The 288358-nt window shown below is 45.3% G+C and overlaps 1 protein-coding gene across 1 annotated transcript; it reads left to right on the top strand.

The window, feature by feature from the left end:
• Positions 1 to 51434: 51434 nt before the first annotated feature.
• Positions 51435 to 224374, top strand: WDR38 (WD repeat domain 38). Its single transcript, XM_077478846.1, has 9 exons — positions 51435 to 51547; positions 78347 to 78467; positions 113980 to 114096; positions 114329 to 114426; positions 144873 to 144953; positions 164656 to 164778; positions 190065 to 190214; positions 218644 to 218691; positions 220123 to 224374. Exons 1-9 carry the CDS (start codon positions 51479 to 51481, stop codon positions 220210 to 220212), a joined length of 897 nt encoding a protein of 298 aa, XP_077334972.1. The 5' UTR covers positions 51435 to 51478; the 3' UTR covers positions 220213 to 224374.
• Positions 224375 to 288358: the final 63984 nt, after the last annotated feature.

Raw genomic sequence — 288358 nt, forward strand, 5'->3', positions numbered from 1 at the left:
AGAATGGGGCAAAAAATTGTTAATTGGATTGCTGAAGGTACATATCTATGGTGGGTATTAGGACATAACATAGTGAGAGACATGTATATTGATAGGATTTGATATTGTGAAATTTGGTACTATAAAATACAATAAAATGGTGTTAAAATGAGACGTGGATGTTAAAGTCAAAATAAAACTAAAATCAAAATAAAACATACATATACATATACACATACATATATATATATACATATACATATACACATACATATACATATATATATATATATATATATATATATATACACATACATATATATATATATATATATACACATACATATATATATATATACACACGCATACATACACATACATACACATATACATACACACACACACACACACACACACACGTGTGTGAACCCACATATAGTGGGATCAGAAAGGGCGCGTGAATACTGATTTGTGGTGGGGAAGGCGGGGGGGGGGAATTTTAAGTCTCATTAAAAAAATCTCATTAAAAAAGTGTGATGGATAAAGATTAGACAACTGAGTTGATTTCTATGTCCTCGTTGAGGCCTCCAGGCGTGAGGGTGTCTAACGTATATATCCAAAAAGTTTCCCTCTCGCAGAGACGTTTGAAACGCTCTGCGAGGGGGAAGGATCCAGGTATCTGTTCAAGGGCCCAAACTTGCATGCCCTCTGTGGACCCTTGATGGTGTTCTTTAAAGTGTCGTGGGATAGTGAGATTAGAGTCCCCTTCTACTGATCGGCGATGTTCGCCGAACCTTTTTCTTAGGGTACGAATGGTACGCCCTATATAAAGTAGGTTGCAAGGGCAGCGGATCGCATATATTACAAACTCAGAGGAGCAGTTGTAAAACTCTTTCAGTTGGTATGTGTTGCCCTTTGTGGTAAAGGATTTTTGGCGGTGTTGGACAAATTTACAGGTGAGGCATTTTTGTTTCTTGCATTGGCACATGCCCTTCAGGGTGAGGAATGTCCTGAGTGGCTTTGGTTTATTATCGGTTTTTAGTTTGCTCGGGGCAATAAAACTTTTTATGTTGCGTGCTCTACGATATGTTATCTTGGGGGTATCTGTTATGGAGGTTTTTAACAGAGGGTCTTCTAGAAGGATACTCCAATGGTTTTTGAAGATTTTTTCCATTTTTTTGTGTTGGGAGTGATATTGAGTAATGAATCTGGTAGTGTGAGTTTGGGGATGGACAATCAGTTTGTTCGGTATGGTTTCATGTGGTTGGGGTGTGACCGGGTGTGTTTCTGGCTGGGTGTCCAGGAATTTGGTGAAGGCTTCATCTACTAGGGTGGGGGGATAGCCTTTGTCTTCAAATTTTCTTTTAAACAGAGTGCCCTGCTCGATATAATCTGAGTTGTGAGTACAATTTCGTTTTAAACGATTAAATTGACTCTTTGGGATATTGGTGATCCACCTTGGGTGGTGGCAACTTTGGAAGTGTAAATATGAATTTCCTGCAGTGGGTTTAATGTGGTTTCTTGCGAAGATGGTTTTATTGCTATGACAGAGTTCAAGATCTAAAAAGGGTAAGGTATCTGGACTGGATTCAAAAGTGAAAGATAGGCCTAGATCATTAGCGTTACAGTGTGAAACGAAGTGGTCTATGGGTGGTCCGGTGTTGTCCCATATGATGATAATATCATCTATGTAGCGACCTATGTATATAATATGCTGTGTATATGGATTGTTGTTCCAAATGTAGAGAGTTTCTCAGAAGCCCATTGTCAGGTTTGCATAGCTAGGTGCAAAATTGGCACCCATAGCTGTCCCTTGGGTTTGCAAGTAGAATTTTTTATCGAAGGAGAAGTAGTTGTGGGTGAGGCAGAACTTTGTGGAATCTAAGATAAACTCTGCTTGTGCAGTTTTTAGGGATGGGTCTAGGGCTAAGAAGTGTTTTACTGCCTGAAGGCCAACAGCATGGGGAATTGAAGTATAGAGGGAATTGACATCCAAGGACACCCATTGGTAGGTGGGCTCCCAGGAGTAGGTTTTTAGGATCTCTAGTAGGTGTGTACCATCTCGTATGTAGGTTTGGAGATTTTGTGCCAGTGGTTGCAGGAAATGGTCAATGTAGATAGAAAAGGGGCTGGTTATGCTTTCCATTGCGGCAATAATTGGTCTCCCCGGGGGATTCTCTGAATTTTTGTGTATTTTGGGAAAGTGATAGAAATAGGGAGTGTTATAATATGTTTTGGATAGAAAGGAAGCTTCTGCTTTTGTAATAATATTATCTCCAAGGGCTCGTTTTATGAGTGCTTCAGCTTCTATAGAGAAGAGGGGGAGCGGGTCACTTTTTAGGGGCTTGTATGTATTATTATCGGAGAGTAATCTGTTGGCCTCATTTAAATAGTCTTCCGAATTCTGAATTACTATACCACCTCCTTTGTCCGCTGTTTTGATGACAATAGAGTTATTTTTTGCTAGACTCTGGAGGGCCCGGGTTTCTTGTGGGGTGAGGTTGTTCTTGTGGTGATGCAGGGGGGAGGGGGGGGGCCTTGATTTACAAAGTCGTTTGATATCTGCATAAACAACCTGGTAGAAACTTTGTATGTAAGGGCCTTTTGCCTGGCTGGGGTTGAAGATGGATTTTGGCCTAAAAGGAGTGTGTTTTATTGGGGGGGAATCTGGTTGATAATATATGCAAGAAGTGTCTGAGAGACTAGTGGTGGTGATGGCGGGGTCTTCATTCATATTGTATAATTCTTCCAAAATGGCTAGGCAGGGATCATCTTGGTATATATTTTTTGTACATAAAGGAGAGGTATTATTCATACTGAGTATTGTGGTATTGTTGGGATTTTCCTTATTGGATTTGATATTGAAAAAACGTTTCACTGTGAGATTACGTATAAATTTGTTTAGATCCACAAATAGAGTGAAAGGGTTGGGCTGGCTGGTGGGTGCGAAGTTGAGTCCTTTATTAAGTAGAGAGATTTCATCTGGGACTAGGGTATGTGAAGAAAGGTTGTAGATTTTTATAGTTTGGCAAACTTTTCTTTGGGTTTTGTTTCTTCTCCCCCCTCTTCTGCCTCTTCTAGTTTTCTTTTTTGTGCAGGTTGAGGGGTTAGGACTAAAAAAGACTGATCGTCTGTCTGTGTGGGAAACTCGAGAGGGTGATTTTGGACTATTTGTGAATAGGTTTTATATTGACCCATTGGAATATTAGTGTCATGTGTGCTTTGGAGAGACTGTTTTACAGGAACATCCGGAGTTGTTGTATTGGAGGTAACCTGATTACTCTTTTTTGTGTGTCCTGGAGGGGTATTATCACCTCTATTGGTATTATTTTTATTACTATTTTTGTGTTGGTTGGGGGTGTTTGTTGGTTTGTTATTAATTACACTGTCAGTAGGAGTAGTGGTATATTTTTTATTTTGTAGGGTTTCTATATTTCTTTTCGGTTTTTCCAGCTATCCATTACTTTTGCTGCATTTACTGACATATACAGCAAGGATTGCAAAACTCTGTGATAGGGATGAGCCGAACACCCCCCGGTTCGGTTCGCACCAGAACTTGCGAACGACCCCCGCGTTCGGTACGAACGTTAGAACCCCATTGAAGTCTATGGGACTCGAACGTTCGAATTGGAAAGTGCTCATTTTAACGGCTAATATGCAAGATAGTGTCCTAAAAAGGGTTTGGCGACCTGCCTCCTGCCTCAGGGGACATGGGTCACTGCAAAAAAAAGTTTTAAAAACTACCGTTTTGGCGGGAGCACTGATTTTAATGACGATTAAAGTGAAAAAAAAAAAGTGAAATATTCCTTTAAATATGGTGCCTGCGGGGTGTCTGTAGTATGCCTGTGAAGTGCCACGTGTTTCCCGTGTTTAGAACAGTCCCTGCACAAAATGACATTAAACGGAAATAACACCATTTAAAACTGCTTGCGGTTTTAATGTTATATCTGGTTCCTGCAATATGGTTGAAAATCATTGAGAAACATGGCATGGGTAGCCCTCCCTGCCCATTACCAGCCTATTTGGGTCTTGTACGCATATTAAGGGGAACCCCGTACCCATATTAAAAAAAGGAAATGCGTGTGGCCCCCAGGCCCTATATACTCAGAACAGCAGTATACAGGCGGTGCAAACAAGACAGGGACTGTGTAGGTTTGTTGTGTTAAGTTGAATCTGTTTGTCATTTTCAACCGGTACATTTTTAAAGTGTAGCTCCAGTCAAAAAAACTATCTTTAAGCTTTTTGGAAAACATAGGGAAGGGTTATCACCCCTGTATAATTTGTTTTGTCGTCCATCTTTTTTCATCTCACTTGCTGCTGTCTCCTTGCGTTTGCAAGTAGGAGATGTTTGTAAGTTGGATGTTTGAAAGTAGGGGCCTGCCCTATATTATAGCGGTATGTACTGGGTACAGAGCACGCAGACAGCACGCACTCCTAACACTACTGACTGCAAGCTCTATTATTAACCACTTGTTAGCCCAATGTTTGCATAAAGTGAAAGATGAAGTTATGCTGAGTAAATAGATATCAAACATGTCACTCTTCAAAATTGCACATGCCCGTGGAATGGCGCCAAACGTCGCTACTTAAAAAATCCCCATAGGCGACGCTTTAAATATTTTTTTACTGGTTACATGTTTTGAGTTGCAGAGGAGGTCTAGGACTAGAATTATTGCTCTCGCTCTAACATTCTCGGCGATACCTCACATGTGTGGCACATGCGAGCACATGGGGACATGGGCGCTTTAATTTTTTTTTTTTTTTTTTATTGTTCATTTTACTTTATTTATTTTAGTTTGACATTTTTTTTCCCAAAAATATATTTTTGATCACTTTTATTCCTATTACAAGAAATGTAAACATCCCTTGTAATAGGAATATGGGGTGACAGGTCCTCTTTACAGTGAAATCTGGGGGGGTCAATATGACCCCACATCTCACCTCTAGGCTGGGAAGCCTGAAATAAAAAATAAAAAAAAGATTCTGGCTTTGATCGTACTGGCGAGTTGGTAGAAGCACCGGAGGGCGGTGAGGGGTGGGGGGCGTCTATGGCTGGGTATTTCAGGGTATCACCGAGTATGGCTGGGTATCTCTGAGTATGGCTGGGTATGGCAATTTATGGCAGGGTATTACAGAGTATTGGCGGGGTATTGGCGGGGTACTACAGAGTAATAGCAGGGTACTGCACTGCAGAGTAATGGCGGGGTACTGCACTGCAGAGTAATGGCGGGGTACTGCACTGCAGAGTAATGGCGGGGTACTGCACTGCAGAGTAATGGCGGGGTACTGCACTGCAGAGTAATGGCGGGGTACTGCAGAGTAATGGCGGGGTACTGCACTGCAGAGTAATGGCAGGGTACTGCACTGCAGAGTAATGGCGGGGTACTACAGAGTAATGGCAGGGTACTGCACTGCAGAGTAATGGCAGGGTACTGCACTGCAGAGTAATGGCAGGGTACTGCACTGCAGAGTAATGGCGGGGTACTGCACTGCAGAGTAATGGCGGGGTACTGCACTGCAGAGTAATGGCGGGGTACTGCACTGCAGAGTAATGGCGGGGTACTGCACTGCAGAGTAATGGCGGGGTACTGCACTGCAGAGTAATGGCGGGGTACTGCACTGCAGAGTAATGGCGGGGTACTGCAGAGTAATGGCGGGGTACTGCACTGCAGAGTAATGGCAGGGTACTGCACTGCAGAGTAATGGCGGTGTACTGCACTGCAGAGTAATGGCGGGGTACTACAGAGTAATGGCAGGGTACTGCACTGCAGAGTAATGGCAGGGTACTGCACTGCAGAGTAATGGCAGGGTACTGCACTGCAGAGTAATGGCGGGGTACTGCACTGCAGAGTAATGGCGGGGTACTGCAGAGTAATGGCGGGGTACTGCACTGCAGAGTAATGGCAGGGTACTGCACTGCAGAGTAATGGCAGGGTACTGCACTGCAGAGTAATGGCGGGGTACTACAGAGTAATGGCAGGGTACTGCACTGCAGAGTAATGGCAGGGTACTGCACTGCAGAGTAATGGCGGGGTACTGCACTGCAGAGTAATGGCGGGGTACTGCAGAGTAATGGCGGGGTACTGCAGAGTAATGGCGGGGTACTGCAGAGTATGCACTGGTATTGCAGAGTATTGGCAGGGAATTGAGGGGTTAAATTCGGTGAGCAGCGATGTGGGCACTGCAGATGCAGCCCACATCGCTGCTGACACCGATCTCTTTCCCCTCCGCTGTACCGATCGGTACAGAAAGGGGAGGTAGGAACAGGCGTCATAACATGACGCCGGTTTGTTTCCAAGTGATCACTCCGTCATTTGACGGAGCAATCACGTGGTAAACGGCCGCTATGAGCGGCCGTTTACCGTGATGCGCCGGGTCCTATGGACCCGGCGGTCACGGATGCTCTCGAGTGCGCACACCTCGGGGCACGCGAGAGCAGAATTCTGGGAGGCCGTTAATTAACGGCCTCTCTGAGTTAAACAACCGCCCTGAAGCCGTTAATCGGCAATGGGCAGTTGTTAAGTGGTTAAAGCTAGATCACTAGCTTTATAGGTGAGGTGAATATAGTGGTGTATACTGCAGTCAGGGCACAGACAACAACCACTACACAGCAGCAAGATAGGAAATCAGCCAAAAACGATTGGTGTGTACTGTGTTGAAGGTACACAGAACACCCACTGCTTCAGATGCAAAGTAACACACTACAGGAGGCCGCCTTAAAGGCAGCCTTATATAGTGTGGGGCGTGCACTACACAGCCTGAGCTATGATTGGCCACAGGCAGGATGCCTGTGGCCAATCATGGCTCTCCTCGCTGCCGGCGCTGCGATTGGCCAAGCATGCGGGGTCACAGTGCATGCTTGGCCAATCATCGGGCAGCAATGCACTGCGCCAACGCAGTGCATTGTGGTCCGCGCGCGCGTCACTCGAATTTTGATGCGAACGGCCAAAACGTTCGGAATTCGCCGAACGGCCGAACGGCCAATGTTCGAGTCGAACGTACGTTCGACTCGAACACGAAGCTCATCCCTACTCTGTGATAAGCAGACTTGACATCCCTAAATCCGCCACGCCAACTTACCAACTCCAGCTGTTTTTTTTTCCCCAAACCCTTTCCCCCCCTCTCGTTTTTTTCCTTCCTCACTCCCCCCATCCAGGACATATATAATCCAGCAGCGCAACGCACAAAAAAACTATTTCTCTTACTCTGTACTTTCACTAGAAGTTTGTGCCTGCAGCTCTGCTTTATGGACAAATAACATGCACACATGCGCCCACGTGTGTATACACATACCACTCACATCAGAAGAGTTATACAAAGCGCATCAACCTGCCCAGATACTCCCATAACAATACCACATACACACATCCACATCCCCTTCCCCTAACAATTAATCAATTTTTTTATATATATAATTTTTTATATATATAATTTAAAAAAAAAAATTCTATATATCTTTTACTTAAATCTCTTTTATCTTTTATCTATTTTTTTTTTTTTTTTAAATGGACATGCTTCAATCAGTAGAGCATTCCAAATACGTTTTTTTAGATAAATTATTCTCGCAATTCCCAAAAGACTTTTTCAAGGTACATTTCGAAATAGGAGAGAATGTATATATGAAATTATGCACACTATTTAGAAAAATTGAGGATTCAATCATAACACTTAATCACCAAAAATGGGACAAGTTTTTTCTTGAAAACTACCTTTCCTCCAAAATCACCCCGAGGGGCCTCAGAATAAAAACTAGATGTGCTTTCCTCTCACCCGATCTCCAAACCGAATGGGAACATATCTCTGAATTTTGTTCCCAAAAATGAATAAATATCATTTTGAAACAGCGGGACCTCAAAAGCACGTCTCTTTCAGAAAAGCTAAAAAATCAGATACTAAACCTCACTAAGGAGACACCAAACCTTCCCAGCACATGGCTAGATCTACTAAAGAAAAAAACAAAATTAGATGAAGATAAACTAATAAAGGTAAAACTCCAAAAAATGAGACGAGATGTGGACGACTACAACAACAAAAGGGTCTTCCAATGGAAAACCAGTAACTCTGCTCCAGTGCCTCTAATGCAGATCCAATTTCCACCGTCTTTTCGGCCCTTCAAAACCCACCACCCCCCCATACTTCCCTCCCAATATCCCTCATAACATCCATACTCAAAACACACCAACCAACCAACCCAACACATATCGTCCTACAATCCAGAACCCATAAGGGAGAACAGCCCCCACACCTTATAACCAAAACGTAAACGGTATAAAAAACCGAAAAGAAATATAGAAACCCTACAAAATAAAAAATATACCACTACTCCTACTGACAGTGTAATTAATAACAAACCAACAAACACCCCCAACCAACACAAAAATAGTAATAAAAATAATACCAATAGAGGTGATAATACCCCTCCAGGACACACAAAAAAGAGTAATCAGGTTACCTCCAATACAACAACTCCGGATGTTCCTGTAAAACAGTCTCTCCAAAGCACACATGACACTAATATTCCAATGGGTCAATATAAAACCTATTCACAAATAGTCCAAAATCACCCTCTCGAGTTTCCCACACAGACAGACGATCAGTCTTTTTTAGTCCTAACCCCTCAACCTGCACAAAAAAGAAAACTAGAAGAGGCAGAAGAGGGGGGAGAAGAAACAAAACCCAAAGAAAAGTTTGCCAAACTATAAAAATCTACAACCTTTCTTCACATACCCTAGTCCCAGATGAAATCTCTCTACTTAATAAAGGACTCAACTTCGCACCCACCAGCCAGCCCAACCCTTTCACTCTATTTGTGGATCTAAACAAATTTATACGTAATCTCACAGTGAAACGTTTTTTCAATATCAAATCCAATAAGGAAAATCCCAACAATACCACAATACTCAGTATGAATAATACCTCTCCTTTATGTACAAAAAATATATACCAAGATGATCCCTGCCTAGCCATTTTGGAAGAATTATACAATATGAATGAAGACCCCGCCGTCACCACCACTAGTCTCTCAGACACTTCTTGCATATATTATCAACCAGATTCCCCCCCAATAAAACACACTCCTTTTAGGCCAAAATCCATCTTCAACCCCAGCCAGGCAAAAGGCCCTTACATACAAAGTTTCTACCAGGTTGTTTATGCAGATATCAAACGACTTTGTAAATCAAGGCCCCCCCCCCTCCCCCCTGCATCACCACAAGAACAACCTCACCCCACAAGAAACCCGGGCCCTCCAGAGTCTAGCAAAAAATAACTCTATTGTCATCAAAACAGCGGACAAAGGAGGTGGTATAATAATTCAGAATTCGGAAGACTATTTAAATGAGGCCAACAGATTACTCTCCGATAATAATACATACAAGCCCCTAAAAAGTGACCCGCTCCCCCTCTTCTCTATAGAAGCTGAAGCACTCATAAAACGAGCCCTTGGAGATAATATTATTACAAAAGCAAAAGCTTCCTTTCTATCCAAAACATATTATAACACTCCCTATTTCTATCACCTTCCCAAAATACACAAAAATTCAGAGAATCCCCCGGGGAGACCAATTGTTGCCGCAATGGAAAGCATAACCAGCCCCTTTTCTATCTACATTGACCATTTCCTGCAACCACTGGCACAAAATCTCCAAACCTACATATGAGATGGTACACACCTACTAGAGATCCTAAAAACCTACTCCTGGGAGCCCACCTACCAATGGGTGTCCTTGGATGTCAATTCCCTCTATACTTCAATTCCCCATGCGGTTGGCCTTCAGGCAGTAAAACACTTCTTAGCCCTAGACCCATCCCTAAAAACTGCACAAGCAGAGTTTATCTTAGATTCCACAAAGTTCTGCCTCACCCACAACTACTTCTCCTTCGATAAAAAATTCTACTTGCAAACCCAAGGGACAGCTATGGGTGCCAATTTTGCACCTAGCTATGCAAACCTGACAATGGGCTTCTGGGAAACTCTCTACATTTGGAACAACAATCCATATACAGAGCATATTATATACATAGGTCGCTACATAGATGATATTATCATCATATGGGACAACACCGGACCACCCATAGACCACTTCGTTTCACACTGTAACGCTAATGATCTAGGCCTATCTTTCACTTTTGAATCCAGTCCAGATACCTTACCCTTTTTAGATCTTGAACTCTGTCATAGCAATAAAACCATCTTCGCAAGAAACCACATTAAACCCACTGCAGGAAATTCATATTTACACTTCCAAAGTTGCCACCACCCAAGGTGGATCACCAATATCCCAAAGAGTCAATTTAATCGTTTAAAACGAAATTGTACTCACAACTCAGATTATATCGAGCAGGGCACTCTGTTTAAAAGAAAATTTGAAGACAAAGGCTATCCCCCCACCCTAGTAGATGAAGCCTTCACCAAATTCCTGGACACCCAGCCAGAAACACACACGGTCACACCCCAACCACATGAAACCATACCGAACAAACTGATTGTCCATCCCCAAACTCACACTACCAGATTCATTACTCAATATCACTCCCAACACAAAAAAATGGAAAAAATCTTCAAAAACCATTGGAGTATCCTTCTAGAAGACCCTCTGTTAAAAACCTCCATAACAGATACCCCCAAGATAACATATCGTAGAGCACGCAACATAAAAAGTTTTATTGCCCCGAGCAAACTAAAAACCGATAATAAACCAAAGCCACTCAGGACATTCCTCACCCTGAAGGGCATGTACCAATGCAAGAAACAAAAATGCCTCACCTGTAAATTTGTCCAACACCGCCAAAAATCCTTTACCACAAAGGGCAACACATACCAACTGAAAGAGTTTTACAACTGCTCCTCTGAGTTTGTAATATATGCGATCCGCTGCCCTTGCAACCTACTTTATATAGGGCGTACCATTCGTACCCTAAGAAAAAGGTTCGGCGAACATCGCCGATCAGTAGAAGGGGACTCTAATCTCACTATCCCACGACACTTTAAAGAACACCATCAAGGGTCCACAGAGGGCATGCAAGTTTGGGCCCTTGAACAGATACCTGGATCCTTCCCCCTCGCAGAGCGTTTCAAACGTCTCTGCGAGAGGGAAACTTTTTGGATATATACGTTAGACACCCTCACGCCTGGAGGCCTCAACGAGGACATAGAAATCAACTCAGTTGTCTAATCTTTATCCATCACACTTTTTTAATGAGATTTTTTTAATGAGACTTAAAATTCCCCCCCCCCCCCCGCCTTCCCCACCACAAATCAGTATTCACGCGCCCTTTCTGATCCCACTATATGTGGGTTCACACACGTGTGTGTGTGTGTGTATGTATATGTGTATGTATGTGTATGTATGTGTATATATATATGTATATATATATATATATATATATATGTATATGCGTATATGTATGTTTTATTTTGATTTTAGTTTTATTTTGACTTTAACATCCACGTCTCATTTTAACACCATTTTATTGTATTTTATAGTACCAAATTTCACAATATCAAATCCTATCAATATACATGTCTCTCACTATGTTATGTCCTAATACCCACCATAGATATGTACCTTCAGCAATCCAATTAACAATATTTCCCCCCCCTTTCTACTTTATATTCTTGCATTTTTTGCATTTTCATTTTCATTTTTATTTTTATTTTTATTTTTACTTCCATTTTTATTTGATTTGATTTTTATTTTTATTGTTATTTTTATTCCTATTTTAATTTTATTCTTATTTTCTACTTCTATTTTTATTGATTTTTTCATATATTTTTTTTATATATATTTTTTTATATATAGTTTATATGTTTTTTCAACCCTTAACAACCTTTTTTTAATTCTTGCAAAATCCATTTCCATTCTACACCCTCTACAAGTATTTTTTAAAACATTTTTTTAAAACATTTTTAAAACAATTAAATAAATAAAAAAGTTCCAACTCTTATCATGTTTTTCCACATTTTTTCCACATTATCCAACTTGTATTCACATACATTGATGGACACACACACAATAATAACATACAACCAGCCTGCAACACATGAGTAATCAACACCATGCCTTGGTTGGAACAACTCCGCCCCATAAGGTGGAACCTAACTCGAACGACCAATTAGAACTGCCCCCTTTTCCCTATTTAAACCACTTCAAACATGGTAATCCAGATGCCTGATGAAGGAGCACGCATGCTCCGAACGCGTGCAACGTTAACCACAAACGAAATGTCATCGCAGTGCGCCCCTCAACGTAACAACGAACGGACGAACGGACCTCCCGGACGCTGCTACACCGAGCCGTGCGACGCTGGGAACCACCGGGGCCACCGGACGAGAGATACAGCCGAACGAGTTACCGCTTCTCCTCGGGAGCCCTGCGATGTCCTCTAGATACATGATGTGCCTGAAACTTTCTGGTAGAGTGTGAGTGCATAACTTCACAAATTAAATGTCTTTGATTCAACAATACTGCACTTAGATTGGCGCTGTTTTTTCTTCTGTTTAAGAGGTAAAGTGTCACTGATGCATGCACTGTCACTGCTCACCATCCTTGTGGCCTCCTCAAGCGGTGACAGGACAGTGCATGCATCCCTGATCATGCCCCACTGGCGTGGTGAGAAAAAACCAACCTCTCCTGACCCTGTCCTGGTGCCGTAGTCGCACAAGTACTCATTGATGGCCCTCTGCTGCGTGTGCAGCCACTGCAGCATGGCCAACGTTGAGTTCCACCTGGTGGGCATTTCACATATAAGATGGTTCTTGGGCAGGTTCAACTCCTTTTGGAGCTCGGCCAGCCGAGCACAGGCATTAAATGATTGGCGGAAATGCACACAGACTTTCCTGGCCTGCTTCAGGACATCCTGTAAGCCCGGGTACCTGCCCAAGAACCGCTGCACCACCAGGTTAAGGACATGAGCCACACAGGGCACATGGGTCAGTTGTCCCTGTCGGAGGGCGGAGAGGAGGTTGGTGCCATTGTCGCAAACCATCATTCCTGGCTTAAGCTGGCGTGGCGTCAACCACCTCTCGGCCTACCCCTGCAGAGCTGACAAAACATCCGCCCCAGTGTGGCTCCTGTCCCCCAAACAAACCAGTGCAAGCATGGCATGGCATCGTTTTGCCTGCGTACTTGTGTAGCCCCTGGAACGCCTACGGAGGACCGCTGGTTCTGAGGACAGAGCACTGGAAGAGGCCATGGAGGAAGAAGAAGAGGAGGGGGTGGAGGAGAGAGGTGTGTCACAACCAATAGTAGCATTTTGGAGGCGTGGTGGTGGAACAACCTCCAACACTACTGCACCTTGTCCTGCATCCTTCCCAGCTGCCAGAAGAGTGACCCAATGGGCCGTGAAAGACAGGTAACGTCCCTGTCCATGCCTGCTGGACCATGAGTCAGCGGTAATATGCACCTTACTGCTGACCGCCCTGTCCAGCGAGGCAAGTACATTGCCTTCCACATGCCGGTAGAGAGCCGGAATCACCTTCCGTGAGAAAGTGTTTGGGGACCTGCCACTGAGGAACCGCACATTGTACAAACTCACAGAAGGGGGCCGAGTCTACCAACTGAAAAGGCAGCAGTTGAAGTGCTAGCAATTTAGCCAAGCTAGCATTCAACCGCTGGGCATGTGGATGGCTGGGAGTGAACTTCTTTCACCGGTCCAGCAGCTGGGGAAGGGACATTTGCCTGCTATAATCGGACATGGGTGTACTGCTAGCAGAGTGCCCGGAAGCACTTGGCTGTGACACACCTAATACTACACCTTCATTCCTCTCAGAGCAGGTTTCAGAGAGGACTGAAGGTCTAGTGGGGTTGGAGATCCCAGCTGATGAAGAGCAAGGAGAGGTCCAATTTGTTCTTTGGTGTGGGTCTTTGAGGTACGCTTGCCAACGAGCTGCATGGCAGGTCAACATATGTCTGGTCAAGCATGTGGTGCCCAAGCGGCTGATGTTTTGGCCACGCGAGATACGCTTGATACATATGTTGCAAATAGCAGTGGTGCGATCTGATGCACTTGTCTCAAAAAAGGCCCACACCAAAGAACTTTTGGAATAACGCGCAGAGGCAGCGCCCTGCACAGGCGGAGCTCTGCGGTGTGATTCAGTCGGTGTGCTGCCCCTAAGCTGGCCACCGGAGGGCATCCTGCCTCGTTGGACATGTGCCTCCTCCTCCTCCTCTCTCCTACTAGGCACCCACGTGGAGTCAGTGCCCTCATCATCCCCTCCCTCTTCATTGCTGGAGCAAACATGGCAGTATGCTGCAGCTTGTGGAACATGACTGCCAGATTGCTGTCCTTCTTGAGCATCCCCTCTCTCTGCATTCACGCTACTGCCTTCCTTTAGCTGAGTATCATCATCAGAGCCTACAAAACACTAGGCATCCTCCTGGAGCATGTACCCAACACTGTGCTCAAAGAGTTCAGGAGACTCCTCAGGAGGACTTGGTGGGTCTAGGGAAGGAGTCACTGATGATGACATTGAGAGGAGGGAAGACGATGTGTTGGCAGCTGCTTTGCTAGTACCCTGAGCCTGGGTGAGAGAGGATGGGGAGGATGAAGAGGGCTTGGTCATCCACTCTACCAAGTTGTTGGCATGTTGCGGCTCAACATGTCCAGCTGCCAAAAAGAAGGACAAGCATGTCCCCTGGCCATGATGATGATGATGCACCACGTCCACGACCAGCACTGTTGTTCTAGACACAGAGCCTGCTTGCCATTTTTTATCGGCTCGCGCCTGTCTGCCTCTCCCTGCTGGCCTTCCAGACATGGTAATGGCCTGAAGGGAGATGGGAAAACAAACTACACCCACTAACTCCTGCAGATGGCAGATGGCTCAATTAGAGAAGAGCTATGTAGGTGGATATAACGGTGTATACTGAGGTCAGGGCATGCACAATCTCCTACAACTGACTGCAAGCTCTATTAAAAAAAGAGAAATATAGCTAGCTATATAGGTGGATATAGCGGTGTATACTGCGGTCAGGGCACGCATTCAACAACCACTACAGAAGAGCAAGAAAGCAAAATCGGCCGATAACGATCGGTGTATACTGTGTTGAAGGTACACAGAACAACCACTAACTCCTACAGACGCCAACACACTACACAAGGCCGCCACGCTGGCGGCCTTATATAGTGTGAGGCATGTACTACACAGCCTGAGCTATGATTGGCCACAGGCATCCTGCCTGTGGCCAATCATGGCTCTCCTCGCTGCCGGCGCTGTGATTGGCCAAGCATGCGGGGTCACAGTGCATGCTTGGCCAATCATGAGCCAGCAATGCACTGCGATGGCGCAGTGCATTGTGGGCCGTGAGTGCCACACGAATTTGGCGCGAACGGCCCATAACGTTCGGAATTCGCCGAATGGGCGAACAGCCGATGTTCGAGTCGAACGTATGTTCGACTCGAACACGAAGCTCATCCCTAATCACCACGAAGGTCAGATCGAGGGCAGCAATTTTAGCAGTAGATCTCCTCTGTAAATATAAAGTGGTAACCTGTAAAGGCTTTTAAAGGCTTTTAAAAAATGTATTTTGTCACCACTGCACGTTTGTGCGCAATTTTAAAGCATGTCGTTTTTGGTATTCATGTACTTGACCTAAGATCATCTATTGCATCAAACATTTGGGCAATATAGTGTGTTTTAGTGCATTAAAAAGTAAAAAAAGTGTGTTTTTTTCCCCCAAAAAATGTGTTTGAAAAATCGCTGCACAAATACTGTGTGAAAAAAATGAAACCCACCATTTTAATCTGTAGGGCCTTTGCTTTAAAAAATATATATAATGTTTGGGTGTTTCAAAGTAATCTTCTTGTAAAAAAAAGAGAAAAATTATTTTCATGTAAACAAAAAGTGTCAGAAAGGGCTTCAAGTGGTTAGAAGAGTGGGTGATGTGTGACATAAGCTTCTAAATGTTGTGCATAAAATGCTAGGACAGTTCAAACCCCCCCCCCAAATGACCCCATTTTGGAAAGTGGACACCCCAAGCTATTTGCTGAGAGGCATGTAGAGTCCATGGAATATTTTATATTGTGACAAGTTGCAGGAAAAAGACAATATATTATTTTTTTCACTAAATGATATATTGCTCAACCATGCCATGGGCATATGTGAAATTACACCCCAAAATACATTCTGTTGCTTCTCCTGAGTACGGGGATACCAGATGTGTGAGACTTTTTGGGAGCCTAGCCACATACGGGACCCCGAAAACCAAGCACCTCCTTCAGGCTTTCTAATGCCCCGTACACATGATTGAACTATCCGGCGGACTTTCCGAACGAGCGGACTTGCACACACACGACCACACACGAATGGACTTTCCGGCAGACTGGGTCCGGCGGAAATCTGCCGGACTTTTGGCGGAGGTCCGTCGGACTTTCCAAATGCACGGGCGTGCCCACACACGGACTAAAGTCCGTTCATTTTGGGACTAGGACTAGAGAAGGAAGTCAATGTCACTGCCTCCATCGGCAAGATTGACACCTTGTGACCCCCGTCGCCTGGCATGGGTTTTAAGGGTAACCCCTATGCTGAAAAATGGTGTGGGGTCCCCCCAAAGTCCATACCAGACCCTTATCCGAGCACACAGCCTGGTTGGTCAGGAAAGGGGGTGGGGACGAGCGAGCCCCCCCTTCCCTCCTGAACCATACCAGGTTGCATGCCCTCAACATGGGGGGTGAGTGCTTTGGGGAAGGGGGTGCCCTGCAGCCCCCCACCCCAAAGCACCTTGTCCCTATGTTGATGAGGACAAGGGCCTCTTTCCAACAACCCTGGCCATTGGTTGTCGGGGTCTGCGGGCGGGGGGGCTTAATGAGGGGCCCCCAGATCCCGGCCCTCCACCCTATGTGAATGAGTATGGGGTACAGCCCTATCCATTCACCTGAGGGAAAAAGTGTCACTAAAAAAAAAATACACTACGCAGATTTTTAAAGTAGTTTATTAGGCAGCTCCGGGGTCTTCTTCAAACTTTGAGGGTCTTCTCACCCGGCTCCTCTGCTATCTTCTGATCTTTTGCCGCTCTTTTGCTAGCAGAGGAACACGGCTTTCTCCTTCGCCGTCGCCGTCCGGGGTCTTCTTCTGACTTCGGGGGTCTTCTTCCGACTTCTCTGCGCTTTCCGGTTCTTCTCGCCGGGCTCCTCCGCTATCTTCTGCTCTTTTGCCGCTCATTTACTAACGGAGGGCCACGTCTTTTGTGGTCATCATCGCCACCGCCTTCACCGTCATCTTCTTCTTCTTCTTCCTTCTTCTTTTCTTCCAGTGTTGACACGATGCTCTCTTCTGCTGTAATGCAGTGGACACGGTACGCAGCAACTTATATAGTCATAAGGGGCGGGGTCACTGGGTGATGTCACGTGGGGAGCCCGTCCCTTATGACTTCATAGTCCCAAAATCCCCTGGGGTAATTTGGGGGGTTGTTCTGCCCTGCCATTTTAGCACCTCAAGAAATGAGAGTCTACCTCAGCCTTCCTTCTATTACCCTCTCCCCACCCTCCAACTATAAATAAAATAAATATATATAAAATATAGTGAATATAAAAGGTAGTGTCTCTCAGTGTCTGCAGGGAGACACATGCTGACGCTTTGGACTGCGGGAAATGGTGACAGAGCAATTTTAATATATTTATTTCTGGATTGATTGTATCTTCGTGTACGTAGTTTACTATAGGGGAGTCTTTTTGACATTTGTTTAATAAAATAGGATTACGCTATGTGCAACTCTCTTTGTGTTTTATGAAGTTTTTGGAGCACTTATGTCAGTTGGATTTCTGTGGATGATGAGGATGCAGAGTTAACCTATTGAGGAACATTTACCCTAAAGGCTTGCTCATTAGCATTGTCTGGTGAGTTTAACTCCCTGAGGGGAGTGTGCCTCACATGGTGAAATCTAAGGCCGCGTACACACGCGGGGACTGTTCGCTGAAACTTTGTTCGTCAAACAGTTGCCGCAACAGTCCGCTCAAAATTTGCATGAGCGGACTTGCCCACACACGGCACTTTTTGAGCGGACTGTTTCAGCGAACTGTTTGCCAAACAGTTCGCTCAACTTTTGAAATGAACGGACTCGCCCACGTAAGGCGGAGGCAAGTCCGCCCATTTCGAGCGCGTGTACAGGTAGGCGGGGCCCGCGAAGGAGACGTCGCGGGCACCGCCGCCTGGAATGGACTTAAAGGGACACCCAACGCCGAAAAAAAATCGGCGTGGGGGTTCCCCCAAAGTCCACAACAGACCCTTGTCCGAGCACGCTACCCGGCCGGCCAGGAAAGGGGGGGCGAGCGAGCGCGCCCCCCCCCTGAGCCGTACCAGGCCGCGTGCCCTCAACATGGGGGGTGCCTTGGGGAAGGGGGGGCCGCGCGGCCCCCCCCACCCCAAAGCACCTTGTCCCCATGTTGATGAGGACAAGGGCCTCTTCCCGACAACCCTGGCCGTTGGTTGTCGGGGTCTGCGGGCGGGGGGCTTATCGCAATCCGGGAGCCCCCTTTAAGAAGGGGCCCCTGGATACCGGCCCCCCACCCTATGTGAATGAGTATGGGGTACAATGTACCCCTACCCATTCACCTGTAAAATAAAAGTACCCAAAAAAAAAACACAACACACGAGAAAAAATATTTTATTGCACAGCTCCGGGGGGTCTTCCGTCTTCGGGGGTCTTCTCGCCGGACTCCTCCGCTATCTTCGTGTAGCTCTTTTGCTAGCGGAGGAGTCTGGCTTTCTTCCTCCCCGCCGCCGGCCTCTTCTCCCGACTTCGGGGGTCTTGTCCCCCTCTTCGGTTCTTCTGCCGGGCCACCGCGCCTTCTTATAGCTCTTTTGCAGGCGGTGGCCCGGTCTTCTGTCGCCGCTGTCGCCGTCGCCGCCTTCCGTTCTTCTTCTTCTTCTCCAGGAGATGTTGACACGACGCTCTCTCCGGCCGGAATGCCAGAGCCGCCCTGCGCTGCCACTTATATAGTGACAATGGGGCGGTGTCACATGGTATATGTCACATGGGTTGATGTCACATGGTGACCCCGCCCCCTTACGATGTCATAGTCCCCATGTGACATCAACCCATGTGACCAACCCATGTGACATATACCATGTGACACCGCCCCATTGTCACTATATAAGTGGCAGCGCAGGGCGGCTCTGGCATTCCGGCCGGAGAGAGCGTCGTGTCAACATCTCCTGGAGAAGAAGAAGAAGAAGAAGAACAAGAAGAAGAAGAAGAACAAGAAGAAGAAGAAGACCGCCTACAAAAGAGCTACAAGAAGGCGCGGTGGCCCGGCAGAAGAACCGAAGAGGGGGACAAGACCCCCGAAGTCAGGAGAAGAGGCCGGCGGCGGGGAGGAAGAAAGCCGGACTCCTCCGCTAGCAAAAGAGCTACACGAAGATAGCGGAGGAGTCCGGCGAGAAGACCCCCGAAGACGGAAGACCCCCCGGAGCTGTGCAATAAAATATTTTTTCTCGTGTGTTGTGTTTTTTTTTTGGGTACTTTTATTTTACAGGTGAATGGGTAGGGGTACATTGTACCCCATACTCATTCACATAGGGTGGGGGGCCGGTATCCGGGGGCCCCCTTCTTAAAGGGGGCTCCCGGATTCCGATAAGCCCCCCCGCCCGCAGACCCCGACAACCAACGGCCAGGGTTGTCGGGAAGAGGCCCTTGTCCTCATCAACATGGGGACAAGGTGCTTTGGGGTGGGGGGGCCGCGCGGCCCCCCCTTCCCCAAGGCACCCCCCATGTTGAGGGCACGCAGCCTGGTACGGCTCAGGAGGGGGGGGCGCGCTCGCTCGCCCCCCTTTCCTGGCCGGCCGGGTAGCGTGCTCGGACAAGGGTCTGTTGTGGACTTTGGGGGGACCCCCACGCCGATTTTTTTCGGCGTTGGGGTTCCCCTTTAAGTCCATTCCAGGCGGCGGAGCCCGCGACGTCTCCGTCGCGGGCCCCGCCTACCTTCACACGCGCTCGAAATGAGCAGACTTTCCTCCGAGCGGGAACAGTTTGCTCATTTCGAAAGTAGCCTACACACGGGCGGACTGTTCGCTCAAACAAAGTTTCAGCGGACAGTTTTTCGGAATTTCCGAAAGACTTTGTCCGTCAAACTGTCCGCTGAAACTGTCCGCTGAAAGCCCACACACGGGCGGACTGTCCGCTGAAACACTGTTCAGCGGACAAAGTTGAGCGAACAGTCCCCGCGTGTGTACGCGGCCTAAGGAGTTCTGGTGGATGGTGCTATAACAACACTTTGAATAATCATCAATAATCACCTATAACGTTGTTTGAACTGCTACCTCTATCATCACTGCACAAAGGACTCTGTTTGTTATGGTTTTGGTCACAAGATCACCGCTTTAATTTTCAGCGCTGTTTTAGTATTGAAATTTACAGGAATTGGACTGTTTTATTTTTATGCTATTGTTTTTATTTTTCTAATTTATTTAACCACTTCAGCCCCGGACCATTTTGCTGGTCAAAGACCAGACCACTTTTAGCGATTGGGCACTGTGTCGCTTTAACTGATAATTGTGCGGTTGTGCGACGTGCTCCCAAACAAAATTGACGTCCTTTTTTCCCACAAATAGAGCTTTCTTTTGGTGGTATTTGATCAACCCTGCGGTTTTTATTTTTTTCGCTATAAACAAAAATAGAGTGACAATTTTGAAAAAAACGCATTATTTTTTACTTTTTGTTATAATAAATATCCCCCAAAAATATATTTAAAAAAACGTTTTTTCCCTCAGTTTAGGCCGATATGTATTCTTCTACATATTTTTATAAAAAAAAAATTGCAATAAGCGATTATTGATTGGTCTGTGCAAAAGTTATAGCGTTTACAAAATAGGGGATAGTTTTATGGCATTTTTATTAATATTTTTACTAGTAATGGCGGCGATCAGCGATTTTTATTGTGACTGCGACATTATGGCGGACACATCGGACATTTTTTACACATTTTTGGGACCATTGTCATTTATACAGCAATCACTGCTAAATAAATACAGTGATTCCTGTGTAAATGACACTAGCAGTGAAGGGGTTAACCAGTGGGTGGCAGTGTAGGGGTTAAGTGTTCCTAGGGGTGTGTTACTAACTGCTGGGGGCTGGGCTTTAATTTAGTGAACACTGATCTCTGCTCCAATCACATGGAGCAGAGATCAGCGTCACTAGTTGCTAGGCAGAATGGGGAAATGCTGTTTACAATGGCATTTCCTCGTTCAGCCACCCCGTGAGACGATCGCGGGTATGCCCGCGCCGATCGAGTCCACGGGACCCGCGACCGGACTCACGGGGGCCCCGACCAGCACGGGAGCGTGCCGGCGGCAGCGCGGTTGCGATGGCAGGATGGCATTAAAGATTGGACGTACCTGCATGCCAATATGCCTGCCCATGCCATTCTGCCGACGTACATCAGCGTGCGCTGGTCTGGAACCAGTTAAACAGCTGCTTAGTCTTTCCCTTCTTTGGCGTTTTTCTTGACAGTAAATTAGAAGGGATATTTTGATATACTGCTGATTAACTGGGGGACAGGTTTGGCACTAAGTGGTGTATTATAGGCTGTCAATATATAGCGATCTATATTTTCCTCGGCAGCCATGGATGCCCTCCAGTTTTTAAATAGCAGAAATATTGACATTAATAGTATATTTGCCATTAATGATCAGACTTCCGCACAGGCTAACTATAATGGAGCAAGGATGGCCTTAGGCAATGCCTTAGAGAAACAAGTGAGAACATGGTGGGACATTTGTACTCTAGAGCAATATATAAAAGAAAAAATTATTATTAGAAGTTTAAGATGGGAGGTAGTCCCACAGGATGGTCTGGATGACCCTGAGTCAATGAGTGAATGGTTGGAATTTTTTAATGGGGTGGGATTTAAATTGCAAGACCCGATCCTTAAAAGAAAACAAAAGAAAATGGCGAAATTAGAAGCCAGGATTAATGAGTTAAAAATGCAGTTGGATCCCATTAAGGATTCCCAACAGGTGACAGATTTTAATACACGTATTAAAAAGAAATTAGAAAAAGTAGACAAAGACACACAGAAAAAGAAAACTAAGAAGTTCCATAGAGACCTGGGGGACTTCCAATCAAATTCAGTGTACCCATGGCAACAGACAAAAGGACATTTATTGAATGATAGAAATGGGGAGAATATGCATAGTGAAGAATCCACGGTGAGACCACAGCATTTGGCCACTAATAACCCTCCCATAAGGGATTATCAGGAGGCGGATGGATCCATCTATCCCCCAGTTAATCAATCCACTCTGCTTAGGAATTAAACTAATTATGTGAGAGGGCACACAGCAAGAGGGAGACCAATTAATCCCCAATGCCATCCTGCACAGAATAACCATTATCAGGTCCCAGTACATAACAAGCATGATCCCCTGCGGCACTATGATAATAGGGAGCGATATCAATCCCCATGTCCTTTTTTAGGGAGGGGGAGAGGTTGGCAGAAACGAGGTTGGGGGTTCCCCCCTCGGAGAGGAAGACCACCAATGCACTCCCATTCAATGCAGGGACCACAATGGAGAGAACAACCCTATTGGGAGAGAAATCACACTTAATATCCGGGACAGAGGAGAGAAGAACAAGGGGATGTAGATCCGGACGAAGGATCCAGAAAAAGAAGGCGAGAGAAGGACTAGGAGGAATTTTTAACCTGGCAGATATTGCCATAACTCATAAAAAAACAAATATACTCACCCTTGGACTGAAGTGTGGCCTAAAAAGACCAATTAATAAGTTTGATGTTTTTATAGATGTACCGTATATACTCGAGTATAGGCTGACCCGAATATAAGCCGAGGCCCCCAATTTACCCCCAAAAAAACTGGCAAACTTATTGACTCGTGTATAAGCCGAGGGTGAGACATGCCTGTCCATCCCTGTGTGTGTGTCCGTCCATCCCTGTGTGTCCGTCCATCCCTGTGTGTCCGTCCATCCCTGTGTGTCCGTCCATCCATCCCCGTGTGTGTGTGTGTCCATCCATCCATCCATCCCTGTGTGTGTGTGTGTCTCCATCCATCCATCCATCCATCCCTGTGTGTGTGTGTCTCCATCCATCCATCCATCCATCCCTGTGTGTGTCTCCATCCATGTGTGTGTGTGTGTGTGTGTGTGTGTGTGTGTGTGTGTGTGTGTGTGTGTGTGTGTGTGTGTGTCCAGCCTACCTTTGTCCCGAGCCTCCGTCCCGTGCCTTGCCTCCTTGCCTCCGTCCCGTGCCGTGCCTTGCCTCCTTGCATCCGTCCCGTGTCGTGCCTTGCCTCCTTGCATCCGTCCCGTCCCGTCCCGTGCCGTGCCTTGCCTTGCCTCCGTCCCGTGCCCTCTTAGTCGGCGGCCATTGTAAAATTCAAAAGCTGCGCCGCCGCCTTCGCCTGTGATAGGCGGAACACTGAATTTCCCAGCAGCCTGTGTTCCGCCTATCACAGACGTCGTATCATCCTCGTCCGTAGTACAAGGATGATACGATGTCCGTGATAGGCGGAACACAGGCTGCTGGGAAATTCAGTGTTCCGCCTATCACAGGCGAAGGCGGAGCCGGAGGCGCGGCTTTTGAATAGAATGGCCGCTGTCTGTCTGCTCGACACGCTGATCGAGCGGGCAGACAGCGATGACTCGAGTATAAGCCGAGGGGGGCACTTTCAGCCTCAAAAAAGAGGCTGAAAATCTCGGCTTATACTCGAGTATATACGGTACATAAATATATGAGAAAAATGAATATGAAGAAATACTTTTTAAATAAGAATTCCCAGACAGTCACCAGCATCTCGTCAGTGCAAACGGATAGCGGACTACGCAACAAATCTCTTTTTAACCCCCTAAATGGTGCTAATCAACAGGTGGATGTTTTTAAAGGACTTGTTCTATGAGATTTGGAAGGTAGAATACCTAAAAAAGATGTGAATCTACGTCATATACAAGTGGAGATTAAGATGTTGGAAGAGAGGAAAGAACTAATTATAAGACCTGCTGATAAGAGATGTTAACCACTTTAGGACCGCCGCATGTAATTATACGTCAGCACAATGGCACGGACAGGCACAAGCATGTACCCAAACGTGCCTGCCTTCCAGCGGGTGGGGGGTCCGATCGCTTCAGGAGCGATCCGGGATGAGGGGATGGCCATTGGTTTCTGGCCATCTCGTCGCTCCTGGCGAATGAGAAGCTTCCCCTGCCTGTGTAGTGTAAACACAGGCAGGAGGAAGTGATGTCACTCTCCTCGAATCAGTCTTTTTAACCGGACGGCGAGGTAAAAAAACATCATAGTAAGTGCACCAACAATACACTGACATGTAGGTACACATAGGCACACTTTAACCCCCAGTCACCCCTCCGATCACCTCCACGATCACCCCCCCCCCCCCAGTGTCACTGATTGCAGTGATCATTTATTTACTGATCACTGCATTTAGTGTCAGTTGTGACTGTAAAAAGTGTCAGGGAAGTTAGTGTTGGGTCCAGGGTAGCCCCCTACCCCCCCAATAAAGGTTTAACCCCCTGATTGCCCCCAGGTAACCCTTTCACCCTCTTTTGCCAGTGTGACTAAGTGATTGTTTTTCTGATCGCTGCATTAGTGTCACTGGTGCCGCTAGGTAGCTAGTTATTTTTTATGTTCACCGCCAGGTTTTTATAGCGTTAGTACCCCCATATACTACCTAATAAAGGTTTTAACCCCCTGATTGCCCCTAGAGTTAACCCTTTCACCAGCGATTACTGTATAAATGTCACTGGTGACGCTGGTTAGCCAGTTAGTTATTTAGGTTACCCGTCAGGTTTTTATATAGCGTCAGGGACCCCCATATACTACCTAATAAAGGTTTTAACCCCCTGATTGCCCCTAGTTAACCCTTTCACCAGTGATCACCTTATAAGTGTTACGGGTGATGCTGGTTAGTTAGTTTGCTTTTTATAGCATCAGAGCACCCACCATTTATTACCCAATAAAGGTTTAACCCCCTGATCACCCGGCGGGTGATATCAATGAGGTTTTAGGGTCAGATAGGGTCTGCGTCGCCCCAGGCAGCGCTAGGTTAGTGCCAGTACCGCTAACACCCACGCGCAAAGCATACACCTCCCGTCAATATCTGATCAGATCTATACTAGCGTCCCCAGCAGTTTAGGGTTCCAAAAAAATGCATTGTTAGCGGGATCAGCCCAGATACCTGCTAGCACCTGCGTTTTGCCCCTCCGCCCAGCCCACCCAAGTGCAGTATCAATCGATCACTGTCACTTACAAAACACTAAACACTTAACTGCAGCGTTCGCAGAGTCAGGCCTGATCCCAGCGATTGCTAACAGGTTTTTTTGGTAGCATTTTATATTTAAATCCTGAAGGCGGTTCTTGGTTTTCAGGGTCCCGAAACAAATTATTATTATTAATTATCAAATTCTTATAACAAAAAGTAGAAAATATATTTTTTTTCAAAATTTTCAGTCTTTTTCCATTTATATCGTAAAAAATAAAAATCGTAGAGGCAATCAAATAGAAAGCTCTATTTGTGGGAAGAAAAGGACGCAAATTTTGTTTGGGTACAACATTGCATAACCGTGCAATTACCAGTTAAAGCAGTGCAGTGCGAAATTGTAAAAAGACCTCTGGTCCTTAGGCTGACAATTGGTCAGGGCTTAAGTGGTTAATGGATGAAGACACCTACAAAAAAAACTAGAGAGAGACCCAACCACACAATATGAAAGGGAACTAAAAGCATTGGTAGAATTGGGGAGCTCAGTGGGAGTCCTATCTAATAAAGACATGAAATATTTAACACCAAGCAGTTGCAGGATTCCCACCACCTATACTCTGCCAAAGATCCATAAGGATATACAATGCCCTCCGGGGAGACCCATTGTGAATGGAATTGAATCCATTGCATCATGAATGGGACAATTCCTAGACCTGTTTCTACAGAAGAGTGTGGTTCAAACAAATGCGTATTAACGGGATACAGAGAACCTTCTACAGCTTTTACAGGAGATTGATCTAACAGGAAAAGAAGAAGTTTACTTGGTAATGGCAGATGTGGCACCCCTCTATACCATCATGCAGCATGATGATGCTCTATTAGCCCTTAATTGGGCACTTTGTCAGAGGGATAATTTAATGCACAATCAGAAGGTCTTTATATGAAATGCCTTGGATTTCTGTTTAGGCCATAATTATTTTTGGTATGGTGGAAACGTCTATTCCCAGAGACGCGGCGTTACTATGGGCACAAAATTCGGTCCCAGCATAGCGAACCTTTTCATGGGTGAATGGCAAGACAAAAAAATCTTTTTGGTTAAGAGGGATCAACTGCTACTATACAGAAGATATATCGATGATCTGTGTTTTATTTAGTCGGGGTCATTATCATCTCTAAATGAATTCTTGGAAGAATTAAATTGTAACACCAGCCACATCAGATTGACAAGTGAAATAAGTACAAATAATATGAATTTTTTGGACGTCAACTTTTATAGGCAAGGTAACAAAATAGGTACTAAAGTCTATTTTAAGCCCACGGATTCAAACAGCTATCTACCCACACAAAGTGGACACCCTATGAGGTGGCTAAAAAATATCCCCAAAGGACAACTAACATGAGTGAGAAGAAGCTGCTCGAATGATGAGGATTTTGACTCTCAAGCAGTAATTATAAAGAAGAAATTCTTGGAAAAGGGTTACTCGGAAAAATATCTTGATAGGATTATTGAAGGTATAGCTTCAGCACCAAGAGAAGAATACTTGAGGAATGTTATCCCTGTGACAGACCCTATCCCCCACACTCCGCTTGAGTGTTTCCGTCAGTAATACTGCTTCCTAAGTCCTGGAACACGAGTACAATGGATCTGGCTATAGGAACCCCCAAGAACTAGACAACACCAGTCTTGGAGCACATCAGGAATAATCTTTTATTTGAGATCTCCCACAAATATATACAGCAAGATGACTAAAACCTAACCTAATTAGCATGAGCTAATTAACTAATCATTGACCCAGTCTAGTTGACTGAGAGATAAGACTTTTCAGGGTACGTTTCCTAGCTCACTGACTGACTATTCAATACACATTACCATATTACCATAAACATCATCACAGGGTTAATTAGCACAACAACATTGTGTGGCATATTCTTACAAGCCAGACTAGACTCATTTACACAGTCCAACAGCCTCTGTCCCGGCTAGATCTTTTACAATCCCCATCCAGAACACTATTAACTATGAATGGAGTTTTGTTTAAGACTTCCATGCCCAATATAAGCAGGTTGAAGTAATTTTTTCGGCATTGGCATGTCTCCTGATGGACAGAGTCCTTAAATTATCACTTCCACGTAAACCTGGTTTTATTTACAGAAGAACACCAAATTATGCAGACAAAATAGTGAAAAAAGTGTTAGATCCCCCATCCAAACCCCCATCCTTCTGGGATAGGGATGGGTTCTATGCTTGTAGAACATGTCAGGCCTGCAGGGAAGTTGCAGTAATGTGTCCTTGCATTTTAAATCCATCATAACCAGGACCCATCTGGGCTAAAGTTTGGGGCATTGACCACTTGAAACCTTTCTGGAGAGGCTCGAATCTAATACGAGAGCATCTAAACATGAGACCGAATGGATATATTTGGCAGATACATTGGTGCCGAAGGGGTTAAATGTTGATTTGGACATGTTTTATTAATGACTATTAAACCATTGTTTATCCAATTAATATATTTACAAGTTCATATTTTATATACCTTTTATATTCACTATATATATATATACAGTGCCTTGCGAAAGTATTCGGCCCCCTTGAACTTTTCAACCTTTTGCCACATTTCAGGATTCAAACATAACGATATAAAATTTTTATTTTTTGTGAAGAATCACCAACAAGTGGGACACAATTGTGAAGTGGAATGAAATCTATTGGATATTTTAAACTTTTTTAGCAAATAAAAAACTGAAAAGTGGTGCGTGCAAAATTATTCGGCCCCTTTACTTTCAGTGCAGCAAACTCACTCCAGAAGTTCAGCGAGGATCTCTGAATGATCCAATGTTGTCCTAAATGACTGATGGTGATAAATAGAATCCACCTGTGTGTAATCAAGTCTCTGTATAAATGCACCTGCTCTGTGATAGTCTCAGGGTTCTGTTGAAAGCGCAGAGAGCATCATGAAGACCAAGGAACACACCAGGCAGGTCCGTAATACTGTTGTGGAGAAGTTTAAAGCCGGATTTGGATACAAAAAGATTTCCCAAGCTTTAAACATCCCAAGGAGCACTGTGCAAGCGATGATTTTGAAATGGAAGGAGTATCAGACCACTGCAAATCTACCAAGACCTGGCCGTCCCTCTAAACTTTCAGCTCAGAAGAGGAGAAGACTGATCAGAGATGCAGCCAAGAGGCCCATGATCACTCTGGATGAACTGCAGAGAACTACAGCTGAGGTGGGAGAGTCTGTCCATAGGACAACAATCAGTCGTACACTGCACAAATCTGGCCTTTATGGAAGAGTGGCAAGAAGAAAGCCATTTCTCAAAGATATCCATAAAAAGTCTCGTCTAAAGTTTGCCACAAGCCACCTGGGAGACACACCAAACATGTGGAAGAAGGTGCTCTGGTCAGATGAAACCAAAATCGAATTTTTTGCCCACAATGCAAAACGATATGTTTGGCGTAAAAGCAACACAGCTCATCACCCTCAACACACCATCCCCACTGTCAAACATGGCGGTGGCAGCATCATGGTTTGGGCCTGCTTTTCTTCAGCAGGGACAGGGAAGATGGTTAAAATTGAGGGGAAGATGGATGCAGCCAAATACAGGACCATTCTGGATGAAAACCTGTTGGAGTCTGCAAAAGACCTGAAACTGGGACGGAGATTTATCTTCCAACAAGACAATGATCCCAAACATACAGCAAAATCTACAAAGGAATGGTTCACAAATAAAGTATCCAGGTGTTAGAATGGCCAAGTCAAAGTCCAGACCTGAATCCAATCGAGAATCTGTGGAAAGAGCTGAAATCTGCTGTTCACAAACGCTCTCCATCCAACCTCACTGAGCTCGAGCTGTTTTGCAAGGAAGAATGGGCAAGAATTTCAGTCTCTCGATGTGCAAAACTGATAGAGACATACCCCAAGCAACTTGCAGCTGTAATCGCAGCAAAAGGTGGCTCTACAAAGTATTAACGCAAGGGGGCCGAATAATTTTGCACGCTCCACTTTTCATTTTTTTATTAGTTAAAAAAGTTTCAAAAATCCAATAGATTTCGTTCCACTTCACAATTATGTCCCACTTGTTGGTGATTCTTCACAAAAAATAAAAATTTTATATCTTTATGTTTGAAGCCTGAAATGTGGCAAAAGGTTGAAAAGTTCAAGGGGGCCGAATACTTTCGCAAGGCCTCTGTATATATATTTTTTTTTTTTATTCATAGTGGATTTGAATATAATATGAATAATAATATGAATATGTATTCATATTTCCTCGCCGAACTCTTTCCTTTTTCTGGATTTGAATATGTTCCCTTTATTAAGTTGAAAAACAGATTTGCTCCTCTAGGGAAAGGACTTTATCACGGGCAGATGGCCATAAAGAAAGTACAAAAATAAAAAAAATTTAATAATAAAGATTAAAAATTGGTGATACCAAATTCAGTACACATTTCATATATTTACAAACAAAAAATTACATATATACATGATTTATCCTGTTACACTGTATTTTTCCTAAGTCCAACTGTATTACAATACCCTACAGTGGACAGAAGGCAGCAACCCAACGTGTTTCGAGATCTTAGATAAATTCTCTTCATCAGGGGTATATATATAATTCGCATCAAACAGAAAACAGGAAATCACTATGGTAACCAGAATGAATGCACTGGACGGTATGAGAGATGCAAGACAAGGGGGAGAGGAAACCTCTATCCAATCCCTGGGCGACGAGATGTGAACCAACGGGGTCAGCAAATGCAATTCAACATGGCCCGCAAAACAGGGATCTCATAAGGGACATCAATTAATATAAGCCCATAGGATCAAAAATCGAACATGTTATTGGGGTCCCTGCATCTGGCTCACGTCTTAGTCTTAACCTTCTTTGGCGTTTACTTCACAGTAAATTAGAAGGGATATTTTGATATACTGCTGATTAACTGGGGGACAGGTTTGGCGCTGAGTGGTGTATTATAGGCCGTCAATGTACACCGTTTACTTCAATACTTCAATAATAAGCATTATAGTTACAAAAGGACACTCAACCATTCATAAAAGTTCAATGAACATAATCGATTTTTCATGGTGAGCCAAAATTGTCTAAGCATCAGTTTGATGTAACTTGTAACACAATTCATGGCTCATGACTAAGGATGAGCCAACCCCCCCCCCCCCCGGTTTGGTTCGCACCAGAACCTGCAAACAGACCTAAACTTTGTGTGAACTTTAGAACCCTATTAAAGTCTATGGGACTCGAACGTTCAAAATTTAAAGTGCTAATTTTAAAGGATAATATGCAAGTTATTGTCCTAAAAAAGTGTTTGGGGACATGGGTCCTGCCCCAGGGGACATGGATCAATGCAAACAAAAGTTTTTGAACCGTGGCCTGGTACGGTTCAGGAGGGGGGGCTCTCTCTCGCCCCCCCTCTTTTCCTGCGGCCTGCCAGGTTGCGTGCTTGGATAAAGGGTCTGGTATGGATTTTTAGGGGGAACTCTACGCCATTTTTTTTTTTAAATAAATTTGGAGTGAAGTTCCCCTTAAAATCCATACCAGACCTGAAGGGCCTGGTAATTGAATTTGGGGGAACCCCACGCTTTTTTTTTTTTTTTTTTTATTAATGACTTTCAATGACTGTTCTCTGTATTACGGGGAGCCGACAATTCAATATAGCCGCAAGTGATTTTTTTTCCTGCAGAAATGACACTTTGTGCAGGGACAGTTCTAAGCACGGGAAACATGCGCCCCTTCACAGGCATACTATAGACAACCCCAAGTATGAAATTTAAAGGAATATTACACTTTTATTGTTTCACTTTAAGCATTATTAAAATCACTGCTCCCATAAAAACTGCAGTTTTTAAAACTTTTTTTTGCATTGATACATGTCCCCTGGGGCAGGACCCAGGTCCCCAAATACTTTTTAGGACAATAACTTTCATATTAGCCTTTAAAATTATTAGCACTTTAGATTTCTCCCATAGACTTGTACAGGGTGTTCCGCGGCTTTACGAATTTGCCGTGAACACCTCAAAAAGTTCACTGTTCGTCAAACTCAAAGCTCATCCCTACTCATGACAATCCTCAGGAGTAAAATGCTCTGAAATTAAATCAGTAATATCTATAAGTACAGGATATCCTTTAAATGGAGAACAATCTCTAAAAATAAAGGTGTGTAACATACACTACGGCCAAATGGTGACGCCCAACCTTAAATCCAAGGGAAGAAGAGGGACAAGGATGATCATCTCCCCTGGGGCTGAAGTGAGGAGTCCCATCCGGACCAGAGACAACAGCCAGGTGAAGACCTCTTAATCTTAAGATTAAGATTAAGCTCTCTTAATCTTATCATTTAAACCCCGGACATTCCAAGATATCAATTTTAGTTCCGTAGCCATCTTTGGACATATTGTAAAATTACCGGATGACATATAGATGAAGGGCTTCATCCCCTTTGAGGTCGGAGAGGGAAAGCAAAGTAGGGCAGATCTGAGGCAAATAAGTGCCATTCTAGCATAGGAAAGTAACCAATTGTGCAGTGGATACAGAGCGTACAAAACTAAGAACCAAAAAAAAAAAAAACCTAAACTCCCTACTGACCATGGAGTACCCAACTAAAAAACTAGGTCAGTTTACCCTAAAACTTATTCATAACCCCCTACTGACCAGAACCCCAACAAAAATATCCAGTTTTATACCCTGAATTCAACTTAACCGGTGTATGTCGGCAGAATGGCACGGGCAGGCATATTGGCGTACAGGTACGTCCAATCTTTAATGCCGCCCTGCCAACGCGAGCTCGTTGCCGACGGCGGGCTCGCGTGCCGGTCGGGACCCCCGTGAGTCCGGTCGCGGGTCCCGCGGACTCGATCGCCGTGGGCATATCCGCGATCGTCTCACGGGCAGCTGAACGGAGAAATGCCATTGTAAACAGCATTTCCCCGTTCTGCCTAGCAACTAGTGATGCTGATCTCTGCTCCATGTGATTGGAGCAGAGATCAGTGTTCACTAAATGAAAGCCCAGCCCCCCACCATTAGTAACACACTCCTAGAACACTTAACCCCTACACTGCCACACACAGGAATCACTGCATTTATATAGCAGTGATTGCTGTATAAATGACAATGGTCCCAAAAATGTGTCAAAAATGTCCGATGTCTACGCCATAATGTCACAGTCACAATAAAAATCGCTGATCACTGCCATTACTAGTAAAAAAAAATTATTAATAAAAATGCCATAAAACTATCCCCTATTTTGTAATTTTTGCGCAAACCAATCAATAATCGCTTATTGCGTTTTTTTTTACCAAAAATATGTAGAAGAATACGTATCGGCCTAAACTGAGGGACATTTTTTTTTTTTATATATATATTTTTGGGAGATATTTATTATAACAAAAAGTAAAAAATAATGCATTTTTTTCAAAATTGTCGCTCTATGTTTGTTTATAGCGCAAAAAATAAAAACCGCAGAGGTGATTAAATATCACCAAAAGAAAGCTCTATTTGTGGAAAAAAAAGGACGTAAAATTTTGTGTGGGAGCCACGTCGCATGACTGCGCAATTGTCAGTTAAAGCGACGCAGTGCCGAATCGCAAAAAGTGGTCTGGTCTTTGTCCAGCAAAATGGTCCGGGGCTGAAGTGGTTAAACTATGGCTATTTTAAAGTCCCTCCAGGTGAGTGGAGAATAGCGGGTCAATAACTTCTCAAAATTCCTGGGATGACCCCAGCTCGTGTTCAACTTATAACAGTAGGCAAGGGTGGGGAGATGCATATCTCATCACAGCAAGAAGGACCGAGCAGTCTGGAATGGTGGTGTAGTTCCTCCAGCTATTGGAGTACCTCCAAGAATATGGAGAGCACCAGGTCTATCTCTTCTCAGAAAACAAACAAACTGTGAGGAACTAGGATATGTAGGTAGGTAGGTAGGATTATAAGAAAAATCCTTTATATTGTAGGGTGATCAGCCTGTCGTCTGTATCCGCAGGGTTGTCAAAAAAAATGGATTGCCCCATCGTTTTGGACCTGCAGGCGGCTGGGATAAAGCATGCTGTATTTAATGTTCTTATCTCCGAGTCATCTGCGAACATCATTGCAGGTTTTCCTCTCTCTGCAAGTCAGCTGAAAAGTTGAGCAAAAAAGAAGGACAGAGGAGTTGCAATATCTGAGCATGGGATGTTTCTGGGCTTCAGAAAGGATCCTGTCCCTGTTCCTATTGTTGAGGAAGTGGACCAGAAACGGGCGGGAAAGATTCCCTGGGATGGCACAGCCGTGGGCACCCAATGAGCCCTTTCAACCATGTAAGTCGGGGGGACATCAGTAAGGCCCAGAAGAGTTTTAAAGAACCCCTCCATGAACACAGCAGGGTGATCCCCTTCTCTCTCAGGTAGACCCAGGGCTCTGATATTATTGTGCCTCAGTCTGTTTTCAGCATTGTCAAATTTTTCAAAAAGGGGCAGTACTGTGCACTGCAACTCAGTGATGGAGGCGGCATGGGTGGCTGTAAGATCTTCAGTGGCTGACACTATGGTTTCAGCTTTGGTCATACTCCCTCTTATTTTGTTAAGGTTGTTCCGTATTAAGTTGCACTCCTCAGCAAGATGGTCAATGCACGCTAGCAGCGAGGTCCTACTCTGCTCGATCGCAGCAAGGATCATGGCTGTACTGTCTTGAGATAATGGAGCTGACCCTTCCACCATCTGAGTTTCTCTAGGCTCCACTTCAAGATCAGCCAGCAGAGCCTGAAGCCGACCAATCAGAATGGGATCAGTTTGTGGGGAGGCGGGCAGTGGTGGCCAGACCCGGAGCATTGGTCTTAGCGGTTTTAGAGTACCTCTTCACTTTTTTTGAGAAGGAGGACATTAGGTATTTCACCCAGGGAGACCACTATAGAGGATGATCTTTCCTGCCCAGATGGATATCCAGTGGATAGCTAGATCCAACCCAAGCTGACCGTAGGCCTCAAGTCCCTGGCGTTCACAAGGTGGACAGACAGTCAATGTTCACCAGCAGCTTCCCCCCTTCACAGTAGACACACAGGCAGGGGCACGGTAGTAAGGAAGTGGGTCTGGGAGTGCTAGTGGGGAGAAGGCCCAGAGCAGTGTGTCAGAGGCAGCAGCAGATTGGAGACACTAGGCCTCTGGATATCCCAGTTCAGACAGGCAGTACTTGGCAGCACGCCAGGCTGTGGCAGGGACTTGGATGGGTGACAGGGCGGATGCAGAGAGGTGACCCATGCCTCCGAAGTCAGGCCGGGCCGGCCACAGTTCACTCGCATGGGACAATGGCCTCAGGAAATAGCGGCGATTCTCAGGCCTCACTAGGCCGCAGTTGGGAGGACCAGGCCGTGGACACGGATTACCAGATAGGAAGATGGGTTAGTTAGAGGGAGTGGAAGGGGGTCGCAGAAAAGGAAGGCCAGTCCTGTATTTGTGCATCAAAACAAATTTGCCAAGTTGGGTGAAGATGTAGAGGTGGCAAACAGAGGTGGCAGCCCTAGATGTCACTGCTACCCCTAACAGCTGGGAGAGCAGCCCGTCGAGTAGAGGTGGTGAGGGGAGTGCAAGTAGGCCTAGACTAGTTGGTGGTAATAGGGGATTCTATAATCAGAAGGACTGATAATAACTGAGGAAGGACTGAGAATAATTTGTCACCAGGATTGCCTCAACTGAATGGTTTGCTGTCTCCCTGGTGCTATGGTTCAGCATGTGGTGGACTGGGTTGATAAATTACCTGGAGGGGCTGGGTATGACCCAGCTGTCTTGGTCCATGTTGGAACCAATGACAGTTTACATGGAAGGTGGAGGCTCCTTAAGAATCAATTTAAAGAAGATGGCTGCAAGCTGAAGGGAAGGACCTCCAAGGTGATATTCTCTGAAATATTGCATGTGCCATGCGCAACACAGGAAAGGCAGGGGGTGATTAGAGAGCTGAATGCATGGCTAAAGACCTGGTGTAGGGAGGAGGGATTTGGGTTTCTAGAACACTGGGCTGACTTTTCATTGGGGTGCAACCTATATGCTAAAGATGGTTTGCACTTGAATGGAAGGGGGTCTGCTGTGCTGGGGGAGAAGTTTATGGGAAGGCTGGAGGAGTATTTAAACTAGCATTGAGGGGGGAGGGTGAACTATAATTACATCGGGCAGACAGGTCAGTAAGAGGTCATACATTAATGGAGGGTGGAATGGGGATAGATGGGGGGAGGTTTATGGCAGGTGACAAGAAAGTTCCTATGTTGCAAACAGCCATTGGAAACTATAGTGCCATTTGTACTACTAAAAATTATATGAAAAACACCAGAGAAAAATGTACTAATGCATTAAAGTGTTTGTTTACCAATGCCAGAAGTATGCCAAGCAAAAAATGTGGAGTTGGAAGCTCTGGTGCATGAGGAGAACTATGATGTAATAATCAGTATTGCTTAAACTTGGCTTCAATCCTCACATGACTGGGCTATTAATATTCCTGGCTGTGCACTCTTTCAGAAAGACAGGACAAAAAGGAAAGGTGGCGGGGTCTGTCTCTATGTGAGAAGTGATCTCAAAGTAAGTGTGAAAGAGGACCTGGTTGATGGAGAGTGTGATGAGTCTGAAACATCATGGGTGGAACTGCATATAGATGTGCGTAGTTCAAAGTTAATCATTGGAGTTTGTTATAGACCACCCAATGTTAATGAGGAGGTGGGACTCAGCTCCTTGCACAGATGGAAAGGGCTACAAGGGCTGGGACGGTGATAATAATGGGTGATTTTAACTACCCAGAAATTGACTGGAGTAATGGCACTGCTGGGTCAGTTAAAGGGCAAAAAATGTATAACCCTATTACAGGAAAATTTTATGGTCCAGTTTATTGAGGCCCCAACTAGGAATGAAGCTCTGTTGGACCTGGTAATCTCAAACCATGCAGAGCTTATTACTAATGTTCAGATAAAGGAACATCTGGGTAGCAGTGATCATAACATGATTTCATTTGATGTTAGCTGTAAATAAGAAATACATACGGGAAAGAAAAAAACACAACTTCAAAAGAGCAAATTTCCCAAGCATGAGGGCTGCTCTCCAGGATTTAGACTGGGAGGGAATATTGGCATCGATAAAAAAAAAAAAAAAAAAAAAATGGGAATTCTTCAAAAAGACTGTTTGGGACCTCACTGCAAAGTATATTCCCATGGGCAATAAGTTTAAAAGGCTAACAATAAAACCTATGTGGCTCACGGCCAAAGTTAAAAAAGCTATAAACAACAAGAAAAGAGCTTTTAAAAAAATATAAAAATGAAGGAACACTAATGTTGTTTAAATGTTACAAAGAATTTAACAGAATATGTAACCCCTTCCCACCGAGCGTACGCAGATGTGCGTACTCGACTTTCAGGGGTTATACCGGAATGATGCCCACAGCTGCAAGCATCATCCTGGTACTGTTGTTTAGAGTGGGCGATCGGCTATCCAGGGATAACAACTGATGTGGCTAAAAGCCACTCGGCTGTTTTTCCGGAGGAGTGGGAGGTGACGCCCCCCCCCCCCCCTTGCCGATCCAAACGGGCCTCCCGTCCAACTGGGAGGCCTGATCGGCGATCTGCCGCTTCTGGCGGCTAGGGACAGATTGGAACAAAGCCAGAAATGGCTTTGTTCCAGTCTCCTGATTGTAAACACGGAAGCAACGTCATGACGTCACTTCCTGCTTACTCAGCTGCCAATGGTGCCGGTTTGGTTTAAAAAAAATATACAGTATTCAGAAATGCCAAAAATGGCAATCTAAATACTTTGAAGCGCAAAGGAGGGATCGGGGGTCTTTTAGACCCCCGATCCCTCCATAAAGATTACCTGTCACAAGGGATGTTTACATTCCTTGTGACAGCAATAAAAATCAGAATTGTGCGAGGTATATATTAAGATCCGCTTAATAGTAGCCAACATCCCAACATGAAATACTATAGAAGTTTTCCCCTTAAAGAAGGCGGGACTTTTTAGGCATAGACTGTGACACCAATTGGTTTGGTAAAAATATATAAAAAAAATAATTTTAATTCAACATAGAAAGAAAAAACAAAGAATAATATATTAACATACATTTCCGAACAGGAGAAAGGGACACATTACTTCCTCCATGTGCATATATTTATAGAACCAGAAAACATTTGCTTCCTACATCTTATTCCAAAGGAACAGACTTCTATGACATTGTATATAGGCGTATTCAAAGCATTCTACAAACAAGGTCCGATTGCGTTAATATTGTGCATCCAATGTAACCTACGCGTTACGGAGTCATCTTACTCATTCTTCAGGGATGATCCATTTTAGCACACTTAAATTTACAAAATAGTAGAATCTATAAAAACATAAGAAATGATTATATATATATATATATATATATATATATATATATATATATATACATATACGTACAATTTCAAAAAGAAAAAAAAAAAAAGCACAACGCACCACTAAAACGCATCACCTATATATACGATCTTCACTCCAAAATGCAGGTCTAGGCTCATAATAAGGGGGGGGTGTTTGACCACCTTCTTGGATGGGAACCGGGACCGCAGTGATAGGCGGACTGTAAGGGAGGAGGTATACAAGTAAAGTAAATGCATGTCAAATTTTCACATGCCTAGATTTTAAATAAGTATTGCATGTGTTTTACTACAGCGCCAATAATGGCAGATAAAGGTTCTATATGTTAACCCTCTTGTATGACTTCCGTCATTACATTTGTACTAAGAGGGAAACACCCCTAAAGAAACGGGGGAACTTTATCTAAAAAAAGCTATCTCATAGTGATCATTCTAAAAGAAAATAATATTGCAAAATCTTAAAAAAAAAAAAAAAAAAACTTACCCAAAAGCGTTTCATAGAGTAGTTTGCTGTGTCCTGAAGGGAAAACACCTGAGATTCCTATGTTAGAGTTGTTAAAATGAGATGCCCAAATGTTGCAACTCTCTTAAATGTTTAAGGCAATCTATTTGGCTTAAAGTCGCCGCAATCTCTCTGTAGTCCAAGGATTTTGGTGCTATGGGAGAAAAAGATTCCCCCAAGAGATAGATGTGTCAGGTCCAGCCTAAAATGGGAAGGGGAAGGACAATTATATCCGTTAATTCCCCTTCATTTTTCAATAAGGCTGCATACAGACCGACATAAAAAAGTATACATATTTCCTTACCTTAAATTGTATCTCTCAGCAAGTCACCTCCTCCATGGCCATTGCAGACTGATAACAGACTGCTCCTGGCCCATTAAAGTATCTCACTGCCCCACCTCCTTCCCTCCCCTTCCAGGTGAAGTAAATATTACTCACCTGTGAGTCCTATCACCTAAGTGCGGTCCCCCGGGTGTGCAGCGCACGACGTCGCCCCATACCCACATCCAAAATGGCGCCATGGGAGGAGTGACATCATGCGTCACGCTCCCACCGACACGCATGCGCAGATCGTACCTTAGCCCTGGAGTTGACCAAACAGTGTTGTTCACTAAACTACATCCCCCAGAAAGGAGGTGGAGCGGTGAGATACTTTAATGGGCCAGGAGCAGTCTGTTATCAGTCTGCAATGGCCATGGAGGAGGTGACTTGCTGAGAGATACAATTTAAGGTAAGGAAATATATATACTTTTTTTATGTCGGTCTGTATGCAGCCTTATTGAAAAATGAAGGGGAATTAACGGATATAATTGTCCTTCCCCTTCCCATTTTAGGCTGGACCTGACACGTCTATCTCTTGGGGGAATCTTTTTCTCCCATAGCACCAAAATCCTTGGACTACAGAGAGATTGCAGCGACTTTAAGCCAAATAGATTGCCTTAAACATTTAAGAGAGTTGCAACATTTGGGCATCTCATTTTAACAACTCTAACATAGGAATCTCAGGTGTTTTCCCTTCAGGACACAGCAAACTACTCTATGAAAAGCTTTTGGGTAAGATTTTTTTAAAAAGATTTTGCAATATTATTATCTTTTAGAATGATCACTATGCGATAAAGTTCCCCCCTTTCTTTAGGGGTGTTTCCCTCTTAGTACAAATGTAATGACGGAAGTCATACAAGAGGGTTAACATATAGAACCTTTATCTGCCATTATTGGCGCTGTAGTAAAACACATGCAATACTTATTTAAAATCTAGGCATTTGAAAATTTGACATGCATTTACTTTACTTGAACACCTCCTCCCTTACAGTCCACCTATCACTGCGGCCCCCATCCAAGAAGGTGGTCAAACATCCCCCCCTTATTATGAGCCTAGACCTGCATTTTGGAGTGAAGATCGTATATATAGGTGATGCGTTCTAGTGGTGCGTTGTGTTTTTTTTCCCTTTTTGAAATTGTACGTATATATATATATATATATATATATATATATATATATATATAATTATTTCTTATGTTTTTATAGATTCTACTATTTTGTAAATTTAAGTGTGCTAAAATGGATCATCCCTGAAGAAGGAGTAAGATAACTCTGTAAAGCGTAGGTTACATTGGATGCACAATATTAACGCAATCGGACCTTGTTTGTAGAATGCTTTGAATACGCCTATATACAATGTCATAGAAGTCTGTTCCTTTGGAATAAGATGTAGGAAGCAAATGTTTTCTGGTTCTATAAATATATGCACATGGAGGAAGTAATGTGTCCCTTTCTCCTGTTCGGAAATGTATGTTAATATATTATTCTTTGTTTTTTCTTTCTATGTTGAAATAAAATTATTTTTTTTATATATTTTTACCAAACCAATTGGTGTCACAGTCTATGCCTAAAAAGTCCCGCCTTCTTTAAGGGGAAAACTTCTATTGTGACAGCAATAAAAGTGATCTTTTTTTTTTTTTTAAAGACAACTTAATATAAAAATAAGCCCACCTATGTAAACGGTGTTCAAATCACACATGTGAGGTATCGTCACGATCATCGTAACTCCTCTGTAACTCTAACCTGGTGGCTGTAAATAAAATTTAAATAAAAAAAAAAAGAGAGGAGCTGTGTCGGTCGGTGAATATAAGAGAAAATAGGATTTTTTGTACTCGCCGTAAAATCCTTTTCTCTGTAATTCACCGACCAACACAGCTCCTCTCTGTAACAAATGGGTTGTTAACCTTATCACTAGAATAATACTAGGCAAAGTTGTAACACAACACTCAGAACTCTTAGTTCCGCCCAGGGGGGCGGTCCCTCAGGCTACAACCCTCCACCTTGCAAAGCAACATCAGTATGTCAACAAGCAGTATAACGTAAAGATAAAAGGAGGGGTGGGTGCTGTGTCGGTCAGTGAATTACAGAGACAGGGATTTTACGGTGAGTACAAAAAAATCCTATTTTCTCTTATATTCACTGACCGACACAGCTCCTCTCTGTAAGAAATGGGACGTCCCCAAGCAGTGCCAAAACGAGGGGTGGGAGAAACCGCATAAAAACTTCATCCACCATGGCAATTTGGAACTAGTGAATCTATACCCACAAAAAAACAGCATTTCGTGGAAAACCACCACAAAAAAAAAAAAACAGGATATCCTCAACATGAGTGATCCCCAAGACCACACCAAACTGCATAAGTAATGCAACAGTGCATTAACATAACAGTACTGCGTTTTTATTGAAAAACCAGGAAAAAATATCTATTGCATATTCAATTGCAACTACATGGCCGCCTGCAAAACTTTGTTGCCAAAACAGGCATCAGCCGATGCACTGGCGTCTACCTTGTAGAACTTGGTAAACGTGTGGACAGACGACCAGGTTGCTGCCTTACACACCTGAGCATCCGACGCTTGGTGTCTGAAGGCCCAAGACGTTCCGATTGCCCTTGTGGAGTGTGCCGTTAGCAGAAAGCGGGGCACCTGCCCCTTCAAGGCGTAGGCTTGTACTACAATCTGTACGATCCACCTGGAAATCGTGGCCGACGAGATCGTCGTGCCTTTCTTTGGACCAGCCACCGAAACAAACAGTGAATCTGACTTCCGAAAGGGAGCCATGGCAGACAAATACACCTTCAGAGCCCTAACTACATCAAGAGCGTGAAGGGCTACCTCCTTAGGGTGCTTCGGCTTAGGACACAGAGATGGTGTCCTCATTGATATGAAAAGCCGAGACCACTTTCGGTAGAAAGGACGGTTGTGGATGCAACACCACCTTATCCCTGTGGATAACCAGATAGGGCGACTTGCAGGACAAGGCTGCCAGTTCCGAAACCCTCCTGGCCGATGTGATGGCCACTAGAAAGACCACTTTCTGGGAAAGAGTCAACAGGGGAATCTCCCTGATATTTTCAAACGGCGGTTTTTGAAGCGCCGACAACACCAGGTTCAAATCCCATGGGGGTAACGGTGGACGCACCAGAGGGACTGCATGGTGTACCCCCTGAACGAAGGTACTCACTAATGAGTGCGATGCCAGGGGTCCTTGAAAAAGAACAGCTAAGGCTGAGATTTGCCCTTTGATGGTGCTTAATGCCAATCTCTGGTCAACTCCTTGCTGGAGAAACAGCAGGATCATGGATATGGAAAAGGAGCGCGGATGCCATCCTTTCTTCTCACACATGGAGATGCAGGCTTTCCAGGTACGATGGTATATCTTCCGAGAAGAAGATTTCCGTGCTCTCAACATAGTTGAAATCACTGAGTCCGACAGACCCCGGTTCCTCAACACCTGCCTCTCAATAACCATGCCGTTAAAGCCAGCGATGGTAAAGCAGGATGGAGAATCGGACAGGAGGTCCTCTCACAACGGCAGTCGCCAGGGAGTGTCTGCCACCAGACGCACCAAGTCTGCGTACCAAGGAACGCTGAGGTCAATCTGGGGCAACCAGTATTACTGGGATCCCCTCGGCTTCCACTCTGAGAAGCAGACGTGGCAACAGTTTCAGTGGAGGAAAGGCATAGATCAGCTGGTACTGATCCCACGGAGCCAACAGCGCGTCTGACGCGACGGCCCACGGATCTCTTGTCCTGGACACAAATCTTGGTACCTTCCGATTGAGATGGGAGGCCAGTAGATCCACATCTGGTGTGCCCCACTTCAGGCACAGCAACCTGATTATCTCCGGATGCAATGCCCATTCTCCTGGGTCCAGCAACTGTCGACTAAGATAATCCGCCTGCCAGTTCTCCATGTAAATGTAAATGTAAATGGCCGACAGGGCTGGTATATGTCGCTCTGCCCACCGAAGTATGTGAGCGACCTCCTGTGCAGCGGCTGAGCTTCTTGTTCCCCCTTGGTGATTGACATATGCCACAGCCGTGGCGTTGTCTGACTGTATCCTGATTGGACGCCCTTGAAGTCTCATCAACCATGTGTAGAGGCACAGCCTGATCACTCTCAATTCGAGCAGATTGATTGGCAACTCAGATTCTCCCGTCGACCAGAGGCCCCGAGCCGACTGAACCCCTATCACTCCACCCCAGCCGGATAGAGTGGCGTCCGTTGTGATCACCGTCCATTTCAGAGGAAGGAACGATTTTCCGGACTGAATCACGGGGACCTCAACCACCAGATCAGTGAGTCTCTGACTGACTGGCTCACCTGGATCTGTCGATCCAGGGACAACTGAGATTTGTCCCATTTTGTCAAAATCTCCTTCTGCAGGACTCTGGTGTGGAACTGGGCATAAGGTACTGCCTCGAAGGAGGCTACCATGAGTCCCAGTACTCGCATGCAAAAGCGGAGCGATGACCACTTGCGGTTCATCAGCAGTTTGACTGTGGATCTGAGAGTCTGCAATTTGTCTGAAGGGAGAAAAACTCTCGCTTCCCTGGAGTCTAACAGCAAGCCTAGATACTCCAGATGCTGGATCAGCACAATCACTGACTTTTTGAGGTTCAACAGCCACCCAAATTCCTGCAGGGTCTGCATGGTGATCGCCACATCCTCCTCTAATTCTGAGGTGGAAGATGCTCTCAGGAGGAGATTGTCTAGGTATCCCACGATCGCGATCCCATGTTGTGGCAGCATTGCCAAAACTGCAGCTAGTACCTTGGTAAAGACTCAGGGGGCTGATGCCAGACCAAAAGGTAGAGCCACAAACTGGTAGTGGGCTATCCTGACTGCAATTGCAGAAACTTTTGATGCCCAAGGCATATGGGTATGTGCGGGTATGCATCCTGCATGTCTAAGGACGCCAGGGAGTCCCCTTGATGGAGTGCAGCAACTACTGAGTGAACTAATTCCATTCTGAACTTCTGCACTTTCACAAAGTGATTGAGGGCTTTTAGGTCAAAGATCGGACGTACCCCTTCCTTCTTGGGAACCACAAACAGATTTGAGTAGAATCCCTGGAAGTGTTCCGAGTCCGAAACCGGTACAATCACCCTGCGATTCAGAAAATCCCTTACCGCCCCCAACAGGGCATCCCGGCAAACCGGGTATACGGGTATGCTGGAGGGGAAGAATCTGTTTGGTGGCCAAGAGAGAAACTTTATCTTGTAGCCTGTAGAAATCAGATCGCAGACCCATTGGTCGGATAATCGGGAGGACCACCGGGCAGCAAACTCCCGAAGACGACCCCCCACCTGAGACATGGGTGGGGGCAAACCTTCATGCGATAGCACTTTTATTCGCAGGCTTGTTAGGCTTGCGGTTCCAGGGATGTTTTTGTCCATCCGTGGGCGTCCTGTCGGGCTGGGGACTCTTTGTCGAAGCTGCTGCAGATGAAAAAGCCGTTTGTGAGCGGAAAAAGAGGGCCCTTGCCTACGGCGTGGCTCCTTAGCCTTCCTGGTCTGTGGGAGTAGGGTACTCTTACCACCGGTGGCATTTTTAATAATGTCATATAATGAGGTTCCAAAGAGCCGGTTGCCAAGGAAGGGAAGATCTGTCAGGGCTTTTTTGGATGCCTGGTCAGCAGACCAGCATTTTAGCCAAATTAGGTGCCTCAGCACCACAGCTGACACTGAGGCCCTGGATAACAGAGGGAGAGTATCCAGGGCCGCGTCACAGACGTACTTAAGGCCTTGCACTAGTTGGTCTGCTAGTTCCACGCAGACAGGGGAAGCCTGTTGCTCTCCCAATTCGTGGTGCAAAAGTTTTGCCCACTCAGTCAGTGTCTGTGACACAAGTACGGATGCCAGTACAGGTCGCACAGCTGACCCCACAACCGTAAACAAGGAACGAACCACCGCCTCGGCCTTCCTGTCCATGGAATCCTTGAATGCAGGAGACCCTTCAACCGGGATTGTGGTTACTTTATTTAACCTGGATACTGGGGGGTCCACAACCGGAGGAGCTGACCATTTCTTGAGAAGGTTTTCATCAAAGGGGTAACACACTGCCATGTATTTGGGGACCGAAAAGGTCCATTGAGGACAACCCCATTCCTTGTAAATGAACTTGTCAAAATAAGTCAGATACGGGAACACCTTTAAGTGAACGTGCTGGCTTGCGGGACCCAAAAGGGACCGGTACATCAGAGGGATCCGCTGGCTCCTGAATATTCAGGGTATCACGCTCAGCTATGATAAGTGCTCCAACAAGCGCTTTGTCGCTCCCGGACCCGGACGGGGACTCATCCTCACTGTCCGAACGGTCCTGGTCAGCGTCACCTGACAAGACAGAGCAGGGATCACCGGCCTCAGCAGGACCCGAGTCTGCATCAGAGCTCTCCACAGAGGACGGGGGGCAGGGGCTGCTTTTTAGCACCTTTCTTCCCACTCACCGCCTCCATCTTGGCAACGAACGAATTGAGGACCGCCGTCAGGGTGTCCATGAGAACTGCGCAGTCAGCAGGTGACCCGGTTGAAATTGCCTGGATTTCGGGGGAACAAACACCAGTTTCTGAAACAGTTTCTATGACCCTTGGAATATATATTCTTTTGGGTCCGATACATCTGGTAAGCCCGCATCTACAGAGGTGGTGGGATTGTCACATGTTGTTCGCATGCTAACCTTTTAAGATAGGATGGTGTATTCGAAATTTAACTATACACATGGGACTTGAATATCTTCATTTAACAAAGAGACTTTACGTTTAAAATATTTTGTTTGACATTGATTGTTTTGTTTTAAGGACACACATAAGCACAATTTTATATGGCAAATGTTCTATTAATATGTTTTTGGTGTCTATTAGCATAAATTTTTCACTATAGATAACACAAAAATTCTACGTGGTTGTACACGGGGATGTTATATACAGTGCCTTGCGAAAGTATTCGGCCCCCTTGAACTTTTCAACCTTTTGCCACATTTCAGGCTTCAAACAAAGATATAAAAAAAAAATTTTTGGTGAAGAATCACCAACAAGTGGGACACAATTGTGAAGTGGAACAAAATCTATTGGATTTTTGAAACTTTTTTAACTAATAAAAAAATGAAAAGTGGGGCGTGCAAAATTATTCGGCCCCCTTGCATTAATACTTTGTAGAGCCACCTTTTGCTGCGATTACAGCTGCAAGTCGCTTGGGGTATGTCTCTATCAGTTTTGCACATCGAGAGACTGAAATTCTTGCCCATTCTTCCTTGCAAAACAGCTCGAGCTCAGTGAGGTTGGATGGAGAGCGTTTGTGAACTCCAGTTTTCCGCTCTTTCCACAGATTCTCAATTGGATTCAGGTCTGGACTTTGACTTGGCCATTTTAACACCTGGATATGTTTATTTGTGAACCATTCCTCCATGTAGATTTTGCTGTATGTTTTGGATCATTGTCTTGTTGGAAGATAAATCTCTGTCCCAGTTTCAGGTCTTTTGCAGACTCCAACAGGTTTTCATCCAGAATGGTCCTGTATTTGGCTGCATCCATCTTTCCCTCAATTTTAACCATCTTCCCTGTCCCTGCTGAAGAAAAGCAGGCCCAAACCATGATGCTGCCACCACCATGTTTGACAGTGGGGATGGTGTGTTGAGGGTGATGAGCTGTGTTGCTTTTACGCCAAACATATCGTTTTGCATTGTGGGCAAAAAGTTTGATTTTGGTTTCATCTGACCAGAGCACCTTCTTCCACATGTTTGGTGTGTCTCCCAGGTGGTTTGTGGCAAACTTTAGACAAGACTTTTTATGGATATCTTTGAGAAATGGCTTTCTTCTTGCCACTCTTCCATAAAGGCCAGATTTGTGCAGTGTACGACTGATTGTTGTCCTATGGACAGACTCTCCCACCTCAGTTGTAGTTCTCTGCAGTTCATCCAGAGTGATCATGGGCCTCTTGGCTGCATCTCTGATCAGTGTTCTCCTTTTCTGAGCTGAAAGTTTAGAGGGACAGTCAGGTCTTGGTAGATTTGCAGTGGTCTGATACTCCTTCCATTTCAAAATGATCGCTTGCACAGTGCTCCTTGGGATGTTTAAAGCTTGGGAAATCTTTTTGTATCCAAATCCGGCTTTAAACTTCTCCACAACAGTATTACGGACCTGCCTGGTGTGTTTCTTGGTCTTCATGATGCTCTCTGCGCTTTCAACAGAACCCTGAGACTATCACAGAGCAGGTGCATTTATACAGAGACTTGATTACACACAGGTGGATTCTATTTATCACCATCAGTCATTTAGGACAACATTGGATCATTCAGAGATCCTCGCTGAACTTCTGGAGTGAGTTTGCTGCGCTGAAAGTAAAGGGGCCGAATAATTTTGCACGCACCACTTTTCAGTTTTTTATTTGGTAAAAAAGTTTCAATTATCCAATAGATTTCGTACCACTTCACAATTGTGTCCCACTTGTTGGTGATTCTTCACAAAAAATAAAAATTTGATATCTTTATGTTTGAAGCCTGAAATGTGGCAAAAGGTTGAATAGTTCAAGAGGGCCGAATATTTTCGCAAGGCACTGTATGTTTTTGCATTAAGTCTGCATAGTATATATTTTTTTAGCGCTACACTTCTTTATAAACTGTACACCTCTTACCTAAAATATCCATTTTAGTATGTTCACAGCTTTTTTGACACTTATAGCGCTGTGTTTTTCTTTAAATAGTTTTTTTGTACCCAGTTTCTGAAGCCATGCTGACCCTGAGGAGTTCCGCGCTGTTCTCCGCAGTGCCTGTAGACCCCTTGTGCTCCCAGGTGCAGAGGAAACCAAAACTGTGCCGTGGCAGTCCGTCAGAACAATCGTTAAAATGATCTGAAAAACATACTTAGACTTCAGAGAACGGCCACCCAGCGTCCAGTAGCGACAAACAGGAAGCTGAGAGCACATGTACCTGCTGCTGGAGAACACTGAAACGTGCTCAGGCTTCTAGAAAATGGCAGCCAGTGTCCTGAATAGGAAAGCACTGGGAAAATGCCTGCTTGAAGCCCAGAAGGCAAGCTGCACTTGCCCACACCTAAAAGGGCCACCAGCCAGCTTCCATGAGTGACAGAGACAGAAATGTGGCAGAGACACAGCGCTGTACCGAAGACACAGCCAGACCCTCACAGGCACCTCCCGGGAGCTTATACACAGGATCCAGGCACCACCAGCCATCCCACTATCCCAGGTGAGAGCCCTCTGGGATCTTACACACACACCGCTCAGCACCACATGAAGCAGCTCCCCCCGTGAGGGGGGGGGGAGATAGGGGCAGGGGAGAGAAGAGAGGGAGGTGAGGGACCCCCGAATCAACCTCCCAGGGAATGCCCAGCTGCTCAACTCCACCGGGGCAGGAAGAGCTGTACTTACCAGTCCAGAAGAGCTGGGAGACATTCCATTGTAGATCTACACCTGATCGGTACAGGGTAGCTACTGGCCTCGGCATACTGTGAAGCAGACATCAGTAGCCCAGTCATATGTATGCCCCGGAGCATAAAAGCTCCCTGACCACCTCTGGAGCTGAGGCTTCGTCGTGGCCTGCCAAGCCGTAGCTGCGACCTGCACACGCTCGATGGCTAGACTGGGGAGACTACAAGGATAAGGGTATCCAGCCTGTCACCCAGCCGGCTGTTAATAGTAGATCACAGGATCAATCATCTTGCGCAAAAACCCAAGCTTCTGCGCAGAAAAGCACGGACCGATGGACTCGCAGGGTTCCTAGGTCCTTCTCCTTTGCTAGGCAAGAAAAAACTGAGGCTGCTTTGCAAGGTGCGGGGTTGTAGCCTGAGGGACCGCCCCCCTGGGCGGAATTAAGAGTTCTGAGTGTTGTGTTACAACTTTGCCTAGTATTCTCCTAGTGATAAGGCTAACAACCCATTTGTTACAGAGAGGAGCTGTGTCGGTCGGTGAATATAAGAGAAAGTTGAAACACTGCTGCACAAATACCGTGTGACATAAAAAAATTGCAACAGATTCTCTGCTAAAAAAAATATATATATAATGTTTGGGGCTCTAAGTAATTTTCTAGCAAAAAATACTGATTTTAACTTGTAAACACCAAATGTCAGAAATAGGCTTAGTCATGAAAGGGGTAAAAAGGAAATCAAGGATGCAAAAATTCTAAATAAACGACAGATTGCAAAAGATAGTAGGACAAACCCCAAAAAATTCTTCAAATATATTAATAGTAAAAAGGTCAGGTCTAAGCATGTAGGCCCTTTACAAAATAATCTTGAGTGGGTGACTGGGGACAAAGAGAAGGCTAATTTATTAAATACTTTCTTCAGCTCTGCGTATACAAAAGAGCATGGGGGAGCTCATGTCCATAATGGGGGTGGTATTGACACAATGGCTCAAAAGTGATATGATCCTGAAATATTTAGACAGAGTAAAGGTGGATAAAGCACCTGGACCAGATGGCATCCATCCATGGATCCTAAAAGAATTGAGCTCTGTAATTTCATTGTATCTAATTTTTAGAGACTCATTAATGACGGGAATAGTACCACTGAATTGGCGCAGGGGGAACATTGTGCCTATATTTAAAAAGGATCAAAGTTTTTACCAAGTAACTATAGACCTGTTAGTTTAACTTCGATAGTTGGGAAGATACTGGAGAGTTTAATAAAAGACCAGCTGTGCAGTAGATTTGAACAGATTTGTCATAACAAAGATGCAGACGTTGGGCTTCTTGCATTTTTTCAGACTTAGGACACGCTCACTCTAAGCCCTTGTACACACGGTCGGACATTCCGACAACAAAATCCGTTGGACATTCCGACAACAAAATCCGTCGGATTTTGTCCAAAACTGGTGTTGCATACACACGGTTGGACAAAGTTGTTGGAAAATCCAATTGTTTGGAACGTGATGATGTTATTTAGTTACGACGGGACTACGTTCAGGCTATTAGCCAATAGCTTTGGTCTAGGAATTTGATCTGAGCATGCATGGCACTTTGTCCGATCGTAACTCTCTACAAACGATTGGACAAAGTCCGATCGGATCATGTTGTCGGAAAATTTTTATATCCAACTCTCAAACTTTGTTGGTCGGACATTCTGATGGAAAAAGTCAGATGAAGCCCACACACGGTTGGATTATCCGACAACACGGTCCGATCGGACATTTTCCGTTGGAATGTCCGACCGTATGTACAAGGGCTAAGGCCTCATGCACACGAGACGCTGTTAAACACGCGTTCAGAGGCAGTTGGACACTTTTTTCAACTGCCCCTGAACTCATTCAATGTTATCCTATGTGTTCTTGTACGTCTTGTATGAGACGTAGGTCTCGTTTTTTGCCGTTTTTATGCAGCTGCGTTTAACCACATTTTTTCAGAAGCAAAAAAAGGGGTTCAGACGCAAAAGTTTTCCATGTTTCAGATGCAAAACGTGGTTTTCGTTTATAAGCATTTTTAAAGGTGACCTATTTTTTGACATAAAAAATCTCAAAAATTATGGCAAACGATGAAAAACCATAAAAAAAATATTTTAAACAATTGCAAGTGGACAATCCACAACTTGTGGCAAGTGACATGGCAGGTGGCAAGTGATGTGGCAAGTGGACAATCCACAACTTGTGGCAAGTGACATGGCAGGGGGCAAGTGGACAATCCACAACTTGTGGCAGGTGAAGTGGCAAGTGACGTGGCAAGTGGACAATCCACAACTTGTGGCAGGTGACGTGGCGTGGCAAGTGGACAATCCACAACTTGTGGCAGGTGACATGGCAAGTGACATGGCAGGTGATGTGGCAGGTGACGTGGCAAGTGACGTGACAATTGGCAATCCACAACTTGTGGCAGGTGCCGTGGCAGGTGAAGTGGCAAGTGACATGGCAAGTGGACAATCCACAACTTGTGGCAGGTGACGTGGCAGGTGACGTGGCAAGTGGACAATCCACAACTTGTGGCAGATGACGTGACAAGTGACGTGGCAAGTGACGTGGCAAGTGGACAATCCACAACTTGTTGCAGGTGACGTGGCAAGTGACGTGGCAAGTGGACAATCCACAACTTGTGGCAGGTGACGTGGCAGGTGACCTGGCAGGTGACGTGGCAAGTGACGTGGCAAGTGGACAATCCACAACTTGTGGCAGGTGACATGGCAAGTGGACAATCCACAACTTGTGGCAGGTGACGTGGCAGGTGACGTGGCAAGTGTACAATCCACAACTTGTGGTAAGTAACATGGCAGGTGACTTGGCAGGTGACGTGGCAGGTAATGTGGCAAGTGACATGGCAAGTGACGTGGCAAGTGACGTGGCAAGTGGAAAATACACAACTTGTGGCAGGTGATGTGGCAAGTGACGTGGCAAGTGGACAATCCACAACTTGTGGCAGGTGACGTGGCAAGTGACATGCTAAACACAAGTACACTGCTGCTACTCACTCTGGTCTCACAAAATGGCTGAAATAGTTAATAATACTGTTTTTTGGAGCTTGGGGAGGGTCTATGATGTTAGCTTAACTAAACGCTTCTAGCCGCAAACGCGGTAAAAATTCAGTTAAATCGTGGTAAAAATCGCACCAAAACTGGCGTTTCTAAACGCCGGTTTCAGCTTTCAAAAATGTGTCCAGCAGAGTTTGCACCGGCGTCTCTTGTGCATGAAGCCTAGCTTGTTCAGAAAAACCTTGCAGTCAGCCACAACATGCCAATACATTTAGCATGCTTTTTGTTTTATGCAGATGGATGGGATTGCTTTTAAAATGACAGATTTTACATTATGCAAATACAGTAAAAATGTACAGAAAACCTCACAACCTATGCATGCTACCAAAATGAAGCATGCAGGAATTTTTTTAAAGCACATTGCACCAAAGTTGTTTACTTAATCTCGATAAAAAAAAAAAATGTTGCATATCCAGGTGTTCTTGACTATCATTTTATCCTGACAAATTATAATGAACAAAACATTGTTTGAACATTATTACTGCTTGTTTCCTACAGCCAGAAGATAAAGCAGACTGAGTGACAAATGCCTAACTACCAATGCTCAGCACTGCAATGGAATGTAAATAACTGAGGCTCGGCCTAACAATTAGGCCAGTTGTTACTGTGGTAACCACAAAGCTGTATATACACAACAAGGTCTAGATAAATGCTATAGTATTTTCTAGACCATGCAGTGAAGATGTGGAAGAATCCATCAGAAAGTTTAGCCACAGCAACAGTGAAATATTTTCAGAGGCATAAAGGGGAGGTCAGTGCATTGAAGTCATTTATCAAAATATAAATATGGAAAGCTGATTAATGAAGAGCAATATGTTTAACATTTTGATATAGCATTTTAGCAGTTTTTAACACCGTTATTTAGATCTTTAAACATATTTGAAGGATTTTGTATAATTTGCCACTGGTTTTATCCCTAATGTGTTTGAAACATGGAATACACATATACATACATACTGTACATATACATACACACAAACACACAAACACACACACACACACAAACACTCACTCTCTCTCATTCTTATAGAGTATCTCTGGTCTGTCCACAAATCAGTTACAGCCATAGAGTGTCTGGAGTTACTGGCATTCTACAACTGGGCCAAATCTTGAAAACTGTCTGATTCTGTAAGGACTACAGACAGCAAGTTGACACAATGCATACTTCTGTATACGTAAGAAGCAATACAGCATATGTCACTGAGCACCAAAGCACCAGAGTGTTCTATATGAAATGACTAAATCCGGTTCACACAGGGGCGACTCGTCAGGCGATTTAGCCGCCTGACAAGTCGCGTCCCGCTCTGTGCAATGGAACCGTTCTAATCGGAGCGACTCAAGTCACTCCGACTTAGAAAAAGGTTCCTGTATGACTTTTGGGGCAACTTGAGGCGACTTGCATTGACTTCTATACAGAAGTCGTTTTGCAAGTCGCCGCAGTGGTCGCGTTCAGGTCGCCTGAGGCAGTAAGTCGTGCTGCCTCAGTGTGAACCGGACCTCATGGCCTGTGTGCCCTGGCTGATATTTCACAGCTGGTGGCATATTAGCATCTGTACTCACAACTTGGTTATTCATACAGGTCTTTCTTTTGCCACTGTCTGAGCAAAGGGTGCTAATTTGAGTGAGACATACAGTTGGGAAATAAATAAATACAGTGCCTTGAAAAAGTATTCAAACCCCTTGAAATTTTCCACATTTTGTCATGTTACAACCAAAAACGTAAATGTATTTCATTGGTATTTTATGTGATAGACCAACACAAAGTGGCACATAATTGTGAAGTGGAAGGAAAAGAATAAATGGTTTTCATTTTTTTTTTACAAACAAATGTCTGAAAAGTGTGGTGAGCATTTGTATTCAGCCCCCTTTACTCTGAAACCCACTAAAATCTAGTTGAACCAATTGCCTTCAGAAGTCATCTAATTATTAAATAGAGCCCACCTGTGTGTAATTTATTCTCAGTATACAGTGCCTTACAAAAGTATTCACCTCCCTTGGCATTTTTCATGTTTTGTTGCCTCACAACCTGGAATTAACATGGATTGTTTGAGAATTTGCATCCTTTAATTTACAGAACATGCCCACAACTTTGAAGGTTTTTTTTTTTTTATTGTGATGCAAACAACAAAAAGGACAAAACAGAAAAAGTCAATGTGCATAACTATTCACCCCCCTAAAGTCAATATTTTGTAGAGCCACCTTTTGTGGCTATCACAGCTCCAAGCCACTTTGGATAGGACTCTATGAGCATGACACAGCTTACCACTGGGATTTTTGCCCATTTCTCCTGGCAAAACTGCTCCAGCTCCTTCAAGTTGGATGGTTTGTGCTTGTGAACAGCAATCTTTATGTCTAACCACAGATTTTCTATTGGATTGAGGTCTGGGCTTTTTGACTAGGCCATTCCAACACATTTACATGTTTCTTCTTAAACCACTCAAGTGTTGTTTAAGCAGTGTGTTTGGGGTTCATTTTCCTGCTGGAAGGTAAACGTCCATCCTAGCCTCAAATCACACACAGAGTGGTACAGGTTTTGCTCAAGAATACCCCTGTATTTAGCACCATCCATCTTTCCCTCAACTTTGACCAGTTTTCCAGTCCTGACTGCTGAAAAACATTCCCACAGCATGAGGCTGCCACCACCATGTTTCACTGTGGGGATGGTGTTCTTTGGGTGACGTGATATGTTGGGTTAGACATAGCGTTTTCTTTGATGGCCAAAAAGTTACATTTTAGTCCATCAAAGAAAACGCTATGTATTTATGTATGCTATGCAAACCCAAGATATCACTTTAAAGCACCTTCCTTCATACATTTTGGGAGTCCCCCACATGCCTTTTCGCAAACTCAAAATGTGCCATTTTGTTTTTTGCTGAAAGTAATGGCTTTCTTCAGGCCAATCTGCCATAAAGCCCAACTCTATGGAGTACAGCTTATTGTCGTCCTACAGTAGGTGACCGCGATATTGTGTCAATCTTGCCACTTTTATTGGCGTGATTGACACCCTGCGAGCCCCGTTGCGGGAGCCAGTGCCGAGCCGGCTCGCATCGGGAAAGGAAAAATGTTTCTTTTCCTTTCCCAATAAGCGACAAGCATCATTGACATTGAGGCCGGGCTAACACTGGTGCAGGGATCCGAATTGGATTCCCGCCAATACCAGGCACTGTATTTGGTATTAATCCTAAGGGAGAACTCCACACCAAATTTAAAAAAAAACAGCATGGGTTCCCCCTCCGGAGGCATACCAGGCCCTTGGGTCCAGTAGGGATTTTAAGGGGAATCCCCTACGCTGAAAAAAACGGCGTGGGGGTCCCCCTCAAAATCCATACCAGACCCCTATCCGAGCACGCAGCCCGGCCAGTCATGAAAGGGTGTGGGGACGGGCGAGCACCCCCTTCCTGAGCTGTACCAGGCTGCGTGCCCTCAACATGGGGGGTGGGTGCTTTGGGGGAAGGGGGCACCCTGTGGCCCCCCCACCCCAAAGCACCTTGTCCCCATGTTGATGAGGACAAGGGCCTCTTCCCGACAACCCTGGCCCTTGGTTGTCAGGGTCTGTGGGCGGGGGCTTATCAGAATCAGGGAGCCCCCTTTAAGAAGGGGGCCCCCAGATACCAGCCCCCACCCTATGTGAATGAGTATTGGGGTACCATGTACCCCTACCCATTCACCTGGTAAAAAGAAAAGTAAATAAAACACAACACAAGATTTCAAAATAATTTATTGCACAGCTCCGGTGGTCTTCAGTCTTAGGGGGTCTTCTCGCTGCCACCCGGGGGTCTTCTTCCAACTTCAGGTGTCTTGTCCCCCTCTTCGGTTCTTCTTGCCGGGCCTCCGCTTTCTTCCTTTAGCTCTTTTACTAGTGGAGGCCTGGTCTACTATCGCCGCCGCCTCTTCTTTTTGAGTTGAACATGAGTTTGATTCGAACTCGAAGCTCATCCCTAGTATAGATAACAGGAGTGCTGGGTTAAGTTGGGTGTAGAAGGGTTCTGCCTAAATGTCCTGCTTTAATCAGCTCTTGGGTACAACAATGGAAAGAAACATTGACCTGCGGCCCTCGCTCAGTGGTCTGCTTTCATGTGGATGTGATGGGGCCCCTTCAATGTAGTGGTTGTAGCAAGTCCAGTGGTCTGTAACAGTGAGCCGGGGGTACACTTGGGTCTCTTGGTGGCGATGAGAGAAGAGCTGTTATGTGGGCAGGGCTGCTAGAAGTCTTGTACTTCCACTGGTGATTAGCTCTGAGCCCGACTGGCCTGGCCTCACTGAAAACATGGTACCATGGATGAGTCACAAGAACTCTCTTGGTGCCAAGACAGCAGCTTTTCCATGACAATTATACGTGTGGTTGCCATTTAAAAAAAAAAAATTAAAAGTCAGCAGCTACAAATACTGCAGCTGCTGACTTTTAATAATCGGACACTTACCTGTCTCAGGGTCCAGCGATGCAGGGGATTGAAGCTCCGCTCGTCTCCCCCTACGTTCGGTGGCGCCGACATTGTAACTGTGGGCGCCTGACTGTGGCTTCACAGCCAGGCACCCACTGCGCATGCGCAAGTGGCGCCACATGCCGTGATTGGCCACGCAATTATCTGGGACCTGTCACGTGTCCCAGATGATTGACAAGAGAGATGGGGGCAGAGCTGAGCCCTTCCTGCGCCGAGGGGAAGTGACGTCAAGAGCCCAGGCACTGAAGGAGGCAGACTATGAGGGACCTTCTAGCAACAGCCATTTAGAGGTGAGTAAAGAAAAAAAATTACAATTTTTTTTTTTTTTTTTTAGCTATAGTCATGATTTTTTTAATTTTTTTTAGGGTGGAACAGCACTTAAAGTCTCTTTTGCCTCATCCTTTGCTGGCTTCTCTGTCTGATACAGTGCCTTGAAAAAGTATTCACACCCCTTGAAATGTTCCTCATTTTGTCACGTAATTGTGAAGTGGATTTAAAAAAAAATCTCTAAAACGTGTGGCGTGCATTTGTATTCAGCCCCCCTGAGTCAATACTTTGTAGAACCACCTTTCACTGCAATTACAGATGCAAGTTTTTTTGGGTAGGTCTCTACCAGCTTTGTACATCTAGAGAGTGAAATTTTTGCCCATTTTTCTTTGCAAAATAGCTCAAGCTCTGTCAGATCGGATGGCGTGCCTCTGTGAACAGCAATTTTCAAGTCTTGCCACAGATTGTCAATTGGATTTAGGTCTGGACTTTGACTGGGCCATTCTAACGCATGAATATATGCTTTGATCTAAACCATTCCATTGTAGCTCTGGCTGTATGTCTAGGGTCGTTGTCATGCTGGAAAGTGAACCTCTGCCCCAGTCTCAAGTCTTTTGCACTCTTATGCCCTGTACACATGGTCGGACATTCCGACTACAAAATCCATCAGATTTTTTCAGACAAATTTTGGCCCAAACTTGTCTTACATACACACGGTCGAACAAAGTTGTCGGAAAATCCGATCGTTCAGAACGCGGTGATGTAGAACACGTACAACGGGACTATAAAGAGGGCAGTAGCCAATAGCTTTCGTCTCGTAATTTATTTGGAGCATCTGTGGCACTTTGTCCGTCAGAATTGTCTACACACGATCGGAATTTAAACGATCGGATTTTGTTGTCAGAAAATTTTAGATCCTTCTCTCAAACTTTGTTGAAATTCCGATGGAAAAGGTCCGATGGAGCCCACACACGGTCGGATTTTGCGACAACAAGATCCAATTTCAAATTTTCTGTCTGAAAGTCCGACCGTGTGTACAGGGCATCACAGGTTTTCTTCTAAGATTGCCCTGTATTTGGCTCCATCCATATTCTCATCAACTCTCATCAGCTTCCCTGTCCCTGCTGAAGAAAATCATCTCCACAACATTATGCCCACTATGTTTCATGGTGGGAATGGTGAGTTCAAATAATGTGCAATGTTACTTTTCTGCCACACATAGCATTTTGCTTTCAGTGGCGGTGCATCCATAGAGGGCGCAGGAGCGCCGCCCCCATTCTCCTTCACCGCTCTATCACTAATAGATAGATTCATGCATTGCATGAATCTATCTATTGTCGCTGCTGCCGCCCCCTATCCAGGTGTCCGGCCTCTTGTCGTCCTGATTAGAGCCGTGGGCTCTAATAGGCTTCCGAATTAGTAAACAGCGGGCGTACTGCTGTGCGTTCGCTTTTTACACAGTGTTGTGTTAGAGAAGCGAATACATCGATTCCCTAACACTGACCCGCCTCTCAGCCAATCAGGTGCTCGGGCCTGGTTATCCTGTCACCTGATTGGCTGAAGCGACAGGCGCTGTGATTAGATGCCTATCAGGCTTCCAATCATAGCAGAGATGACAGAAAGAGGACGGGAGAAGACATAGAGGACTCGGAGCGCGGAGGAGGGCAAGAGGTGCCAAGACAGGTAAGTGCCGGGCGCGGGGGAGGGCACACTGCCAGCATTTGATAGGAAACAGTAGTGGCAATTGATGGGGCACACTGATGGCAATTGATGGGACACACCTGCGGCAATTGATGGGGCACACTGGCAGCAATTGATGGGGCACACTGACGGCAATTGATGCAGCACACCTGCGGCAATTGATGCGGCACACCTGTGGCAATTTATGGGTACACTGGCGGCAATTGATGGGGCACACTGACGGCAATTGATGGGGCACACCTGCGGCAATTGATGGGGCACACTGGCAGCAATTGATTGGGCAAAATGGTGGCAAATGATAGGGCACATATTATATGTTTTATCACAGCATCACTGCCGCTGATATTCGAATGACTTGCATATTACCTTGAAGTCTTATTTTAATATTTTGATATGCTATGCACAGATGCACTTTGTTCTATTTTTTCTTGATATTATTATTTTAGATTTATTAAGCACATTTGTACTTTGTTTTTTAGTTTTTTACACTATCATTTACACTATTATATCTTTGACACCTTTTTAAGATATAGATTGAGTATTTAGTAGCTGCCGAGTTTTATTTTAGGAGCGCAACACCATTTTTTTATTTTTATTCTATTCATATCTAAATGAGAGCCAACTCATAAAGTGTTTGCTGCACCTATTGGAATAGAACTGTGCCTTTCATTTTCTACATATAGCGCAGGAGCCCTCATATATACAAATGATAGGGCACACTGGCAGCAAGTGATGGGGCACACTAGCAGCAATTGATGAGGCACACTGGCAGTATTTGATTGGGCACACTGGCAGCATTTGATTAGGCAAACTGGCAGCAATTAATGGGCACACTGGCGGCAATTGATTGGGCATAGTGGTGGCAATTGATGGGCACAGTGGTGGCAATTGATTGGGCATAGTGGTTCACAACTTTATCCCTGACCTGTCTCGTGTGTCTGGTGTGTCCCTTGGCCTTCATGATGTTATTTGTTCATTAAGGTTCTCTAGCAAACCTCTGAGGGCTTCACAGAACAGCTGTATTTATACTGAGATTAAATTACACACAGGTTGACTCTATTTACTAATTAGGTGACTTCTGAAGGCAATTGGTCAACTATATTTTAGTTAGGGTTATCGGAGTAAAGGGAGCTGAATAAAAATGCATACCACACTTTTCAGATGTTTATTTGTAAAAAAAAATTAAAACTGTTTATCATTTTCCTTCCAATTCACAATTATATGGCACTTTGTGTTGGTCTATCACATAAAATCCCAATAAAATACATTTAGGTTTTTGGTTGTAACATGACAATATGTGGAAAATTTCAAGGGGTATGATTACTTTTTCATGGCACTGTAGATTAACTGGCAGGTAGGTAGCCAAATAAAGTTTTTTTTTGCTCTGTTAACAATAACAAACATATCATACTTACCTCCACTGTGCAGCTTGTTTTGCACAGAGCGGCTCCGAACATCCTTTTCTGGGGTCCCTCGGCGGCTCTCGCGGCTCCTTCCCGCATTTGATTGACAACAGTGGGAGCCAATGGCTGCACTGCTATTAATCTATTCAATCAGGAGCCACGAAGCCCAGGCAGAGGAAGAGCATGTGGGAAATTCCAGGGCTCAGGTAAGTAAAACGGTGGGGCTGGGGAGCCGGTCAATGCCAGGTGTTTTTTCACCTTAATGTATAGGATGCATTAACCACTTGCCGACCGCCGCACGACGATATACGTCGGCAGAATGGCACGGGCAGGCATATGGGCGTATATATAAGTCCCTGCCTGCCCGCGGGTGGGGGGCCCGATCGGGCCCCCCCCCCCGGTGCCTGCGGCGGTCGGCATTTCTTCGAGAGCGATCCGGGATGAGGGGGCGGCCATTCATTCATGGCCACCCCCTCGCGATCGCTCTCGACGAATGGAAATCCCCCGTGACATCACTTCCTCTCCTGTAATGTAAACACAGGAGAGGAAGTGATGTATTCTCTCCTCCGTGTCGGTATTTTCCGTTCCGACACGGAGGAGAGCGGATCGGTGAGTTGCACCAACACTCTACACACACAGTAGAACATGCCAGGCACACTCACACCCCCCCTTTACCCCCCGATCACCCCCCCAATTACCCCTGCCCCCCAGTCACAGTGACACCAATGTCATTTTTTTTTTTATTTTTTTTTTTTTTGCATTGGTGTCATTTGTGACTGTAATAACTGTTAGGGCAGTTAGAGTTAGCCCCCTTTAGTTCTAATGTACCCCCCTAACCCCCCCAATAAAGGTTTAACCCCGTGATCACCCCCCGTCGCCAGTGTCACTAAGGCTGGGTTCACATTGCAGCGGTTTATGAGAACGAATGTGATTCGCACCGCACTGCAGTGCAAATCACATCCGATCTCTGTGCGATTCGAGTTCAGCCATTCGCCGCACCCGCCGCACCCGCCACACCCGCCGCACCCGCCGCAAATTCGCACGGGACCCTTTTTTTGGCCCGCAGCAGAATCGGATCGCATGGGTGTTCACACCATGCGATCCGAGTTTGCAGATCGCACTGCGATATGCGAACTGATCTGGGGGTGTCAGTAACATTTCACTGACACTCCCAGCAGTTCGCATAGGGCAGTGTGAACTGCCGCCGGGAGGCATGCGATGCGGGAACCCGCCGCGGATTCGCGGCGTTTCCGCATCGCTCCAGTGTGAACCCAGCCTAATAAGCGATCATTTTTCTGATCGCCGTATTAGTGTCACAGGTGACGCTAGTTAGGCAGGTAGGTATTTAGGTTCGCCGCAGCTTTTTATAGCGCCAGGGACCCCCATATACTACCGCATAAAGCCCCCTGATTGCCCCCTAGTTAACCCTTTCACCAGTGATCACCATATAACTGTTACAGGTGACGCTGGTTGGTTAGTTATTTTTTTATAGTTTCAGGGCACCCGCCATTTATTACCTAGTCTCACTAGTGTACCCCTAAATTTAGGGGTGTCTACTTTCCAAAATGGGGTCATTTGGGGGGGGTTTGTGCCATCTTGGCATTTTATGGCCTTCAAAACTGTAACGCCCTTAGAAAGCCTGAAGGCGGTGCTTGGTTTTCGGGGCCCCGTACGCGGCTAGGCTCCCAAAAAGTCCCACATATGTGGTATCCCCGTACTCAGGAGAAGCAGCAGAATTTATTTTGGGGTGTCATTTCACATATGCCCATGGCATGCGTGAGCAATATATCATTTAGTGACAACTTTGTGAAAAAAAAAAAAAAAAAAGTTTGTAATTTTCCCGCAACTTGTGGCAAAATATAAAATATTCCATGGACTCAACATGCCTCTCAGCAAATAGCTTGGGGTGTCTACTTTCTAAAATGGGGTCATTTGTGGGGGTTTTGTGCCATCTTGGCATTTTATGGCCTTCAAAACTGTAATAGGTAGTGAGGAGTGAAGTCAAATATTTACGCCCTTAGAAAGCCTGAAGGCGGTGCTTGGTTTTCGGGGCCCCGTACGCGGCTAGGCTCCCAAAAAGTCCCACATATGTGGTATCCCCGTACTCAGGAGAAGCAGCAGAATTTATTTTGGGGTGTCATTTCACATATGCCCATGGCATGTGTGAGCAATATATCATTTAGTGACAACTTTGTGAAAAAAAAAAAAAAAAAAAAAAGTTTGTAATTTTCCCGCAACTTGTGGCAAAATATAAAATATTCCATGAACTCAACATGCCTCTCAGCAAATAGCTTGGGGTGTCTACTTTCTAAAATGGGGTCATTTGTGGGGGTTTTGTGCCATCTTGGCATTTTATGGCCTTCAAAACTGTAATAGGTAGTGAGAAGTGAACAATATATCATTTAGGTAGTGAGAAGTGAGCAATATATCATTTAGTGACAACTTTGTGTAAAAAAAAAAAAATAAATTTTTTTTTTGTCATTATTCAATCACTTGAGGCAAAAAAATAAAATATTCAATGGGCTCAACATGCCTCTTATCAATTTCCTTAGGGGGTCTACTTTCCAAAATGGGGTCATTTGGGGGGGATTTGTACTGCCCTGCCATTTTAGCACCTCAAGAAATGAGATAGGCAGTCGTAAACTAAAAGCTGCGTAAATTCCAGAAAACGTACCTTAGTTTGTAGATGTGACAACTTTTGCGCAAACCAATAAATATACAATTATTGACTTTTTTTTTACCAAAGACATGTGGCTGAATACATTTTGGCCTAAATGTATGACTAAAATTGAGTTTATTGGATTTTTCTAATAACAAAAAGTAGAAAATATCATTTTTTTTCAAAATTTGCGGTCTTTTTACGTTTATATCGCAAAAAATAAAAATCGCAGAGGCAATCAAATACCATCAAAAGAAAGCTCTATTTGTGGGAAGAAAAGGACGCAAATTTTGTTTGGGTACAACATTGCATGACCGCGCAATTACCAGTTAAAGCAGCGCAGTGCCAAAGTGTAAAAAGACCTCTGGTCATTTACCAGCAAAATGGTCCGGTCTGAAAGTGGTTAAGGTGAAAAAACACCAGGGTTTACAACCCCTTTAACCTATCACAATACAAGGTTGTGTCAAACACATACAGTGCCTTGCAAAAATGTTCTATTTTCACATTACAGCCTTTATTTCATTTTATTTTAATCTGAATTATGATGGACCAGAATACAATAGTCTAAATTGGTGAAATTAGAAAAAAAAATATATATATATAAAACTATTTTTCAGAAATAAAAAACTGATAATTGACATGTTGCGTATGTATTCACCCCCTTTGTTACGAAGCCCATAAAAATCCCTAGTGCAACCAATTACCTTCAGAAGTCACATAATTAGTGAAATGATGTCTGCCTGTGTGCAATCTAAGCGTCACATAATCTGTCATTACATACACACCTTTTTGAAAGACCCCAGAGGCTGCAACACCTAAGAAAGGAGGTACCACTAACCAAACACTGCCATTAAGGCCAAGGAACTCTCCAAACAAGCAAGGGACAATGTTGCTGAGAAGTAAAAGTCCGGGCTAGGTTATGAAAAAATATCCAAATCTTTGATGATCCCTAGGAGCACCATCAAATCTATCATAACCAAATGGAAAGAACATGGCACAACAGCAAACCTGCCAATAGAGGGTCGCACACCAAAACTCACGGACCAGTCAAGGAGGGCATTAAAGCAGAGGTACACACAAAAATGGAAGAGTTGGACTTTATGGCAGAGTGGCCAGAAGAAAGCCATTACTTTCAGCAAAAAACAAAATGGCACGTTTTGAGTTTGCGAAAAGGCATGTGGGAGACTCCCAAAATGTATGGAGGAAGGTGCTCTGGTCTGATGAGACAAAAATTTTACTTTTTGGCCATCAAAGAAAATGGTATGTCTGGCACAAATCCAAAAAAATCACATGACCCAAAGAACACCATTCCCAGTTTTTCAGCAGTCGGGTCTGGAAAACTGGTCAGAGTTGAGGGAAAGATGGATGGTGCTAAATACAGGGATATTCTTGAGCAAAACCTGTACCACTCTGTGTGTGATTTGAGGCCAGGACGGAGGTTCACCTTCCAGCAGGACAATGACCCCAAACACACTGTTAAAGCAACACTTGCACACACTGCTTCAGGCAAAGAATGGACACACTCGATCCAAGGTGCTAATCCCGGCTCATCACCGTAGGCAATATTGAGAAGAAAAGATTGATTGCACACTTAAATCCAAAAGACACTGTAGAAATGTCTTTATTGTCATGAGCCAGACAAAATTGCAATGATAATCAGTTGACGCATTTCACACAAAAAGAACAGTGCTTGTTCACAACAATTGAAATGCTCACAATACAAGATATTTAAAGGCATATATCAAATCAAACACCTAACACAAAACACCTGTATTTAAAGAGCAATCAACACAAAACTTCACGGACATGAAAACATTTCTTAACCACTTCAATACCGTGCACTTAAACACCTTCCTGGCCAGACCAATTTTGAGCTTTCAGCGCTGTCGCACTTTGAATGACAATTGCGCGGTCATGCTACACTGTACCCAAATTAAATTTTTTATCATTTTTTTCCCATAAATAGAGCTTTCTTTTGGTGGTATTTGATCACCTCTATGGTTTTTATTTTTTGCTAAACAAATAAAAAAAGACCGAAAATTTTGAAAAAAAATTTTTTTTTGTTTCATTTTCAAAACTTTGTAAATAAGTACGTTCTCTCCTTCACTGATGGGCACTGATATGTGGCACTGATAGGCGGCACTGATGTGCACTGATAGATGGCACTGATGGGCGACACGGATGGACACTGATAGGTGGCACAAATTGGCACTGATAGCTGGCACGGATTGGCATGGATAGGCAGCACAGATGGGCATGGATAGGCGACACAGATGGGCATGGATGGGCACTGATAGGTGGCATGGATGGGCACTGATAAGCGACATTGTATCACATTGTTTTGTACTGATGGATGCCAATCAGGGCCAAACAATAATGCATGCCAATCAGTGATGCCCATTGTGGGCACTGATTGGCATCCATTGTGGGCACTGACTGGCATCCCTGGTGGTCTAGGGTGGCATACCTGGTGCTGGGCATCCCTGGTGGTCTGGTGGCGTCCCTGGTGGTCCAGAGTGGGCATCCTTGGGGGGGCTGTGCTGATAATCGATCAGCACAGACCCCCCCATGTCAGAGGAGCAGCCGATCGGCTCTCCTCTACTCGCGTCTGACAGACGCGAGTGAGGAAAAGCCGATCACCGGCTCTTCCTATTTATACTGTGATCAGCCGTGATTGGACATGGCTGATCACGTGGTAAAGAGTCTCTGTCGGAAAAAGATCGCCGTGACGTGCGCCCCCGGGGGCGCACAGCGGCTCAAAATCCTGAGGATGTCCTATGACGTCCGGTCAGGATTTTGAAACCACTTTGCAGCCGTCATTTGACTACTGGTGGGCGGCAGGTGGTTAAAGAGGAAGTAAAGGCATTTTTTTTTTTTTAAAAAAAGCACATCCTGTAAGGCAAAGGCATAATGAGCTAATATGCATAGCATACTAGCTCATTATGAATAACTTACCTGAGAACAAAGCCCCCGAAGCGGTCCTCCGCGTTCCTCTTCACCGCTGCCATGGATCCCGGAGCGACATCCGGGTCTCGCGGCTCCGGCGCTGTGATTCGCCGGAGCCGTGGTGACGTCACTCCCACGCATGCGCACAGGAGCCGACACTCGCGCCATATCGCCGCGATCTGCGGCCTGCCCCAGTGCGCCTGCGCGCCGCTATCTACGGAGCATGCGCCGTAGACAGCGGTGGCTGTCTTCGGGTAAATATCTCCTAAACCGTATAGGTCTGTCTAATGTTAGAACATCTGATCATAAAATGGTCAAAACAAAAATAGATAATGTAAACATGTAAGCAAGAAATGTATTAAAAACAAAAATAGAAAAAATGAGCGAAAAAATGAGCGAAAAAATGTATCTCATTATTTCCTCTTATCCTTGAACAGTTTTTAACCACTTAAGCCCCGGACCATTTGGCTGGCTAAAGACCAGAGCACATTTTGTGATTCGGCACTGCGTCGCTTTAACTGACAATTGCGCGGCCGTGTGACATGGCTCCCAAATAAAATTGACGTCCTTTTTTCCCCACAAATAGAGCTTCCTTTTGGTGGTATTTAATCAGCTCTACAGTTTTGATTTTTTGCGCTATAAACAAAAAAAGAGCGACAATTTTGAAAAAAAAAGCAATATTTTTTACTTTTTGCTATAATAAATATCCCCCAAAAAATATATAAAAAAACATGTTTTTCTTTAGTTTAGGCCGATACTTATTCTTCTACATATTGTTGGTAAAAACAAATTGCAATAAGCGTTTATTGATTGGTTTGCGCAAAAGTTATAGCATCTACAAAATAGGGTATAGTTTTATGGCATTTTTATTAATATTTTTTTTACTAGTAATGGCAGTGATCAGCGATTTTTACAGTGACTGCGACATTATGGCGGACAGATCGGACACTTTTAGCGTTATTTTGGGATCATTCACATTTATACATCGATCAGTGCAATTAAAAATGCATTGATTACTGCGTAAATGTGACTTGTAGTGGAGGGGTTAACCAGGAGGGGGCACTGCAGAGGTTAAGTGTGTCCTGTAACTGTAGGGGGGATGGGGTACGTGTGTCACAACACTGATCACCGCTCCCGATCAGTGTCAGTGTCACTAGGCAGAACAGGGAAATGCTTGTTTACATCAGCATTTCCCCGTTCTTCCTCTCTGTGAGACGATTGCGGGTATCCCACACTCACAGAGCTCGCGGCAGGGTCCCACATGCGTCACCGGCGGCGTGCGTGAGACCACACAGTGGCCAATTTAAAGGGATGTACCTGTAAGCCTATTTGCCTGTCTGTGCCATTCTGCCGACGTAAATGTTTGTACAGCGGTCGGCAAGCGGTTGAGAAGCCTTTAATAATAAGCATTAAATCACACAATTAGACTTAATCTGTTACACAGTGATATATGTGTTTTATATTGATATATTCAATATAAATCACATAGTTTCATAGTTAGTAAGGTTGAATAAAGACACCAGTCCATCCAGTTCAACCCGAGTGAGTGTCTACAATTGCCCCTGTACATTGCACACTCACATCAGTCCCTACCCTCAAAGAGCCCACAATCCAAGGTCCCCATTCATATACTAGGGCCAATTTTGGACAGAAGCCAATTAACCTACCTGCATGTCTTTGGATTGTGGGAGGAAACCGGAGTACCCGGAGGAAACCCACGCAGGCACAGGGAGAACATGCAAACTCCAGGCAGGTAGTGTCGTGGTTGGGATTTGAACCAGTGACCCTTCTTACTGCTAGGTGAGAGCGCTACCCACTACACCACTGTGCCGCACATATATCACTGTGTAACAGATTAAGTCTAATTGTGTGATTTAATGCTTATTAGTAAAGGCTTCTTAAAAATTGTTCAAGGATAAGAGGAAATAATGACATACCAAACCATATACATTATGGAAAGAATGCGCATACAGGTATGACTCCTCCTACTCAGAAATTGGTGATCACATTATTCTGTGCTATCCTGTGGGCCATAGCCCTGAATTGGCACTCCCCGGCGGTTCTCCGGGCCCAGGTGCTCCAGAGTAAGGATGAACTCTGGCGTGTCCACACACCCCACATTCAGAGGCAGTGGGACGTTCCTGATCTCTGCAGCCACGCGTCTGGACAATGTCTTACTGCCTGTGATTAGCGCAGTGCAGTGCCGACTTCCTGGCAGGCTCTGCACATGGGGTGTGCGAACACGCCGGAGCTCATCCTTACTTCAGAGTATGGAATCCATTAAGCTAATGGAAAGGATTCATAACACTATACTGGACACCTTGCATATCTACCATAACAAATGGACCAGATGGTCTTCCTATGGTGATACAGTATAACTAGCACCCATATACACCACTATTACCAAAGGCCCCTCTAAATGTCTATGTGCAAAACTCATATGATTCCTGAAGTACAATATATAGAGCCAGTATAGTGTACAGTAGAGTGTTTATTGTTGTTTTATTTTAATTTTTTTTTCTCTTTCTCCCTCTTTTGAATGTATAGATGTTCTATACTGTTTTATGTCCCACATTTTTGTTGTTATTTTCCCTACTATGAACAAGTGAAGCACCTAATGTGACTCCAAACTGATAAATGGCCTTTATTTGATCTTGATCTATCACTTGGGTTGCATCCCAGCTTGTGATATATTTCGTAGTTACATCGTTACATAGTAGGTGAGGTTGAAAAAAAACACAAGTCCATCAAGTCCAACCTATGAGTGTGATTTTATGTCAGTATTACATTGTATATCCCTGTATGTTGCGGTTCTTCAGGTACTTATCTGATAGTTTCTTGAAACTATCAATGCCCCCCCGCTGAGACCACCACCTGTGGAAGGGAATTCCACATGGCTCTCAGCCTGAGGAAAATCAGACAACTCCTGCCTGTGAGAGCAAGAGGGTCTTCAAAGTAGCCACCTTTTGCTTTGTTTACTGCTTCACACACTTGCCATTCTGTTGATGAGCTTCAAGAGGTACTCACCTGAAATGGTCGGGACTGCTGCTGGAAGTGACGTTTCAATCGAGCTCGCTGCTCGTTTATACACCATTTGCTTACCTCTGTGTTTGTGAGTACCTACTTTTAAAACCTTGTTTTAAACCTATAAATAAACATTTGAAATTACTACACTATGAGGTATTCCCCCTCTTTACTTATGCCATTCCATGCAATACTTCAATGAAATTACTCCATCCTGCCCATCTTGAGTACTCCCGAGCCATCCTTAAAGGGACCCCACGCTGCCGAAAATAGGCAGGACAACATATCCATCAGGATCTGAGGGGCCATCATAGGAAACCTAAAGGGGACTATAAAGATTACAAAGATACATATATCCACGCTGTAACCTTACAGCAGTAAGGTAAGGGAACATCCATCCACCTACCATGCAGGACCGCACGGGACACCCATCACTCATAGCACCTTTTGCTGTTTGATGTTTATAGGCACCAAAGCACCTTTTTGAAGTTGGACACTATTGCATATGCACTTTGCACTTTTTCTGAATATATTTCATGCCGATTTTAAATATTATTTTTTTTATTCCATTATATTAATTTTTTTCCATTATTTAAGGATCTATTTTATTTATTGCACACCATTGATTATTTATGCCGGTTATTGCATATATATTTATTTAACTTATTCACTGTTGATTTTTTAAGATCACTATTTGCATCACTAGAAATTTTCCAGCATGCTGGCTTACATTAATTTTGTTTTTGGAATTTTCTTATTTATTCACTTACCAGTTCACACTGGGTATTTATGTATTGATATTCGCCTCATATGTTCTACAGTTTATCCTGTTTCAATTTGTCTTAGATCTATTTTGTATATTTTAGTTAGTATTTATTTACTTTATTTAATTTAGCGCACCACTATTCTTTTATATATTTTGCTTGTGTAGGTTCAGACATTTCCCTTCAGTGTGTGCAGCTAGACAATAGTTAGGAATCCCTCCCTTTTTTGTTGGCGGTGGAATACTCTTTATTATAATTCCACATTTTTGCCACTCTTACAATAAAGAACCCTCTACGTAGTTTAAGGTTAAACCTGTTTTCTTCTAATTTTTCTTCTAAAGTCTTGTTAAACTCCCTTCTGCGAAAAAGTTTTATCCCTATTGTGGGGTCACCAGTATGGTATTTGTATATTGAAATACCCCCTCTCAAGCGTCTCTTCTCCAGAGAGAATAAGTTCAGTTCTCGGAACCTTTCCTCATAACTAATATCCTCCAGACCCTTTATTAGCTTTGTTGACCTTCTTTGTACTCGCTTCCATTACATCGTTCCTGAGGACTGGTGCCCAGAACTGGACAGCATACTCTAGGTGCGACCGGACCAGAGTCTTGTAGAGCGGGAGAATTATCATTTTATCTCTGGAGTTGATCCCCTTTTTAATGCATGCCAATATTCTGTTTGCTTTGTTAGCAGCAGCTTGGCATTCCATACCATTACTGAGCCTATCATCTACTAGGACCCCCAGGCCCTTTTCCATCCTAGATTCCCCCTGAGGTTCTCCCCCAGTGTATAGATTGCATTCATATTTTTGCCACCCAAATGCATTATTTTACATTTTTCTACATTGAACCTCATTTGCCTTGTAGTTGCACACCCCATTAATTTGTTCAGATCTTTTTGCAAGGTTTCCCCATCCTGCGGAGAAGTTATTGCCCTTCTTAGCTTAGTATCATCCGCAAATACATAGATTGAACTGTTTACCTTATCCTCCAGGTTGTTTATGAACAAATTAAATAGGATTGGTCCCAGCACAGAATCCTGGGGCACCCCAATACCCACCCCTGACCAATCCGAGTACTGCCCATTTATCGTCACCCTCTGAACTCACCCTTGTGGCCAGTTTTCAATCCATGTACTCACCCTATGGTCCATGCCAACGGACCTTATTTTCTGCAGTAAACGTTTATGGGGAACTGTGTCAATTGCTTTTGCAAAATCCACATATACCACGTCTACGGGCTCTCCTTTATCTAGCTGGCAACTCACCTCTTCATAGATGGTTAGGTTTGGTTTGGCAAGAATTATTCTTCATGAATCCATGCTGATTACTGTTAATGATACCGTTCTCATTACTAAAATCTTGTATATAGTCCCTTATCATCCTCTCCAAGAGTTTACATACTATTGATGTTAGGCTAACTGGTCTGTAATTCCCAGGGATGTATGTTGGGCCCTTTTTAAATATTGGTGCTACATTGGCTTTTCTCCAATCAGCTGGTACCATTTCAAGCAGAAGACATTAGTAAAAATTAAGAACAATGCTCTGGCAATTACTTGACTGAGTTCCCTAAGCACCCTCGGGTACAAGCCCTCTGGTCCCGGTAATTTATTAATGTTAAGTTTCCCAAGTCTAATTTTAATTTTATCCTCCGTTAACCATGGAGGTGCTTCCTGTCATGTGTCATAAGGATAAACACTGCAGTTTTGGTTACCGAAGCCCCCCGATTCCCTTGTAAAGACTGAGGAGAAGAATAAATTCAATTCCTTCGCCATCTACCCATCCTTTGTAACCAGATGTCCCTGCTCATTCTTTATGGGGCCAATATGGTCTGTTCTCCATTTTCTACTGTTTACATACTTAAAGAATTTCTTGGGATTTTTTTTTGCTCTCCTCCGCTATGTGTCTTTTATGTTTTATCCTATTGCACCCTTGCATATTGTCATGGTTATGCAGTGATCTTCCTGTTTGCTTACCTCCCCTCATGTGTTCAGACTAAGAGGCCAGCCACTTCCACCTGGTGGTTTTTATAACCTCTCCTCTAAGCATGGCTCTACCCCAGGCCCTATCAGGGAACCTTATATTAACCTGTGCACTGCAAGCCAACAGTGCTGATCAACCATTGTGTATTCCTTTGTGTGTTAGCTTCCTGTTACCTGCCGTGTGCTCTGCTGTTGTTCCGTTACCGACTTTGGCGTGTCCTTGACTATCCCTGTTTGCCTGTGATCCTGACCTATTGGCGTGTCCCTGACTATTCCTGTCTGCTTGTGGCCCCGACCTTGGCTTTATCCCTCACTATCCCTATCCTCCTGTTGCCTACTGTGGGTGCGAGCTGGGGAACCCTGGGGGTCGCGACCTGGAGCCAGTTGCAGCCAAGTCCATCCTCACCACTAGAGGCTCTGGTGAACACCTGCTGGCTCTTAGACTCCGCGCCCCAGGGAATCTTATGCTCTAACCTCGGTTGGATCTGTCTCCCGTCCGCAGCAGTCAGCCTTAGGGTCCACAACCTTGCGGTGTACTCCTGATCCCTACAGTGTGCATCTGTCACCTCTCCTCAAGGTGACCTGACAGTTTGATCAGCCATGGACCCAGCTGATGTGCCGCTACCCGCAGATGATCCATTGCAGGGCTTAGTTCGTAGACTTGAGACCCAAGAATCACATCAGACCCAGGTGATGCGATTCCTTCAGGATTTGGCATCCCGTGTTGAACAGGTTCAGGCCTCATTAGGACCCTTGGTTCAACAACCTCAACCACTATCTGCCGCTGCACCTATCACATCAGTCGCAGCCACACATTCATTACAACTACCAGCTCCGGCCCATTTCTCTGGGGACTCCAAGGCTTGCAGGGGGTTCCTTAGCCAGTGCACAATTAATTTTGGACTTCAGCCCCAAAACTTCCTCTCCGATCGGGCAAAAGTAGCATATATTATATCCCTCCTGTACGACGAGGCGCTAGCTTGGGCTGCCCCTCTGTGGGAACTGAATGATCCAGTGGTTTCTAGCCTGTCTGATTTCTTGAAACTTTTTCGTAATATCTTCGAGGAACCGGGTCGTGTCTCCTCAGCGGCTAGCGCTCTTTTACGTCTCCGTCAAGAGTCCGCTTCTGTGGGACAGTATGCTCTTCAGTTCCGTATCCTCACAGCTGAATTGAGCTGGAATAATGAGGCCCTAGTTGCAACCTTTTTACATGGCCTCTCTGATAGAGTGAAGGATGAATTAGCAGGAAGATCCCTTCCTGCTGATCTGGACAGTGTCATCACCTTGTGTAACCAGATCGATATTCGCTTTCAGGAGAGGGCCCTGGAAAAAAGACACCAGCACTCCCCGTTCTTTAGGCAGCCTGAGCTCCCAGTCCCTTCTCTTCGAGCCAAGGAGCACCCTCTGCCTGCTGAGGAACCTATGCAGTTGGGCCGGACAAAGTTATCTCCCGAAGACGTGCTAGGCGCAGAACTCTGGGCCTATGCCTCTATTGTGGGGCCAAAGGTCATTTCCGTGACACTTGTTCTCTTCGTCCAGAAAAACGCTCAGGGCTAATACATCTGGAGGGTGGAGTATTAGACCCTGAAATGTCACCTTCACCTTCTCGTCTTCTCCTTTCTGTATTGCTTCATGTCGGTGCTTCCTCTCGTTCAGTCTCAGCACATCTGGATTCCGGAGCCAGTGCCAATTTCAAGGATTGGGAAACTGCATCCTCCATGAGACTTACCCTTTTGCCCCTTACAACGCCATTGGTGGTCTTGGCGATTGATGGCTCTGTTCTCCCAGGGGGCCCTATCCACTTCCAGACCCTTCCTGTTAAGATGTTAGTAGGGACACTCCACCAGGAGTGGATATTCTTCCTTGTCTTACCTAAGGCTTCATCTCCTATCATATTAGGTCTTCCTTGGTTACCGCTCCATTCTCCACACGTTGACTGGTCTGCTGGACAGATCCTGGCTTGGGGTTCCTCCTGTTCCTCTTCCTGCCTACTCAAGGGTACCCCAAAAGAGAAACTTCCTGTTACCACTGTCCCAGTATCTTCTGCTCTTCCCGCTGTGTATAGCGATCTCTGGGATGTGTCCTGCAATAGTCGGACTGGTGCACTCTATGGGTCATGTCGTACTCTGGATGAGGGGCCCACCTGTGAACCTGAGTCGATCTTTCACTCCAGTTTGCATGGCCATTTACCTTTGCCTGTCCCTAATCTCCCTTGGACGCACAGCCAGGCTAACTTGTCTGCAAGTTCCAGAGTTGCTATGCCCTGTGATGCGATTGAGATGGTCGCTACACCTGACAATACTATTCAGTTGGCCTCTGCACCAGTTATGCCAGTCCAGCCCATGCCCAATGATCTTCCTGCTTCTTGTTCAGGATCTTCTGTAACCTGGCCTCACCCTACTGCTACTATGTCCGTTCAAACCCGTTTAAGAGGCTCAATCCATCCTTTGGATAGACTGCCTCATTCGGCCAGGTGGGGTTTTCAATCTTTTTCTCAGGGCTCTCTGCATTCTGTTTGTGTTTCAGCTATCCAGCTTGACTCTTGTGACATGTCACCTTCTAACCAACCTGACCTCAGGGATCCATTGACCCCTGCCCAGTCTGGTGGTCCTGTGCTGGATGTCCAGCTCCTCTTTAAGGGTGTGGGGGACCCTGCTCAGACTCCTGATCTTCTCATGCCCTTACCCATTCCTAAAAAGCCTTTAGTCCTCAAGTCCTCTTGTCCTCTCCCTACCTCGGTTTCAGTCTCTGAAGATAATCTAAAATATGAGGTTAGTCAAGTTTTGGATTCCCGGATCCGTAAAGGCATTCTTCAGTACCTCGTACATTGGAAAGGGTTGGGCCCGGAGGAGAGGTCTTGGATCACTGCATCTGAGGTCTTTGCTCCTCGTCTGTTGAGGAGGTTCCATCTGGAGTTTCCCTTTAAGCCTGGACCCAGGCAGGGGAGGGGGAGGCCTCCTTAGAGGGAGGGTACTGTCATGGTTATGCAGTGATCTTCCTGTTTGCTTACCTCCCCTCATGTGTTCAGACTAAGAGGCCAGCCACTTCCACCTGGTGGTTTTTATAACCTCTCCTCTAAGCATGGCTCCACCCCAGGCCCTATCAGGGAACCTTATATTAACCTGTGCACTGCAAGCCAACAGTGCTGATCAACCATTGTGTATTCCTTTGTGTGTTAGCTTCCTGTTACCTGCCGTGTGCTCTGCTGTTGTTCCGTTACCGACTTTGGCGTGTCCTTGACTATCCCTGTTTGCCTGTGATCCTGACCTATTGGCGTGTCCCTGACTATTCCTGTCTGCTTGTGACCCCGACCTTGGCTTTATCCCTCACTATCCCTATCCTCCTGTTGCTTACTGTGGGTGCGAGCTGGGGGACCCTGGGGGTCGCGACCTGGAGCCAGTTGCAGCCAAGTCCATCCTCACCACTAGAGGCTCTGGTGAACACCTGCTGGCTCTTAGACTCCGCGCCCCAGGGAATCTTACGCTCTAACCTCGGCGGGATCTGTCTCCCGTCCGCAGCAGTCAGCCTTAGGGTCCACAACCTTGCGGTGCACTCCTGATCCCTACAGTGTGCATCTGTCACCTCTCCTCAAGGTGACCTGACACATATCTTGTTGCATTCTTTATGAAGTCTGAATGCTGATGATGATCCCTCAACCTTGTATTTTTTGAAGGCCTTCTCCTTTGCTTTTATATGCATTTTTACATTGGAGTTAAGCCATCCAGGACTTTTGTTCGCTCTTTTAAATTTATAACCCAATGGGATGCATCGGCTAATGCCATTATTTAATATACTCTTAAAGCAAACCCATCTCTCCTTCGCGTTCTTTGTTCCTAAGATTTTATCCCAATTTGTGCCTTCTAGTAAGGTTCATCGTTTAGGGAAGCTGGCTCTTTTGAAATTCAGTGTCTTTGTATTCCCTTATGTTTCCTATTTGTGTGATTTATACGGAAGCCAATTGACCTCTGGTCACTGTTCCCTAAATTTCCCCATATTTCCACATTTGTGATCATGTCTGTATTATTGGTAATTAGTAGATCCAGTAACGCTTTATTTCTAGTTGGTGCGTCTACCATCTGACCCATAAAATTGTCCTGTAAGACATTTAGGAACTGGCGAGTCTTAGATGAATGAGCGGTTCCCTCCGCCCAGTCTATGGCTGGATAATTAAAATCCCCCATTATGATAACACTTCCCATTCTTGCTGCTAATCCAATTTGTGATAGGAGATCTGCCTCCCCTTTCTCCCTCAGGTTAGGGGGTCTATAGTATACTCCCAGTATTATTTTCCCCTTATCTTCATCCCTCCTCCCTAGCTCCCATAGTGATGTCATCTCTCATATTCACTTGTACATTATTCTTGATATATAAGCATACCCCTCCCCCTTTTTTACCCTCTCTATCCTTGCGATAAAGGGTATACCCTTGAATGTTTGCCAGTCAATCATGAGAGCTGTTGAACCAGGAAATTCTCACACAATCCAAATCCTCCTTGTACAATAGTATCTCTAGTGCAACCATCTTGTCCGCCAGGCTCCTGGCATTGGTGAACATGTCACGTAGTTTAGACCGGTCGCATATTATCCTCTTATTGGGTGTTCCGAGATTGCAACTAGGACTTGCTACTATACTTACCTTGGGTTTATGTGCTTTGGTCAACCTACCACTAATGCCCCCAATACTACCCTCTGGAATACGTTCCACGCTGACTATCTCTACCACTGGATGCTCCCCCATCGCCTAGTGTAAAAACCACTGTCTTTCATATGAGAGAACTGTATTGTATTTTTCTATCCATAAAAAAAATGTTTGTATTAAAAGAAAGAATGCACATACACATGAAAATTAACCATGCCCCCAAATATATAAATCATGTGGAGGCAAAGTACTGTGTATATAAACGCATATACATTGCAAATACTCCACACAGGACCACCCTAGAAAGCATTTAATGTTTATTGAATTTACCTCTCTATTTTTATCCCTTATGGAATCAACGGGAGTGTTCTCAACACTCAACTAGAGGAAGGAAAAAAAAAGGAAGAACAACCAAAATCACCAATTTTTTAAAGGAGAGAAAAAAAATAAAAAAGAACACCCAAAATCACTCGCTTTTCAAAGGAGAGAAAAAAAATGTATCCAACATAGCAAGGAATAGTGAAGCAAGGGCAGAAACCAACCCCTATACCCCATCTTTTGCTCAATAGTGGAAAGGAACTAATCATAGTAATGCGTGTCTTAAAATAAAAAATCCAAAAAACTTCTCTTTTGCAGAGAAGTCTAAGGACATCGCCACCCCGCTTGCGTGTATGAATCTTCTCTACGATTTGCACACCAACAGCCGAAGTATTGCCTTCATGAAATTGATTAAAATGTTTGGCTACATTGGTGGAGAATTTCTTCTCTTTGCTATACATATGTTCCTGGAACCTCTGAGGCGTCTTGTGGTGTGACCAATGTACTGTACGTTACAGATGGTGCATGTAATGATATATATTACATAACGGGTGATGCAATGGTAGAAAGATGTTAATTTATGTTGTTTACCATTAAAGTATGAATATACAACATTCCCCTTAGTAATATGTGTACAGCAGGAACACACAGTCTCATCACAACTATAATTGCCCTTGCAATGCAACCAAGTTTGTGAATTGATTTTATTTAAATCAAAGGCACTTGGTGTGAGATAGTTTCCCAAAGTGGGAGCACATCTGGAAACGAAATTGATACCAACTTTCAGTAAATTGGCACAAATCTGATCCTCAAATAGGATCAGTAAATATCTGTGAACAATTGACTTTACTCCGTGTGTGCGCAAGTCCGTTCATTTTGAACGTGACTCCAGGTAGACAGGACTAGCGAAGGAAGTCAATTTCACCGCCTCCATCGGCAAGATTGACACCTCACAAGCCCCGTCGCCTGGTATGGATTTAAAGGGCAACCCCTACACCAGTAAAACAGCGTGGGGGTCCCCCCAAGGTCCATACCAGACCCTTATCAGAGCATGCAGCCCGGCTGGTCAGGAAAGGGGGTGGGGACGAGAGAGTACCCCCCTCCTGAACCGTTCCAGGCCACATGCCCTCAACATGGGGGGTGGGTGCTTTGGGGAAGGGGGGCCCTTTATGATCAGATGTTTTAGCATTTAAGAAATGTTTGCAGAGGAGGTCCGATGGACTTTCCGAACGAGCAGACTTGCCCACACACGCCGGGACTTTTCCAGCTGACAAGGTCCGGCGGACAGTCCACCGGACTATGGCGGGGTCCGCCGGACTTTTGAAACTTGCCCAAACACGGAGTAAAGTCAGTTCATTTTGAACGTGGCTCCAGGTAGATGGGGCTAGAGCAGGAAGTCAATGTTGCCGCCTCCATCGGCGAGATGCCTATATAAGTCGCCGCGCGACGTGTCCCTGCCATTACGGCCAGAAAGAGTGTCATGTCAACATTGAAAGAAGAGAAGAAGAAGGAAGAAGAAGAAGAAGCAGGAAGAAGAAGAAGAAACAGAAGGCGGTGGTGACAGCGACAAGACCAGGCCAATGCTAGTAAAAGAGCTGGAAGAAGAAAGCAGAGGCCCGTCAAGAAGAACCGAAGAGCGGGACAAGACCCCCGAATTCGGAAGAAGACCCCCGGATGGCGGCAGCGACGAAGGAGTAAGCCAGGCTCCTCCGCTAGTAAAAGAGCTAGTAAAAGAGCAGAAGATAGCGGAGGAGACCGGCGAGAAGACCCCCAGAGCTGTCTAATAAAGTATTTTAAAAACCTGTTTTGTGATTTTTTATTAACACTTTTTTCCCCCAGGTGAATGGGTAGGGGTACATCGTACCCCATACTCAATCACATCGGGTGGGGGGCCATAATCTGGAGGCCCCTTATTAAAGGGGGCTCCCGGATTCTGATAAGCCCCCGGCACGCAGACCCCGACAACCAACGACCAGGGTTGTTGGTTGTCGGCCGAGTCCGACAATTTTGAGTCAAGACTTCTTTCTAAGTCAGACTTTTGGGGACAAAAAGTCTGCCGGAGCCCCCACATGGGCTGATTGTCTGGCGGACTCTGGTCCGCCGGACCAAGTACGGTTCTTTTCGTGTGAAAAGTGTCGATTGCAATTGCTCATCATTGCAATTTTGTCTGGCTTATGACAATAAAGAAATTTCTACAGCATCTTTTGGATTCAAGTGTGCAATCAATCTTTTTCTCTGTTCTTGATAATGAGTGGTTTAAGGGGGAACGTCAAAAGCCCATATCTCAATCCAACAGAAACTCTGTGGTCAGACTGAAAGATTGCTGTTCACGAGCGCAAACCATCCAGCTTGAAGGAGCAGTTTTGCAAGGAAGAATTTGCAAAAATCCCAGTGTAACATGTGGCAAGGTCATAGAGACTTATCCAAAGCGTCTTGGAGCTTTGATAGCCGCAAAAGGTCACTCTACAAAGTATTGACTTTAAGGGGGTGAATAGTTATGCACATTGACTTTTTCTGTTATTTTGTCCTATTTGTTTGCTTCACAATAGAAAAGAAAAAAACATCTTCAAAGTTGTGGGCATGTTCTGTAAAGTAAATGATGCAAATCCTTAAACAATCCATGTTAATTCCAGGTATTGTGAGGCAACAAAACACGAAAAATGCCAAGGGGGATGAATACTTTTGCAAGGCACTGTAATAAATACATTTTCTCTATGTCAAGCCTAGTGAACATTTAACCTGCTGCTCAACCAGAAGAAAATGCTCACATATCCAGACTGTCTTGCTCACTCTAACAGCAGAGTGTAGTAAATTAAAAGGTTGATTTTGGGACTTGACAATGATAGAATAATGCCATGATTTTAAAGAAGTCTGCATGGCTCAACACTCGTTTCCCACTGCTGACTTTATAGTTAATCTAAAAACAATAGACTTTCCATGCCTATGAAAATCTTGTAGCAGGTGTAGGTATAAGTGAAAATTTACACCCACCCCTTTAAATTGTAATCACTTTTATTGGGGGGGGGGGGGGCTGTTACTTAGTTTTGATGAATGGTCAAACTACACTCACGTCACACTATTACTAGTTTCACACTAAACTGATACTCTACACTTACAATAGAATCACAATAGCACACTATAGCACAGTAACCCACTAGTAGTGCTGAACAGAGCCCTGTTCTATCTCTCTCCATGCCAATTCGCCAATTACTTCAGCCAATGAGGGCTTCCAATGCACTGTGCGATGACGCAGTGCATTGTGGTGGTTCAGTGGGTTGAAGATCCTTTTCCTGGCTTTCAAATACCTTTACTTTTAGTAATTTTCTTACATGTTCATTCATATGATTGTGCTCACATATGTTTCTGTTTGGGGGAAGGTTATATTCATAATTACCATCTTGTTGGTTTCAGGTGAATTCCTGTGCTGTGTCTCCAGACTGCTTTCTTATCCTCACATGCTCAGATGACTCCAGGTTACATGTATGGGAAGCAAAGAGTGGATTGCTAAAGCAAAAAGTAACAGGACATACAGGTAACCAAAAATTGAACCAAAAATTATTTCAGATGCTGGTGGGTTTTATCTCTGCATTTTCAAGATTGAGATTTTCATGGCCATTACATATCTCATTCCTTGTTGGATTTCTCACTTGACATTGGTTAACCACTTCAATACAGGGCACTTAAACACCTTCCTGCCCAGACCAATTTTGAGCTTTCAGCGCTGTCGCACTTTGAATGACAATTGCGCGGTCATGCTACACTGTACCCAAATGAAATTTTTATCATTTTTTTCCCACAAATAGAGCTTTCTTTTGGTGGTATTTGATCACCTCTACGGTTTTTATTTTTTGCGCTACAAATAAAAAAATACCGAAAATTTTGAAAAAAAAAATGTTTTTTTTTGTTTCAGTTTCAAAACTTTGTAAATAAGTACGTTTTCTCCTTCACTGATGGGCACTGATGGGGCTACACTGATGGGCACTGATAAGGCGGCACTGATGGGCACCAATGTGGCACCAATGAAGTGGCACTGATAGGCAGCACTGATGGGCGACACGGATGGGCGACACGGATGGGCGACACGGACGGACACTGATAGGTGGCACAAATTGGCACTGATAGCTGGCACGGATGGGCGGCACGGATGGGCTGCACGGATGGGCACGGATAGGCGGCACAGGTGGGCATGGATAGGCGGCACAGGTGGGCACTCATAGGCGGCACAGGTGGGCACTCATAGGCGGCACAGGTGGGCACTCATAGGCGGCACAGGTGGGCACTCATAGGCGGCATCGGTGTTATACTATAGTAATGGATGCCAATCAGTGCCAAACAATAATGCATGCCAATCAGTGATGCCCATTGTGGGCACTGATTGGCATCCATTATGGGCACTGATTGGCACCCATTGTGCTGACTGGCATCCCTGGTGGTCTAGGGAGGATTATGACCTTTATTACCTTTTCCCTGGTGGTCTGGTGGCGTCCTTGGTGGTCCAGTGTGGGCATCCTGGGGGGGCTGTGCTGATAATCGATCAGCACAGACCCCCCCGTCAGAGGAGCAGCCGATTGGCTCTCCTCTACTCGCGTCTGACAGACGCGAGTGAGGGAAAGCCGATCACCGGCTCTTCCCATTTACACTGTGATCAGCCGTGATTGGACACGGCTGATCACATGGTAAAGAGTCTCCGTCTGAGACTCTTTACCGAGATCGTAGTTGCCGGGTGTCAGACTGACACCCCGCAACAACGATCGCCGCGATGCGCGCCCCCGGTGGCGCGCAGCGGCTCATAATCCTGATCACGTCATATGACGTCCGGTCAGGATTATGAAACCACTTTGCCGCCGTCAGTTGCCTATAGGGCGGGCGGCAAGTGGTTAAAGTGCCACTGGGGTGCCAAAGCAATACAAGAATCTATTGGTTAACTCAGCCCGCTATTACATACTCATTTTTAAATTATCACCTTTCATTATAGCGAAGGATGGGACATTTTCCTGTGAAAGTTGGTACTGAAAATAATTAAAGTGAAAACCTTTATCTCAAGTTTCTTTGTTTAATAGCAGGTGCCTAAACCAAGTTCCTCTGAAAAAAAGAACAATGTACAATGCATCCGGAAAGTATTCACTGCGCTTCACGTTTTCCACATTTTTTTATGTTACAGCCTTATTCCAAACTGGATTAAATTCATTGTTTTCCTCAAAATTCTACAAACAATACCCCATAATGACAATGTGAAAGAAGTTTTTTTTTAAATCTTTGCAAATTTATTAAAAATAAAATACAAGAAAATCCCATGTACTTAAGTATTCACAGCCTTTGCCATGACACTCAAAATTGAGCTCAGGCACATCCTGTTTCCACTGATCATCCTTGAGATGTTTCTACAACTTGATGGAGTTTAAGAGGTCCTGCAAAGAAGAATGGGAGAAACTGCCCAAAAATAGGTGTGCCAAGCTTGTAGCATCATACTCAAAAAAGCTTGAGGCTGTAATTGGTGCCAAAGATGCTTCAAAAAAGTATTAAGAAAAAGGCTGTGAATACTTATGTACATGTGATTTTTTTTTTTTGTTTTTTTTTTTTTAATAAATTTGCAAAGATTTCAAACAAACTTCTTCTGCATTGTTATTATGGGGTATTGTTTGTAGAATTTTGAGGAAATTAATTAATTTAATCCATTTTGTAATAAGGCTGTAACATAACAAAATGTGGAAAAAAATGAAGCATTGTGAATACTTCCTAAATGCATAGTCAGCGTCTGTTGGTTAAACAAACTTTCACAAATTTATTTTTTTATTTTTTATTTTTTTAATGACAGGTGTTTAAGTCATGTTGTTAGTATAAGCTTTTTGTTCCTGAAATATTAAATGGATGAGCACAATTCTGGCATAACTGAAAGAACAGCAGCAATAAGCACATAGATCGATATACAAAATAAAGATTAGTTAAACCCACAAGTGTTTTTTTTTAACCACTACTATTCCTTTATACTGGCTTTTGAATTTTACAAATGCAGCAATTTAGATGAAAAGTTTAGCACTGGGAAAAGATAAAGATATACGCGATCTTGCACAGCCCACCCGCCCTGTATAGCAGTGGATGTGCTATAGGGCAGTCGGCAAGCGGTTAATTACTGTGCCACAAGTGAGAGGCCCAGTGCTAATGTTGGAAACTTTTCAAAATGCCAATTTCCAGCTACCTGATTGGCCACTTGCTCCTATTTTACCAAGCTTCAATACAAGGGATGTTTGGAATACTGTACTCCATGCCCAACTCCATGCGCTGCCCCTAATAAAGTTGCATGCAAATCTCAAATGGACTCTCGCTTAAAGGGGTTGCTGGCACAACAGCTGGACATTTAATTTGTCTATTCAGTACTGTATCTGAAAAATACATGGTTTTTGCTTGTTCATCAGTGAACACCTTACCTGTTCTTCCTGTTTGGAACATTTGCCTTTTCTCTTGTTCGGAATGTTTATCATTTAACACATTTGCAATTTGGAACATCTTCTGTAGTTCATAGTTTTTTTTTTTCTTCTTTTTTTGTTTGCACGGTTCATTTACCCCTCCTCTATACTAATTGTATCCTTTTGTCCTTCATATACCTATGCATTCACATTACATACATTCCAAGAATTCCAACTGTTTACAATATGCTGTTTATGTTCAAAGGCTACAGAACTGATCTTACAATGTTGACAAGGTCTCCCCCACTAAGCTGTTGTCTATATCAGGGCTGTCTTAATGAGTGGGCACACCTGGGCACTGCCCAGGGGCCCCAGCTGCATGAGGGGCCCCTGCACTTTCCCCAAAACAGCTGGTCCTTGAGCCCACGCTGCCCCAAAATTGGGGGCCCCATGATGGTACTAAGAGTGATGGATACACAGGGGAGGCATGTTGTGCAGAACGATACCTATTATTTCACAGCCAGCAGGGAGGGGTAGGGCCAGAGCACCAGTGATGCTCTGACCCCACCCCACGCAGCTTGAATGCTCGGGACTCGAAGGCTGTGGGGTAGGGGCTGGGGTGGGAGCTTCTCAGTCAGCAGCACTGAGAACCCACCTGCGGAAGTAGCATTGTGGATGGTGTCATGGTGAGCCCAGCTGTCCAGCACTGTTTGCACCAAAAGGCTTGGAATTCTCCCTCTACCGCCCCTCCTTCTGCCTGCTCGTTTGGTATAGGTGAGTCCAGGGCTGGAGGTTGGCACATAGCCAAAAGTTTACATGCACTGTATCTCCACTGGAAAAGGGGGTACTACATGCATGGAATAATGGTGCTGGGGGATATTAAGGGTGTATGGGGGATGTAACAAGCCTCTGCTCGCTTGGTTCCACTCTCCCAATACTCCTCTGCTATTGGATCAGATTGCAGATTACAACATCTGATAATTCAGTCATCCGATGCTCCGAGATTCTACAGCAATGTGCCATTCAAATCCAGTTGTTATAGGTCTGAACAAACACCAGGCAGGCTGTATGTAAGTTCAAACAGGAATCTTACCTTTATTGGATGTACACAACACACTTTTATACATAGCAGTTTAAACACACCTGCCCAAACAACCACTTTCCTATTGGTCAGTTGTAAACTACACTCCAGTCTTCACTTAGGTACTCTTGGCCATGCAAATGAGGACTTAAAACAGGGTAAGCAGGGATTGGTCCGATAGCTTGAATAGCAGGGCTGATATGTGTAATGACACAGAGAAGTCCCATTACACAAGTGCATAAACAAACAAATGGTCAAACACAGAACAATGCCTTCTTTCCAGACTACGGAGCCATCTGGAGGGGTTTAGCTTTAAGACAGGGCAGAGGACCCACCATTGTGTAATAGAATCAAGGAGAAATACTTCAGTATTCCAAAGATCATGACAGGGGAAAACAATGCTGAGGGGGGATATTGGGTGTAAAGGGGGTTGAAATGCTTGGGGTAGCTTGGGTGGCTATAGTGCTAGTGGTATCAGGGATGTACAGAGGCCACAGTGTAGGGGGGTATCAGGGATGCAGTGGCGTCACAATACGAGGGGTATCTTATGGTATATAGTAACAGTGCTGGGGGGAATATCTAGGGTGTAGAGGGGTCAGAGCGCTGAGGGGATATCTGGGATGTAGAGGGTGGGGGTATATCTGGGGTGTAGAGGGGTCAGAGTGCTAGGGGGATATCTAGGATGTAGAAGGGTCAGAGTGCTGGGGGGATATCTGGGGTGTAGATGGGTCAGAGTGCTGGGGGGATATCTGGGGTGTAGAGGGGTCAGAGTCCTGGGGGGATGTTTGGGGTGTAGAGGGGTCAGAGTTCTAGGGGGATGTCTGGGGTGTAGAGGGGTCAGACTCCTTGGGGGATGTCTGGGGTGTAGAGGGGTCATAGTGCTGGGGGATATCTAGGGTGTAGATGGGTCAGAGTTCTGGGGGATATCTGGGGTGTAGAGGGGTAAAAGTGCTGGGGGGATATCTAGGGTGTAGAGGGGTCAGAGTGTTGGGGGGATATCTAGGGTGTAGATAACTAGGGGCCCATGATGCTATTAAGACAGCCCTGGTCTATATTACCCACATCTTTGAACTTTAACATAAATCATAAATTCCGCGCTGAGGTAAGCATCAGGAGATACTCGTAGCTACTGCCTACCCCAAAAACTTCACTAGGTGGAGTTGTTAAATAGGCATAAATGGGGAAGGAGTATGATGGCGCTGCCAATGGTGTAAAATTAAATATATATATATATATATATATATATATATATATATATATATATATATATATGTATATATGTATAGTGTCTTGCGTCATAACATCCTCTACGTGCTTAGTGAAAGTGATTATCCATATAAGCTAATGAATAGGGATGAGCTGAACATCCCCTGGTTCGGTTTTCAGCAGAACATGCAAACAGGCAAAAAATTTGTTCAAACAAGCGAACACTGTTAAAGTCTATGGAACACGCATGTGAAAAAACAAAGAAGTGTTCATTTTAAAGGCTTATATGCAAGTTATTGACATAAAAACTGTTTGGGGACTCGTGTCCTGCCCCAGGGACATTGTATTAATGCAAAAAAAGCTTTAAAAAAGGTGGTGTGTGATCATACCTTTTAAGAGTTTCTGGTTTAACCAGATCCTTGGTGTACTGTTCTGATGTAAATGCAGGACCTGGAGTATAATTTGTAGATTTTGGTACCTTGCATGTAAGATGTCTGTCATAAGAGGTTTCACTTTGCTTGGGGTCCTCTTGATTGCAGATTTGAGACTTGTCGCTGACTTGCGGTGGTGATGCGTAGCATCCTTGGTTTGTCTCCTTGACAGTCTTTGTTGCTGCCTAGAGTGTTGATAGACATAGTCTAAAGTGCGTTGTAGAGAATCCTGAGGTTCAGATTCTGCACCGAGCACACTGCTGCATCTACTGTGTTTACTATTGGGGTATACAGCTAGTTTTAAGGCCTCTGCTTCGGCTATAGCAACTGACACGTGTTTCTCTTTAGCAAGCTTCTCTAGGTTTGCTTCTAGTAGGGCTTTCTACATTTCCAAGGATGCTTCATATTGTATAGCACCCTTTACCTTAGATAGTGCTAGTATAGTTTTCTCTTATATTCACCAACCAACACAGCTCCTCTCTGTAACAAAATGGGTTGTTAGCCCTATCACTGGAGATTACAGTAAAGTTGTAATAAAACATTTCAGAACTTTGAGTTCCGCCCAGGGGGCGGTCCCTAGGCTACAATCCCCACAGTCTACCATAGCAGCCTCAGTTTTATTTTGCCTAGTGAAGGAAATACACCTAGGAACCCTGCTGGCCCATAGGTCCGTGTTTTTTTTGATGCAGAAGCTTGGCTTTTTGCGCAAGATGAATGATCCTGTGATCTTCTATCAACAGCCGGCTGGGTGACAGGCTGGTTTACTTATCCTTGTAGTCTCCCCAGTCTGGCCATCGAGTGTGTGCAGGTCGCAGCTACGGCTCGGCAGGCCACAACATACCTCAGCTCCAGAGGTGGTCGGTGAGCTTTTATGCCCCAATGCATACATATGACCGGGCTACTGATGTCTACGTCTCAGTATGCCGGGCCAGTAGACTTCCCTGTACTGATCAGGAGTTGGCTACAATGGAATGTCTCCCAGCTCTTCAAGACTGGTAAGTACAGCTCTTCCTGTCTCGGCAGGGTTGAGCAGCTGGGCATTCCCTGGGAGGTCGATTTGGGGGCCACCTCACCCCCCTCTCTTCTCTACTCTGCTCCTAACTTCCCTCCTTTCCCCCCTCACAGGGGGGGGGGCTGTACATGTACTGAGCGGTGTGTGTGTGTGCCCTGGGCTCTCACCTGGGTTCTGGCTGTGCTGGGGTACCTGGGTCCTGTGTGCCTTAATCCCGGAGGGTGCCTGTGAGGTTTGCCCCAGTGTTGGTGCAGCGCTGTGCCTGCCACATGTTTTTCTTTCTGCCTCTCATGGCACTGGCTGGCGGCGAATTTCAGTGTGGGCAAGGGATAGCATTCTTCTGGGCTTCAGGCGGCCATTTTCCCGGTGATTCCCCATTCAAAACACTGGCGGCCATTTTCTTGAAGCCGGACCACTTTTTTGTGCTCTAGCAGCAGCTCCTGTGCCCTCAGCTTCCTGTTTTGTCATCACAGAGCACTGGGAGGCCTTCTGTGTAATCTGGACACGTGTTTCAGATCGCTCAGCGATCGTTCACCGATTGTGCTGACGGACTGCAACCAACACAGCTTTGGTCCCTCTGCATATGGGAGCGCTAAGGATCTACTGACACTGCTGTAAAACAGCACAGAACTCCTCAGGGTGGTAAGTCCGGCGGGTTAGAACCCCTCAATCAGTGGCAGCAAGGAGGGTGGGTGTCAGAAACCATGAATGAGGCTGAGACAGAAGTACAATTAAATCACACTTGTTTATTAATAAAAATAAAAAGGTAAATAGAAAAAGCATAGTCAAGCTTAGCCAGAGTCCATTAACCAGATCGGGTAGTCAGCCAGGCCAGAAGTCAGGGATCCAAGTAGAGCACATCAAGCAGGATAAGAAGCCAGAATGGATGTCAGCAAGCCAGTCTTTAAACAAACCGCAGGAGATGGTTTCAGTGATGTGACCAAGGCGAAGGCAGAGGTGAAGTGAGCTGTAAGGCTTTAAGTAGGCAGGTCAGACGAGCATCATCAGGAACAGCTGGTAACTTTGGAGAGAGAAGAGATCTGGAAATTAGCCGACAGCTGAGCAGCCAGCCCAGAGAAGGAAGGGCTAAGCCAGCCCTGACACCTTCCCAGAATCCATTTCCAGGACTAAAACTTGGCGATTAAATTCATCCTTGCTTAAAGATGCAGAATTTACCGCATGGCTAGAAGCCCGGATTCACAAGTATTTCAGGGAAAACGCCTCCCCAGACATCTCCCCAATCACCCTGTGGGAAGCTCACAAGTGTGTTATTCGGGGGGAACTTATGGCCCAGGGAGCAAAAATCAAATGGCAGAACCGGGAGACCATAGTGAAACTAACTGACAAAATCAGACGAATGGAGGCTTCTCACAAGTCCTCACACTCACAGCAGTCCCTACAAGAACTATCACATACTCGCTTTCTATTACTAGAGGAGCTAGGGAAACGAACAGTACGTCAATATATACTTCACCAGAGAGTGTTTTATGAACAGGGCAATAAGTGTGGGAGACTCCTAGCACAGGCAGTTCGAGCCTCTAGACCTTCTAACACAATCCATCAGATTCTAGACCAATAGGGCACATCCTTTTCTAAAAATGAGGACATTGCAAAATGTTTTGAGAGCTATTATACAAACTTATATAACCTAAGGTCAGTAAGTCAGAACCATACGCAGGCAGAAAGGAGATCGGAAGCCATCAGGGACTTCCTGGCGCCATATTGCCCAAAAACACTCTCACAGGAGCAGGCTAAGGAAATGGAACAACCTCTATCTATAGAAGTGCTCCAAACTGCTCTAAAACAAATTTAAGGGCGGCACAGTGGTGTAGTGGTTAGCACTCTCACCTAGCAGTAAGAAGGGTCGCTGGTTCAAATCCCAACCACAACAGTTTGCATGTTCTCCCTGTGCCTGCGTGGGTTTCCTCCAGGTACTCCGGTTTCCTCCCACAATCCAAAGACATGCAGGTAGGAAAATTGGCCCTAGGATATGAATGGGGACCTTGGATTGTGGGCTCCTTGAGGGTAGGGACCAACATGAGTGTGCAATGTACAGGGATGGGGACAGTTATAGACACTCACTCAGGTTGAACTGGTTGGACTGGTGTCTTTATTCAACCTAACTAACTATGAACTAAATGAAAACAGGAAAGATCCCAGGCCCAGACGGGTTTACACTTCATTATTATAAGTGTTTTTTTACTGTATTATCCCCTAAGATGATAACCATCTTCAACGCTCTGGCAAATCCCAGCACTTCAGTAGGTCTTATGCTAGAAGCCCATATTACGGTCATACCAAAAGATGGTAAGGATACAACGCAGGTACAAAAACTACAGACCTATATCCCTCCTCAATGTGGACACTAAACTATACGCCAAGCTCTTAGCTAATAGATTATCCCCGCTCCTACCCAACCTTGTATCTCTAGACCAGGTGGGCTTTGTCCCGGGAAGAGAGGCCAGGGACAACACCATTACAGCACTTAATCTCCACCATTGGCTCACAACTTCAAAAACCCAAGGCTTCTTTCTATCATTAGATGCAGAGAAGGCGTTCGACAGGGTGGCCTGGGACTACATGCACGAGGTCTGATGCACGAGGTCTTTAGGACAACTGGCCTTCACTCTCGCATGTTGGCCCATATCTCAGCACTATACTCCTCTCCTAGTGCGAGTGTGCGTGGTAATGGTCACCTGTCGAGCGCCTTCACCATTAGTAATGATACCCTTCAGGGATGCCCCTTATCTCCCCTAATCTTCGTACTCTCCTTGGAACCCTTTCTCAATCAAATATGATTTAACTCCAATATCAAAGGCCTTTCGATACGAGACAGGGTGTATAAGGTTGCAGCTTTTGTGGATGACATGCTTCTTTGCCTAACCTCCCCACGTATCTCTTTACCCAACCTACTGAAAGACATAGAAAACTTAGGGAGACTATCACACCTGAAGATCAACTATACCAAGTCACATGCACTGAATGTCTCCCTGACACAAAAAGATGTGGAATGCTGTCAGAGCTCATTCCCATTCCTTTGGAACAAGAAGGCCATCACATATCTGGGAATTTAAATCACGGCCAAGTTAGCTGATCTGTATAATGAGAATTTCCTGGTAGCTCTAAAAAGAGCCCAACACGACCTAAGAGAATGCGGAAACCTCAATGTCTCATGGTTTGGCCGCTCTGCCCTTTTAAAAATGATAATCTTGCCACGCCTTCTATACCTTATACAGTGTATTCCAATTAACCTACCGGCCTCTTTTTTGCAACATTTAAGAAGGCACCCTCCCTATTCATATGGAGAAACTCCCTTCCCCGCATTAGATATCATCGACTTAAACGCTTAAAAACTAGAGGTGGTATTGGTCTGCCGGATCTTTAAAAATATTACCTAGCAAGTCATCGTATGCGATTGGTAGACTGGAACATCCATGAAGCTGGGAAGGTCTGGGTATCCCTGGAAAAATCACTCACACAACTCCCTATCGGATCTTTACCCTGGACACTACCTCGACATTGGCCAATAGAGATCATGACACACCCCTTCATTCACCTATCTCTTGAAGCCTTTAGGTGAGCAACAAAAAATGGCTCATTTTCCTCGACTCCTGGACCCCTAACTATGTTAAGAGGTAACCCCAGTTTCATACCGGGAATGTCCAACTCTTTTCTAAGTCAGGAATGGCCTCATGAAAAAAAAGTTTTTGTATTTATTATATCCGTTATTCTTATAGAGTTGTAAATCCAAGTAATCAATAGTTTGTTTGCTCCATGTCCCTGAAAAAGTGATACCCTTTGTCTGAATAAAATATTCTCCCTTGTGCCAGAAAGTTGTGGCACAAAGCGAGTCTTAAACCATCAATGATATGCTTAATCTGTTCCTCTTGAAGGTCAGTTTGTTTATGTAGTGTCCATTCTACACTGTTAATTCCATCCTCTTGTACTATATTGGTATACAATGAATTGACATCTATTGTAACCATAATGTCAGTTTCTTCTACTGCAACATTTCTTAATTCTTCAATCAGCTGTCTGCTGTCTTTCAAATAGGACCTGTCTTCTTTTATGGTTGTAAATATCCATCAATATATGATCCTAGCTGGGAAAAAAGTGAATAGATCCCGCTAATAATTGGCCTACCCGATGGGTTTGTTTGAGTTTTATGAATTTTAGGGACGTAATAGATTACCGGTATTTTTGCTGCCTCAGGTGTTAAAAAGGTGGCCTACTTTTTTGTAAGAATTCCCCTCTTTTCACAAATGCTTTGAGTTTCTTTTCATACTCCACCTTTTGATTTCCTTTAAGTTTTCTACAGTGCCTTGCGAAAGTATTCGGCCCCCTTGAACTTTTCAACCTTTTGCCACATTTCAGGCTTCAAACATAAAGATATAAAATTTTTATTTTTTGTGAAGAATCACCAACAAGTGGGACATAATTGTGAAGTGGAACGAAATCTATTGGATTTTTGAAACTTTTTTAACTAATAAAAAAATGAAAAGTGGGGCGTGCAAAATTATTCGGCCCCCTTGCGTTAATACTTTGTAGAGCCACCTTTTGCTGCGATTACAGCTGCAAGTTGCTTGGGGTATGTCTCTATCAGTTTTGCACATCGAGAGACTGAAATTCTTGCCCATTCTTCCTTGCAAAACAGCTCGAGCTCAGTGAGGTTGGATGGAAAGCGTTTGTGAACAGCAGATTTCAGCTCTTTCCACAGATTCTCGATTGGATTCAGGTCTGGACTTTGACTTGGCCATTCTAACACCTGGATACTTTATTTGTGAACCATTCCTTTGTAGATTTTGCTGTATGTTTGGGATCATTGTCTTGTTGGAAGATAAATCTCCGTCCCAGTTTCAGGTCTTTTGCAGACTCCAACAGGTTTTCATCCAGAATGGTCCTGTATTTGGCTGCATCCATCTTCCCCTCAATTTTAACCATCTTCCCTGTCCCTGCTGAAGAAAAGCAGGCCCAAACCATGATGCTGCAACCGCCATGTTTGACAGTGGGGATGGTGTGTTGAGGGTGATGAGCTGTGTTGCTTTTACGCCAAACATATCGTTTTGCATTGTGGGCAAAAAATTTGATTTTGGTTTCATCTGACCAGAGCACCTTCTTCCACATGTTTGGTGTGTCTCCCAGGTGGCTTGTGGCAAACTTTAGACGAGACTTTTTATGGATATCTTTGAGAAATGGCTTTCTTCTTGCCACTCTTCCATAAAGGCCAGATTTGTGCAGTGTACGACTGATTGTTGTCCTATGGACAGACTCTCCCACCTCAGCTGTAGTTCTCTGCAGTTCATCCAGAGTGATCATGGGCCTCTTGGCTGCATCTCTGATCAGTCTTCTCCTCTTCTGAGCTGAAAGTTTAGAGGGACGGCCAGGTCTTGGTAGATTTGCAGTGGTCTGATACTCCTTCCATTTCAAAATCATCGCTTGCACAGTGCTCCTTGGGATGTTTAAAGCTTGGGAAATCTTTTTGTATCCAAATCCGGCTTTAAACTTCTCCACAACAGTATTACGGACCTGCCTGGTGTGTTCCTTGGTCTTCATGATGCTCTCTGCGCTTTCAACAGAACCCTGAGACTATCACAGAGCAGGTGCATTTATACAGAGACTTGATTACACACAGGTGGATTCTATTTATCACCATCAGTCATTTAGGACAACATTGGATCATTCAGAGATCCTCGCTGAACTTCTGGAGTGAGTTTGCTGCACTGAAAGTAAAGGGGCCGAATAATTTTGCACGCACCACTTTTCAGTTTTTTATTTGCTAAAAAAGTTTAAAATATCCAATAGATTTCATTCCACTTCACAATTGTGTCTCACTTGTTGGTGATTCTTCACAATAAATTAAAATTTTATATCTTTATGTTTGAAGCCTGAAATGTGGCAAAAGGTTGAAAAGTTCAAGGGGGCCGAATACTTTCGCAAGGCACTGTATATGTATTTGGTATGCTCAACAATTGGTTCTTTTCTAATTCATAATCCTTTTTATTTAATATTACCAGCCCCCCTCCTTTGCCTGCTGGCCATATGATTATATTTTTATTTTTCTCAATTTCTTTAATGGTGTTCCAAACACTTTTTCTCTTGGATTTATTTACTTTTAATTTTCTGATGTCATCTTCAACCATTTTTTTAAAAACCACCAAACTTTCGTTTTGCTGCATTTTCGGATTGAAGGTGGATTTATTCCTTAAATTAGAATGTTTAAAAAGAATAGCTTCCTTAAGAGTTTATTTCTTTTCTCTCGAAGCAAAACATTTTATTTTATTTTTTTATGTTCATCTTTCTCACAAATTTTTGCAGATCTATATAAGCTTCAAATTTATCTAATTCTTTATCGGGGCATACTCCAATCCCAGGTCTAAAATTTTCCATTCTTCTTCATGGAAATCTGTATCATTTAAGTTAAAAATGCTTTCCCCTAGTATTCTCGTCTTCTTTTTCTTGATCCCCCCCCTCATTTTCCTCTGGTCCGTTTCCTCTTGCCAATCTCTGGGGTCTGTACATCTGATTTCTTCTCTCTTCCCATTCGTTCTCTTCTGGTTCCCAATCATACCTCCTTCTTCCCATATTCCTGGTAACTCTTGGGTTCCACCCTTGTTGTCCCCCTTGTTGTCTGGGGTCTCCTTGGTATTGATTCCTGATGGTGTATCTGAAAGGCTGTATGTGCTAGTCCACCGTACTTTTGAAATGAACAAACTTTTCCCGCACGGAGAAAAGTCAGTTCATTTTGAGCACTGCTCCAGGTAGCCGGGACCAACGAAGGAAGCGTCGCTCGGACTGTGACATCATAATGGGCGGGGACATCACCTGGTGATGTCCCTATGTAAGTTGCCGCATGCCACGTCCTAGTCATTATGGCCAGAGACAGCGACGAGTCAACAGCTCAAGAAAAGAAGAAGAGAAGAACAGAAGGCGGCAACGAAGACAGCGGCGACAGCGGCGTTAGAAAACTGTGCCACCGCTTGTAAAAGAGCTAGAAGAAGGCGCGGATGCCCGGCAAGAAGAACCGAAGAGGGGAACAAGACCCCCGAAGTTGGAAGAAGAGGGCGGCGACGAAGAAGAAACCTGGGCTCCTCCGCTAGTAAAAGAGCTAGCAGAAGATAGTGGAGGAGTCCGGCGAAAAGACCCCCGAAGATGGAAGAAGACCCCCGGAGCTGTGCAATAAAATATTTTTAACCCTTGTGTGTTGTGTTTTATTTACTTTTTTTCACAGGTGAATGGGTAGGGGTACATTGTACCCCATACTTATTCACATAGGGTGGGGGGCTCCCGGATTCCGATAAGCCCCCCGCCCGCAGACCCCGACAACCAACGGCCAGGGTTGTCGGGAAGAGGCCCTTGTCCTCATCAACATGGGGACAAGCTGCTTTGGGGTGGGGTGTTGAGGGCACGATGCCCGGTATGGCTCAGGGGGGGGTGCTCACTCGTCCCCACCCCCTTTCCTGACCCGACCGGGTTGCGTGCTCAGATAAGGGTCTGATATGGACCTGGGGGGGACCACAATGCCATTTTTTCGGCGTAGGACTTCCCCTTTAACTCCATACCAGGTGACGGGGCCAGCGACGCTTCCTTCGCTGGTCCCGGCTACCTGGAGCCACACTCAAAATGAATGGACTTTCCTCCGTGTGTGTGGGCAAGTCCGTTCATTTCATAAGTACAGCGGATAGTCCGCCGGAAAAGTCACATGTGTGGGCAGGTCTGCTTGTTCGGACAGTCCGGCGGACTTTACGGCGGTTTGTTCGCCAGACTAAGTCCGCCAGATAGTCTGATCGTGTGTATGTGGAATTAGATTCAAAATTTCTGCTTCTATGATTTTTAACTTATGTTGTCTCCGTACAACAATTTTTTGTAACAATTAATTTTCACTCTGATTAAAAAAATTGTACCATTCATCCATTAGGCCTTTATCACTTACAGCATCATTGGGTGAGATGTCCAATCTCAGTCTTCGTGGTGTAATTTATTCTGAGATTCAGTTGTTTTTCCATACAATGCCTGAGTTGCTTAAATAGACTATCCATGTCTTGTCTTGGCTGTTAACCACCTATTCCTGATTAAACACTTCTATCAGGTTAATTGCTCTGCTGTTTATATACTGAAAAATATCCATTGCTGCAGATTCGAATGGTGTTCCTAAGAAATCCAAGTTATGAAGGAAAATTGTTTGATTCCGCGCAGTGCAAGATTTAATAAGTACCAGCAAAAAATAATTTAATTGTTGACTCCCGTAGGTTCCGTGGGCGCATACAGTACCTGGTGCATTGGAAGGGGTCCGGAGGAACACTCCTGGGTTTCATCCTCTGATGTACATGCTCCTGTCCTCCTCTGCGAGTTCCATAGACGGTTTCCCCTCAAGCCCGGTGGCCCTCCGAGGGTAGTGGGGTCATTGAGGGGGGGGGGTACTTTCAGGGCTGGCTTAGCCCTTCCTCCTCTGGGCTGGCCACTCAGCTGTCGGATAATTGCCAGCTCTCTTCTCTTTCCACAGTTACCAGCTGTTCTCGATGATGCTCGTCTGACCTGCCTATTTAAAGCCTTCCATCTCACTTTTGCCTTTGCCTTCGCGTTGGTCACATCTCAAGGAACCATCTCCTGCTGTTTGTTTCAAGACTGGCTTGCTGACATTCCTCCTGGCTTCTTATCCTGCTTGCAGTTGCTCTCCTTGGATCCCTGACTTCTGGACTGGCTGATTACCCGATCTGGTTTATGAACTTTGGACTGGCTGACTACCCGATCTGGCTACGCTTGACTAAGCTTTTTTTTATTTACCTTTTTATTTTTATTATTAATAAACAAGTGTGATTTGATTGTACTTCTGTCTCAGTCTGTATCATGGTTCCTGACACTGCTGCTTTTCAGCTGGTAGACTCTGCCCCCTTTCGTGAATTTGTGGAATGTGCAGTACCTCAGTGGCAGGTTCCCAAACGCCATTTTTTTTTCAAGAAAGGCCATTCCGGCTCTCTACTGGAATGTGGAAGGCAATGTCTTGGCCTCGCTGGACAGGGTGATCAGCGGTAAGGTACATATTACCGCTGATTCATGGTCCAGCAGGCATGGACAGGGACATTACCTTTCTTTCACAGTGCACTGAGTAAGTCTGCTGGCAGCTGGGAAGGATGCAGTACAGGGTGCAGTATTGATGGAGCTTGTTCCGCCTCCAAAATGCTAAAAGTGGAGATTCTGCCACACCTCTCTCCTCCACCCCCTTCTCTTCTTCTATGGCCTCTTCCTCTGCAGGTTTCTCCTCTGAACCAGTGGGGCTCCGTTGGCTTTCAAGGGGCTACGTAAGCACTCAGGCAAAAAGATGCCATGCAGTGCTTGAGATGGCCTGCTTAGCCACACTGGGGCAGAGATTCTGTCAGCTCTGCAGGGGCAGGTTCAGAGGTGGTTGACACCATGCCAGCTTCAGCCGGGAATGGTGGTTTGCGACAATGGCACTAACCTCCTCTCCTCCCTCCGACGTGGACACTTGACTCATGTTCCCTGTTTGGCTCGCCGCCTTAATTTGGTTGTGCAGCAGTTCTTGTGCAGGTATCCGGGCTTACAGGATCTCCTGAAGCAGGCCAGCAAAGTCTGCCAGAGCTTGGCTGGCTGACCTTCAAAAGGAATGCAACCTACCCAAGAACCGCCTCATTTGTGACACGGTGGAACTCAACATTGGCAATGTTGCAGCGGCTGCACATGCAGCAGAGGGCCATCAATGAGTACCTGTGTCAGTATGGCGTCAGGACAGGGTTGGGGGAGCTTGGCTTTTTTTGCCATGCCAGTGGCTACTGATCAAGGATGCATGCACTGTTCTGTCACCATTTGAGGAGGCCATGAGGATGGTGAGCAGTGACAGTGCATGCATCAGTGATACTGTCCCTCTTGTCTTCCTGTTGGAGCACACGCTTCATGGAATAATGGACAGGGCACTTGAGGCAGAACAGAGGGAGGAAGAGGAGGACTTTCTTACCTCTCAAGGCCCCCTTTATCCTGGCAGTATTCCTGCAGGCCCGCCAATCACACAGGAAGAGGAGGAGGAGGATGAGGATTGTGTCAGCATGAAGGTAGAGCCTGGCACTCAGCATCAGCAGCAGTCTCCAAGGGATTATTTTCAGTCCCCAAAAACCCATGGACTTGTACGTGGCTGGTAGGCGGTGGCTGTGGATCATGTCATCCTTAGTGACCCAGAGGACTCCGGATTGAATGCCTCAGCAAACCTTCGCTGCATGGCCTCCCTGATCCTGCAAAGCCTGCGAAAGGACCCTTGGATTCGTGGTATCAAGGAGAGGGATCATTACTGGCTGGCAACCCTTCTTGATCCACGTTAAAAGAGTAAGGCTGCGGAACTTATCCAGCCTTCGCAGAGGGAGTAGAAACATCTTCCGGAGGCCTTGCAGAAAGGTTTGTGCAATGCATTTCCAGAGCCTGGGAGGTTACAATTTCCTGGTCCTCCTGGACAACGTGTTGCTGAGGCTTCAGTCAGTGTAACCAATTAATTTTTCTATGAATCTGAGATCCCTTGAAGACTGCCTACGCTGAGTGACTATCCTGTTATGCTGAGTGACTATCTTATTCCTCCTTATTGTTCACATTGATAGCTTTTAAGAACACTTTTGTTTCAGGGCACTACCACCAGTGCCTAGGACCCAATTTTTCTACCCCTGTTTAACAGGGGCATATAATTATAATTTTTGCTGTAATATTTCACTCGTTCTTGCTTCTCAACTAAAGTATCTGTAAGGGGTTGCAGTGTTGTGGCACCACCACCAGTGCCTTAGGCCCAATTTTTCTGGCCGTGTTTAACAGGGGCATGTAATTACAATTTATGCTTTAAAATTTCACAGCAGGGCCCGTTCCTGCGCTCAGCCAAAGTATCTGTGAGGCTTTACAGTGTTGTGCCACCACCACCACCGCCTAAGGCCCATTTTTCTGCCCCTGTTTAACAGGGGCATTTAATTACAATATTTGCTCTAATATTTCACAGCAGGGCTCATTCCTGCACTCAACAACAGAATCTGTGAGGGGTTACAGTGTTGCAGCACCACCACCACTGCCTAAGACCCATTTTTTCTGCTCCTGTTTTACAGGGGCATGTAATTTCAATATTTGCTCTAATATTTCACAGCAGGGCCCGTTCCGTTGAGGGATACAACAGGAAGTGAAAGGAAATCTACCCCTAGGAAGAGAAATTCTCTCCTGTAAGAGTTAATAAGGGAAAAAGGTGTCTCCACTGATGCTTTATCACCAATCCTTGTTTCTACAACAACCCAACATTTTTAAAATCCAGTTCTCATTGGGACAGAAAGTGAGGTGAAATCTTCTGAACAGGGGCACAGACAGCAAAACAAATGGTACAGGGGTGATGATAACCCTTCCCTATATTACCCAAAAAGATTTTAAATAGATTTTTTTGGCTGGAGCTACACTTAGAAAATGTACCTGTTCCAAATTACAAACATATTCAACTTAAGAACAAACCTACAGTCCCTATCTTGTTTGTAACCCAGGACAACCTGTATACTGCTGCTGTTCAGAGTATATAGGGCCTAAGGGCCCCACGCCTTTTTAAAAAAAAAATTTGGGTGTGGGGTTCACCTTAATATCCATACCAGACTCAAAGGGCCCATTAATGGGCTGGGGCGGGCAACATTACATTACAGCCGCAAGCAGTTTTAAATTACTTTTTTTCCTTTTAGAAATGTCATTTTATGCAGGGACTGTTCTAAACATGGGCCACTTTACAGGCATACTATAGACGCCCCCCGGTACGATATTTAAAGGAATATTTCACTTTTATTTTTCCACTTTAAGCATTATTAAAATCACTGCTCCCGAAAAACCTGACATTTTAAAACTTTTTTTTGCATTGATACATGACCCCAGAGGCAGGACCCGGGTCCCCAAACACTTTTTAGGACAATAACTTGCATATTAGCCTTTAAAATTTGCACTTTTGATTTTTCACATTCGAGTCCTGTAGACTTTAATGGGGTTTGCGTGTTCGCACAAATTTTTGGTCTGTTCACATGTTCTGCCGCAAACCGAACCTGGGGTGTTCGGCTCATCCCTAGTCAGCAGTACGATGTTTGTACATTGAAATCATATCCCCTCTTAAGTGTCTCTTCTCCAGAGAAAATAAGTTCAGTGCTTGCAGTCTTTCCCTGTAGCTGAGATCCTCTGGTCCCTTTATTAGCTTTGTTGCTCTTCTCTGTACCCTCTCCAGCACATCCCTCCTGAGGACTGGTGCCCGGAACTGAATGGTATACTCCAGGTGCAGCCGGACCAGAGTCTTGTAAAGGCATCATTGGCTCCTGTTGCTGTCGAAGTCAGCTAGTCAATCCGGGGAGAAAGGGGAGGAGCCAGGTCGGGGTTCCGTGTCGGAATGGACACAGGGAGCCGTGACTCAGCTTGGGTGCCCCCATAGCAAGCTGCTTGCTGTGTGGGCATTGAACAGGAGGGAGGGGCCAGAATCACAGAAGAGTGACCTGAGAAGAGGAGGATCTGGGCAGCTCTGTGCAAAATCACTGCAATGGAACAGGTAAGCATAGCATGTTTGTTTTTCTTATAGGAAAAATAATGAGACTTTACAATAACTTTAAAGGGTGTACCTGAATCTTGACTTCATTCTTCACATGATTGGGCTATTATGATGCCTGGCTATGCTCTCTCTTGGAGAGAGAGCTTAAAATGTAAAGGCATTGGTGTCTGTTTCTATGCGAGAAATTATGTCAAAGTACACAGAGTGTGAAAGAGGACCTTGTTGATGGAGAGTGTGATGGTACTGAGACATTATGAGTGGAACAAAATATGTGTGCACACTTCAAAGTTAATTATTAGAGTTTGTTACTATGACAACAACACCCATCTGCTCACTCCTTGCACTCCCTTATTGCTTCCTTTCCTTTTCCATTTGCTCTAACACAGCCAGATGCCTCTTGCACCAGTCCACAGCAGGTTCCCTCACTGGTGGACTCTCTGGCTTGTATAGGACTGTCTCCGATCAAATTCCTTTCATCAGTAACAGACTGTCTCGCATCTCAGCATATCTTGCTTCCTTTTTGCATTTTTACTGCCCCATCTCTGCAGTCAGGCACACAACACTTTTTAACACAGTTCCTTTTAACTCTGGAAAATTTGGCATACTGTCTCTTTAACCACTTCAATACCAGGCACTTAAACACCTTCCTGCCCAGACCAATTTTGAGCTTTCAGCGCTGTCGCACTTTGAATGACAATTGCACAGTCATGCTACACTGTACCCAAGTGAAATTTTTATAATTTTTTCCCACAAATAGAGCTTTCTTTTGGTGGTATTTGATCACCTGTACGGTTTTTATTTTTTGCTAAACAAATAAAAAAATACCGAAAATTTTGAAAAAATATGTTTTTTTTTTGTTTCAGTTTCAAAACTTAGTAAATAGGTAAGTTTTCTCCTTCACTGATGGGGCTACACTGATGGGCACTGATAAGTGTCACTGATGGACACTGATATGTGGCACCGATGGGCACTGATAGCCGGCACTGATGGGTGGCACTGATGGGCAACACGGAAGGGCACTGATAGGTGGCACAAATTGGCACTGATAGCTGGCACGGATTGGCATGGATGGGCGGCATGGATGGGTATGGATAGGGGGCACAGCTGGGCATGGATAGGTGGCACAGATGGACATGGATAGGCGGCACAGATGGGCATGGATGGGCACTGATAGGCGGCACAGGTGGGCACTGATAGGTGGCATTGTATTACATTATACTGTACTAATGGATGCCAATCAGTGCCAAACAATAATGCATGCCAATCAGTGATGCCCATTGTGGGCACTGATTGGCATCCATTATGGGCACTGATTGGCATCCATTGTGGGCACTGACTGGCATCCCTGGTGGTCTAGGGAAGATTATCTTGTGCTGGGCATCCCTGGTGTTCTGTTGGCGTCCCTGGCGGTCCAGTGTGGGCATCCTTGGGGGGGCTGCGCTGATAATCGATCAGCACAGACCCTCCCTGTCAGAGGAGCAGTCGATCGGCTCTCCTCTAATCACGTCTGACAGAAGCGAGTGAGGAAAAGCCGATCACCGGCTTTTCCTATTTACACTGTGATCGCATGGTAAAGAGTCTCCGTCGGAGACTCTTTACTGAGATCGTAGTTGCGGGGTGTCAGACTAACACCCCGCAACAACGATCGCCGCGATGAGCACCGGGGGCACGCAGCGGCTCAAAATCCTGATCACGTCATATGACGTCCAGTCAGGATTTTGAAACCACTATGCCGCCGTGTATCTACTATAGGGTGGGCGGCAAGTGGTTAAGACTTGCATGCAATAAGGGGCGTATCTACCGCAAGGCAAGCAAGGTGTTTGTCTTGGGCAACACTTTTCAGGGAGGTGGCACCGCTCCCAGGCAGAAGGGCAGAGGAGGCTCTTTAATTAGGCCTTGTGGCTGCCTAATTTGACTAATTAAAGAACTGCCTCGGCTCCTAAACAGTTAGGGTCTGAGGGCAGGGGGAGAAGAAGCAGCATGCAAGAGGTCCCCATGGAAGGAGCTATACACAACGGGCATAGTGTCTCTAGTGGGGCCGGCTCTTCATGTAGTAGCATCCACCATCTCCTCTCTGCCCCATTCAGCCACCACTGAGCCCCCCAAGCCAAGATAACGGCCCTGACAATTGTTTGCTTGTTTTTTCTCACCTTCTCCTCCGATAACACAGGGCGCAGCCGGGCGGCTCGGTGAGGACAACTGACAAGCAGTGTCCAATCAGAGAAGGGGAGAGGAGGGGCAGGGGCATGGGCCAATAAGCAAGAGGGTTTCTGTAAAGGTAGGGTGATGAGGGAAGCAGTGATGTAGAGGTTGAAGCGACGCAGTGACAGGAGGGGGAGTTGTGGCATGACTCATGGAGTAAATACAATATTGTATGTTGGTTGCGCTTACCAAATTGCTTATTGCTTAAATCATCATGTGTGAATCACAATAACCTAATCCTTTTAGTGTTAAAGAGATGCAATGTTAATCCAGTAACCATTAATTCAAAGTAAAGAGTGCTCCTTAATTGTGAACCTTCTGCAAACCTTCACCCTGTGTGGGTCTAAAATTGCATGCATGTGCAGCAATTCTGTCATCTATTCACCAAAATATTAGGCCTAGAATAGGTCTAACATCGCTTTCCCCAGCTGGGGTGTACTCCAAACTTTAAATAGCTGATAGATGTCCTCTCTTCCTCTCCGAGTTTCATTATAGCCTTTTATGTGGACTGTATGGAAAAAAAAATTCTCTCTTCCCCAGCCCTCCGTTAAAATGAACATGCTTCCATTGGGTAGTATTTCAAACACATACAATTTATTGAAAGCATCCACTTACATTTAAAATAGAGACAATACGTTTAAACGTTTGTTTCCGATTTCCAGCAGTGGCTCCTGTATAATCCTGATGCACTATGTCACTTGACTCCGCCCAACGGGTAGTGATACTGCCACATTGTCATGGTTATGCAATAGAGTTTGTCTGCTTACCTGTCTACATGTGTTTATCTCTAGAGATCAGCCGACTCTCACAGGACTGCTCTGGTATGGCTCCACCCTAGCTCCTATCAGAGAACTCTATATTAACCTGTGCACTGCAGGCCAACCCTGCTGATCAACCTTTGTGTGTTTGGCTTCCTGTTACCTGCCGTGTGCTCTTCATTTGTTTCTGTTACCGACTTTGGCGTGTCCCTGACTATCCCTGTTTGCCTGTGATCCTTACCTTTTGGTGCGTCCCTGACTATCCCCGTTTGCCTGTGACCCTGAACCTTTGGAGTGAACTCTTCTGTCCTTGTCTGCTTGTGGCCCAGACCTTGGCTTATTCCCTTACTATCCCTATCCTCCTGTTGCCTACTGTGGGTGTGAGCTGGGGGACCCTGGGGGCCGCGACCTGGAGCCAGTTGTAGCCCAGTCCATCCCCACCACTAGAGGCTCTGGTGAACACCTGCTGGCTCTTAGACTCAGTGCCCTAGGGAATCTTACGCTCTAACCCCAGTGGGATTAGTCTTGGTGTTCTGGTGGCCCTGTCTTCCTTATCACCTTGACTCCTGTCAGCAGCAGTCAGCCGCAGGGTCCACTACCTTGCGGTGCACTCCTGATCCCAACGGTGTGCACCTGTCACCTGTCCTTAAGGTGACCTGACACACGTGACTTCTTAATGACTCATGGAGGTGAAAGAAGTGATTACATGTATAGAAATAAGAGTTTGTGTAGTGTACAGGGGAGAGAGAGAATGGTTTGTATAATTTACAGCAAAGAGAGAATAATATGTACTGTATAGAGTACAGGAGAGAGAAGTGTGTATAGTGTACAGGAGAGAGAGAGAGAGGCCCGCAGACCCTGTCCTATGCCCTGCTGACCACATGCTCTACCCTTCTGTCTCCATCCCCTGCCCCACTGACACCATGCTCTGCCCTGCTGACCACAGTCCTATGCCAAAATACACCACTGCAAGCAATGCATATCTCCATGCAGACTTCATTGTAATCACATCAGCTGCTATATACTGCAAAACACACAGTTTCCTGTTACTCGCTGTTTCTTGTCTGCAAGGATCTGGAACTCTGCTATCTGTGCCCACAGCTATCCTCTGCCATATTTATGATTGTGAGGATTAAATTCAAGCGGTAGTTGTGTTTACAATGAGTTACGCCAGTCCAAGGCTGTATTTTAAGGGCATGGTAGCACACTTTTATTCAAAAGCAAGTCAAAGTTCATAGAGCTAGCTCTTCCCACACAGGGGGTTATCACCATCACTGCAAAGACATAACATTCAGCCTCCTGGCTCTCTTGTGGCAGCTTTACTGCTCAGAGTACTCTGCAAGGTCTTCCAGACCATCAAACACCTTTTGGTCTTTCTGATCATCAAACACATCCCAGTGGTATGCGCAGACACTGAACTTTATCTGTGTCTTTCCTTGCCACTCCCTAGTTGCGCTCATCTGTCCTGGACTCTACAGCCTCCTGGCTGCTTCCTTCCCACGTAGACTGTCAGGCTTGGGCCTACCTCTGTCCCAACCTAACCTTGATGCAAGATAGCATCTCACATGGCTCCCCTTAGACACACTGACCTCCCTCAGGAGTGTGGGGCCCTGAGCTCTAACTTTGAACTTTGCTCTATTATGAAGCTAGCACACACCAGAATAATTAGTGTGCATGCTTCTCTCAAAATCTGGTGCAAACCACCATTTTATGGGGTCCCCCTGCTACAGTATACAAAGAAGCATATAAGTAAATAAACTTAATTCCATAATCGGGGTAGTATGGAAAATAGCCCCAAATGAACCACTATGGTTTAAAAATGCCATGGGACAGAAATATTTAGACAGAATAAACAGAATAACAGTTCTGTTATTTCAAAGCCATTATTTCTATTTTTTGGAACTCTTTAAGATGGCTTTTCAAAAAAAAAAAAAAAAATTATATATATATATATATATATATATATATATATATATATATATATATATATATAGCTACAAATATAGCTCCTGACATAAAAAATAGGATGAGGGCGGTGGCAAGTTTTTGTTAACACGGTAGTGTTTGTATTTTTTTTTGCAAATATAACTTTATTCAACTCCAAACGGGGGAATGCAGGTCCCACGGTACATAGTAAACAAAGTAAATCAGAGCGTAAGGCAGCAGGAAAAACTTAACATGAGTATACAAAGCACCAGATTCAGTCTTGCAACCCCACGAAAACTCTGCAGCACATAAAACAATATAAGACCGAAATCCGTGGTCATCTCCACACTCTGCCCTGCCGGCATCCGCCTGCAGCCCAAAGGGGGCCAGCATTCCCAATTTTCACTCTTTACCAAGGATAAGGGGGGGAGGTGGGGGGGGGAGAAAAGAGGGGGGGCAGAAGGGGGGGAGAGAGAGAGAACAGAGAAAGGAGGAAGAGACATGGCAGGACGCCATGGCGGACTTTATCACTATAGCGCCAACCGTCGACGGCCCTCCAACGAGAATCGGAAAACACACCAATCGTCCCATGTCTGTTTGAAGGCTTCTTGTTTGTTCTGAGATGTTAGAATCAGGTCCTCCATCTTCCTGATATCCTCAATTCTTCTAACCCAGTGTGTAACCGTAGGAGGAGTGCGCTGTTTCCAGTAGAGAGGAATGCATGACTTCGCCGCATTTACCAAATGCCGCAGAAGTGACTTTTTATATCGTTTTATTGGGATCCGTGAGTGGTGTAGAAGGAAAAAGGCTGGCCCCTCCGGTATGGGATAGTCCGTGAATGTTTGTGTTATACGGCGGACCTCTGTCCAGAAGTCCGTCAGACCAGAGCAAGACCAGAAAACATGGAGCAACATGCCCTCCTCCTCTCCACATCGCCAGCATCTATCGGAAACGGATGGAAAGCACTTATGCAGCTTCATCGGGGTCATATACCACCTAGTTAGGAGTTTAAAATTCGACTCCTGTATCTTAGTACACAACGAAGTCGTAAGAGCTAGGGTAATAATGCGCTGACTCTGCGTCGGGGAAAACGAACAGCCAAGATCCCTTTCCCACTTGGACACACAGGTCAAATGAGGGTGGTCCAGCTGCCCATTCAGGAGAGCGTAAGTCCGAGAGAGGATGTGGGCCAAAGGGCCCTCACCCCTACACAGAGTCTCAAACTCCGTCAGGGGACCCGCGAAGGCATGAGGGTTGGGGATGGAGTGCAAAAAGTGATGTAAGCGCACCGCTTTCCAGAAAGGGAGGCAAAACAAACCTGCCTGGTCGGTCAGGTCGACGATAGAAGGCCATTTCCCGTCGATAACAAATCTGGACGCATGGTCCACGTGTAGTTCACTAAGTAGTTTATAGTCTCCTGGATAGATCCCTGGGTCGAAGTGTGGGTGGCCTAGAATAGGCTACAAGGGGGAGGACAACGATGTGATTTTGTTCTGGGAAGCAGTTAGGAATCCCACTCTTAGAGACACCCCTATGGTAGGATGCGATCTCAGTTCTGCCGGCAACGCCCGGAAGCACCACAGGGCACTTCTCAGCGGGATGTGGGATTGAGATTGTTCCACTTGCACCCATAGTTTGGTAGAGCTATTGCGATTCCAGTCCAAAATCCTTCCAAGATGTGAGGCCACATAATAGCGCCATATGTCAGGTAGCGCCAGTCCCCCCTGTTGTTTAGAGAAGGTCAACTGTGACCACCGAAGTCTGGGTTTCTTGTGCGCCCATACGAATTGCGTGATCACAGATTGTGCCTGTTTAAAGAATGGAGGCGGGATCTTGATGGGAAGAGCCTGAAAAAGGTAGTTAAATTTAGGGAGTATGTTCATTTTTATCAGATTACATCTCCCGAACCAGGAGTGGAGGCCAGAATGCCACTTTTGAAGCAAAGTGCGTGTCCTAGTAAGCATGGGAGGGAAGTTCAGCTTGAACGTTTTCGCAACGTCCGGTGGAATGTAAGTGCCCAGATACTTAAGCGCGGTGTTCGTCCATCTAAAGCGGAAATTGGATTGTAAATCCCGAAGCAGCCCCGGGGGGACAGCCACCCCCATGGACTCCGATTTCGAGAAATTAATCTTCAAGTGCGACAGCTTCCCATACGTCTGGAATTCCCGAAGGAGGTTCGGCAGGGAGGTTCTGGGACTTGTCAGGGAAAACAACATATCATCTGCGTAGGCAGATATCTTGCACTCAGTCGCACCCATGCGCAGGCCCGTAATATCTGGGTTGCGCCGAACCGAGGCCAGAAAGGGTTCCAGGGACAACGCAAATAAGAGGGGCGATAAAGGGCAGCCCTGTCTAGTCCCATTACCAATATCGATGGGGGAGGAGAGCACCCCATTTGCCTTAATTTGCGCAGAGGGTCTCGAGTATATTTTGCTAATCCAAGTGAGCATCCGATCACCTAGCCCTACATGGCGGAGGACTGAGAACATAAAAGGCCAGTGGACCCTATCAAAAGCCTTCTCCGCGTCCGTGTACGGAGTATTCGACACCTGAGCCTTGTGTACCAAAGCTAAGACCTTGATAGTGTTGTCCCTAGCCTCCCTGGAGGGAATAAAACCCACCTGGTCAGCATGGATGAGGGATTGCAAATGGTGAGCTAGTCGCGTGGCAAGAATTTTGGAGAATAATTTTAAATCCAAATTAAGCAGGGAGATAGGCCTGTAGCTTCCGCACAGGCCCGGGTCCTTGTCCTCCTTGGGGATCAGAGAGATATGTGCCCTAAGGGTGTCTAAAGCAAAGTCTCTACCGGAGCTCAGAGCATTGAACCAGTCGACCAAGCATGGGCTGAGAATGGGGAGAAAGGTCTTGTAGTATTGCGCGGTGTACCCATCCGGGCCCGGCGCTTTGCCCAGTTTCAGAGAGCCCACAGCCCTCTGGACCTCCAGCAGGGTAATTGGCTCCTCCAGTAATTCCCGGTCTTCCGGCGATAGGGAGGGCAGACCCGCTCCGGCTACATAACTATCTATCTCCGCCTGCCCAGCCCCCGAGCTCGGAAGATTATAGAGCTCAGAGTAGAACCTCCCAAAGGTCTCGGATATCTGCGTCGGCGTCGAAACCAGCTGGCCGTCGGCATCTGTGATCTGTGGGATGTAAGTGGCCGATTTCAGTTCTTTGACTGACTTGGCCAGAAGCTTCCCACACTTGTCCCCCGATTCGTATGTCAATTTACGGCAGAACTGGAGTGCAGCCTTCGCTTTATAATGGAGTAGATCATTAATCTGGGAACGAAGCGTCCCCAATTCAATCTCTAGAGGTCGTGAAGGAGCATGTTTATGTCATGCTTCAACTCGGGCCAGATCCCGAAACAAACCGAGCAGCTGTTCGTTGCGCGAGCGTTTAATACGCGCCCCATGTTTGATCAACACCCCGCGAAGGACTGCTTTGTGAGCCTCCCAAACTATACCCGGGTCAGAGCCTTCCGTTTCATTTTCCTGAAAATAAAGCTCCATTGCTCTAGTCACATCTGCTAGGACTTCCGGCATCTGGAGGAGACTCTCATTTAGTCGCCAAAATAAAGACCTGGGCGAGGGGTTCCCTGAAAGCACGTAGGTAATGGCTACAGGGGCATGGTCAGACCAGGTAATGTGGCCAATGGAGGAGGAACTCACTAGGTGGAGTTGGTCATGGGGAATCAAAAAAAAATCTATCCGTGAGTAGGATTTGTGGGGGGAAGAGTAAAAAGAATAATCCTTCTCTCTAGAATGTTGAAGACGCCAGACGTCCATTAGCTGGGCCAACTGCAGACATTTAGACACCCGTTTCCTAGCCGAAACTGGGACTGAAGAGGAGGAGGTAGAAGTGTCCAGCGCTGGGGAGAGAGGGGTATTAAAATCCCCGCCCAGGATCAACTGGCCCTCCCGAAAGTCAGCTAAACAGCGCAATGTACTCTGTATAAATACATCCTGGTGGTCGTTGGGGGCATATACAGTAGCAAAAGTAAAGAGAAGCTGTCCAACATGGCCCTTGAGAAAAAGAAAGCGGCCCTCCAGATCCGCCAGCAGGTCACGACAGGCCCACGGAATCCTGCTAGATATCAAAATAGAGACCCCTTTAGTTTTAGAGTGAGGGTTAGTAGAGTGATAGACTTGTGGAAAAGCGCGGGACTTCAAAAGTGGCAGACTAGAGGTTTTAAAATGGGTTTCTTGAATAAACGCAACATCTACGGAACTGGTCCTCAGTTCCCGCTGCAAGATCCGTCGCTTCTCCTGGGAATTCAGTCCCTTGGCGTTTAACGAAAAGAACTTAATGGATTCCGCCATCACGTCTCAGTATTGCCGCAGGAACGGCAAATAAAACAAAACAAAAAAAAGAGTAAAGGGCAGAAAGAGGACAAGAGCAGGGACCAGGAAGGTGTGAAAGAGGGGAAAGCGAGGGGGGGGGGGAGATGAGGGGGGGTAGTAAGGCCCGACCGCCCACACAAAAAGAGCGAGGGAAGACGGGCCTCTGCTTAAACTAAAAATCAAGCACAGACGTGCTCTGGCACTTACCTACCCTAACTGGGCTGAAAGCGCCGGCCTATTCGGGCACGTGGACAGACAGGGCAGAGAGGGAGCTCCCGGAACTCAGCCCCCCCATATTCGGCATAAGGTAGTAACAAAGAGCAACACATAATGCAAAAAACATAACAGCAGCAAAGCATAAGTCCAGCAGCACCGGTGGACCACCCCGGGCCACCCCGATGTAGGGTAGTCACCAGAACGTCTCCACCGGCGCGACCGACACCAACACAGAACGGGAGCCCCCCAACACTCCCCCAACCAACCGGTCATCCCCCCACCACCCCCAGCCACCACCCAGCCACCCGAGAAAACCGCTGCCTCTCCCCCCCCCCAACCAAACAGGCACCACCCCCCCCCCTCAGGAAAGGATCTCCCGGCACCAAGCGGGGTTAGGGGGGGGAGGAAAGGGTCGCCAGCAAGGCAGGAGCAAAAAAGGGGGGGAAGAGGCGTGTCGGAGGGGGGGGGGAGCCCAGCCCAGGAGCCCGAGAGAACCCAGGGGGCAGGGAACCCCGGGAGGGGAGGTAAGGCAAGAAAGAGCACCCGGTGATCGCTGATCACCAACCTACCACCTAGGGACACCAAGTCCCTCTTAACCTCCCTGCCCCGTATCCCAGCAAACCCGCCCGCCCCCCCAAAAAACAGACCCTCCCCGGCCCCCCCCTACCCAGTGCGCAGCAACTTCAAAGTTCCGCTGCCCACCCATCAGCACTCCCCGCTTAACGTCCCCCAGTATCTGAGGAGAGGTCCACATAAAAGAAGCAACCCCCAGGGAAACATGGAACAATCCTCCGATAGCTCTTCACAGTGGACCGGGAGGGGCCAATACCAGCCCACGTCTCTCCGCCCATAGCAACAGTCGTACTCGGCTCGGCATGTTCCTGCAGATCACAGTAATTTGCCGCCAGAGGGGGACAACCCAGGCCTCTTGACGGCCACAGCAAAAAACCCAACACTCCAGTACAGAGTCCACCCGCCTCCCCAGCACCCCCCCCCCCACAGAGGCAGAGATCCAGTAGGGGATGACAGGGGTCCTGGCATGCATCAAAAGGTAGTCGCCTGTTCCGGGGACAATGTTGCCCATGCCACCCACCAAGTAGCCAACCCCCGCCCGCCACCCCACACCCCGGGGAGCCCTCGGCGGGTAGGGAGAGCACGGGGAGGGCGGCAAACAAATGATAAGGGGCCACCCGTGGATCTCCCCCACCAGGGGGGGATGAGAGCAGCCCGGGGCGGCTCAGAGGGTCCAAGGCCAACAACACCACAAGGGGGGAAGAAGCAATCCGGGGGCCTCCGTCTCCGGCAGCAGGCAAGTTAGGCAACCAGGGAGAGGGGTGAGAAGTCAGACCGATGGCAGGGGAGCAAGGGGGCACCCCGCACGTCTACTCACGTTGGTGATCCCGAGAAGTCGATCTCCGTCGCCCACCTGGCCGTGGACGGCGGCGGGGAAGAGGGCCCTGATGTTGAAGGATGCCCGATCTGCCAGTAGGTCGGGGTAGGAGCAGCAGCCAATCCGGAACCGGGATTTTAGTACTTCTCCAAGGTATCCAAACAGGGCCGGTAGATCCGCAGGTGTCTGCAGCATGGACGAAGAGGACTCCTTCCGGAAGATCACCGACAGGGGATACCCCCAGTGATAGGAGAAACCCCGCTGCTTTGCTAGGTCAAGCAGGGGTCTGAGCAGGGCTCTTCGACGCAGTGTAGCCCTGGAGAGGTCTGGAAGAAGCTGGATCTGTGCACCATTAAACTCCAGTGCGCCATGTTCCCAAGCACGCCGGCGGATCATCTCCTTCTGCACGTAGCGGTGGAAGCGACAGACCACATCCCGCGGTCTCGCGGGGTCCACCAACCTAGGGCCCAAAGTCCTGTGCACCCTGTCCAGCTCAAAATCCATGGCAGGATCCGCGGCTACCTCTCGCAGGATAGCCAGCACCACTTCCCCCAGGCTTTCTGTTCCAGAGGACTCCGGAATACCGCGGAGCCGAATGTTGGAGTGGCGACTCCGATCCTCAGCATCCTCCAATTGGAGTTGTAGGGCAGCTGCCGCCTCCCGGTGTTGGTCTCTTGTGCATTCCAGCGACAGCACCCGGTTCTCCAGGGCGGCGATTGGCGTTTCACCCGCAGACACCCGCTCCGTTAGGCCGCCGACTTCGCCCCGCACCTCCTGGATATCACGTCGGTGGGTTTCCTCCAGGCGTAGGATCAGGGCCTCAATGTCCGTCCGCGTTGGGAGCGCCTGCAATAGGGCCCGAATGTCACCATCCATAGCCGCAGCCGCGGCAGGGTTCCCGGAAGACATCACCTTCACAGATTGAGCGGTTGCTCCGCTAGTAGCACTCGGGTGAGATGAAGGGCCAACCGGGCTTGTAAGTTCGTCCTGCAGAGGGGAGTCCCTCGTAATACTGCGGGTAGGCCCACGCGAAGCCGCGGCCCTGGAGCCTGAAGAAACAGCCGGGATTTGCTCAAAAAAGCAGCGAATCTCCACCGGATTCTTAGCCGCTAGCGTCCCTCGGGTAATGGCTCTTGTTCTATGCCGTTTAGAAGGCAACATGCCGGTGTAGATGAGGGAATAGGGCCGAAAGAGGGGACCAAGGCCGGGAGCTCTGTAAAATCACGTCCTCACACCGCCATGTCCAGGCCACGCCCCCGGTAGTGTTTGTATTGGTCCAGCAGTGCACCAACACCTTTGCTGCCATTGTGCTCTCGCTGGGTGTTTGGTGTGCTCCTGTACCTTTTTAAGGAGGGGTGGCTCCCCTTCAGTCCACCTGCTCTCATCTAACCATCAGAATGCATGTGCCTCCACTGCGGGGACACTTATATGTTAGTGTTAGGACCACAGATACCAGGGTGCCTTGACGTGGCTCTGTGGCTCACGCATGCGTTTGCAAATGCGTGCGGACTAAACCCCTGTTTTTAACGCATACTGTTAGACAGGTTAATTTGGTTGTCTGCGAGCTGGTGGTAAGTAGGCTTTGGTTTTTCCCTGGGCATTCCCCAGACATTGTTGTTACCTATTAAAAAATAGGACCCTTACATGTCCAGGGATCTAGTGCTGTCCTCACCCAAGCTCTTCGACCGTCTTTGGGTCCAGGCACTAGAATGTCTACTTTTACTGCTTGCGGCTTCACAGCAGGCTTCCCACTGCGCATGCACGAGCCATGCGGCACTTTGTGAATGGTCTCGTAGCTTTCTGGAACCTGTGAAAGTATCCCAGAAGGCTGCAACGGAAAGGAGGGGGGTGAACTTTCACTAGGATCGCCACAGCAACGCGACCGGAAGTGGGAGTGGGTATCTGTCAAAACCAGGTATCCGCTCGGAGTCCCCCCCCCCCCCTCCAAAGAAAGAAGTGCTAAATATTGAAGAATTTTGTTTTGTATGCATTCATTAATGGAGCCAATTCATTTACAGAATTTGTTCTGATTTATTTGGATTCCCCACTAACAGCAGAATGTAAACAAACAAGTGCTGACATTAACTACTTCTCGCCCAAGGTACATCATGGACTTTTAGTGGGGATATCTGGATGATGCCTGCAGCTACATGCATCATCCAGATATGATCTTTTTCGGCTGGCGATTCTGTGCACCGTGGAGTAAATAATGCTGGGGTCTTTCCAGCTTGAAGGAGAGATGTGGGGTCTTATAGACCCCACATCTCTCCATAAAGAGGACCTGTCACACACTATTCCTATTACAAAGGATGTTTACATTCCTTGTAATAGAAATAAAAGTGATCAAAGTTTGGCGCCATTCCACGAGTGTGTGGAATTTTGAAATGGATATTTTGTAGATAGGCAACCCCTATCCTCATGTTGATTAGTGGTTCCAAATTTAATAACTACTGCAGTAGGGAACAGACACAAAAGATACACTCAGCATCTTTCAAATAACTGTTCTCCTTTATTATGACGCATTTGAAGGTTTTTATACACATGATTACGTAGGTATCACATTAATATTACAATTGTACATTTATGGTAACAAGGGGTGTTACATAGGCAGGCTAATTCTAATCGGGACTCGAAAGAATGTAAAACATGTACTGAAAACATTATTAGTGCCATGTGCACAGTGAGGGCATTGTGCAATACATATAAAATAGAATACAATTATATACAGAACCTACAAATTTCCTTTACAATTTTAAAGCATAACATGTTAGATATCTATTTACTCACCGTAACATCATCTTTCACATTATACAAAAAATTGGACTAACTTTACTAATTTTTTTTTTTTTTTTTATTCATGAAAGAGTTTTTTTCCCAAAAAAGTGTTTGAAAAATCACTGCGCAAATACCGTCTGACATAGAAAGTTGCAACAAGCATCATTCTATTCCCTAGGGTCTCTGCGAAAACAACATTATATAATGTTTGGGGTTTCTGAGTAATTTTCTGGAAGAAAAAATTATGAATTTTACATGTAGGCGTGAAGTGAACTGGAGTCAAAGGTTGAACAGGATGGACTAGTGTCTTTATTCAACCTTACTATGTAACTATTTAAGTGCCAGAATTGGCCTGGATGGGAAGTGGTTTAAAAATAAAGATAAAAAAACTGTGTGAAGGTCCTCCCCCAATCTATTTTAGGCCCTCTGGGTCTAATATATTTTAAGGGGATCCCCACGCCAATCTTTTTTTAAATGGTGTGGGCCCCAAATCCATACCAGACCCTTAGGTCTGGTATGGATTTTAAGGGAAACCCTATGGCAAAATGTAAAAAGAAAAAAATATGGCATGGGATCCACCCCAAAATGTATACCAGACCCATATCCAAGGTGGGGAAATGAGAGAAATGAGTGGGCACCCCCTCTTGAACCATACCAGGCCACCTGCTCTCAACTTTGGGCCCCCTTCCTCAAAGCAACTTGTCCACATGTTGATGAAGACAAGGGCCTCTTCCCCACAACCCTGGCCCGGTGGTTGTCGGGGTGTGGGGGGTGGCTTATTGGAATCTGGAGGCCCCCTTTTACAAGAAGGCCCCTAAATCCCGCCCCTCATGTGAATTAGTATGGGGTACATAACACCCCTACTCATTCACTAAAAACACCATCCACCAAACATGACCAATCCCAAAGACAGACACTCACTGAATGAGAGATAAACATGTGGGCGGGGTCACTCACACCCACTGTTTAGCCACGCCCTACAGGCAAACCCAAAAATGTAGGGTGGAGTCCATGACGACGTAACAAGTAGAATGTGATCATAGCACATTACTTTCATCCACGTGATCGCAGGACATCCTGGGGGGTTTAATTTGGTGTAATACAGATCTTTCCCTGTCTGTCTAATTTTAATGAGTTCTAGTAGCTGACAATATCCATGGTATTTCAGAGAAGATCTGATTATGATGTTTTTAACAGTAAGTACAAGTTCACACTAGCATTTGACATTTGAATAATGATTTGTAGTGGATTGCTTTTCAAAGGGCATTTGGCAGGTGGTGAGGTGGCCTTTTGCCACCTTTTCACTGCCTGTTTGACCCCTAAAAGCCTGGAATAACTGTATGCATTGCTTACAGTTGCATCATGGTCCCATTCACTTGAAGCAGCCATTCTTGCCACAAAAGCAAAACATTGTCACCATGGCAGATCTACCCCGTCTTTGCAGCTTAAGGGCCTTAATGGCATGGTTTTACTGCCCATCCCCAGTAGGACATGTAGACAAGTACTGTCTGACCTCTAGCTTCTTGAAGTCTTTTGATCTAATGATTGTTTGATTGTTCACAGGTTCATTTGTTTTTTTCAGCAACATCATATTCAGTTTTGACCAGAGCACTCTGCTTTTATTGCATTGGTTTGTTGGGACTTTGAAATTTTGCTGGTGGGGGGCGGAATATGAGGGCCTCCTTGTAAAAGGGGTCTTCCAGATTCCAATAAGACACCCCTCACACCCATGGGGCCAAGGTTTCGATCTCAGACCTGGCTTGTCTATGGGCTGCCTATTCAGTTGGTGTCATACATGGAATGCACCAGTAAAGCCCCTTTCACAGGAGCAGACCATTCAGGTCTGCTTCTCATTTTTCAGGCTGACTCAATCGGACCCTCCATCCTGCTATATGGAGCGGTGGATGTAAACGGACATATGTCTGTGTACACTCACCGACATCCAAACCCATCTCCTAAAAACAGATCAGACGGCAGTCAGGTGCAAATGAACAGGCGGCCTGGCTACGTCCAACTACCCATGGAGGACAGCAGACTGTGTCCGCGGAGTGGACATGCAGAGTGGACACAGACCAGCCATCTGCCTGCTCAGCAGGAATCAGCAGACAGATTCCCCGCTGAGCAGGCGGACTCCTGGCAAAGTCCACCCTGTGCGGAAGGGGCCTAATGCTGAATTCACACTGACCTGAGATAAAATGCAGGGAAAATGGATGTATATTTCCATACATTTTATGCACTTTTAGAGAACGTTGTAATGCACTTCATTTAGCAGGATTTCCTGTGAGATCACATCCTGTGGGTCATAAAATAAATCACAAAACAAACTTTTTTTTCTTTACTTGCATTGTGCTGCATTTTAAACGTGTTGACCTGCATTGTAATGCGTTAAAATGCATACATGTTCCATTTTAATGCAACGCAATGCGAGTCAATGCAGAATTGTAGTGTGAACATGGCACATAAAAAAAAATAGTTGTTTAGGTGTCCTTGCGTTGACCTGCATTTTACAACGGCGCTAAAATGCAGATTGATGCACTAGTGTGAATTAGCTCTTAATAATTAGATCCTGGTCTTATGGATAACAGTCATCCTAGACTGGGTTAACATTAAATACTGTATGTATAGTAACAAGAAAATGACTCTTTGTCTATGAATTGAAGTCCAATCTATCATGTATGTCTTTTTTTGTTGCTCCAGAGGTGTAACAAAACAGGAATTTCTATTTCTTCACTATTTCCATTTTCACATAGAACATGTTCCTTATGCAGGGCCTGTCAAGTCATGCTGCTTTTCTCCAGACGGGTCCATTTTTGCCAGCTCATCGATTGATTGTACAGTGCGGATATGGAAGGTGGACAAAGCAGAATGTCTTTATGTGCTAACAGGTATGTTGGAGAAAAGCAAACATGGAAGATAAAGGTAATTCATTGGTAGCATATTGCACTTTACTTCTTTAATGTATGACTAAATCTAACTGTGGATATCATTTGTACAATAACATCAATATCTATACAAAAATGAAACACCTAGTTTAAAATATACATTTGAGTGATGCTACTGCTGACAACTTGGACTCCAGCTTACACCAACTTCATCTATATTTTCAAAACATTTTAGATCACAGCAAAAGTGTGGAGACAGTGTGCTTCAGCCCAGATTCTAAGTATCTAGTGTCTGCAGGTTGGGATCGTCTTGCCATCTTGTGGAAAGTGCAGGTAATGCATTTATTTTCTATCAAATATATGTCACTAGCCCAAATCTTAAAGAGGAAGTAAACCTGATGGGTTATCCTTCCTTTCTTTTTCCCTGCAAAGTAAAAGCATAATGTACATCACATACTAGCACATTATGTGACACTTACCTGCAAACAAAGCCCTCGCTGTCCGTGCTGCAGGCGCATCCCTGTTCGCCCCTCTTCCTTCCCGGGGTCATGGATTCTGGCTCTGTGACTGTCTGAAGCTGCTTAATGTCAATCCCACGTATGCACGCTGGAGCTGCCAGTCACAGTACTCGCTACTGAAGAACCAGCGCGGGAGCCATTTCTTCACAGCGCATGCGCTGATTACATCATTGGCACAGTACAAAGTACATATCTCTTAAATGGCGCATGTTTAGGAGATATTTACAGTACCTATAGGGAAGCATTATTATAGGCTTCCCAATGGGTACAACTTGCAGATGGAGGTTTACAACCTCTTTAAAGTGGTAGTAAACTAATTTTTGGGAATTGTACAGTACCTACAGGGAAGCCTCCCTGTAGGTACAGTAAATATCTTCTAAACTTGCGGTAGTTAGGAAATATTCACATTGAAAGCAGCAAGTGACGTCACCAGGACCTGCCCTCTGAAGATCTGGCATACCATGCCGGATCTTCTGCGTTCAGTGCCAAAGCCGAGGACTCCCACGCATCATCACGGTTCCGGCCACTCATACAGCTGGAGCACGAGAATCTGGAAGGAAGACCAGGGGAAGATGGAAGCCCTGTCAGCAGTAACAACATACCACTGAAAGGGTTTGTTTTAAGGTAAGTATTTCATAATGTACTAGTATGTGATGCATATTATGTCACATTATGTCATTGCCTGGCAGGGTATTTTTATTGAATTTTTCTTACATGCAGCGGTGTTTAATGCTGCTGCCTGAGTCCCTGTGCAAAAAGGAGGAGAGAAGAGATCCAGCCATGCAATGGTGTAGCGTGGGTTGACAGCGCCTGGGGCAAGGCAAGTAATTTGTGCCCCCTAACCTATGGACTTACCTATTTTCATCTAGCTCTGGTCTGGTCCCATTATTTCCTGTGTTAGTCAGCGGTGGCTGCAGGGGAGAGGAAAACGTGCTTGACAATAGCTGGCAAAGCCTGGAGTGGTGACATCACCCATAGGTTCCTATGTTCCATCTGTTGATGATGCTCTCTCCTCTCCCCTGCATACACCACTGGCTCACACAGGGGATAGCATGACTGGACAGCCTGAAAATAGGTATTTACATCTTTTCCATGGATGTTAGGAGAGGGGATGGGAGAATTTTAAGGCTATTTATGTTTAAATTTGAAATTCTACTTTACTCCTCTCCATTATGAGTATTAGCAGAGTTAATTAAACTCTCTTTGCTGCATTAGTGGCCACTGACAGTGCTTTTTCAACCCTTAACCCCCATAAAGGGGTTAATTAACACTGACACTGGTGCCACTAATGCAGAACATACATAGGGGTTAAATAACTGTGACTGGTCATGGTCACTAATGCACCAGTAACCTGTGGCAGTACATTAACCCTTCTTGCTACACTTTACTAATGACTTTGTTAATGAACTGTGTATGCAAGGACATATGTGCTACCACTTTCCTCCGTTTTCTAAAGGGGTATTGTTGGTTAGGAGCAGCAGTCACATCAATGTGTAATGTATATTTGATTATACTATTATAATATTCTGATCAACATTTTAAATGTATGCAGTGGTCCAGTGCTATATATTCACTAAACTACTATATATATATATATATATATATATATATATATATATATATATATATATATATATATATATATATATATATATACAATCTGGATTTAGCATAGACTATATAATCAGTGTTTACGCAATATTCAGTCAGTGCAGGCAGTGTATTAATACACACACACACACACACACACACACACACAGGCAGTGTACACAGTATCTAATACAGTGTGTACAGCAAGAGGGATGGGGAACCGCAGGACCCGCTACATGCGCCCCGCCTCTGGATACAGATGAGGAGGAGGAAGGGGAGCACTCTGGAACTTCCGCGCCCCCAACTCTGCAGCGCCCGGGTGTGGAGCACTCCACGCACCCTCCTAGGATCGGCCCTGGAAATGCTAAATTATATTTGTAGAACAAGCTGGGTTAGTGTCAGCTTGTTCTGTGTCATGGTCTGTCTGTAATCACCAGTGCTTGCAGATTACTGTTTAAAGCGGAGGTCCACCCTAAAATGGACCTCCGCTCATCCGAATCCCCCCCCCTCCGGCGCCACAATTGGCACCTTTCAGGGGGGAGGGGGGTGCAGTTACCTGGATAATCCAGGTAACTGCACCCACTTCCGGGATAGCTGTCTGCGGAAAGGGGCGTAGATTACGCCCCTTTCCGCAACTGCCCACCCCTTTGCGCAAGTGCCCCGCTGCCTGCTGGGAAACACACAGTTCCCAGAGGCAGCGGGGACCGTCCGGATTGCGCCGCGCGGCTCGCGCATGCGCAGTAGGGAACCGGGAAATGAAGCCGAAAGGCTCCATTTCCTGATTCCCATACCCAAGATGGCGGCGGCAGGACCCGACAGACGACCTAGCGATCGGCTTCGGGTGCCGACATCGCGGGCGCGCTGGACAGGTAAGTGTCACTATTTTAAAAGTCAGCAGATGCAGTATTTGTAGCTGCTGGCTTTTAAAAAAAAAAAAAAAAACACGGAGTCCCGGTGGACTCCCGCTTTAATTATCAGTATCCAGCAACTCTGATAAGACCCCAGACCAGGACAATTATTCTACTTCCAAGGCTCATTACAAATCTGTAATGGACATTTTTAAGGCTACATGTTTTGATTGCAAAGGAGGTGAGTGTCTGCAAGAATTAATTTCTGACCAAGCATGTGATCAGTTACATATTCTTTAAGGTCAGTTACAAATGTCTAAAAATCTCTCACTCAGTATAAATCATTTTGGGCATTCTGTATGTAACTGTTGATATTTTAGAAGAAATATGTATTTTAGGCCAACTAAAGACACCCAGCATTAAGTGCAGTTTGGCATCTTCGCCCTGGTCACCAGATAAACTTGTCCCGCCACTTTGAACGCTGCAAAGTCAGTGTCACTGGGCACAATAGGAGACAGTAGCATTTGCATGACCACAATAGGAGTTATACAGTATGGACAGAAGATAATCTTTATGCTATTGTGCCTATATAGATGCTGTTGCACCCATATAGAGGCACACCAGCATCTATATGGGCACAAAAGCAGCTATATGGGCACAACAGCATAAAGAAGCTATTGTGTCCATACAGATTTTAAAATCTCCCCTGTCTTTTTTTTTTTTTTTTGTAATTGGTTGATTGCCTAATTGTATGTTTATTTATGCCTTCACTTGCTGTGGTCGCTCGCAGCATATTTTGCATTGTTTTGCTTGTGGCCCAGATTGCCACGGACAAAACAAGTACACTCTCTCCCCCAAAAAGTGCTAAATTTGGCAGTGGAAGAGGGGATGGTGCAAACAAGTGGAGCGTCCCCTTTTGGGTGAAGCTCTGCTTTAACACTGACACAAGCCACCAATAAGGAGGGTAGATTAGCCTTAAAAACTGTCCCCCATCCCCTTACCCCTAACACCTATGCGGACTAACCCATTTTAAGACTGTTCCAATCTGGTCATGTTACCTCACCTGTGTGATCCAGCAGCATATGCAGGGGAGAGGAGGGCGCACCAATAACAATTGTGTTATTGGAACCTTTGGGTGACATCACCTCATCAGGCTTTATCAGCCGTTGCCAAGCGATTTCTCCCCTGCAGCCGCTGTTGACTGACACAGGTAAGATCACCAGATCTTCAAATGATACCCCCCTGAAAAAAGTTATGCGGGTGCCCATGGGTAGCTTAAAGGTAGCCACCCTATTGCATGACACCACAGAGCTCCCCAGGTGCAGGGCACTGTTGACTTCCCGCTGACTTTTAAAAGCACCTTGGTGTGGGCTTTTTTTGAAATGGTGAAGCAGATCGCACCGTTGCCGTTTGCAACCTATGTCTGAAATGGACCAAGCATGGCCAGAACAGCAGCCGCTTTGGCACCACATGCTTGACCCGATATATGAGGACCTGCCATGCAGTCCGTTGGAAAGAGCACTTGAGACCCACTCAAAGAAAAAGGCGGACTTCTCCTTGCTCCTCATCTAGGATCTCCAACCCTACTATACCTCTAGCCCGCTCAAAAACCTGCACTGAGAGGTCTAGTGATATAGTATAATAGTAGATACTGCTCTGCCTGTAAAGTAGTGCATGTATCCAAAATGCTCCTTCAAAGATGTACGGCTTTAGAGAAAACTTATGCCGCGTACACACGAGCGGACTGTATGGCGTACGTAGTCCGTCGAAACACATTTCAGCGGACAATCCGCTCGTGTGTGGGCTTCAGCGGACTTTTTCAGCGTGCAGTCCGGCGTACTAAGAATTTCGGATTTTTCGCAATTCTGTCCGTCGTACTTTGGTTTCAGCGGACAATCCGCTCGTCAGTATGCTAGTTCGACGGACTAAGAATGGCGCATGCCCAGAAAGGATTTACACGGCAGAAGGGTGCTTTGCTGTGTCTTGGACTTCCTATTTCTAGTCCCGTCGTACGTGCTGTACACGTCATCGCGCAAGCTTTCGACGGACTGTTTGTGCATCCGTGTGTGGTCAAGTTCGTTCGAAAGTACGACGGACTGTCCGTCGGATTGTATGACGAACTAAGTACGCCATACAGTCCGCTCGTGTGTACGCGGCATTACAAATCTACATTGCAGCTGCAAGATTTTAACCCAAAACAAAAAAAGCCTGCCCCCCAATACATACAAGGCCATTTGGGTCTGTTAAGGCTTAAAATGAGAACCCCCACGTGAAAAATACCACCCCAAACTAAAAAAATATTGTGCCCCTCCCACACACTAACAAATCCCTAGCCAAACACACAGCAAGGCAACCCATGAAAGGGGGTGGATGCTTGGGGGCAGGAGGGGCCTGGGAACCCCAAAAGTCAACCATATTGTTCCTATATTCAGGGGGATAAGGGCCTCTTCCACACAACCCTAGGCTGTGGTTGTGGGGGCCTCAGACAGGGGACTTTATGGAACGTGGAAAGCCCCTTTAAACTAGTGGGTACAAGGTGCTTTGTGGTTGGTATTGGGCTGAGCCCAACATGCCCCAAAGGCAGCTAGCTATGTTGAGTCCATGTGGGATTGTATGGTTCAGGAGGGGGTTGGGATTTGGCTCTTCTCGCCCCTTTCCTAGTTGGCCCTCTTGTATGCTCTGAAAAAGGATGTGGTTTGGATTGGTGAAGGCAGTTCACAGCCTTTTGAGAATGGAGTGTGGAGTTCCCCTTTAAAAGCAAAAGTTAGCCCATGGAAATCCAAGGGATTAGAGGGGAGAGACAGGAGCATTGGAGAATGGAGTGTGGAGTTCCCTTTTAAAAGCAAAAGCTAGCCCAAGGAAATCATATACATTAGAGGGGGAAGGTTAAATGCCCTTTTAGGAGGAGCTAGAGGAGCGAGAGTCTTTTTACATAATTTTAACAAGGTGCATGTCACATGTTGGCAACGTAACATGCTAACATGACCTGTGTGCAAATCTCCTTAAAAAAATACATAAAGATGAACCAGCGTAAAAAGAAAATTGTCAAGTTTAGAGATGAGCTTGTTCAATCCACGCAATTGCATGTACGTTACTTAACATTTACTAATATTTTGGCCGCACAATGAACAAACTCATGTGAACAAGCGCAAGAGCCGCTTACACATGCGCACTGCTTACATTGATCTCACGCAGTTCTAAACGTACTTGCAGGCACAGCAGGCTTTCTCTGAAAAAGTTACTTTTTCAGTCTATTTTGGGCATATTTGTTACTTGGGCAGTTGTTACTAAACTTCCTCACATCATCCCATAATATTGGCACCTCCATCTTCTGTCAATATTGAATTGGAGATGCCATGTCCATAGTGGCGCACAGATTGCATTCTCCCAATGCGCCGAGATCGCTATAGTAAATGGGGGATTCGATCTCTGTTACTGGTGCACCATTTCGTAAATATGCGAATGTGCTCAGAGGCACCCGGCTTTCGTAAATCGCCCCCAAATTTTTATTTTTGGTTGATACTAGTATACAATGAATTGGCATCCACTGTAAATTATTAGATTGTAAGCTCTTCTGAGCAGGGTCGTCTAAATCCTATTGTATTTTATTGTATTATAACTATTTTCTCCCTTTTATATTGAAAAGCACTGTGTAAACTGTTGGCGCTATATAAATCCTGTATAATAATAAATTACAATTTTCTTTGTATTTGTTAGAATATAAAAATTTTATTAACCACTTCAATACAGGGCATTTATATACCCTTCCTTCCCAGACCAATTTTTAGCTTTCAGTGCTCTCACACTTTGAATTCCAATTACTCAGTCATGCAACACTGTACCCAAATAAAATTTTTTGCATTTTTTTCATACAAATAGAGCTTTCTTTTGGTGGTATTTAATAACCACTGGGTTTTTTATTAGTGAAAAAAGAGCGAACATTTTGAAAAAAACAACACCTTTCTTTTGGTTTCTATGATAAAATTTAGAAAATAAGTCATTTTTGTTCATAAATTTGGGCCAAAATTTATACTGCTACATCTCTTTGGTAAAAAATAACCCAAATTAGTGGATATTATTTAGTCTCTTTGAAAGGTATAGAGCCTACAAGCTATGGTACAAATCATTGAAAATTGATCACATCTGATCACACCTGATGCACTGAAGGCCTATCTCATTTCTCGAGGCTCTCAAATGTCAGGAAAGTACAAATACCCCCCAAATGACCCCTTTTTGAAAAGTAGACAGTCCAAGGTATTTAGTAAGAGACATGGTGAGTTTTTTGAAGTTGTCATTTTTTTCCCACAATTCTTGGGATAAAGAAGAATGTGTTTTTTTTGCTTTGTTTTTTACAAAATTGTCATAACAACAAGTTATTTCTCATACACAGCATATGCATACTTCCAATTACACCCCAAAATACATTCTGCAACTCTTCCTGAGTATGGCGATACCACATTTGTGGGACTTTTACACAGGCTGGCCACACAGAGGTCCAACATGCAGGGAGCACCGTCAGGGGTTCTAGGAGCATAAATCCAACATTGAAGTAGTACCTTCAGGCATTCTACGAACATAAATTACACATTTTATTTCATTTCCTACCTATCACACTTTTGAAGGTCCTGGAGCACCAGGACAATGGAATTACCCCCAAAATGACCCCATTTTGGAAAGAAAACACCTCAACGTGTATTCTATGAGGCATGGGCTGCAAATAGGTACTTGGGTACACTGATGGGTTGGTGACATATACTCTGTTACACCGACGGGCTGGTGACAGGTACTCGGGTACTCAGATGAACTGTGACAGGTACTCGGGTACTCAGATGAACTGTGACAGGTACTCAGGTACTCAGATGGATTGTGATGGGTACTCAGATGGGCTGTGACAGGTACTCAGGTACTCAGATGGGCTGGGACAGGTACTCGGGTACTCGGGTACTCAGATGGGCTGTGACAGGTACTCAGGTACTCGGGTACTCAGATGGGCTGACAGGTACTCAGGTACTCGGGTACTCAGATGGGCTGACAGGTACTCGGGTACTCAGATGGATTGACAGGTACTCAGGTACTCAGATGGGCTGACAGGTACTCAGGTACTCGGGTAGTCAGATGGGCTGACAGGTACTCGGTTACTCAGATGGGATGTGACAGGTACTCAGATGGGCTGTGACAGGTACTCGGGTACTCAGATGGGCTGACAGGTACTCAGGTACTCAGATGGACTTGACAGGTATTCAGGTACTCGGGTACTCAGATGGGCTGGGACAGGTACTTGGATACTCAGATGGGCTGGGACAGGTACTCAGATGGGCTGTGACAGGTACTCAGGTACTCGGGTACTCAGATGGGCTGACAGGTACTTGGGTACTCAGATGGGCTGACAGGTACTCGGGTACTCAGATGGGTTTACAGGTACTCAGGTATTCGGGTACTCAGATGGGCTGATAGGTACTCGGGTACTCAGATGAACTGTGACAGGTACTCGGGTACTCAGATGAACTGTGACAGGTACTCAGGTACTCGGGTACTCAGATGGACTGTGACAGGTACTCAGATGGATTGTGATGGGTACTCAGATGGGCTGTGACAGGTACTCAGGTACTCGGGTACTCAGATGGGCTGGGACAGGTACTCTGGTACTCAGATGGGCTGGGACAGGTACTCGGGTACTCAGATGGGCTGGGACAGGTACTCAAGTACTCGGGTACTCAGATGGGCTGTGACAGGTACTCAGGTACTCGGGTACTCAGATGGGCTGACAGGTACTCAGGTACTCGGGTACTCAGATGGGCTGACAGGTACTCGGTTACTCAGATGGGATGTGACAGGTACTCAGGTACTCAGATGGGCTGTGACAGGTACTCGGGTACTCAGATGGGCTGACAGGTATTCAGGTACTCGGGTACTCAGATGGGCTGGGACAGGTACTTGGGTACTCAGATGGGCTAGGACAGGTACTCAGATGGGCTGTGACAGGTACTCAGGTACTCGGGTACTCAGATGGGCTGACAGGTACTTGGGTACTTGGGTACTCAGATGGGCTGACAGGTACTCAGGTACTCGGGTACTCAGATGGGTTTACAGGTACTCAGGTACTCAGATGGGCTGACAGGTACTCGGGTACTCAAATGGGCTGACAGGTACTCAGGTACTCGGGTATTTTGATTGGTGGTGACAGGTCCTCTTTATTGGGGGGGTAATCAGTATGGTTGGTGTGTACACTAGGCGGTAACGAGATGTTACCGCAATCTCCTTCTCACACACGATCAGTGTGTGAGTAGGAGAACCCAATTTCATTGGCTCTTTACTGCGATCAGGGTTGGGCTGTGTCAGGGTGACAAGCCGCATCCCCATTTACCGCTCTGCACGCGCCCTAGGCACTGTGAACGTACACAGTACATGTGACCGGCAGTGATTGGACACGGCCGGTCACGTGTATCGGGGGGGTGGATTGGGATGCCAATCCCACAGATCGGGGATGGGCTGTGTCCGAGGGACACACCTCATCCACGATCGCCACGCTACAGGCCCCCGGGGGCCCGTAGGAGCGGCGAAATACGGAGGACATCATATGATGCCCACCCAGGATGGGAGAGCCCATCTGTGGGCGTCATTTGACTATGGCCCGGTATTGAAGTGGTTAATTCACCACTGTCTTTGAGATGGGAATCATTTTTTATGACAATCTCTTGTAAAAAATTATCAATATACTCCCCTACTCTTGAAAAGACCAAATCGATTACGCTCCCAGGTGGTTTGTCAGCATTTTTATGAATTTTTAGGAGATAATAGTAGGCACGCAAGGTGCTTTGGAAACTAGATAGTTTGCTTCCTTTTCAGTAAGATTACTCGCTTTTTTACCTTTCTCTATTATCTTTTTGAGTTGACATCTGAACTTTGTAGTGGGATTGCCTGACAGTTTTTTATATGTATCCCTGGCTGAAAGTAATCTCGACATTTCTTCTTCATAATCTTGTTTGTTCAAAATAACAATGGCTCCTCCTTTATCTGCTGCTCTTATCACAATATATTTTCTCTTTTCTAAATTTCTAATACCTTCCTCCATGTCATTAGGAGCTTTATAGTTACATAGTTACATAGTTAGTAAGGTTGAATAAAGACACTAGTCCATCTAGTTCAACCTGAGTGAGTGTCTACAATTGTCCCTATCTCTATACATTGCACATTCACATCGGTCCCTACCCTCAACGAGCCCACAATCCAAGGTCCCCATTATTATACTAAGGCCAATTTTTGGACAGAAGCCAATTAACCTACTAGCATGTCTTTGGAGTGTGGGAGGAAACGGAGTACCCCGGAGGAAACCCACGCAGGCACAGGGAGAAGAAGTTTCAAAACATCTAGGGTGCCAAGGTTCACCATCACTACCCTAATGTCATGTTCAACCATAACCTTAAACACTTTTAGAAATTCGGGAAAAGTGGCAGGGGGGTCCATTTTAGATAAGGCACCCCATCCCAGGAATTAGTTACAAAAGTGGAAATATGGGGAAATAGGGATTAAAATTTGGGGAGCCTCAAATTTTAAATGAGTATCTTCATGTACATTGCATTTTTGTCTTTATTTGATATGTTGGAATAAACTATATATTTTTCTAAATTGTTATTCATTTGAGTCGTTGGCACCGCAATAATCCCTATTTCCCAATATTTCCACTTTTAGAAATTCATTCTTTTTGTTTGTGGGATTGAAAGTAGAGGTATTTTTCAAACCGCTATGTAAGTACTCCAAATTGAGTTTGTTTTTATTAAAATTATCTTTTTTCAGCTCAAAAAAAAATTTGTATTTAATTTTCTAGTAAACGTTTGTAGATCAATATATGTATTGAATTTTTCCATATTCACATATGATATAAAAACCTAAGTCTAATACTCTGAGTTCTGCTTCAGTTAAAATGACATTGCTGAGATTAAAAATGCCAGTCCCCAATTGTCTCTTTTCCTTTTTCTTCCTCCTTCCTCCTCTGACTTTTCTTTCTAGTCTCAGTGGGTTCATATTCCCCATCCTGTATTCCATTGGCTCTCTTTACCAGTTCCTGAATTCTTGTGGGTCCACCCCCCCCACCCCCCGTAATTATATGCTGGATTGTGTCCCCTGTTAAAAAATTGTCCCCCTCCTCTCTGATTGTAACCCTGATATCCCCCCCTTTGGTGCCATCCTCCCCTGGGATGGCGGGGGGCATTTTGGTTTAAAGCACCCCTTGGGGGTGTCCAATAGGTGCCCCTTTGAGATTGATCATAATGGGGCTGGTCATAGTTATACTGTCACCCATTGTGGGACACTTTTTCAAGGGTTTTTTGGACTTAAACAGTATTCTGGAGTTGTACTTTGGGACCCTTCTGTTTTTGTGGGGTACCTTTATTTAGTAGTGAGGGATTAAACCCATTTTGGCAGTTCTCAACAGCATTTTTTTCTGGGGTAGACTCTCTATATTCACATTCTTCCAGTAGTATATCTTCTAGCCATTTATAGACCTTGTTATCCTTGTAATCCTCAACATCTCTCTGGTGTTTCTTCACTTTTTTAGTTTTGGTTTCTCTGTCTACCTTAATGATGTAATCTTGGACCTGCTTTGCTTTATCTTTATATTCATTAGTTTCAGCTAAGGGGGCAATCATTTCTTTTAGCTCTTTATTATCCATCTCCTACTTTCTTAATTTGATCTGCCTCCTCTTAATAATAAGTTCTAACAATCTGGATTCACTGCGATTAAATAAGATAAACCACTCATCCATTAACTCTTTGGTATGGAGTTCATCATTCACTGGTATATCCCATCTCAATCTACGTTTGGTCATTTTCTCTTTTATATATAAATCTAGAGTGTTGATGTCCCACCAGATTTTAATCTGTTTTTCCATCAAGTATTTGAAACTGACTTCCAAATCTATGCCAGTTCTCTCTTTGGTGGAATTAAAAATTTCCTCTAAATATACAACTCTTTTATCCATATATGCAATAATTACCTTGGCTGCTAGTATTATATAACCCTAAAAGGATTAGAAAAAATATGCAATACAGCGCCAGGGATTTCTAGAAAAGAGATGATCTAAAAAAGACTATAGATTGCAGCTTCTCTAAATAATGGCAGAGCCAAAAAACTGAAAACATGGATTGTGAAAAAGAAGCAGCGCTGATCAGATTAACTATAACACCCTATGTGTGCTATTATAATATTGAATAGAAATGAATCACAGCCATTAAATCGCACAACTCAGTAAACAATTGATATAGATGCAAAACATTATAGTGCAAAGTGCTCAAAAAAAGAAAAAAAAATCATAAATGCAAAAAATCAAAGTCCATAATTAACCAGTTCCCAATGGCTCACGTACTTAAACTGTGGCACAATGGCTCTCCTGGGCGAAACCCCATATGGGTACATTCTTCCCTTTTAGAGTGGCAGGGGACCTGGTTCACGTGGCCGGCGAGTGCAATACCGCGTCAAAAGTGTCCAATCTGTCCATCGCAATATCACTAAAAATTGCAGATCACCGGCATTAATAGCAAAAAATAAATAAATAATAAAAATGACATAAATCTTTCCTATGGTTTCTAGACACTAAAATTTTTGTGCAAACCAATCAATATATGCTTATTGTGTTTTTATTTACCAAAAATATGTAGAAGAATACATATTGGCCTCAACTGATGAAGAAATTTGTTTGTTTTTTTTTAATTTGGGAAATATTTATTATAGCAAAAAGTAAAAAATATTGTTTTTCTTTCAAAATGTATGCTTTTTTTTCTTTATAGCGCAAAAAATAAAAACCGCAAAAGTGATCATGTACCACCAATAGAAAGCTTTATTTGTGGGGGGAAAAAGGACACAAATTTTGTTTTGGGTACAGCATTGCATGATGGCACAATTGTCAGTTAAAGCGATGCAGTGCCAAATTGTAAAAAGTGCTTTGGTCAGGAAGGGGGTCAAATTTTCCAGAGCTGAACAGTATGTGAACAAAGCTGAAACCAGTATAAAATGTGAAGATTAAAATATATTATTGTTTCAGAAAAAATAAAAAATTGTTTCATATAATTGATAAACCTATACTTTAATAAACGATGTATAGTGTTGACATTCAGTGATATCTTGTATGTAGATTCAATGTGACTGTAACACTCGAGTGTGATCTTCTACCAGAAGTGCCAAATTAATGCCCAGATTCAACAGCTGCGGGTTGTTAACCAACCCGAGGGTGGTCGGCCCATACATAAAATGGCATGGAGGCTTCAGAGGTTCTACCGCCCAGGGAAGACGTCATATGATGCTAGCACGCTGATGCAAACAATCCTGGATTGCACTCGCACACGAACCAGAGTGGCTGGAGGCAATTGGGAAAACATTTATACCTAGAATCCCTAGTGTTGGGTCTGACACTTGTAATATGTGAGTGAGCTTCTTTTAAATGTTTTAAATAAAATTTTTGTTAAGCATTTTCACACTACTGGAGCTTCCTTCTTCCTTCTCTAATGTCTGGATGAATTATGACATGACTCATTGGAGAGGACCCTGTGTATTTGCTAATAAGCATTGATTGCTATAAGGCGCATACGCTGGTTTATAATTTTACCAGCTGTTGGATTTGGTGAGTTAATTTGGTACATCTGGTGGAGGATCACACTCGGGTGTTACGGTCATATTGAATCTACATACAAGATATCACTGAATGTCACCACTATACATCGTTTATGGAAGAATTGTTTTTTCGCTTATATGAAACTATTTTATTTTTATTGTCACATTTTATATTGGTTTCAGCTTTGTTAAGGACTTTATTGATTTTTTGCATTCATGATTTTTTTTTTTAAGCACTTTGCACTTTAATGTTTTGCATCTATATCAATTGTTCACCGAGTTGGGCAATTTAATGGTGTTGATGAATTTCTATCAATATTATATTACCACAGATAGGGTGTTTTATAAGTACATTGAGTTGTCATCATAAAAAAATGTATCTACAATACACCCAGTAGATAATTCACTAGAATACACAGAAATTGTGTGTTGGACAAGATTACATCAATCAAAAAAAATAATAGAGAGATTCCTTGATAAAGGTTTCAAACAAACATTTTTAATACCTGAAAGTGAAAGGATTTTTGCTAAAAATAGACACAAACTTTTACATAAAAAAACCTTAAATCAAAGAATGGTCTCGGATTATTTTTATTTTTTTTTACTGACTATAATAAACAATCAAAAGAGATAGAAAAAGTAATACAAAAACATTGGCCCATCTTACTGAAGTACAATGTTTTTAAGAAAATATTGCCTTCTCATGCAAAGGCCTGTCCTGCATCCAGCGTTCTTTCAGAACTCATCTTCAGTGCTGCTGGTGGCTTTGTTACCGATCACAGAGTGCGCCTGTCCACCGACTCAGTTGATCGACTGACCTTCATCAAGATAAATCAGTCTTGGATCACCCACAGCTACCAAGCACCTGAAGCTGATGTAACCGAATAATTTTGAAATATCACATCCCTTCAAGACTGCCTATGCTGATGCTGAGTGACTGTCCTGTTATGTTGATTGTCTATCCTCTTCCTCCTCCGCTGATATGTTGGAAGAACATTTTTGGTTCTGGGTGATGCCACCAGCCCAATTTTTCAGCCCCTGTTTAACAGGGGCGTTTAATTACAATTTTTGATGCAATGCTTTGCAGCAGGGCTCAATCCTGCACTACAACTAGAGTATATGGGAGAGGTTGCAGTGTTGTGGCACCAGCACCAGTGCCTAAGGCCCAATTTTTCAGCCCCTGTTTAACAGGGGCATGTAATTACAATTCTTGATATAATATTTGAGGGCTTACAATGTTGTGGCAAAACCAACACCTTGTTCCGCCATTTCTGCAGAGCATATAGGGCAGGCCCCTACTTTCAAACATCCAACTTACAAACGTCTCCTACTTGCAAACGGAAGGAGACAACAGCAAGTGAGATGAAAAAAGACGGACGGCAAAACAAATTATACAGGGGTGATAACCCTTCCCTATGTTTTCCAAAAAGCTTAAAAATAGCTTTTTTGACTGGAGCTACACTTTAAAAATGTACCAGTTGAAAATTACAAACAGATTCTACTTAACACAACAAACCTACACAGTCCCTGTCTTGTTTGCACCGCCTGTATACTGCTGTTCTGAGTATATAGGGCCTGGGGGCCACACGTATTTCCTTTTTTTAATATGGGTACGGGGTTCCCCTTAATATCCGTACAAGACCCAAAGGGGCCTGTAATGTGCAGGGGGGGCTACCCATGCCATTTTTCTCAATGATTTTCATCCATATTGCCGGAACCAGATATAACATTAAAACCGCAAGCAGTTTTAAATGACATTATTTCCGTTAAATGTCATTTTGTGCAGGGACTGTTCTAAACACGGGAAGCACGTGGCACTTCACAGGCATACTATAGACACCCCCCAGGCACCATATTTAAAGGAATATTTCACTTTTTTTTCACTTTAATCGTCATTAAAATCAGTGCTCCCGCCAAAACTGCCATTTTTAAAAACATTTTAGGCATTGACCCATCTCCCCTGGGGCAGGAGCCAGGTCCCCAAACCCTTTTTAGGACAGTATCTTGCATATTAGCCATTAAAATTAGCACTTTTAATTTGAAATGTTCGAGTCCCATAGACTTCAATGGGGTTCTAAAGTTCGTACGAATTTTGGGTCCATTAGAAAGTTCTGGTGCGAACCGAACTGGGGGGTGTTCGGCTCATCCCTACTGAACAGACCTAACTAATTACATGAAGCTGCAGTGATTACAGCAAGAACAACTAAATTTACCTAACACAGCAAATACAACTGGTTACAGTGAGACAAGCTAAATTTACTTTGCAAACAAAAATACAGCTTCACTGAACACAGTGAACCAGCACTAAATCTAACTATTCCTAGCACCTATCTAGGAGGGTGCTATAACTACAATTCAGAAAAACAAAGTACAGTGCAGTACAGCTTTAGCTCCATCCGACATTTCTCAGTAAAAAGGCGTCTTCTGGGATTGGCGAGTCCCAATCCCAGAAGAATTTTTTGGGGAGAAAATTGTCAGATGGAGCTAGAGCTGTGATGTCACCACCCACAGCAGAGCCGGATGGTCTTGTGGCTGTGCTGTTTGTTTGATATACCACATGAATATTTTGTTTACTTGTAAGTGGAATTTTAATTAATAAAAAAGGCTTTAAAAAGTACTTGCCAGGAAAATGGCCAAAGAACTGGCAATCTTGGCAACACCCATCATGGCCGCACCAGGTGCACTTCCGTGTGTATTGGCGTACGCAGATGCGCAGCGACAACACTAATGGGTGTGCGCATATGTGCAATGGCACTAACGGGCGTACGCAGATATGCGATGGTGCCCCCTGGTCTGTATAAATCTGCTGCTGAGATCCCTGAGTTGCTGGATTATCGCTCCCCCGTGTTCCTTGTGCTCTTGTATTCTGATCCTGGACTTTCTGTTACCGACTGGTTTCCACTACCCGCTTATCCTGGTTTGACCCCTGGCTTGTATCCTGACCTGCTTCTGCCTGCTCCACTACTTGATTTCGGCTTGGCTCACCGACTCTGCTTCTGCCTGTCTTACCAATTACCGACCCCGGCTTGTTCCAGTATTACTGCCTTAATCCCGAACCTGCTATTGACTGAACTTGCTGTGTAAGACCCTCGCCTGGCTTCTGATAGTCCTTCTGGATCACCCAACTGCCTGCCACTGCTGTCTCTCCACAGGCAAGCCTGCCATATAGAGCATCTTGCTTGTTCCAGTCACCCCACAGTAATCACGCTTTCAATCACGGCTTCTCTGGGCACTGCACTCACCTTCAGGGTTGCACTGCACTCAGCCGCAAGGGGAGGCCTCTCAGCACCTTGGCCTCCAACTGGACTCCTGACAGTACTGCACTATGAGGTGTAGCACCCTCTAGTGCTAGAAGTGTACAGGGCTGGACTGGAACAAAAATTTGGCCCTGGACTTCATCATAACCAGCCCACTTTAATTTTGAGTGTCCCCAACAGCGTCCTGAATGTATTATGCACCTGTATGTGTGTACACATATGTATAAAGTGTCACGCTATTAATTGCAAACTTCTTGCGATCTCCTAATTGTGATGATCTTTAAAATATATAATATATATGTGCAAAATCCATAAACATGCAAACATATACACCTCCTAAACAATGCTCGTGGACACCTCGTGGACACACCTATGTGAGTACACACACACATACATATATATATATATATATATATGAGAGAGAGTGTCACGCTGTTAATCGCAAACAACTTGTGATCTCCTAATAGTGATACACTTTAAAAAATTACAATATATGATATATATGTGCAAAATCCTTAGACATACAAACATATGCAACTCCTAAAAAGTGCTTGTGCAATCCGTGAATTTCAAACAAAGTTATAAATTGTGCATATATATATATATATATATACTATCAAGTCCATATATTCAACAAAAAAGTCGGTTTAAACAGATAAAGTGACAGGTGCCTTCATGCATCAGTGTTCTCCTCCCCCATCAGATGTACCTTCACCTTAAGGTAGGGGTGCCCAACCAGTGGCCCGGGGGCCACATATGGCCCACGGAGCCCTCTGGTGTGGCCCGCGACCTACTTCTGTGGCATGTCAGATTGGCAAACCCAGATAATGGGTTGCAGACCTGCCATCCCAGAGCATCTGTGTTGTTAATGAAGCCGGCAAAGCAAGCAGCTGTATAAGATTATGCTTCCTGTATAGCGCAGTCTCTTGCCACAGATGGAGTGATGCCAAATGCACTCTGCCGGGGACAGCAACAGCAGGTGATACCTGAATGGGAGGCTGTTATTAAAGGTCAGTTTATTACTAAAATTGCAGTGTATATATGGGCATATCTGCGCAGTGGTTACTGGGCTGCTTTCAAACTGACCCACAGTGCACCTTCAGGTTACCTGCACTGAGGCATAGACTTCTGTTATTACCTGCGGGTTTGGTGAGCTTTCAGAAAGTGCACCACACCTGCTGGATATAATAGAAGTCTATGGCAAAGTATAGCTAACCCACAGGAAAGACACAGGTGCACTGCGCTGCATTAGTGTGAAAGGCCCCTTTCACACAATCGGTCCAACTCAATCGGACCCTCCAATCACCTCTATGAAACGGCAGATGTAAACAGATTTGTGTCATCTTACACCCGCCTACCTCCAATCTGATTCGCTAAAAAAAAAAAAAAAAAGAGAAGGGGATCCATAGAGTAGAGTGGGCAGTGTCCATGTCCATGCTGAATGGACCTGTCATCCGCCTGCTCTGCTCATTGTGGCCCGCGACCGGTTACCAAGTTGCATAAGTGGCCCTTGCTCTTCAAAAGGTTGGGCACCCCTGCCTTAAGGGCTTTGGATTTAAGCCTGAAATTTTAACAGTGGCTGATCTGGATCTCTCCTTATCCCCGCCTGCTGCACATGGATCCTTCTCACTGTGACTCTCTTTCCACCATAGACTCCACAGCTGTCTCTTAATTATATCCACCAAGCCTGCTCAGATTCACATATAACTTTAATCCTTTAAAACACGTTATACATTCAACTCACATTTCCACGAATAAAAACACTCATCTAGTACATGTAGCGGTGAGGGGGATAGAAAAAACCTATACCCAGGATCTGCAGCCCCGGTGTATGCGGTGCGTGGACCCTCCTATTCCTCCTCTCCTCACCACCAAACTCTCTGTCAGACAGTCGGATTCCTGTCTGACGGGGAGTTTGGTGGTGAGTCAGATTCCTATCTTCTGCTTCCAGGAATGATGAAGATCACTGCCCACATAAAAAGTCACATACAATCCCCAGTTCCGGATCTTACTGATTCTACGGCTACCCTCTTACTTTTTCACTGGTTTCAAGGATGGCCTCCTCCGAAATTTTTTGACCTCCAGCCATGAACTTCCCCTTAACCTGACCTAACCTTACCTGAACTAAGTCACTTTTGACTAGGGCACTTTTTTGCTATTTTAAGTTTTTGCTTTTTGTTTATAAGTCTACAATGTATTTGTTTGGCTCTACATGTTCTGCAAGGATGTTCCTTGCGCCTCCTCTTGCTACCCTCAGCTGCTCAGTGTTCTACGGGTAGCTGACAGTGGCTCATGTACCCTTGGAGGGAGACCCTCTCTCCCTTCAACGGATATGTTAGGAATATATATATATGTTATGCTATATTTTCATGATGAATGCAAATTGCATTTTCTTTTTTAGTTTTTTTTTTTTCTCCTTCTTTTCCCTTTTTTCTTCCCTCCCCCCATACTCTGGAGACACATAATTTCATACACGATCCTAGTTTAAATATAAACAAAAACATAATTAGAACTCCCTCAATACCATGGCTCCATTGAATATCCTATCCTTGAATACTCAAGGATTTAACATCCCACACAAACGCACAAAAGCCTTTTGTACATTTTCATCTAAAAAAAAGCACACATAGTATGTCTTCAAGAGACTCATTTCACTAAACAATCCACTCCCCAATTTTTTGTAAAACCTACTCACAAGTTTATACGGCCTCAGCTTCCACAAAACAATGTGGCGTACTTATAGCATTCCATCGTAATACCCCATTTTCACTAATGAAAGAAATTAAAAGATCCAGAAGGCCAATATTTGATTCTTAAAGGACATTTACTAGATACAGCTATCACCATTATATCTTATTATGCCCCCAACAAAAATCCAAATTCTTTTCTCTCCCACTTATTACAAACAATAGACTACCATAAAATAGGTACTATAATTTTATGTGGAGATTCTAATCAGACCATTTTTCCATTTTTAGATAAATCACCAAATTCACAGACTCATAGATCTGACAGACACTCTTTCTCAAAACGATTGCAAAACATAATTTAGTAGATTCCTGGTAAGAATTGAATCCTACCAAGAGACAGTACACACATTACTCATATCCTCACCGTTCATTTTCTAGGATAGACCACATATTCTTATCCACAGGAATGATACCGGAAATCTCATCTTCAAAAATTGGCCCCATTCCTTGGTCTGACCACAGTGCAATTTACATTACTATAGCCTCCATAATCCCCCAAAAAAGAGACCCAACGTGGCTATTAAGAGATTTTCTGCTTAAAAATTCAGTCCATAAAAATAATATTGAAATAGCACTTAAAGATGATCTAAAACATAATCCTACACCCAACATCTCTCCAACCACTTTATGGGAAGCACACAAACCTGTTCTTCGTGGCATATGTTTACAGCAAGCTAATGTAATGTAATAGAGACTGAAAAGCCCTTTGCCACACCTTAGAAACAAATTTCAATACATGCTACACGGTATTCCAACATAACCCTTCTCCTACATCCAAAATAAAATTAGATAAAGCTAAATTGGAATTTGATTTGTTCCTCACTGAATCTGTGGACAAAACTATCAAAAGGTCGCAACATAACTTTTATATGAATGCAAATAATCCAGATACGCTATTAGCCCGGGCACTAAAATCTTGCCAAAATCCAGCCAAACCTATTCGTCTAAAAATTTCTAGAGGATATACACAAACAACCCATTGAAAATTTTACAAAAATGTTAAACACAATTAAATAATTTATAATCTGCTGATAATGTGTTCGATCCATCTAAAGCAAGCGATATTTTTTCTCATTTTTTTAACCGCATTATCTAAAACACAACTGGAAATGTTGGAGGAATCTGTGTCTAATATAGAGGTATCTGAAGCCATTAAAAACTCGAAATTTCAATAGTTCAATAACCAGATCGGGTAATCAGCCAGGCCAGAAGTCAGGGATCCATGTGGAGCAATAGCAAGCAGGGTAAGGAGCCAGAAGGGATGTCAGCAAGCCAGTCTTTAAACAGAACCGCAGGAGATGGTTTGTTGTGATGTGACCAAGGCGAAGGCAGAGATGAAGTGAGTTGGACAGCTTTAAGTAGGCAGGTCCGACGAGTAGGATCAAGAACAGCTGGGGGACTGTGGAGAGAGATGAGAGCTGGCAATTAGCCGACAGCTGAGCAGCCAGCCCAGAGAAGGAAGGGCTAAGCCAGCCCTGACAGTACCCCCACCTCAATGACCCCTCTCCCTCGGAGGGCCACCAGGCTTGAGGGGAAAATGTCTATGGAACTCGCGGAGGAGGGCAGGGGCATGTACGTCCAAGGATGAAACCCAGGAGTGTTCCTCCGGACCGTACCCCTTCCAATGCACCAGGTACTGTATGCGCCTACGGGAGTCAACAATGGATTGTACCTCATATTCCTCATGGTTCTCAACCTGAATAGGGTGAGGACGTGGCACCAACATGGTAAATTGGTTGCAGACCAATGGTTTCAATAAGGAGACATGAAACACATTAGAGATGCGCATACCAGGAGGAAGGTCCAATGCGTAAGCCACTGGATTAATCCTGCGAAGGATATGGAAAGGCCCAATAAACCAAGGTGCAAACTTTAGTGAGTGAACACGAAGTCGGAGGTTGCGAGATGACAGCCAGACCCTGTCCCCAACCTGGTAGGAAGGTGCAGGCAGGCGTCTGCGGTCAGCATGGAGTCTGTATCTATCATTAGCATGGCGCAAATCCTCCTGGACTTGTACCCAAGTGGAACAAAATCCACGGGCCTCTCTCCATTGGGTATGGGTTGTAGGAGGCACACTGGAAGGTGTCGTGGAGTCTTACTCTGAGCACACACGGAACAGGCAGCTATGAAGGCAGTAATATCAGCCCGTAGACTAGGCCACCAGAAATGTTGCTAAATGCCCCAAATGAGTTGATTCTTCCCTGGATGCCCAGCTGCCTTGGGAGAATGATAAGTCTGGAGCACGGCAGTACGGAGACTCTCTGGGACAAAGCAGCTGTCACAAGGTTTCTCAGGAGGAGCATGGACCTGAAAAGCAAGAATTTTGTCACCCAAAGGAGAAGTAAGACTGGTGCGAACCATAGCCAAGATACGATCAGGAGGAATCACAGGAACCGACTCTGACTTGGAAGTGGAGGAAAATTGTTGTGACAAGGCATCAGCCCTTACATTCTTAGTACCAGGTAAAAATGAGACAATGTAATTAAAACTTGACAAGAAAAAAGCCCATCGTGCCCTTCTGGGAGAGAGGCGCTTAGCCTCAGGCAAGAATGTAAGATTCTTATGGTCAGTAAGAATAAGAACTGGCACAGTGGTACCTTCAAGGAGATGTCTCCATTCTTTCAGGGCTAAAATTATCGCCAACAGCTCTCTGCCACCAATCTCATAATTGCACTCAGCAGGTGGAAAAGTAGCCACACGGATGCATAGCGCTCCCAGAGTTAGGACGTTGAGACAGAAGGGCACCAACTCCAGTCTCAGAAGCATCAACTTCTAGGATAAAAGGCAACGTAGGATCAGGATGTGCCAACACAGGAGCAGAAACAAAGGCAGCCTTGAGAGTCTTAAAGGCCTTAATGGACTCCGGAGACAAACTCTGTGGGTTCCCGTCCTTTCTGGTCATATCAGTCAGGGGCTTGACCAGAGACGAGAAGTTACAAATAAACTTCCGATAGTTGTTGGCAAAGCCCAGGAAATGCTGCAGAGGATGTAAACCTACAAGTAGAGGCCACTGTAGGACTGCCGAAAGTTTCTCTGGGTCCATCGAAAAAACAGCAGTGGAAATTAAATAGACCAGGAATGTAAACTGTTCATGATGGAACTCACACTTCTCCAGTTTACAATAGAGATTGTTCTCTCTTAGTTTCTGAAGCACACGACAGACATCTGTGTGGTGGCTCTCCAGGGACTTGAAAAATATGAGGATATCATCGAGCTAAACCACCACACACAATTGCAACAAATCTCGGAGGACATCGTTAATAAATCCCTGGAAAACTGGTGGGGTGTTACAAAGGCCAAAAGGCATTACCAGGTATTCATAATGGCCTGTTCTGGTATTAAACGCAGTTTTCCACTCGTTGCTCTCCTTAATGCGCACAAGATTGTATGCCCCCCTCAAGTCAAGCTTTGTGAAAACCGTTGCTCCCTTGAGGTGATCAAATAACTCTGTAATCAATGGAATCGGATAGGCATTCTTAATTGTGACACGATTGAGACCCCTATAATCTATACAAGGTCTCAGTTCACAAAGAAGAAACCAGCACCAGCAGGAGACGAGGATTTGCGGATGAAACCTCGAGAAAGTGCGTCTGCAACATACTCCTCCATGGCCTTATCCTTCAAGACCGACAACCGGTAAACCCGGCCACGAGGAGGTATGGCACCAGGCTGAAGGTCAATTGCGTAATCATAAGACCGGTGTGGAGGCAAACTACCGGCTTGAACTTTGTCAAAGACATCTCTGAGATTGCGGTACTCCTCCGGCAGGGAGGAGAGTGAAGAGGTGCACAGGACCTTGGATACCTTCAGGAAGCATGTCTCACTGCATTGTGGTGACCAGGAGAGAACCTCAGCACGGAGCCAATCCAAAGAGGGATTGTGCTTCTGTAACCAAGGATAACCAATAACCAGCGGAAACCTGGGTGAGGAAATAACTTGGAATTGGATTATCTCATGGTGAAGAGCCCCTACGGCCATGGACAATGGAACCGTCTCATGAGTCACATGAGCAGGCTGTAAAGGTCTCCCGTCAAGAGGAGTGTCACGCAGCTGCAGCGGAATCGAGTGCTGCGAAACAAATGCAGCATCAATGAACAGGCCTGCAGCCCCAGAGTCGATTGTATCTCGATGGATGACTCCGCCCAAGAAAGTATGACCAAAACCAAGGGCTTATCCTTCTCAATAACTGAGGATGAAACAACGCTACATAAGGTCTGTCCATGACAGGACCTCAAGGTTCGGGCGTCCCCTGGACGGGTAGGACAAGAGTTCAAAAAGTGACCTGCCTGGCCACAATAAAAGCAATCTCTCCCTCCTCCTAAAGGCTCTCTCATCCGCAGAGAGACACGTGCAGCCCAAGTGTATGGGTTCATCTTCACTGACCGACTCGGTACCAGGAGGCATGGGAGGTGAGGGAAGCACGGTTGGGACTGCAAAGCTCAAAGGCAAATGTACAGGAGGCTTGAGGATGGAGTCTGGAGTCAATGAGGATGGCAAACAAGATCAAGCTCTCCAGCTCAGTGGGTATATCTCGGGCTGCTATCTCATCCTTGATGGAATCCGGTAGAGACCATGAGAAAAAGCAGCTACGATGGCCTCATTGTTCCAAGCAGCCTCTGCTGCCAGAGTACGGAATTCAATGGCGTAGTCGGCAACAGTTCTAGTACTGTTTGATGGACATGAGGCACTTGGCAGCAGAAGCGGAGGGTGCGGGAACGTCAAATACCCTTTTAAAGGCCACAAAGTCAGGGTAACTCAAGACAACATGTTTTTGCGTCTCCCATAGAGGGTTTGCCCAGGCCAAGGCTCTCTCAGAAAGCAAAGATATCTTGAAACCTACTTTGCGTCTGTCCGTAGGAAATGCCTGGGGCAGCATTTCAAATAAAATCTCAACCTGGTTGAGAAACCCTCTGCATTGAACTGGATCACCCCCAAATCGCTGGGGAAGTGGAGCAGAACCAGACATACCTCTTATGGAGGTAATACTCAAGGCGGGTGCCTGCACAGACATTGGCGCAGCAGCAGGGACGGCCTTCAACTCAGGTTGTACTGGAGCAGCCACAGTGGGGGATTCCAGGTGAGCCGTGCGACTCAGGAGCGTTTGTAACGCTATGGCAAACGGATCCATGCAGTGATCTTGCTCATGCAATCTGGAAAAAATATTACCGACAAGTGGATTGACTGTATCTCCTGAATACATGGCCTTCGTCTACTGTCAGAAACCATGAACCAGACCGAGACAGAAGTACAATTAAATCACACTTGTTTATTAATAAAAAATAAAAAGGTAAATAGAGTAAGCGTAGTAAAAGCATAGCCAGAGTCCAGTAACCGAATCAAGTAGTCAGCTAGTCCAGAGTTCAATAACCAGATCAGGTAATCAGCCAGGCCAGAAGTTAAGGATCCAAGTGGAGCAACAGCAAGCAGGACAAGCCAGTCTTTAAACAAACCACAGGAGATGGTTTCAGTGATGTGACCAAGGTGAAGGCAGAGGTGAAGTGAACTGGAAGGCTTTAAGTAGGCAGGTCAGACGAGCATCATCAGGAACAGCTGGTAACTTTGGAGAGAGAAGAGAGCTGGCAATTAGCCGACAGCTGAGCAGCCAGCCCAGAGAAGGAAGGGCTAAGCTAGCCCTGACAGTAGGTTTCATCCCAATTTGACAAGCTGGAGATAACATCAGACGTGCAATACTTCTGTCTCACGCCGCTAAATCACGGCGTATTCCCACTTGTTTTCTCTCTCTAGACATTAAAAAAGCATTCAATGCGATATCTTGGTCATATATGAACTATACCCTCAACAAATGGGGCTTCAGCCCTCACTTTTTACAATTGATTTCTGCACTATATCAGGACTCCAAAGCTTACATTAAATATGCAGGATACAAATCGGATGAGTTTAATATACAGAGAGGGACACGTCAAGGATGCCCACTCTTGCCATTAGGAGAACCTACAATAACTGGTATTGAATTGGGTGGCTATCATCACAAAATTTGCTTATTCACGGATGGCATCCTTTTTTTTTATCCTCACCACAAGTTTCTGCCCCAAACCTTATGGTTGTACTTCATGAATTTTCACTCATCTCAGGCCATAAAGTTAATACCCAAAAATCTTTAGCATTGAATATTTCACTTGACGAAAAAGATAAACAATCTTTACAAAATTCATTACCTTTTGTGGGTAGATCATAGCCTACCATATCTGGGTATCCAACTTACTTCTAACCCCTCAGATCTATTTGCAGCTAATTAACCAACCCTACTAAAGAATACTACTACTTTGTTATCTAATTGGTCATCACTACCGATATTGTGGTTTGGGAAAATTAGCATTATTAAAATGTCTATTCTTCCAAAATTTTTATATTTATTTAGAACACTCCCAATTCATATTCCTGCTTACTTTCTCAGACTGATTCAACAAAAAGTAACAATTCACTTGGGGAAAATTAAAACCTAGGCTGCATAAGAAACACTAGTTCTCCATAAATCCATTGGTTGTCTGGGATTCCAAGACTTTACTGCATACTATAAAGCAGCTCAATTATTGCAACTAACGAAATATCATTTGACCACAGAGATTCCTATGTGGGTATTCATTGAAACTTTAAACTGTGATCCTTTTCCTATAAACAATTTATTATGGTTACAACCTATAGATCATAAAAACATAAATAACCCAATTTCTATGTACTCTTTATCTATCTGGAATAGGCATAGAATCTCCCATGGTTTCCAAACCCGCTACTTTCTTTTCACAAGATCCAGCCTTTTACCCAGCTTGGACATTTCCCAAAACTTTTAAAGCTTGGTTCAAGGCTTGTATTACTTGTCTATATAATTTAACTTCAACTACCTCAATAAGACCTTTCCCAGAATTATTTGAAATATATAAACTTATATATATACACATATACATATTATATATTTTCAAGATCATCACAATTAGGAGATCGCAAGGAGTTTGCGTTTAATAGCACAACACTTTATACATATGTGTACACACAGGTGTAAAATACATTCAGGTTTCAGTCATTCACACTGTGGGGAGGTGTGGGAAGTGTCAGCAGCTGAGATACATTTTAGCTTATAGTTTCCACACTAGCAGCCCACAAGTTCCCACCCATTTTCCTTTTTCCCCAACAGCGTACCCCTTACATCAGAGAGTCCCCATCAGCAGTCCCTTCACATCACAGTCCCCACCAGTAGCCCCTTCACATCAGACTCCCCACCAGCAGTCCCTTCACATCAGAGTCCCCATAAGAAGCCCATCTTCACATGAGAGAATCCCCATCAGCAGCCCACCTTCACATCAGAGAATCCCCATCAGCAGCCTACCTTCACATCAGAGAATCCCCATCAGCAGCCCACCTTCACATCAGAGAATCCCAATCAGCAGCCCACCTTCACATCAGAGAATCCCCATCAGCAGCCCACCTTCACATAAGAGAATCCCCATAAGCAGCCCCCTTCACATCAGAGAATTCACATCAGCAGTCCCTTCACATCAGAGTCCCCATCAGCAGTCCCTTCACATCAGATTCCCCATCAGCAGTCCCTTCTCATCAGAGTCCCCTTTAGCAGCCCCCTTCACATCAGAGTCCTCATAAGAAGCCCACCTTCACATCAGAGAAACCCCATCAGCAGCCCACCTTCACATCAGAGTCCCCATCAGCAGCCCCCTTCGCATCAGAGTCCCCATCAGCAGCCCCCTTCACATCAGAGTCCCCATCAGCAGCCCCCTTCTCATCAGGGTCCCCATCAGAAGCCCCCTTCTCATTAGGGTTACCATCAGAAGCCCCCTTCACATCAGAAACTCCCGGTAGACCCGATGGCCAGTCCATGCCTGGAAATGTAAAAAGATATTTTTTAGTATAGGTAAATTTGTTCAGGCTTAGCTGTCCGCCAAGGCTGTGTGTTTTTTCCTGGGTTGGGCAGAGATCCAGGGAGAGCTTGGTGACTCACAGGTAGCATCACTGTGACCCCCCTCTACTTTTCAAACTTACTAAAAACTTCCAGAAGAATGGGGGGGGGGGGGTAAGGTGTAGCAGCTTGGAGTATTCATGAGGGCCCTGACCAATCCCTAACAGATGGGATGGCAGGGGGCAGGCCCCCTCAAATACTCTGGGTCAGCCCAGCCGCGGCAATGGATTTTGGTTGGAAGATGGAGATGGAGTGTCGGTGGCCCTTGTGGGAAGCCCCTAGTCTGGGGGGTGTGGAAGGCACCCTTCTCATGACACACTGAGGGATCCTGACCAGGAGCCACAGGAGCAAGGTTGAGGACAGCAGGAGAACACTGAAAATGGTAGGTGATACTGTGCCGCGGAATCCACAAACTGAATGCAAGTAAAATATATAAAAATGAGACCGGAGAGTGGAGAAGGAAAAATGGAATTGCTGTCTCTACATATTACTGCCACCTAGGTGGAGCAAGAAAATTAATTGGAACAAGGGTGTAGGTATGGCGCTATTCCCACTTGAAATAAAGAGTGGTGAAAAAATTATTTTGAAGATGGAAGTGAAAAACAGAAAACTATAGTCAATGTGGTGTAGTGTTATACCCTCTGCCAGTATCAAAATTAAAAGAGTGAGGGATGTGAGGAATGATATATTATATCAAAAACGTATTGTGTTAGACCCTCTGTGCTAACTAAAAAATAGCCCTGAATAAATAATGGTGTGTTACACCCTTTGTCTGTTGTACGAATGAGTGTGGAAAAATATATATGTATAATAACTAAGTGCTGTGTAGAGATATGAAAAAAACAGAACCAAAACTGTTACGGACAATACCAAAACAAAAACAAAGAATAAAGAATGTGAACCCCTGCTGTGTTACACCCCCTGGGTGTGTGAAAATAAACTGTCCCAATGTAGGATAGGGACCTTCTAAACCCCTGTGTATATAAGGAGGCTGGTGTGTTTGACTCACTGTGTCAAAACACTTTACCAACATGTGTTTGCATATGTAATTAGTTTGTATCAAAAGTAAAGCTGGTTTGAACAAAGGCAATTATTAATTAATCTAAATAGCTCATACGCACAACCATAAGTGAATAGGACTATATATTACATCAAAACAAAACATAAAAAATAAATTGTAAAAATAGAAATAAAAAAATAAAAAAAGAAGCAAACTGTCTCAAACAATGACAATTGACAATTAATCTGAAAATTGCTTGTGCTCAAAAAACAATTAGTCCATAAAATAAAGTGACTTGTGCTCAAAAATTTGTGTCCAACATTTAGTGCTGATAATCTTTCAGGTGACATTGGTGCCAGGTGATATCATCTGTGTTGGTAATAAGATTGCACTCACCAGACAGCTTTACCCCCCCCAGGAGTATTAGGTGTTCACAGTATGAGCCACTCTGTAGCTTACTGGAATCTGCTGGGCACTCTGTGGATCTATGACTGGCTTTTCCACCGATTATTCACATGTAGGAAAGAGGAATCCCCATAGCGTAATATTGCTTAACAAAACTTTAAGTATCATAAACTTGAAAAGGTACTCACATTGTATACAGTTTTGAACATGCATCAATAGAAAGATGGAGCCGCGCCGTGTAAACAAACAGTCGCTGCTCTAACCGGAAGTGACACAAAGACATATCGTAACTCTTCCCTATGCGTTTTGTCATTCAATACGCCATCTGGAGCGTCCATCTTGCTACACCTTCCGTGTTTTTATAGGGTGTAGTGTCCCCATGGCGCTTGCACGAAAAAACACGGCGGACATTTTTGATTCGTTTTTGAAGACCAAAGCCCATGCTCCAGTAGGAAAGAGAGCAGGATATGGAAAATGGAAAGCATCTTAATAAAATGTTCATTAATTCAATTCAAAAGGGAAATTACATAAATATGGATGTGATTCTTGTAATAATGTGTGTGCTTTGCTTAGTCAGTATGGTTTAAACCGTGGTGCTACCCGGGACACTACATATTATAAACCATAATCAATTGTACCAGATAAGACATATAATAGAATGATAAAAAATATATAAATTTAATGTATACGTAAAAAAAATATTTAATTATTTAATATTTAAAATTTGTAAAAAATTTAATTAATAAAAAGTGAAAATGAAAATAAAATATAAAAATAAGAATGGATGCACCATAGTTTGTAAAGTGTATATACCTCCAAAAAAGTATATCTATATACCGAATTTCATGTCCCATGGAGCTGAGATAAAATTAGATAAAATTAAAATGTCCAATAGAGAAAACTAAGAACATAGTTAACGTGTACTCCTTAGAAATATATGTGTGTGCATATGTGGGAGAAACCGGTGCATCCACACATATATGCCCCCACATATGCACATGTGAACTTGTATGTATCATGGAGCCCCCTGGTGAGATGGTGCCTGTGATATATATGTGGTAGAGGTATGTTTGTGGCTATTATATAGAAAACTCCCTCATGCACACACATCCTAGAGATTGATAAGAATACCAACACATTTAAAAAGTGGACCTAAAATGGATAAAGCTAAGAAAGGTAAAACTTGCTAAATGGTAGAAAGATGATAATGAGAAAATAATACCTGAATGGATATGAAATGAGGTGTTAAATAACATCACTTAATATTACTACATATTGTAGAAAGAGCAAAAAACGGGGAACAAAGAGCATACCCTTAACTTGTATATAGTCCAGATGAGGAGTCAGATATTAAATGTTGTCCTCTTATAATATAGGTGAAAAAAAGAGAGAAAAGAAATAGAGGGGGAGGAAAACTGCCCCTGGCTTTTATATGGCCTAGAACTGGTTAGCTTGTTGGAAAGGGGTCTCCCTCAGAAATTTGTCAGGAAACAATTTAAGTCAAGATCAATATTTAGTCCTGCTGGCTGGAGAGTGTCTAAAATTAAAAAGCCATTTATATTAAGTTGGAGGGAGCTGATTTGGATAGAGGCTGAGACGAGCACTTCAGGTGTGGTGATAACGCTGCTGTATCTTACCAATGGGGTCACAGAGCTATTGGAAGATTTAATGGTGAAAGTGTTAGCCTTCAGTTTGGATAAAAAGTGCTTATAAATATGGACTTTATTTTTGTTTTAATATGAATTTTGCACTTTTATTTCTTTATCTGTTTAATGAAATATGTTATGTTATATACACACACACACACACATTTTCCAGTAGTGCGTATATATTTTTTGGTACTAGTATAATTTTAACTTTCAATAAAACTTTTCTCACCAGACAGGTCAAAAACTGAAAGTTTTCAGTGGACATCAGGACACCATCATTTGCAGCGCTTTTTCAACAGACAGTTCATGCATTGTAAGTAACTGGTGTTCTCATAGAGACTCACAATTTGTAGGTGCTTTCCCATCTGAGCATGTCCTTGCAGAGGAAAACACTCAGATTTTTACTACGCCTGTAAACAGTTACAGCTGCCAGCTATAACACTGCCAATTGGCTGGCTGAGTACTTATGCCGTGTACACATGAGCGCAATGACCGACAGAATAAGTCAAATGGGAGCTTTTTACGTCTAAAATTCTGACTGACCTAGAAAGAGACATGTCCTATATTTTTCTGACGGAACCAATTCCTATTGGTAAAAACGCTCGTCTGTATGCTGTTCCAATGTACCAAAAATGGCGCATACTCTCAAGCAAGTATGAGATGGAAGCGCTCGGTGTGGTAAAACTGGCGTTTGCCCTGGAAATAGCACATTCCTCGCACAGCAGATTCTGTGATCTTTTAATGCAGCACATTCTTTTGTTCTTTATAATGCTAGAATAATGATGTTGCTTTGCTGCTGATATTCACACAGGGTTCTCACAAACTTATTTCTTGATTATTTCTCATGATCTCATGAATAATCTTATCATTTTTAAAAGCCTGATCTTCATAATAATGTTTAGAATTATTTTTTATAGTCTTTTTTTTATTATTCCATCAAGATCACCTTTTTTTGGGGGGATTATTGAAAAATATTTTCTAGTGATCTCCATATATAATTTTTTTTTGTGTGTCAAGTTACCACAATAACCTTATAAGGTTTCCCTTGTTAATCTGACATTGTCTTTTAGAAATGTACCTGCCTACTCACAAACAAACTGTCCTCTTTGTAGAAAAACACATAGGCAAGTATTTTCAGAAAATAAAATCTCCATTTATTCTGGGTAACAAAAAAAAAGAGGAAGGCAACGCTGGAGAAACTTTTGGAATTTGCAAAGCTTTTTGGCCCCCAGGGCACACATCAAGTCTGTGGAAAATAATGTTTTTAGCTTGAGGAGTCAATATAATATGGAGCCATATCTGGTCCAGGACTCCCAGAGATCAGGACCAGCAACAGATGACATATATGTCCCCAGGTTGTGGTACTACACCAGCCTGCGTCTTCTGTCAGACCAGACTGAACCCAAGTCATCACTTTCTTCTCTTCACGGTGGCCTTCCCTACATGCTTCCCTGCCGCTTTCCCTGCAGCCTTCCTTGGAGGCTGTGGCTCTGGTGGAGGACTTGTGGCAGGAGGATGGTGGAGCTCATATGTGGCTGTTCTCAGTCAGCTGGTCCCTCAACCTCTTCTGAAGGGCCTCACCAAAAATTCCCTCACATAGTGGCTAGATAGTAGCCATGGGCCTCTTCAACATCGGAGGGGCTTCTGAGGACATCACTTGCTTCCCTAATGAGGCCCAGTGCTTCCTCCTCCGGGGCAGCACTGGGCATTCCAGGGCCTTTTTGTTGTAAGGTGGAGGGGAGGCACCTGGGATTGGGTGAGGCTCCTACTGGGCCCAGCCACCTCTTGGCTGACACTGGGCTCACCCACCTCCTGGCTGACACAGGGCCCGCCCACCTCCTGGCTGACACTGGGCATGGTCTCCTCCTGGCTGACACTTTCCAGACCCTCCTCCTGGCTGAGCTCATCCTGTGTATAAAAAAGGAACATAGTTTTAGTTTTTGCTTCATCAATCACACACCAATTTTTAGCTCATGACTTGCAAATTGAATGTTAATAAATAGAAAAGACTATCATTCTGACCCCAGAATTTTTCATTCTTGTCCCAAAATTTTTTGGCCACTACTCTCTATTGAAATGTAAATCTCTTTGTTTTAAATCATTAATTTGTTATCAATTATAACATCTAGTTAACATCATTAATATTAGGACAATAAATATGTCTAAAAATAATATACCTGGCTCCGGCTGGGCGCATCCACTCGCATCCAGGTTGTTCCTTGTCAGCCTTTGCTGGGGTTGAGGGAAGGGTGGAGGGAAGGCTGCAGGGAAGGGTAGAAAGTGATTCCCTGCCTTCAGTCTGGTCATCCAGAAACTGCAGTTTGTTGAAGTACCACAGCCTGGGTACATACACTTGCGCTGCTGCTGCTCCTGATCTGAGCGATTTCTGGATCTTATATGCTCCTTCTTATACATGTTCCTCAAGATCCCAATTTTATTTTCCAGAAGTTTCTCCAGCGTTGACCTCCTAGCTTGTTTATTATAATGTAAGCTGTGTTTCACCTCCCACAAGATCCTCATATAGTTACATAGTTACATACTTAGTAAGGTTGAATAAAGACACCAGTCCATCCAGTTCATCACCCTGTATTTGTCTATGAAACTGCCCATGAATTCTGGATCCTTAACCACTTCAATACCGGGCACTTAAACACCTTCCTGCCCAGACCAATTTTGAGCTTTCAGTGCTGTCGCACTTTGAATGACAATTGCGCGGTCATGCTACACTGTACCCAAATGAAATTTGTATCATTTCTTTCCCACAAATAGAGCTTTCTTTTGGTGGTATTTGATCACCTCTACGGTTTTTATTTTTTGCTAAACAAATAAAAAAATACCGAAAATTTTGAAAAAAAAAATGTTTTTTTTTGTTTCAGTTTCAAAACTTTGCAAATAAGTACGTTTTCTCCTTTACTGATGGGCACTGATGGGGTTACACTGATGGGCAATGATAAGGCGGCACTGATGGGCACCGATGAGGTGGCACCAATGAAGTGGCACTGATGAGGTGGCATTGATGGACACCGATATGTGGCACTGATAGGCGGCACTGATGGGTGGCACCGATGGGCGACACGGATGGGCACTGATAGGTGACACAAATTGGCACGGATTGGCATGGATGGGCATGGATAAGTGGCACAGGTGGGCATGGGTAGGTGGCACAGGTGGGCATGGGTAGGCGGCACAGGTGGGCATGGGTAGGCGGCACAGGTGGGCATGGGTAGGCACTGATAGGCGGCACAGATGGGAACTGATAGGCGGCATTGTATTATAATATATTGCACTAATGGATACCAATCAGTGACAATCAATAATGCATGCCAATCAGTGATGCCCATTGTGGGCACTGATTGGCATCCATTATGGGCACTGATTGGCATCCATTGTGGCACTGACTAGAATCCCTGGTGGTCTAGGGTGGCATACCTTGTCCTTGGCATCCCTGGTGGTCTGGTGGCATCCCTGGTGGTCCAGTGTGGGCATCCTCAGGGGGGCTGTGCTGATAATCGATCAGCACAGACCCCCCCCCCCCGTCAGAGGAGCAGCCGATCGGCTCTCCTCTACTCGCGTCTGACAGACGCGAGTGAGGAAAAGCCGATCACCGGCTTTTCCTATTTACACTGTGATCAGCCGTGATTGGACACGGCTGATCACGTGGTAAAGAGTCTCCGTCGGAGACTCTTTACCGAGATCGTAGTTGCCGGGTGTCAGACTGACACCCCGCAACAATGATCACCGCGTTGCGCCCCCCTGGGGGCGCGCAGCGGCTCATAATCCTGATCACGTCATATGACGTCTGGTCAGGATTAGTGATGGCCGAACGGTTCGCCCGGCGGTCGTTTCGCGGCGAATTTCCGACTTTCGCCGTCCGCGGGTTCGAACGCCTTTTTCCGTCGTTCGCCCCGGCGGACTTACGTGTTTAATGTATACAAGAACTTTAACCTTTCGTGACACGTTTATCATGTGTTACAGGACAACCAATTGAGACATGACAGCTCATGGACACTTGGACATTCCCCCTAACCTATAAATACACCCGATCCGGTGGCCATTTTACATTCTTTCTTCTGTCACTGTAGGGAAAGGATCCTGTGTGGAGTAGGGACAGAGAAAACGCTAGCTATTTGGTACACAAAAGTTCTTTTCAGGACTGGTATAGGTGTTAGGTCAGCAGCCTGAGTTTCTTTTGTCAGTTTAGATAAAGGGACAGAGCGCTGTATGCTGCTATTTTAGGGACAGCTCAGCCAGATTAGTCTTTCTTCATCATCATCATCATCATCATCATTAGCTGTTACTATCAGGTCCACAAAAGAGCTGTTCCAGCTAATCGTTCCAGCCTACTCTTTTTTGCCAATTTGTATAGGGACAGGCAGGAAGCAGTGTGTCAGGCAGTGAGGATAATTTTAAAGACTTGCTGTTACTATTAGTTCCACAAAGGTTCTTTTCAGGACTGGTATCAGTGGTACGGTAATAGGCTTGTACACGTATAATATTCTTTCTTCCAAATATAGAAAGAATATTATACTTGACTGCTGCCCTTCTGCTGCAGTCTGCTAATCATTCACAACTCACTTGTTCCACAAAGCTCTTTATCAGGACTGGTAACTTGGTCTGTCTAGGGTGCTACGGTACATAGGCTTGGGTGCGGTACAGTCTGCTGTTCTGTAAGGACCGCTATCGGTCCACAATACATAGGGTTGCCGTGCACTACTGCTGACCGCTGCCCTATACTGCAGCAGTCCTTCATTGGTATAGGGACTGACGTACAGTCTGCTAATCACTAACACACAACCTGCTTGGTCCACAAAAGTTCTTATAAGGACTGGTAACTTGGTATAGGGTGCTACGGTACATAGGCCTGAGTGCGTTACAGTCTGCTGTTCTGTAAGGACCGCTATCGGTCCACAATACATAGGGTTGCCGTGCACTACTGCTGACCGCTGCCCTATACTGCAGCAGTCCTTCAGCGGTATAGGGACTGACGCACAGTCTGCTAAACACTAACACACAACCTGCTTGGTCCACAAAAGTTTTTATAAGGACTGGTAACTTGGTATAGGGTGCTACGGTACATAGGCCTGAGTGCAGTACAGTCTGCTGTTCTGTAAGGACCGCTATCGGTCCACAATACATAGGGTTGCCGTGCACTACTGCTGACCGCTGCCCTATACTGCAGCAGTCCTTCATTGGTATAGGGACTGACGTACAGTCTGCTAATCACTAACACACAACCTGCTTGGTCCACAAAAGTTCTTATAAGGACTGGTAACTTGGTATAGGGTGCTACGGTACATAGGCCTGAGTGCGTTACAGTCTGCTGTTCTGTAAGGACCGCTATCGGTCCACAATACATAGGGTTGCCGTGCACTACTGCTGACCGCTGCCCTATACTGCAGCAGTCCTTCATTGGTATAGGGACTGACGTACAGTCTGCTAATCACTAACACACAACCTGCTTGTTCCACAAAAGTTCTTATAAGGACTGGTAACTTGGTATAGGGTGCTACGGTACATAGGCTTGAGTGCGGTACAGTCTGCTGTTCTGTAAGGACCGCTATCGGTCCACAATAGATAGGGTTGACGTGCACCACTGCTGACCGCTGCCCTATACTGCAGCAGTCCTTCAGCGGTATAGGGACTGACGTACAGTCTGCTAAACACTAATACACAACCTGCTTGGTCCACAAAAGTTCTTATAAGGACTGGTAACTTGGTATAGGGTGCTACGGTACATAGGCTTGAGTGCGGTACAGTCTGCTGTTCTGTAAGGACCGCTATCGGTCCACAATAGATAGGGTTGACGTGCACCACTGCTGACCGCTGCCCTATACTGCAGCAGTCCTTCAGCGGTATAGGGACTGACGCACAGTCTGCTAAACACTAACACACAACCTGCTTGGTCCACAAAAGTTTTTATAAGGACTGGTAACTTGGTATAGGGTGCTACGGTACATAGGCCTGAGTGCGTTACAGTCTGCTGTTCTGTAAGGACCGCTATCGGTCCACAATACATAGGGTTGCCGTGCACTACTGCTGACCGCTGCCCTATACTGCAGCAGTCCTTCATTGGTATAGGGACTGACGTACAGTCTGCTAATCACTAACACACAACCTGCTTGGTCCACAAAAGTTCTTATAAGGACTGGTAACTTGGTATAGGGTGCTACGGTACATAGGCCTGAGTGCGTTACAGTCTGCTGTTCTGTAAGGACCGCTATCGGTCCACAATACATAGGGTTGCCGTGCACTACTGCTGACCGCTGCCCTATACTGCAGCAGTCCTTCAGCGGTATAGGGACTGACGCACAGTCTGCTAAACACTAACACACAACCTGCTTGGTCCACAAAAGTTCTTATAAGGACTGGTAACTTGGTATAGGGTGCTACGGTACATAGGCCTGAGTGCAGTACAGTCTGCTGTTCTGTAAGGACCGCTATCGGTCCACAATACATAGGGTTGCCGTGCACTACTGCTGACCGCTGCCCTATACTGCAGCAGTCCTTCATTGGTATAGGGACTGACGTACAGTCTGCTAATCACTAACACACAACCTGCTTGTTCCACAAAAGTTCTTATAAGGACTGGTAACTTGGTATAGGGTGCTACGGTACATAGGCTTGAGTGCGGTACAGTCTGCTGTTCTGTAAGGACCGCTATCGGTCCACAATAGATAGGGTTGACGTGCACCACTGCTGACCGCTGCCCTATACTGCAGCAGTCCTTCAGCGGTATAGGGACTGACGTACAGTCTGCTAAACACTAATACACAACCTGCTTGGTCCACAAAAGTTCTTATAAGGACTGGTAACTTGGTATAGGGTGCTACGGTACATAGGCTTGAGTGCGGTACAGTCTGCTGTTCTGTAAGGACCGCTATCGGTCCACAATAGATAGGGTTGACGTGCACCACTGCTGACCGCTGCCCTATACTGCAGCAGTCCTTCAGCGGTATAGGGACTGACGCACAGTCTGCTAAACACTAACACACAACCTGCTTGGTCCACAAAAGTTTTTATAAGGACTGGTAACTTGGTATAGGGTGCTACGGTACATAGGCCTGAGTGCGTTACAGTCTGCTGTTCTGTAAGGACCGCTATCGGTCCACAATACATAGGGTTGCCGTGCACTACTGCTGACCGCTGCCCTATACTGCAGCAGTCCTTCATTGGTATAGGGACTGACGTACAGTCTGCTAATCACTAACACACAACCTGCTTGGTCCACAAAAGTTCTTATAAGGACTGGTAACTTGGTATAGGGTGCTACGGTACATAGGCCTGAGTGCGTTACAGTCTGCTGTTCTGTAAGGACCGCTATCGGTCCACAATACATAGGGTTGCCGTGCACTACTGCTGACCGCTGCCCTATACTGCAGCAGTCCTTCAGCGGTATAGGGACTGACGCACAGTCTGCTAAACACTAACACACAACCTGCTTGGTCCACAAAAGTTCTTATAAGGACTGGTAACTTGGTATAGGGTGCTACGGTACATAGGCCTGAGTGCAGTACAGTCTGCTGTTCTGTAAGGACCGCTATCGGTCCACAATACATAGGGTTGCCGTGCACTACTGCTGACCGCTGCCCTATACTGCAGCAGTCCTTCATTGGTATAGGGACTGACGTACAGTCTGCTAATCACTAACACACAACCTGCTTGTTCCACAAAAGTTCTTATAAGGACTGGTAACTTGGTATAGGGTGCTACGGTACATAGGCTTGAGTGCGGTACAGTCTGCTGTTCTGTAAGGACCGCTATCGGTCCACAATAGATAGGGTTGACGTGCACCACTGCTGACCGCTGCCCTATACTGCAGCAGTCCTTCAGCGGTATAGGGACTGACGTACAGTCTGCTAAACACTAATACACAACCTGCTTGGTCCACAAAAGTTCTTATAAGGACTGGTAACTTGGTATAGGGTGCTACGGTACATAGGCTTGAGTGCGGTACAGTCTGCTGTTCTGTAAGGACCGCTATCGGTCCACAATAGATAGGGTTGACGTGCACCACTGCTGACCGCTGCCCTATACTGCAGCAGTCCTTCAGCGGTATAGGGACTGACGCACAGTCTGCTAAACACTAACACACAACCTGCTTGGTCCACAAAAGTTTTTATAAGGACTGGTAACTTGGTATAGGGTGCTACGGTACATAGGCCTGAGTGCGTTACAGTCTGCTGTTCTGTAAGGACCGCTATCGGTCCACAATACATAGGGTTGCCGTGCACTACTGCTGACCGCTGCCCTATACTGCAGCAGTCCTTCATTGGTATAGGGACTGACGTACAGTCTGCTAATCACTAACACACAACCTGCTTGGTCCACAAAAGTTCTTATAAGGACTGGTAACTTGGTATAGGGTGCTACGGTACATAGGCCTGAGTGCGTTACAGTCTGCTGTTCTGTAAGGACCGCTATCGGTCCACAATACATAGGGTTGCCGTGCACTACTGCTGACCGCTGCCCTATACTGCAGCAGTCCTTCAGCGGTATAGGGACTGACGCACAGTCTGCTAAACACTAACACACAACCTGCTTGGTCCACAAAAGTTCTTATAAGGACTGGTAACTTGGTATAGGGTGCTACGGTACATAGGCCTGAGTGCAGTACAGTCTGCTGTTCTGTAAGGACCGCTATCGGTCCACAATACATAGGGTTGCCGTGCACTACTGCTGACCGCTGCCCTATACTGCAGCAGTCCTTCATTGGTATAGGGACTGACGTACAGTCTGCTAATCACTAACACACAACCTGCTTGTTCCACAAAAGTTCTTATAAGGACTGGTAACTTGGTATAGGGTGCTACGGTACATAGGCTTGAGTGCGGTACAGTCTGCTGTTCTGTAAGGACCGCTATCGGTCCACAATAGATAGGGTTGACGTGCACCACTGCTGACCGCTGCCCTATACTGCAGCAGTCCTTCAGCGGTATAGGGACTGACGTACAGTCTGCTAAACACTAATACACAACCTGCTTGGTCCACAAAAGTTCTTATAAGGACTGGTAACTTGGTATAGGGTGCTACGGTACATAGGCTTGAGTGCGGTACAGTCTGCTGTTCTGTAAGGACCGCTATCGGTCCACAATAGATAGGGTTGACGTGCACCACTGCTGACCGCTGCCCTATACTGCAGCAGTCCTTCAGCGGTATAGGGACTGACGTACAGTCTGCTAAACACTAATACACAACCTGCTTGGTCCACAAAAGTTCTTATAAGGACTGGTAACTTGGTATAGGGTGCTACGGTACATAGGCTTGAGTGCGGTACAGTCTGCTGTTCTGTAAGGACCGCTATAGGTCCACAATAGATAGGGTTGACGTGCACCACTGCTGACCGCTCACCTATACTGCAGCAGTCCTTCAGCGGTATAGGGACTAAGAGTTTTGTCACAGGGTCATTTAAAAAATGACATGCAGAGGAAGAGGCAGGCCCTTCCGCAGGGGTGGTAGGGGTAGGGCAGGAGCAACAGGCTTGAGCCAAAGTGGGAAGTTGCAGAAGGTGCGTTCAATTACTTTAAAGGATGCACCAGACTTGGTTGAGTGGCTCGCTCAGCCTTACTCTTCTGCACCCTCCTCATCCTCTCGATCTGCACCCTCTTCTTCACTCTCTGCTATGTGCACCCCCAAAGACACTACCACCAACAACACGACCACCACCACCACCACCACATACCTTCCGCTTGAGTCACTGGAATTATTTTCCGATCCATATCAAGAGGACATTTCTGATGCGCAGCCACTCTTGGTATTGGATCAGGAAGAGGAGGTAGCAACAAGCGCTACTCAGCAGTCTGACGCCAGTACCCAGATCAGCCCAAGGAGGAGGTTGGTCCCCGGTGTTGCTGCCTACTCTACTTATAGCGGTGGGGAAGGTGACGTTGATGATGACGTGTCTAGTGATGTCACGTGGGTGCCCACAAGAGAGGAAGAGGAGGGGAGTTCAGAGGGAGATATGGACCAGCAGATAGGGAGGAGAAGCAGCAATGACTTACATTGCACAGCAGGGACAAAGCAGACTGCAAATGTATCAGGAGCGAGTCATCGACCATGTACGGTCACATCTGGCGCTCCCAGGACACCGGCACATGGCTCCGCAGTGTGGGCTTTTTTTAACGTGTCCGCTGCTGACAATAGCGTTGCCATCTGCAATCTTTGCAGTCAACGCGTTAGTCGCGGTAAGCCCAATACTCACCTAGGGACGACCGCCTTAAGAAGGCACATGAGCAGCCATCACCGAGCCCAGTGGGAGCAACGGAACACACAAAGCCACACTGCAGGCTCTCACCGTCCAGCCTCGTCTTCTACTTCTCCTTCTCCTCTCTCCTCACAATTGTCCTCCACTCCACCTTCCATCACGCCAAGCTCACATTTTTCTGCAAAAAGGCAGGCTTCCGTGGGCCTAATGTTTGAGCGTAAAAAAATGATGACGCCGGATAACCCTCTTGCCCAACGGTTGGCGGCTGGCTTGTCAGAACTCATAGCCCGCCAACTACTGCCATATAAACTGGTGGACTCGGAGGCCTTTCGCAAATTTGTGGCCATTGGAACACCACAATGGAAGGTCCCAGGAAGGAAGTATTTCTCAGAGAAGGGCATCCCAGAGCTATATGGCCATGTTCAGCGGCAAGTGAATGTATCTCTGGCACACAGTGTCGGTGCCAAGATACATCTGACCACAGACACGTGGTCTAGCAAACACGGGCAGGGAAGGTATATCAGTTTTACTGCCCACTGGGTGAACCTTCTGACGGCCGTCAAGCATGTAACCCGTGGCACCCGTGTAGATTTGGTTTTACCGCCACGGATTGCATGCAGGCCTGACTCTTCTTCTCCTCCTCCTACTCCATCCTCCTCCCTCTCCTCCTCAGCTGCCTCCTCCTTTTCCGCTGCTAGCGTCTCTTCCACTGCACCGCCCAAGCTCCCCAGAACCTATTCCACATGCCAGGTGAGACGTTGCCATGCCGTGCTGCGTCTGTTGTGCCTGGAAGCAAAGAGCCACACTGGCCCGGCACTCCTTTCAGCTTTGCGTTCACAGGCAGATGAGTGGCTAACACCGCTCAATTTGACAGTTGGTAAAGTGGTGTGTGACAACGGTGCCAATCTGCTTAGCGCATTGAAACAGGGCAAAATCACGCACGTGCCGTGCATGGCACACGTCTTAAACTTGGTCGTGCAGCGATTCCTTGTCAAATACCCTGGGGTCCAGGACATCTTGCGGCAGGCAAGGAAAATCTCGGCCCATTTCAGAAGATCTTACACGGCCATGGCTCGCCTTGCTGACATTCAGCGGCGACACCATCTGCCGGTCAGACGTCTTATTTGCGATTGCCCGACGCGATGGAACTCAACCTTCTATATGCTTGATAGGCTGCTCCAGCAGAAACGTGCAGTTAACGTCTACCTGTATGAACTCTGCGAAAGAAACGGTTCTGGGGAGCTGGGTTTTTTTTCACCGCGCCAGTGGCTGCTCATGCGCGACACATGCAGACTTCTGCGGCCATTTGAGGAGATCACCAAACTGGTCAGTCGCAGCCATGGCGCCATCAGTGACATGGTACCTTATGCCTTCTTTCTGGAGCGTGCATTGCGTCGTGTCATTGATCAGGCTGTGGAGGAGCAGGAGCGGGAAGATGAGGAAGTCGCAATGCTGGATGAATTCCCAGGGGGGGCTACTCTATCTGAGACAAGTCAACAACAGGAGTCTGATGAGGAGTCAGAGGAGGATGGTGCCGGGGCGGATGAGCAGGAGCAAGAAGAGCATGCTTTAAACCTTTCTGGGATCCCTGTTGTGCGAGGATGGGGAGAGGAGAATGAAGAGGACGACATTATCCTGGATGATGAGCAGGAGCCAGGCCACCACACCGCTTCCACTTTAGTGCAAATGGGGGCCTTCATGCTCCAGTGTTTTAATAGGGACCCCCGTATAAAAAGCATGAGGGTCAAGGACCAGTACTGGGTGGCAACGTACTTAGACCCCCGGTACAAACACAAAATGGCGGAAATGTTACCGCCGTCGCAGAGGGCTGTCAGAATGCAGCACTTCCAGGCCTTGCTTCGAGAAATGCTGCATTCTGCTTTTGCGTGCGCTGGCAGAGGAGCAATTCCCACTCCCAGAGAAGGATTTGCGGGTACCAATCCAACAGCGCCTGCAAGAAGAGGCCGGTTTGAAGATGTGTTGGTGACTTCGGATATGAGGTCATTCTTTCAGCCGACCCATCGACAGGTGTCATCCGGATCCAGCATCAGGGAACGCCTAGACCGTCAGGTGTCCGACTACATTGGGTTAACGGCCGATGTGGACGCTCTGAGGAGTGATGAACCCCTAGACTACTGGGTGGGCAGGCTTGACCTCTGGCCAGAGCTTGCCCAATTTGCAATCGAACTGTTGGCTTGCCCCTCATCCAGTGTCCTGTCCGAAAGGACGTTCAGCGCAGCAGGGGGGATTGTGACCGATAAGCGTACTCGCCTAGCTCACCACAGTGTTAACTACCTCACATTTCTAAAAATGAATGAGGCATGGATCTCGGAGGAATTCAACACATGTGATCAGTAGACCATGTATATGTCTATAAACAATTTTTGGAATCAAGCACACAGACCTTCTTAATTCATTTGGCTCACTTCCCTGACCCAAAAAAGCACACCGTACTATATGCCCCTACCCTCCTCTTTGAAGAGGTTGAGCGGTGTCATATTTCTACTGGGGCTGCTTATTATGAGGGGTTCCCACCATCCCTGTGCTGTGCTGACTTCCTCCTGGGTGTTCTTATTATGAGGGGCTCCCACCATCCCTGTGCTGTGCTGACTTCCTCCTGGGGGTTCTTATTATGAGGGGATCACACCATCCCTGTGCTGTGCTGACTTCCTCCTGGGGCTGCTTACGGTGCTGCTGTCAGCGCTGTATGTCACGGAGCTGCTGTCAGCGCTGTATGTCACGGAGCTGCTGTCAGCGCTGTATGTCACGGAGCTGCTGTCAGCGCTGTATGTCACGGAGCTGCTGTCAGCGCTGTATGTCACGGAGCTGCTGTCAGCGCTGTATGTCACGGAGCTGCTGTCAGCGCTGTATGTCACGGTGCTGCTGTCAGCGCTGTATGTCACGGAGCTGCTGTCAGCGCTGTATGTCACGGAGCTGCTGTCAGTGCTGTATGTCACGGAGCTGCTGTCAGCGCTGTATGTCACGGAGCTGCTGTCAGCGCTGTATGTCACGGAGCTGCTGTCAGCGCTGTATGTCACGGTGCTGCTGTCAGCGCTGTATGTCACGGAGCTGCTGTCAGCGCTGTATGTCACGGAGCTGCTGTCAGCGCTGTATGTCACGGAGCTGCTGTCAGCGCTGTATGTCACGGAGCTGCTGTCAGCGCTGTATGTCACGGAGCTGCTGTCAGCGCTGTATGTCACGGAGCTGCTGTCAGCGCTGTATGTCACGGTGCTGCTGTCAGCGCTGTATGTCACGGAGCTGCTGTCAGCGCTGTATGTCACGGAGCTGCTGTCAGCGCTGTATGTCACGGAGCTGCTGTCAGCGCTGTATGTCACGGAGCTGCTGTCAGCGCTGTATGTCACGGTGCTGCTGTCAGCGCTGTATGTCACGGAGCTGCTGTCAGCGCTGTATGTCACGGAGCTGCTGTCAGTGCTGTATGTCACGGAGCTGCTGTCAGCGCTGTATGTCACGGAGCTGCTGTCAGCGCTGTATGTCACGGAGCTGCTGTCAGCGCTGTATGTCACGGTGCTGCTGTCAGCGCTGTATGTCACGGAGCTGCTGTCAGCGCTGTATGTCACGGAGCTGCTGTCAGCGCTGTATGTCACGGAGCTGCTGTCAGCGCTGTATGTCACGGAGCTGCTGTCAGCGCTGTATGTCACGGAGCTGCTGTCAGCGCTGTATGTCACGGTGCTGATGTCAGTGCTCTGTATTACGGTGCTGCTGTCAGTGCTCTGTATCTCCTGCACCCTCTTGTTTGCCTACCCTGGTCCCTGACCTTCCCTCTCCTCCATTGCCTTCATTAGCTCCATAGTCCTGAATTGTCAGAACAATTTCCCAAATAAAAAAAAAATGCTTGTAGTTATCGATCCCAAATTCACCTCATACATGTATTATGCTATTGTCCAGGTGGTGGGACTACGTGCTACCCCCTAATAATTACCCCGTGGCCGCAAATTCGACCTAAAGGTTTGCGAAATTCGCCTCCCATTGAAGTCAATGGAGCCCGCGGCGAACGGTCGTTTTCGCGAACGTTTGTGTCCGTTCGCGTTTCGCGTTCGCGAAACGTCCCGTCGGAAGTTCGTCCATCACTAGTCAGGATTATGAAACCACTTTGCCGCCGTCCATTTGCTATAGGGCGGGCGGCAAGTGGTTAAAGTGATTCGTATTTGCTGTAAGACAATACACAAGACAAAAAAACACTAATGTCTAAACTCTCATAATCTTATCCCAATATAGGCCTCAATCTTGAATCAGTATAGGCCACTGATGGCCCTAGTTTACCTTCATTTAGGATACTCGCCACTTCCGTTCCTCCTTCCTCTGCACACAGGATTGTGCGTATGACACATTCGTATTAGCCTGATATACACTGCATAAGCGTAAAACTTGGCCTGCAGCCCTGATGTTCTTTCTAGAATACGCCCTGCCCCTTCTCATTCGGCGTGCAGTAGCAGTGACATGGCAGAGACAGAGCAGGTGTGTGATAAGAGCAGTAACGAGGAGGAGGAAAGCCCAGAGGCCAAAATGTCCCGATTCCGGAGGAGAAGATTTAAGGCCTCAAATATGGCCTTTATAGAGATGGTGCAGCTGGTGGACATCTTGAGGTGGAATGACCATGACGAAAGTTGTGAAGAGTCTGCACACAAATTTTGGGGTACGACGATCAAAGGAGCAAATAAGGAAATGCTGGTCAGACCTGAAACTGAGGGAGCAGGATCAGTATAGAAGGATCAAGAAAGTGCTTCAAAAAAGTAAGTAGTTGTCGTGTGTTCCGATTATTATTATTAGTTGAATGCTGCACCATGTAATTTTCGTTACTGTTGTACAGTTTAAAATGGCGACTTTCATGTTCGTGGGCACATTAATTGGTCATGGGAAACATTGTTTGCTCATTAAATACGATGTTTTGAGCAGATACAGGTTAAATACATTTGGTCATGCCTATTTGTCTAATAATAAATTTTGTATATTGATGTCTAGATGTGTTTGTAACTATAATTAAATGCAAGATTGATTCAGTGTAATGTAAGGAGAGGACACTCAGCAGCTGTTTACACATCTGGACTCAGGAGCACTAGTGTGGGACACAAGAACAAACATTTTAAGGTGTCCCACACAGGTGCTCCAGTGGATACTTGGGGTGTCTCCATGTGTGAAAATTGACAGAAAAAGGTAAGTATTCCAGCTTGGGTAAGGTAAAAAATCACGTCTTCAGCTTGGAACTGTACCCAAAACAGACAATTGTACCCCACTTCCCAGCAATGTTTCGTATTCCTATTTCCAGACTCAAATATCTGTGTGCTAAGTATACCATTTGTTTCATTCTCATAGGGGAGAAAAGACTCATAGAACACCACTCAGAGGACACCAGGAACCCCCCACCTCACAAAGAAGGGGAACTCAGCACAACACCACACCTGGATCTGGAGAAAGGAGAGGTGGAGGAAGTCGGTGAGATTGTCACCACAACAGGTGAGTATCTGACACCCCAGCTTCAGGTAATATATGTATGCCTGCATATTTATAATACATGTTTTAACTAAAAATTTTAGGTGATGTGTTGGTTGTTGAAAAGCAAGCTGAACATTTCACAAGTGATAGTACACAAAGGTTAATCAATGACATCATGGTGTGGAATGGTGAAATTGACATCATAAGGAAGAAACTCAATGTTATGGAACAACAAATGAAGAACATGATTCATATGTTGGGTAGAATCTGAATTTCTTTCAAATGCCCCCATTTTTCCATTTATTGGACCTTAACAACATTTTTTTTTAGGGAGGAATACTTAGCACACAGAGGGCTGAAATAGGAATATGAAACATTGCTTGGAAGCATCGTATAATTGTGTTTTTGACCGAGTTCAAAGGTGAGAACATTATTTTGGACACTTTCTAAAGCTGGAATACTTACCTGCAGTGTGAAGAAATGTAGTGAAGTGTAATTTGGGAAAACCTCGTTTTGGAAGTGGGCGAACGAACGATGTTTATTATGAACGATTGAACCCATGAACATGAAAGTGGCCATTTTAAACTGTACAACATTAAATCAAAGCACATGGAGCAGTATGCAAGCAATAATAATCATATGAACACACCACAACTACTTACTTTTTAGAAGAACACGCTTGATCCTTCTGTACTGATAGTGCTCCCTCAGTTTCAGGTCTGACCAGCATTTTCTCAGTTGATCCTTGGAACGTCGTACCCCAAAATTCTTCTGAAGACTCTTCACAACTTTAGTCATGATCTTGGCCTTGATGATATTTGGGTTTTGGTAAGGTCCATACTTCCCATCATAGTCGGTCCTCTTCAATATGTCCACCATCTCCAACATCTCTCCAAAAGACATATTTGAGGCCTTTAAAGCTTCTCCTCCAGGATCGGGACATTTCAGGCTCCGGGCTTTCCTCGCACTCCTCGTTAGTGGAACTCTGCGCACCTACGTTCTCTCCGTCATGTGCTCTCCCCACTGCGCCAAAAGAGAAGGGGCGGGGAATAGTCTAGAAAGAACGCCAGGGGTGGGCGGAGTTTCACGCATGTGCACTGTATATAAAACACAACACGCGTGTGTCGTACTTACGATCTGCGAACAGAGGGAGAAGCTGGCGCGTCGATCGTGCAAACGAAGGTACAATTTTTACCTTGGTACATCACTAACCTATACTGCTTCTAGATTGAGGACTGCATTAGTGGAGTTTAGCCTGACATTAGAGTTTGGGCCTTCCACTCAGGAAGAATTGGGGGAGCCCAGCTTGAGCCAGGTATAGTATTGTTCTACATATTTTGGGAGTAAAAATGAATGATGTTAACTTGTCTTTTGCTCTCTAATTGCTGATTTTAGAAAGTGTTTCACATATCAATAGACAGTAGTGGCAAAAACCTTTGGGACAAGAATGAAAAATGCTGGGCTCAGAATGATAGTCTTTTCTATTTGTTAACAATTTGCAACACTCTTGAGCTGAAAATTGTGTGTGTGTTTGATGAACCAAAAACTAAAACTATGTCTCTTTTTCATACACAGGAAGACATCAGCGAGGAGGAGGGTGTGGAATGCAGCAGCCAGGAGGTGGCTGTGGAAAGTGGCAGCCAGGAGGAGGCAGGGGTAAGCGGCAGCCAAGCAGTGGGCGGGCGGAGGAGTCCGACTGAATCCCAGGTCCCTCCCCTCCGCCTTCCACGCAAAAGGGCGAGAAAGGGGGGAATGTGGAGGAGTTGGCTCTGAAGCTGATCGGGGAGGCTTCAGCGGCCCTCGAAGCCACCCCCATCTATCAAGAGGCCTTTGCCACCTTGGCTGCCTGCAAACTCCAGCAAATGGAGGAGGGGCAACAGATCTTGTGTGAGGAGCTAATCATCCACACCCTCAACAAGGGGCTGTTGGGCCAAATCACACAAGCAACACACTTGTGTGATTTGGCCCATGCCCCTCCTCCTCCTTCTGCCACACCTCCAGCACCACAGCCACAGCCTGGAAGGAAGCGTGGAAGGAAGACCAGAGTGTGATAACCTGGGTTCAGTCTGGTCTGACAGAAGATGCAGCCTGTTGTAGTACCACAGCCTGGGAACAGGTTTCTTGGACTTCGGGACCAGACTACTCTCCCTCAGACATGTACTCCTCAGGCCACCAATTTTTGCGTTTATATAGTTGATGTGTGCCCTGGGGGCCAAAGGCTTCACTAATCTCCCCAGTTTCTCCAGCGCTGCCTCCCTCTTTATCTGTTACTGACACCTAAATAAAGGTTTTTTTTGGTTGAAGAAATACTTGTGTATGTGTTTTACTTCAATAAGGAGAGTTTATTTGTGAGCAGGCAGGTACATTTCAAAAATACAAAGTGAAATGAATAACAAGGGGCACCAACACCAAACAACCTCCTGTAGATTAACCACTTTCAGACCGGACCAATTTGCTGGTCAAAGACCAGACCCCTTTTTGCGATTCGGCACTGTGTCGCTTTAACTGACAATTGCGCGGTCGTGCGACTTGGCTCCCAAACAAAATTGACGTCCTTTTTTTCCCACAAATAGAGCTTTCTTTTGGTGGTATTTGATCACCCCTGCGGTTTTTATTTTTTGCGCTATAAACAAAAATAGAGCGACAATTTTGAAAAAAACGCATTATTTTTTACTTTTTGTTATAATAAAATATCCCCCAAAAATATATATAAAAAAAAATTTTCCCTCAGTTTAGGCCGATACGTATTCTTCTACATATTTTTGGTAAAAAAAATCGCAATAAGCGATTATTGATTGGTTTGCGCAAAAGTTATAGCGTTTACAAAATAGGGATAGTTTTATAGCATTTTTATTAATAATTTTTTATTATTTTTTTTTTTACTAGTAATGGCGGCGATCAGCGATTTTTATTGTGACTGCGACATTGTGGGGGACCCATCGGACATTTTTGACACATTTTTGGGAGCATTGTCATTTATACATTAATCACTGCTATATAAATGCAGTGATTCCTGTGTAAATGACACTGGCAGTGAAGGGGTTAACCAGTGGGTGGCAGTGTAGGGGTTAAGTGTTCCTAGGGGCGTGTTACTAACTGTGGGGGGGTTGGGCTTTCATTTAGTGAACACTGATCTCTGCTCCAATCACATGGAGCAGAGATCAGCGTCACTAGTTGCTAGGCAGAATGGAGAAATGTTGTTTACAACGGCACTTCTCCATTCGGCCGCTCCGTGAGACGATCGCGGGGATGCCCGCAGCGATCGAGTCCGCGGGTCCCGCGACCGGACTCACGGGGGTCCCGACCGCTCCCGATGGCAGGGCGGCAAATTTAAAGGGACGTACATGTATGCCCATTTGCCTGCCCGTGCCATTCTGTCGACGTACATCGTCGTGCGCTGGTCGGCAAGTGGTTAAAAAAGAAAAACAAAATTAAAAAAAGATAATAATGGTGTTGTGGTAAGTTGACACAAAAAACACACCCAAAAAAATGCAAAGATGAGTAAACAAAAAAGGAGATGTTGATTAAAAAAACTAACCACAAAATAAAAAAAATAAAAAAAACAACATAAAAAGATTGTGTAGATGTGACGATTTTAAATATTGTATTGCTGAAATGAGTAAAAAGAATAAAGAAATGCATTCGGGAGAAGTGTGTGTGAATATGAGCATCAAAACAAGTTCATTCTTGCAGCATTGTAAAGAACAAGAGAATGCGCTGCATTAAGGAATTTTTTACATTGCAGCGTGACGAATGTGCTATATCGATTACGAGCGGTTGTCCGAATTTGACTGTGAGCATGCGTGGCACCTTGTCCGTCGGAGTAGGCTACCTTGTCCGATCGGAGCATGTTGACGGAAAATTTTATATCCAAGTTGGAAAACTTGGTCCGTCGGATATTCCGACAGAAACAGTCCGATGGAGACCACACACGGTTGGATTATCCGACAACATGATCCTATCGGAGATTGTCCATCGGAATATCCGACCATGTGTAAAAGGGTTTATACTAATAGTGCCCCCTCTCTGGATGAAGGAGGACACTGGGCACCTTTGAACAGCAGTATTATCAGTCTGGGGGAGGGGAGTTTTAGCTGTACTAGCAGATTTTGACACACTTATAAATTGAACCCAAACTCTGATCAATGTAATGCCCCTTTCAGTGGTAAATGGCTCATCTCAACACTCTAACTGCTACATTTGCAACAGAACTTATTTTGAAAAACAACAGACTTACTAACAGGATCACCTACTGAAAAAATGCAATATAATAAATGTTTGCTTTTAGGTTTTAAATATAGCTTTATTATTTATATAATATTATTGTTAACAGTGTTAACAGTGTTGCTCTTATACCTTGCAGGCTACAGGCTCCTGGGATTATACGGTTAGACTATGGAGTGTTTACAGTGATAAGACAGACAGAGCGTTGAAAGGACATAATGGCAATGTCAGCTGTGTGTGCTTTTCTGTGTCTGGGATGCTGGTAAGAAATTGCACCTAGTTTGACACTTTCTATGATTACATTTATGCTGCATTTCTTGAACACTGTAATTACTGGATATGTTACCTCTACCTGACAATGTATCCTACCTGTGCCTATAATGTGTTGTTTTTATGCTTTTGAATTAAAAAAATATATAAAATTAACTGACTGAAATTGCCCTTACAGATCAACAGGATTATTAGTTCACGCTTGTAAAGTTGCGAGAATGTGCGCAAAATCATGTACTTTTCCACAGCACACAAAAACTAGCAGCTCCTTTACAGATACTAAGTGCAGGAAGAAAGAGAAGCATGTAGCAAAAGATGCAGGAATAGGCGCAGGGTTGGCATGACAGGGTAGCAGGGCCAGCTTGCCAATTAAGGGTTAACTGGATGTTTTGAGTTGGTCAGAGTAGAGGGGGTGGTCAGAATAGTGTGCAGCATAGTTAGGGTATCTGGTGGTCAGTTGGAGGTCACTGGACGAAGAAACAGCTTCTCTGCTCCTGCCTGCTTCTACACACCCCCTCTCCTGAGCTCAGCGCCAACATGGGAACACCCCTTGCAAGGGACCCTCCAGCGTCACCCGTTCTGCAATCCACTCAGACGGCCGGCGCCATCGCTGGGAGGAATCCCAGATGGAGGCAGAGCTCATCAGGCAGGGACCGTAGTGCGGCTCCCCCCCCCCCCCCCCCCGTCCTACCTGCACGGAGAGGGAGACAGCAATGAATGGTCATCTCTCCCATTGATGTTCCGGCCAGGGAGGCGGCCCTTCGAGGGAGAGACCATGTGTCGGGCACCAGACAGTCATTAAGAGCGGCCGGCGGCTATCTTCCAACAGATGGGGGGTCCTCAGGTCGGGGGCAGACCCGGGCAAGTACAGTGCCTTGCGAAAGTATTCGGCCCCCTTGAACTTTTCAACCTTTTGCCACATTTAAGGCTTCAAACATAAAGATATAAAATTGTAATTTTTTGTGGAGAATCACCAACAAGTGGGACACAATTGTGAAGTGTAACGAAATCTATTGGATAATTTAAACTTTTTTAGCAAATAAAAAACTGAAAAGTGGTGCGTGCAAAATTATTCGGCCCCTTTACTTTCAGTGCAGCAAACTCACTCCAGAAGTTCAGCGAGGATCTCTGAATGATCCAATGTTGTCCTAAATGACTGATGGTGATAAATAGAATCCACCTGTGTGTAATCAAGTCTCTGTATAAATGCACCTGCTCTGTGATAGTCTCAGGGTTCTGTTGAAAGCGCAGAGAGCATCATGAAGACCAAGGAACACACCAGGCAGGTCCGTAATACTGTTGTGGAGAAGTTTAACCACTTTCAGACCGGACCATTTTGCTGGTAAATGACCAGAGGTCTTTTTACACTTTGGCACTGCGCTGCTTTAACTGGTAATTGCGCGGTCATGCAATGTTGTACCCAAACGAAATTTGCGTCCTTTTCTTCCCACAAATAGAGCTTTCTTTTAAAGGTATTTGACTGATTCTGCGATTTTTATTTTTTGCGATATAAACGTAAAAAGACCGCAAATTTTGAAAAAAAATGATATTTTCTACTTTTTGTTATTAGAAAAATCCAATAAACTCAATTTTAGTCATACATTTAGGCCAAAATGTATTCAGCCACATGTCTTTGGTAAAAAAAAAGTCAATAATTGTATATTTATTGGTTTGCGCAAAAGTTGTCACATCTACAAACTAAGGTACATTTTCTGGAATTTACGCAGCTTTTATTTTATGACTGCCTATCTCAATTCTTGAGGTGCTAAAATGGCAGGGCAGTACAAAACCCCCCCAAATGACCCCATTTTGGAAAGTAGACACCCTAAGGAAATTGATAAGAGGCATGTTGAGCCCATTGAATATTTTATTTTTTTGCCGCAAGCGATTGAATAATGACAAAAAAAAATTTTTTTTTTTTTTTTTACACAAAGTTGTCACTAAATGATATATTGCTCACACATGCCATGGTTATATGTGGAATTGTACCCCAAAATACATTCTGCTGCTTCTCCTGAGTACGGGGATACCACATGTGGTCGACTTTTTGGAAGCCTAGCCGCGTACGGGGCCCCGAAAGCCAAGCACCGCCTTCAGGATTTCTAAGGGCATACATATGTAATTTTACTCCTCACTACCTATCACAGTTTTGAAGGCCATAAAATGCCAAGATGGCACAAAACCCCCACAAATGACCCCATTTTAGAAAGTAGACACCCCAAGCTATTTGCTGAGAGGCATGTTGAGTCCATGGAATATTTTATATTTTGCCACAAGTTGCGGGAAAATGACAAACTTTATAAATTTTTCACAAAGTTGTCACTAAATGATATATTGCTCACACATGCTATGGGCATATGTGAAATTACACCCCAAAATAAATTCTGCTGCTTCTCCTGAGTACGGGGATACCACATATGTGGGACTTTTTGGGAGCCTAGCCGCGTACGGGGCCCCGAAAACCAAGCACCGCCTTCAGGCTTTCTAAGGGCGTACATTTTTAATTTCACGCCTCACTACCTATTACAGTTTTGAAGGCCATAAAATGCCAAGATGGCACAAAACCCCCACAAATGACCCCATTTTAGAAAGTAGACACCCCAAGCTATTTGCTGAGAGGCATGTTGAGTCCATGGAATATTTTATATTTTGCCGCAAGTTGCGGGAAAGTTACAAACTTTTTTTTTTTTTTATTTTTTTTTTTCACAAAGTTGTCACTAAATGATATATTGCTCACGCATGCCATGGGCATATGTGAAATGACACCCCAAAATAAATTCTGCTGCTTCTCCTGAGTACGGGGATACCACATATGTGGGACTTTTTGGGAGCCTAGCTGCGTACGGGGCCCCAAAAGCCAAGAACCGCCTTCAGGCTTTCTAAGGGCGTAAATCTTTGATTTCACGCCTCACTACCTATTACAGTTTTGAAGGCCATAAAATGCCAAGATGGCACAAAACCCCCACAAATGACCCCATTTTAGAAAGTAGACACCCCAAGCTATTTGCTGAGAGGCATGTTGAGTCCATGGAATATTTTATATTTTGCCGCAAGTTGCGGGAAAATTACAAACTTTTTTTTTTTTATTTTTTTTTTCACAAAGTTGTCACTAAATGATATATTGCTCACGCATGCCATGGGCATATGTAAAATGACACCCCAAAATAAATTCTGCTGCTTCTCCTGAGTACAGGGATACCACATGTGTGGGATTTTTTGGGAGCCTAGGTGCGTACGGGGCCCCGAAAGCCAAGAACCGCCTTCAGGCTTTCTAAGGGCGTAAATCTTTGATTTCACGCCTCACTACCTATTACAGTTTTGAAGGCCATAAAATGCCAAGATGGCACAAAACCCCCACAAATGACCCCATTTTAGAAAGTAGACACCCCAAGCTATTTGCTGAGAGGCATGTTGAGTCCATGGAATATTTTATATTTTGCCACAAGTTGCGGGAAAATTACAAACTTTTATTTTTTTTTATTTTTTTTTCACAAAGTTGTCACTAAATGATATATTGCTCACACATGCCAGGGACATATGTGAAATGACACCCCAAAATAAATTCTGCTGCTTCTCCTGAGTACGGGGATACCACATGTGTGGGACTTTTTGGGAGCCTAGTCGCGTACGGGGCCCCGAAAACCAAGAACCGCCTTCAGGATTTCTAAGGGTGTAAATTTTTGATTTTACACCTCACTACCTATCACAGTTTTGAAGGCCATAAAATGCCAAAATAGCACAAAACCCCCCAAAATGACCCCATTTTGGAAAGTAGACACCCCAAGCTATTTGCCGAGAGGCATGGTGAGTATTTTGCAGCTCTCATTTGTTTTTGAAAATGAAGAAAAAAAAAAATAATGTATATTTTTTTTCTTTTTTTCAATTTTCAAAACTTTGTGACAAAAATGAAGGTCTGCAAAATACTAACCATACCTCTCGGCAAATAGCTTGGGGTGTCTCCTTTCCAAAATGGGGTCACTTGGGGGGATTTTGTGCTATCTGGGCATTCCATGGCCTCCGAAACTGTGATAGGCAGTGAGGAATGAAATCTAAAATTTACACCCTTAGAAATCCTGAAGGTGGTGCTTGGATTTTGGGGTACCGTACGCGGTTAGGCTCCCAAAAGGTCTCACACTTGTGGTATCCCCGTACTCAGGAGAAGCAACAGAATGTATTTTGGGGTGTAATTTTACATATAACCATGGCATGTTTGAGCAATATATCATTTAATGACAACTTTGTGCAAAAAATAAAAAAATAATAATAATAATGTATTTTTTCCACAACTTTTGTCAAAATATAAAATATTCCATGGACTCAACCTGCCTCTCAGCAAATAGCTTGGGGTGTCTACTTTCTAAAATGGGGTCATTTGGGGGGGTTTTGAACTGTCCTGGCATTTTATGCACAACATTTAGAAGCTTATGTCACACATCACCCACTCTTCTAACCACTTGAAGAAAAAGCCCTTTCTGACACTTTTTGTTTACATGAAAAAACATTTTTTTTTGCAAGAAAATTACTTTGAACCCCCAAACATGAAGTGTTTTTTTAAAGCAAAAGCCCTACCGATTAAAATGGTGGGTGTTTCATTTTTTTTTTTCACACGGTATTTGCGCAGCGATTTTTCAAACGCATTTTTTGGGGAAAAAACACACTTTTTTTATTTTAATGCACTAAAAATCACTATATTGCCCAAATGTTTGATGAAATAAAAAATATGATCTTAGGCCGAGTACATGGATACCAAACACGACATGCTTTAAAATTGCGCAGAAACGTGCAGCGGCGACAAACTACGTACATTTTTAAAAGCCTTTAAATGCCTTTACAGGTGACCACTTTAGATTTACGGAGGAGGTCTACTGCTAAAATTAGTACCCTCGATCTGACCTTCGTGGTGATACCTCACATGCATGGTGCAATTGCCGTTTACATATGCCACCAGACCAACGCTTGTGTTCCGCGTTGCGCCTTAGCAGGGGGGGACAGGGGTGTTTTTTTTTTTTTTGTTTTTTTTTATTTATTTTTTTGCTTTTTTATTTTTTTTTTAAACTGTTCCTTTCATTTATATATATTTTTTTATGATTTTTATTGTTATCTCAGGGAATGTAAATATCCCCTATGATTGCAATAGGTAGTGACAGGTACTCTTTTTAAAAAAAATTAGGGTCTATCAGACCCTAGATCTCTCCTCTGTCCTCAAAGCATCTGACCACACCAAGATCGGTGTGATAAAATGCTTTCCCAATTTCCCAATGGCGCTGTTTACATCCCGCAAAATCTAAGTCATGAAATGCTCGTAGCTTCCGGTGTCTTAGGCCATAGAGATGATTGGAGCCATTCTGGTCTCTGATCAGCTCTATGGTCAGCTGGCGGAACCACCGGCTGCATTCTCAGGTTCCCTGTTGGGACAGGAGAGCCTGAGAAAACCATGGAAGATGGTGCGGGGGGGGGGGACATTCCCTCCCACTGCTTGTAAAAGTAGTCTAGAGGCTAATTAGCCGCTAGGATTGCTTTTACATAAAAGCCGACCGCTGGCTGAAAAGAATGATACCAAGATGATACCTAAACCTGCAGGCATCATTCTGGTATAAGCACTCAAAGTCCCGCAACATACCAGTATGTTGCTGGAACTGGTTGGGCATATATTGTATTTTTTTTTTCATGCAGCCTGTGGGCTGAACGAAAAAAAAATATTGATCGGTGGGTATGCCCACCATTAGATACCACCCTTCATCCACCCACTTTCTAATGGTGGGCATACATGCACCATTTATATATGCCGAAGCATGGGGGCATCCTCCCGCAAAAGGTAGGAGCAGATCGCTCCTCCACCCCTTATGCCCCCATGCTTCGGCATATATGCTCTTTTTTAACTGTGGTGGTGAAATCACCCCCGACAGTGCTAGAGTCGCGGCTTTATGTATCATGGGAGCAAACGCTGTTGCTGTCAAGATAAATAAATCCGCTCTGCAGCAGAATGGCGTACCTGCTAAGCAAATGATGGTTAACAATAAAACAAAGTAACATTACAGTATAACAGTAGGACTTACCATACCTGCAAAGCAAATACAAAAAAAAATCGCAAAAAATAACACATTTAACACAATCTGTGCCTAAAATATATATATGCCGAAGCATGGGGGCATCCTCCCGCAAAAAAGTTATGCCGCGTACATACATTCAAACTTTTCCACGGGCAAGCCCTCCGTCGGAATTTTGACTGTATGTACGTGGCATTAGGAACAAAATCGCTCCTCCACCCCTTATGCCCCCATGCTTCGGCATATATGCTCTTTTTTAACTGTGGTGGTGAAATCACCTCCGACAGCGCTGGAGTCGTGGCTTTACGCATCGTGGGAGCAAACGCTGTTGCTGTCAAGATAAATAAATCCACGCTACAGCTGAATGGCGTACCTGAAAACAAAAAATGGTTAACAATAAAACATTGCAGAATAGAATACAGTACAAAGGAGCAGAACAATAGAGAGAGAATAGAGAGAGAGAGAACAATAAAACGACAACTATTTTTGGTTTTTTTATTTTATATTTTTTTTGGTTTTTTTGGTTTTTTTACTTTTTTTTTTTTTTTTTTTTTAACACTTTTTTATGTAACTTTAACACTTCTGTTGTAACGGTTCCAGCGGTTTGGGTCTCTCAAAATGTGATGGCATCTTGGGAGACCCTGTGAACGTGTGCCTAGCTTGTGCAATGCTGTACCCTACGCTAATACTCAACTAGTTCATGGTAGCGTTCAAAACACTCACCCTGACAAAGACCAGGCTGGCCAGGACAGCGGGGACAATAAGAACGGGTGTCACGCCTAAATCCGCGCTTTCTGCAGACACGACATTTTCTTTGGGGGGCTCGTTGGGTAGGGGTACTCGGGAGGACATAAGAATAATGCCTCTCATGCAGCCGGCTTACTGCATCTGGTAGGGGAAGGTGAGGTGGAGCACCGCCTGGATACAGAAGGGCTCTGACGATATCCTCCTGGAATTTGAGGAAGGATCCAGTCCGTCCTGAAGCTTTGTGTAGTACATAAGCATTCAGTATAGCCAATTGGAATAAATAAACAGACACTTTTTTGTACCAGCGTCTGGACTTACGGGCAACTAGATACGGCGCCAACAACTGGTCATTGAGGTCCACCCCTCCCATGTTAAGGTTATATTTGTGGACACAGAGGGGTTTCTCCACAATACCAGTCGCCGTAGGAATTTGGACCGTCGTGTCTGCATGAAGGGAGGTAAGAACGAAAACATTCTTATTATCCCTCCACTTCATAGCGAGCAAATTATTACTGCGCAAGCAGGCTCTCTCCCCCAGCCTAAGACGGGACTCTACAAGCCGCTGGGGAAAGCCCCGGCGATTAGGTCGCACGGTGCCACATGCTCCAATCTGATGATCAAACAAGTGACTAAACAGTGGCACGCTTGTGTAATAATTGTCCACGTACAAGTGGTACCCCTTTCCGAATAAGGGTGACACCAAGTCCCACACTATCTTGCCAGCGCTTCCTATGTAGTCAGGGCAGTTCTCCGGCTCTACGTGACTATCTCTTCCCTCATAAACCATGAAACTACGTGTATAGCCTGTGGCCCTGTCACAGAGCTTATACATCTTGACCCCGTATCTGGAACGCTTGTTGGGGACGTATTGTTTGAATGACAAGCGACCAGAAAATTTAATCAGGGACTCATCAACGCAGACAACTTGATCGGGAGTAAACAAGGCTGCAAAACGTTGGTTGAAGTGGTTTATGAGGGGCCGAATTTTGTAGAGCCGATCGTACTCAGGGTCTCCACGAGGACGACAGAGTTCATTGTCGCTGAAGTGCATGAACCGCAAAATCATCTCGTATCGTGCCCTGGACATGGAAGCAGAGAACACGCGCATATGGTGAATTGGGTCAATGGACCAATATGACCGCAACTCACTCTTTTTGGTTATGCCCATGTTGAGGGAGAGGCCCAGAAAGATTTTAAATTCGGAAACCGTAACTGGTTTCCATTGTCTGGCAAGGGCGGACTGGGGAATAGTGGCGATGTGTTGAGCAGCGTACAAATTGGTTTGGTCCACAATAGATCTATAGAGATCTTCGGTGAAAAACAGTGAGTAAAAGTCAAGTGTCGTAAAATCAACTGTTTCCACGTTAATGCCAGGTTGGCCAGTGAATGGGGGAAGTACGGGTTCTGCAGAAGTGGTGGGCACCCAAATAGGATTGGCGAATTCTGCAGGAAGGGCACTATGGGTACGACGGGCCTGTCTTTGTTTTCTTGGTGGCAGCGGGACACTACTTGTGCTTGCCACCTCGCCAGCTTGAACTGCACTTATGGGACTCGCCACGTCACCACGTGTTACTGCAGTGCTGGATGTAGGTCCAGGGTGTACTAGGCCGCTGGTGCTTGCCAGTTCACCAGAAGGATGAGCGGCTCTAGTACGTCTCTGCTCCATACGAGTGACCTGCGGTTCCTGCACCTCAACAACAGAATACATACGGGATTGGGCACACCTGTTCTTAGCAGCGGCCTCATCTCCGTCGTCAGAGCTATCTGTCATGGAGCCGCTGTCCTCTACAGGATCGTATTCTGAGCCTGAATCTGACAGATGAGTGACGTCCTCTTCACTATCTGTCATGCTCAGAAACGTGTAGGCCTCATCACTAGTGTACCTTCGCTTTGCCATTTTGGGCTCTAAATTTAGGGGTACACTAGTGAGACTCACAGGTAAAAAAGCACCTAGCCTGTCAGCGACTGTTTCAAAACGCTACAAAAAAAACTGTTAGCGATCGCAGGGATCAAGCCTGACTCTGCGAACGCTGCAGTTATGTGTGTTGTGTTTTGTAAGTGACAGTGATCGATCGATACTGCACTTGGGTGGGCTGGGCTGGGCTTGGCGTAGGGGCTAAACGCAGGTGCTAGCGGGTATCTGGGCTGATCCCGCTAACAATGCGTTTTGGGAAACCTAAAATGCTGGCAACGATAATATATATCTGATCAGATACTATATTACTAAGGGAGGTGTATGCTTTGCGCGTGGGTGTTAGCGGTACTGGCACTAACCTGACGCTGGGGCGACGCAGGCCTTATCTGACCCTAAAAAACTTATATCACCCGCCGGGTGATCAGGGGGTTAAACCTTTATTAGGTAATAAATGGCGGGTGCCCTGAAACAAAAAAAAAATAACTAACCAACCAGCGTCACCTGTAACAGTTATATGGTGATCACTGGTGAAAGGGTTAACTGGGGGGCAATCAGGGGGCTATGCGGTAGTATATGGGGGTCCCTGACGCTATAAAAAGCTGCGGCGAACCCAAATACTTACCTGCCTATCTAGGGTCACCTGTGACACTAATACAGCGATCAGAAAAAAATCGCTTATTAGTGACACTGGTGACGGGGGGTGATCACGGGGTTAAACCTTTATTGGGGGGGGTTAGGGGGGCACCCTAGAGCTAAAGGGGGCTAGCCCTAATTGCCCTAACAGTTATTACAGTCACAAATGACACCAATGCAAAAAAAAAAAAAAGAAAAAAAAAAAAAATGCACTTGGTGTCACTGTGACTGGGGGGGCAGGGGTGATTGGGGGGTGATTGGGGGTGATCAGGGGGGTGAAAAGTGTGCCTGGCGTGTTCTACTGTAAGTGTAGTGTTGGGTGCAACTTACCGATCCTCTCTCCTCCGTGCCGGAACGAAAAAGACCGACACGAGGAGAGATTACATCATTTCCTCTCCTGTGTTTACATTACAGGAGAGGAAGTGATGTCACCGAGCATTTTCATTCGTCGGGAGCGATCGCGAGGGGGTGGCCATGAATGAATGGCCGTCCCCTCGTCCGGGATCGCTCCCGAACGAATACCGACCGCCGCAGGCACCGGGCGGGGGCCCGATCGGGCCCCCGACCCGCGGGAGGCAAGGGACGTACATGTAAGCCCTTATGCCTGCCCGTGCCATTGTACCGACGTACATCGGCGTGCGGCGGTCGGCAACTGGTTAAAGCTGGATTTGGATACAAAAAGATTTCCCAAGCTTTAAACATTCCAAGGAGCACTGTGCAAGCGATCATTTTGAAATGGGAGTATCAGACCACTGCAAATCTACCAAGACCTGGCCATCCCTCTAAACTTTCAGCTCAGACAAGGAGAAGACTGATCAGAGATGCAGCCAAGAGGCCCATGATCACTCTGGATGAACTGCAGATAACTACAGCTGAGGTGGGAGAGTCTGTCCATAGGAAAACAATCAGTCGTACACTGCACAAATCTGGCCTTTATGGAAGAGTGGCAAGAAAAAAGCCATTTCTCAAAGATATCCATAAAAAGTCTCGTCTAAAGTTTGCCACAAGCCACCTGGGAGACACACCAAACATGTGGAAGAAGGTGTTCTGGTCAGATGAAACCAAAATCAAACTTTTTGCCCACAATGCAAAACGATATGTTTGGCGTAAAAGCAACACAGCTCATCACCCTCAACACACCATCCCCACTGTCAAACATGGTGGTGGCAGCATCATGGTTTGGGCCTGCTTTTCTTCAGCAGGGACAGGGAAGATGGTTAAAATTGAGGGGAAGATGGATGCAGCCAAATACAGGACCATTCTGGATGAAAACCTGTTGGAGTCTGCAAAAGACCTGAAACTGGGATGGAGATTTATCTTCCAACAAGACAATGATCCCAAACATACAGCAAAATCTACAAAGGAATGGTTCACAAATAAACGTATCCAGGTGTTAGAATGGCCAAGTCAAAGTCCAGACCTGAATCCAATCGAGAATCTGTGGAAAGAGCTGAAAACTGCTGTTCACAAACGCTCTCCATCCAACCTCACTGAGCTCGAGCTGTTTTGCAAGGAAGAATGGGCAAGAATTTCAGTCTCTCGATGTGCAAAACTGATAGAGACATACCCCAAGCGACTTGCAGCTGTAATCGCAGCAAAAGGTGGCTCTACAAAGTACTAACGCAAGGGGGCCGAATAATTTTGCACGCCCCACTTTTCATTTTTTTATTAGTTAAAAAAGTTTCAAAAATCCAATAGATTTCGTTCCACTTCACAATTGTGTCCCACTTGTTGGTGATTCTTCACAAAAAATAAAAATTGTATATCTTTATGTTTGAAGCCTGAAATGTGGCAAAAGGTTGAAAAGTTCAAGGGGGCCGAATACTTTCGCAAGGCACTGTAGCTCTATGCGGAATTTGATTAGGGACATAAAATTTGATGTCTCTTCGCATTTGCACAGATTTTCCCCATACCCTCATTGTGTGGTCAGACATGTTAGGCCGTGCTGCTTGGCGTTGTGCTAGGTTGTTGGACAAGGTTAACAAAGCCTGAATAAAAGTTAATAAGGAGGTGGCCAGGTTAACTGCTTGCAACAGTGGATTTGTGGTTAGGCACCAGGAGTTGGAGGTTGAGACCAGTCAGTACTTAAGAGAGGACAGCTTACACCTTAATACAGTGGGTATTGATTTTTGGTGCTTGGATTTTCAGGACAGTATCCAAAGAGCCTTGCATTTTTTGGGGCATCCACAGGTGTAAGTTTTCACACCTGCGGACTGTGGAGGTTGAGATCTTTGGAGGCCTTCTAAAATTAAGACCAGTATGGCATAGTGGGGAACAATCTTGGTATGGAATCTGTGGGAAGATGCCAGTTAACTAAGGTTTAATTGGGCATTTGGATACGGGTATCAGCGCTGGAAGTTGAAGAGTCGGCATGCTGTGACTGGGGACCTGGTGTGTCACGCTGATACGATATAAATTTGGGGTCTTTTCAGTGCCTTCCAAGATCTAAAACGTGGTTACAATTGAGCTGAAAAAGTATTGTTTGTAAATAATATGTTTATGGTTTATTGTTAATAAAATGGCCGGTGGGGCCAAGTTTACTCCAAAAGGACATCGTTTGGTTATTCAAGATGGTAAACATAATAGTAGGGTATTTGCAAAGGTGTTAGGCCAGCTTGCATCTGTCTTACCATAGTCATGAGAAGCATGTAACAAAAGACGCAGGAAAAGGTGAAGGGGTGGCATGACAGGGAAGTAGGGCCAGCTTGCCAATTAAGGGTTAACTGGGTGTTTTTGCGTTGGTCAGCATAGATGGGGTAGCCAGAATAGTATGCAGCATAGTTGGGGAGGGGCCAGTGTCCAGTGGTCAGTAGGAGGTCACTGGACAAAGAAACAGCTCCCACCCTCCCACCCTGTTGTCTGTATTATATTTGGAATGTTTGCCATTTATTGTTGTTAGATTATGGCGGTTGAAGTCTTTGGAGGCCTTCTAAAATTAAGACCAGTATGGCATAGTGGGGAACCATCTTGGTATGGGATCCTTAGGAAGATGCCAGTTAACCAAGGTTTAACTGGGCATTTGGATATGGGTATCAGCACTGGAAGTTGAAGAGTTGGTATTGTCCCAGAGTCAGCGTGCTGCAACTGGGGACCTGGTGTGTCGCACTGATACAATATAACTTTGGGGTCTTTTCAGTGCCTTTAAAGATCTACAACATGGTTACGATTGATCTGAAAATTTATTGTTTGTAAATAATATGTTTATGGTTTATTGTTCATAAAGTGGCCGGTACGGCAAGTTTACTCCAAAAGGGCGTTGTTTGGTTAATTACGATGGTGTTCATAATAGTAGGGTATGTGCAAAGGTGTTAGGCCAGCTTGCATCTGTCTTACCACAGTCAAGACTTTTTTGTAAATATTGTAGTATGATGCATAAGGGTAGATTTAGACATGCATCTAAACCTCCCTTGCCTCTGAAGCCTGATCTGCTTCTGGTGAGGAAGCACCCCAGGGGCTACTGACAGGCGGTGAGGAAACAATATGATGCCTCCTTCTGTTTTAACCCCATTTTGCCAACTATCAAACATTTGTAGCACTTCCCCATTGACTTGTATGTGTAGTCGCTGCATGTCGGGTCAACTTAGCTGCAATCGCAAAACAAAGCATTGTAGCCTCGGCATGTAAACATCCCACTCCGCTTAGTCACGGCAACAGAACAGTGGACGCTTACAAAACTGACTTCAGGACACCTTTTCCCTTCATCTCCGGCACAGCAGTGACATCACAGAAGGCGCATTAATGTGATAGGGACTGGCAATCCATGCATAATCATTTGGTCGGTCCAATCCACTGTGTAAACAGAAAAAGAACCTGGTGCATAAGGCACGGTGTAACCCCTCAGCATTTTAAATGATGGACCAAATGTGTAGTAAAAATGTAGATATTTATTCACAATATAGTAGTTAATGCAAATGGCATACAAGTAGCAAAAGATTATTCAAAAGACATTAAAAACATAGTGGACATGAAACTTAGCTGCCCTATACAAGCATTCTGGGCTAGCACAAATCAGTGCAGGAAATTATGCCTGACATGATTCGGACAGAAATGTCCTTCTTCAGAGGCTTAATGTCACTTATAGCAGACGAATGGTCTTTCTATAATGTAAATGATTAAGATATTAGTTCAAAAGTGGATTATTATAAGAGGTTATTTGCCTGTTAGAATTACATTCAAAGATGGAATAGAGAGGGTGTGTAGCCACTCCAAATTGCACAGTGGTGAAAGTGGGGGAGTGGTGGAGTCTCTGCAAGAGCACCCAATCAGTGATGAGAAGTGGATCAGCACTGGCTGACTGGCCTGTACAAGGTTATAGCCCACAATTGCACTTGATGTGAATCTGTGGGTATAAGCATAAAATAATACCAAAATGTAATGAGTACGAAATGTAACATAAAAAGTACAATCGTAGCCCAGAACAGTCTGTGTCCCATCTTAGGCTCAACCTATCCGGAATAATAATACAAAGTAATGCAGGCATAAATATCATACCTAGAGATGATGGTGTAAAGGTAAATACCACTTGCAGCAGCATGTAAGTATGTAACATGCAATAGTATTGGTGTATACTGTATCTGTGGATACAAACACAAAGTGACACTGAAGTAGTATAAGTGCAATGTTTAGCACAAAAAAGTGCTCGATGTATAGGCCAGTCAATGTCCAATTTTGGGACCGACCTGGCCAAAAAAAAAAAAAAGTAAAAAACATGTTCAATAGTGGTGTACCTGGAGGTATGATATAGAATAGATGTCTCTGCAGCGGCATGGCATGATCGAATGGCCAAGCACACCAAACAGACAAAATAAATGGGGACAGGTAGTTACAACTGACTACAATCATTGATCAGCAATCATATTCAGCTGGGACCAGATAACACGCTGGCCGCGCTATGCAATGTGCGTGGCTGGATGCTCCCAGATGAAGTGGGGTGGCGTCCCGTAACGTCACCGGTGAGTGAACATCCTGAACGTATGTGCCCCATACTGAGATGCAAACAGGAAGGGAATCACCCAACACATGTGAAGTGAGGGTTGGAGGGACCCCGGACACGACCGACTAGCGGATCGCACCGGGGAGTCTCACACACAACGGGCAGCGAATCAGCTCCCCCAAATCCACCAATGGCCAGAGTGGACACAAGGTGTAAGTGACCCCAATGTGGAAGTGGTGTAAATTGCCAAACGAAGACCCGATGGTGGCAGCGACATCATGTGGCCAGTGCTGGAAGGACCACATGCTTAATCTCGGTAGATGGCGAAAAGGCCTTGGGCCTACTATGATGAGCAAAATGATGGCTTTGTACAATACCCTACAGCAGTGTTTCTCAATTATTTTCTGTCATGCCCCCCCTAGGAAGAGGAAAATATTTCGCGCCCCCCCGCGCGACTGTAAATAGTATCATTTGTCTATAAAATTGTTAAGTACACCTCTACATAACACTGTATCCTTATTAACGTATATGGAAATAAAAAAAAGAAAGAAATGTGGATCAATTTAGCACAGGATTTAACGGAGCGGGGGGGGGAGGGTATTGCAGAGTATTGGGTAATGCAGAGTATTGGCGGAGTATTGGTGGAGTAATGCGGAGTATTGGTGGAGTAATGCAGAGTATTGGCGGCGTATTGGTGGAGTATTGGCGGAGTATTGGCGGAGTAATGCAGAGTATTGGCGGAGTATTGGTGGAGTAATGCAGAGTATTGGCGGAGTAATGCAGAGTATTGGCGGAGTAATGCAGAGTATTGGTGGAGTAATGCAGATTATTGGTGGAGTAATGCAGAGTATTGGTGGAGTAATGCAGAGTATTGGTGGAGTAATGCAGAGTATTGGTGGAGTAATGCAGAGTATTGGCGGGGTAATTCAGAGTATTGGCGGGGTAATTCAGAGTATTGGCGGGGTAATTCAGAGTATTGGTGGAGTAATGCAGAGTATTGGTGGAGTAATGCAGAGTATTGGTGGAGTAATGCAGAGTATTGGCGGAGTAATGCAGAGTATTGGCGGGGTAATTCAGAGTATTAGCTGGGTAATTCAGAGTATTTGCGGGGTAATGCAGAGTATTGGCGGGGTAATGCAGAGTATTGGCGGGGTATTGCGGAGTATTGAGTAATGCAGAGTATTGGTGGGGTATTGCAGAGTATTGGTGGAGTAATGCAGAGTGCTAGTGACTAACCTGGTTTACTTCTCGGGTAGAGGGGAGGGAGGAGACAGTCCGGATCCCAGCGGCGTGTGTCTGCCGCTGGCTGCGCTGGAGGCCGTATGCGCACTTGTCCACGTGTATGGCCGATGTCATGTGACCGGTTGCTAGACGCGGAGCGGCCCTAGCCTAGCAACCAGTCACTCGGGAGGCAGAGGAGGCGGGCTACTCGAGCCCTGCTTGGAACGCACCGCACTGCGTGTAATGCCGCTTGTCCGAGCGGCTGTTTGTCACGTGGAGGGCTCCGAGATAGGAAGGGTTGCCATGACGACTCTCCTGCTCCTGCTTACATGATGTCAATCTCCAGTGTCAGACGGGCCCCCCTTTACGGAGCCTCGCGCCCCCCCTGGGGGGCGCACCCCACTATTTGAGAAACACTGCCCTACAGCAAGAATTCAGTGCAACTGCCTTCTTTCTTACCTGATTTGGATTCACAACGGAACGTGGCAGGGATGCCCTCTTTCTCCTCTACTATATATAGTAAATATGGAGTACCTTGCGATAGCCATACAACAGAATTATGGCATCCAGGGTATCTTGGTCAGGCAGTGCCAGTATAAGAAAGAAGTAGAAAATCTGCGCTTAGTAAAAAAATTAAATTAAAAATCAGCAGCTGAACACTATAACCGGAAGACAACGCACTCCTTCGAATGTCTCTTAGTCACCAAAAAGGAGTGCGTTGTCTTCCGGCTTCTTGTATCGAAACTCCTACATGTTTGCATCCGCCCAGACCGGCTCACGAGAGGATCCGAGCTGATTCGGTGATATCCGAAGGAGTGGGTCATTTTCCGGCTTTCCGCATCGAAACGTCTATGTGTACGTATCTGCGCATACCGATCGGTGATCTGGTAAGCCTCCATTCACTATTGATTTACAGCGGTGAAGGGTCCACGTGGTCAAGCACTATTTTTGTTTGAACAAACAAGATCAACTACACTTTTGTTGTACATTCACATGGGACATCATCTACACTTTGTTGCACCATTATACATCTTTTGACTTTTTCATTTTTGTTTTTTGTTTTTCAAATTTATTGGACATCTGAGTTACAGACAAATGTTTTTTATCTGAAAGTATTTTTCACTAATGATTTTCACATTATTTAGATTCACAATATTTTCCCATTATTTAGGTTTTTTACTAAAATTTATAATTTTTCTCATTAAGTCACATTTATATTCAGAGGTTAAGCGCTGCACTTTTATTTTTTCAGTGCCAGTATAAGCTTTATACGCAGATGAGCTACTATATATCATGGACCCTCATGTGTCCCTTCCCTCTCTTATCATACAATCTGAGGAGTTCAGTTGGTGATTAATTTCAAAGATAACTATGATGAGAGGAAAACTCTTAATATTTCCTTGTCCCTGCCAACTGTATTAGCAAAACTCCTATATACCTTCCAAACAGTCCCTGTCTCTCCTCCCCCTGGATTATTTATTTTTATCATTAGGGCTCTTCATCTATATTGTTGGGGACATAAGAAATCTGAGATTAGGCTATCTGTCCTCCCACTGCCAAAGAGAAAATGAGGGGAGGCCTTCCCTGACCTTTCCTTGTATTTTCAAGCAGTGTCATTGTTACAAGTATTAGAATGATACCATGGTAAATCTACTAAGTTATGGAGCATCCTAGAAAAGGACCTAAACTCTCGGGGCCTTTCCCCCCCGCCATGGACAGATCCTACACACAGACCTTCGAGAGAGCTTTTGCAACTAGTGATCACTGCTACTTTATGGATATAAGAAGATTACTTAAGCAGAGGCCTACTCTCTCCAAGACCTAGCCTTTTGACTCCACTGTTTGGGAACGCCTCCTTTTCTCCAACCTTTCTCCAACACTGTCCAAAATTCCTATCTTGGTGAGAGGGAAATGCTCCCTTTCTATGTAATACTTTTAATCTGGTGGGAAACGTATCCCTATTCCTCCTCCTAATACCAAATGTGGCGATATTTACTCCCACTGATGCCAGTAAAGACAGGATTTTTGTACTCACCGTAAAATCCTTTTCTCTGTAATTCACCAACCGACACAGCTCCTCTCTGTAACTAAATGGGTTTGCTAACCTGCCACTAGGAGAACTAGGCAAAATTGTAACACAATACACAGAGCTGTCAGTACCGCCCAGGGGGCGGACCCTGTGCTTACAACCCTCCCTGCTGCCGCAGAAGACTCAGTACGTCAATAAGCAGTATAACGTAGAGAAAGGAGGGGGTGGGTGCTGTGTTGGTCGGTGAATTACAGAGAAAAGGTTTTTACGGTGAGTACAAAAATCCTATTTTCTCTTATATTCACCGACCGACACAGCTCCTCTCTGTAACTAAATGGGACATCCCCAAGCAGTGCCAAACGAGGCGTGAGATAAAACAGCATGAAAAATTCATCCACCATGGCAAGTGGGAACTAGTGAAACTAATCCCACAAAAAAAACCCCCAGCAGTGTATGGAAAAACACCGGTTATTCTCAACAGGAGAGATCCCCAACACCGCAACCTTTTTGTGGGAAGTAATGCAATAGTGCATTAACAAACAGTACTGCGTTTTTATCGAAAAACCAGGAAAAAATCTCAATTGCAACTACACGGCCGCCTGAAAAACTTTGCGGCCAAAACAGGCATCAGCCGATGCACTAACGTCTACCTTGTAAAACTTGGTAAACGCATGGACAGACGACCAGGTCGCCGCCTTACACACCTGAGCTACCGACGCTTGGAAGGCCCAAGACGTTCCGATTGCCCTTGTAGAGTGGGCTGTGACCAGAAAGAGGGGCACCTGCCCCTTCAAGGCGTAGGCTTGTACTACAATCTGTTTGATCCACCTAGAAATGATGGCAGACGAGACCCTTCTTGGGACCAGCCACCGAAACAAACAGCGAGTCTGATTTCTGAAAGGGAGCTGTGGCAGACAAATACACTTTTAGAGCCCTAACCACGTCGAGACCGTGAAGGGTCACCTCCTTGGGGTGCTTCGGCTTAGGACACAACGATGGCAATACAATGTCCTCATTGATATGAAAGGCCGAGATCACCTTAGGTAGAAAGGGCAGTTGCGGATGCAACACCACCTTATGCATGTGGATGACCAGATAAGGCGACTTGCAGGACAAGGCCGCCAATTCCGAAACCCTCCTGGCCGATGTTATGGCCACTAGGAAAACCACCTTCTGCGAAAGGGTCAAGAAGGGAATCTCCCTGATATTCTCAAACGGCGGCTTTTGAAGCGCCGACAACACCAGGTTCAAATCCCACGGAGGTAACGGTGGACGCACCGGAGGGACTACATGTCGTACCCCCTGAACAAAGGTACTCACTAATGAATGAGAAATGGGAACAGAGTGACGCCAGACTGAGTGTAGTATAAATCATATATTTAAGAAAAACAAGTAGTAACTCACAGGTTAAATTAGATGAGTTCAGTATGTGGTGAAAATCGCTAGTCCTGGAGTCTCATAAATGTCTTCCCTTTGCAGCCTGGGGCACTGGTATGATCTTACAGGGATCCAGAGAATGGTGGGAACCAGGAGGCAGGAAACAAGAAGCAGCTGCTTGTGACTTCACAGGAACAGGAAATGGGATTATTCACAGTGGCAAGGAATGGTAATGCATTTCAAAGCTACAGCTTCTTCATCAGACCATGATTGGCTGGCAAATCTGGCAGTCTTAAATACAGAGGAAATAGGAAACAGAGAGATCTGATGGGCTGGCCAGCCCGTCAATCAAAAAAACTAATTTCAAGAGGTAGATGGTTGGAGACCGAAGTGAATGTAAATATGAGTAAGAAGCTTGCTGATTAATAGTGGAAGATGATACATTTTATGACGTTTTCAGAAATCGATCAAATAATTAATTGATTAAATACATAAATATAAAATGTAAATATACCTCAGATTTAAAATGAATAACTTTTATGAGTAAATTAACTAAAAAATGTTCCACCCCCTGGATGTAAATGGCCGACAGGGCTGGAACGTTTCGCTCTGCCCACCGAAGTATGTGAGCGACCTCCCGAGCAGTGGCTGAGCTTCTTGTTCCCCCTTGGTGATCTATGTATGCCACAGCTGTGGCATTGTCTAACTGTATCCTGGTCGGATGCCCCTGAAGACACATCGACCATGTGTGGAGACACAGCCCGATCGATCTCAATTCGAGCAGATTGATCGACAACTTGGATTCTTCCGTCGACCAGAGACCCTGAGCCGACTGAATCCCCATTACTCCACCCCAGCCGGATAGACTGGCGTCCGTAGTGATCACCGTCCATTTCAGAAGAAGGAACGATTTTCCAGACTGAATCAACGGGGACCTCAACCACCAGATCAGGGAGTCCCTGACTGGTTGGCTCACCTGGATCTGCCGATCCAGGGACAACAGAGATTTGTCCCATTTTGTCAAGATCTCCTTCTGCAGGACTCTGGTGTGGAACTGGGCATAAGGTACTGCCTTGAAGGAGGCTACCATGAGCCCCAGTACTTGCATGCAAAAGCGGAGCGACGACCACTTGCGGTTCATCAGTAGTTTGACCGCAGATCTAAGAGTCTGCAATTTGTCTGAAGGGAGAAAAAAAAACCTTTTTTTGACTGTGAAAAAAGAAAAAAGAAAAACCCTCGCTTCCCTGGAGTCCAATAGTAAACCTAGGTACTCCCAGAAGCTGGGTCGGTACAATCACCGACTTCTTTAGGTTCAACAGCCACCCAAATTCTCGCAGAGTCTGCATGGTGATCACCACATCCTTCTCTAATTCTGAGGTGGAAGATGCTCTCAGGAGGAGATCGTCTAGGTAACCCACGATCATGATCCCGCGTTGTCGTAACAACGCCAACACTGGAGCCAGTACTTTGGTAAAGACTCGGGGGGCTGATGTCAGGCCAAAAGGGAGAGCCACAAATTGGTAGTGGGCGTCCCCGACTGCCAAGCGCAGAAATCTTTGATGCCGAAGGCATATGGGTATGTGCAGGTACACATCCTGGATATCCAAGGACGCCAAGGAGTCCCCTTAATGGAGTGCAGCGACTACCGAGCGAACTGATTCCATTCGAAACCTCTGCACTTTTACAAAGTGATTGAGAGCTTTTAAGTCCAAGATCGGACGTACCCCTTCCTTCTTGGGAACCACAAACAGATTTGAGTAGAACCCCTGGAAGCGTTCCGATTCCGGAACTGGAACAATCACCCCCTGATTCAGAAAGTCCCTCCCCGCCCCTAACAGGGCCTCCTGGCGAACCAGGGATGCGGGTATGCTGGAGGGGAAGAATCTGTTTGGCGGCCAGGAGAGAAACTCTATCTTGTAGCCAGTGGAAATCAGGTCACAGACCCATTTGTCGGATAACCGGGAGGTCCACCGGGCTGCAAACTCCAGAAGGCAACCCCCCACCCGAGATGTGGGTGGGGCAAACCTTCATGCGGTAGCACTTTTGTTTTCTGGCTTGTTAGGCTTGCAGTTCCAGGGACGCTTCTGACCGTCCGTGGACATCCTGTCAGGCTGGGAACGTTTTGTCGAAGCACCGGGTGGACAAAAAAGCCGCTTGTGAGTGGAAAAAGAGGGCCCTTGCCTGCGGCGTGGCTCCTTAGCCTTCCTGGCCTGTGGGAGTAGTGTACTCTTACCACCCGTGGCATTTTTAATAAAGTCATCCAACGAAGCTCCAAAGAGCCGTTCGCCAAGGAAAAGAAGATCCGTCAGGGCTTTCTTGGATGCCTGGTCAGCAGACCAACATTTTAACCAAATCAGGCGCCTCAGCACCACAGCTGACACTGAAGCCCTGGATAACAGAGGAAGAGTATCCAGGGCCACGTCACAGACGTACTTAAGGCCTTGCCTGAGTTGGTCTGCTAGTTCCAAGCAGACAGGGGAGGCCTGTTGCTCTCCCAAATTGCGGTGCAAAAGTTTTGCCCACTCAGTCAGTGTCTGCAACACCAGTGTGGATGCCAGTAAAGGTCGCACGGCTGACCCCACAACCGTAAACCAGGAACAAGCCACCACCTCTGCCTTCCTATCCATGGGATCTTTGAGTGCAGGAGTCCCCTCAACCAAGATCGTGGTTACTTTATTTAACCTAGATACTGGGGGGTCCACGACCGGAGGAGCCGACCACTTCTTGAGAAGGCTTTCCTCAAAGGGGTAACGCACCGCCATGTTTTTGGGGACCGAAAAGATCCTTTGCGGCCGACCCCATTTCCTGTAGATGAACTTGTCAAAATAAGTCAAATACGGGAACACCTTAGGTGAATGTGCTGGCTTGTGGGACCCAAAAGGGACCGATACATCAGCAGAGGTATCCGCTGGCTCCTGGATCTTCAGGGTATCGCGTATAGCTGTGATAAGTGCTCCAACAAGCGCTTTGTCGCACCCGAACCCGGACGGGGAATCATCCTCGATGTCTGAATGGTCCTGGTCAGCCTCATCTGATAGGTCAGAGCAGGGGTCACCAGCCGCAGCAGGGCCTGAGTCTGCATCAGAGGTCTCCCCAGAGGACGGGGGGCAGGGGCCTTTTACACGCACCTTTCCTTCCATGCACCGCCTCTATTTTTGCAACAAAAGAGTTAAGGACCGCCGTCAGGGTGTCCATGGGAACAGTGCTATCCTCAGGTGACCCTGTTGCAATAGCCTGGATTTCGGGGGAAAAAACACCAGTTTCTGAAGCCATGCTGACCCTACCCTTCCTGCCACCTGAAAGGGGGCTTAGGACAGTGAAGGTCCCACCCTCCTGCTGCTGCCCCCTGGGGGGGTGGGGGAGTTCCTAGCGCCAGACTCACCACCCTGGGGCGTTCTGTGATGGTTACTAGCCGTGCCTGTAGTCCCCAGGAGGTTACCCAGTTGCAGAGTGAAGAAACTGTGTCAGCAGCAGCTGTAGAAAAGAGCGGTGAAACGATCTGCAGAGCTTGCACCAGCATTCAGGGAATGGCCATCCAGCGTCCTGTATACACAGTGGACACAGGAAACAGCATGTGATAGCACATGGCATGCTGTCACAAGAGAACTGCAGTGAAAAGAGCGCTCGGGCTTCAAAAAAAATGGCCGCTAATGCAACTAATAGGAAAATCCCATAGAAAATGGCCGCTGAGGCTCACAAGGGGAACCTGCTCTGCCCTCAGTCAAAATGGCAGTCGGACAGCGCCATGCAGTGACAAGAAAAATCCCAAAATAGCGCTGCCTTCAACCAGCAAAAATACCTCCCCAGACACCATTTGGGACCCCCCACACCAGGATCAGGACCATCGCTAGCCGCACAGACCTCCTACAGGTGAGAGACCCAGCGATCCCCATACACACACCGCCCGCAGCACATGCAGCCGCCCCGGGGGGAAGGAGGGAAGATAGGGACGTGGGAGAGAAGAGAAGGAGGTGAGGTGGCCTCGACCTCCCAGGGAATGCCAAGCTGCTCAACCCCCCGAGGGAGGGAGAGCCGTACTTACCTGTCCTGAAGAGCTGGGAGACATTCCAGTTACAGGGTGGCTGCTGGCCCGGTATACTGTGATCCAGACATCAGTAGCCCAGTCATATGTATACCCTGGAGCATTGAAGCTCACCGACCACCTCTGGAGCTGAGGTATGTCGTGGCCTGCCGAGCCTTAGCTGCGACCTGCACACGCTCGATGGCCGGATTGGGGGGACTACAAGGATAACTCAACCAGCCTGTCACCCAGCCGGCAGTTGATGAAGGATCCTGGGATCTTCTATCTTACGCAAAAGTATAAATCCTGCATCAAAAAAATGGACCAAAGGGTCCGCAGGGTTCCTAGGTTATTCTCCTTCACTAGGCAAAATAAAACTGAGTTTGCTGGGGCAGCAGGGAGGGTTGTTAGCACAGGGTCCGCCCCCTGGATAATACTGACAGTTCTGTGTATTGTGTTACAATTTAGCCTAGTTCTCCTAGTGGCAGGCTAACAAACCCATTTAGTTCCAGAGAGAAGCTGTGTCGGTCGGTGAATATAAGAGAAATTTCCAATCCCACTGGTGAAAGTCCAGTCCCCCTAGAGTCTAAAGGACAATAAACTGGCCCTTTGTTTAGAAAGTTTGGATCATCCCTTGCTCAAGAACACAATCAGATCATGGCTAGATATTATAAATGTCCTTCTATCTTACATAAAATTGACCCCACCATTTCAGATACAGGCTCTGACAGACATGTTAAGAAGAGTCTCCAGACATTTCCTCATGGCGGCCTGCTCGGTTACTGTCCTTAGCAAATTGGCTTGTAAAATGAACAGAATTGAACATCTGGATTGTATGATAGCCAGGGGTGAAAACAAATCTGAATCCCACTCCATCCCATGGAATGGCTTGCTGTATATCCGATACTCCTCTGGCTTTGGGCACTTTATTTCTGAACCGTTCGACCATGCAGATACTTCCAGGACCTCTCACCTGGTTTTCATTTACCCTTCCAATACCACCCCCCCCCCCCTTTTTTTTCCTTTATTTCTTTCTTTTTTTGTCCCCATCCTCCCCCTTTTCGTATTGCCTGTGTTCTTTTCTATAGCATATATATAAAAGCCTGTGATATTGATATCACTTACGGTAACTGTGGTAAAATTAGACTAGAACTAGACAAGGTAGCATTTTCCTATGCACCAAAAGGCCACTTAACTAAGACTTAACCTTTATTTTAAATCATAAATAGTATGTAAATATACCAATAGGATGAGGTCAATGCCATTATTGATATATATATATATATATATATATATATATATATATATATATATATATATATATAATATATTATACTGTATTAAATCAACGTTCTATCTCTATGTGGTAATATTAACATCTACAAATTTTAAATGGTGAACACTTGTCTTGTATCCGTATAGGCAATATGAGGGTTATAATTTCCTCCTATGTTCAATATAAAGGCTCCAGGCTGTATTGGAGGATATGAAAATTAAAGGTCTACTCACCAACACCACCTGGTATCCAGAGATGGGAGTATATCTGTCTCTCCTTCCATCTATTGGCCACATATAAAATTGAGATGAACAGAAAAAGAGAAAGCATGGCATGTAGAGTTCTTTATAAGCCTTTAGAATGCCTTGCCAAATGTTCTCTGGATATGCAGAGATGTGCCACCCTGCATAGAGGTGACAAAGACCTATGTTGCACAAACTCTGTTAATTCTAATTGAGTATTTATGCTACCTGGCTGTGTTAGCTCTTTCTGTAATTGTATTTAAGGCTGTTGCTTTGGTTTTTCAAAGTATGACAGGCTATTACAGGGGCAACTTTATTTTGTCCTAGGAAGAATGGTTTTGTGTTACATGTGTCGTCCTCTGCCCATATGCAATTGTTGATTTCTCATATGTACTCAATTGTAACAAACCAGATTCAACATTAACAGAGTTTAAAAACAAAATTCTCCATACAGAGAGCAGTGCAAAGAACATTTATTGCAGATCCTAAACTAACGAAACATTACAACATCTAACTAAATATACACAAATAAATCACTTACAGACAAGTAATGTCTGTACTCAGGGTTTTTTTAGGGTTAGGAAGAGGAACATGGAACACATGGACATGTGGAAGATGGAAAAAGGTTTTTCTCGCTAGTTAGGCAACTTTCTAGAGTCTCTTATGCATTTCCTGCAAAGCTAAATCCTGTCTATGCTTACTAATTACCAGTAGACAGCATCAACAAACTCAGTACTTACAGTATATCGTAAATGTCAATATAAATACTGTGTATGGCAGAACACAGCAGAATGAAATGCACTGAAAATTAATTACTGGTATAATTACCTTTTGTAGGCTTCGGGTTCCTGGGATAAAACTGTTCGTGTGTGGAACCCATGCAGTGGCTCCCTCATCTTTCTCCTGACTGGACATGCAAATTGGTTGAGGACCCTGTCTTTCTCCTGGGATGGTATCTTGATGGCCTCTGCAGGACATGATAACATGGTAATAGTAATTTTAGTCACTGAATAGATAATCAGTGCTCTCTCCAACCTTCCTAAGGTCTCCACAGTCATGACATGGGGTAATTGTTTTTTTTTTTATTGAAAATGTATACTTTATTTTGCAAGAAAACATACAAAAAACAAATACTTTAAACAGGGTACATTCCACTCTGTACTGCGACGCAGCGCATAAATACACTACATAACAATACAGTTCCAAGCATACAAATAAATTACATTCATCCTGCGGTATGATGACTGATGTGTTGCGCAGAGTAATGGTACCCTGAAACACCACATCATGCATGACGCTGCATTACCCTGAAAGCATTACTTCCAAAAACATGTCAGAAAAGTCAAGTCATACTGTCAAATCAAATGGCATTTCAATGAGCAACAGGTGTGATGGGGGGGGGGGGGTGGAGAAGGTGGGGTGGGGGGGGGGGAAAGAGTTCATAGGCCCGAAGCTTTATTGAACTGCCAAAGGATACATAGCAGGGGGGGAGAGGGTGGAGGGGAAGGGGATATCTTCAGACCTCCTCTTCCTCCTTAAAGTCCATCAAGTGATAGTCTCTGACAGTCCTCGATGGACATCCTCTCCCTCTGGTGGGTGAGGCGCCCTCTGGCGCACCAGACAGCATCCTTAAAGCAGCACAGCACCCCCCAGGCACCATCAATGTCCTCCTGTGAATGAGTTCCATAAAAGAGTCCATTCAACACACCAAAGTGTGTGATAGCAGTCTGTGGAACAAAGTCTTTGAGATCAGGTTCCAGAGCCCTCAACAGGCCCTGTGCAAAGGGACACTCCCAGAAAACATGCAGAGCAGTTTCCTCCTGGATGATGCAAAAGGGGCAGTGTCTGTATCTGCACAGGTTTCTGGCATGCATGAATGTCTTAAGTGGCAACCCCCTTTGGATTGCCATCCATGCCACATCTTTATGCCTGTTGGTGAGTCTCTTTGAAGAAACATTTCTCCAGACCACTTTGCAAGTGGCTGAAGGGAGGCCTGGAACAGTCTCAACAATGTCCAATGCTCTAATCAACTTGTGGATAGTTTTTGGCTTCCACAAGTCGGGCTTCACTCCATTTTCTTTTCTTTTCACTCCATGTAGCCCCAGCTCCTTAATAAACTTGAAAGTGTCCAAGTAGTACCAAGGAGTGTCCCAGTTGTAGGGGATGGAGCTGTCCCATTTGTCCCATCCAAGGGACCACCAAAGAGGCAGGAGGAAAAAAACGGGACATGGAGTTACCACCAGAGTCTACAGTTCTGTCCACCAAAGTTCTGCGGATGCAGTTACAGGCAAAGAACACCCTCAGTAGAGTGGCGAAGTCAGGCAAGCCCTTACCACCCTTACCGCCCTTGAGTGGTTCCTTGAACATAACCGCCCGCTTTACTCTGTCCATTTTGGAGCTCCAGATGAAGTGACAATGGGGTAATTGTTCTTCAGAGCAATGTTGAAATAAACATACAAGCCAAGTGCATGTGTTATTGTATTGAGTGGAAAGACCCGATGACAGCTTTTTCTTAGCAAATCATTGACAAAAAGCTCAATTAGAGCAATCAAGGTCCCTGTGATTATTGAGGCAGGTGCTGACTTAAAGTGTAACTTTGGTAATTTTTCCAACTTTCCATCTATTAAATCTCTGCCCTTGTTGTTTTAACTTTGGATAGTAAAACATTTTTTTTCTGCCAGTAAATCCCTTATACAGCCCTTCCTGTTTCTTGTCTGGTAAAAAAGGCTAGGCATCATGCACAGCTCTCTCTCTCTCACTCTCGTGAGAATTTGCCAAGAAGGGAGGGGGGGGGTGAGTTATAGTTGCAGAGCTGGAGGTGTGCCTCTGTGTATCTGTGTAAATCCAGGAAATGAACAGGCAGCAGCTTCAGCTGCCCAGAGTTAAAATTGATGCAGCCAGACTCAGTGGAGGGAGATTTCTGCAGCATATTTGGCAAGTATAGAATAACAGTATATATAGAACAATATACAAATTGGTTGGAGGGAAGCTTCAGAATGGCAAAGATGTTTTATTACAAATTATGTGAGCAGATTGCAGTTCCTCTTTAAAAGATTACAGAGTATCTCTAAACAGTAGATAACTTCCTAAAACAAATGTATTCAGCTGGATTAAGTGTCATGTTCCTCTTAACACAAAACTGATATATTACTGCTAATATGTTCAAAACACTAAATTGGCCATTTAAAAATGTTAAAGTAAAAGCCTTCTCTGTGCACCTCACTGGAATTGCTTTCAATTTATTACTAAGGCCTTTTAGAACTAAATTCCATTCCCATGCCATTTTCCTGACTAGTGAGAGTGGTTTATTGGCCAATAAGGTGCTTTCCTTGACCATTTAATGGCAGGTGCATAGGCTTCAAAAGGGGGCACAGAAGAGAATTTTCTAGCTAATAAAAGTGTAGCTAGGTGTTGGGCTTCAACAGATATATATATATCAGACCTCTGCCACCATCACCAGTTTGTGACAAATGGTGACAAATGGCTGGTCAAACTCACACCATACAGTTACTGATACGCGAAAATGACAATCTCAGCTTCACGCTGCACAAAGATTTTCCAGTTTCTGGGACTACAATCAAGTGCCAACCAACAGAGTAGTTGTTCGAGGCGCAGTAACTGGAAGGAGGATTCTGAGGTGTTCCGGTGCTGTCTCGGGTTTTGAAGAGGCCCAGCAACTCTACATGCAACCAGGGGAGGACTCTTCAGTAAGAGAGCCACGCACAAGGCTGGCTGCTCAGTAAGAGCCTGGAAGCTGAGCTGCCATGGACATTGATTAAAGCCACAATTCTTATGGTATCACCGGACCGGCTGAAAGATTCTGGTACAGTAAGAAAAGTTCCTACTTCTACCCTTCCAGTTGTAACTAAGTTCCCAGTTTCCAACCAAGTCTGCGTGAGAGACTTTGAAAAACTAGAATTACCTGTTGGCTGCTGAACCCAAAACTTAAGGATTTATCCAACAATTAAAGAGTCCAGTTGCAAGCGTCTTTTCCCTGAACTGTGTACATAGAGAGAGACTTTTATTGAAGTCAACAGTTCCAAGCACCTGAGCTAGACTCTACCCTGATACCCTCTATTCCCAACTTAGAGACTGAGTTTGTTCAACCGTTTTACGCAAAATAAAAATCCTAACAAGGAATTCAAGTGTCGGCCTCTACAGTTACTGGGTTATCAACCCTGGGAACCCCTAGACACACAAGGACAACTAGTACGAGCTGGAGGAGGTAACTGGTAAGCCCAAATCAAATTCAGCCACTCCTTCGGGGGTAAGTGCTACATTAGCGATAGCAATTATGGCTTTACATACAGTATCATGTCACCACAGGCAGGTATATCCAAAGATTTACTATATAGTAGCACTCTTCAAAGAGGCTGGGATTCTTTAAGTTTGACGTTAGTGCATCAAAGATAAATTTACAGAAAAAATATTGTTTTATAGATAAGCAGGTAAAATGGTGCGAACAAAAATATTTACAGGAAAAGGGTATTACAAATTAAAAAGAGACAATAATGACAACAGAAAAACAAAAAGGGGTTTAAAAATGAAAATACTTAAATTTTGTTTAGTCAATTCAATAAGCAAGATGGATTACCGGCTTTCATAGATCTTGGCTGATGTTCCTTGTTTTTGATGTTGAAAAGAGAACTCCAGACAGCTAGCTGTCTGGCAGAAGCCGATCTCACATCCGATTACCACTTGCAGCCAATGGCTGCGCTCAATTAACAATAGCACAGTGGGGAGATCGATGTGTGACACATGGCTAACAGAATGAACTTCTCACACCAAGGCTAACTACAAGACACAGCAAGAGAGCAGAAAAGATCCTTGTGGAAAATATTGAGCAGTAAGATCTTTGTGGAAGTTGCTGAGGTACAAAACACCAGCCGTGGGGGTCAGCACCTACCTGCCAGGAATAGGGATATAATCCCTGGATCTTGTCACTTGTTTGTTCTGCTGTTTACCTTATAGCAGTAAGGTAAGGGGCCACTCCACCTGGTGTGCCATGAACACTGGAGATACAAGAGTTAAAGACACGGTTTTTGGCACCTTATTTGGAGAAGCACTGAATAAGTCACTGGTCACTTTACTTATTTTTGCCCACATAAAGACTCTATTCTCCTGTTTTTTGCTTATTTTGCACTGTGTGTTTCACGTTTGAATTACAAGAAGTGCTTCATGTATTTTATTTTATTTGACTATCTTTTGAGATATTTGTTTGAATATTTAAAGCACGAGATGCTTTATTATCTGTTTGCTTTTGCTGCTATGTTGAAGCACTGGACACTTTATTCACTTACTTGATTGTTCACAAATCAACTTGTTTGAGGCACTTTATACTTTCTCAACCATTCTCTATATATTATTTATTATATAATTGCCTAGTTTAGGCGACTCTGTTACACCTATATAGTAGTAGGAGGCACTATCCCTGCTAGCTTGTTATTTAGCACTATTGATAATATACACTTATGCACTAGGCACTTTAGTTTAGTTTAATTTCTGAAGGTAGCGCAACACCATTTATTTGATTTTCACTTTAAATGTTTTTTGGGGGGTAGGGTATATACCCCTGTCGGTTGTCTGCTGCAACCTATCCTTAGTGATAATCTATGCCCTTGATGATAGCGCGGGGATACCTTAATCTATTCTAAGGATAAGGAATGCAGCTAAAAGTTTATCGTATCAGATGCCCTTCTGGGTGGATGTAGCAGGGATCAGTGCTATGTGTCTCCTATTGTCACAAACTGTCATGGTTGACTTAGGAGTTCTGAACAACATAGTGTCCTTGCTCTTTCACAGTCTCTTCAGGTGCCCAGTCCACATTAAACTTTATTGGAAAGTGCATGGTTCCCTGGGAGTTGTAGTCTGGGACAGCAGACATGTAACGGAGCAACGGACTTTCTGAACTACAGGTTACAACAGGCTATGGGTAGCAGCAGTAGCCATTCATGCACAGCTGCCAGCGCATTGATTCATGAGTAGGAGGCCAAGCAAACTAGTTGTGGGCCCGAGGTTGGGAGTGGAGTCACCAAAGGTTCAACAGTACTGCCAGCCCGTCTGCCATTACTCTGTTGTCATAGGGAGGCAAGAGCGTTCGTCCGACTCTCCACTTTAGCAAACTGAACTGCAGTTGGAGCCTACTGCCACCTCCTAGAAGTCAGTAAGAGGGCCACTGGCCCATCTTTTCATTGTTATCAGAAACTGAGCCACTGAGGAAAGGACATCTAGTGCATCAAAATCAAAACACACTTCTACCAGATCTATATGTCAGGAACCATGAAACAGACAGAGACAGAAGTACAATCAAATCACACTTGTTTATTAATAAAAATAAAAAGGTAAATAGGAAAAAGCGTAGTCAAGCAAGCCAGAGTCCAGTAGCCAGATCGGGTAGTCAGCCAGTCCAAAGTTCATAAACCAGATCGGGTAATCAGCCAGTCCAGACGTCAGGGATCCAAGGTGAGCAACTGCAAGCAGGATGGAAGCCAGGAGGGATGTCAGCAAGCCAGTCTTGAAACAACAGCAGGAGATGGTTCCTAGTGATGTGACCAAACGTGAAGGCAATGGAGAAATGAGCTGGAGACTTTAAATAGGCTGGCCAGACGAGCATCATCGGAAACAGCTGGTAACAGTGGAGAGAGAAGAGAGCTGCCAATTAGCCGACAGCTGAGCAGCCAGCCCAGAGGAGGAAGGGCAAAGCCAGCCCTGACAGTACCCCCCCTCAATGACCCCTCTCCCTCAGAGGGCCACCGGGCTTGAGGGGAAACCGTCTATGGAACTCGCGGAGGAGGACAGGGGCATGTACATCCGAGGATGAAACCCAGGAGTGTCCCTCTGGACCGTACCCCTTCCAATGCACCAGGTACTGTATGCGCCCACGGAACCTACGGGAGTCAACAATGAATCGTACCTGATACTCCTCATGGTTCTCAACCTGAATAGGGTAAGGACGTGGCACAGAGGTGGTAAATCGGTTACAGACCAACGGTTTCAATAAGGAGACATGAAACACATTAGAGATGCGCATACTAGGAGGAAGTTAGCTACTGGGTTAATCCTGCGAAGAATACGGAACGGCCCAATAAACCGAGGTGTAAACTTCAGTGAGGGAACACGAAGCCGAAGGTTGCGAGATGATAACCAGACCCTGTCCCCAACCTGGTAGGAAGGCGCTGCCAGGCATCTGCGGTCAGCATGGAGTCTGTACCTATCATTAGCATGACGCAAAGCCTCCTGGACCTGTACCCAAGTGGAACGAAGACCATCTTTGAGAACCGGTCAACCACCATAAGGATAACAGTGTTCCCTTGGGAGTTGGGCAATTCCACAATGAAATCCATAGACAGGTGAGTCTATCAACCTATCAACCTGTTCTGCAGGAGCAGAAGGCCCCAACCCTGGGAAATAGCTTGCTTGTGAGTCAATGTCAAGTTAACCTGGGACCAACCCAGGCCACTGGACAGATTAATGCAAGCAGATGTTTTGCCAGATGAAGAGAAATCTAACCTATGCTAGCTTATGCTGACCCCTCCAAACCCTATGAACTGCACATCAATGCTAGCAGAGATTAATTGGGTGGGGTATTATATCAAGAGCATGATGCACATCTACGACCAGTGGCTTATGTTATTATGTTATGTCTGGCCCCTGCGAAACCAAACTACCCCACTCACAGGTTAGAACTCCTAGCATTAAAGTGGGTGGTGGTAGACAAGCGAAAGGACTACAAGACTTTATGGTCAAGACCGACAACAACTTCCTTACCTATATATTCGCCACAGCCAAGCTAGATGCTACCGGACACCAGTGGCTGGCTGCTCTATCTGGGTTATGGTTCAGCATGAAGTATGGCCCCAGGGTCGGGAATAGGGATGTCAGTCCTCTCTCCAGAAGCCCTTATGGTTCTGTAGTCCCCACAGACAGCTGGACGCAACTAATTCCAGAAGGAGTGCAGGGCCCATATCAAGGGGTGGAGCACTGCACCAAGGGAGTGACAAGAGCTGAAGTTGTCAGTCATCACAGCTGGCATTCCCAAATACTACTGTGACCTTGCCAGTAAGTGACCTTGCAAGTAAAAGGTGAAAGCCTGCCAAGGTTGTCAAAAAAGGATTTAAAGAACAACCAACTAGAAGATCCCCTTTGCAATTTAACTCTGGAAGCTCTACAGTCAAAACCCACACTTGCTATTAATACTGCGTACACATGATCAGACTATCCAGCGGACTTAGTCCGGCAGACAATACGTTGGACTATGGCAGGAGTCCGGACTTTCGAAATGAATGGACTTGCCCACACACGGAGTAAAGTCCGTTCATTTTGAACGTGGCTCCAGGTAGACGGAACTAACGAAGGAAGTCAATGTCGCCGCCTCCATCAGCGAGATTGACACCTCGCAAGCCACGTCACCTGATATGGATTTAAAGGGGACCCCTATGCCATAAAAATGGCGCAGGGGTCCCCCCAAAGTCCATAGCAGACCCTTATCCGAGCACACAGCCCGGCCGGTCAGGAAAGAGGGTGGGGATGAGCGGCCCCCCCACCCCAAAGCACCTTGTCCCCATGTTGATGAGGACAAGGGCCTCTTCCCGACAACCCTGGTCATTGGTTGTCAGGGTCTGCGGGCGGGAGGCTTATCAGAATTTTGGAGCCCCCTTTAATAAGGGGGTCCCCGGATTCCAGCCCCCTACCCTATGTGAATGTTATCTTCTGCTCTTTTGCTAGAGCTTTTACTAGCGGAGGAGCCTAGCTTTCTCCTTCGTCGCCGCCGTCCGGGGGTCTTCTTCCGACTTTGGAGGTCTTGTCTCGCTCTTCGGGTTCTTCTTGCTGGGCCTCCGCTTTCTTCTTCCAGCTCTTTTACTAGCGTTGGCCCGGTCTTGCCGCGCTGCCTTCTGCTTCTTCTGCTTCTTTTTCTCCTCTTCTTCCTTCTTCCGATGTTGACACAATGCTCTCTCTGGCCGTAATGGCAGGGAAGCGTTGTTTGGCGACTTATATAGGGACAAGGGGCGGGGTAAGTGGGGGATGTCACATGGTGACCCCCGCCCCTTGTGATGTCACAATCCCAGCATCGGGGATGAGAGGAGAAAAAGCAGAAGAAGCAGAAGGCGGCGGCGACAAGACTGGGCCAACGCTTGTAAAAGAGCTGGAAGAAGAAAGCGGAGGCCGGGCAAGAAGAACCGAAGAGCGGGACAAGACCCCCAAAGTCGGAAGAAGACCCCCGGACGGCGGCGTGCTCAGGTAAGGGTCTGCTATGGACTTTGGGGGACCCTAACGCCGTTTTTTCGGCGTAGGGGTTCCCCTTTAAATCCATACCAGGTGACAGGGCTTGCAAGGTGTCAGTCTCGCCGATGGAGACGGTGACATTGACTTCCTTCGCTATTTCCGTCTACTTGGAGCCACGTTCAAAATTAACGGACTTTACTCCATGTGTGGGCAAGTCCGTTCATTTCAAAAGTCTGGCGGACTAGCACACGGACGGGCGGATTGTCCACGGGACTGCAGAGTCCGGCAGACAATTTTGAGTCAAGACTTCTTTCTAAGTCCACCAGACTTTTGGGAACAAAAAGTCCGCTGGAGCCCACACACGGGCGGATTGTCCGGTGGATCAAGTCCACCGGATAATCCAATCATGTGTACGCAGCATAACAGATACCCCCAAAGAATCACAGTTAGTTCACAGGGACTGGAGTCAGTTGCTGTTTAAAGATGAGGTTGTTTATCAAAGGGGCCCCTTGGACAAATAAAAATATAGGTGGCAGCTATCAGGGAAATGCAAAGAGACTGTGTTAAGTGTTTTACATGAGCATGACCATCTAGGCCTAGAGAGAACTTTCATGCTAGTCAGACCAATTCTATTAGACTTGTATGTGAACAGAAGTTGAGGGCTACTGTCACTCTTGTCTTAAATGTATTCTGCTAAAGACTTTGCCATCCAAAGCAGCAACCATAGCCCACCTCCAAACTCAGGGACCAGTGGAATTGGTGTGCTTTGATTTCTTGCATACAAAAAAAGTGTTGCACAATAAAAACATAAAGTATCAGTGTAAACCAATAATCAAAAAAGTTCCAAAGTAATCATGCAAGAAACTCCACTGTGATGAAATAAACATTTGCTAATGTTCCCCCACATCAGGTGCTTGTACCTTACAAGAAAATAAGACCTCCTTGCAAAGGAGGTCTTTACAGAGCGTTCAACGGATCTCAGGCTGTTCACTTCCTTAAGATGGTAACAACCACAAACAATACCCAACCTTCTTCTGCTGGCCTTGGGCAGAATGGATGGCGTACAACAATACTGATCACGCGGCCTAATAAAAGTTCTTGAATCCGGGGGCGTGGCCTGCACGCAAGCCGGATGGCAGCGTAAGTGAGGAGCTCTGGCAAACCTCAGGGACAGCGCCACAAAGCATCCCATCGAGACCCAAGAAAATCACCCCCTCAAGGCGGTATACCTCTGGACTACCCCAGCAGCATGTCCAGGAAAAGGAGGGAGCTCCGCAAGCCTCATCGTCTGACGGACTTTTATCCCCAAAAACAGCAAGAAGGTAGGCAAAATGGCCACCGGCCATCCTCCACCCCGGCAGACAATATGGCCAATAATTTGCCTATAACCAGCAAAAGACACCTGAATAATAACTCCCCTGCTAGTTTCCAGCAGCATTCTCCCTCACCTATCTCTGGCAGCTCAGCCAAGTCCAGATTCAGGATGGATGGAGAGGGATTTGATCAGCAGGTCAGCCATGCCACAGATTCAGCAGATGAGACATGTGATCTTCCTGACTCCATTGAAACTTTCCCTACCATGCACCAACCTGTGAATAGACACTGTACTGAAAGATATGCTTTTATCACTGTGAAGCTCACTGCAATCTGATATGGTACAGTGCATGCATAAGTTTCATACTGACATACAAGCAGTTGAATCCAGGGTGGAGCACATTGAGCAAAAAATGGGAGAGTTTGCTGAAACTATTAGTGACTTAGTGGATTCACATGAGGACAGAGAGGGGGGCAATGAGTGGATCAAAGCAAAGTTCGCAGACATAGAAGACAGGAATAGGAGGAACAACATGAAAATTAGGGGGATCCCCGAGTCGATACAGCAGGCTGATCTGTGTGATTATGCTTCCTCCCTATTTAAAGCACTTAACCCCAACCTGTCGGAACTTGAGCTAACCATCAATCGAATCCACTGTCTGCCTAAACCATCTTTTTTATCTGAGCAGGTTCCCAGGGATGTAATCCTGCGTTTGCATTTCTTACATGCCAAGGAGCAGTTGATGATGATGATGCGTAAAGGTGAGCAAATCCCTGCACAGTATCAGAACTTGCAGTTTTACGTAGACTTGTCCCAGTATACACTTCAGAAAAGGAAAAACCTGAATGCCATCACTAAGGTATTGAGAAATCACAAAATCATTTAGCGCTGGGGGTACCCCACCAAACTATCCATAGTAAAGGATGGTCGCACGCACATAATAGACTCTTTGAAGAAAGGAATTTCTCTCTTGGAGGAGTGGAAGATTCTGCCTGAGCAATCAGACGAACATTCCAGCTTCAAACAAAGAAACTCTTCAGGACCTGACTGGAAAACTGTTACAAACAAAAACGCCAAGTCGCATTTGTAACCCGATGGGATATCGCATATGTTGCATTGCCTTATAGCCTTGGAGGTACAGTCCGGAGCACTGATAGGTGCGAACTTTACCCCCACACAATTTGAGCAGCCAACGCTGCATACGGGTATTTTGATCCTTCTGCCCAACTGTGGGTAGGGACCACTATGTTGCTCTTTTCTATGTTACCCTGTTATGTTTTTTTATTTGTTTTCCTTTTGTTCTCTTGTTTTTTCACTTTCAAGCACAATTATCGCACAAACTGAACCTCATGAAGTCAAAGATTGGATTATCAACCAGGACTACCATTTTTTCACGGTCGACCACCAGGAATACAATTACTTTACAATCAGCATCAAAATGTGAGGTACATCTAGCTTTCTCACACCACTCCTTTTATAGCTTCAAGGATATACCAAAAATCGCCACAAGATGGAGACATTACTTCAAAAATTAATATATCTACTAAATAACACATAAACCTCAGATTCAAACACAATGGGTATTAAAATTATTCCTATTAACTCAAAAGGCCTTAATCATCCAGCTAAAGGGAGATCTTTGGTCAGAAGCCCTTTCCAACAAAGCTGATATTGTATGCGCCCAGGAGACACATTTCTCCACATCAGCACTACCAGCCTGCTCACACAGAAGCTTCCCACACTTTTTCACCACCAATGCCCACAATAAAACTAAAGGGGTTTTAACAGCAATCAAAGACTCTGTGGCTTTTAAGTTACACGAGATAATTAAGGATACCAAAGGTCGCTACATTATTCTGGTTTGTGATCTTAACTTAATTACCTATACCATAGTGAACACCTACTCACCTAATCAGCACCAAATCCGCTTCTTTCATAGTTTGATGAAAAAGGTGAAGTCCCACCTCAAAGGAAAATTAATAATCTGTGGTGACGTTAATGCAACTCCAGATCCTGATATGGATTCCACTACAAGCACTAGACGTGGCAACAAACCATTATTGCCATCTATATACAAACATGATCTATTTGACGCATGGAGATGTTTGCATGCAGACAAGAGGGATTTCAAGTTTTTTCCTGTTCCGCATAGGACATACTCTCGCATTGACCTCTTTCTTGTTGACCAACAGACCTTAGCTAATGTGACATCTTCAAAACATTAATACCATCTCGTGGTCTGACCACGCGTCCATCACGCTATCTTTAGAGGACACATCTCCTAATACCTTCACTGTGGAGGTTGAACTCATTACTCTTGCAACAACAGGACTCTAAACTATTTGTTGAAAACCAGTTGATAGAATTTTTTCACAATAATGAAACATCTGTGCAGGACAAGTTTGTATTGTGGAATGCACATAAGGCATTTATCCGTGGCATCTTTATGCAGTTGGGGGCGAGGGCTAAGAGGCAGCAGCGTCAACGCGTAAAAGATTTAACAGATACAATTTTGTACTGGAAACCCAAAACAAACAAAAACCATCTCTTACAATCTCAAACCAAATCTCCCAATTGAGGTATGACTTAAGGCTCCTACTCCTGGAAAACTTTGATAAAGCTTCTAAAAACTTAAAATGACTTATTACACCACGGGTAACAAAGCAGGCAAAAATCTAGCACACGGGATCAAGGGTGCATGACAAAAAACTAAGATTCCGTACATTATACATATCTTCACACACAAACATTACCATCCCCAAGAAATAGCTGATGCTTTCAGCCACTATTATGGCTCTCTATATAACTTAAAAGACGACCCACTCACAGTCCAACCAGACATTGAGGCAATCAAATTGTTCCTGGAGGGGTTGGATATTCCTAACATCTCACAGGAACAATTGACATCTTTAACCAGTTGCCGACCGCCGCACGCCGATGTACGTCGGTAGAATGGCACGGGCAGGCATAAGGACTTACATGTACGTCCCTTGCCTCCCGCGGGTCGGGGGCCCGATCGGGCCCCCGCCCGGTGCCTGCGGCGGTCGGTTTTCGTCCGGGAGCGATCCGGGACGAGGGGGCGGCCATTCATTCATGGCCACCCCCTCGCGATCGCTCCCGACGAATAGAAATCCCCGGTGACATCACTTCCTCTCCTGTAATGTAAACACAGGAGAGGAAGTGATGTATTCTCTCCTCCGTGTCGGTATTTTTCGTTCCGACACGGAGGAGAGCGGATCGGTGAGTTGCACCAACACTCTACACACACAGTAGAACATGCCAGGCACACTCACACCCCCCCTTTACCCCCCGATCACCCCCCCAATTACCCCTGCCCCCCAGTCACAGTGACACCAATGTCATTTTTTTTTTTTTTTTTTTGCATTGGTGTCATTTGTGACTGTAATAACTGTTAGGGCAGTTAGAGTTAGCCCCCTTTAGTTCTAATGTACCCCCCTAACCCCCCCAATAAAGGTTTAACCCCGTGATCACCCCCCGTCGCCAGTGTCACTAAGGCTGGGTTCACATTGCAGCGGTTTATGAGAACGAATGTGATTCGCACCGCACTGCAGTGCAAATCACATCCGATCTCTGTGCGATTCGAGTTCAGCCATTCGCCGCACCCGCCGCACCCGCCACACCCGCCGCACCCGCCGCAAATTCGCACGGGACCCTTTTTTTGGCCCGCAGCAGAATCGGATCGCATGGGTGTTCACACCATGCGATCCGAGTTTGCAGATCACACTGCGATATGCGAACTGATCTGGGGGTGTCAGTAACATTTCACTGACACTCCCAGCAGTTCGCATAGGGCAGTGTGAACTGCCGCCGGGAGGCATGCGATGCGGGAACCCGCCGCGGATTCGCGGCGTTTCCGCATCGCTCCAGTGTGAACCCAGCCTAATAAGCGATCATTTTTCTGATCGCCGTATTAGTGTCACAGGTGACGCTAGTTAGGCAGGTAGGTATTTAGGTTCGCCGCAGCTTTTTATAGCGCCAGGGACCCCCATATACTACCGCATAAAGCCCCCTGATTGCCCCCTAGTTAACCCTTTCACCAGTGATCACCATATAACTGTTACAGGTGACGCTGGTTGGTTAGTTATTTTTTTATAGTTTCAGGGCACCCGCCATTTATTACCTAATAAAGGTTTAACCCCCTGATCACCCGGCGGGTGTCATTTGTGACTAATAACTGTTAGGGCAGTTAGGGTTAGCCCCCTTTAGTTCTAAGGTACCCCCCTAACCCCCCCAATAAAGGTTTAACCCCGTGATCACCCCCCGTCGCCAGTGTCACTAAGGCTGGGTTCACATTGCAGCGGTTTATGAGAACGGATGTGATTCGCACCGCACTGCAGTGCAAATCACATCCGATCTCTGTGCGATTCGAGTTCAGCCATTCGCCGCACCCGCCGCACCCGCCGCAAATTCGCACGGGACCCTTTTTTTGGCCCGCAGCAGAATCGGATCGCATGGGTGTTCACACCATGCGATCCGAGTTTGCAGATCGCACTGCGATATGCAAACTGATCTGGGGGTGTCAGTAACATTTCACTGACACTCCCAGCAGTTCGCATAGGGCAGTGTGAACTGCCGCCGGGAGGCATGCGATGCGGGAACCCGCCGCGCATTCGTGGCGTTCCCGCATCGCTCCAGTGTGAACCCAGCCTAATAAGCGATCGTTTTTCTGATCGCTGTATTAGTGTCACAGGTGACGCTAGTTAGGCAGGTAGGTATTTAGGTTCGCTGCAGCTTTTTATAGCGCCAGGGACCCCCATATACTACCGCATAAAGCCCCCTAATTGCCCCCTAGTTAACCCTTTCACCAGTGATCACCATATAACTGTTACAGGTGACGCTGGTTGGTTAGTTATTTTTTTATAGTTTCAGGGCACCCGCCATTTATTACCTAGTCTCACTAGTGTACCCCTAAATTTAGGGGTGTCTACTTTCCAAAATGGGGTCATTTGGGGGGGGTTTGTGCCATCTTGGCATTTTATGGCCTTCAAAACTGTAACGCCCTTAGAAAGCCTGAAGGCGGTGCTTGGTTTTCGGGGCCCCGTACGCGGCTAGGCTCCCAAAAAGTCCCACATATGTGGTATCCCCGTACTCAGGAGAAGCAGCAGAATTTATTTTGGGGTGTCATTTCACATATGCCCATGGCATGCGTGAGCAATATATCATTTAGTGACAACTTTGTGAAAAAAAAAAAAAAAAAAAAAAGTTTGTAATTTTCCCGCAACTTGTGGCAAAATATAAAATATTCCATGGACTCAACATGCCTCTCAGCAAATAGCTTGGGGTGTCTACTTTCTAAAATGGGGTCATTTATGGGGGTTTTGTGCCATCTTGGCATTTTATGGCCTTCAAAACTGTAATAGGTAGTGAGAAGTGAACTCAAAAATTTACGCCCTTAGAAAGCCTGAAGGCGGTGCTTGGTTTTCGGGGCCCCGTACGCGGCTAGGCTCCCAAAAAGTCCCACATATGTGGTATCCCCGTACTCAGGAGAAGCAGCAGAATTTATTTTTATTTTTTGTCATTATTCAATCGCTTGAGGCAAAAAAATAAAATATTCAATGGGCTCAACATGCCTCTTATCAATTTCCTTAGGGGGTCTACTTTCCAAAATGGGGTCATTTGGGGGGGTTTTGTACTGCCCTGCCATTTTAGCACCTCAAGAAATGAGATAGGCAGTCGTAAACTAAAAGCTGCGTAAATTCCAGAAAACGTACCTTAGTTTGTAGATGTGACAACTTTTGCGCAAACCAATAAATATACAATTATTGACTTTTTTTTTACCAAAGACATGTGGCTGAATACATTTTGGCCTAAATTTATTACTAAAATTGAGTTTATTGGATTTTTCTAATAACAAAAAGTAGAAAATATCATTTTTTTTCAAAATTTGCGGTCTTTTTACGTTTATATCGCAAAAAATAAAAATCGCAGAGGCAATCAAATACCATCAAAAGAAAGCTCTATTTGTGGGAAGAAAAGGACGCAAATTTTGTTTGGGTACAACATTGCATGACCGCGCAATTACCAGTTAAAGCAGCGCAGTGCCAAAGTGTAAAAAGACCTCTGGTCATTTACCAGCAAAATGGTCCGGTCTGAAAGTGGTTAAACCAGTCGTTTAGCACTGCAGAGATACACAAGGCGATTGATTCTCTCTCACTCAACAAATCCCCAGGCCCTGATGGATTTTCTAGTGACTATTATAAAACTTTTAAACACCTATTGACACCACATATGGAAAAAATCTTGCTGCTGCCTCTGCCTCCTTCCCCCCGAAATGCTTAATGCTGTTATCGGTACCTTGCCGAAGCCAGGGAAGGAACCCGATTCCCCTCCTAACTTCAGACCAATATCACTTCTCAACATTGATTTAAAAGTCTACGCTAAGATGGTTGCCTGTAGATTACTAGATCTGCTCCCCCTTCTCATTAACCCTGATCAAACAGGCTTCACCAAAGGATGTCAGACGTCCGACGCCACCCGCAGGCTGACAAATATTATCCATCTTGCTAAATCGCAGGGGAGGCTTTCTCTGCTGCTGGCTTTGGACTTAGAGAAGGCCTTTGATTGTATTCATTGGTAATACCTTACTCAGGTGCTCCGCTGGTTTAGATTCTCAGGTACCATTTTGCAGGCCAAATTAGCCCTATAATCCAAACCTTCAGCTCAGGTTTACACCTCTGGCATACTGTCTAAGCCGTTCAACATCACCAACAGCACTAGTCAGGGGTGCCCTTTATCTTCCTTAATTTATTAATGGAACCCCTAGCCATCTATATACGTTCCCATCCAGATATTAAAGGATATCCACTGCCCAAATCCACTCATACAATCAGCCTATTTGCAGATGATATCATTATGATACTCACTGATGTGGAAACTTTATACACACAATAACACTGCGCAGTACCAAAAGTATAGGAAAAAGCTGCCGACACGCTAAAACTGGGATTTTTTAGCCACAAAGATATCAAATACAAAGTGTAAGCGCTATGTTAGCACTTACACTTTATATTTGATATCTGATGTGGAAACTTCCCTGGCTTCAGTGCACGAGTCTCTAAATATGTTTAACTAATTGTCTTACTATAAAATTAACAAGAGTAAATCCTATATTATGGGGCTAGGTGTCGACCCTTCCGTTCAAGCAAAACTAAGCACGCAATTTCTTTATACATGGAAACAAGATGGGATTAATTACTTAGGTATTACTCTTACTCCATACACTGAGGAACTCTTCACAGCTAATTATACCCCCTTTCTGAATCTAATGCACAGCAAACTACAAGACCTTTCCAAGGTGGAGCTGTCTTGGACAGGTCACCTAGCGGCGCTTAAAATGGTGATTTTGCCACAGTTGCTGTATATTTTTAGCGCGCTGCCAATCCCAAGCCCCAACTCTTTTTGTTAAGGCCCAATCTATGCTAAACCAATATCTGTGGCGAGACAAACAAGATAGATGCACATTTAAAAAAATTTATAAAATCTAGAGGTGTAGGGGGGATAGGCCATGTAGTATTGAAAGACTACCACTCTGCTGCAATCTTGTCACAAATGAGAACCTGTTTTTCTCGAGATCCTGGTCCGAAATAGGTGAAGCTGGAAAAATCTCAGGTCCCTGGACATGGCCTACTAGACCTACTTCTATCATGCAAATTTGCGCCACAGGTACACTCACACCTGTCTATTACTATGAGGGCAACATTACAAGCATGGATAATGTTTTCCTCCTTGGGCTTTTCAGACCGTTTTAAAATCCATACCGCTCATGATCTCGAGTCTACCTTTAATCATCCCAGACTTGCATATCACACACTGGTTGTCTAGAGGCATCAACAAAATATCCGATTTAATGGTAGGACCAACCCCCAAAACATTTCGTACACTGCAGATAGAATATGGTATTGAAAACAGCGATCAATATAGGTATCTTCAAGTAGCCCACTTCCTTCAAAATTCATCCAAATGGGAAATATCACTCCCATGGCGAGTGGTACTGTTTCTCACGAACCACGTCTCCCACATTAAAGGGATTTCTTTGTTTTACTGCATCCTGAATTCACAAAAAAAAAAATTGAAAAATCCACTAACATCACTATATGGGAATGTGAGCTGGGGGTGGAGATCTCCGAAGGACAATGGCAGAAAGATATTCAAACTACTTTCAAAGCAACTAATAGTGCTAATTTGTGGGAAATTACACATAAAATCTTATTGAGGTGGTACTTAACCCCACAGATAATTTCTAAATTTAACCCATCATCTTCACCTCTTTGCTGGAGGAATTGTGGCGATATCGGCACGCTGTGGCATGTCCTTTGGGGTTGTCCTGCCCTACACTCACTCTGGGTCAAAACATTCAACCGGATTTCCAAAATGGTGGGGTCACAAATCACTCCCTCTGCTGCTCTGGCAATCTTATCAATTGGCATAGAACATATCCCACTAACTACCAGGACGATAATCATACATACTCTCCTGGGTACGAGATTGGTAATTTTGCGACATTGGATGGCAGTAGACCCTCCCACTTTAGAGAAGTACTTGAAACAATTAACACCCATGGCACGTATGAAATTATGTTTGCCGCGACACAAGGCAAATACCAAATGATGAAAGATAAATGGTCAAATTGGAACACTTGGTTTACGTCCAACTGTTGTAACTAATGTGCATTTCTCTTTCCTTCTGAAAACTCTTTTACAAATGGTGGGGTGGGGGGCTTCTCTCCTTCCGGCACAGTGTGCACCCAAAAGGGGTGTCGGGAGGGGAGGAGCACCTTTTCAAACCCCCTTTCCAGATAGGGATAAGCTCCTAAAGGCTGCCCTTTACAGCCATAATATTTTGTAATACTTTATATGGAACCGGTTGTGCTATGATGCATGTATCTGTACTGTTATGTTGTCATTTCATGATGCTCCAATACTTAACCATTTCTTATATTTCCTTTCTGTATTGACTTCTTGAAACTCAATAAAAATCTACTGAAAGTAAAAGATCTTGAATGCAGACAGGTACAAAAGAAACCACATAGTGTAGTATATCTTGCCTCAATATTTATTAAAATGCACATATACTGTATACTCACAAACGTGGATAAGATAATGGACAGCTCACTACAATACCATCACTTGTCCAAGTCAGCGTGATCTCTGACTTCCCATGGAAGACGTCTTGAAACACAGTAGAGAGGAGCCAAGTAGTGACAACATAATGGCAACTCAGACCAGTGGCGGTATTGTAGTCAGCCCAGATCTAAGACGCCTGAGTTTACCCCTCAAAATCAGGCATTGTAGGTCCCAGAAGACTTTATAATGTCACCAACTGCAGAAGATGTAGAGACTGATTGAAATAGATTATGCTGAACCCACTGTATCACAAGATCCCTTAAAACAAGCAAGCCATTAGGCCCACAAAAAGACTGACCTAGGACACCCCAGGAGAAAGGTCAGTAGCACAATGGACTAATGATAAGCTGACTATCCTTACATCAAATTTGGTAGGGCTGACCTGCACTCACCCCCTGGCACAACCAGGTAGGCCGTTCCTACCTCAATGGCCAATAGGCAAGATAACCTTACACCCCCCCCCCCCCCCGACATTGGTGTAGATGAAGATTATTTAGGTCTATGTACATGCTAATTAATATTCACCTTAAGTTGGTTGTTCCAGTCAAGTTGATGTTGTGGACACTATATGCTTGAAGAACCTTGTCCCATATTTGGGGATCAAAGAGTTTTAGTAGGGGAGTATGTAACCATATGCTGGGCTACAACAACACATTGGAAAAGACATTGTCCTTTATTTGCCTCCCTCTCTCGCTCCTCCAGTAGGGGGAGAGCTAAAATGAAGTGAGCTCATAGACTTTATTGCAGAGCACCTGGAACCTCAAGAGTTGTAGTCTGGAACAGCTGCCATGTAATGGAGTGACTGACTTTCTGAACTACAGGTTCAAATAGGCTCAGGGTAGCAGGAGGAGCCAGAAGGGGGTTTTTATTGTCCGTCTGGGAAAAGTCTGATATTTTGGCTCCACAGAAGTCCATTCGTACACCAGCGCATTGGCCCGTGAGTAGGAGGCCAAGCCAGCTAGATGCAAGCCTGAGATTGCGAGTAGAGTCACCAGAGGTTCAACAGTGCCACCAGCCCTGCTGCCGTTGCTTTCTTGCTGTGGGGAGACCAGAGCAACTCTCACCTTTAGCTGAATGAACTGCAGAATCACCAGAATGAGACTGAGAGTGGCTCCTTCCATTGTTAGAGCCTACTGCAACCTCCTGGAAGTAATTAAGAGGGCCATTGGCTAACCTTTACACTGTTAGCAGAAACTGAGCCACTGAGAGCAGGACATCTAGTGCACCAAATTCAAATCCCACTTCCAAAATGATACAGCACTATTATCAACCCTAAACCACAGTTACACAAAACTATTACCACCTCTGGCTTGCATCCACAACATTCTGTTCCCAAATCTGTATTATACTACTACACATGCCACTGTATAGAGGCTTAAATCTATCAAGTACACCAATGCTGCTAAAGAGCACCAATGATAGCAGGCAGAAGATCTTTTTTTTTTACATATTAACAAACAAAACAGAACAAATATCCACAGAAAAAAAAAATTTGTTCCAATATGTAGTAACCATTGCAAAAGGAAATTAACATTACATCACAATCAGTAAATCAATTAAGTCCCCCTGTCATGCGGGCCACATACCTGAGATGAGACCAAAGTAGTGGGGAGGCCTCCCTTGCACCTCAGGTCCCTGAAACCTCTGGAGATGGAGACAGAGATTTGGTGGACACCGAGTGGTACAGGTGCCAGGGGTGCGGAGCACTGTACAAGCCTTAGACTGAGATCCAAGCTGAGGTCAAGTCCAGTTTGGCAACGAAGTATAAAAGGGTTAATCAGAAGAAGAGTGGTTGAGATCCAAGCCGGGGTCCAATCTGGCAGCTGAGTACAAAAGGGTTAAAGAAGTAGAACGGTCAAGGTACAAATCGGAGGTCAATGAGGGCAAGGAGCAATCAAGAGTAGACAAATAGGATTCCAGGTCACAACAAGTTCAGACAGATCTCACACTAGCACAGGAACAAGGGGGGACTGAAGATAATCCAGCAATTATATAGGGAAGTTTGAGGTCACTTTCTGTGCGGCTCCTGGGCATTTTCCTGCTTTTTTCCATCAGGTCTTCTGCGCAGGTGCGGGTTGACGCACTGAGGCGTCTTTGGCGCATGCTCAGTTGGCACGGATTTCCTCTTGCGGCAATGCTCCATTGGTGCATGCGTAGTAAGCCCTGGACTCTTATACCCCCCACTGTAGACCCATCATAGAGCAGTAACACTATTGGCAGAGTCAGAGAAATCATCTGCACTAATGGGGGCTACATATTGAGAGTAAAACCAAGAGGACTAGAAAGAAAAAAAGGCACCTCTAAGTGCAGAAGTAAAACTTTATGTATCCCAAAAGGGTTAAAACTTGCAAAAGGGTAGATGGGTAGGAGCAGATCATAATAATATGGCAGGTGGTCTGGCATTCTGGTAGTCCCAGGGATATCCAGAGGTGTAACTCTATGGCAGCATGTTCTGAATTGGCCAGCAGAGAAAAGCCACAACTCTTCAAATACTGGGGAGACAGCAAACCTGTCTGAGACAGCATGGAAACCAAATCCTGGAAGTGACGTCAATGGGAAGGGACCAGCAACCAGCGTGGATCGCAAGCAGGAAGTGATGTCATTAACATGCAAAGCATTTTGGAACAGCTAATTGGTTCATTTTTCAAGCAGGGAATCATTAAAAGATGTGTTAAAGGAGTATATTTAAAAGGAGTATATTTACAAGTTGTGGATAATTATATATATATATATTGTAGCAGAGCGTCCCAGAGAGAGACAGAAAAAGTCCTGTTCGGGGTTTATACCTCTCCCAGGCTCCTCTCATACACGTTCAGAAATCTGTGATCCATGATCCAGTTCGGATCTTGGCCCTCCTCCCCAGGCTAATTTAGGCTCACCTGAGCAGACAGCCTTTGCTCTCTGCCTGGGACATTCACACCAAGTTTGTTTGTAAAGAGAGTAAGGTTGGTAAAACCTCTTAAACGGTTCTTTGTAGAGACTGACAAGCATTAGGCTTGTTCAGACTGGTAGTGAGGGCCTTCACACTGTATAGCTAGAGCCGTGACACGGCTAGGTTTTGTGTTTTGTTACTTTGCCCTTTATTTTGTTTTCTGGAGCACTGTACAGCACCTGTATATGGACTTGTATATACCACAAATAAACACAGCACTGTTTGTCACTTATCGGATTTGGGTATCTGTGCCTGAGAAACTGCTCATCCCAGGGAGCTTTATACCTGCTACCTGTCCCCCAGGTTACATATGGTGGAGGCTGCCAACCAGCTGTAGTAAGTTACTACTTAAAAGGCCAGTACCTAGAGTGACTAAAACATGGAGGAAATCCTAAAACAATTGATGATATCCAATGCTGCACAACAACAAGCCAACGCTGCACAGCAGAAAACAATCGCTGCACAGCAGGAAACAAATGCTGCACTACAGCAAGCTAATGCTATCGCACAGGAGCAAACCAAGGTGCTGTTCCAACAGATTAGTGCTGTACAGGAGCAAACAAATGCTGCAATTAATGCTGCACTACAGCAAGCTAATGCTATCGCACAGGAGCAATCGCAGAGGCTGTTTGAACAGCTAGCCACTGATGCCAAAGCGGATGGGAAAACCTTGACGGAGGTTGTGGAGACGCTAGCACAGCGGTCACCTGCTCAAGTTGATGTTGGAGATGAGCCCTCAGCCATCCATGTGGGTCGCTTTCTTTCTAAGATGACTACAGATGATGATCCAGAGGCCTTTCTGCTAACGTTTGAACGGACCGCTGAGAGGGAAGGTTGGCCCAAAACCCAGTGGGCAGGACTGGTTGCTCACCTGCTTTCTGGAGAATCGCAGAAGGCCTACTATGATTTGGAATCAGCAGAAGTGGGAGACTATGAAAAGGGAAATCCTGGCACGACTTGGTGTCACTTTGGCAGTTGGAGCACAGCGGGTCCACAGCTGGTTCTTTCAAGGGGAGAAGCCCCCAAGATCGCAGATGTTCGACCTAATTCACCTGGTGAGGAAATTGCTACAGCCGGAGTCCCTGTCTGGGCCACAAATAGTGGAGCGTGTGGTCATGGACCAGTTCCTGAGGTCACTACCAATTCCCCTGCAGAAGTGGGTGAGTCAAGGAGACCCCAAATCGGCAGACAACCTGGTGGAACTCGTTGAAAGGTACTTTGCTGCAGAAAACCTGGTCATCACCCCTACAACTGCGTGGACTTTCCACCCAAAGCCACGGTCTCCCCAGGTAACCGGTAAGACTGTTCCAGGGGAAGTGGGTGGTAAAGATGGCAAGGAAATAGGGGGGAGGAATTTTGTTGCCAGGACTGAAGTTTGGCATCCCAAACAAGGAAAGCCATTGCCTGTCAGCAAACCAAACTGGGGAAACATCAGGTGTTTTCATTGCCAAGAACTGGGACATGTTGCAGCAAATTGTCCATTGACAGATGAACCGATGCAGTGCGATTTTTTTTATTTTATTTATTTATTGATTTATTTATTTTCCATTAGGAGACAGTCTATGTTTGCAGCTGTTTCATGCGCTGCAACGCCAAATATGGAAAAACCAATGTGTCAAATGACTATTAATGATAAGCCTATTACAGCCTTGCTGGATTCTGGAAGTCTAGTGACTTTGGTTACAGCTGAAATGATTGAACCTGTGAATTGTCATGCTAAAAAAATTGCTGTGACCTGTATTCATGGGGATACCAGGGAGTACCCTATAACCACTGTTCGGTTTAAAACTGGCTTAGGTACGGTGACCCATCAGGTTGGACTTGTCCCCCACTTGGTGCATGAGGCCATCATTGGTAGAGACTTCCCTACGTTTTGGGAATTGTGGGATCGTCCCGACCCGGTCGCAGTACCTGACTCAGTGGCAGACCCAGAACTCCTAGCCACTACTGACAAAGTGGGTGCAGGGGATTCCGCTCAGGGCTCCCCGGGTTTTCCCCTATCGGTTTTAGCAGGAGACCTGGAGGAGTCTGAGGAAGTCCCCACGACCAGTAGAGCTGGACAGCCATCTGCTGAATCCGAGCCTACATTGGAGTTTGCTGACCTTAATGTGCACAAGGAAAATTTTGGTACTGAGCAAAGAAAAGACCAGACCCTCACCAGGGCCTGGGAAAATGTAATAGTGGTTAATGAGGTACCTGTCGAACCAGGGGACAGGCCCTGTTTTCCTTATTTCAGCAGCAGTGAGGATTTACTGTATCGTGTATGTAAAATGAATGATGAAGTGGTTGAACAATTGGTGGTCCCTAAGCCATGCAGACGGGTGGTGTTGGAACTTGCCCATGGGCACTTGCTAGGAGGCCATTTAGGGGTTGAAAAAACGACTGAAAGGGTGATGCATACGCTTTACTGGCCCAAGGTACAGAAAGATATTGATAATTATTGTCAATCCTGTCCTGTGTGTCAGATGTCAGCCCCACTACCCCACTTCCGAAGTCCTTTAGTGCCATTACCTATTATTGAAGTGCCCTTTGAGAGGATTGCCATGGACCTTGTGGGTCCACTTCCCAAGTCTGCCCGGGGTCATCAGCATATCCTAGTAATCGTGGATTATGCTACTCGTTATCCTGAAGCGGTTCCCTTACGCACCGCTTCTGCTAAAAACATCGCCAAGGAGCTGTTTATGGTATTCAGTCGGGTGGGCATCCCTAAAGGAGTCCTTACAGACCAGGGCACCCCATTTATGTCGCGAATAACTAGGGAGCTGTGCAAGTTGTTTAAGGTGACACAATTGCAAACCTCAGTGTACCATCCTCAAACCGATGGCTTGGTGGAACGCTTCAATAAGACGTTAAAGAGCATGTTAAAAAAGGTTGTTGACAAGGATGGGAAAAACTGGGACTTCCTGATACCATACTTGATGTTTGCCATCAGGGAGGGTCCCCAGTCCTCTACGGGGTACTCTCCCATTTGAGTTGCTTTATGGGAGACACCCTCGGGGACTTTTAGACATAGCCAAGGAAACTTGGGAGGGGGAGCAGACACCCCATAAAAGTGTCATTGAGCACATCGCTCAAATGCAGGAGAGGATTGCAGCAATCATGCCAGTGGTAAAAGAACACTTACTGCAGGCCCAGGCAGCCCAACGGAGAATATACAACAGGGGGGCCCAACTCCGGGTTTTCTCACCTGGTGACAGGGTCCTGGTGTTGGTTCCTACTGTTGAAAGCAAGTTCCTGGCTAAGTGGCAGGGTCCCTTTGAAGTAATTGAAAGAGTTGGGGAAGTCAACTACAAGGTGTATCAACCAGGGAAAAGGAAGCCCGAGCAGGTTTACCATGTAAACCTGTTAAAGCCCTGGAAAGATAGACTGGCGTTAACTGCGAGATCCCTCCTGGTAACGCCTAAGGGTACTGAGTCCCCTCTGATCCCTGAGGTCACAATTCCTGATACCTTGTCATGTTCCCAAAAACGGGAAGCTAGAGAGTTCCTGATAAGGAATAGAGAGAAATTTTCAGAGTTACCTGGCATGACTTCAGCAGTTCAGCATGATATTGTTACTGAACCTGGGGTACGTGTCAAGCTCAAACCGTACAGAATTCCTGAGGCGAGGAGAAAAGACATCAGCAATGAAGTTAAAAGAATGTTGGAGCTGGATGTTATTGAGGAATCCAATAGTGACTGGTCTAGCCCCATCGTGTTAGTCCCAAAACCGGATGGCACTTGGAGGTTCTGTAATGACTTCAGGAAGCTTAATGCAGTGACAAAGTTTGACACATGCCCAGAGTAGTAACTTATAGACCAACTTGGCAAAGCTCGCTATATTACCACTTTGGACTTGACAAAAGGGTATTGGCAAATACCCCTGACTGATGGCGCCAAAGAGAAGACTGCATTTGTGACCCCGGAGGGTTCCTTTCAATATAAAAAAATGCCTTTTGGGTTGCAAAATGCCCCCGCGACATTTCAGAGGGCCATGGACAGGACCCTAAGACCCCACCGACGATATGCAGCAGCCTATTTAGATGACATAGTGGTATATAGCGCTAACTGGGAGTCCCACTTGCCTCGTGTCCAGGCTGTCCTGGATTCCCTCTTCAAAGATGGTTTTACGGCAAATCTAAAAAAATGTGCCATTGGTCTAGAGGAAGCCAAGTATTTGGGCTACACTATTGGCCGTGGTGTCATAAAACCTCATGTGAGTAAAATAGAAGCCATCCAGGAGTGGCCACGTCCTGCAAACAAGAAGCAGGCCAGGGCCTTTCTTGGCATCGCAGGGTATTATAGAAGATTTATTCCAAATTTTGCAACTATAGCTGCCCCTCTGACAGACCTGACAAAAGGTAAAGACTCTGTAATGGTGAAATGGTCCCCAATAGCAGAAGAGTCTTTCCAAGTCCTGAAGAATGCTCTTTGTGCACAGCCAGTTCTGTAATCCCCCGATTTCTCCAAAGATTTTTTGGTTCAGACGGATGTGTCTGATGTTGGTATCGGGGCAGTACTATCGCAGGTACACAATGGGGAAGAACACCCTGTGGTATACCTAAGCAGGAAGCTCAATGACCATGAGAAAAAGTATGCAGTCATTGAAAAGGAATGTTTAGCCATAAAGTGGGCCGTGGATGCGCTCAGGTACTATTTGTTAGGGCGCCAGTTTGAGTTAGTAACTGACCATGCTCCCCTGAAATGGATGGCCCAAAAGGAGACTAATAGACGGGTGAACCGGTGGTTTTTGGCTCTACAGGATTACTCCTTCACCGTAAAACACAGGCCAGGTGTTGAGATGGGAAATGTAGATGCCCTGTCCCGTGTTCACTCCTGTTGGGCCACAGGTGTTCCAACCCTGGGGTTGAAACAAGGGGGGAGGATATGTAGCAGAGCGTCCCAGAGAGAGCCAGGAAAAGTCCTGTTCGGGGTTTATACCTCTCCCAGGCTCCTCTCATACATGTTCAGAAATCTGTGATCCATGATCCAGTTCGGATCTTGGCCCTCCTCCCCAGGCTAATTTAGGCTCACCTGAGCAGACAGCCTTTGCTCTCTGCCTGGGACATTCACACCAAGTTTGTTTGTAAAGAGAGTAAGGTTGGTAAAACCTCTTAAACGGTTCTTTGTAGAGACTGACAAGCGTTAGGCTTGTTGAGACTGGTAGTGAGGGCCTGCACACTGTATAGCTAGAGCCGTGACACTGCTAGGTTTTGTGTTTTGTTACTTTGCCCTTTATTTTGTTTTCTGGAGCACTATACAGCACCTGTATATGGACTTGTATATACCACAAATAAACACCGCAATGTTTGTCACTTATCGGATTTGGGTATCAGTGCCTGAGAAACTGCTCATCCCAGGGAGCTTTATATATATATATATATATATATATATATATATATATATATATATATATATATTTTCTGTTTGGGTACAGTGTAGCATGGCCGCGCAATTGTCATTCAAACAGTGACAGCACAGAAAGCTGAAAATTGGCTTGGGCAGGAGGGAGGGGGAGGGGGGGGGGAGTGCCTGGTATTGAAGTGGTTAAGAAAGTCGAGGTAAAGAACAGAGGACTAAGTGCTAGATCAGACTGTACTTCTGAGTCTGCAGAGAGGCTAAAGAGATTGAATAATGCTGCTGTGCTACTTGGCTGGGAAATCAAAATCACAGCACTAGATAAACAAAATTACATATTATTAGGCAGGTAACACAGTTCAAATGTATGATTTTTTAAATAGCTATTTTTGTTTTCGGGATTTTGCAAAAGCATTTGGCACAGTTAAACCTTAAACATTTACTTTACAAAATAAGGTCCGTTAGCATGGACCATAGGGTCAATACATGGATTGATCTGTATTCTCAATAAAACTGGCTACAAGGGCAAGTTCAGAGGGTGGTGATAAATGGGGAATACTCGGAATGGTCAGGGGTGGTTAGTGGTGTCCCACAGGGTTCTGTGCTTGAACCAGTCATATTTAATTTGTTCATAAACGACCTGGAGGATGGGGTAAACAGTTCAAGGTCTGTATTTGCGGACGATACTAAGATAAGCAGGGCAATAACTTCTCCGCAGGATGTGGAAACCTTACAAGAAGATCTGAACAAATGAATGGGGTGGGCAACTACATAGCAATTGAGGTTTAATGTAGAAAAATGTAAAATAATGCATTTGAGTGGCAAAATATGAATGCAATCTACACACTAGAGGAGAACCTCTGGGGGACTCTAGGGTAGAAAAGGACCATAGGGTCCTAATAGATGATAGACTCAGCAATGATAGGCCAAGCTGCTTCTAACAAGGCAAACAGAATATTGGCATGCATTAAAAAAAAGGGATTAACTCCAGGGATAAAAGTGATAATTCTCCCACTCTACAAGACTGGTCCGGCCACACCTGCAGTATGCTGTTCAGTTCTGGGCACCAGTCCTCAGGAATGTACTGGAAATAGAGCGAGTACAAAGAAGGGCAACAAAGCTAATAAAGGGTCCATGGCTGGTGGTCTCAGCGGGGGGCATTGATAGTTTCAAAAAACGATTAGATAAGCACCTGAACGACCACAACATACAGGGATATACAAGGTAATACTGACATATAATCACAAACAAAGGTTGGACTTGATGAACTTTTCTTTCTTTTTTCAACTTCACCTACTATGTAACTATTTAGTTGTTTTCTGAAGTTCAGCTTTAACTGAAATGTCATTTTGTGTCTTGACACTCGCAATGCTTGCATTTTAGAATTAAGTTGTTTATTGGGTGAATAGAATGAATAGAGGGTAAAGCATCCTAACAAAAACTTTTAACAAATTTGTTATTTTTCCAGGTAAGGCTTTGGGACTGTGAAAATGGGAAATGTATAAAAGTCCTCAAGGTAGGAAAAATGATGAGCTTATGTAATGTTTCTTTTTTATTTAAAAAATAAATCTAGAAAATAAGCTCTTCTTTGAAATAACATGTCTTAACAACCGAACAACTATGTACTGTATAATTGAATTAAAGTGGTACCATGAATTAAAAGTAGGCACCCGCACATACCTTTCAATAATTTTCAGTTTAAAAGCTGGGATACTCCAAAGTAAATATCAAGAGAAAGAAAACAAAAGACGGTTTGCTTCCACCCATGTCTCATCATAGATCTGAAATTTGCATTTTAGACACCCTGGGTTTCAGGGACCATGGTAGCCTGAAAGCAAAAGAATAATAGCGAGAATAGATATCGGTTGGTACATGTAGGCACCTGCTTGTGGCTAATTTTGATTTAAGGTGCCATTTTTTTTTGTATAAGGGGTTTAAGAAATGCCCCCAATCTATATGCGAAAATGTAAGTAAATCAGAAAGTGGACTTTACCTTAGTCTGGGTATAATTATGGAAGCCATTGAAGTAAGATACAACAAGCTGTAATATGTGTGGGTCAAGATGGGACTGTAGCTTTATACTTCTATATGGGGCAACTTTCCTTTCTATCAGAGACAGCAAGGATATTTCAGTGGTGATACTGTAGTTGTACTGTAGCAACTGTACTGATCAAAAGAAATGTGAGGAGAGCCAGCTCTCAGTCCAATTTGGAAAATTATATATTAGATTGCCATAGTGCTCTGGGCACTTGATGTGCTCTAGAAGAGTGGTCGCCAACCAGTGGATCATGGACCACTGATGGTCTTGGAGAACATTTTGGTGGTCCCCAGGGGTTCTGCCACAAGTCAACATTGTGGTGTATGTATGCTGCCCAATGTTATTTCCACTGTTGTTTTCTGGCTCCTGTGAGCTCTAAAAGGTGAATGAGGGGGCTTCCAATGGCAGCGCTGATCACAAACTGAGGGAGGAAGCACGATCACATGGCTGGATAAGGAGGTTAGATCAATTTATGAGGCAGTGGTGTGATGTAGATTCCGAAGGGGGCAGAGGGGGGCTGGAGCATTGTGTGTGTGTGTGTGTGTGTGTATAAGGCAGCAGTGTGATCCAGGGGGAGGGGAGCAGAGAGCCAGAACAGTGTGTGTATAAGTCATGTAAAATTCATGTTAGTGGTCCGTGGGATTACAAATTGTGAGTTTAGTGATCCGTGAAGTCCAAAATGTTGACGACCACTGCTCTAGAATGCATCTAAAAGTAATAGAGCAGTATTGTGGTTTTACACCTATTGAAAGCTACTGAAGGGCTTGCTTTCATTTTCAGCTTTGTTACGTTTGTGTTTTTTTTTTTTTTTTTAAGAAAAATTTAAAATAAACCTGTTTTTTTCCTACTGTCCATGAAGCAGGCTGATTGGTAATGACTTTGAATTAACATATTCTTTTTTTATTACAGGGAATGCTAGACACGGCCCATACTTGTATGTTTTCCCCTAAGGGCACACTGCTGCTAATTGGAGCCATGGGTTTTTACGAATTGGATTGAAGCACATTATGAAGGAATATGAAACCAGCCTTTTATCTACCATGCGCACCACAGCTGGGTTTTCGTTTTGGAGAACATAGACTTTAGACCCAGGCAGAAATCTTAAATTGGGTTCTACTTTTAAAAAAGTGCAATGTAGCAGCATTACTGAAATAGGATGACCTTTTTTCTGAAATAATGGAACATTACAAGTGGATAGGTACTTCTGTAATGATCAAAGATAAGTGGACCTGTGAAGGGAACCGGTGCTTTGGCTATGCAGGGAAAACCAACAAGCTCACTTTAAAGTCAGTGTCCATAGAAAGTTAGGCCTTCCCTCCCTTGCCCTCCCCGCCTACTGCACGCAGGTGACCTACACAGACAAATCACAGGTTCAAAGAAATATGTGAAAACACAGTGTAACGCTAAAAAACAAATAAATTATGAATCTTCATCGCTCCCCACATTGCTTTTTAACCTTGTGATCAAATTCTTTGTACACATCTGTGATTTTGATGTTTGTACTTTTTTACAATAAATCCCCCTTTTTGACCAGCACCATGTGGAGCCTTTTTGTTTCTTATCTTTATGTTGGTCTGGGTGAGAGCATCTTTTTAACCACTATCTACGTCTGGATCAATTCCCATCTGCTTCCAGTTCCATCTAAGTCCCGTGCAGCATTGGACTTCCAGGCTTTGGCCTATACAAGCTCGATTGACTCACTGCCGTTGGCATGTGAGTCCACTCCATCGGGTAAGAATGTATATCTTATTTCCTTGGTAGAAGACATACTATCTCTGGCATCCTAACAGCCACCCACTTCTTTCCACTTTTTAAGCGTCACCTCAAGAATGGATCCTAAATGCTTCACATTTATGGACATTTGTTTTCCATAAGCTCACTACTGTGGTGAATTCATGTTTTCACAGTTTTTTTTTGTCACTGGATTATTATCAATATAATTTTCTCAGTATATATTATTAGTCTTGGTTTATACATTTTATGCACTGTATTATGCTGTTTTGTTGATGTTTTTTAGTGCTACACTGTTACATATTTCTTCGACTTTCTTTATTTTAGTGTTAGCAGCTTTGCATACGATTGGTTAAGCGCACTAATTTCCCCAAATCTTTTCAAATCACAGGTTCCCTTTTAAAGTGTTTTTTTTTTTCTAATTATGCATTAATGGAGTTGTGAGTTTAGAACCCCTGTCAGGTTTTTATAACTTTTACCCCAGTTTTTTATATCAAGATTGAGGCTGGGAAGTAGTCCAAATTTTGTACAGGCATAAAGGGGAAATCTTCCTTTTAGGGCTACTTGTTCCAGTGACATGTAACAGAAGATTTCCCTAATTTTGGAAAGATATCCTCTCTTCCTGTTATGTCTAAGAGACCAGAAGTAAAGTGATATCTCACCAGTGAGGCATAGCAAAAAAAGTGATAATTTCCCAGAAGGAAAAAAAAAGTGATTTAAATACAGTGCCTTGCAAAAGTATTCACCCTCTTGGCATTTTTCATGTTTTGTTGTCTCACAACCTGGAATTAACATGGATTGTTTGAGGATTTGCATCATTTTAATTCACAGAACATGCTTACAACTTTGAAGATGTGTGTTGTTGGTTTTTTTTTTGGTTTTTTTTTGTGAAGCAAACAAATAGGACACAATAACAGAAAAAGTCAATGTGCATAACTATTCACCCCCCCTAAAGTCAATATTTTGTCGAGCCAACTTTTGCGGCTATCACAGCTCCAAGTCGCTTTGGATAAGTCTCTATGAGCTTGCCACATCTTACCACTGGAATATTTGCCCATTCCTCCTTGCAAAGCCGCTCCTTCAAGTTGTATGGTTTGCACTTGTGAACAGCAATCTTTAAGTCTGACCACAGATTTTCTGTTGGATTGAGGTCTGGGCTTTGACTAGGCCATTCCAACACATTTACATGTTTCCCCTTAAACCACTCAAGTGTTGCTTTAGCAGTGGGGTATTTGAGGTCATTGTCCTGCTGGAAGGTGAACCTCCATCCTAGCCTCAAATCACACACAGAGTGCTACGGGTTTTGCTCGAGAATATCCCTGTATTTAGCACCATCCATCGTTCCCTCATCTTTGACCATTTTCTCAGTCCCAACTGCTTAAAAACATCCCCCACAGCATTAAGCTGCCACCACAATGTTTCACTGTGGGGATGGTGTTCTTTGGGTAATGTGGTGTGTTGGGTTTGTGCCAGACATAGCGTTTTCTTTGATAGCCAAAATTTTAGTCTCATCAGACCAGAAAACCTTCCTCCATACATTTTGGGAGTCTCCCACATTCCTTTTTGCAAACTCAAAATGTGCCATTTTTTTTTTTTTTTTGCTGAAAGTAATGGCTTTCTTCTGACCACTCTGGCATTAAGACCAACTCTATGGAGCGTACGGCTTATCGACGTCCTATGTACAGATACTCCAGTCTCTGCTGTGGAATTTTGCAGCTCCTCCCAGGGTTACCTTTGGTCTCTGTGCTTCCTCTCTGAATAATGCCCTCCTTGCCCGGTCCATGAGTTTTGGTCTTGGCAGGTTTGCTGTTGTGTTCTTTCCATTTGGTTATGATAGATTTGATGGTGCTCCTAAGGATCATCAAAGATTTGGATATTTTTTCATAACCTAACCCTGATTTGTACTTCTCAACGACATTGTCTCTTACTTGTTTGGAGAGTTCCTTGGTCTTCATGGCAGTGTTTGGTTAGTGGTGCCTCTTGCTTAGGTGTTGCAGCCTCTGGGGCCCTCCAAAAAATGTGTGTACATGTAATGACAGATCATGTGACCCTTAGATTGCACACAGGTGGACATCATTTCACTAATTATGTGACTTCAAAGGTAATTGGTTGCACCAGAGCTTTTTATGGGCTTCATAACAAAGGGGGTGAATACATATGCACATACCAATCATCATTTTTTTTTATTTCTGAAAGATATAGTTTTATGTATATATTTTTCAAATTTTACTTCGCCAACTTAGACTATTGTGTTCTGATCCATCACATATAATTCAGATTAAAAAAATCATTGAACTAAAGGCTGTAATGCTCTGCCGAATAGCTTTGCAGGCGCTTCATTCATTTCAATGGGCAGGACGTTTTTGGAGCAGTGTAAAACTGCTCCTGCATGCCCCAAAGATTTGGCTTGCAGGACTATTGTTTCCTGTCTTGCAAGCGCACCACCCCAGTGTGAAAGCACTCGGGCTTTCACACTGGGATGATTTGGGAGGCACTTTTCCAGAGCTTTAGAGGTGCTATTTTAACGTTAAATTGCCTGAAAAGCACCCCAGTGTGAGAGAGTTCTAAAGGATAAGTTAACCCTTTATACCATGTTACATCATACACACATTTTTAGGGCTGTTACTGCTCTTGCCCTGGCGCCTCCCCAAGTCCTCGCTGTGACAGCAGGATGGGGATCTTCTCCCCCCGCTTGCTGTCACAATTCTAAAAAGATACAGCCATACCAGGCTCTGCCCACACAGCCATTCACTCACAGAGTTATGTGAATGGGAAACTAAAAGTACCGACAGCCTTTGCGACTGTCAGCTTTTAGCTCTCAATGAACTACCAGGGCACTGTTAAGTGCTTTAGGTGGTTCATTGATGCTTCCTGTCAGTGTGTAACTGCCTGCTCATATGAGCAGACAGCTTATACAGACATTCTGCAAGAGCCCAGCATAGCACCCATGATCTGCTGATCACAGGTGCAATGCTTTACAGACTCACAATAAAAAATAATAAATGCACATTTTTTTTACCTGCAAAAAAGATGTGCATTTATTTATTTTTTTAAAGACAAACTTATCCTTTAATGTGTGCACTGGGCTGGAGATCATGATGATTACACATAGTGATGTTTCTTTTGCATCTGTTAAATTCCAAACAGAGCCTAAATACCTGTTAAGGTCCTGAGAATCTAAGTTCAAATTATGAATAAAATCAGTTGTCACTTTACAAATTTCAACAGCTTTTGTTAAGGTGCAGCACCTTCATTTACAGTACAAAAAAATGATAAACTTACTGTAGAAGGAGAAGTGATAGTAGAATTGTTGAGTTCACTTAAAATTCTTCTCCTTTTAATGCTAAAGTGGACTTGAAATAGTAACAATTAGGGTATATTTGAAATGTACAATATATTTCCAATTAACACAAAATGCTTTGACTAGTGTACTGTCTTTGTTTCATAAGTGTGTAATAAAGTTATTTTGTTATTAAACCTCCATTTTACACTCCATTCTGTAGTAAAAGAACTAAGGGAGCTGTCACATGCCCTTTTTTCACCCAGCTACTCCATTCATAGAAGTCTTACTACAGCTTCTATGAATGAAACACGATCTGAGAATAGAGGGCACAGACCTTTAAATTGTCCATCCATCCTCCATTCATAGATTGTGTTTCATTCATAGAGACACAGAGAGGCAGAGAAAGCGCAGCTTTTATTGCTGGGTGGAAAGGCAGGCATAGTGAGGCACTCTTGATGAGTGCCTGTGATGGATGCAGAGGCCAACGGAGGAGAAAGATTACTACTGGACTAGGAGGTAGAAACACAAGGGACACATTGTGATGAAGGTAAGCATTGTCCCTTGTGCTTTTTTGTATTTTATTAAGGTAAATTTAGGCTTAATTATGTAGCACTTACACCCACAGGAACCACCGTCGATGATGGGCCCTCTGTTCTGCCACAACTCTTAAAACCGCTGGGTCCTCTGACACTAGAGGTGAACGACCACACAGTAGGATAACTTAGGTCAAGGACTACCAGATGATAAGTTAAGAAAGTGTATTATATCAAAGCAGATAAATACTGCAAAACTTGGCATAGTTGTAGAGCTGGCCTACCACAGGAGGAAATACCTAACTTGCATCAACGATCAGGTCGGGCAGGAAAAAATCATTTAAAAAAAACATACGTTTATTGTCCATGATGCATAATGCCAACTAAAGCACAACAATAATAAAAAGTAATGAGAAGCAAAACAGTATGGCTGAATGGGTTGCACATTCATTAACACAACTATATTTCCTTTATGAATAAGTTATATCTGTAAATTAAAGGGACCGCCAATTTCACACCATGTTACGCAAATATTACTATGGGATTTTGGGAGGAAATATGTATCTGGCACAATAATCCCAATGCCAAGCACATCATCTTCTATGGAAGATTCATTGATGATGTGCTGTTATTCTGGGAAGACAGTGAGGAAGAATTTAGGGCATTTGTAAAACATTGTAATAGCAACAGTCTGGGTTTAAGCTTTAGGCATGTTATTGACCCCAACAGTATAATACTCCTGGACCTAGAATTAGCCCATGAGGAGGGTGTAATCATCACCAAAAACTTTTGTAACCGAGATTGGCACCCCGTATTTACAATATACGAGTTGTCACAATCCTAACTGGAAAATCAATATACTGAAGGGACAATTCCTGAGATTTAGAAGAAATTGTACCAGAACCCAGGATTTTATCAAACAAAGTAAGCTGTTCGACAAATTTAAAGAAAAGGGTTATCCAGAAGAGCTGTTGCTTGATGTTTCCAAATACTGGGAATACATGCCCTGGCAGCATTCAGGAGATGCTTCAGCAAGAATTTATGGTATCTTAGTCCAGTGGTCATCAACCCTGTCCTCAGGGCCCACTAACAGGCCAGGTTTTATGTATTACCTTGGAGAGATGCAGACTAGAATACTGCAATCACTGAGCAGCAAACGATATCACCTGTGATGTATTTCAGTTATCTTGCAAACCTGGCCTGTTAGTGGGCCCTGAGGACAGGGTTGATGACCACTGTCTTAGTCGACATAAGCGTCAAATTAAGAAGTACAGAAGCTGGGTTGTCAAAGAGAGTAGTCTGTTAGATTGTGCACAATTTGCAATACCCCAGCAGTGCTTTACAGTACCCCAGCAGTGCCTCATCGGTGCCACAGCAGTGCTCTACAGTGCCCTATCAGTGCACATCTGTGCCCAGCAGTGCTTTATAGCAGGGTTCCCCAATCACCGGGCCATGGCCCACTACCGGGCCATGGCCTCTCTGCAGCCGGGCCGCAGGACAGGTGCAGTATGGAAGCCGGGCGGGCGGCATGAGAGTAAGACAGGCAGAATATCGAAGCTAGGCAGGTGGGCTGGATATCGGAGCTAGGGGGGCGGGCAGCAGGTCAGAGCCAGGCAGGTGGCTGGCATGAAAGAGTCAGTGTTCTGTCAAAATAGCGAGGTGGATGAGATAAGTGGGCAGCGAGAGATGACATCATCTCTCTCTGCCTGCCCCGCATCACCATTCTTCTGCCGTCACAGCCCAGCCTCATAATGTCGGAGGTGCAGCAAGGAGCAGAGATGAAATCATCTCTCACCGCCCGCCCGGCATCTCACTCTCCTTCCCTCACTTAGAACTGGCCACTGCACAGAACTGGCCTCTGTACTAAATGGACCAGTGCTGCCACCAATTCAATGACAATCCACATCTGGTGGCATTGGCAGGCAAGTGACAAACTGCATCTGGTGGCACGCGACACGCCCAGGGCTCCCACTGATTCCGCCTTATGGTGAGTTGAACTATTTCATAGTATATTACAATGTAACAATATAAATAATGCGTTTCAATCACCCCGAAACCATAACAACCATAGTGCCAGGATGATTAAAGCGCCAACAGCAGCCATTACCCCGATAAATTGCCTGTGAAAAATCACCCCCCCACCCCCCCCCGGGCCTTTGCACAATCTTCTCCCATGCAGCCGGTCCCTGGTGCCAAAAAGGTTGGGGAAAGCTGCTTTACAGTGCTCCAGCAGTGATACTTTTGTACCTCATCAGTGCTCTACAGTTCTTCATCAGTGGACATCTGTGCCCCATCAGTGCCCACTAGTAAGTGCTCATCAGTGCCACCATATCTGTGAATCCTAATCAGTGCCCATCAGTGATGTAAAAATGTGTAAAATAATGCTTTGAAAAATGTGTTTTAATTTTCTTTCTATATTTTATAAAAATGTGTGGGCGTTTTCATTGTCCTGGTGCTCTACAGCTTTCAAAAGTGTTATAGGATGTCAGGAAATTATAGGTGTCATCCCTAGAACGCCTGATGGTGCTCCCTGCATGTTGGGCCTATGTATGTGGCCAGGCTGTGTAAAAGTCTCGCACATGTGATATCACCATACTCAAGAGGAGTAGCGGAATGTGTTTTGGGGTGTAGTTGTAAGTATGCATATGCCATGTGAGAGAAATAACCTGTAAATATGACAATTTTGTAAAAATAAAAAAATCTTCATTTTGCAAAGAATTGTGGGAAAGAATTAAAACGCGAACATTTTTTTCCAAAAAAGGGGTCATTGGGGGGAGGGGGGGGGGGTATTTGTACTTTCCTGGCTTGTTAGTGTCTCAAGAAACAGTACATCAGATGTGATCAATTTTTAATGATTAGAACCATAGCTTGTAGACTCTAACTTTCAAAAAGACCAAATAATATACAATTATTTGGGTTATTACCAAAGATATGTAGCAGTATAAATTTTAGCCAACATGTATGAAGAAAAATTACTAATTTGCAAAATTTTATAACAGAAATGTTTGATCTATTTTTATTTATAGCGCAAAAAAAAACCCAGTGGTGATTAAATACCACCGAAACAAAGCTCAAAATTGTATGAAAAAAGATAAAAAATTGTTTGGGTATAGTGTTGCATGACTAAGTAATTGTTATTCAAAGATTAGAGACTGGGATAGAGAATAGGGCCATCTGATCCTGGCAGATGAATGGAAGAAGGCTTTCTTGTTAACTTTATATCTGTTATCTAGCGCCTCAATCTATATACAAGAAACGAAAAAGAACTATAAAATGTTAACCAGATGGTATAGATGCCCGGCAAGGTTATACAGAATTTCTCAGATTTACCCCGATTTAAACTTAATGTGATTGTAGCCGTATTAGTGCAATTGTGACAGAGAAAATTGAGTACTGTCCGTGATACTTTTTTTATTTGCACTAACATACAATTTTTCAGGACAAGCTTTTGGGGTATGTCCCCTTCTTCAAGGTCCAAGCAGTACTGATTTACAAATTTTTAAGCAGAATATAAAAACAAAACAAAAAAAAATCATCCTCACCAAACCAGAAATACACTGCTGAGGATGTGACACAGCTCATCGAATTCATTCTTACACACAACTACTTCACTTTCAATAATGACATCTATCGCCAGTGTATGGGTACTGCTATGGGAAGCAAAATGGCACCCCAATATGCAAACTTATTTATGGCTGACCTGGAGGACAAATTTTCTGAACAGCATACAACAAAAGCCATACAGATATTATCGCTATATTGATGATATCTTCATGATATGGACTGAAGATGAAAAAAATCTAAACCAATTCTTCTCATTGATCAACACTTTTCACCCATCTATTAAACTAAAAATGGATTATTCAAACACACATGTCAACTTTCTAGACACTACAGTATACATCAGGGATCACAAACTTCACACGTCGATATACAGAAAACCAACTGACCGATGCAGCTATCTTCACAGTTCCAGTTTTCACCCGCAACACACTAAACGGGCCATCATACACAGACAGGCCATCGGATACCACCAAATTTGTTCAGACCCAGAAGACAGAGATAAACATCTCAGAACACTGGCAAGCTCCTTCCACAAGAAAGGTTACAAAGAGAAAACCATCAACAACAGCATAAACACAGCCTTGAAAACTCAAAGAGAAAATCTCCTCCAATACACAGAGAAAAAAACAAATAACCGAGTACCTCTAGTCACCACATACAACCCAGCACTAGAAGGGATAAAAAAGATAATCAAAGATTTACAACCCATTATAACAGAGGATGAAACTCTGAAAGGAATATTCCAACAACCCTCATTATTGGCCTTCAGACAACCACCCAACCTCAGACACAAACTAATCAGCAGGAAACTTCACTCTGATTATGAAGTCACAAATAATGGAAGCAAACCCTGCAATAAAAAGCGCTGCAAACTGTGCAAACAGATCAATCTATCCAAAAGTGTCACACACACAAACGGGACCTTCAATATCATGGGATCTTACAACTGTACCTCCAGTAATGTTGTGTACCTCATCCAATGCAAAAGGTGCAGCAAAGGATCTTATGTTGGTGAAACAGGACAGAAGTTGCAAACGAGGATGAATTTACATAGACATACCACCAAGGAACATAAAGAATGGCCTGAATTTAGATATGGGTTTCCTTACTCATTATACAAAAGTTTTACAACCCCCTCTGTGACTAGTACCCCCCCCCCCCCCTCCATTCCATAGCTCTCCCTCTGTCTTATCTCACTAACTCTTCTGTTATCTTTATTGCCATTGATTTGTATGTGTTTTTTTGTTGTTTTTTTCTCTTCTTTCCCTCAGAGGTGTTTTTTTTTTTGTTTTGTGTTGTTTTTACATTCTGCTTAAAAATTTGTAAATCAGTACTGCTTGGACCTTGAATAAGGGGACATACCCAGAAAGTTTGTCCTGAAAAATTGAATGTTAGTGCAAATAAAAAAAGTATCACGGACAGTACTCAATTTTCTCTGCCCCGATTTAAAAACACTCACATTTGTGAAAATAAAAGACAATTATTGGAAATGGCGTAATGTTGTTAGTAGAGTCCACCTGGCGTTTCATCCTCTAAGACGTCATCTGCGGTATGGACTCATGCAAGCAACATCACGTTTAAATAGATAATGTGACCCCATGTTGAATTACAAAATTGTACGGAAGTCATCATTACTTCCGGTTCAGCAGTTTCGGTTAATAAGCTTACTCAATTATACCTTAATAGCCATCTTTGTATAAAATGAATAGTGGTCAAAAGGTCTATTTGGTCATGAACAATAACAGGCTTAAAATCAGGCCACTCACAGATGTACATCGGCGGAAAGTGGAACGCAATACGCACGCCTCACCATGGCAGCGGTATATGCATAATGTCACTTCCGCCCGTTCTTCCTGCAAACAGGATACAAACCAAGCCTCACAATGGAATGGCAAATGGGCGGTGCCAGGCGCTGCGGACCAAGCCACAGCACCACAACCAAAATGTCACCTTTGCTGGAAACGACTTTGCGAGTGCGGGTCAAACCTCGCTGGTAATCAGGAGAACCCAGAAACCATCAGTGATATAGCCCATTATATAGGACGCAAAAAGTACCTGCCAAATTACATGGTACTAATATTGTTAATATGTGAATAATTTTCAAGACATAATGGTAACATCCAAATTGGGGTCACGTGTACATAGAATAAATCGAAACATATTCCCAAAACACATAATGTGGAAAATAAGACATTTCAACAAATATATATGAAATTATGAGTGCTAAAAATATACCCAAATAGTACATATAATTGATAAATAGATAAAAAAGTGGGTAAAAATTATATTAAATTAAAATTTTGTTTAAAAAAAATCCCTTAAATTAAAAAATTTGAATAGATTAAAAATGGAAATTAAATTAAAATCATTCCTCACATATTGACATAATAATAAAATGCTCAAATAATACATCATACTCTGTTAATAAAAGAGTTGATATCCCACGCTACCTTCATCCCTTGTGGGTGGCGGGATTGCAACCGATATATCCAGGATGTTTGTAATCTGGAATCCCCTCTTGTATTGGCTCTGCCTCTCCAGGGTGCAGTAAATTTGTCTATAATTAAAAATTGAGTCCCCCTGGGATCATGATTGTGAAATTGGAGGTAATATCTAGGGACTATATGCTTCATGCTCCCACTTTTGATTTTACTGATACGTTCATTCACTACTACAGTCACTGAACATATTGTTCGACCCACATACTGTTTGGAGCATGGGCATGTGATCAGATATACAACATTAGTGGTCGAGCATGTACAAAATTGTTTGATCTGATACTTACGTTTAGTTACTGTAGACTCAAATTCCTTAGTTTGCGCGTCTGCCACTAGAATTGAAATGGCACACAGTGCATTTCTTGCATGGGTAATACCCTGTTAGGTCATGGAAAAATGATGGCTTAACTGGTGGATTAATAATTGTGGGTGCAATTTGGCTATTAAGCGAGGGTGCACCTTAGCCCATTCAGGTAAAAGTGGACCTAATACCCTGTAATTTTTTAATATGCCCTAGTGTTGGTCAAAGATAGATTTTATTTTCTTATGTTGTACTGAGAAGGATGTGAGAAAGGACCATTTGTATGTCTTATTCGAGGTCTGACGAGGTCTACCGTTAAAAAGAGAGGATCGATCAGTCTCCAAAACTCTATTGAGATCAGAGTCTACCTCCTCCATCCTATACCATTTCTCCAAAAATCGATCTCTTAACATATTTGTCTGTACTTTAAAAAAGTGTTGATATCATGACAATTTCTGCATAAGCACAGAAATTCACTCTTAGGGATTGACCTCAGCTATGATTTATGATGACAGCTGTCTGTAGGTATGAATCCATTTTGATCGGTCAGTTTGAAGTGTGTACTGAACTTGAATTGCCATTCTAACAACTCGATCTCTAGATCTAGAAAGTGCATCTTACTTTGGCTGCATTCATACGTTAACGCAATCCCTCTGTCATGGTCATTAAGTAATGCAAAAAACTTTCAAGAGATTCGGAAGGGCCATCCCATAGGAGGAGGATGTCGTCAATATAACTGGCACACAGTATTAACTGTGGTCTATCCCCTTGCTCGTAATGTGTTCGGGAGGATCGGACGGGTGCCTCTCCATGCATTGGTGCCACGTTTGTCACACTGTATGTGTGACAGCAGTTACGCCGCACGTATGACGTCAGTTATGACGTCATCGCACCAAAGTTTAGCTGCAACATTTCGTCTCCCTGGTTGGGGGAGTTTCCACGCCGGTTACCGAGTTCAGGTGCGGTCTCCTCTCCCCCATTGGTTCACCCGCGTGGTGTTGGCGGCATATATTCATATCCCCCATTGTAGTGAGCTGTTCATTTGACCAGTCTCCCTCTGGGGTCACTGCACACCAGCTAAGTTGATCTGCTGGTGGTGTTTTGATGCAGCATTAGGGAAAGGGCCCCCTTTTTGCTTTTGATCTTTTTCTCTTTTTTCTTTCCCTTTTTGGTGGTTCTCTTTTCGAGTCAAACTTTTGGGCTATTTTTTCCACTTGCTATATATCTCTTTAGGTCCTCTTAGGCCGCGTACACACGGGCGGACTGTTCGCCCAACCTTGTTCGGCAAACAGTTTCATCAAACAGTCCGCTCAAAATTTGCATGAGCGGACTTGCCCACACACGAGCGGACTGTTTGACGAACAAGGTTGGGCAAACAGTTCGCTCAACTTTTGAAATGAACGGACTCGCCCACGTAAGGCGGAGGCAAATCCGCCCATTTCGAGCGCGTGTACAGGTAGGCGGGGCCCGCGAAGGAGACGTCGCGGGCTCTGCCGCCTGGAATGGGCTTAAAGGGGAACCCCAACGCCGAAAAAAATCGGCGTGGGGGTTCCCCCCAAGTCCACACCAGACCCTTGTCCGAGCACGCTACCCGGCCGGCCAGGAAAGGGGGGCGAGCGAGCGCGCCCCCCCTCCTGAGCCGTACCAGGCCGCGTGCCCTCAACATGGGGGGTGCCTTGGGGAAGGGGGGGCCGCGCGGCCCCCCCACCCCAAAGCACCTTGTCCCCATGTTGATGAGGACAAGGGCCTCTTCCCGACAACCCTGGCCGTTGGTTGTCGGGGTCTGCGGGCGGGGGGCTTATCGGAATCCGGGAGCCCCCTTTAAGAAGGGGGCCCCCGGATACCGGCCCCCCACCCTATGTGAATGAGTATGGGGTACAATGTACCCCTACCCATTCACCTGTGAACTAAAGTACAATAAAAAACACAACACAGAGAAAAAATATTTTATTGCACAGCTCCGGGGGTCTTCGGGGGTCTTCTCGCCGGACTCCTCCGCTATGTGTGTGTAGCTCTTTTGCTAGCGGAGGAGTCCGGCTTTCTTCCTCCCCGCCGCCGGCCTCTTCTCCCGACTTCGGGGGTCTTGTCCCCCTCTTCGGTTCTTCTGCCGGGCCACCGCGCCTGGTCCGGTGGCCCGGTCTTCTGTCGCCGTCTTCCGTTCTTCTGTCGCCGCCTTCGGTTCTTCTGCCGGGCCACCGCGCCTTCTTGTAGCTCTTTTACAGGCGGTGGCCCGGTCTTCTGTCGCCGCTGTCGTCGCCGCCGCCGCCGCCTTCCGTTCTTGTTCTTCTTCTTGTTCTTCTTCTTCTTCTCCTGGAGATGTTGACTCGACGATCTCTCCGGCCGGAATGCCAGGGACACGCTCCGCTGCCACTTATATAGTGACAATGGGGCGGTGTCACATGGTATATGTCACATGGGTTGGTCACATGGGTTGATGTCACATGGGGACTATGACATCGTAAGGGGGCGGGGTCACCATGTGACCAACCCATGTGACATATACCATGTGACACCGCCCCATTGTCACTATATAAGTGACCGCACAGCGCGGCTCTGGCATTCCGGCCGGAGAGATCGTCGAGTCAACATCTCCAGGAGAAGAAGAAGAAGAACAAGAAGAAGAACAAGAACGGAAGGCGGCGGCGGCGGCGACGACAGCGGCGACAGAAGACCGGGCCACCGCCTGTAAAAGAGCTACAAGAAGGCGCGGTGGCCCGGCAGAAGAACCGAAGGCGGCGACAGAAGAACGGAAGACGGCGACAGAAGACCGGGCCACCGGACCAGGCGCGGTGGCCCGGCAGAAGAACCGAAGAGGGGGACAAGACCCCCGAAGTCGGGAGAAGAGGCCGGCGGCGGGGAGGAAGAAAGCCGGACTCCTCCGCTAGCAAAAGAGCTACACACACATAGCGGAGGAGTCCGGCGAGAAGACCCCCGGAGCTGTGCAATAAAATATTTTTTCTCTGTGTTGTGTTTTTTATTGTACTTTAGTTCACAGGTGAATGGGTAGGGGTACATTGTACCCCATACTCATTCACATAGGGTGGGGGGCCGGTATCCGGGGGCCCCCTTCTTAAAGGGGGCTCCCGGATTCCGATAAGCCCCCCGCCCGCAGACCCCGACAACCAACGGCCAGGGTTGTCGGGAAGAGGCCCTTGTCCTCATCAACATGGGGACAAGGTGCTTTGGGGTGGGGGGGCCGCGCGGCCCCCCCTTCCCCAAGGCACCCCCCATGTTGAGGGCACGCGGCCTGGTACGATTCAGGAGGGGGGGCGCGCTCGCTCGCCCCCCTTTCCTGGCCGGCCGGGTAGCGTGCTCGGACAAGGGTCTGGTGTGGACTTGGGGGGAACCCCCACGCCGATTTTTTTCGGCGTTGGGGTTCCCCTTTAAGCCCATTCCAGGCGGCGGAGCCCGCGACGTCTCCTTCGCGGGCCCCGCCTACCTGTACACGCGCTCGAAATGGGCGGACTTTCCGAGCGGGAACAGTCCGCTCATTTCGAAAGTACAGCGGACAAGCCCACACACGGGCGGACTGTTCGCTCAAACACAGTTTCAGCGGACAGTTTTTCGGAATTTCCGAAAGACTTTGTCCGTCCAACTGTCCGCTGAAACTGTCCGCTGAAAGCCCACACACGAGCGGACTGTCCGCCCAAACACTGTTCAGCGGACAAGGTTGGGCGAACAATCCGCCCGTGTGTACGCGGCCTTACACTTTTATAGACTTATGCATTGATTTATCACTTTTATACACAGATATTCGAATACCCTTTGGCACTAGTCTTACTTCGTCATCACCCCTTGTGGAGCAACACTGGGTTCATTTATTATAAAAAACTACTACTACTACTACTACTCAGAACATGTTATTGTTATAACTATATACATATTTAATATTTTGTTCCCAGATATTCCTGCTTCACGAAGTATACCCCAATATTTTGCCACATGGAGATTTCATTCATATTTTTCATGCTTTTACACCTCCGATGTTGCATGTACTATATTATGCCACCTCAGCTCCCGTGGTGGGGCTCCCTTGGTGTTGTGGCCAACCCTGTGCCGGCTACCCCACGCTGCAGTTGCTGTCCAGGTTGGTGAGTGTTGTTGGTCAACCATCTATACTCACAAAAAATATTTTTGAGAATTTTGCTCTGGAGTACAGTTCTTTACATCTTTCTATATATATTCCCAAGGAATGTTTTCCACATCTGCTCCTGATGATTGGGAAAACCCACGAAGCACGTAGAGCTTTACTTGATGCCGCAGTTACACCGCATATGGACTGATATTTATTCATTCATTACCAGTATACTCTATTATGTCTTTTTATCATTTGATAGAACGAGCGGCGAGCTCGGGCGTCACTTCCGGTATCTCGTTATTTCCAAAATAATCAGAATCTCGTTATCTCCAAAATAACAAGATACTGTAAGTGACGCATGAGCTCGCCGCTCGTTTTCTGTTTATTCTGCCTAGTTACTTGCTTTTAAATGTGAGTACCCTCTTTTTATGCTATTCAATAAATGAGCCAGTTTTAAACTTACTGCACTATCAAGCATCCTTTTTTGCGATTTTGCCAGGTACATCCACCCTGGGGACACCCCCGCTTGGGGACACAGAGAGGCTTTTACAAACTTATGCCCACGCTGTAACCTTACAACAGTAAGGTAAGGGGACACCCATCCACCTATTGAATGGAGTGAAGGAAAGGAGAATCACTTCCACTTTTTTGTCCGCATGATTTACAGAGCGCTGCCACTTTACCTATGATATCTTTGGTCATCTACAGTTTTGCACATTTATTTATATGGACTGTATGGACACTTTTTTTATATTTTATTGTGAAGCTGACACATTGCTTGCAGTGATTGCATGGATATTATTTGGCGCTTGCACTTTTTTCTCAGTTGTTGGATTACAACATGTTTTTGCACTTTATATGGTAACAATCTGCATGTGAATTTTCTTGATCCCAACACTGTGTGTTTTGTTATATCTGATATAGTTCCGTATGAATACTCATATTTTAATGTCACACGTATTTCAAATTTTTTAACGTAAGGAGTGTTTACTACAAATTAAAGTACTATAAGTACATTTACAAGTGGATGTCACATTGATCCCTAATTGTCTCAACTCTTAATCACTTCACTTACCCCTCTTCCCCTTCTCCCCCCTTTTTTGTCCCCCGCTTGTCTTCTCCCTTCCCATTTACCCCCCTCCCCCTTGCTGTCTTTTCCTTCCTTTCCTTTCCCTCCCCTCCCCCCTCCTTTCTATTGTGCAGCACTACTATATATATTAGCAATATTATTACCATGTAATTTGGCAGGTACTTTTTGCGTCCTATATAATTGGCTATATCACTGATGGTTTCCGAATTCTCCTGCTGGTTACCAGCGAGGTTTGACCCGCACTCGCGCTGATGTCGTTTCCGGCGGAGGTGACGTTTTGATTGTGGTGCTGTGGCTTGGTCCACAGCGCCTGGTGCCTCCCATTTGCCATTCCATTGCGAGGCTTGGTTTGTATCCTGTTTGCAGGACGAATGGGCGGAAGTGACATTGCACATATACCACTGCCATGGCGAGGCGTGCAGATTGCGTTCCACTTGCCGCCGATGTACATCTGTGAGTGGCCTGATATTAAGTCTGTTATTCGTGACCAAATAGACCTTTTGACCACTATTAAATTTTATACAAAGGTGGCTATTAAGGTATATTTGAGTAAACTTATTAACTGGAAGTTGTATCTGCCGAACCGGAAGTAATGATATTTTCTGTCCAATTTCCTAATTCAACATGGGGTCACATTATCTATTTAAGCGTGATATTGCTGGCCATACCCCAGATGATGTCTTAGAGGACAAAACGCGTCGGGTGGACCCTACTAACAACATTACGCCATTTCCAATAATTTTGAACAAACCTGTCTTTTTACTTCACAAATGTGAGTGTTTTTAATCTTTATTATGATCAAATAAATATCTCTAGACGATTTCACACTATGCAGGTTTTTCTGTTATGGTTTACAATGCATGAATACAAGGATATTTGATGACCGCCCTTCCCCCCTCCTCAATAATCTGCTGTACATCCCTTGAGACTTCATTGATGTCACATTGTGTGAAGCGTTGTTGACTACTTTTGAAGTCGTACCAATCATAAGCTAATCACGACTTGAGAGGTTTATGCCTTTTCAGGTCTGTGAGTTCCGGTAAGCCTCATTCCTAAGGGTGGTTGTGCTGTCAGCATCTCTTTGAGAACTTTGTTTTTTCATCACTTGATTACACTGAAGCAGTTATCTGCCAATTGCATGGACTGTTTTCATCACTTTATGGACTTTTTTCAATGATATATGATGCTGATGTCTTCACAGGACTTTTATTTGCACTATTTATTATATATTTTTTCATAATTTAACATTTATGATTTTTAAGGTTACTCACTTTGCATTTTATGTGATTTCTTGATATAGATTTCATTGTCACACCCATTTTTTAGCGCAGCATCTTTTATGTATTGAATGTATATATAAAAGGCTCCCGCGCTATATGGCCAAAAATGGTAAGAAGGCAAAATTCTGTTCCAATGGGAGCAGCAGACACTCTATGAGTTGACTCTCAATAATGCAGAAAAAGGAAAAAGGGGGTTGTGTTGCGCTTCCTTAGTACCAAATGAACTAACACAATCAATAAAAAATATGAATAAGTGTCAAAGCAACAAGTGCAGTAGTGCTTTGTAAACTACAACAATACTTAGTGCTTATGAAAAAGTGCATCTGTGCATTAAATAAACGGCTAGCATAAAGTGTTCCTGTGCATCACTCAGGTGTCTAAAAACACGCAAATATGTGCTTAAAACCATATAGTGCATATAACAGGTTAAAAAATGCAATATATAAAGAAATAAATATTTGTGATATAAACGCAGAAAAAATCTGTTCTATAAACGCAGAAAGACTTTTGCAGAAAAAATGCAAAACAAATGCAGAAAAACAAAATGCATTAATTAAATTACTAAGCAAAAAACAAAAATCAATAGCAGCAAATTAGTGAATCTCGATAGAGTGTCCCATATATAGTCCAATCGTGCAATTTTGGATAAAATGTGCAATATCACAATCACAAGTAAAGTGCAATGTGCCAAGCCAACTCTCTTCCAGTGGTGTTCCGTGCCAGTGTTAGTTACACTAAATAATTACCTCACGGCTGCGAGGTATGCAGCAAAACGCACATATTTGCGTGTTTTTAGACACCTGAGTGATGCACAGGAACACTTTATACTAGCCGTTTATTTAATGCACAGATGCACTTTTTCATAAGCACTAAGTATTGTTGTAGTTTACAAAGCACTACTGCACTTGTTGCTTTGACACTTATTCATATTTTTTATTGATTGTGTTAGTTCATTTGGTACTAAGGAAGTGCAACACAACCCCCTTTTTCCTTCATCTTTTATGTATATTTACTCTTTAGCTGTTTGTCTTTTGGCGATGCTTGCAGCTTTATTTATATGATTTATGGTCACAGTGCAGTATTCACCCAACTTTTTATATTGCCATCTAGTTTTTATGAACTGTTCTTGAGGCTGAATTTGAGTTATGTAATAACAATAAAAAAGATATATGGGAATATTCTATCTACGTACTGAGTGGAACTTGTGTAAATGTAAATATTTAATAAAATTGGGTTATTCAAATTGTTATTAGGTTGGTAGTTTGAGACTAGGCTAGTGATGTAGCTGGGGGCAGAGTTGTGGATGGCTTTAAAAGTCATTGTTAGTATTTTTTATTTAATCTGTTGGGTGAGTGGCAGCCAATCGAGGGATTAGCAGAGAGGGGTAGCAGACACTAAATGGTTTGTAAGTTGGATGAGTATGGCAGCAGCATTCATTAAGGGCTGAAGAGGGATAGCCTATTTAAAGGTAAGCCAATGAGGAGGGAGTTACAGTACTCGTTGCGAGGGAGATAACAAGGGAATAAATCAGGAGTTTTATAGTTTCATTGGTTAGAAAGGGACGTAGTTTGGAGATGTTGCAGAGGTTGAAGCAGCAAGCTTTGGAAAGGGATTGTATGTGGGGCCAAAAGGAGAGTTCAGAATCCAGGATAACACCTAGCACCTTGGCATGGGGGAATGGTTGTGCCATTGCTCTGGACAATGAAGTCAGGGCAAGAGGCACGCGGGGGAGGAAATATTATAAGCTCAGTTTTGGACAAGTTGAGTTTGAGGAAGTGGTGTGAGATCCATACAGATATGTCTGTTAGTAAGTTAGTGATGTGTGAGGAGACTGATGGACTAAGCTGAGGGGTGGAGAGATAGATTTGGGTGGCATCAGTGTAGAAATGATATTGGAGGGCACATGCGGAGCCTCCTACGATGGCCTCTTGGCCACGGAGCTCCGCACCGTTCCAATCCCGAGACCTGCCGGAGCCCCCGGACCAGGCCAGTTCCACCACGGATCGCTCGGGGACATCCCCGGGAATACCCTGACCGGGTGCCACGCTAGGAGGGACCTAACAAAGCAGCTGGAGGAGACATTTCTTCAGTGAGGCCGGTCCAAGATGGTGGCTGTGACCACACAGGGAATGCACCAGGAGCCAGAGGTGTCCATCTCAGACCAGGACGAGGGGCCGGCTCCTATCTCTACACAAGGGAAGAACACAGTGAGTGCACCCTACTTGCCCTTGGTTTCACCGGCCTCCACGGAATCCCTGATAGGCAGATCCATGGGGGACTTTCACCTCAGCCCCCTGAAAGACATGCTGAGCACCCCTTATCACTCTGGGACTGAGAGGCATGCACCTCACCCATCCCCCACAGATCTGCCAGGGTTAATGGAGGCTTTTTCCACAATGTTAGCCAGAGGCCTTGCTCAGACAGCAACACAAATTACTATTGCCATACAGGCTGACCTCCAGCACCTAGGTCTGAGAATTGAACACATTGAGCAGAAAACAGACCAGTCAGCAGCCAGAATCAACCAAAACACAGCAAGGATCCAGGACATTCAAGACAATTTGAAGTGGCCCTTTTTAAAATAGACGACCTCGAGAATAGGTCCCGCCGATACAATTTTAGGATCCGAGGCCTCCCAGAATCTGTTAAGGAGGTCCAACTGGCGGTTAACATACTCCTCAAGAAGCTTATCCCAGATATCCCGGACCACAAGGTGGAACTGGACAGAGCACACAGATCACTCCAGCCTGTGAGGAAAGATGGCCTCCCCAGGGATATTATTGTGAAGCACCATTATTACTCGGTGAAAGAAGAAGTAATGAGAGCTGCATGGTCGAGCACCAAGCTTACTATAAGGAAGAATCAAATACAGATATTCACAGATCTTTCCCCCTTCACGGTCCAAAAACAGCGTCCCCTTAAACTGTTGCTACGGATACAAAAAGAAATTACATACAGATGGGCCTTCCCCTTTCGCCTGAACTTTTCCTACCAGAATAAACACAATGGTTTTTCATCCTTCACTGAAGGTGAGCGGCTACTGATACTGATTCTGGGCCTCATTTCCCAGGAGATGCCACCCCAGTCCACAGGAAAAGGATCCTCATCAATCAGGCGATCTTCCCCCCTTAGTCCACTTACGCCAGTCTGCCAGAAACAACAATTCAAGTGGTCCAAGGATGGACGTCCTGACTGATGAAACCTGAGATTCTACTTGGTCCAGCTCCCACAGGAACTGCACTTTTGGATTCTATTTCTATTACAACTAACTAGTTACAGTGGTGTGAAAAAGTGTTTGCCCCCTTCCTCATTTCCTGTTCCTTTGCATGTTTGTCACACTTAAGTGTTTCGGAACATCAAACCAATTTAAACAATAGTCAAGGACAACACAAGTAAACACAAAATGCAATTTGTAAATGAAGGTGTTTATTATTAAAGGTGAAAAAAAAATCCAAACCATCATGGCCCTGTGTGAAAAAGTGATTGCCCCCCTTGTTAAAACACACTATAACTGTGGTTGTCCACACTTGAGTTCAATTTCTCTAGCCACACCCAGGCCTGATTATTGCCACACCTGTTCACAATCAAGGCATCACTTAAATAGGAGCTGCTTGACACAGTAAGGTCCACCAGAAGATCCTTAAAAGCTACACATCATGCCGAGACCCAAAGAAATTCAGGAACAATTGAGAAAGAAAGTAATTGAGATCTATCAGTCTGGAAAGGGTTATAAAGCCATTTCCAAAGCTTTGGGAATCCAGCGAACCACAGTGAGAGCCATTATCCACAAATGGCGAAGACATGGAACAGTGGTGAACCTTCCTAGGAGTGGCCTGCCGCCCAAAATTACCCCAAGAGCGCAGCGACGACTCATCCAAGAGGTCACAAAAGACCCCACAACAACGTCCAAGGAACTGCAGGCCTCACTTGCCTCAGTTAAGGTCAGCGTTCATGCCTCCACCATCAGGAAAAGACTGGGCAAAAATGGCCTGCATGGCAGAGTTCCAAGGAGAAAACCACTGCTGAGCAAAAAGAACATCAAAGCTCGTCTCAATTTCTCCACAACACATCTTGATGATCCCCAAGACTTTTGGGACAACATTCTGTGGACCGATGAGACAAAAGTGGAACTCTTTGGAAGGTGTGTGTCCAAGTATATTTGGCGTAGAAGGAACACTGCATTTCATAAAAAGAACATTATACCAACAGTAAAATATGGTGGTGGTAGTGTGATGGTCTGGGGCTGTTTTGCTGCTTCAGGACCTGGAAGACTTGCCGTGATAAAAGGAACTATGAATTCTGCTGTCTACCAAGAGATCCTGAAGGAGAATGTCCGACCATCTGTTCGTGTACTCAAGCTGAAACGAACTTGGGTTCTGCAGCAGGACAATGATCCTAAACACACCAGCAAGTCCACCACCGAATGGCTGAAGAAAAACAAAATGAAGACTTTGGAGTGGCCTAGCCAAAGTCCTGACCTGAATCCTATTGAGATGTTGTGGTATGACCTTAAAAAGGCCGTTCATGCTCGAAAACCCTCTAATGTAACTGAATTAGGACAATTCTGCAAAGATGAGTGGGCCAAAATTCCTCCAGGACGCTGTAAAAGCCTCATTGCACGTTATCGCAAACGCTTGGTTGCAGTTGTTGCTGCTAAGGGTGGCCCAACCAGTTATTAGGTTTAGGGGGCAATCACTTTTTCACACAGGGCCATAATGGTTTGGATTTTTTTTCACCTTTAATAATAAACACCTTCATTTACAAATTGCATTTTGTGTTTACTTGTGTTGTCCTTGACTATTGTTTAAATTGGTTTGATGTTCCAAAACACTTAAGTGTGACAAACATGCAAAGGAACAGGAAATGAGGAAGGGGGCAAACACTTTTTTACACCACTGTATATTGCCCTGTTGGCCTTCTTTTGACTCTTTCCTAACGGATACTTAGTAACATTTCCCCGAGGTCTTGACATGGAGAATGCAAACTATGCATAAGTTGCAATACTTAGAAACTTTTTCAATATACATAAAGGCTCCATAAATGTATCCACCCAGGAGAATGGATACAAGATACTGTCACACTGGTACCGAACACCGGATAGATTACACAGATGGAACCCATCTACCCCAGATAACTGTTGGCGTTGCCATCAGAGTAGAGGCACGATGCTCCACATCTGGTGGTCTTGCCCCTTACTCCAACCTTTTTGGAAATCTATACACGAACTGATCAAAGACATAACAACCTATGAATTACCTTTTGCCCCAGCTCAATTTCTCTTGCACCATACCACTTTGTCACAAGCTTCCTATCGTAAAACCATCATAGTCCACATGATCAATGCAGCCAAACAATGTGTACCAATACACTGGAAATCCCAGACAATCCCCTCTATTAAAGATTGGCTCCACAGGATGCACAGAATATCAGAAATGGAAGAATTAATACACATATCCAGAGATACTCCTGACAAATATAACATCAAATGGGCCTGCTGGAAATACTTTATAACTACACCCACATTTGAAAGACTGCAAAAACAGACAGGGTAATTCTTGAACCCCCTAGTTAACCTCTGCCAACTAGGTAGGGCCGCACCACAAACGCCCATATGACGGTGACCACCTCCATCTTCATACGATTTTGGGACTTCTCGTTGTTTCACGTTTCAACCTCTTCCTAGGTAATCCACCACTACGACCCGTATATAATAAGGAGTCACATCCTTTTCATGGAGAACAACGGTGGACAGATTCCCAACTCCCTCCTACCCAGTTCCCATTTTCCCTCTGTCTCCCCCCCCCCCCCAGCCCTCTCCCGGCCACAGGTACAATGTCATGTTCCACACCCTTATCAAGGTCATTCCCCCTCCCCCCCCCCCCCATTTCACCATCAGACGGATCCTGCCTCCTGAGCCCGGATTATAGGGAGCCAGGTCCGAGTAACCCGCTCACATGCCTGTCTATATACTCCCTAACAGCAGGACCGTGCAATACGCACGTAGATATAGCCTCACAGTGTTAAACTTCTACTGTTACTGTCACACTACTACACATTGTCTTACGCATTATTGTGCATGTTTTATGTTTATGTGCCATGCTAGCTGTAACAGTTGATTATCTTATGTTTCCTGTTATCATCCTTTATACTCAATAAAATTTGTTTGGGAAAAAAAAAAAAAAAAGAAACTTGTACTTGTTTACTCCATATCGGGGACACCCCTGTGGTTTAGCGGGTGGTGGGGGGGTTGGGAAGAGATCCTAGGGGAACAGTGAGGATCCCTGAGAAGTGTGGTTCCCTGGTGGTCCCACGGGCACTTTAAACAACAGATGTTATAATGTATTATCTCTTCTCCCTCCCTCCTTCCCTTTATTTTCTTTATTATTTCTTTTATTGTTGGCAGGTTACAATGTTTCTGTTCTAGAAAGTCTGTGCTCTGTTTGGGGCTAGATAAGAAAGCATTATATCTTTTTAGGGCGGGCGGATCAGAACGGCTGCCATACTCTTCTCCCGGTTTTCGAGAGGAAGCTGCAAGCCTTTCGGAGACATTCTGAATTTTCCAGGGCGGAGGAATGTCTCCCCCCTGGGCTTAGAGGATGAGGGCAGCAACACACCTTCTTGAGTTTTACTCAATTTAATGATGTGTACAAGACTTACTTAACATTCTCATCTATCTTTCTCTATCCTTCCCCCCTTCCTTCCACACCCTTTCTCTCTCCCATTCTCCAGGTCACTTCAGATCCATGACCGCTCAGGGGATGTCCCAGCAACGACTCTCAAGCTCAAGACAGTGGACACTATCCGTTCAGAAAGCCTAACCACCAGGGGTAAGGTGTTTTACTTACAGTGTTTCCACCTCTCTGGTCCATGACAGAGGCCGCTATAGTACCATGTAAACTGCTGATCCTTCCTCACAATGCCCAGGGTCTAAACTTCCCCATCAAATGGCATAAACTATTCCACCAATACCATGTCATCTTCATCCAATAGACACATTCCCCTCCTCGTATAATCCAACCTTTCTCCATCAAAATGTTCCACACTTCTACCTGGCGAACGCCAAGAACAAAACTAGAGGGGTGGCGGTAGGCTTCTCCAAGAGAGTTAACAGCTAACTGTCTGAGGTGGTCAGGGATCCAGAGAGCCGATACCTGATGACCACAGGCACAATAGACGGAGGGACCTACACCTCTCTCTCATATTACACCCCCAACAAGGGTCAAGGGAAATTCTTTGAGGAGATGCTATCTAAATTGAGTCCACTCTTTAAAGGGACATTGGCTCTAGGCGGTGACTCAAACTTCTTTCGATTCGGTCCTAGATAAAACCTGCGCACAGAGATCCATGGCTAGACGTCCCCCCAAGCAAAGCCTCAAAATTGCTCAACAATTAAATGCTCTAGGGATGGTAGATATATGGAGGGAGCTCAATCCACGGGCAAAAGATTACACCCACACTGGACCTATGCCAGGATAGATCACATCTTCTTACCATCTACCTCGATCCCACTTGCTATGAAGTCCCAAATTAAGGACACATCACTATCAGATCACTCTATAATATCCTTGACAATAGAGTGTACGCAGGGAGTACAGCAGACCTACAAATGGAGACTAAACGAGTCTCTATGGAGCAACCCAGTACACTGCACTTTGCTAGAGACATCGATTAAGGAATATTTTCAAACCAATGACACTGGATCGGTCTCACCCTTGATGCTTTTGCGGTGCACAAGTCGGTATTGAGGGGGAGTCTGATCCAGTTAGTCTCTAAACTGAAGCCGGAGAGAGGCAGATACCCAAAAACTCACAATTTCCTCACCCCAAGCAAGGCGCACAAAGCGACCCTACGTCGGAATCCCTTTCCAAACTCGATTCAACTGAACCTAGCCTTAACCACTTCTGCCAAAAAACATCTCTGTTGGACAGGTGCCAGGTTCTGCTATCAATCGAACAAAATAGGGGCCAAATTAGCGACAAAATTGAGCCCTAAGACACAGACCATCTCTACCCAGAACCCCGTTCACATCATGAAGACCAAACACTATATACAGATAGCTCCCCCCTCGCTTTCTAAAATAGAGGCCTTCCTGAAGGACCTCCCAATCCCTAAACTTATTGAAAACCATAGAGAGCTCCTAAAATAGCCCTTTTCTGAAGAAGACGTTATAGATGTAATCAAGTAACGTAAACAAGGTTCAGCTCCTGGCCCAGACGGCTTCTCTAGGGGTTATTACAAAAAATTTGGCCCCCTGCTTGCCCCCTATATGACATGATTTTTTTAACTCACTACGGGATGGAACCCCCCTGGACAGAGATCTCAACACAGCCTTTATCTCAGTAATCCCAAAACCAGGGAAGGACACCTGTGAGGTAGGGAACTACTACCCAATCTCCCTTATAAACAATGATATTAAAATCATGACAAAAAATCTGGCTACCAGATTGTCTAGCCTAATAGTGAAGTATATACACAAGGACCAGGTGGACTTCATCCCGGGGAGGCAGGGCCCTGATCAGGTGAAAAGCGCTATAGATATAATTTCTCTATTGAATTCCCACTGGGATGGAGGTCCTCCGCAAACTGGCATGCTACTCTCAATAGAGCTGGAGAAGGCCTTTGATTCTGTAGATTGGTCCTACCTGTTTGAGATCCTTGAAAAATTGGGATTTGGCCCCCATTTCATGGGTACCATTCGCTCACTCTACTCTACCTCCAATGCGCAAGTCTGACTTAGGGGTCATTACTCAGAAAGCTTTAATATTAGTAAAGGCACACGGTAAAGTTGTCCCCTTTCGCCGCTGATTTTCACGATAGCCACTGAAACTTTAGCCATAGCTATCAGATCAAACTCAGACATGGGGGTCTCATGCGGTTCCCAGGAACACAAATGCGTATTATTTGCAGATGATATGTTACTATTCATAACATCTCCCTTGACCTCCAAACCTGTTCTTCTCAAAACATTCCAACAATTTAGCAAGGTCTCAGGCCTCTCCATTAATACCAAAAACTCACTAGGGTTAAACATTTCAATCACTCCACCTCTACTAAATAAACTAAAACACAATCTACCCTTTACCTGGGCTTTCACATAGATACCGTACTTGGATTACTTTCTGTGATAATATTAACAAACTATATAAAGCTAGCTACCCTCCGATGTTTTGGAAATGGGAGGATGACCTCAAAACCGGGCAAGAAGTGATTTATCCTGGCTTGGTAGGATAAATGTAGTGAAGATTATCCTGATGCCACGGATTCTCTACCTATTCCGATCCCTACCAATCCCCATTCTAACATAGTGGACTTTGTCTGGGGGAAGAAAGGTCACCGTCTCTCTAGAGATATTCTTTTCCGAAATAAAAACCGGGGGGGGGGGGGTCTGGGCCTACCAAATGTCTGGTGGTTAGGGATGAGCCGAACACCCCCCGGCTCGGTTCGCACCAGAACTTTCGAACGGACCCCAAATTCGTACGAACGTTAGAACCCCATTGAAGTCTATGGGACTCGAACGTTCGATATTAAAAGTGCTAATTTTAACGGCTAATATGCAAGATACTGTCCTAAAAAGGGTTGGGGGACCTGGCTCCTGCCCCAGGGGAAAAAAAAGTTTTAAAAACGGCCGTTTTGGCGGGAGCACTGATTTTAATGACGATTAAAGTGGAAAAAAATGTGAAATATTCCTTTAAATATGGTGCCTGGGGGGTGTCTGTAGTATGCCTGTGAAGTGCCACGTGTTTCCCGTGTTTAGAACAGTCCCTGCACAAAATGACATTTAACGGAAATAACGTCATTGAAAACTGCTTGCGGTTTTAATGTTATATCTGGTTTCTGCAATATGGTTGAAAATCATTGAGAAAAATGGCATGGGTAGCCCTCCCTGCCCATTACCAGCCCCTTTGGGTCTTGTACACATATTAAGGGGAACCCCGTACCCATATTAAAAAAAGGAAATGCGTGTGGCCCCCAGGCCCTATATACTCAGAACAGCAGTATACAGGCGGTGCAAACAAGACAGGGACTGTGTAGGTTTGTTGTGTTAAGTTGAATCTGTTTGTAATTTTCAACTGGTACATTTTTAAAGTGTAGCTCCAGTCAAAAAAAAAATTTTTAAGCTTTTTGCAAAACATAGGGAAGGGTTGTCACCCCTGTATAATTTGTTTTGTCGTCCATCTTTTTTCATCTCACTTGCTGTTGTCTCCTTCCGTTTGCAAGTAGGAGATGTTTGTAAGTTGGATGTTTGAAAGTAGGGGCCTGCCCTATATGCTCTGCAGAAATGGCGGAACAAGGTGTTGGTTTTGCAACAACATTGTAAGCCCTCAAAGTGACTCTTGGTGGGCGCTGGAGCGCCCTGCTGTGAACGATTATATCAAGAATTGTAATTACATGCCATTGTTGAACAGTGGTAGAAAAATGTACCTTTGGTGGTTGTGGTGCTGGTGCCACAACACTATAAGTCCTCACAGTTACTCTGGGTGGGCACAGGAACGGGCCCTCCTGTGAAATATTATATCAAGAATTGTAATTACATGTCCCTGTTAAACAGGGGCAGAAAAATTGGGCCTTAGGCACTGGTGCTGGTGCCACGACACTGCAACCTCTCCCATATACTCTAGTTTTATTGCAGGAATTAGCCCTGCTGCAAAGCATTGCATCAAAAATTGTAATTAAACGCCCCTGTTAAACAGTGATATAGTGACAATGGGGCGGGGTCACATGGTATATGTCACATGGGTTGGTCACATGGGTTGATGTCACATGGGGACTATGACATCGTAAGGGGGCGGGGTCACCATGTGACCAACCCATGTGACATATACCATGTGACCCCGCCCCATTGTCACTATATAAGTGACCGCAGAGCGCGTCCCTGGCATTCCGGCCGGAGAGCTCGTCGAGTCAACATCTCCAGGAGAAGAAGAAGAAGAACAAGAAGAAGAACGGAAGGCGACAGCGGCGACAGAAGACCGGGCCACCGCCTGCAAAAGAGCTACAAGAAGGCGCGGTGGCCCGGCAGAAGAACCGAAGGCGGCGACAGAAGAACGGAAGACGGCGACAGAAGACCGGGCCACCGGACCAGGCGCGGTGGCCCGGCAGAAGAACCGAAGAGGGGGACAAGACCCCCGAAGTCGGGAGAAGAGGCCGGCGGCGGGGAGGAAGAAAGCCGGACTCCTCCGCTAGCAAAAGAGCTACACACACATAGCGGAGGAGTCCGGCGAGAAGACCCCCGAAGACGGAAGACCCCCGGCTGTGCAATAAAATATTTTTTCCCCCTGTGTTGTGTTTTTATTTGTACTTTATTTCACAGGTGAATGGGTAGGGGTACATTGTACCCCATACTCATTCACATAGGGTGGGGGGCCGGTATCCGGGGGCCCCCTTCTTAAAGGGGGCTCCCGGATTCCGATAAGCCCCCCGCCCGCAGACCCCGACAACCAACGGCCAGGGTTGTCGGGAAGAGGCCCTTGTCCTCATCAACATGGGGACAAGGTGCTTTGGGGTGGGGGGGCCGCGCGGCAACCCCCCATGTTGAGGGCACGCGGCCTGGTACGGCTCAGGAGGGGGGGCGCGCTCGCTCGCCCCCCTTTCCTGGCCGGCCGGGTAGCGTGCTCGGACAAGGGTCTGGTGTGGACTTGGGGGGAACCCCCACGCCGATTTTTTTCGGCGTTGGGGTTCCCCTTTAAGCCTATTCCAGGCGGCGGAGCCCGCGACGTCTCCTTCGCGGGCCCCGCCTACCTGTACACGCGCTTGAAATGGGCGGATTTGCCTCCTCCTTACGTGGGCGAGTCCGTTCATTTCAAAAGTTAAGCGAACTGTTTGCCCAACCTTGTTCGTCAAACAGTCCGCTCGTGTGTGGGCAAGTCCGCTCATGCAAATTTTGAGCGGACTGTTTGACAAACTGTTTGACGAACAAGGTTGGGCAAACAGTCCGCGCGTGTGTACGCGGCCTTAGGCACTGGTGCTGATGCCACGACACTGCAACCTCTCCCATATACTCTTGTTTAATTGCAGGAATTAGCCCTGCTGCAAAGCATTGCATCAAAAATTGTACTTAAACTCCCCTGTTGAACAGGGGCAGAAAAATTGGGCCTTAGGCACTGGTGCTGGTGCCACGACACTGCAACCTCTCCCATATACTCTAGTTTTATTGCAGGAATTAGCCCTGCTGCAAAGCATTGCATCAAAAATTGTACTTAAACGCCCCTGTTGAACAGGGGCAGAAAAATTGGGCTGATGGCATCACCCAGAAACAGAAATGTTCTTCCAACATATCATCGGAGGAGGAAGAGGATAGACAATCAACATAACAGGACAGTCACTCAGCATCAGCATAGGCAGTCTTGAAGGGATGTGATATTTCAAAACAAATTATTCGGTTACATCAGCTTCAGGTGCTTGGTAGCTGTGAGTGATCCAAGACTGATTCATCTTGATGAAGGTCAGTCGATCAACTGATTCGGTAGACAGCCGCACCCTGTGATCAGTAACAAAGCCACCAGCAGCACTGAAGGTGCATTCCGAAAGAACGCTGGATGCAGGACAGGCCAGTAGCTCAATTGCATACTGTGCAAGCTCTGGCCAGTGATCCATCCTCAAGACCCAGTAAGCCAGAGGATTTTCGGTGGGAAAGGTGTCCAAGTCTGACCTTGCCCCTAGGTATTCCTGCACCATGTAAATCAGACGCTGGCGATGGTTGCTGGAACCGATCATACCTTGGGGCTGCGGACTAAAAAATTGTCTGAAAGCATCAGTCAGACGGCCACCTTCTCCACCGCTCCTTCTGACCGATGCCTCAGCAACACGTTGTCCAGGACCAGGAGTTTGTAACCTCCCAGACTCTGGGAATGCGTTGCACAGACCTTTCTGCAAGGCCTCCCGGAGATGTCTCATCCTCTGCTCCCTCTACGATGGCAAGATAAGGTCAGCAACCTTACCCTTGTACCGTGGATCAAGGAGAGTGGCCAGCCAGTAATGGTCCCTCTTCTTGATCCGAAGAATACGAGGATCCTTCCGCAGGCTTTGCAGGATCAGGGAGGCCATGCAGCGTAGGTTAGCTGAGGCATTCGGTCCGGAGTCCTCTGGGTCACTAAGGACAACATGATCCGCAGCTACCTCCTCCCAGCCACGTACAAGTCCACGTGTTTCTTGGGACTGTAAATCATCCCTACAAGACTGCTGCTGCTGCTGCTGCTGCTGAGTGCCAGCCTCCACCTCCATGCTGACACAATCATCCTCCTCCTCCTCTTCCTCCTCCTCATCCTCTTCCTGTGTGATGGGTGGCACAGCAGGAACACTGTCTGGATAAAGGGGGCCTTGAGAGGCAAGGAAGTCCTCCTCTTCCTGCCTCTGTTCTGCCTCAAGTGCCCTGTCCATTATTCCACGCAGCGAATGCTCCAAGAGGTGGACAAGAGGTACAGTGTCACTGATGCATGCACTGTCACTGCTCACCATCCTTGTGGCCTCCTCAAACGGTGACAGGACAGTGTATGAATCCCTGATCATGCCCCACTGGTGTGGTGAGAAAAAACCGAGCTCCCCTGACCCTGTCCTGGTGCCGTAGTCGCACAGGTACTCATTGATGGCCCTCTGCTGCGTGTGCAGCCGCTGCAGCATGGCCAACGTTGAGTTCCACCTGGTGGGCATGTCACATATAAGGCGGTTCTTGGGCAGGTTCAACTCCTTTTGGAGCTCAGCCAGCCGAGCACAGGCATTAAATGATCGGCGGAAATGCACACAGACTTTCCTGGCCTGCTTCAGGACATCCTGTAAGCCGGGGTACCTGCCCAAGAACCGCTGCACCACCAGGTTAAGGACGTGAGCTACACAGGGCACATGGGTCAGTTGTCCCTGTCGGAGGGCGGAGAGGAGGTTGGTGCCATTGTCGCAAACCACCATTCCTGGCTTAAGCTGGCGTGGCGTCAACCACCTCTCGGCCTGCCCCTGCAGAGCTGACAAAACATCCGCCCCAGTGTGGCTCCTGTCCCCCAAACAAACCAGCGCAAGCACGGCATGGCATCGTTTTGCCTGCGTACTTGCGTAGTCCCTGGAACGCCTACGGAGCACCGCTGGTTCTGAGGACAGAGCACTGGAAGAGGCCATGGAGGAAGAAGAAAAGGAGGGGGTGGAGGAGAGAGGTGTGTCACAACCAATAGTAGCATTTTGGAGGCGTGGTGGCGGAACAACCTCCAACACTACTGCACCTTGTCCTGCATCCTTCCCAGCTGCCATAAGAGCGACCCAATGGGCCGTGAAAGACAGGTAACGTCCCTCTCCATGCCTGCTGGACCATGAGTCAGCGGTAATATGCACCTTACCACTGACCGCCCTGTCCAGCGAGGCAAGGACATTGCCTTCCACATGCCGGTAGAGAGCCGAAATCGCCTTCCGTGAGAAAAAGTGGCGTTTGGGGACCTGCCACTGAGGAACCGCATATTGTACAAACTCACGGAAGGGGGCCGAGTCTACCAACTGAAAAGGCAGCAGTTGAAGTGCTAGCAATTTAGCCAAGCTAGCATTCAACCGCTGGGCATGTGGATGGCTGGGAGTGAACTTCTTTCGCCGGTCCAGCAGCTGGGGCGGGGACATTTGCCTGCTATAATCGGACGTGGGTGTACTGCTAGCAGAGTGCCCGGAAGCACTTGGCTGTGACACACCTAATTCTACACCTTCATTCCTCTTAGAGCAGGTTTCAGAGAGGACTGAAGGTCTAGTGGGGTTGGAGATGCCAGCTGATGAGGAGCAAGGAGAGGGCTGGTTTGTTCTTTGGTGTGGGTCTTTGAGGTACGCTTGCCAACGAGCTGCATGGCAGGTCAACATATGTCTGGTCAAGCATGTGGTGCCCAAGCGGCTGATGTTTTGGCCACGCGATATACGCTTGAGACATATGTTGCAAATAGCAGCGGTGCGATCTGATGCACTCGTCTCAAAAAAGGCCCACACCAAAGAACTTTTAGAATAACGTGCAGAGGCAGCGCCCTGCACAGGCGGAGCTCTGCGGTGTGATTCAGTTGGTGTGCTGCCCCTAAGCTGGCCCCCGGAGGGCATCCTGCCTCGTTGGACATGTGCCTCCTCCTCCTCCTCCTCCTCTCTCCTACCAGGCGCCCACGTGGAGTCAGTGCCCTCATCATCCCCTCCCTCTTCATCGCTGTAGCAAACCTGGCAGTATGCTGCAGTTTGTGGAACATGACTGCCAGATTGCTGTCCTTCTTGAGCATCCCCTCTCTCTGCATTCACGCTACTGCCTTCCTCTAGCTGAGTGTCATCATCAGAGGCTACAAAACACTGGGCATCCTCCTGGAGCATGTACCCAACACTGTGCTCAAAGAGTTCAGGAGACTCCTCAGGAGGACGTGGTGGGTCTAGGGAAGGAGTCACTGATGATGACATTGAGAGGAGGGAAGACGATGCGTTGGCAGCTGCTTTGCTAGTACCCTGAGACTGGGTGAGAGAGGATGAGGAGGATGAAGAGGGCTTGGTCATCCACTCTACCAAGTTGTTGGCATGTTGCGGCTCAACATGTCCAGCTGCCGAAAAGAAGGACAAGCGTGTCCCATGGCCACGTGCTGATGACAATGCACCGCGTCCACGACCAGCACTGTTGTCTCTAGACACAGAGCCTGCTTGCCCTCTTTTATCGGCTCGCGTCTGTCTGCCTCTACTTGCTGGCCTTCCAGACATGGTAATGGCCTGAAGGGAGTTGGGTAAAAAAGCAGTTGGGTAGTGTATATTGTGCTAGAGGCACACAACACCCACTAACTCCTGCAGATGCCTTTATTATAGAACACCAGAGATAAAGGGGTATATTCAGATGTATACTGTGCTGTGCTGGAGGCACACACAACTTCCAATAACTCCTGCAGATGGCAAGTGGGCTCAAATAGAGAAGAGCTATGTAGGTGGATATAGCGGTATGTACTGGGTACAGAGCACGCAGACAGCACGCACAAGCTCCTAACACTACTGACTGCAAGCTCTATTATAAAAGATAGATCACTAGCTATATAGGTGAGGTGAATATAGTGGTGTATACTGCGGTCAGGGCACGCAGACAACAACCACTACACAACAGCAAGATCGAAAATTGTCCGAAAACGATCGGTGTGTACTGTGTTGAAGGTACACAGAACACCCACTAACTCCTGCAGATGCCTTTATTATAGAACACCAGAGATAAAGGGGTATATACAGATGTATACTGTGCTGTGCTGGAGGCACACACAACTTCCAATAACTCCTGCAGATGGCAAGTGGGCTCAAATAGAGAAGAGCTATGTAGGTGGATATAGCGGTATGTACTGGGTACTGAGCACGCAGACAGCACGCACAAGCTCCTAACACTACTGACGGCAAGCTCTATTATAAAAGATAGATCACTAGCTATATAGGTGAGGTGAATATAGCGGTGTATACTGCGGTCAGGGCACGCAGACAACTACCACTACACAACAGCAAGATCGAAAATCGTCCAAAAACGATCGGTGTGTACTGTGTTGAAGGTACACAGAACACCCACTAACTCCTGCAGATGCCTTTATTATAGAACACCAGAGATAAGGGGGTATATACAGATGTATACTGTGCTGTGCTGGAGGCACACACAACTTCCAATAACTCCTGCAGATGGCAAGTGGGCTCAAATAGAGAAGAGCTATGTAGGTGGATATAGCGGTATGTACTGGGTACAGAGCACGCAGACAGCACGCACAAGCTCCTAACACTACTGACTGCAAGCTCTATTATAACAGATAGATCACTAGCTATATAGGTGAGGTGAATATAGCGGTGTATACTGCGGTCAGGGCACGCAGACAACAACCACTACACAACAGCAAGATCGAAAATCGTCCAAAAACGATCGGTGTGTACTGTGTTGAAGGTACACAGAACACCCACTGCTTCAGACGCCAGCACACTACACAAGGCCGCCGCGCTGGCGGCCTTATATAGTGTGGGGCGTGCACTACACAGCCTGAGCTATGATTGGCCACAGGCATCCTGCCTGTGGCCAATCATGGCTCTCCTCACTGCTGGCGCTGCGATTGGCCAAGCATGCGGGGTCACAGTGCATGCTTGGCCAATCATGAGCCAGCAATGCACTGCGCCATTGCAGTGCATTGTGGGCCGTGAGCGCCACACGAATTTGGCGCGAACGGACCAAAACGCTCGGACTTCGCCGAACGGGCGAACAGCCGATGTTCGAGTCGAACGTATGTTCGACTCGAACACGAAGCTCATCCCTACTGGTGGTATTATCAAGTGGCTCAACAAACCTATCTACAGTATACTCTAGGGGATCCAAGCCTGACTGGATTGCACTGGAAAGACAAGCGCTCCCTCACCACACAACAGATTACCTCAGATTACCGTCTGTGGTACTCACCAAAATGAAGACCCCCAATATCAGCCCCTACCCTTTCCCACTCAATGTCATATGCCATGCCATATTGAAATATATATGCATATGAGCGTATAATTTTTTAATTTTTTTTGTGGGGGAATGGATCTTAGGTGGGAGTTCCCACACTTTTTTCCCCAGGAATTGACCCCTGCCTAAAGGGACAACATGAAATGCCTCAGATGACCTTAGGGTTTTGGACCTCTATTAAGACACCTCAATGTTAGCCAATTCAGCTCCCTTTGGCAGGCTTCTCAATACCCCTCAGGAATTCTCCCAGAGATAACAAGACTTTGTAAGCCATCCTGGCTGGAGATTTCTCGAGAGGCTTACTTCCAATATTTCTTTGATTGCCATATGTGCACTATTACCTTTTCTAAATTTCCCTTCTTTTTTTGCCAACTGTTACTGTTAGCTGTGTTAGTTTATATTTTCGGTCCACATAGATGCAAGGGTCAGGGGTGACACCCTTGCATCCCCACCCATCCCTTAGAAGCAGGTTTTCCCCTCTACAGAATGGTTCAACGGTCCTCACTTAGAGATTACCGATGCCTTGTGTTGGGTATCTGGCAGGACTATTCCTCACCAGATGCCCTCAGTCTTCTCCTCCACTCACACTACCCAACATTTTACCTAGCAAATGTAGCAAACAAAACTAAGGGGGTAGCGGTTCTTTTCTCAAAGAGCTGCAAATTTAACCACATCTCAACACACAGAGACCTTGATTGAAGGCAACATATATTCAATAATCTCCTACTATGCCTCCCATAAAGGTCAAACTAAATTTTTTCAAGCTCTCCTCAAAACCCTGCTCCCCCTTGTAGAGAGCAAATTCATCTTCGGAGGGGACTCAAATGTAGCCTTCGACCAGGGGTTTGACAAGTCTAGACCTCCAAAGAACCAGCTAACACGCCCCACTAAGGCCAGCTTGAACATACCAAGATCCCTTCATGCCCACGGCCTGGTCGACATTTGGAGAGTTGAACCCCTTGAAAAGAAAATACACCCACTACTCTGCCTGGAAATATCACTTCGTGCCCCCCAACCTTATCCCTTCAACGCACGAGGCAACCATCATTGACATTGCCTGGTCTGGCCATTCCCTAGTCTGTCTCACCCTGCGAAACTCCCTCACTAGAATGTCTGGAACACACTGGTGTCTTAATGAATCTATCCTGCGTGACCCCATCAAATACCACAAACATAGAGAACTTCCTAAAGGAATACTTCCTTCTTAACAATGTAGAAAACATCTCCCCCAAGGTACTCTGGGCAGACCATAAAGTAGCTATCGGGGGCAAAATTATCAGTATAGCGACCAGCTCAAAAAAGAGAGTCTAATAGACATTAAAAATTTGGAAAACAAATTTTCAGACCTGAAAAGACGTGCCTTTCCAAAAATCTAGTGGAATAACTGGACGCTACCAGACTAGAACTCAACTTGGCTCACACAGCAAAAGCAGAGAAACATATCCGCTGGAGTGGAGCAAAATTTTTCCACCAAAAAGACAAAATTGGCTCTAGGCTAGCTTCCAAGATCTCCCTGCGTTTTCAAACCCGCTCCCTGCCCAAGATCAGAGTCGCAGGACAACCCCCCCACAGTCAACCCCAATAAGATACTCAAAGCCTCCCAAGAGTTTTACTCCAAACTCTATAAAGTGACTCACGCAAAGGCCCCAAGATTTCCAGCTTTATCCGGGATCTCCCAATCCTAACACTCTCATCTGAACATAGGGGCGTTCTGGAGGCGGACTTTTCTGTTGAGGCAATAATGGCAGTCATAAAGAACCTCAGAACAGGTTCAGCCCCTGGACCTGATGGACTTTCTGTACCATACTACAAGGCTTTTGCTGACACACTAGCACCTTTCATGGAAAAATATTTTAATACAAAGGATAAAGGTTCTCCTTTAGATCCTCAGCTCAATACCACCTACATAACAGTAATCCCTAAACAAAACAAGAACCCAGAGGAGGTTGAAAGCTATAGAACCATCTCCCTCATAAACAACAACCTCAAGATATTGACAAAAATTATAGCAAATCGCCTTTCCTCTTTCATTGGTAGATACATCCATAAGGACCAAGTGGGTTTTATCTCGGGCAGACAGGGGCCAGACCAAATCAGGAGGGTCATTGATATAGTCTCCCTTCTTCAATCGGGTTGGGACGGAGGCCCCAAACAAGAAGGGGTGCGTCTATCCCTAGACTTACACAAGGTGTTCGACTCCGTCGAATGGCCCTACATATTCACACTCATGGAACAATAGAACTTCGGTCAACGTTTATTAGGCATTTTACACTCTCTTTATTCCACCCCTAAAGCAATGATTTGCCTCCAAGGACACTACTTGAAACCGTTTAGTGTTTCCAAGGGCACCAGACAGGGATGTCCCCTTTCCCCCTTAATCTTTGCTATCGGCATTGAGACACATAGGGATCAATCCCACTGCTAAAATAGATCACCTGTATTCAGCAAACTCCCTACCTACTTATCAGAAGCTTGAGTCAGACCGGAAAAATTGGGCTAGGGGTGAATTATCCTGGCTAGGTAGAATACATTCCATAAAAATGACATTCCTCCTCCAACTGCTATACTTGTTTAGAGCTATCCCGATTAACATCAGGAAAGACCACCTACAATCCCTTCAAAGGAAAGTAACCAAGTTCATTTGGGGGAAGTCTGAAACACCCTTTTCAGACTTAAAAAGAAGGGGGGGGGGCTAGGTCTACCAAGACTGTTTTGGTATTTCCAGGCGGCATGACTTCCTTAACTCTCCACAGTGTATTCCAAATCGGAAAAATCTGACTGGATACAAATTGAGACACAGGCTGCCCCCACATACACCTTAGATTACTTACTATGGGTCCCCTCAAGGGAACGACCCCACATACTCTCACCTATCCTCTCGCAATCCCTGACCCTTTGGGATATGATGAAAACTGAGACCTCCCTAACATCTGAATGCCACCCCCTTGTCCACATTTTCAACAACCCAGACTTCACCCCTGGTTGAGACATCAAATCCTTCAAATGGTGGTTGGACAAGGGGTTGTATAGAATCTGACATTTTTTTAAGGCCTCTGGACCAATAACGCTGAAATTCTTTGAGCGTCAGCTGGAGATCCCAACCTCAGAACACTTCAGGCTAAGTCAGATACAACACTTTCTCCACAAAATTTGGAAAGGGAAACCCATTCCACCCTGCTTCACCATGGAACAGAGGGGTGGAATCTCTGTTATCTACCAGTCACTTGCCCAGCGGGCCTACAAAGCCCCATTTATGACCGCTTGGGAAAAGGATCTTCAAATACAATTGGATCTGGACACATGACTGACCTCCTTTTCCAGGGCCTACAAGGGAATAAGGGATGTTTCCCTAATTGAAGCTAACCTCAAAGTGATGACCAGGTGCTACCTCACCCCCGCCAAATTAGCCCTTATGTATCCCCCTGCGAACCCTCACTGCTTCAGAGGATGTGAAATTGAGGGTTCTGTGGCCCACATCTGGTGAGAATGTCCCAAAATTAGGCCTTTCTGGAAAAGAATGTTCAATTTAATCCTAAAAGTGACAGACCATCGGGTCCCAAGAACCCCCACCGTGGCCCTCCTTAACGCTCCCATTCCCAAGACTCATAAATTTCCCCACAATTTAATCCACTTCATTCTTATTGGGTGCCAAAGTGACAATAGCTAAGGTTTGGAAACAACCCAGGGTTTCCTTTTTAGCTGCCAAACACAAAATCTCATGGATCATGTCCCAGAAAAACTTGACCAGTGTTTTGCTTGAGACAAAAGACCAGTATGAATCCACCTGGGAGCCTTGGGCCCAACATATGAGCATTTTGCTCCACCTGTGGATACCGGCATAACAAACTCGCAACTACTCCCCATGGCCAGCTCGCGCCCTGCTGACTGGCTCTTCCTCTTCTAATTCTTTTGCCTTCTCTATTCTCTTTCCCCCTCCCCCTCTTGTATACAATATGGTCCTCCACTACAACCAATACAACCTTATGTACTGGTTACCGGTAGGTAATGGGGTCAAAGGGCCTCCCCTCCAGGTACATAGGCTAGGTACCAAAACTATTGTTGTAAATCACAAAACTCATGGTTTGTCTTTGGTAACGGTCACACTCCGGGAGCCCAGGGGTGGCTATCCAGGCATAGTATGTTCCTTTAGGGGTGCCGGGACAGTCTCTCCGGGAGTTGTCTTGGACTGGATAAGAAGGTGTTAATGAGAGGAATAAAATAAGTCTGCTTCACAGTGTGGAGGCAAGAATTGTATTTTTTAAGTGCAGATTTGTATTGGTTGAAGTCCTTGAGAGACTTATTCTTATGCCACAGACAGACTTAATCTTTTATGTAGTCTATAGGTGGGTCATTGGGGTTCTCAGATAATTTTTTCTATCATTGCCAATTTGCTGAACAACCATTCAACCATCATGCTCAAATATATTCTTAAGCCCCATACACACTATCAGATTTTCTGCTGTTTTTCCTTCAGATGTACCAAAACCATATAATATGAGGTCAAACCTTATGAGTTTCCATTTGTAAGCAATCAGGCAGGCCTTTGCACTACATGGTTTTGGTAAATCTGAAGACAAAAATCAGTAGAAAATCTGATAGTGTGTATGGGGCTTAAGAGCTTCATTAACACCTGGAAAGGTATCAGCAGGCCCTTCATCCTGTAATAAAATTGCCTGTTGAGATGGAGTGAGACATGACCAGAGTTTAATAAAGGGTACACACTGGACAATTTTCTCAATAAACATACTACAGAAAACTTGAGGGAAAATACGTTTAATTTTTCTATAGGAAGTCTGGGGGCCCCTCTGGCAGGGGAGCGTGGGGCAATTTCCCCCTTTGCCCTCTTATAAATTCAGCACTAAATAGCTTCTTCAGCTCTGTGTATACAAAAGGAGCATCATGTCCATAATGAGGATGGTATTGACACAGCCCCAAATGATCCACTATGGCTAAAAATGTATATATAGAATAAATATATAATATAGAATAAAGGTGAATAAAGCACCTGGAGCAGATGGCATTCACCCACGTGTCCTAAAAGAATTGAGCTATGTATTTTCAAAGCTACTGTTTCTAATTTTTGGAGACTCTTTAATGACTTGCATAGTACCACTGGATTGGCGTAGGGCCAATGGGGTGCCTATATTTAAAAAGGAATCAAAATCTTTACCAAGCAACTAAAGAACTGCTAGTATAACTTCTATAGTTGGGAAAATACTAAAGAGTTTGATAAAAGACCACAGATGAGTTTTTGCTAGAAAATAAATAAATATTGTAAGCAATAGACTCAATGGATTCATAAAAAGGCAGAAGTTGTCGAACAAATCATTTATTTTTTATGAGGCAGTAAGCAAAACCTTTTTGACACGGTTCCCAACACATGGCTAATGTGTAACGTACAATCTACAGGCTTGGAAAAATCAGTTTTTAAATAGATAGAAAACTGGTTAAAAAGACCGTATTCAGAGAGTAGTGGTTAATGATTCATACTCTGTATGGTCTAAAGTTATTAGTGGTGTACACCAAGATTCAGTGTTGCAACGCTGTATCTTGGCCTAGGCTGACAAGGCCCAGGCCTAGGGCGGCACTTTGCAGGGGGGCAGCAAAACAGCCTCCTCCCGCAGCACAAAAAGAGTCCCCACCGGCTTGAGTTACACTTCTAGTGTAGCGCCAGTATAATTGGACAGACTGGGCTGAGGGGCAAGGTCCAGAAGGACAAATTGGTCTGCCGCCCCATAAAGCAACAGTACTGCTGCTGGCATGATAATACCAGCCTGTGGCCGGTGACTGGCCTGATGTTCAGACAGACTGGTGGCCACACGTCTTACAACTGGTGGCTGCCAATACTAGTAAGTATGGCGACATCCTTGGGAGGAAGTTACGATATGAAATGTAACTTCCTCCCAGGGCTCTCTTTGTCAATAGCGCTGAGAAGAGAGGAGGGAAGCCCCCAGGTATGGCAGCAGAGGGTTTCTTTTCTTTGCAGTCTCACTGACAACTCTGTAGAGGGCATTTAGGTGGTTTCCTTTCTGCTTGATGACTTTGAAGAGATATATAAAGTGATTACGGAATTATTTCCTTGTCATACTTTGAACTCTAATGAATCTTACCTGTTGTCCTGGAATTGATAAGATTAAATCTTGAGAGCTCTGGTGTTGGTTTAATAAATACCAAGCTTTTGTAGTCTTTGGGATGAGAAGTAAAGCTGGAATGTATACTTTTTTGCTCATGGTTTTTGCAACCTGCTGACTTGTCTTAGGCTTTTCTCCATAGGAACATCTTTATTCCAGTTAATCCTGTTTTATTTAGCAAAATGTATGGTAATTAAACATACACAGGTTAAGGATCTTTCAGTCTGTGCGTTGACATATTTTGGGATCATTTTTGGCCTGACTGAGTCCTAATTCTTTGACTATGAAACTGGTTTGTGAATGTCACATGACCACCATCAAAATTGAATATTAGTTGGGCCATCCCCAGTGTTCTTCTTGGGATAAGCCAAGAGCGGTACCTGTGTGGTCAGATCAGCATTGTATGTTCAATAATCCACAATATGGATTTAGCCCAACCCTATCTGCTGGCCCATTGTGATGTGATTTAGGGGTATTTTTGTAGCTACTGTATTGGACAATACAATTAATTGGATGTTTTTATCATGTGTGTTTTCTATGTGTAAATTTTGTTACAATAAATGTATTCTTTATTACCTTGTGTATAAAATCCCTCTCTGGTACTGCAATAATCTATCATGTTGTTCTCCATCTAGCAAAGGGTATTTTAGCATGTGAATATGAGCACTTCCACCACTGTGTGGTATGGTGAGGTCCAGCGCAGTGTTGATACACTGATACCAGTGCAGTGTACTGTTCTTTTTTTTTTTTTTGCAAACTTTATTGAATTGTCACATTCATAGGTTTCTATTGGCTGCCATGTGGTGACCCGCACTGTGCTGTAAAAAAGTACTGCATGCAGTACTTTTTTTTAGCACACACCACTGTGGTGCAGGCTGTCGTTTTTCCTTGTCTTGTGTTGGGGGTGCTGTGGAGCTGCGTAGGAATAGCCACAAAACAGAGTCCCACTGTACCTGGTGTGAAAGGATCCTTAAGCAGGGGATTATGCTATTTTCTTTCCTGCAACCATGGGTTGCAGGTACAAAAATTTCTTGATTTCCCATCAACCCTGACTGTGAAGCTATCATGTTCACCAGGCTGGGGGGTGCGGGGAGACATCCCCTCCGGGAGAGCATAGTGATTACTGCTGGCGGCTCTAGCATGAAGGGGTGTGGCCTTATTTAAATTAGGGGATGCACGAGTTTAGTCAGGCCTAGGGCAGCACAAAGCCTAAATACACCATTAAGTGTCGGGACCCTAACTTTTTATTATACTGTATTTATAAATGATATAGAGTCTGAGATTAAAAGTACCATTTCGGTCTTTTCAGATGTCACCAAGCTATGCAGTGGAATAATGTCCTTCCAGGATGTATCCGACTTACAAGCTGACCTTGATGTTCTGTTTAATTGGGCAACTATATGGCAAATGAGGTTTAATGTTGATAAATGTAAAGTTATACACTTAGGGGCCAAAATACTTACATTGTACATACTAGGAGGAGAACAGCTGGGGGAATCAATGGTGGAGAAGGGTCTTGGTGTTCTGGTAGATCATTAGCTTATTAATAGCATGCAAAGCCAAGCTGTGGTTTCAAAAGCAAGTAAAATGCTTTCTTGTATTACAAGAGGTATTGGACTGCAGTGAGAGCCATCACTTTGCTCCTGTACAGGGGTCAAGTCCTGGGGAAAAAAGTGTGGGAACTCCCACCTAAGATCCATTCCTCCACCAAAAAAAAAAAAAAAAATTATACGCTCATATGCATATATATTTCACTGAAAATACAGTGCAACTTTTATTGTAAAGTGCCAGTTTACAAAAACTAAATAATTTAACTTGTCAAACTAACAGAATAATCCCCACAAGAATGGAGGGGGACAGCAGAGCGGAGGGGGACAGCAGAACGGAGGGGGACATGGAGGAAAACTGGAGGGGACAATAGCAGAATGGAGGGGGAGTGGGGGACAGCAGCAGAACGGAGAGGGAGTGGGGGACAGCAGCAGAACTGAGGGGAGGTGGGGGACACAGCAGCAGAACTGAGGGGAGGTGGGGGACACAGCAGCAGAAATGAGGGGAGGTGGGGGACACAGCAGCAGAATGGAGAGGGAGTGGGGGACACAGCAGCAGAATGGAGGGGGAGTGGGGGACACAGCAGCAGAACGGAGGGGGAGTGGGGGACACAGTAGCAGAACGGAGGGGGAGTGGGGGACACAGCAGCAGAACGGAGGGGGAGTGGGGGACACAGCAGCAGAATGGAGGGGGAGTGGGGAACAAAGCAGCAGAACGGAGGGGGAGTGTGGGACACATAAGCAGAACGGAGGGGCAGTCAGGGACAGCAGCAGAATGGAGGGGGAGTCGGGGACACAGCATTCTCTCTCTCTCTCTCCCATCTGTGATCGCTGCAAGAAAGATTCCCATTCCACCCAAGCTGCCAGCTGTGCTCGCCCTTCCTCGCCAGCCCTCAAAATGCACGCTCAAAATGCAAGCAGGCGAGTGCAATTCTTGAGGGCTGTTCTATATATAGATATACAGTATATATATACTCGTGCTAAAAAAAAATATATATAAACAAATATTGAATAATATGTCAATTGTAGCTGCTGTACACAAGATGCTATGCACTTGAAAAAATTAAAAAATAGATGCATTACAGCGCTCACAATAGTGCATAAATATAATCAAATGAATAAGTGAGATTAAACAATTAATAATTGAGAGCATGTCCATAAAATGGTGAACGATGTGCTCCAATCAATAAAGTGCAATAGTGCTCCGAAATTTGAGGTGCGCCACACCCCCTCCTGTGTCCCCACTCACTGGATGGAATGGACCCCTAGCTTTTCAGTATAGGGGTCATTCAGGCTTAGATTGTTGGCCAGGGATGACAAGTTCACGTCAGGATACAAAGAAGATCTCCCATAATCATGACAGTCATGTGTAGATATTAATGCCCAAAATTAGATAAAAAAGAAGAAAGGGACTGAAGTACTGCTTGGCACGAATTTATTGCACAAACTAAAAATGGGTACTTGTAGAATGTAGGTTAAAATAAAGCATGTATAGCAAGAAATTGCAATGGGAAATACTGCTGCTGGTGTACGTTCCACCGACAAACAGAAGTGACGTAGTTTGGACTTGAAACCAGAAATTGTGTCAATGCGTTTCGCCCTCCCACAGGAAGAACCTCATTTCCAGTTAGGAGAGCCAACTTTAAATACAGGAAAATGGTAACCTCCCCCTTATTCAGCCAACAGAAAAAATTGTGGTGGCCATTTTTATTAGGCCACGTACACACGCGCGGACTGTTCGCCCAACTTTGTCCGCTGAACAGTGTTTGGGCGGACAGTCCGCTCGTGTGTGGGCTTTTAGCGGACAGTTTCAGCGGACAGTTTGACGAACAAGGTTTTTCGGAAATTCCGTAAAACTGTCCGCTGAAACCTTGTTTCAGCGAACAGTCCGCCCGTGTGTAGGCTTGTTCGTCAAACTAAGTTCCGCGCATGCTCAGAAAGGATTTACACGCCGAAAGTTATAATGCAGTGTATAGGACGTCGTATTTTTCGTCCCGTCGTACGTGCCGTTCACGTCATCGCGCACGGTTTCAGCAAACTGTTCGTTCGTCGTGTGTGGCCATGTCCGTCCATGCTAATTTTGAGCGGACTGTTTGCCGAAACTGTTGGACGGACAAAGTTGGGCGAACAGTCCGCCCGTGTGTACGTGGCCTTAGACAAAAATGTCTCCTTTATTGAATAAATGTTTTCCATAAGGGAAATTAATGGCCATCATATTGGTTGTATGTCAGCTTCTTACATAATGAGGCTGGTTCCCATAGATGAGGCTGGGTTCGCAGTTTTAGTGCTTTTTGCATTTTTCAGATTTGCACTACTGTCCACTTAACATGGTTTCCTAATGAACACGTTCGGTAGTGCAAATCTCCAAAATGCAAAAAGCACTAAAACTGCATAGGTGTGAATCCAGGCTAAATAGTAATTGATCTAAAGGACATCAATCCATATAGAACAATACATTAATATCATCATTGTCAAATACAGATATAAAAATATTATTATTATTATACAGGATTTATATAGCGCCAACAGTTTATGCAGCGCTTTACAATATAAAAGGGAGACAATACAGTTATACTACAATAAAACACAAGAGGATTAAGAGGGCTCTCCTCAAAAGAGTTTACAATCTAATAGGGTGGGGCAGGTGGTACAAAAGGTTGTAACTGTGGGGAATGAGCTGATGGAAGTGGTAAAAGATTAGTTGGAGACGTGATAGGCTTTCCTGAAGAGATGAGTTTTTAGGGATCGCCTGAAGGTAGCAAGAGTAGGGGATAGCTGGACATGTGGAGGTAGCGAGTTCCAGAGGCTGGGAGAGGCTCTGGAGAAATCCTGGAGATGAGAGAACTTGAGAGTAGGAGGTTTTGAGAAGAGCGGAGAGGACGGTTTGGGCGATATTTGGAGACAAGATTGGTGATGTAGCTTGAGGCAGAGTTGTGAATGGCTTTGTATGTTGTGGTTAGTATTTTGAATTTAATTCTGTAACGTTGGTAAGAAAAAATATATATATATATTATTAATAATAATAATAATAATAATAATAATAATAAATAAATATATATATATATATATATATATATATAATATATATATCTGCAACTATGAATCTGCCCTTTATATCTTCTACCCCCACTGCGCCAAGTGAAAAATTAATAATAGTACAAGGGAAGCTGCTACTTAAAATATAAAAATGTGTAAACTGAAATTAAACCTATAAATTGAATATCAATAACTAAAACTAATAGCGTTAGTGCAGTAGATCACAAAACGAATGTGATAAAAAAGCATAAACACCCAGTGATAAGTGACACAATGCAAAAAAAAAATCAAAACAGTCCTAAATTGATAGTATGATCTAAAGTACGATCTTCATAAATTCTTGAACCTTCCACAACACCATGTGCTTGTGACACCTCTCCCTCTGAAGAGCACACTCACCGACTTGCAATGCCTCCCACTCTCGTGTTCGGCTTCTATGCTATTAAACCCATACCTGGGGTAAAAGGCGGCCATCCACTTGATCCACGTGTTAACTCAACAAGGTGACTCCATATGTAAAGAAAATAAATAAATGCTCCACATAGCGTGATGACGTTACAACCAGTTTATTAAATCACACCAACACTCCACTCCAATGATTGCACTCACATTTCACGTAGCAGAAAAAAGCCTTAAGTGTAACACACAGCAAACAAAAGCCAATGGTCCAGTGGTGTACTGTGGCCTGGGCGGACCAGAAGTGTGCGCTCAAGCATAATCTCTCACCCACTCCCAGGTCGCTGCTTTCGGCGGCAGTGTAGCTTCTCAGTTGAGCGGTGTCTCATGTTTGTACAATTGATTGCCCTGTAGCCACGCCCCTCTACATGTTTCATTATTAAGACTTCCTCATGGAATTGGCTACACAACCCATCAATCAGTTATTTTATAGTAAGCATAATTTGCGCACATCAGCGCACGCCTGTTAGGCACACCTTGTGCACGCATATTAGGTAGAGATCAATCCGCGCATGTCTGTAGTTGTGAAGCCACCGCTATACAAAGTCCCATTCGCGCACGCATATTGCTCATAGATCCCTCCGCATGCACATATGTTGACATTAATCAACACATGTGCAGCACAGCATATGCGCACAAATGTGCGTCACAACGTCATCTACGATATTGATCAACACACGTGCAACACACCATATGTGCACAAATGTGCTCCAAACGTCATCTGCGCACTCATTAAACTACATCAAAGCGTGCATGCGCACACTCCGTGTCCCCATGCCACATTACTCAAAGCGGAAATTGTATTGGTCACAACATCTAGTCTAGTGATCACAACATGATTTCAACTCAAATGGAAAATGAAGCCATAATACCTGTATTCTAAAGTAATAACAATATCATAAAAAGAAATAAAACATTATAAAATTAAAAGAATTAAGCACTATGAAGGAGAAAAAAATATTAATCTATACCTAATTTAGTACAAACTTGACATTACTGTATGGTAATTAACCACATAAAACGTTGTACAGAACATATTTAAAAATAAGACTAAAAGTATGAGTCACATTTCTATTAACTGGTTCCCGACCGGCGCACGCCGATGTACATCAGCAGAATGGCACGGGCAGGCATATTGGCGTACAGGTACGTCCAATCTTTAATGCCGCCCTGCCATCGCGAGCGCGCTGGCGGTGGCGCGCTTGCGTGCCGGTCGGGACCCCCCGTGAGTCCGGTCGCAGGTCCCGCGGACTCGATCACCGCGGGCATACCCGCGATCGTCTCACAGGGTGGCTGAACGGAGAAATGCCATTGTAAACAGCATTTCCCCATTCTGCCTAGCAACTAGTGACGCTGATCTCTGCTCCATGTGATTGGAGCAGAGATCAGTGTTCACTAAATGAAAGCCCAGCCCCCCACAGTTAGTAACACACCCCTAGGAACACTTAACCCCTACACTGCCACCCAATGGTTAACCCCTTCACTGCCAGTGTCATTTACACAGGAATCACTGCATTTATATACAGTAGCAGTGATTGCTGTATAAATGCTGTATAATGTCCGATGTGTCCGCCATAATGTCACAGTCACAATAAAAATCGCTGATCACCGCCATTACTAGTAAAAAAACAATTATTAATAAAAATGCCATAAAACTATCCCCTATTTTGTAAACTCTATAACTTTTGCGCAAACCAATCAATAATCGCTTATTGCGATTTTTTTACCAAAACTATGTAGAAGAATACATATCGGCCTAAACTGAGGGGAAAAAAATGTTTTTTTATATATTTTTGGGGGGTATTTATTATAACAAAAAGTAAAAAATAATGCGTTTTTTTCAAAATTGGCGCTATTTTTGTTTATAGCGCAAAAAATAAAAACTGCAGGGGTGATCAAATACCACCAAAAGAAAGCTCCATTTGTGGGAAAAAAAGGACGCCAATTTTGTTTGGGAGCCACGTCGCATTACCACGCAATTGTCAGTTAAAGCGACACAGTGCCGAATCGCAAAAAGTGGTCTGGTCTTTGACCAGCAAAATGGTCCGGGGCTGAAGTGGTTAAAATAAGCACTAAAAAATTGTGGCAAATATAGCATTATGATATATATATGTTGAACTTTTATAGGACCACAAAAGTTAATATATTGGTGTCAAAAATTCATTTAAAATTTCTCTTATCTAGCAAGCACAGGACCACTGGTAGGTGCCCCCCCAGTACTGAAGTGCTGAAAGTACTATAGTACTGAATATAGTGGTCTAAGCTGCTAGCATTTTGAAGGAACTTATAAAAATTTGTATATAACAAAGAAAAAAACGCATGAAATCGCAGATCTTTCTTTGCGACAGAATTCATATAACACTCATGAAACCACACTCGAGAAGAGATGAGGTAACCTATTAGACATAGAAAGACTAGTACCATCAATCCCAATAGGTGCCCCATATCACATTAGAGGCTTGAAATATATAAACCAACCGGGATCTACCGGTATCTTATAATATCGAACCACCTCACTATATAACAGATCAGAAATTATTAATGAAACAATTTAAAGCTAGTTCTATGTTTAACCCCCTAGGCGCCACACTCTCCAGCAGGAAAATCCAGCGAGTTTCCCTTTCGGATAGATCTCTAACCCTATTGGATCCAAGAGGGGTGGATAACATCTATCCCACAGAATTGTAGCAAAGAGGCATTCCTACTGTGTTTCTCTTTAAAGTGTAGTGATACACTATGGTACTGGAATCCCTTCCTTATATTAGCCAAATGCTCTGCTATCCGGACTTTTAGTAATCTCTTGGTCCTGCTACATAAAGTAATCCGCATGGGCACCATATCAGATATACAACGTATGAGGAGTTACAGGTGATGAATTCTTTGATCTGAAAGGATTCGCCATCCTTGTTGCACACTTCTGTCCTCCCCCTATTACTTATTTGTCTACAGGCAAAAAACCCCTTCAAAATCGATTTTTCTCCTGTATCTCCTGTATATCTCCTGATAAACTTTGGTTGATTTTTCAAAACTTCCCCCAAATGTCTGTCCCTGCACAGTATATGCCAATATTTCCTAATTATATATATATATATATATATATATATATATATATATATATATATATATATATATATATATATATATATATATATATATATATATACATAGTTAGTCAGGTTGAAAAAAGAAACACATGACCATCACGTTCAACCACAAAAAAAAATAAAAAAAAATAATAATATCATACAATCCCATATACCCAATTCTATACCCACAGTTGATCCAGAGGAAGGCAAAAAACCCCAGCAGAGAATGATCCAATTTGCTAAAGCAGGGGAAAAAATTCCTTCCTGATCCCCCGAGAGGCAATTGGATTTTCCCTGGATCAACTTTACCTATAAATGTTAGTACCCAGTTATATTATGTACACTTAGGAAATAATCCAGGCCCTTCTTAAAGCAATCCACTGAGCTGATCAGAAACACCTCTGCAGGGAGTCTAGTCCACATTTTCACAGCTCTTAGGCCCCTTTCACACATGCGGACATTATGTCCATATTTCATCCATTCGTTTGCGGATGAAATACGGACATACATGCATTCCTATGGGATAGCGGGTGTCTGCGGATGAACATCTGCAGACACCCGCTATCGTCCGCCTCCGCAATTTTTCCGATTCTGCAGACGGAGGAAAATCCTATTTTTCTATCCGTCTGCAGAGCGGATCGGATGAACACGGACAGACAGTCCGTGCTCATCCGATCCCCATAGAGGAGAGCGGAGAGCTGACAGGGTGGTCCCAGCACAGTGTGCCGGGACCGCCCTGTTATCCGCCGCTTCAGTGGGGACAATGGAGCGATCCCCGCTGAGCAAGCAGATCATCACGGGGCGGATCATTACTGATCCGTCCCGTGTGAAAGGGGCCTAACTGTGATATTTTTTTTTTTTATATTCCTTTGTATTGGCAGTGGGGAAATCAGATATGAAATCCAACTGATGTTAATTATTTTTATCCTGGGCCTCAGACTTAGGCACATTTCTCTTGGTGTTTAAGACACTTCATAGATAATTCTATTCAGGCACTCCTCCACATAGCCCTTCTGCACAAACTTGTTGAAGACTTTTGACTGCTGGAGATAATCTTCGACCTTCGTACAATTCTTTTGAATTCTCAACATCGGACCCTTAGGTATATTTTTAATCCATGACGGATGATGGCCAATAAGCCCCAGTGAGTACCTTATCACCATCTTTTTTGATGGTTACATCTATAAAATTAATAGTAGTCTCACCGTGACGGGAGTCACTGTTGGGCGCAGGGTGACCAAGAAAAGAATGAACCCTGAGAATATGATTGGATTACTTCAAATGGGAAAGAAATATTTATTAACAATATCTCTCAAGAAATATGAAGATTTTATCCCCTGGACACTGTGAGGTCTATGGCCAGGAAGTATAACTCCTAATATGGGCATTCCAGGAAGTTCATTGTAAGAGACAGATTGCTCAACGATGTTGCTATTGTCTGGATAAGTAAATCATGTTAATCTTTTCTGAGGCAGTTTTCCCTTCACCTATTATTAAGTGTGCTACTGAACTCATCTATTGTCTACTAGAGGAGATATTGACACTCAGAATAATGTGTATTGGGGGCTCATTATGTAACCATTGTGTGATATTGTAGGTGGATCCGGGTCATTGTTCCTGTGGGGCCTGCAGTATTCTCAAATGTATAAAAAGAGTCTGCATTTGTTTCAATAAAGATTCATTCCTGCTTGACCCTCAACACAGAGCTTCGTCTCGTCTTGGGGGAGAATTATTCGTATGGGTTCCTTGTTTGACTGATTGGAGTGTTTGGTAGCTGCCTTGGTGTTCGGGAAGGGTATGTCCTAAAACGACTTTAACCCCTTTCATACTCTGGGTGTCGTTACACTCACTAATTAGAAATTCTAATTTGATGTTGTTATTATTAACATTGAGGCTATCCAGGAACTCCACAACTGACTCATATGACCCCTCCCAAATAAGCAGGGGTCATCTATGAATAGTCTATAAAATTTGAATTGTGGAAGTTTTTTACTGAAAATAAACCTGTCTTCCCATTCTGCCATAAACAGGTTGGCTAGGCTGGGAGCATATTTAGCTCCCATAGCCACGCCAACCTGTTGTGAGAAGAACTGGCCACCCCACCAAATGTAATTATGGGTCATGCAATACTCAAGAGCATGGCCCAAAAACCTTTTCTGTGAATGTGGTACGTCATCTCTCCTACTAAATGCCCAGTTTAGTGCCAGTGCCACATCTTCATATTGAATGAAGGTATACAAGGAGCACACGTCGGCGGTTACCAAAAAGGTCTTAGCCTCAGTGTTCAGTTGGATCTCGTCTAGTAATAGATCGGATGTGTCCTTCAAATAAGCCCTCGTTTCCTTCACACTGGGTTGGAAAAACTTGTCCAGATACTCGCCCAGTCTTGCTGTTACTGATCCGATTCCATTCACAATAGGTCGTGCTGGGGGGGGGTATTCTTATGTACTTTAGGTAAAGTATAAATAATAGGAATCCTGCACGCACTAGGTACCAGGTAACGTTTTTCATTTTTTTAGAATTCAATGCATTAATACCATATCCCCATTCTATCAGGTGATCCAACTGAGCTCTATATGTTTCTGTGGGGTCCAACTTCAATCTTCTGCAGGTGGCATCATCTCCCAAAAGGTCATTTAGTTGGTCAGTATAAAAGGATTTATCCATCACGACCCCCCCCCCCTTGTCTGCCGGTCATATAATGATGTCCTTTCTTTCCTCCAGTGATCGGATACCCTCTCTGATATACTCAGGGTTGACTCGTTTCTTTGAAGTTAATTCTTAAATATCTTTCAATACTAAATTCTTGAAAACTTCAATATAGTGATTGCTCGGGTTTTGAGGGTTAAATATCGACTTATTCTTCAGACCACTGTTGATTCTGTCTGTTGTATAAGAAACTTTTGGCATGGTACTACTGGGTGAACTTAAAAAATATTTTTTCATACTAAGTGTTCTGATGAATTTATGTGTATCAATATACACCTTGAATTTGTTGAAGCTTTTTTTGGGGGCACATTTTAAACCCAAATTAAGTATATTCAATTCATTTTGGTTTAACTCAACCTTACTCAGATTGAATATACCTCTATTGATGGGTTGTGTAGCCAATCCCATGAGGAAGTCTTAATGACGAAACATGTCAGGGACGTGGCTACAGGACAATCAATTGTACTGAGGTGAGACACCATTCAACTGAGAAAATACACAGCTGTCGAAAGCAGTAACCTAGGAGTGGGTGAGAGATTACGCTTGAGCGCACACTTCTGGTCCGCCGAGGCCGCAGTATACCACTGAACCATTGGCTTTTGTTTGCTGTGTGTTACACTTAAGGCTTTTTTCTATTATGTGAAATGTGAGTGCAATCATTGGAGTGTTGGTGTGATTTAATAAACTGGTTGTAACCTTATCTCGCTATGGGGAGCACTTTATTTTCTTCACATATGGAGTCAGCTTGTTGAGTTAACATGTGGATCAAGTGTATGGTCGCCTTTTACCCCAGGTGTGGATTTAACAGCGTAGAAGCCGAACACGAAAATGGCTGGGCTGGGGACATTTCACCGAAGCCTCGGGCGGATGAAAAAGCCATTTATGAGTGGAAAATGAGGGCCCTTGCCTACGGCGTGGCTCCTTAGCCTTCCTGGCCTGTGGGAGTAGGGTACTCTTACCACCTATGGCATTTTTAATAATGTCATCCAATGAGACTCCAAAGAGCCGCTTGCCAAGGAAGGGTAAATCAGTCAGGGCTTTTTTAGATGCCTGGTCAGCCGACCAGCATTTTAGCCAAATCAGGCACCTCAGCACCACTGCTGACACTGAAGCCCTGGATAACAGAGGGAGGGTATCCAGGGCCGCATCACAAACATACTTAAGGCCTTGCACTAACTGGTCTGCTAGTTCCACGCAGAGAGGGGAAGCCTGTTGCTCTCCCAATTCGCAGTGCAAAAGTTTTGCCCACTCAATAAGTGTCTGCAACACAAGTGCAGATGCCAGTACTGGTCGCATTGCTGACCCCACAACCGTAAACAAGGAACAGGCCTTTGCCTCGGCCTTCCTGTCCGTGGGGTCTTAAAGGCAGGAGTCCCCTTTACCGGGATCGTGGTTACTTTGTTTAACCTGGATACTGGGGGGTCCACGACCGGACGAGCCGGCCATTTTTTGAGAAGACTCTCCTCAAAGGGGTAACGCACCACCATCTATTTGGGGACCGAAAAGGTCAGTTGCAGTCCACCCCATTCCTTGTATATGAACTTATCTAAATAAGTCAGATACGGAAACACCTTAGGCGTACGGGTTGGCTTACGGGGCCCAAAAGGGACCACTACATCAGCAGAGGGATCTGCTGTCTCCTGAATTTTCAGGGTATCACGCACAGCCGTGATAAGTGCTCCAACAAGCGCTTTATCGAGCACAGACCCGGACGGGGACTAATCCTTACCGTCCGATCAGTCCTGGTCAGCGCCATCTGAAACGACACAGCAAGGGTCACCAGCCTCAGCGGGGCCCGAATCTGCGTCAGAGCTCTCCCTGGAGGATGGGGGTGGGCAGGGGCCGTTTTTTACCTTTGCGCCCACACACTGCCTCCATCTTGGCAACAAACGTATTAAGAACCGTCGACAAAGCGTCCAGAGGCACTGCACTGTCTGCAAGCGAACCGGTTGCAATTGCCTGGATTTCAGGGGAAGAAACACAAGTTTCTGAAGCCATGCTGACCCTACCCTGTCTGCCACCTGTTGGGGACTTAGGACAGTGATGCTTGTGAGAGAAAACGGCGCTGTGCTGAGCCCCACTGTACAGTGGTGAACATGAAAAATGTCTTCAGGCTTCAACAAAATGTCCGCCGAGCGTCCAGTATAAAGGACATAATCACAGGGAAAATGGCCATCGGACTACAGTAAAATGGAGTCAGACCATGCTGCTCCCTGGTCACACCAAAAATGGTCGCTGAGCACTGTATGCAATGAGGGACAGTGAAAACAGGCAAAGGAAATGGTGGCAAACAGCGCTACAGCGATCAACAGACACAGCCTCCAGACACCCAGGGAGAGACCTACAGTCATCCAGGGCCTACCCAGCGCAGTCCCCACCCCAGGTGAGAGCCCCCCCCGGGGAGCCCCTGTCTATGGCACACATACCGCTCAGTAGCCCATGCAGCATCCCCCACAGGGAAGGGGGGGTTTGGGACAGGGAGAGATGAGAGGTAGGTGAGGGACCTCCGAATCAACCTCCCAGGGAATGCCCAGCTGCTCAGCTCCACCGAGGCAGGGAAATCTGTACTTACCAGTCCTGATGAGCTAGGGAACATTCCATCACAGACCCACTCTCCGATCAGTATGGGGCGGCTGCTGGCCCGGCACACTGTGACGCAGACATCAGTAGCCCGGTCATATGTGTGCCCCGTGGCATTATGCCCACCGGCCGCTCCTGGAGCTGGGGGGCATGTTGTGGCCGAACCAGCGCGGAGCTCTGGTCTGCACACCCTCACTGGCCAGGCTGGGGAGACTACAAGGATAAGGGTATCCAGCCTGTCACCCAGCCGGCTGTTGATAGCAGATCACAGGATCTTACTCTTGCGCAAAAGACAAACTTCTGCAGAAAAAAATCCACGGACCGACGGGCCCGCAGGGTTCCTTGGTCCTTCTCCTTCACTAGGCAGAAAAAAACTGAAGCTGCAGGAGGCAGGCTGGGGGTTTGATACCCAAGGGGCCGCCCCTTGGGCGAAACTAGGAAGTTCTAGTTTTGTTACAATATGTTAACATGTTCTGCCTAGTCCTCTCCTGAAGGTGGTATAACAACCCGATGGTCTAAGAAAGGAGCTGTGTCAGTCGGTAAATGAAAGATAAAAATCTGTTTGGTGGCCAAGAGAGGAACTCTATCTTATAGCCCGATGAAATCAGTTTGCAGACCCATTGGTCAGACAGTCGAGAGGCCAACCGAGCTGCAAACTCCCAAAGGCGACCCCCCACCCGTATGTCGGGAGGGGGCAACCTATATGAGGTAGTACTTTTGCTCACAGGCTTACTGGGCTTGCGAGACGAGGGACACTTTTGTCCCTCAGCAGTCACCCTGTCGGACTGGGAACGCTTATCTGGCATCCCGGGTGAGCGAAAAATAGGATTTTTGTACTCACTGTAAAATCCTTTTCTCTGTAATTCACCAACCGGCACAGCTCCTCTCTGTAACTAAATGGGTTGTTTAGCCTGCCATTAAGATGACTAGGCAAAATTGCTACACAATACACAGAACTTTTAGCCCCGTCCCAGGGGGGGGCGGACCCTATACTAACAACCTTCCCCACTGCTCCCAGCAGATTCAGTACATCAACAAGCAGTATAACGTAGAGAAAAGGAGGGGTGGGTGCTGTGTCGGTCGGTGAATTACAGAGAAAAAGATTTTACGGTGAGTACAAAAATCCTATTTTCTCTTATATTCACCGACCAACACCGCTCCTCTCTGTAACTACATGGGACGTCCCAAGCAGTGCCAAATGAGGGGTGGGAAAAAACAGCATAAAACCTCCTCCACCATGGCAAGTGGGAACTAGTGAAACTAAACCCACAAAAAAACAGCAGTGTGTGGAAAAATACCACCACATAACCGGGTATCCTCAACAGGACTGATCCCCAAGACCGCAACATTGCAGAAGTAATGCAACAGTGCATTAACAAAACAGTACTGCGTTTTTATCGAAAAACCAGGAAAAAACTAAATTGCACCTACTCGGCCGCCTGCAAAACTTTGCGGCCAAAACAAAGCATCAGCCGATGCACTGATGTCTACCTTGTAGAACTTGGTAAACGTATGGACAGATTACCAGGTCGCCACCTTACACACCTGAATGGCAGACGCTTGGTGTCGGAAGGCCCAAGACGTTCCGATTGCTCTTGTAGAGTGGGCCGTGACTGGAAAGGGGGGCACCTGCCCCTTCAAGGCGCAGGCCTGGACTACAATCTGTCTGATCCACCTGGAAATGGTGGCCGACGAGACCGCCATGCCTTTCTTAGGACCAGCCACCGAAACAAACAGTGAGTCTGACTTCCGAAAGGGAGCTGTGGCAGACAAGTACACCTTCAGAGCCCTAACCACATCGAGAGCGTGAAGGGCCACCTCCTTGGGGTGCTTCGGCTTAGGACACAACAATGGTAATACAATGTCCTCATTGATATGAAAAGCCGAAACCACCTTTGGTAGAAAGGACGGTTGCGGACGCAACACCACCTTATCCCTGTGGATGACCAGATAAGGCGACTTGCAGGACAAGGCCGCCAATTCCGAAACCCTCCTGGCCGATGTGATGGCCACTAGAAAAACCACCTTCTGTGAAAGGGTCAACAGGGGAATCTCCCTGATATTCTCAAACGGCGGCTTCTGAAGCGCTGACAACACCAGGTTCAAATCCCATGGGGGTAACGGCGGACGCACCAGAGGGACTACATGTCGTACCCCCTGAACAAAGGTGCTCACTAATGAGTGAGACGCCAGGGGTCACTGAAAAAAAGACAGCCAGGGCTGAAATTTGCCCCTTAATGGTGCTCAACGCCAATTTCTGGTCCACTCCATGCTGAAGAAACGGCAGGATCCTGGATATAGAAAAGGAGCGCGGATGCCACCCTTTCTCCTCACACATGGAGATGTAGGCCTTCCAGGTACGATGGTATATCTTTCGTGAAGAATATTTCCATGCCCTCAGCATAGTTGGAATCACCAAGTCCGACAGACCCCGGTTCCTCAGCACCTGGCTCTCAAAAGCCATGCCATTAAAGCCAGAGATGGTAAAGCAGGGTGAAAGATAGGAGGTCCTCAGTCATTGGCAGTCGCCAGGGAGCGTCTGCCACCAGACGTACCAGGGCTGCGTACCAGGGCTGCTAAGGCTAATCTGGGGCAACCAGGATCACTGGAATCCCCTCAGCTTCCACTCTGCGAAGCAGACGTGGCAACAGTTTCAGTGGAGGAAAGGCGTAGATCAGCTGGTACTGATCCCACGGAACCACCATTGCGTCTGACGTGTCTGCCCACGGATCTCTTGTCCTGGACACGAATCTCGGCACCTTCCGATTGAGATGGGAGGCCAAGAGATCTACATCTGGCGTGCCCCATTTCAGGCACAGCAGCTGGAATATCTCCAGATGTAACGCCCATTCTCCTGGGTCCAGCATCTGACAAATCAGATAGTCCGCCTGCCAATTTTCCACCCCCAGGATGTAAATGGCTGACTGGGCCAGAACGTGTCGCTCTGCCCACCGGAGCATGTGAGCGACCTCCCGAGCAGCGGCTGAGCTTCTTGTTGCCCCTTGGTGATTAATGTACACCACAGCCTTGGCGTTGTCTGACTGTATCCTGGTCGGACGTCCTTGAAGACACGTCGACCACTTGTAGAGGCACAGCCTGATCGCTCTCAATTCGAGCAGATTGATCGGCAACTTGGATTCTTCCATCGACCAGAGGCCCTGAGCCGATTGAATCCCCATCACTCCACCCCAGCCGGACAGACTGGCGTCCGTAGTGATCACCGTCCAGTTCAGAGGAAGGAACGATTTTCTGGACTGAATCACTGGGGACCTCAGCCACCAGATCAGGGAGTCCCTGACTGGTTGGCTCACCTGGATATGCTGATCCAGGGACAACAGAGATTTGTCCCATTTTGTCAATATCTCCTTCTGCAGGACTTTGGTGTGGAACTGGGCATAAGGTACTGCCCCAGCACTCGCATGCAAAAGTGGAGAGACGACCACTTGCGGTTCATCAGTAGATTGACCTCAATTTGTCCGAGGGGAGAAAAACCCCTGCTCCTCTGGAGTCCAACAGTAACCCCAGGTACTCCAGACTCTGAGTTGGTACAACCACCGACTTCTTTAGGTTCAACAGCCACCCAAATTCTTGCAGGGTCTGCATGGTGATCGCCACATCCTCCTCTAATTCTGAGGCAGAAGATGCTCTCATGAGGAGATCGTCTAGGTAACCCACGATCGCGATCCTGGGCTGCCTCAGCAATGCCAATACTGGAGCCAGTACTTTGGTAAAGACTCAGGGGGCTGATGCCAGGCCAAAAGTAAGAGCCACAAACTGGTAGTGGGCTTCCCCTACTGCCAAATGCAGAAATTTTTGATGTCGAAGGCAAATGGGTATGTGCAGGTAAGCATCCTGGATGCCCAAGGATGCCAGGAAGTCCCCTTGATGAAGTGCAGCGACTACTGAGCGAACTGATTCCATTCTGAACCTCTGCACCTTTACAAAGTGATTGAGGGCTTTTAAGTCCAAGATTGGACGTACCCCTTCCTTCTTGGGAACCACAAACAGATTTGAGTAGAACCCCTGGAAGCGTTCCGAGTCCGGAACTGGTACAATCACCCCCTGATTCAGCAAGTCCCTTACTGCCCCTAGCAGGGCCTCCCGGCGAACCGGGGACGCGGGTATGCTGGAGGGGAAGAATCTGTGTGGCGGCCAAGAGAGAAACTCTATCTTGTAGCCGTTGGAAATCAGATCGCAGACCCATTGGTCGGATAACCGGGAGGTCAACTGGGCTGCAAACTCCCGAAGATGACCCACACCCGATATGCAGGTGGGGGCAAACCTTCATGCGGTAGCACTTTTGTTCGCAGGCTTGCGGCTTCAGGGACGCTTCTGGCCATCCGTGGACGTCCTGTTGGGCTGGGGATGTTTTGCCGAAGCACTGGACGAATGAAAAAGCAGTTTGTGGAAGAGCCCTGCCTACGGCGTGGCTCCTTAGCCTTCCTGGCCTGTGGGAGTAGTGTACTCTTACCACCCGTGGCATTTTTAATAATGTCATCCAATGAAGCTCCAAAGAGCCGGTCGCCAAGGAAGGGAAGATCCGTCAGGGCTTTCTTGGATGCCTGGTCAGCAGACCAGCATTTTAGCCAAATCAGGCGCCTCAGCACCACAGCTGACACTGAAACCCTGGATAACAGAGGGAGAGTATCCAGGGCCGTGTCACAAACGTACATAAGGTCTTGCACTTGTTGGTCTGCTAGTTCCACGCAGACAGGGGAGGCCTGTTGCTTTCCCAATTTGTGGTGCAAAAGTTTAGCCCACTCCGTCAGTGTCTGTGACACCAGTGCGTATGCCAGTACTGGTCGCACGGCTGACCCCACAACAGTAAACAAGGAACGAGCCCTCAACCGGGATCGTGGTTACTTTATTTAACCTGGACACTGGGGGGTCCACGACCGGAGGAGCCGACCATTTTTTGAGAAGGCTCTCCTCAAAGGGGTAACGCACCGCCAAGTTTTTGGGGATTGAAAAGGTTCGTTGCAGGCAACCCCATTCCCCGTAGATGAATTTGTCAAAATAAGTCAAATACGGGACACCTTAGGTGAACGTGCTGGCTTGTGGGACCCAAAAGGGACTGGTACATTAGCAGAGGGATCCACTGGCTCCTGAATCTTCAGGGTATCACGCAAAGCTGTGATAAGTGCTCCAACAAGCGCTTTGTCGCGTCCGGACCCTGACGGGGAATCATCCTCACTGTCTGAACGGTCCTGGTCAGCCTCGTCTGATAGGTTAGAGCAGGGGTCACCAGCCGCAGCAGGGTCCGAGTCTGCATTAGAGCTTTCCCCAGAGGACAGGGGGGGGCAGGGGCCTCTTACGTGCACCTTTCCTTCCATGTGCCGCCTCTATCTTAGCAACAAAAGTGTTAGGGGCTGCCGTCAGGGTGTCCATGCGCACCGCGCTATCCGCAGGTGACCCGGTTGCTATAGCCTGGATTTCGGGGGAAGAAACACCAGTTTCTGAAGCCATGCTGACCCTAGCCTATCTGCCACCTGCAAGGGGACTTAGGACAGTGAAGGTCCCACCCTCCTGCTGCTGCCGCGTGGGGGTAGGGGTACTTAGCGCCAGACTCACCACCCTGGGGCGTTCTGTGAATGCCACTAGCCGTGCCTGTAGTCCCTAGGAGGTTACCCAGATGCAGAGTGGAGAAAACTGTGTCGGCAGCAGCTGTCTATAATAGCGGTGAAACGTTTTGCAGAGCTTGCTCCAGGGTTCAGCAAAGAGCCATCCAGCGTCCTGTACACACAGTGGACACAGGAAACAGTCTGTGAGATCACATGTAAAGCTGTCACAAGAGAACTACGGTGAAAAGAGCGCTCGGGCTTCAAGAAAATGGCCGCCAATGCAACTAATAGTAGATCCCATAGAAGATGGCTGCTGAGGCTCACAAGGGGAGCCTGCCTTTCCCACAGTCAAGATGCCCGCCGGACAGCGCCATGCGGTGACAGGACAAACCCAGAACGATGTTGCCTGCCTACAGCCAGAACACCTCCACAGACACTTTTTGGGACCCCCACCCAGACCGGGACCAGGACCAACGCTAGCCGCACCCAGCCCACAGGTGAGAGACCCAGCGAACCCCCCACACACACACCACCCGCAGCGCATGCAGCCACCCCCCTCAGAGGGGGGGAAGGAGGGGAGATAGGGACTAGGGAGAGAAGATAAGGAGGTGAGGTGGCCCCCGAATCAACACCCCAGGGAATGCCCAGCTGCTCACCCCACCGAAGTAGGGAGAGCCATACTTACCAGTCCTGAAGAGCTGGGAGACATTCCATCACAGACCTACTCCTGTGCAGTTACAGAGTAGCTGTTGGCCTGGCATACTGTGATCCAGACATCAGTAGCCCGGTCATATGTATACCCCGGAGCATTGAAGCTCACCGACCACCTCTGGAGCTGAGGCATGTCGTGGCCTGCCGAGCCATAGCTGCGGCCTGCACACGCTCAATGGCCGGACTGGGGAGACTACAAGGATAATCATTAACCAGCCTGTCACCCAGCTGGCAGTTGATAGAAGATCCCAGGATCTTTCATCTTGCGCAAAAAAAACATCAAACCTGCAGCAAAAACATGGACCAAAAGGGCCCGCAGGGTTCCTAGGTCATTCTCCTTACTAGGCAAAATAAAAACTGAATCTGCTGGGAGCAGTAGGGAGGGTTATTAGCACAGGGTCTGCCCCCCTGGGGCAGGGCTAAAAGTTCTGTGTATTGTGTAACAATTTTGCCTAGTTCTCCTAATGGCAGGCTAAACAACCCATTTAGTTACAGGGAGGAGCTATATCGGTTGGTGAATATAAGAGAAAAGCCTTTTCTGAGCTGAAAAGGAGGGCCCTTGCCTGTGGTGTGGCTCCTTACCCTTCCTGGACTGTGGGAGTAAAGTGCTCTAACCACCGATAATATTCTTAATGATGTCATCCAGTGAAGCTCCAAATAGCCGCTCACCAAAGAAGGGCAAATCCGTCAGAGCTTTTTTAGATGCCTGGTCCGCAAACCAGCTTTTTAGCCAGCTCAGGCGCCATAGCACCACTGCTGATACTGATGCTCTAGAGAGCATGGGAAGCTTATCCAGGGCCGTGCACCAGATGGTCTGCTAGTTCTACGCATTCACGGTGCAATCGTTTTGCCCACTCAGTAAGGGTCTGCGACACTAATGCCATGGCCAGTACCGGTCATATCGCTGACCCCACTACCGTAAACATGGACCGGGCCACTCTCGGCCTTCCTGTCGGTAGGGTCCTTAAGGGGCCCCTTCTACCGGAATCGTGGTTACTTTATTTAACCTGGATACTGGGGGGTCAACGACCGGGGGAGCCGTCCATTTTTTAAGGAGGCTCTCTTCAAAGGGGTAATGCACCGCCATCCTTTTTGGAACTGAAAAGGTCTGTTGCAGATGGACTTCCGGCCAGATGTGATCGAGGCAGCAGCTCACCTCCACAGCTCCGCTACTTCGGACCACCATCCGCATTTTTCGGAGCACTTACATCCCCCACACAATATACCACTGGAAAGGGGAAAGTGCCCTGAAGCCAGCGATGCCATCATCAGCCACCAAGAAGGTGGCTAAGGCACACACAGACCAGAGGCAGACATGCTCTGTAAAAGACACGGCGCTTGACCCCGTCCACGCATCTTTTCTTCTCCGCGAAGCCTCAGCGTGCCAAGCCCACAGCAGTAAAGATGGCACAGGCTAAGGAGGCAGAGAGCATACAGATGCATTATCAGGTCCCTGCTGTGGACACTGAAGCCATAACATGGTCGATCCTGGAGGCAATCAGCGCCAGTAAAGCGGCGCTCATGGGGCGTATAGACCACCTCTCATCTGAATGTAATCTAATCAGACACGATCTGGACAAGATCCGGGGCGGCCTGACTACAGTGGAGACGTGGGTGTCGGACATAGAAGACACGTCTCACGATCATGGTGCACAGCTAGCAGAACTTAAAGACCAGGTCAGGACCCTGCAGCATAAAGCCATAGATGCTGAGGACCGACAAAGACGAAATAACATCAGGGTGGTGGGGCTTCCAGAGAGGTCTGAAGGTGACAAACCTGCTCAATTTGCTGAACATCTAAACAACTACTGTCCATGCAAGAAATGTTTCCTACATATGTGGTCGAGCGAGCACACAGGGTCCTCACTGGCAGCAGGCCCCCAGGAGCTTTCCCTCGGCTGTTCCTGGTTTGTTTTTTGAACATTTGTGACAGAGACATGATCCTAATCCAGGCCAGGAGACTATAAGAGCTAAGCCACAACAACGCAAGGATCATGCTGTTTGCTGACTTTTCTTCAGCCACGCAACAGAAAAGAAGATCTTTTAATGAGGTCAGACGGCGCCTGAGAGAAAAGGAAGTCAAGTACAGCATGCTGTACCCGAGCAAACTCAGGGTTCAACACAAGGGGTCGGTAAAGTTCTTTGAGCATCCGGAAGAAGCCAGCGAATGGATGGACAAGGAATTCTGAGGCCCTGTGTTTAACCACTTCAGCCCCGGACCATTTTGCTGGCCAAAAACCAGACCACTTTTTGCGATTCAGCACTGCGTTGTTTTAACTGACAATTGCGCGGTCGTAAGACGTGGCTCCCAAACAAAATTGACGTCCTTTTTTTCCCACAAATAGATCTTTCTTTTGGTGGTATTTGATCACCCCTGCGGTTTTTATTTTTTGCGTTATAAACAAAAATAGAGTGACAATTTTGAAAAAAACGCATTATTTTTTACTTTTTGTTATAATAAATATCCCCAAAAATATATATATAAAAAAAACATTTTTTTCCCTCAGATTAGGCTGATACGTATTCTTCTAGGCTGATACGTATTCTTCTACATATTTTTGGTAAAAAAAATCGCAATAAGCGATTATTGATTGGTTTGCGCAAAAGTTATAGCATTTACAATATAGGGGATAGTTTTATGGCATTTTTATTAATAATTTTTTTTTTACTAGTAATGGCGGCGATCAGCGATTTTTATTGTGACTGCGACATTATGGCGGACACATCGGACATTTTTTACACATTTTTATAACCATTGTCATTTATACAACAATCACTGCTATACAAATGCAGTGATTCCTGCGTAAATGACACTGGCAGTGAAGGGGTTAACCAGGGGGGTAGCAGTGTAGGGGTTAAGTGTTCCTAGGGGTGTGTTACTAACTGTTGGGGGCTGGGCTTTCATTTAGTGAACACTGATCTCTGTTTCAATCCCATGGAGCAGACATCAGTGTCACTTGTTGCTAGGCAGAACAGGGAGATGCTGTTTACAACGGCATCTCTCCGTTCAGCCGCACCGTGAGACGATCGCGGGTATGCCCGCGGAGATCGAGTCCGCGGGACCCACGACCAGACTCACGGGGGTCCCGACCAGCACGCGAGCGTACATCAGTGTGCGCTGGTCGGGAACTGGTTAAACTGCTGTGACACAGATGGAGCTGGTATGTTTTACACGGACCTGGATACCCTAGTCTCAGTCCCTTTTACTAAAATTTTGAAGGGACTGTCTCCCATAACTTTCTTGTTAGCCAGAGACCTGAGTTATGATTGTTTCTGCGCTACATTATATATTGAACTTTTAAGGGTGGTGGGAGGACCGTGAAACAGCCAGGGGCCGCCAACTAGGGCCCTCTTCCTAGTTTTTCCTTAGAAGCTGGTACCTACCTAGTACCACAAGTGGTCTCCTTAAGTTTGGACCTAGTATTACAACCTGTTATATACCTGAGGAGGCGGCCCTCCAACTCTCTTTTATGATACAGGCCACAGGCATGCCCTTCTTTTATGGCATTTCCATTGTCATTTGTTCCATTTATATTTTGGTGCACTTCCGCTGAACACACCATATTCTCAGCTCTTGTATTACCACATGTGGCTCCAATAATCTCTGTCGGGAGCATGTGGAGATGCCAAGGAGTTGACAACGATACTGCCGGACTTTCGATCACTGAGGCAGGATTTTGCCGTAACTGTTTTTTTGGTTAGGGAATAAGCTATATACCGGACTGGTTGAGGTTGTTTCTGGTATAAAAGCAAGGGTGGGTTTTGATAGAGTCACAGCTCGACTTGGGGGTACATATAATGATTGTGATTTCCTAGCAAATGTGTTACATATTTTGTTTGTGAATAAGCCCCCTTTACAAATGGTATCCTGGATCACTTTTAACACCAACCATGGTAATGGCGGATGATATAAAGATTGTATCTTGGAATGTTCGGGGCCTTGGTCAAAAGGTTAAGAGGGCCTCAATATTCCAATTTCTCAAACTGTCCAAGCCACACATCATCCTCCTGCAGGAGACACACTTAGATGGCAGCAGAATCCTTTCTCTGCATAAACCGTGGATTCAAAGACCTATACACTCAACATATTCAAAGTTTGCCAGAGGGGTTTCTATTTTAATCAGTAGAAGTATCCCTTGCATGATCCATCAGGTTTTTTCTGACCCAGGAGGAATGTTTGTGGCGGTGGTCATGGATGTTTGCCATAGACAAATAGTAGTGGTATATACATGTGCCCCCTCCTTTTTAGGTTAAGGTGCTATATGACTTATTGACCAAAATTGCACCATATGCCCATCTCCCAGTAGTTTGGTTGAGAGATTTCAATGCTGTTCTTGACGCGGCTTTGGACACCTCTAACCCAAACAGGGGGGGAATCAACTGATCTAAATGGCTGGGGGTCTGTGGCGGGACTCACGGAGCTGTGGCGCTGGAAGCACCTGGCCGAGAGATGCTACTCGCATGTGTCGTCAACCCACTGGTCCTCGGCAAGACTTGATCTAGCCTTTGAGAATAATCTAATGCTATCCTATATGACGAAGGTGTCATACCTGGCTGGGGGTCTAACCAATCATAACCCCCTTGCGGTTACCCTGATGTTTGAGTTGGGTGCGCGGGGGGGGTTGGATCTGGATGGATACAAAATTAACTTGTCTTCACTCAGGTATCTGAGGCCATGCAGTCATACTGGTCTTCCAATACGGATACAGCTGACCCTCAGATGGACGCTTTTAAAGCGGTGACACGGGGGGAGTTTATCTCATCCATCAAAACGGCACATTTAAAAGATGGAGAGGAGACGGAGTTATTGCTGCAACTCCCCGACAGAAGCATCGCATGAGGCCCTATTGGAGGCGAGGCGCACTTTGCCCATACATTTTACGAGTAAATCCCAAGTAGAGATGGCGAAAATTGGCCCAGACGGTTTTTGTGGAGGGAGATAAGAATGGCAAACACCTGGCAATGCTGGTGACTGACTACCACCCGCTCACCTGCATTCCAGTTATCAGAGACCAGCGCAGTGGATTGGTTAGCGAACCCGGGAGTTCGTTGGGTACTATTCCCAACTTTACTCTCCTATCCCTTCTTATGACCCTGCAGCTCTGGACTCTTTATTGGGGGACCTTCCAATACCAAAATTATCGGAAAATGACAGGAACATACTGGATGCTAAAGCACAACTGAAGAAATTCAGAAGGCAATATTCGCATTTCCCCCAAATAAAGCCTCTGGCCCAGATGGCCTACTGGCTGATTTCTACAAAGGTAATGCGAAATGCTAACTCCTAGAGTTAATCTGCTCCTAGAATACTGTAATGAAAACAATACCCTTCCGAACTCCATGCTGGAGGCCTACATGGTTCTCCTATTGAAGCCAGGAAAGGACCCCATTGAGTGTGCATCATACAGACCAATATCTCTATTGAACATGGACTTAAAGATTTTAACAAAAATAATGGCCCTTAGATTAGCTAATGTACTCCCTTCTGTTGTTAACATCAATCAAACAGGATGTATGCCGGGTAAGTCAACTGACACAAATCTAAGAAGACTTTTTACCCATTTACAAATCCAACCCGGGTCTAGCAATTCGAGAGTAGTGGTCTAAATCGATTTTGAAAATGCCTTTGACTCTGTGGATTGGCTATACATGTCCAAAGTGTTGGAGATCATGGGGTTTGGTCCACAGTTTAGAAAGTGGGTATCCATGCTCTACAGACATCCAAAAGCAGCGATTAGACTGGGATCATCCACCTCAGATTTTTTTAAGGTGGTTAGGGGAACCTGACAGGGATGCCCTCTATCCCCTTTTCTATTCGACCTGGCCCTGGAACCACTGGCAGTCGCACTCTGCTCCTCCAGATATTAGACCTATCAGAGTAGGTACAATAGATGAGTCCTTAGCACTCTACGTGGACGATATGCTGCTGTACCTAAATGACCCGGGGGACTTGTTGAAGGGGGCCCTAGGAATTATAGATCACTTCACCATATTTATAGGGTTGAAGGTGAATTGGGGAACGTCTTCTATTCTGCCGATGGATGCGGTGACCAGGGACGGAGCAGATCCCAGATTACCACCGCAATGGGTAGAGTCCATAAAATACTTAGGTATTCAGGTCACCGCGAAAGTTCAAGACTACATGTCACTAAACCTGCCCCCCTTAATACAGCTACTAAAAAAGGAAGTACAGACTTGGACTAAACTTCCACTGTCCCTAGTCGGTAGGATTAACCTATTAAAAATGAAACTACTCCCTGTCATCTTATACTTCCTTAAGCATGCACCTGTCTGGGTCCCAAAGTCATACTTTCAGAAACTTGACAGCATTATTTCATCTTACATCTGGGCCCCTGGGTCTCCTAAAGTGGGGCTCAAGATGTTGCAGGAACCCAGGAATCGGGGGGGGGGGGGGGGGGTTGGCTCTACCCGACTGGCATAACATAAGTACTATATAGCGGGGCAGATGGTCTTGCTTGTAGATAGCTGACAGCTGAGAATTGAGATGCGCCTACAGTACTGGAGGCAGCCCATTTAGGATCTTACGACAGTATTAGATTTGCCTTGTTCAGAGGCCTCAGATCGGAGTTGCCGTTAACGACGATGAAAGCCACTATCAAGGCATGAGACATAGCAGTGAAACTGGCATGCCCGAGCTATAGGGGTGCGTCACCGTCCACTCCCTTATGGATGAACCCAACTATGCCCTACTTCTACAACATACCAGATCCTATGATTTGGGTGGTGAGATGTATTGAGACATTAAGAGACATAACCTCCTATGGAGAGCTGCTCACCTTTTCTCAACTATAGTCGAGACACGAACTCTGTAACATGTACCTGTTCAGATTTCTCCAAATTCAACATGCCTTTCAGACCCAATTTCGAGAGGCGGGGGTGGAGTCTCTGCCCTCGCCTCTCGAAACATTATTGGCAAGCGAGGATCTGGCTAAGCCCCTTTTGTTGACATAAAGGGAACTGTTTAAAATCACACCACCGGCTATTGCAAGATGCAGGGACAGGTGGGCTGAGGAGGTTCCAGATGTGCAGGGGGAGGACTTTGACGCCCTGTGGACCCAACCATTCAAACACCTGGTGCCCACAATGGACAGGCTGATCCAGTCCAAGTTATTGCACAGGAGTTATTACACCCCAGCTAGACTGGGCAAAATTTTCCAAACAACCTCTACGGAGTGTTGGAGATGTTTCCATTCCCCCGCAGATGCTAATCACATTTTTTGACATTGACACTGATATAACCTCTTGCATTTCTGAACTAATTCAGGTGCCAGTACCAATGACTCCCAGAGTTTGTTTGCTGGGTCTAGTGGATGAGGTAGTGCCAACAAGGGCTATCCGAACGATGTTGAATGTCCTGCTCTTCTATGGCAGAGCGCCAAGCATTTCCTTCTGGAAAGGTCTAATTAACTCGATGTTGCTCTATTACAAAGCCACTTATGAGACTAGAGGTTGTATGCAAAAATTCAACAAAGTATGGCACTCATGGTTTAACTTTAGCTCCACAGTGGCGTAATAAAATGG

The sequence above is a fragment of the Lithobates pipiens genome, unplaced genomic scaffold, assembly GCF_037356315.1.
Source record: "Lithobates pipiens isolate NorthernLeopardFrog02 unplaced genomic scaffold, aLitPip1_a1.2 Scaffold_1, whole genome shotgun sequence".
Lineage (NCBI taxonomy): Eukaryota > Metazoa > Chordata > Amphibia > Anura > Ranidae > Lithobates > Lithobates pipiens.

Coding starts and splice junctions, on each gene's coding strand:
- WDR38 (XM_077478846.1), top strand. CDS start 51,479: ATGTGGAAGAATCCATCAGAAAGTTTAGCCACAGCAACAGTGAAATAT. Junction 51,548..78,346: donor TTCAGAGGCATAAAGGGGAG/GTCAGTGCATTG, acceptor TGTTGGTTTCAG/GTGAATTCCTGTGCTGTGTC. Junction 78,468..113,979: donor AAAAGTAACAGGACATACAG/GTAACCAAAAAT, acceptor TTCCTTATGCAG/GGCCTGTCAAGTCATGCTGC.